Below are 288,358 nucleotides of genomic sequence, written 5' to 3'. Positions count from 1 at the left end.
TACCAGAATAGAAAGAGGAGTGGGAGGCCCAGGTGCACAACTGAGCAAGAGGACAAGTACATTAGAGTGTCTAGTTTGAGAAACAGACACCTCACAAATCCTCAACTGGCAGCTTCATTAAATAGTTCCCGCAAAACATCAGTCTCAACTTCAACAGGGAAGAGGCGACTCCAGAAGCCTGGCCTTCTAGGCAGAGTTTCCATGAAAAAGCCGTATCTCAGACTGGCCAATAAAAAGAAAAGATTAAGATGGGCAAAAGAACACAGACACTGGACAGAGGAAGGTTGGAAAAAAGTGTTTTGGACAGATTAATCTAAATTTGAGGTTGGGATCACAAAGAAGAACATTCGTGAGACGCAGAAAAAAATTGAAAGATGCTGGAGGAGTGGTTCACGCCATATGTCAAGCATGGTAGAGGCAATGTGATGGTCTGGGGGTGCTTTGGTGGTGGTAAAGTGGGAGATTTGTACAGGGTAAAAGGGATCTTGAAGAAGGAAGGCTATCACTCCATTTTGCAATGCCATACCCTGTGGACGTCACATAATTTGAGCCAAGTTCAGGACAATGACCTGAAGCACAGCTCCAAACTATGAAATAACTATTTAGGGAAGAAGCAGTCAGCTGGTATTCTGTCTATAATGGAGTGGCCAGCACAGTCACCGGATCTCAACTCTATTGAGCTGTTGTGGGAGCAGCTTGACTGTATGGTACGTAAGAAGTGCCCATCAAGCCAATCCAACTTGTGGGAGGTGCTTCAGGAAGCATGGGGTGAAATCTCTTCAGATTACCTCACCAAATTGACAACTAGAATGCCAAAGGTCTGCAAGGCTGCAATTGCTGCAAATGGAGAATTCTTTGACGAAAGCTAAGTTTGAAGGACACAATTATTATTTAGATTGAACATCATTATTTATAACCTTGTCAACATCTTGACTATATTTCCTATTCATTTTGCAACTAACTTCATGTATGTTTTCATGGAAAACAAGGACATTTCTAAGCGACCCCAAACATTTGAACGGTGGTCTATCTTTTAAGCTAAGGATCCCATCTCCTGCTTCCAGACAATTCACCACCTACATTACAAGGGTTGGATTTGCACCAAAGAAATGACATGTCAGCACAAGGCATGTACAGAATCTAGTATAATGATTAGCCTCGGATACATTGTCTACTGGTATCTTTTTTTAATTTGAGAACATATAGCTGAACAATATGTAAACAGCATGTGAGTTAAGCTATTATCTGCTTCAGATGCACCATGTCAATGTGTGCACTGCAAATGCCCATAAGGCTAATGCCATCATACTGTAGGTCGGTGGTTCCCAACTCCGGTCCTCGAGTACCCCCAACAGAACAGTTTTATTATAGCTCTGGACAAACACACCTGATTCAAAGGGTCAACTAATCATCAGGCCCTCAATGAGTTGAATCAGGTATGTTTGTCCGGAGCTGCAACAAAAATGTGTGCCGTTGGAAGTACTGATAATGGTGTTGCATGCTGCAAAATGGGTTCACATGGCTGATATCCTGAAAGAATTGTGACAATCAAATAAAACAATATAATTGGAGCGCTTATGACTGAACAAAAAGGTCATGTTCATTTGAAAATACAACACAGAAACACAGACAAATGAGAGACAGACTCCCTTCCCCTCTTTATTGCAGGACTGTAATATGTGATTAATCAACATTAACACTAGTTCATCTTGAATAATAGTTAAGATAACAATTAAAACACGTTTTTTTTAATTACCTAAATGAATCAACACTTTCCTATAATTTCAAAGTGTACAAGTAAGCGAACTCATATGTAAAGGTTAGACATTTTAGTAACAGGAAGGCTATTATTACTAAAACATAATTTCAGGTGAACAAAAAAAGTCAATACCAGTGGCCAACCTCACTCCATTGATCCCTGATCTACTGGGTGAGCAGACTTCTGTTCCAGCCCAGTAATAGCACACTTGATTATTAACTAATTTAGTTTGATACATTGAATCAGGTATGTTAGTACTGGGCTGGAACAGAAGCCTGCACACCCAGCAGGGTTGGCCTGCTCCAGGTGTAATAGTTGTATACATTGTGTGACTTTTAAACTGTATTTTTGTTCACAAAATCTACTAACATAGGTACACATATAATCCATGGTATACAATGATTATTCTCTTGGGACATTCATTGGGACCTCTTCATCTTCAGACAGGTTTTGACACCTCTCTTTATCTGAGGACAGAAAACATCACAAAGAAACAGGCTACATTATACTCAAGTTACAGTAGACAACCCTGAATATTATGTTGCTATATCTCTCTGTCCACAGTTTCTTGCTAGGGACTGGAACTGGAGAATAGTTTCATAATATCCTCCCACAAAGGTACCTGCCATATCTGAGAAGCCTAATCTCCCTTCTCTGACAGCTGAAAGTGCTAGCTAATCCTTTCACAATCTTCCATGGCTGTTAGCTAGCTACCTACCTAGCTAAATCAAATCAAATTGTATTTGTCACATGTGAAATGTTACAGTGAAATGCTTACTTACAAGTCCCCCCCCCCAAAAAAAGGTAAGAGATAAGAATAACAAATAATTAAAGAGCAGCAGTAAATAACAATAGCGGGGTTATATACAGGGGGTACCGGTACAGAGTCAATGTGCGTGGGCACCGGTGTCAAGGTAATTGAGGTAATATGTACATGTCGATAGAGTTATTAATGTGACTATGCATAGATACAGCAGCGTAGAAGTGTGTGGAGTGTGGGGGCAATGCAAATAGTCTGGGTAGCCATTTGATTAGCTGTTCAGGAGTCTTGACTTGGGGATTAAAGCTGTTTAGAAGCCTGTTGGACCTAGACTTGGCGCTCCAGTCCTGTTTTTCGTGAGGTAGCAGAGAGAACAGTCTATGACTGGTGTGGCTGGAGTCGTTGACAATTTTTAGGTCCTTCCTCTGACACCGCCTGGTATAGAGATCCTGGATGGCAGGAAGCTTGGCCCCAGTGATGTACTGGGCCGTACGCAGTACCTTCTGTAGTGCCTTGCAGTTGGAGGCTGAGCAGTTGCCATACCAGGCAGTGATGCAACCAGGATGCTCTCAATGTTGCAGCTGTAAAACCTTTTGAGGATCTGAGGACACATACCAAATCTTTCAGTCTTCTAAGGGGGAATAGGTTTTGTCGTGCCCTCTTCCCGACTGTCTTGGTGTGCTTGGACGTGGACGCCAAGGAACTTGAAGCTCTCAGCCTGCTCCACTACAGCCCCATCGTTGAGAATGGGAGTGTGCTCAGTCCTCCTTTTCCTATAGTCCACAATCATCTCATTTGTCTTGATCTCATTGAGGGAGAGGTTGTTGTCCTTGCACCACACGGTCAGGTCTTTGATCTCCTCCCTGTAGGCTGTCTCATTGTTGTAGTTGCAATGAAAAAATACAACAAGATAGCTTACTAGCTAATATGAAGTTAACAAGATGGTGATATTTAATTCACATAGCTAGCTACAGTATATAAAGATAGCTAACTATCGAACATTACGTACCAGCTCATTTGAGATAGCCTGCACACTAAGCTTCTGTATCAAGCTAGTTAGTTAATTTTCGAACGTTGCAGCTCCGCCAGCTCACAGTAAAAACTTGACCTTTTTCAAACACAATTTTCTTGTTGTCTGCTTGTTTTAGACAATTAAAAACTACATTTAAGAAATGTACAACATTTGTAAAGATGACATTGAAACATTGCCTGCTTCCAATTAGAAACAATTAATATTGTAGGGCGTCCCTCGTGACTCTTTCATGATGATGCTAGCAGCCACTTGAGTGAGTGCTACCTAGCTAATAATCTAGCATAGACCAACAACACAAACTAATGGACTTTACAGCTACAGGCAGTGAGTGGTGTCACAAACGGACTATACTAAACAAGTTTAAATGGCTTACCTGTGATAAAATGTTTTCCACACATGTAGCTACATGTAGCCTACTTGGACACCAGATTGCCACATTTTCCACTCTCCCACACCTAATAGCCTGAAGCCACAAGGCTCTTTTCACAGGCTCTATTTCCCAACCTGGGTCAGGAGGTCAGAATTTATCACCTGGTTACAGGTACATTGAACACCACAGCAGCTTTTCGGCATTTTTTGTTATGTCTGTTTAACTAAAAATCAATCAAACGAAGTGGTCACTTTTTTTTAATGGGGTGCAATGGGAAAGAATGTTTGTTTTCCCAATTCATGGGCGGGGTCGAAGGGAATTCATTCTTATGATGTGAATATCAACTTGGAGTATATCATTTCCACCAGTGGTGTAGTGGAGGGTATACGCAGAAATATGCCGTATACCCACTTTTTTTGGTGGGCATTACGTATACTCACTTCTTAATCCCCACAATGCATATCAAAGTAGTGGTTTGGAGGTGTACACCGCCGTATCAATTAATAAGGCTGATGGGACAGATCCGAATGTTTAGCTTAAAATGTTGACAAACAATTTTTTCACATTTTAAGCGCACCAATGTGCACTCTGTGGTAGGCCTTCCAAAATACAATTTGAAAATACTGTTTTAAAATGTGCACCGCACATGCAAGTAGTTTCATTGACAGAGATGGAAATATCAGTTTGAAATTTAGAAAGAGGGGAGATCTATAGATGCAACAACTATCATGGGTTCCTAATATGACTGGGGTAATGCCTTTGGCTGCTAGACAATTAAAGAAAGTTTTTATAAAATAATTGCCTCCATGTTTCTATGGTGGGATTTTGGCTATTGTCTACTTTGAAGCAAGGTAAGACATGCCTCATAATATGAAGTAAATTGTCCAGGTTTCAAACAATTAAGGAACAGGAAAAATATAGCGATGCTAAGGACAGGCCTAACCGTCTTCTGGTAGATGGAAAAAACCTTTTCAATTAAACTAGATACAAAGTAGCCTATACCTACCTGGCATAATGATATCATGACTATGTGCATCAATTCAGTGGCAATTTGTTTTGCAAACTCCATCTCATGTGCACTACAGAAACATCACTAACCAAACAACAGTGCTTGCTGCCTGCTCAGTTGAATTAAATGTTAACTACACTCAAAAATCACCATTTTGGTCAACGGCCTTTCTTTCAATTATTATAGCAGCTGTGAACAGATTTGTTTTTCTAACAATAATATGTTTCAATATCGCAAAATGAATTTGCTAACAACCTGTTGTCGTATTCGCGTGGCTGTTGTCATCAACCAGAAACAGGGTATGCTGTCTTCTCAAGGTTCTTTTTACTTCATTACTCAAAATGATGACACCAAAGCAGACATGAATTTTCACTGTGAAAGAGGCTTATCTATGTTGGTTGGTGATACGGATTTGGATGCCTACTTGCACTTTGAAAAGCGATGATGTCGAGGTGAGTGAAATAAGTCAACAGCAAATATATGTTTGGTGTTGTCGATGTTTGATGCTGTGAAACCTGAGGAATAGCGCTTGTTAATCTTAACAAGTCATGTCATGATAGCTTGGTTGGTACAGGTGGGTACATCAGCAGTGGAGCTCAAATGATTGACCTCTGTCTTATGGAAATAGTTGCTGTGTTTAGCTGTATATAGTCACCTAACTATATAGTTGGTTGTTTTGTCTTGTTTCTGCTGATGTAATTCATATGGGAACAGCCCATTTGCTTGCTATAGCTAGCTAACTAGTTAGTCTGTCAGGCAAGAAAAGTTGAGTGTAGCGGTAAATTCACTAGCCAGCCATACAGACAACCAGCTAACTAGCAACCGAAATGAAGGCTAGTGTCTTCGTTTTTATCTGTTGGGTTTAGGTTATGGTTTGTAATGTTTGTTAGGTGTAGCTATTCATAGGCTATACATTGCCTCGGTTTTCCTTTTATTTGACAGTTTAGCTGTCGCATTAGGTTAGTAGATGCCCGCGCAGTGGAGCTCATAAGATGAGTTGGATATTTGTTTACATAGCCAACTAACCTGTTGCTTGTTTTTCCGGTTTCCACCGATGCAATTAATTTGGAAACTGTCCCAGCTTTGTAACTAATCAGCTAACATTGGCGAATTCTGTAGTTAGTCTGTCAGACAAGAAAGCAAAAGTTGATGACCGAGAGAGAGAGAGTGACAGTGGAATCGAAGGTGTGTAACTGTATCACACAATTTATTATGGAAACTCCATATTAGGAAGAGTGTGTGTATGGTTGAGAAAAATAAACAGGAAGGAAGAGAGAGACCATGTGAGAGGGAGAGAGAGAGGTTATGTTCCTGACCACTATTGTATCCTATTTGTTGCTCCTCTCCCTCTGTTACTCTGTTCCTCTAGGTCAGTGAAAGCAGAAGGAAGTGATGTGAAGAGTCAGGGCTCAACAGCAGCAGAAGGAAGTGATGTGAAGAGTCAGGGCTCAACAGCAGCAGAAGGAAGTGATGTGAAGAGTCAGGGCTCAACAGCAGCAGAAGGCAGGGAGGAAGGAAGAGGAGTTAGACATGATTAGAGGGATAGAGATGTGTAACAAGGAGGGAGGAGTAGAGCGAGAGGAGAGTGAAGAGGAGGGACAGTAGAGCGAGAGAGGAACATGGAGAGGAGGAAGAAAAGGGAGAGGAGGAGGAGGGAGAAGGATAGGAAAAGAAGGGAGAGGGATGGAAGAGGAGGGATAGGAAGAGGAGGGAGAGGGAGAGGATGAATCAGAGGGAGATGAGGGGGAAGAGGGAGAGCACGCTTGAGTGTGTCTGCCCCAAGTCCTGCCATTCACCCTTGTACCACACAGCCTGTATCACACAGTGGCAGGGGATTTGGAGTTGTTTTTAAACGTGGCAGGAACTTAAATCTGTTCCAGACATTGTAATGGATTATAACAAGAAAATGGGCAGGGTTGAAAATCTTGACCAACTGAGGAGCTATTACAATGTTGGACGCACAGGCAGAAAATGGTGGAAGTATGCGTTTTGAGAGATGCTCAACATTTCCATCATAAATGCGTACATTGTGTGGGGGACCCTGCAAAGGCCTCTTCCCAGAAACCGCAGGTGCTGGTCCCTGAAGGCATTCAAAATGCAGCTTGTGCATTCCCTTTGTGATATGGCAGGAAGTGGGGAGCCAAGAGTATGGAACCAAGGCATGTGGACCGAGTTGTAACTCATTTGGAAGCAGGTGAAGTTTGAAGGGCTCAAGAGAGGGTGTGTGGTGTGCATCTTCTGCAACATTGTTGCAGAAGTAAGAATCATTGTCAATCAAATAGCCTACTTTGTGTGGATTTTGAAATACTTTCTGAATATCGTCCTCTGGTCACATTTTGGATAATTGTATTTATTTATATGTAAATAATATTTGTAAGTATAATATATTATACTTGCTACATTTTAAGTGAGTAATTTTGTCAAATTTACTAGAATTTAAAATCTCTGAAGGTTTTTTTGTTGTGTTGGGTGTTCATGAATGTGGTGTCACATTAAAGAGGTGGTGCTCTTTCAAAGTAAGTTAATTTATAATTGTCATTTGTTATTTATTTATGAGCTATGTCTGTTTGTTTGAAATGTGTGAGAAAATGAGCTTTATCTTGAAAATTCTCAGTAATCTACAGCATCATTCTAGAATTCTATTGGGGTCTAAAGGGTTTAGCATTGTTGTGGACATAGAACATCCAGTTTGTTGTTTTTCTATTAAACAAGTGTGACTTTGAGAGTGAAAACCTGAAAGAAATGGTAAAAATCCATTTGACAGCCTCATTTATCTATTTCAATAGTAGGCCTACTATTAGCCTACTTGCTCAGTACAGCTTGGGTTGACCTGACTGTGAAAGACCAATATGGGATTCATCATTTTTGATCATTCAGAATGTATTTCACTGTTTGTCATATAATTTTTCACACAGGGCACCTTCACTTGCCGGGTCAGCTGTTTGGGAAATGTTTGGCAAAATTAGAGTATACCCAATTTTTGAGATATCATTTGTCGTGGCAATTTCCTGTATTACTAAATGAGGAGAGTTTACAAACCACACACAAGTCAGAGTTATATTTTAAAGTCCATCTTTAATTATATGAGCATCACCATAGCCTTTTGACTCTCAGATCAATTCAGGGTCTATAAATGAATTCTCTGAGAGTGCTTACAAAATAATACTTAGTATCTTTTATAGCCAAGATACAACCTTCTCAACTCACATGACGAACCACAGATCTTAGGAACTTCACAAAGGGCCTTTTACTTGAGAGAGAGGAGTATCCCATAGCCAGATAGCATTGGCTATAAATTATCGTTCAGTTTGGTCTCTTAGATGAGGTTCTATTTCTCGTTCTTGGTACTTAATAGTACCAAAACATTACCTCATCCAATGGCATATATCAATTGTCAATTCTAGATACACCCATCTCAAATACACCCCCTCCTGGACAAGCTCACGGAGGGGAGTGAGCCTCTAGGTCATATACTAGGTCAAGATGCATGCAACATCAGAGGGGTAATACAATGGTTCCAGACACTGCCATACTCCTCCCCCCAATGGGAAAAGGTGGGAGTGACTGGAGTACAGACATGGTGGAGCCCTTCACATGGTTTAGGAATAGTTACAGACACATTCAAATATGAAGACAATGTTCAAACCTGACTTCTCCCTTTCTGATATTCTGCATATTACCAGACATGTAAAAGAGAAGCCTGACCTCTCCACTCTCTGGGCCCCAAGTGACTTTTCCCTAGAGAAGAAAGGAAAATGCAACTGCCAACAGTATAGTCTAAAAGAAGACATTCTAATGACAAGTATAAAGTAAATAAAACATCTGTCTCAGCCTCCAGTATTTATGCTGCAGTAGTTTATGTGTCGGGGGGCTAGGGTCAGTTTGTTATATCTGGAGTACTTCTCCTGTCCTATTCGGTGTCCTGTGTGAATCTAAGTGTGTGTTCTCTAATTCTCTCCTTCTCTCGGAGGAGGACCTGAGCCCTAGGACCATGCCCCAGGATTACCTGACATGATGACTCCTTGCTGTCCCCAGTCCACCTGGCCGTGCTGCTGCTCCAGTTTCAACTGTTCTGCCTTCTTATTATTCGAACATGCTGATCATTTATGAACATTTGAACATCTTGGCCATGTTCTGTTATAATCTCCACCCGGCACAGCCAGAAGAGGACTGGCCACCCCACATATGCTCTCTCTAATTCTCTCTTTTTTTTCTCTCTCTCGGAGGACCTGAGCCCTAGGACCATGCCCCAGGACTACCTGACATGATGACTCCTTGCTGTCCCCAGTCCATCTGACCGTGCTGCTGCTCCAGTTTCAACTGTTCTGCCTTATTATTATACGACCATGCTGGTCATTTATGAACATTTGAACATCTTGGCCATGTTCTGTTATAATCTCCACCCGGCACAGCCAGAAGAGGACTGGCCACCCCACATAGCCTGGTTCCTCTCTAGGTTTCTTCCTAGGTTTTGGCCTTTCTAGGGAGTTTTTCCTAGCCACCGTGCTTCTACACCTGCATTACTTGCTGTTTGGGGTTTTAGGCTGGGTTTCTGTACAGCACTTTGAGATATCAGCTGATGTACGAAGGGCTATATAAATAAATTTGATTTGATTTGATTTGATCTTATTTATCTATGTTACCTAACTAATTCTGATTCAGCTATGACACATTACACCACTGGTTTTCACGGTAACATGTCTTTACATGACGTGATAAAATGTACATGTCGTGATAAAAAATAGTTGCACGCTACTTTCGCAGTAAGGTGTCTCATGAACCACATTCCAGACAAAAGTACTTATTGCTATCTTGGCATAACTGTGATTTGACAGAGAAATATCAGCTAGCTACACTAAGCAAAAATCTAAACGCACATGTAACACATGTAAAGTGTTGGCCCCATGTTTCATGAGCTGAAATAAAAGATCCCAGAAATGTTCCATACTCACAAAAAGCTTATTTCTCTCAAATGTGGTGAATAAATTTGCTTTCATCCCTTTCAGTGAGCATTTCTCCTTTGCCAAGGTAATCCATCCACCTGACAGGTGTGGCATATCAAGAAGCTGATTAAACAGCATGATCATTACACAGGTGCAACTTGTGCTGGGGACAATAAAAGGCCACTAAAATATGCAGTTTTATCACACAACACAATGGCACAGATGTATCAAGTTTTGAGGGAGCGTGCAGTTGGCATGCTGACTGCATGAATGTCCACCAGAGCTGTTGCCAGATAATTGAATGTTAATTTCTCTACCATAAGCCACCTCCAACATCATTTTAGAGATTTTGGCAGTACATCCAACCGGCCTCACAACTGCAGACCATGCATATGGCATTGTGTGGGCGAGCTGTTATCTGATGTCAACGTTTTGAACAGAGTGCCCCATGGTGGCAGTGAGGTTATGGTATGGGCAGGCATTACGGACAATGAACACAATTGAATTCTATCAATGGCAATTTGAATGCACAGAAATACGGTGACCAGTTCCTGATGCCCATTGTCGTGCCATTCATCCACCGTCATCACCTCATAGCCTGCAAACTAACCAGCCATGATACCCATTGAGCATGTTTGTGATTCTCTGGATCGACGTGTACAACAGAATGTTCCAGTTCCTACCAAGAGAAACACACCCCAAAAAAAACACATTAAACCACACACCAAAGTCCACTCTCATTTGGGCTTCAGTAATGGCCGCTGCATTTCTTAATGAGCACCGGAAGAAACACATGCGGAATAGGTGAGTGCAGTTCACATTTAGGAAAGATATTTATGAATGTGTTTAGGCTAAAACTCCCCTTCCCCCAAGACTGGGATATGTCTCACATGGCACCCTATTCCCAACATAACACACTACTTTTGACCAGAGCCCTACGGAACTATATAGGGGATAGGGTGCCATTTGGGATGCAGCCTGAGTAACCACAGTACAGTATCCACTTTGACCATAATGTCCACCTGTGTAGCAATACCTCTGGATAATATTTGTTCAAGCAGCATATCAATTTTCTGCCTAATTCAACATAGAGCTTAATAGCTTATTACTCACTTGCACCATTTCATTTGCTCTTAACCATATCGTTTTGTTTTTACTTGAAACATTCAGAAATTAGTTCAATTTTATATTTTCACAACAATATGAGATTCTATATTTCCAAAATGCTTTTCATAACCTACCAACAAAATAAAATTACAATTTCTAAAAAATACATTACATTTTACTTAGACCATGAAACTACGCCTCAGTTTTCAATGAAAGTGAATGAATGACTACGTTAGTTTCAAACCGCCTCCACTAAATTGACATTTCAGTAAATAGCATTCAACAGTCACTCACTGAGTGACTTCCAATGTTCAATGTGTCAAAAATCTAACAATGTGCCATAAATCTAACATTCTGCTTGACAATGTGTTGCTGCTTACTGCTATGTAAGCACTGATTGGTTTAAACCCCGAACCAGCTACTCTGAAACGCAGAGGAGGAAGAGCGAGAGCTTTTTGAGTATTGTGAATATCAGTTCAATGTCTTGAGTGTGGGTGATGAAGGCTTTCTTCTCCAGGTACAAGCAGCCAATTCTTGGATTATTATCTGGTAAGGGCTTTTCTGGAAGTAATTTACAGCTCCCCAGCCACCCATCAGCAGCGAGCGTGTCCGTGAGTGTGCTTCATGTCTTGTTTAGGAGCAAGTCTCTGTCATCACAACAAGCACCCTCCTCTATCTCCATTCCGGGGCTGCCACTTCTGCACAGCATCACATCAACACAGAGCACTGAGACAACCAAGACCTTCACTGTAAATGAGGAGCAGTGAGAGAATACAAAGAAGCACTAGAACACTGAGATTATATTCCAACACATCTGAGGTCACAGCTAATATCCAACAAAAAAATTATTAAGTATAATGTTGATCTTCTACAGTGTATGAAAATAAATTTGAATTGGAGTTAAATTGTTATTGCAGATTCTACATTTAACTAGTTTGACGATGATCTGCCCTCAATTTGACCTCCATATTCATTTTTTAATATACGTTGTCACAAAATGCATACATAGATGCAATCGTTGGTTACAGAGGAGCCATACACAAGAGCCATATACAAGTCCACGGTTCAAATGGTTATCTATTAACAGGCAGCTCTACCTTGGTGACATTACACACACAAAAATACATAGTTCATTAAAGCTCCTCTAAATCCTTTTCACTCTACAGGGACCATTCAGAGACTATCAGGTCAATACTGCCCTCTACAGACAAAACATAATTTGAATGGCTCTTGATTTGTCAAGCTCCACAGGTAAATAGTCCATGTTCACACCACACAGGGAGTAGAAAAAAAGAAATAGATGACGAAATGCTGTTTAAGCTAAAGCTGCATGTGTTAGTTTATCAGTGAAGCTCAGACATTTTATTGAGAGTGGAAATTAGATGGGCACTTTATCTTTGATAGAGGTCAAGCCTCACAAGGAAAATGGCAGCAGGATAAGATAGGGGGATTAAGACAGTCTTGTAATTATAGACCACAGAAAAATTATGCAAAACATCATCAATCAATGCTTGAGGTCATACTAATACCTGGGCAGAGTGCATGATGGGACATGGCATGGAAATTGGTTCAGTACTTCCAACGGTGGCTATCTCCTCAACCAGGTGCAGTCTTTGGAAACATATTCAAATGGTATGTTTAATTGACTCTCATAGTACACCTGTATTATAATCGTCGGGTCGTTCCATGAAATGAGCGCCTTTTGCATCCATTTGATATATTAAGTAGAAATTGTGCACTAATATAGCATTTTAAAAGCCTGTTATATTAAGTGAAGTGTCCTTTAATATATACCACCTGGAGATTTTTTTTAAAATCAGATTTTTATATGATTAAAGGCTTGCTAAAGTGCTGAAATTCAGCCTTTTGACATGTCTTTGTCACTTCTAGGAGAATTTTAACCCACTTGTTCCCAAAATATTTCAAAATGTCCTAGTTATTTTGTTGCTTTGACAAAGCCATTTCTGAAGACTATTATTTATTTAATGTGATAAGTGATTCATTTACCTATGTCCCTCATTTTAAGGTCAACCCTGTTATGTGAACTGAACTCCCATTTTAATATGTGAAACAATTCTTTTTTTAAATGTTTTCTTTCGAAAGGAACATTGAACATCTAATATTCAAATTAGAGAGTAAAAGGAGAGCTGGTTTTACTCTTCTTTTATTAAACATTTTCTCATGTTTTGTGGTAGAAAACTGAGCTGGTCGAGCATAACACGTCAACCCTGTTACCCATAGATAGACGGGCTAGAAATGTTTTAACAATTTCTTTTTTTTGCGAAGCTTGCATTCAATTGCCACTCCCTGTTGCACACAACACGCTTCCATTCCTCTGTCACAAGGGTTTTAAGATGAAATCATCAACCCTGTTACTTTATTAGGTACTATTTCTTTTTATTTAACCTTTTGAGATGGGAATTATTATTTTATTTTTTATGAAGCTGAATTCTTTAAGAAAGAATGTGAAAATTAGGTGAAATCATTTTTTTTTTTACCAAGTTACACTTCTCAAAAGGCACCGAATTTGTGGAACGACCCTAGTACACTTGTGTATTTCTTCTTCTTCTTCTGTTTTTATAGAAGAGCATAAGAACAATTTGACACAAAATGAGAGGGGGGGGGGCGATTGTGAAGTACAGGCTCAAGGTTATCCCAGGTAAGGTGTGACTAGCTGCTCTAACAGAGCTCTAATACGAGCTGCCAACCTGTTCCGACACTGTGTGCATCCCAAGTGGCACCTTATTCCTGATGTAGTTCACTATAGAGGGAAAAGGATGCCATTTGGGATGCACTCTTTCATATTAATGGCATGAATAGAATTTCAAAACATCCCCAGGACAATAGTCACTGTTTTGATAACTTAAAAAAAAAAAACTTGCAGAAGCATTGTATAAATCTCGATGAATAAAATGACCTGAAATATCACTGTGGATATATCTGAAAAATGTGCAGTTATTAAAAAATAAAATAGAAGTGGAAGCTTAGCAGATTGGATCTATTTGAACTCTGTTATAACTGATGTGTCCTGCGCTTTTATATCTCAGGATGGTGGCGACATCCATCATAACACCACAGAGACAGAATGTGTTGCATATGGCAGTGAGAATATGGGCTGTGTCCCAAATGGCAACCTATTCCCTTTGTAGTGCACTACTTTTGAGCAGAGCCATATAAGCCCTGTTAACAAGTACCGCACTACATAGGGAGTAAGGTGCGATATTGGATGCAGCGTAGTAATAATTCCAGTTAATCACTGTCAGCAGATGCCGGTATTAATAACTATTCACTCATGGTCGCCGGCATACCATGTCATAAATGATTGTGTGTAGAATTTATGAATCTGAGAAACAAATTAAGCTGGAGGAAGGCATGTGCCATTGGTTTGATAGTAGAGGACGAGGGGTGTAGTGTTTAGGATTCTCAACATATCCCTTTCCTGTCCTCTCAACCATGTCATTTCATGCACAGAGAGCAGAGAACCGGGGTGCTAAAAAATGCATTCTATGTATTATTTATGCAACTTTCACAGCAGTGCGAGCTGCAGAGACTGAAAATGCACCTTGTCGGCTTTTGGTCCCCACGTTGAAATCGATGGAAAGCCTTGCTAACCTGCCACCAGCCACATGAGCGATTGAATTCAAATAGACATTGAGGCTTAAAATACTTCTGCAAGGAAACAAACTTTCAATGCACTGTTGCCCCCTTGCAGTTCAGTTCTGCTCCCACCACCAATGAATAGTCATCTGTATTCTCAAACAGCAGGTCTACATATCATTGCAGAGCAGGGCCCCATTTCCATATGTGTCTTGTCCTGGGGATGTTTCACTCAGGCTTCTTCATGTCTGAGCAACCATGCAAGCACTAATTTATTGACATGAAATAACTGTCATTACATCTGATGCACACACACTTTGTTTGATCCACCATGGTCAGAAAGAGAGAGTGCCTGAGTGACACACGCAGTTGCAAGCATCAGTCAGACCACACACCAGCTATAAGGGAGGTGGTGTCTAGCTCACCAATCATTTCACAGAGTGTTTACACTATTAAAGAGTGAGGCCCAAGGTTCCTAAACTCGTTCTCTCAGATCCGGTTTCCCCCCAAGGTATTACAAGAGGAATTTTACCACCTCTTTAAGATCAAAGAGGGGCTCAACATGTAATGACGCAGAGCCCTATGGAATTTGAATTGATACATTTGAATGTTGACAAGATTCATAGGAAAGTAGGAAGTCTTCATCAAAAACTAAATTGGAATAATGTGCAAGAACCAAGGACATGTCGTTCTGATTGTGACTTCAGTACGGTTTATTTTTCTATATATTTTTTATGTATTTCTAATTACCCCTTTGAAAATCCATGCTATTAGGATCCATCCTAGTAATGTAAAAACCACCAGCACACTGGTAATCTTGATGGTTCAAACAATATAATACATCTTATTTCAACATAATGTAAAAGTTAAGTGCTTCTTGGTATAATGCAACCTAAAGTCACACAGAGCATATCTTGGTTGCAAAATGATGGATATTTGTATTTCCCTGAGAGAAATTCTCCTAAGGATGTTCCACCATAAAGTGAAACCTACCATGACCAGACCCTTACTGTTTGAGCCAAGAAAATGTCTCTCCTTCACACTCCCTGCCTGCAGAGCTGTTTAGAACCATATATAAACCAGACTCACAATTCCCCCAGTCTAATAAACAACACTTTTCTCTATTCTTTCAAATGGCATGCAGTGGCAGACTGCTGTATCTAATTTCACATTGCAAATATTAGAGTGAGGATTATACACACTTGGCTATGCCAAAATATGATTCAGTTCACTGTATCAACAACTCCCCACTTGGCCATGCCTTTTCATGCTTTTCTCTAAATGTTGTCACTTCAAGTCAGTAAATTATAATTCCAAATGGTTCCCTAACACTGATGAATCAATAAGCCAACCATTAGAATGATAATTTATTGATTCTAAACGTCAGCTCTCTCAACAGGAAAATGTATTCTAAAAGTAATGTGATGATTTCTGTTCGACATACAGTGGAAGTCGGAAGTTTACATACACTTAGATTGGAGTCATTAAAACTCATTTTTCAACCACTCCACACATTTCCTGTTAACAAACTATAGCTTTGGCAAGTCGGTTAGGACTTTATCTACTTTGTGCATGACTCAAGTAATTTTTCCAACAATTTTTTACAGACAGATTATTTCACTTATAATTCACTGTATCCCAATTCCAGTGGGTCACAAGTTAACATACACTAAGTTGATTGTGCCTTTAAACAGCTTGGGAAATTATGTCATGGCTTTAGCATCTTCTGATAGGCTAATTGACATCATTTGAGTCAATTGGAGGTGTACCTGTGGATGTATTTCAAGGCCTACCTTCAAACTCAGTGAGTCTTTGTTTGACATCATGGAAAAATCAAAAGAAATCAGCCAAGACCTCAGAAAAAATATTGTAGACCTCCACAAGTCTGGTTCATCCTTGGGAGCAATTTCCAAATGACTAAAGGTACCACGTTCATCTGTACAAACAATAGTACGCAAGTGCAAACACCATGGGACCACTCAGCCGTCATACCGTCCAGGAAGGAGACGCGTTCTGTCTCCTAGAGATGAATGTACTTTGGGGCTAAAAGTGCAAATCAATCCCAGAACAACAGCAAAGGACCTTGTGAAGATGCTGAAGGAAACGAGTACAGAAGTATCTATATCCACAGTAAAACGAGACCCCTATCGACATAACCTGAAAAGACGCTCAGCAAGGAAGAAGCCACTGCTCCAAAACCGCCATAAAAAAGCCAGACTATGGTTTTCAACTGCACATGGGGACAAAGATCATACTTTTTGGAGAAATGTCCTCTGGTCTGATGAAACAAAAATACAACTGATTGGCCATCATTATGTTTGGAGGAACAAGGGGGAGGCTTGCAAGCGGAAGAACAACATCGCAACCGTGGCAGCATCATGTTGTGGGGATGCTTTGCTGCGGGAGGGACAGGTGCACTTCACAAAATAGATGGCATCATGAGGTAGGAAAATGATGTGGATATTTTGAAGCAACACCTCAAGACATCAGTCAGGAAGATAAAGCTTGGTCGCAAATGGTTCTTCCAAATGTACAATGACCCCAAGCGTACTTCCAAAGTTGTGGCAACATAGCTTAAGGACAACAAAGTCAAGGTATTGGAGTGGCCATCACAAAGCCCTGACCTCAATCCCATAGAAAATTTGTGGGCAGAACTGAAAAGCGGGTGCGAGCAAGGAGGCCTACAAACCTGACTCAGTTACACCAGCTCTGTCAGGAGGAATGGGACAAAATTCACCCAACTTATTGTAGGAAGCTTGTTGAAGGCTACCCGCAACATTTGACCCAAGTTAAACAATTTAAAGGCAGTGCTATCAAATACTATTTGAGTGAATGTAAACTTCTGACCCACTGGGAATCTGATGAAAGAAATCAAAACTGAAATAAATAATTCTCTCTACTAATTCTCTCTACTATTATTCTAACATTTCACATTCTTAAAATAAAGTGGTGATTCTAAATGACCTAAAACAGGGAATTTTTACTGGGATTAAATGTCAGGAATTGTGAAAAACTGAGTTCAAATTTAATTGGCTAAGGTGTATGTTAACTTCCGACTTCAGCTGTATAAAGTTTAATAAATCGTGTCTCAGCTTATATTTGCATTGTATGACAGGTGTTGGGGAATAATCAGAATTAGTTGGTAACATAGGTAAGATGTTTTATATTCATTATATGTTTGTAAGTTACTTCTCATCAGAATGTTTATTTTTGTATAATACTGTGGCCGGGTTGCAGTCATCTGTTCTCTGTCAGGACTAAGTTACTTGGGCCGCAGAGAGGGGAGAGGTCAAGCGTGTATCTCTTGGCTCCACAATGTCTGTGTGCCAGTCAATGTGTCTCTGTAATCTTGTCAAGGAGGGGGTATTTGATATATGCCTGTTGATAGGTTTTGTTTTATGGTTCTGAGAGCGAGAAAAGAACATAGTTTAGGAGACAAAGCTGAACGATAATTTATGGTCAATGCTGTCTGGCTATGTGTGTCTTTGCTATAAAGGATCTCAGTTGCAATGTGTAAGGACTCTCAGAGAATTCATTTATAGACACTGAATTGATCTGAGAGTCACAGGGTTGTGATGGACCTCATATAATTAAAGATGGACTTTATGATAACTCTGACTTGTGTGTGGTTTGCTCTCATGATTTGGTAAATACAGGAAATTTCCACGACACAGGGCAGAAAACTGGGACCCATTTGAAACTGTCCAAACAGGGTGCTCTGAAGTCTAGTTAGTGATGTGTTCCTGCCTGCCTTTCTGCCTGCCCACCCTCAGTTTATTGTTACAATGCAGTATAGATCCTTGCCTTAAGACCTGCTGGCATTACTCAGATGCCTAACAACACTTGGCACAGGTGACTCAGGCTGTCCTGCTTTATATTCACTCAGTGTGATACCTAAATAGCAGAGCAATCCCATAATGCTTTGCATTTGACAGATTTTTATACATCTAATATAGCCTGTGCACTAAGTGTTATTGCTTGTAATATGGTGTGAAACTGTCTCTGGGTTTTATAGGAACAATAGCTGTAATGATAATTGAGAAACCTTGCACCAGAACAGTGTGATTGGTATATTTGCGCTCCATTGTACTCAGTCCATGGTTGTACGTGAGAACTTATAGGATACCATACAATTGTCAGCTCACTTTCAGTAAAGGAAAGAGAAAATGTCAACTGAGACTTATAGTATAAACATCAACACCTAAAAATGGCAGGGACATACTGTATCCTGGACAAAGATTTTAAAGATGAGAGAAATTGGTATTTTAGACCATCATACCATCTGCATGATATCAATAGACATCTAGGGTATAGTGAATGGAGTGGTTTTATTTCTCACCCTTTCATTTAAAAAAACACGTATTGATGTGCATGTGCCATTATTGTTGCCAACACTCCTCAATCTTCAGAGGAGAGACAGAAAGCAGATATCCTTCTGAGAGTTAAATATTAACGATAGTATCAATAAGGTTTGATAAAGCCAATGGCTAATTGATTTAAACGTCATCTCTCGCACAAGATGCAGAGGTAACTATTTAACTTGGTCAAAAACAAATATTCCCCACAATAAAATATCTATATATACACTGTATGCATTATATTCTACACTCAAAATGTTGGAAAGCATTAAACATTTGAATATATACAAAGCAGGCCATATTTCCTGTATTGATCACCTTACTATTCCAACGTCCTGGGGAATGTTTGCAACCAGTAAAAGAGCCCTTAATGTGTACAAACCAGATTGGATAACTGTACCCAATTATTCCAGCAGCATCCAAGTAAACTGTGCTAGAATTTAAGCAACCCCTAAGCATATTCAGATTTGTTTTTTGAAACAATTACAATTTGAGGTACTCTGTTCTGTTGTTATACTGCTTATAAAAGCTACATAAGCTTGCAATTATAAAATGTCTCTTTCAAGTTACATCATGGTGATTTAGATGCTTCTATTTGTTTCCACTGTATCTAACCATGTCTAAGGCATGCCTAATCAATGATCCAGTCCTACACCACACATCCAACTACCCACTGCTCTGGAAGTCAGTTCTTATTGGTAAATACTGTATGTCCAAAAGCTGAAGAACATACGCACCTCCAGCTACTTTCCGCAGGTGCTGGAGTTGTAGGCAAACTCATGGAAAACAGAAAGGAAAACACTGCTGCTCATGCTCCCAGGTGATATTTATTTACAACGTTTCGAACCCTTAGGTCTTCATCAGGCATCCATATCCCAGGTGGGGGTGGAATGTCCTATATATATATAGGGGCAGTACTCAGTGACAATACTGTATGTCAACATAGAATATTCCATTTGTTTATATTTGTCCACAGAATAGATTAGCGCCCTGGTGCTGTCTAGTTCTTGTGACTGTACCTTAGAGTCCCTAGCATACTGTGACACAAGCTGCTAGAATATTGACAGAAACTGACATCCGCTGACATGACAATCTCTCATTTCATCTTCAAAACATTGTGACGGATGGCAGGAGAGAGAGCACGCTCAATTTGTCTGAAGGAATGGATACTGAAAATGTTAGAGATAAAATTGCTAACTATTGCTGATACTGATCGGTGCTTAGCAAGATAATAAATTACAGGGAGAAAAATATATGCTGCTATATGCATACATTAATTCTAGACTAATTACATCCTAATTAATGTGAATACACAAACTGTCAAAATAAATGTACAATTGGATGTAGCAGAAAATGACACATTGCAATCTTCCTATTTTATTTTTGGTCAGGTGCTTTCCATAACAAATGTCCATTAGGGACAAAGGACGTGCCAGAGAGCTCATTACCCCAGGGCTTGTCTCAGAGATGCCGGTAGAAACCCCCCGACCGCATCAACCTGGATTACACTCTTGAGACTGCTTGTCCTAAGAGATTACAAAATGTTTGGAATTATACAGAGTCTCATTAAATTGAGGACGATGGTAGCTGAGCTGCTGGAATTCATTATAATTATGCCTCAGTCATGGTTATGCAGTGTTACTTTCAACTTGCAAGCTCACACCATTTTGCAGAGGGTAAACATCATTGTCCTCTCTTTGCCCTTTTATGTTTGATGCATAATTGTTCATGGACCACAGGTAATTTGGCACGCCAGTGACAGTGAATAAAATCACAATTCACAGCTTCAACGTTTTGTAAAAATATGCAGCAAGACAATGTGTCTACAGTCAGTAGCCTTGCAATGCTATTCATTTTGCACCAAGTGCCTTCCCTCTGCAATGCACATACATGAAAAGGCATAGTCAGCCCTCACATCTCGATGTGGAACTAGTGTGGGTTGGCTCTGAGGGTTGCATCAGCTCTCTTTCTTTTCACTGCCCTCTCAACACTGACTGTGGAGAGACATGCGAGTCATTCCCCTTTCCTCAGCCATCCTCTTAGCCAAAAACCTACTTAAAAAATAACATCTTTGAACTTCCCTCTATGGTCGCCACGGCATGGGGAAAGCCTCTCTCCACCACTTCCATCTTCACCCCTCAGACGACAGACAAAATGGCATCCAGGACAAGCTGTAGTGTTGGCTGTATTTTGTGCACTAATGAGAACATCTGTGTGGTACTCGCCAGCCTTAGCAACTGTCTCCTAGCAAAGGTGGCATGCGGCTTGGGCAGGCAGCTGTGGTTGTAAAAGTGGCAGTTTACACTGGCACGGAGGTTACATCAGCGTGGCACTAAAATAACTCTGCAGTCAGAAGGGGAATTAATACATTCTCACTGCCATTTTTTTTTTCAATCTCCAGAATTTAACTGGTCTCTGAAGTTCCCTTTCTGTGTAATTTTTTTTGTGTGGAATTTCATCTTGCAGAAAAACAACATTGGAGGTGATTGACCTCACTACTCAGTGAGGTGGTAAAGATGTTGTTAAATGTGATCTGTAGGTTGAATGTTCAATGTATGTGAGGCTTACTATACTAGAGGTTATTGTAGTACACTGGATAAATGTTTTTAACCTTAATTGCCTCATTTAATGTCATGTTGTCTGAGATAAGGTTGTCTGAGGGGAAACATTTTACAAGATCAAATGGAACAATGCTCCCACCTATTGGACATTCCATGTTTTCACAAAGTCTGAGTAACAGATTTGATGCATAATGTATACAGGATTTTATTGTGTGGCATGAGAATTATAAGCAAGAAACATTAATTTGTCAAACCATAACAATTTAATGGTGACAGTGTCTTCTGTCTACATTGTATATATATTATTTCACTTTCAGGACAGTAGTTTGACTAGCAGAGGAGCTGCCCCTGAGAACAACTGCAAGCTAGCAAAAAAGCAGAATTTCAGAAATGGAGCCAACTAGAAAAGTCTTCAACCAAGTGGAAACATCAATATATGAGTAAGTCTCAGCTTCGGGACAACAGTGTAAACTGGGTTTAAGTTGTGGAGACGTGGAAACGACAGTTCCAGCTCCGACACCACAGGCCGACACATAATTTATACTGGTGCGATTAATGGTCATCCACGGCTCGCACAAACCTAAAGTGCCAGCATGTCCAGCGACAATATTCTCCAGGAGAATCAAATAGAAGCGCATCTGACACCCGTTCAGACTGCCCCCAATTCTAATTCACATATATAAGTCACGGTACTTAGTCGTCCCACATCTCCCCAATGTAAACCCACCTTTAATATGAGTCAGAGTCTCAGCTTTAGGACAAAGGTGTAACAGCAATGTATATTTCTCCTGGTTCCCTTCGCCATCTGCTGGCCAGTTGACAGAGATGTGATAGGGTTTCAGCTCATTTTCAGAGACAAAATCTGGGGCATGACTCATCAGGTCATGGCCCCTGAATGATTTGGGGAAGGCAATCACGTCCCTGATGCTGGGTTCCGACTATAATGGACACTAGGCGGTCCAAACCCAGAGAAGAAGTGAACAAGGGATTTTAGTTAGGGGAATGAAATGATGACTCACAAATTATGCATCACACTTGGCTGCAGGAAGACAAAGGGCCTGGTCTACCAAGTCTACTACTTAGCATCTGTAGGACAGATGGTGAAATATCAAAGCATGAGAAACACAGCTGGGTTTGTCAGTTATGATGGTTCTTATGGCTGATTAACCCCATGCAATCCCACCATGAAGGGGAGCCCCAGAGTCCAGTGCCTCTAGCAGGTGAGACAGGAGAGACGGATCGTCCTGGAAGACAGAACAAACCAGTCAGGGCCCGGTTTCCCAAAAACATCTTAAAGGGATACTACTACTGGATACAATTTTTGTCTCTGCATCCAGTATGAATGAAGATAAAGGAAGTTTTGTGAGCCATTGCTAATTAGTCTATGGTATCTACTAGCATGCTTCCAGTTATTGTGCTAACGCTAGTAAGCAATTGCGCTAATGCTAGTGACCAACTTTTTCAGAAAATAAAAGATCAACACCAAACTGATCCTTTGGTCATATGTAAGGCGATCAAAACAAAATGCAGAGGCAATCTACACCGGTCACACCTGCACTTGTAACGCTAGCTTAGTGTGCAACAACTGGTGGTGGTGACTATAACCAGAGATACTGGAATACAATGACTTCTTTGGTATAACTTAGCTAACAATGTTAGATATGTCTATTGCTGGTTATGTAGGTAGCTACAGTTTACAACAACAAACTGTACTGTCGTCACCACCCTGAATCGAATCCAACCTGGAGCTACAGTCAGAAAAGCATAGAATTAGCTTGACTCAAGTTACTACCCTGATGACACAGACGGCTTCATCAACAATGGTTACGTGAAAAGTTGTATTAAAAAAGGCCCCAGTTTGGTAAACTACTAGGTTTATTACACAGCCAAGCAGATACAACTAGTAGAGTCATATTGGTTGTGAAGTGCATTATCAAAAAGCTTTGTTCTTTCTTTATAACAAAATGCTATTTACCATTTGGCTGTCTATTGTATCACCCTGCCACAGGCCCTCCCAGTCAACACCACTTCATAAGATGAGTAAGTACATTGTTTATGAGGATTGCCTGGTCAAAGGTCAAAACAGTTTCGAGTTTTGTCCCAATTTACCTTCATAACCTAGCCTGGTGGAACCAGCCTGATATCTGCGTTTACCATTCCATTTCACATCACATAATGAAATCTGAAGTGAAATAGAAAGGAGAATGTCTCTGTACCATCACTCATTCATATATCCTTATGTACATATTCTTTATCCCCTTACACTGTGTATAAGACAGTAGTTTTGGAATTGTTAGTTAGATTACTTGTTGGTTATTACTGCATTGTCGGAACTAGAAGCACAAGCATTTCGCTACACTCGCATTAACATCTGCTAACCATGTGTATGTGACAAATACAATTTGATTTGATTTGATTTGATTTAGAATGCAGCGATCAGGTGGAACTACTGTAGGTTGGCTCTGAGGGTTGCATCAGCTCTCTTTCTTTTCACTGCCCTCTCAACACTTACTATGAAGAGACAGGCGAGCCATTCCCCTTTCCACAGCCATCCCCTTAGCCAAAAACCCACAAAAAAAGAAAGTCTTTGAACTTCACTCTATAGTTGCCAAGGTATGGGGAAGGTCTCTCTCCACCACTACTATCTTCACCCCTCAGACGACAGACAAAATGGCATCCAGGACAAGCTGTAGTGTTGGCTGTATTTTGTGCACTAATGAGAACATCTGTGTGGTACCCGCCAGCCTTAGCAACTGTCTCCTAGCAAAGGTGGCGGGCGGCTTGGACAGGCTGTTGTTGTAAAAGTGGCAGTCTAAAATAACTCTGCAGTCAGAAGGGGAATAATACATTCTCACTAACAATTTTTTTTTTTTCAAACTCCAGAACTTAACTGGTCTCTGAAGTTCCCTTTCTGTGTAATACTTATTTGTGTGGAATTTAATCTTTTAGAAAAACAACATCGGAAGGTGTAGATCTTGTCAAGATCTGTCAGGTTGGATGGGGGAGCGTCGCTGCCCAGCTATTTTCAGGTCTCTCCAGAGATGTTCAATCAGGTTCAAGTCTGGGCTCTGAATGAGCCACTCAAGGACATTCAGAGACGTGTCCCGAAGCCACTCCTGCGTTGTCTTGGCTGTGTGCTTAGGGTGGTTGTCCTGTTGGAAGGTGAACCTTCGCCCCAGTCTGAGGTCCTTAGCACTCTGGAGCAGGTTTTTATCAAGGATCTTTCTGTACTTTGCTCCGTTCATCTCTCCCTCAATCCTGACTAGTCTTCCTGCAAAACATCCCCACAGCATGATGCTGTCATCACCATGCTTCACCGTTTTCTCCAAACGTGACACTTGGCATTCAGGCCAAAGAGTTCAATCTTGGTTTCACCAGACCAAAGACCGTTTCTCATGGTCTGAGAGTCCTTTAGGTGCCTTTCGGCAAACTTCAAGGAGGCTGTCAAGTGCCTTTTACTGAGGAGTGGCTTCCGTCTGGCCTTTCTCCCATAAAGGCCTGATTGGTGGAGTGCTGCAGAGATGGTTGACCTTTTGGAAGGTTCTCCCATCTTCACAGAGGAACTCTGGAGCTCTGTCAGAGCGACCATCGGGTTCTTGGTTACTTCCCTGACCAAGGCCCGCCTCCCCCTATTGCTCAGTTTGCCCTGGCGGCTAGCTCTAGGAAGAGTCTTGCTGGTTCCAAACTTCTTCCATTTAAGAATGAAGGAGGCCACTGTGTTCTTTGGAACCTTCAATGCTGCATAAATGTTTTTTGTACCCTTCCCCAGATGTGTGCCTTGACACAATCCTGTCTCGAAGCACTATGGACAATTCCTTCGACCTCATGGCTTGATTTTTTTCTGACATGCACTGTCAACTGTGGGACCTTTTATAGACAGGTGTGTGCCTTTACAAATTATGTCCAATCAATTGAATTTACCACAGGTGGACTCCAATCAAGTTGTAAAAACATCTCAAGGATGATCAATGAAAACAGGATGCACCTGAGCTCAATTTCAAGACTCGTATCAAAGGGTCTGAATACTTATGTAAATAAGGCATTTCTGATTTTTCTGAAAAATGTCTATAAACATGTTTTCACTTTGTCATTATGGGGTATTGTGTTTAGATTGATGAGGGGAAAAAATAATTTAATCAATTTTAGAATAAGGCTGTAACGTAACAAAATGTGGAAAAAGTCACTGGGTCTGAATACTTTCCAAATGCATTATGTATGTTTGTTTGTCAGATATCACCTGTCCTAACTGACATTGATAATAGAATAGTGACTATGTTCGTGTTCACAGATTTTTATTTATTTTATTTTACCTTTATTTAACCAGGTAGGCAAGTTGAGAACAAGTTCTCATTTACAATTGCGACCTGGCCAAGATAAAGCAAAGCAGTTCGACAGATACAACGACACAGAGTTACACATGGAGTAAAACAAACATACAGTCAATAATACAGTATAAACAAGTCTATATACAATGTGAGCAAATGAGGTGAGAAGGGAGGTAAAGGCAAAAAAGGCCATGGTGGCAAAGTAAATACAATATAGCAAGTAAAACACTGGAATGGTAGTTTTGCAATGGAAGAATGTGCAAAGTAGAAATAAAAATAATGGGGTGCAAAGGAGCAAAATAAATTAATTAATTAAAATTAAATACAGTTGGGAAAGAGGTAGTTGTTTGGGCTAAATTATAGGTGGGCTATGTACAGGTGCAGTAATCTGTGAGATGCATCTCCACCACTTGGAGACTTGTAAGATGATGTGATGGAGTTCTGACCGACAGACATAATGCTGACGTCTCTGAATGGAGAGAGACCTGACACTCAACACATCCACACAGTGGAAGTGAAGGTGATTACTAATAATACAGTACAGCACAAAATGTCCAGTATTTGCAACAACCTTTTCATTCCTTGTGTCACTGATGAACTCTGCCTCAACTCTGCCTATTTCTTCATATGTAGAAGACTGGAGATACTTTTGCCAGACGCCTGCCTCTGTTGTTTGATGGGGAGAACATAAATGGATTGGTTTTATCTGACCTGTTCAAACTCCAACATAGTACCTGTTTGTGTGTCAAATATTACCTATCCTAACTGCCATTGGTAGTAGAACAGTGACTTTGTGTATGTGTTCACTGAAACGTGTATGGAGTCAGCACATGGAGACTTGCAAGATGATGTGATTAAGTCCAGACTGACAGATGGGCTTGATGTTTCTAAATTGAGAGAGACCTTGAAAGTTAACAAAACACTTAGTTTAGAATATCTACATAAATTCAACAATTGCATTTATCATATTCCTATGTAGGCTACTGAGCTAGTCAAAGCTTATTCTGGCATCTCACCGTATATCTGCCTGTAGTTATTGAACTCAACCTGCAGGAAGTGTGCTTATAAAATGGCACCGGAAGAAATGGCAGCAGTTTAACAACCAATTGTGCTATTATGGACACACACACACGCACACACACACACACACACACACACACAGAGAGCGGGGTGTCTCGTAAGGATCCGCAGAAGGCGAGTGGGAAAGCTGCCGTTACCGTCAATATTACTCGCCAACGTGCAATCATTTGACAATAAATTAGACGAGGTACGATCACAAATATCGTACCAACGGGACATCAAAAACGAATATCTTATATTTCACGGAATCGTGGCTGAATGATGACATGGATATTCAGCTAGCGGGATATACGTTGTACTGGCAAGATAGAACAGCAAGTTGAGGTAAGACGAGGGGGGGCGGTCTGTGCATATTTGTAAACAACAGCTGGTGCACGAAATGTAAGGAAGTCTCTAGATTTTGCTCGTCTGAAGTAGAGCATCTTGTGATAAAATGCAGACCACACTATTTGCCTAGAGAGTTCTCAGCTATACTTTTCGTGGTGGTTTATTTACCACCACAGACGGATGCTGGCACTAAGACCGCGCTCAGTCAGCTGTATAAGGAAATAAGCAAACAGGAAACCGCTCACCCAGAGGCGGCGCTCCTAGTGGCCGGAGATTTTAATGCAGGGAAACTTAAATCAGTTCTACCTCATTTCTATCCACATGTTAAATGTGTAACCAGAGGGAAAAAAATTCTAGATCACCTGTACTCTACCCACAGAGACGCGTACAAAGCTCTCCCTTGCCCTCCATTTGGTAAATCCGACCACAATTATATCCTCCTGATTCCTGCTTACAAGCAAAAATTAAAGCAGGAAGCACCAGTGACTCGGTCTATAAAAAAGGGGTCAGGTGAAGCAGATGCTAAACTACAGGACTGTTTTGCTATCACAGACTGGAACATGCTCCGGGATTCTTCCGATGGCATTGAGGAGTACACCACATCAGTCACTGGCTTTATCAATAAGTACATCGAGGACATCCTCCCCACAATGACTGTATGTACATACCCCAACCAGAAGCCATGGAATACAGGCAACAGTTGCACTGGGCTGAAGGGCAGAGCTGCCACTTTCAAGGCGCGGGACTCTAACCCGGAAGCTTATAAGAAATCCTGCTATGCCCTCCGACGAACTATCAAACAGGCAAAGCGTCAATACCGGGCTAAGATTGAATCGTACTACACTGGCTCTGACGCTCGTCTTATGTGGCAGGGCTTGCTAACTGTTACTGACTACAAAGGGATGCAAAGGGAAGCAAAGGGAAACCCTAGACCCACTCCAATTTGCATACCCCCCAAACAGAACCACAGATGATGCAATCTCTATTGCACTCTACACTGCCCTTTCCCACCTGGACAAAAGGAACACCTACGTGAGAATGCTATCCACTGACTACAGCTCAGCGTTCAACACCATAGTACCCTCAAAGCTCATCACTAAGCTAAGGACCCTGGGACTAAACACCTCCCTCTGCAACTGGATCCTGGACTTCCTGACGGGCCGCCCCAAGGTGGTGAGGGCAGGTAGCAACACATCTGCCACGCTGATCCTCAACACTGGAGCCCCTCAGGGGTGTGTGCTCAGTCCCCTCCTGTACTCCCTGTTCACCCACGATGGCCAGGCACAACTCCAACACCATCATTAAGTTTGCAGATGACACAACAGTGGTAGGCCTGATCACAGCCTATAGGGAGGAGGTCAGAGACCTGGCCGGGTGGTGCCAGAATAACAACCTATCCCTAAATGTAACCAAGACTAAGGAGATGATTGTGGACTACAGGAAAAGGAGGACCGAACATGCCCCCATTCTCATCGACGGGGCTGTAGTGGAGCAGATTGAGAGCTTCAAGTTCCTTGGTGTCCACATCAACAACAAACTAGAATGGTCCAAACACACCAAGACACTCGTGAAGAGGGCACAACAAAGTCTTATTCCCCCTCTGGAAACTAAAAAGATTTGACACGGCTCTTCAGATCCTCAAAAGGTTCTACAGCTGCAACATCGAGAGCATGGTTACATCACTGCATGGTATGGCAATTGCTCGGCCTCCGACCGCAAGGCACTACAGAAGTTAGTGCGAACGGCCCAGTTCATCACTGGGGCTAAGCTGCCTGCCATCCGGGACCTCTACACCAGGTGGTGTCATAGGAAGGCCCTAAAAATTGTCAAAGACCCCAGCCACCCCAGTCATAGACTGTTCTCTCTACTACCACATGGCAAGCTGTACCAGAGTGCCAAGTCTAGGACAAAAAGGCTTCTCAACAGTTTTTACCCCCAAGCCATTAGACTCCTGAACAGGTTATCAAATGGCTACCCAGACTATTTGTATTGTGTGCCCCCCCAACCCCTCTTTAACGCTGCTGCTACTCTCTGTTTATCATATATGCATAGTCAGTTTAACTCTACATTAGTGTACATACTAGTGTACATACAATTGGGCCGACCAACCAGTGCCCCCGCACATTGGCTAACCAGGCTATCTGCATTGTGTCCCGCCACCCACCACCCGCCAACCCCTGTTTTACGCTACTGCTACTCTCTGTTTATCATATATGCATAGTCACTTTAACCATATCTACATGTATATACTACCTCAATCAGACAGACTAACCGGTGCCTGTATATAGCCTCGCTACTGTTACAGCCTCGCTACTGTATATAGCCTCACTACTGTTATTTTTCACTGTTTTTTTTACTGTTATTTTTATTTCTTTACTTACCTATTGTTCACCTAATACCTTTTTTGCACTGTTGGTTAGAGCCTGTAAGTAAGCATTTCACTCTACACCTGTTGTTTCGGCGCATGTGACAAATTAACTTAGATTTGATTTGATTGCTGTGATTGAGGTGGGGGGAAACAGCTGACAGATGGGTGTCTTGGTGGTCGCAAGGACACACCCAAGAAACACCCACATCAAACCACATCCCCAAGCCAACTCATGTTTGGCTTATGTCACCATTTCTTGAGGAGCAAGCCAAAATACGATGCAAAATCAGCAGGTGCAATTCCCCTTTAAAAAGCCAAGCATTACACAATATCTGCTAAATAATTTCAAGCAATGTTGTCCCTGTATGTTTATGTGGTGCTTGTGTTTGTCTACCATTCACTTTGTGTAGCCAGTTAGCAATAATGATAAATGTCTTCTGGGTAGACAGAAAGACTTTTCCAAAAACGTTCTCAAATGAATGTTAATTGCAAAGTACTTTCCTTTCTTGCAAAATGCGCAATGAAAGTGGTATGACACTCAAATCAAAATGTGTTTTTCTTCTCAGCCCACAAAAATGGACTTCTGATGTGATTTAAGCATTGACATGGGCTCAGAACATCCAATGTCATTGTTTCTCTATAAATAATTGTATGTTTGAGAGTGTAAAACCGAGAAAAGGGTGCCTATTTAAAAGCTAGGAAAGAATGAATGAGTAGCTCGTGACAATTTAAAAGTAGCGCTCATACTGGAGAATGTTGGAGACCCCTGTTATAGGGTATGCATTAGAACAAACCCTAAGGTAATATCTCTCTTGGAGCTGATCCATTGTCAGTATTCTAATGTTAAGGTAAGATTTGAATGGAGAAAGCTGATCAGAGAGCTCCTACAGAGGAAGTAACTTAAGGCCAAGACACACCATTACAAAAGTTGGCCATGCGCAGCAGATAACCTTCTGGGTGTTGACGAACGGTGGCGATTCAACATGCAGGTTTCAGGAAATGAACAGAAAATAACACCCGATGTTCTGTTGTCAGAGGCGATAGGGTGGCCACTGTTGCTTTTAACCATTCGTTGGCACAGTCTGTATAGTCCTCAGGTCTGGCTTATTCTTTTCATCACTGGAAGGCTAATGACAGTATAATCTAGCCTATAGCTACAGTAGTGAATACTGTCTTATTACCAGTAATAATAAATATTACCTTCCGAACTTGCAGCAATTTAGGAGATCCGTGCAGCTCAGAAATGTTCAGATAAAGAGGGAGCAACAATGAGCGCTGTGATTACCAATCCTAATCAGTTGTTTATTTTGAGAGGCTATAATTGCAGTACTAATGGTGACTGTGCTTGCATATCATCCTCAGCCTGATAGAAATTACTGTGTTTGGGAAATCAGCATTCTGGTGCTCTTACTTATCCAGTCCAAGTTCATTACCTTGAGGATTGTCTCCAGGACATGCTGCTGCTCTGAGGCCTTGTGAATAAGAATGGATCCTCCCCCGATCTCACACCTGTTCAGGACCAGGTCATAATGCTAGCCACGTACCTGCCATAATGACACACAAGGAAAAGATGAATGATACAGACATACGGTCTCAGTGTAGGCCGTTAAAGGATGCTCTCTGATTTAAAGTTTTTTTATATTGACTTATGGGATACTCTTACAATACAAATGAAATATACTTGGCTATGAATTTTGCTTGAATATATAGTTTGGTTTGCTAAACTTCTTGTTTGGACTACATCTGTTTTGAAAATAGCAGTGACAGCAGTGTTAGACACAGTACACAGTGGGGGTCGTTCTATCTCAAAAAGCACAAGAAAGAGGATTTGGATATGAAGCTCGAAAATGCTAAAATATTTAACATTGACTTGAATTGGATTTGTGCCACAAATGCCAAAAAGTTATAATTTGAAACAGTGGCCAGGTAGACAAAACCAAATTATGGCTTGCTGTCATACCTTGTCCATAAACTGCTTACAGGTTAAGGAAACCAAGATGTAATTTGGGTAACAATTTTTTTTTTTTTTTTTTTGGGGGGGTCTTTAAAAATAAATCACCTGGATCAGCACCACCTAGTTGTGAGATCCTGGAAATATCAGGATGTAGAGGATGTAGGTTGGGACATAAACCTAACAACTTCAATTACTAATTTATTTTAACAGTGTGTGTGTGTGGGGGGGGTCACCAAATTCACTGAGAATACATTACATAGGATGAAGAAACAATACTGCAGCTCCATTATACTTGTTAGACATAGAGAACTGATACTGTATACTCAATGTTAGGGTGGGATTTGCGTGGTGTGTGGCGAGTCCATTGTTGGCTTTTGACAATTTCTCTGGATTCCTTACTGATTGTTAGAAAAAAGTATGGTACAAATTGGATGTTAGGTACTATATTTATTGAATATTATCTGAATCCTATACATTAAAATTGCCAATTTGGATGAAATCAATTAGCTCAGATCAAATGTATATTTCAACAACATAATGTCGCAGGAATGCTAATCTTATCTGTTTTCTAACTACAGAAATTATTTCAGATCCATCTAAGATGGTGGGTGTCATGGCTTGCTGAAATGACATGGAACAACCCTAGCACATTTCAAAGAGTTTTCTATTTGTACAAAACAGCAAGCAAGGGCACAGAAACAAGCTTCATAAGATCAGTCAACACTGTTGAGAGGGTTTCGTCTCTCTATAAATATGTGCCCATGGAGCCACTGTGAGGCTGTGAGTGGAGGAGGTGGGTATCCTCAGGGAGAGGTTCGGTGAAGGGATGGTGGGCTGAATCAAGCTGCTCTGGGTCGTCTTCTTTTGGCAGGAACAGTGGGAAGTCTACCACCCACAGGAAGTGAAACGCTGAGGGGTTTCCAACAGCCATGCCTGAGCCTTCTAGGGGTTCAGCACATTGAAGCCTCAACTTGCCCAACAAAGGGCACTGTAGGAGGAAATAATGGAAATCAGGAGACTCAAAGCTGCAGTCATCGTGAAAAAAATATATATTTATTTTCAGAATGCACTGGTCTTCAACTGCTTGTTCACAAAATAATCTTTGACGCCTGACAATTGACTATTGCGAGGGTGGATTGTTCTCTTCCTTCTATTCTGACATTTGATTGCAATTGCTTCCACATCTTTTAGACAAAAGAACACTATTGATCCACAGCTATTTGAAAGACTGTTTCTTTTTAACAAAACAGCCATCATTTTTGGTGCACCAGGCCCAATTACGTGTCTGAGAAAAGATAAAACAGTAACTCAAACCTTTGAAGTGTGTTGTGAGTATGAATTTTCCTGTGCAGTTCATGTCAGAGCAGCCACTTTGACCACCACATCACTCATTTTGACTAAAAGGGTTATCTTTAATGGGGTGAAGTATGCAGAAGAATAAGTCTATGTCCCAAATTGCACCATGTTCCCTAGCTAGTGCACTACTTTTGACCAGGGCCCTGGTCAAAAGCTAGTGCCATTTGGGATGCAACCAGTGTGACCATATCAGAGTGTAACTCACCACACATTCCTGCATACCAGCAGAGATGAGCAGCAGGTTCCCAGGTCTGGCCTGGGCCATCTGAGGCAGACTTCAATGCACCATCTGCCTTCACCATTCCTAGGAGGAATGGACAAAACACACCACAACCAAAAACACCAGGCTTATTTGATATTCATCTGAAGCAGCTAGCCCCTGGGCATGGCACTGACAGCCTTGAATGCCCAGAAGTCATCAGGTTTTCATATCCCTCTAACCATAAATTGCTAAACCCAATAAATAATTTATATATATGGAGTCACAATTAGCTGTGCATTTACCAATCATCTCACTTCGTTATAAAGAGGGTCCTATAAGATGTACAGGATTGCACCACTCTAGGATTGGTGAGGTATACTCTTGCCTCAGGGCCAAGTATGCAATGTCTTTTGTTCAACATTTTCTTCACAATAATCTTGGTTTATTGATCATATTCCAGATTCATATTTCATGAAGACTGTTTGTTTTCGTTTGCTGAGTGTATTGTAAAAGCAGCAGGGTTTTTTAAAACATGAAACATACCTGGTTGAACTGTGTCCTGGCAGTTTTTTTAGGGGTGCCTGATCCTTGCCCTTCAAATGTTTCTGTTGTGAAATAAAGAATGTTCTAATGCACTGTGTACAAAACATTAAGAACACCTTCCTAATAATGAGTTGCACCCCCCCCCCCACACACACTTTTGCCATCAGAACAGCCTCAGTTCGTTGGGGAATGGACTCTACAAGGTGTTGAAAGCATTCCACAGGGATGCTGGCCCATGTTGACTAATGCTTCCCACAGTTGTGTCAAGTTGCTGGATGTCCTTTGGGTGGTGGACAATTCTTGATACACACAGGAAACAGTTGAGTGTGAAAAACCCAGTAGTGTTGCAGTTCTTGACACAAACCAGTGTGCCTGGCACCTACTACCATACCCCGTTCAAAGGCGCTTAAATCTTGTGTCTTGCCCATTTGCCCTCTGAATGGCACACATACACAATCCATATCTCAATTGTCTCAAGGCTTTAAAATGATTCTTTAAACCTGTCTCCTCCCCTTCATCTACACTAATTTGAAGTGGATTTAACATAGCTTTCACCAGGTCAGTCTATGTCATGGAAAGAGCAGGTGTCCTTAATGTTTTGTACACTCAGTGTAAACCATCATCACAAACTTAGACAATCTTTATTTGACCCACAAATCTTGACAAAAGTAATAGGTTATATGAACCTACTAGAACAGTCTACTAGAATGCCATTTCAAATCCAGCATTTGCAAGAAAAATATAGGTTTTAGTTTCACTGTACTTACTGCTCCATCCGGGACACACATTGCCTGGATACAGCTTCCTGGTTGGTTGAGAGCCTCTTTCAGGAACTCTATTTCTGTGTTGGGAAATGTTTCACTGATGTCCATGAGCTATACAGTGCAGTAGGAAACACACATTTTTTGAATTTCAACTTAAGATACTGAAGCAGGATTTGATATTTTCTTCCTTCTCTATCAGACTGCAGCTTTTAAAAATACCGCCCAACAAAAAAATCATAAAATAATTTTAAAGTATTTTGACCAAACTATGGCGAATCATGTGTCTGGCATGTCCCCTCCATAGTCCTTCATTGCTTCTTCATACATCATGCAGGGTAAGGGTGTGGAAAAATAACCTTTCTCCACAGGCCAGGCATTCTGGACCAAGCCCTCAATCAGCTGTCAGATTCCAGCTTGATCAACATATTACATTTCAATGTCCACCTAGGGAGGATATAATAGCGGAATGAGGGCAGAATTAAACTTGAATTATATGTGTGTATGTTTGTGTAACGGCTCTCGTTTGTAGGAGACCAAGGCGCAGCGTGGTAGGTGTACATCGTATTTTTATTGACGACACCAAACAAAATAAACAAAGACAAAAAACAAAAGCGCACAGTTCTGTCAGGCTCAGATACTAAAGAGAAAACAAGATCCCACAAAACCCAAATGGAAAATGACAACTTATATATGATCCCCAATCAGAGACAACGATAGACAGCTGCCTCTGATTGGGAACCACACTCAGCCAAACACAAAGACATAGAAAACCTAGAATTTCCCACCCGAGTCACACCCTGACCTAACCAAACATGGAGAATAATAAGAATCTCTACGGTCAGGGCGTGACAGTATGTGTTGCCAGCGAAGATCTTTAACAGAGTGGGAGTCAAACTAACCCCATTTAAAACTGTTCGACGCTCATCTGCAAAGATTTTTTTACTGTATCTGCCCTCAGAAGTCGTTAATCAAGTGTCTTTATAGAGCTAATCACTGCATTACCTGGGTGAATTCTGGCTGTCTGTCTGGTTTGGAACCTTCATCTCTATAGCACTGGGCCAGTTGAAAGTACTTGCCAGATAAAACATTTACATCTAATTCGGTTCCAATTCACATGCCAATTTTCATGTTTAAAAAATTGCTCAAAACCTCTGAACTAGGCAGGCACATCAAAAGGCAGGGTTGCACCTGTGCATGGATTTATCTAACTTTTTTCTTATACCTGTGTTCTCTGTTTGTCTGTTGCCAGTTCGTTTTGTTTCATGAAACCTACCAGCGTTTGTCCCCTTGCTCCTGTCTGTTCTTGTTCCTATTTTGTAGTCTTTCCCGGTTTTGATCTTTCTGCCTGCTCTGACCCTGAGCCTGCCTGCCGTTCTATACCTGTTGCACCCTTTCTGGATTACTGACCTATGCCTGCCCTGACCCTGAGACTGCCTGCCATTCTGGACCTGTTGCACCCTTTCTGGATTATTGACCCATGCCTGCCCTGACCCTGAGACTGCCTGCCATTCTGGACCTGTTGCTCCCTTTCTGGATTATTGACCCATGCCTGCCCTGACCCTGAGACTGCCTGCCATTCTGGACCTGTTGCACCCTTTCTGGATTATTGACCCAAGCCTGCCCTGACCCTGAGACTGCCTGCCATTCTGGACCTGTTGCACCCTTTCTGGATTATTGACCCATGCCTGCCCTGACCCTGAGACTGCCTGCCATTCTGGACCTGTTGCACCCTTTCTGGATTACTGACCTATGCCTGCCCTTGACCTGTCGTTTGCCTGCCCCTGTACTGGAAATACACTTTTCTTACTTCGACACTGTCTGCATCGGTGTCTTACCTGAAACCTGATAGATATTGCATCCGAAGGGATTCAGATTTCTTTGAACACAGAGTAAAGCTCATCATTACTGAAATAGTATTGATAACCATATGTGTTTATGTGTCTGATGTTATTATGCATACATAATGTAAGCGTAATCATATAATCTACTCACTTTCACAAAATCTTTGATTTCACAGGGCAGCTTATGGCAGACATTTAGAATCTCCACACTCTCAGCAAGAACCTCAACCTCTCCTGTGGGCTTCTTCTACAATTTACAAAATGATGACACAATCAGAAGGGAGTCATTCACATGAACACTGATGGAGAATATTACTGCCACTTATATTGTCACCACAGTCTCACCTTGTTCTCTTGGCCATCTGGTCAAAGTCTGGCCGTGCCTTTCACCCTGATCACTGATTCTGGAGGTAAGTCACACAAGGCTCTTATCAGATTAATTTTGGCCTAAACCGAGATACAAATACATATCCAATATATAGTCAAGTTAAAATATATTACATTGGAATTTGATTACCAAAAATATAAGACAGTTACAGTAGTCTTTTTGGAATAATTAATGAAATGGTAAAACAGTCTTACCTCGTCTAAAGGGATAAGAATTTGTGCCAAGCCGCTGAAATCTCAGGATAAAAAATACATCCTGTCTGATTGGTGCAAAACAATATGTTAACACGTCAGCACAATGCATTTCTTTCCATTTAAAGGCTACTTTAAATATTCATATAAAACAGTATGTTCGTGCTTAAAAAAGAGTGAAACATGTCAAACCCCAGGTACTGAACCCAGGAGAGACAAAGTTAGTGTTATGCTTGTTCTATATTAAGCATAGACATCATTATTCATTAAGTAGTCCTTCAAACCTGGTCCTGGACACCCACGTGTTTTGTTCCAGCCCTGCAGTAACAAACCTGATTCAGCGTGAGCATTATGAGTAGTTGAACACTTTACATATTAATGCTGGGCTGGGGCAAAACCCTGCACACCTCTGTGGGTGTTCATGACCTGGATTCCAGAACAGCAGTGGTCACCAGCCCCAGTCCTGGAGAACGATGTGTTGTTACATAGTTATTTAGTATGTGAATCAGGTGTCAGTGTTGGACTAAAACAAAGGCCTGCACACAACCTCTGGGTCTCCAAGACCAGAATTGATTACCTGATATTAAGGCAAGTAACATAGCCTAGCTGTTGTGCACATTGAGTGATTGTTGACATTTAGAGAACACTTCAAATGCCTAATTCTGAGTTTGATTAGATGTCATTGCCTTGCAATTGTTGCCCTTTGCCAGTGTTGGAAAAAGTACCCAACTGTCATACTATTAAAGATACTGTAATGGCTGTCGTAGGTGGAAGAAGGTGAGGACCAAGGTGCAGCGTGGTACGTGTTCATACTTTTAATAATGGAACTGAACACTGATTAACAAAACACAAAGAACAACCGAAACAGTTCTGTCTGGTGCAGACACAAAAACAGAACGCAAACACCCACAACCAAAATGGGGAAAACAGGCTACCTAAATATGATTCTCAATCAGAGATGACGAACGACACCTGCCTCTGATTGAGAACCATACTAGGCCAAACACATAGAAATATAACATAGAAAAAAGAACATAGACTACCCACCCCAACACACGCCCCGACCAACCTAACACAAAGATATAAAAAAGGAACTAAGGTCAGAACGTGACAGATAATTTAATAGAAAATGACTCAAGTAAAAGTCACCCAGTAAAATTCTACTTAAGTAAAAGTCTAAAAGTTTTGGTATAAAATATACTTAAGTATCAAAAGTAAAAGTATAAATAATTTCAAATTCCTTATATTAAGCAAATCAGATGGCACCATTTTCTTGTTTTTTTTCATTTACAAAGAGCGACGGGCACACTCCAACACTCAGACATAATTTGCAAACATTACTTAAGTAATACTACTTATATTCACTATGGTGAAGGGCAGTGGTGTAAAGTACTTCAGTAAAAATACTTAAGTAGTAAAAGTACTACTTAAGTCGTTTTTGGGGGTATCTGTACTTTACTATTTATATTTTTGACTATTTTTATTTTTGGCATCCTCTCTGTTCTGCTTTTATTGGCCATTTCAGATACTTACTAGGGATGGGTCATTCGCGAACGAGAGCCTAAGAGCCGGCTCTTGTAGGTGAACATTGGGAGCCGGCTGGCGTATCAGAAGAGCCAAATCTATTTCTAAAAATATTTTGAAAAATTAAGATATCAATAATCAAAAGATTTAAATGAATAGAATTAACTAATTCAAAGAACGAAAAAAATTAATAAAACAATATAGCTTAAATGCTCAAGACAGACACATTCGTTCTGACCGTCTGCTCAGACTAACAGCCTCATCTGTTGTTCCTGTCAATCAGACACGCAGTGTCAACCAATGAACCAAAGATGCGTGAGGGAGGGCAGAGCCAACTCACGCATCATTTGGATGCATTTTAATAATGTAGACAATGTTAGAGCACAGTTTAGAATTCGCCAAAACTAAATCTCATATTAAGCCGGTTCTACGCACAACCTACACCGCCATATGCAAACTCTGCACCCAACTGTGAAGCTAGCTGTAGCAGAGCTTCGAGAAACAAGCGGGCTTGCTAGTGATAGTGGTGGAGCCAGCACCTCCACACGTGGAAATGTATCCACTCAGTCAAGTAGGCCTACTCCGTGACCCACAGCAACGCAGTCTTCCATGGACCAGTTCATGCCTAAATCTGTCTGTAGCAAAACAAGGCCAAATTGATATTGCATTGGCTAAAATGATTGCCACCGATTTCCAGCCATTTTTGATCATGGCGGACAGAGGTTTTAGAAATTATAGCAATAGTCTAAATCCAATGTACACAATTCCAAGCAGGTAAAACCTTTCAAAATCAGTTATCCACAACTGTACGAGAGCACACAGGCTTCAGTGCGGGAAAGAGTCCAAAAAGCTACTGTAGTTTGCCTTACGACTGACTGCTGGACATCAAGGGTAAACACTTCTTACATGTCGGTTACATGCCACTTCATTGAAGATTTTTTGATGTCTAGCTGTCTTCTGTACTGCTTTGAGTTCAGTGACATACACACCTCGGAGAACTTGGCAGAGGAACTGTTGAGAGTGGCCAGAGAATGGCAAGTAGATGGAAAAGTGGTCTGTTGTGTTAGTGACAATGCAGATAACATAACCAAAGCAATGAACATTTTTAAATGGATCCATCATCCATGTCCTACCCACACAATCAACCTGATTGTGTGGGTAAGGAGCACAGTAGGTGCTGAAAAACTCAAGTCTACACAACGCCAGATGGGGATGCAAGATGAAACCTAAACAAGACTGCACTACAAGGGGCATTTCAACATATTATATGTTGAAGCGGTTTCTTGAATCAAAGGTTTCCATCATCTCTACCCTGGCCATTGTCAATGCACTTGTTGATGCTTTGACCCAAGAGGAATGGGAGGTGGTGGAGGAGGTGTGCAAAGTCCTGGAACTCTTTGAGCAGGTCACTGTGGATGTCACTACTTCTGTCGAAGTCTGATCCTCTCCTTGTTCGGGCGGTGTTCGGCGGTCGATGTCACCGGTCTTCTAGCCATCGCCGAGCCATCTTTCATTTTCCATTTGTTTTGTCTTGTTTTCCCACACACCTGGTTTACATTCCCTCATTACTTGTCTTGTATTTAACCATCTGTTCCCCCCATGTCTTTGTGTGAGATTGTTTGTTGTCAGTGCATGTGCACTTCTGACTGGTTTTGCGACGGGTAATTTTACCCGTATTTTGTTGTTCTGGGTACAGCTTGTTTTTGCATTATTCAAGTGCTCCAGTTGTTCGACCAACCGCCTGAGGGTAGAGTGGTGGGTGAATGTCTCTTCCACCTGAGGCAGGGGACGAGGAGCGCGCAGGAGTTCGCGATGGACTTTCGGAACCTGGCCGCCGGCGCGGGATGGAACGACAGGGCCCTGATCGACCACTATTGCTGCAATATGCGCGAGGACATCCGTCGGGAGTTGGCCTGCAGGGACACCACCCTCACCTTCGACCAGCTGGCAGGGCACTCTGGCGTCACCCCAGGTGAGCTGGCACCATTCTCACCCAGAGCCCTCTGTTGCACATTTTTGTATGTCACTTTTCCTGAGTTTTCCCCGCATTCCCAGCATACACGCTCGTCGATTCAGGCGCGGCTGGGAATTTTATAGATAGATCATTCGCCCATAGTTTAGGTATCCCCATTGTTCCAGTGGCTATGCCCTTCCCAGTTCACGCTTTAGACAGTCGACCATTAGGGTCAGGGTTGATTAGGGAGGCTACCGCTCCTCTGGGCATGGTGATGCAAGGAGGTCACAAGGAGAGGGTAGCCTAGTGGTTAGAGCGTTGGACTAGTAACTGAAAGGTTGCAAGTTCTAATCCCCGAGCTGACAAGGTACAAATCTGTCGTTCTGCCCCTGAACAGGCAGTTAACCCACTGTTCCTAGGCTGTCATTGAAAATAAGAATTTGTTCTTAACTGACTTGCCTAGTAAAATAAAGGTAAAATAAAGAGAATCAGTCTCTTCCTCATTGACTCTCCTGCATTTCCCGTGGTGCTAGGCCTACCCTGGTTAGCTCACTGCCTCGCTGCCTTCCTGAAGACAAACAATGTATACGAAATGCTTCAGTCTGGTTTTAGATCCCATCATAGCACTGAGACTGCACTTGTGAAGGTGGTAAATGACCTTTTAATGGCATCAGACTGAGGCTCTGCATCTGTCCTCGTGCTCCTAGACCTTAGTGCTGCTTTTGATACCATCGATCATCACATTCTTTTGGAGAGATTGGAAACCCAAATTGGTCTATACGGACAAGTTCTGGCCTGGTTTAGATCTTATCTGTCGGAAAGATATCAGTTTGTCTCTGTGAATGGTTTGTCCTCTGACAAATCAACTGTAAATTTCGGTGTTCCGTTTTAGGACCACTATTGTTTTCACTATATATTTTACCTCTTGGGGATGTCATTCGAAAACATAATGTTAACTTTCACTGCTATGCGGATGACACACAGCTGTACATTTCAATGAAACATGGCGAAGCCCCAAAATTGCCCTTGCTAGAAACATGTGTTTCAGACATAAGGAAGTGGATGGCTGCAAACGTTCTACTTTTAAGCTCAGACAAAACAGAGATGCTTGTTCTAGGTCCCAAGAAACAAAGACATCTTCTGTTGAATCTGACAATTATTCTTAATGGTTGTACTGTCGTCTCAAATAAAACTGTGAAGGACCTCGGCGTTACTCTGGACCCTGATCTCTCTTTTGAAGAACATATCAAGACCATTTCAAGGACAGCTTTTTTCCATCTACGTAACATTGCAAAAATCAGAAACTTTCTGTCTAAAAATGATGCCGAAAAATTAATCCATGCTTTTGTCACTTCTAGGTTAGACTACTGAAATGCTCTACTTTCCGGCTACCCGGATAAAGCACTAAATAAACTTCAGTTAGTGCTAAATACGGCTGCTAGAATCCTGACTAGAACCAAAAAATGTGATCATATTACTCCAGTGCTAGCCTCCCTACACTGGCTTCCTGTCAAAGCAGGGGCTGATTTCAAGGTTTTACTGCTAACCTACAAAGCATTACATGGGCTTGCTCCTACCTATCTCTCTGATTTGGTCCTGCCGTACATACCTACACGTACGCTATGGTCACAAGACGCAGGCCTCCTAATTGTCCCTAGAATTTCTAAGCAAACAGCTGGAGGCAGGGCTTTCTCCTATAGAGCTCCATTTTTATGGAACGGTCTGCCTACCCATGTCAGAGACGCAAACTCGGTCTCAACCTTTAAGTCTTTACTGAAGACTCATCTCTTCAGTGGGTCATATGATTGAGTGTAGTCTGGCCCAGGAGTGGGAAGGTGAACGGAAAGGCTCTGGAGCAACGAACTGCCCTTGCTGCCTCTGCCTGGCCGGTTCCCCTCTTTCCACTGGGATTCTCTGCCTCTAACCCTATTACAGGGGCTGAGTCACTGGCTTACTGGGGCTCTTCCATACCGTCCCTGGGAGGGGTGCCTCACCTGAGTGGGTTGAGTCACTGATGTGATCTTCCTGTCTGGGTTGGCGCCCCCCCTTTGGGTTGTGCCGTGGCGGAGATCTTTGTGGGCTATACTCGGCCTTGTCTCAGGATGGTAAGTTGGTGGTTGAAGATATCCCTCTAGTGGTGTGGGGGCTGTGCTTAGGCAAAGTGGGTGGGGTTATATCCTTCCTGTTTGGCCCTGCCCGGGGGTGTCCTCGGATGGGGCCACAGTGTCTCCTGACCCCTCCTGTCTCAGCCTCCAGTATTTATGCTGCAGTAGTTTATGTGTCAGGGGGCTAGGGTCAGTTTGTATATCTCCTGTCCTATTCGGTGTCCTGTATGAATTTAAGTGTGCTCTCTCTAATTCTCTCTTTCTCTCTTTCTTTCTCTCTCTCGGAGGACCTGAGCCCTAGGACCATGCCTCAGGACTACCTGACATGATGACTCCTTGCTGTCCCCAGTCCACCTGGCCGTGCTACTGCTCCAGTTTCAACTGTTCTGCCTTATTATTATTGGACCATGCTGGTCATTTATGAACATTTGAACATCTAGGCCATGTTCTGTTATAATCTCCACCTGGCACAGCCAGAAGAGGACTGGCCACCCCACATAGCCTGGTTCCTCTCTAGGTTTCTTCCTAGGTTTTGGCCTTCTAAGGAGTTTTTCCTAGCCACCGTGCTTCTACATTGCTTGCTGTTTGGGGTTTTAGGCTGGGTTTCTGTACAGCACTTTGAGATATCAGCTGATGTACGAAGGGCTATATAAATAAATTTGATTTGATTTAGCTTGTCATCACCCCACTGTTTCATGGCAACGGAGGGCTCTCATGGGGGGTGGTAGCGAGAGTGCTCGGGGAGGCGTTTAGGGGTTTCCATTGGTGCTACTACGGTGGAATGTCCAGACCAGGTCTCCACCATGCACATTCCCCCGGAATATTCCGACTTGGCTCTCGCCTTCTCCAAAATAGGGCGACTCAATTACCACCTCATTGTAGGGGGGATTGTGCGATAAATCTCCTGGTGACGCCACACTTCCCAGGAGTCACGTGTATCCCCTGTCACAGGCGGAGACGGTGGCTATGGAAACATATGTCTCCGAATCCCTGCGTCAGGGGTTTATTTGGTACTCTACTTCACCCGCCTCCTCGAGTTTCTTTTTTGGGAAGAAGAAGGAGGGAGGTCTGCGTCCGTGTATTGACTATCGAGGCCTGAACCAGATCACTGTGAGGTACAGTTACCCGCTACCGGTCATCGCCACAGCGATTGAGTCAATGCACGGGGCGCGCTTCTTCACCAAACTAGATCTCAGGAGCGCTTACAACCTGGTGCGTATCTGGGAGGGAGACAAGTGGAAGACGGCGTTCAGTACTACCTCAGGGCACTATGAGTACGTCGTCATGCCGTACGGGTTGATGAATGCTCCATCAGTCTTCCAAGCCTAGATTTTCAGGGACCTGCACGGGCAGGGTGTGATGGTGTATATTGATGACATTCTGATATACTCCGCTGCACACGCCGAGCATGTGTCCCTGGTGCGCAGGGAGCTTGGTCGACTGTTGGAGCATGACCTGTACGTCAAGGCTGAGAAATGCCTGTTCTCCCAGCAGTCCATCTCCTTCCTAGGGTACCGCATGTCCACCTCAGGGGTGGAGATGGAGAGTGACCGCATTTCAGCTGTGCGTAATTGGCCGACTCCCACCACGGTAAAGGAGGTGCAGCGGTTTCTAGGGTTTGCCAATTACTACCGAAGGTTTATCCGGGGTTTTGGTCAGGTAGCGGCTCCCATTACCTCGGCAGGGTAGTCTAGTGGTTAGAGCGTTGGACAAGTAACCGAAAGGTTGCAAGTTCAAATCCCCGAGCTGACAAGGTACAAATCTGTCGTTCTGCCCCTGAACAGGCAGTTAACCCACTGTTCCTAGGCCGTCATTGAAAATAAGAATTTGTTCTTAACTGACTTGCCTAGTAAAATACATTTTAAAAAACTCACTGCTGAAGGGGGGCCCGGTATGTTTTCAGTGGTCGGCGGAGGCAAACAGTGCTTTTGGTCACCTGAGGGCTCTGTTTACCTCAGCTCCTGTGCTGGCCCATCCGGATCCCTCTTTGGCGTTCATAGTGGAGGTGGACACGTCCGAGGCTGGGATAGGAGCCGTGCTCTCTCAGTGCTCGGGTACGCCACCGAAGCTCCGCCCCTGTGCCTTCTTCTTGAAGAAGCTCAGCCCGGCGGAGCAAAATGATGTGGGGAACGGGGAGCTGTTGGCTGTCGTCAGGGCTTTGAAGGCGTGGAGACATTGGCTTGAGGGGGCTAAACATCCTTTTTTCATCTGGACTGACCACCGCAATCTGGAGGACATCCGGGCAGCGAGGAGACTGAACCCTCGCCAGGCAAGGTGGGCCATGTTTTTCACCTGTTTTGTTTTCACCCTTTCTTACAGACTAGGTTCCCAGAACGTGAAGGCAGACGCACTGTCCCGGCTGTATGACACAGAGGAGCGGCCCATGGATCCCACCCCCATACTCCCGGCCTCCTGCCTGGTGGTACCGGTAGTGTGGGAGCTGGACGCGGACATTGAGCAGGCGTTACATGTAGAGCCCGCTTCCCTCCAGTGTCCCGCTGGGCGTCTGTACGTTCCATCTGTTGTCCGTGACCGGCTGATCTATTGGGCTCACACGTCACCCTCCTCTGGTCATCCAGGCATTGGTCGGACGGTGCCCTGTCTGAGTGGTACTGGTGGCCCACTTTGGCTAAGGACGTAAGGGTTTATGTTTCCTCCTGCTCGGTGTGCGCCCAGTGTAAGGCTCCTAGGCACCTGCCCAGAGGTAAGCTACACCCCTTACTCATTCCAGAACGGCCTTGGTCGCATCTGTCGGTCGATTTTCTTACCAATCTTCCTCCCTCACAGGGTAACACCACAATCCTGGTCGTTGTGGACCATTTTTCCAAGTCTTGTTGTCTCCTCCCTCTGCCCTGTCTCCCTAAGGCCCTACAGACTAGAGAGGCCTTATTTACACACGTCTTCCGGCACTACGGGGTGCCTGAGGATATAGTGTCTGATCGGGGTCCACAGTTCACTTCGAGGGTCTGGAGGGTGTTCATGGAACGTCTGGGGGTCTCGATCAGCCTTACCTCAGGTTTTCACCCCGAGAGTAACGGGCAGGTGGAGAGTTAACCAGGATGTGGGTAGGTTTGAGGTCTTATTGCCAGGACCGGCTGGGGAAGTGGGCAGCGTTCGTGCCCTGGGCAGAGATGGCCCAGAACTCGCTCCGCCACTCATCCACTAACCTCTCCCCTTTCCGTGCATACTGGGGTACCAGCCGGTTCTGCCGCCTTGGCATCAAAGTCAGATCGAGGCTCCTGCAGTGGACGACTGGTTCAGGCGCGCGGAAGAGACATGGGACGCCGCTCATGTTCACCTTCAGCGGGCCGTGCTGTGCCAGAAAGCCAGCGCAGACCGTCACCACAGTGAGGCCCCGGTGTTCGCACCGGGGGACTGGGTCTGGATCTCGACCCGAAACCTGACCCTCCGCCTGCCCTGCCATAAGCTGGGGCCGCGGTTTGTGGGGCAATTTAAAGTCCTGAGGAGACTGAACGAGGTTAGTTACAGGTTACATCATCCCCCCGATTACCGTATTAACCCCTCGTTCCATGTGTCTCTCCTCAGGCCAGTGGTGGCTGGCCCACTCCAGGAGTCTGATGTGCGGGAGGTTCCTCCGCCCCCTCTGGACATCGAGGGGGCCCCGGCGTATTCAGTTCGCTCCATACTGGATTCGAGGCGTCGGGCGAGGGGCCTTCAGTACCTCGTGGAGTGGGAGGGGTACGGTCCGGAGGAGATGCTGGGTTCCGGTGGAGGACGTGTTGCACCCTTCAATGCTGCGGGAGTTCCACCGTCTCTGTCCAGATCGCCCTGTGCCTCGCCCTCCGGGTCGTCCCCGAGGCCGGTGTCGGCGCATGTCAAGGGGGGGTACTGTCATGACTTCCGCCGAAGTCAGTTCCTCTCCTTGTTTGGCGGTCGACGTCACCCGTCTTCTAGCCATCGCCGATCCACCTTTCATTTTCCATTTGTTTTGTCTTGTTTTCCCACACACCTGGTTTACATTCCCTCATTACTTGTCGTGTATTTAACCCTCTGTTCCCCCCATGTCTTTGTGTGAGATTGTTTGTTGTAAGTGCATGTACACTTCTGACTGGTTTTGCGATGGGTTATTTTACCCGTATTTTGTTGTTCTGGGTACAGCTTGTTTTTGCATTATTAAAGTGCTCCAGTTGTTATCCATTTCTGCTCTCCTGCGTCTGACTTCCTGCAGCCAGTTACACACCGCTTACAGTGGAGATCAGTGGAGAGAGGTACAGTAAACAGTTATTACTACATCATTATTTAATCCAGTATAATATATGTATATGAGCAGGAGATTAAATATGTAGTATCAGTAGACAACACATGAACCTGAACCAATACGTTACAGTTCTTTCTTTTCAGCTATGTGACAGCCTCAAAAATGATACTCCCGTGTAAGGGTCTGCAGCGAATCACAGTCAGCCGCCAGAGAGAAGTAAATGTAACCACAGGACATGTGACAGAGTTGATGGACACCCTATGTTCACCAATGGACAGAAAGTTCCACAGAATGGAATATAATCACGTGCTGTCAGAAACCGCTGCACTTGACCCCAGGTTTAAGAAGTTAGCCTTCAGTGATGCCAGAGCGATTGATGACGCTCTTCAAAGAATAACCTCAGCAGCAGGGAGGGACAGCCCCAGCAGTCAGCTGGCTCAGGCGCCAGGGTAACAGGAAGAAGAGGGATCAGATGGAGCAGGAGCACCAGCAGTAGTGCCGCAAACGTCTTCTGTTTGGATGCTGTTTGATGAGAGAGCAACTGGGGATGCAGCACAAAGGAATCCCTCAGCAGATGTCATAATGCAGGTCTGATCCTATTTGGAGGAGCCCCTCCTCCATAGATCTGCAGATCCTCTGAGCTGGTGGGAGAACAAGGCCTCTGTCTACCCATGGCTTACTAAAGTCATGACAGGGAGACTCTGCATAGTGGCCACATCCTTTCCATTTGAGAGGGTCTTCTCGAAAACGAGACAAATAATTATTGAGAGAAGAAACCGCATCAGCACCTCAAGTGAGGCAGCTTGCATTTCTGAAGGCAAATCTCTCATAAAAGAAAAATGTGGTCAGCATTGCTGTGTGCTGCTGGTTATAACATGGCAAAAAAGAAGAGAGAGAAAATAAGGACCAGTTTAATATTTTAAGTGGGATGCTGCAGTTTTGCACAGTTACTTATTTTTCTTTGATATGGTGCAATATTCTATTATTATGTTGTTCAGATTGTATTCGTTTTGAATTGTTACATTTATATGCACTTTGTTTATATACATGAAAACAGTTGTACTTTTAATGCACATGTGTAATAGCATCCTTTTTTTAACATTTATTTCAATTTGTGGGATACTGCAGTTTTGCAAATTGTTATTTATTTTTCTTTGATATGGTGCAATATTCTTATGCTGTTCAGATTGTATTCGTTTTGAATGGTTAGAATTATATGCACTTTGCTTATATATATTAAAAAGTTATACTTTAAATGTTTCACAAAAAAACAATGCATTTTTAAATACATTGTGGTTAAAGGTAGAGTATGATTTCATTTAATAATTTAATTAGAATTATTTTAACACCAATCGTAGTCAAACTATCGCAAACTGTTTAACTTGAAAAAATACATAACATATTTTTTTAAAGAGCCGTATGGGAGCCAAAAGAGCCGTATCTTTTTGGTGAGCTGAGCCGAACGAGCCGGCTCACTGAAAAGAGCCGGAATGCCCATCCATCACTAATACTTACAAGCTAAACTAGAAAAGCTAGCTGTCATCTAAACTTGTAAAGATCTGTCTTGTAAATTGGCCGCTTGTTGTACATGGATGCTAGACAGCTACATAGATAAACATGATTTACTGGCAACCTCGATGTGGAAAATTAAACGTTAGTTGCATCATGTCGATTATTCTCAAAACGGCAGCGTTTTCTAGCTAAAAAGCGCCTCTTCATTCATTGTGGTACCGGTGTACTCTAAATTCCGCCCATGATTCCTCCGTGTTCAGACTGAAAAGACAGCGCCATTGACAAAACTCAATAAATGTTAATGTGCTTGGTTCCGACAGTTACTTTTTAGTGTGTCCATTCTTTGGATTTACAGATCAGTCATTTGTGTAACAGATGGCGAAGGAGAGTGTTCTATTTCTGGCCAAGGTAATCAAACGACGATAAAAATATACTACAATATTTGTTTTCTTTATCCTACAAAATATAATGAGAGCATTTGAAGATTCAGCTGTATGAAAGTATAACTAGATTTTTAGATGTAGATCCATGAATTATTCGGCATAATTGCCGAGTGAACATAAATCTGGAATTCGGCTAAAATGTTGAATGATGCTGTACTTGACTACATTTCCTTATCAAGATTCCAGTTGCATCATGGGAAGGCGCGATGTTCAAATCCACTTCCTGACTTTGCTGGTGTTATATTTTTCAGTAATGGAGGAACGAAACAGGTACAAATATAGTCCACTTTCTTACCTATTATTAATTAATGTCGATAGACAGCTATGTTATCGAGGTTAGCATATAAAAATATTGTTAATTAAGCTGTTGGTCAGCGAGGAAAACGAGATCGTATTAAAACAAAGCTTGCCAGCTAGCGTCAGCAACCCCTTTTGACAGAGAACAAGGCCATGCTCGTTATGCATAGGGACACAAGCCCTGAGATGCCTAATTGCTATTATAAACTGGTTACCAGTGTAATTAGAGCAGTAAAAAAATACATGTTTTGTCATACCCGTGGTATACGGTCTGATAAACCACGGCTGTCAGTCAATCAGCATTCAGGGCTCGAACCACCCTGTTCATAAACGGGCTTAGAAGCTCTTATACGCTCAAATCCAAATGTTATTCGTCACATGCTTCACAAACAACAGGTGTAGAGACTAATGGCGAAATTGAGAAAATAATAGAAATGTGAAACATGTAATAATAACCGTAACAGAGTAATGATAACTTGGCTATATACATTGGGTACCGGGACTGTACTGTACATTGTTTTAACTGTCTTTATCACAGTTGCAGCCGACAGTATTTTTCAGTGACATGTTTTTGGCAACCTTCTATTACACACGGGTGTTCAGAACATGCACATGCTAGATGGCTAATTAACACAGGCGGTAAAATACCATGGAGATATGGCCGTGAGGGAACTGTAACACTATAAAACTATCAATTTAAGTTTTTTTATTTTTTATTATTTATCGCTGATATGAAAGACCATACCGCAAGCGATGCATGTTAATGTTCAGACCTGAGCAATGGGCTCTTAACAAAATTCCCCCATACGGAAGACACCTTTGTCCAATGACTTATGTGTAATTTTAAAGGAACTTAAGTCATGATTAAGAGCTAAGGTTCGTAGTAGATATGTACATATAACTTTACAGATAAAAATGTAGAGATAAACAGTAGCAGCAACGTATGTAATGAGTCGAAGTTAATGCAAAAAAGGTCCATGCACATAGTCCAGGTAGCTATTTGGTAAACTATTTAGCAGTCTTATGGCTTGGGGGTAGAAGCTGTTCAAGGTCCTGTTGATTACAGACTTGATGCATTGGTGCCATGCAGGGTGCGGTTCCAGAAAGAACAGTCTATGATTTGGGTGGCTGGAGTTTTTGACAATTTAAAGTCTTCCTCTTACACCGCCTGGTATAGAGGTCCTGGGTGTCATAGAACTCGGCTCCCGTGATGTATTGGGCCGTACGCACTACACTGTAGTGCCTTGTGGTCAGATGCCAAGCAGTTGCCATACCAAGCGGTGATGCAGCCCATCAAGCCTCAAAGGTGCAGTGTTGAGTAACCGGGTGGTAGCTGGCTAGTGATGGCTATTTAACAGTCTGAACGCCTTGTGATAGAAGCTGTTTTTCAGTCTCTCCGTCCCAGCTTTGATGCACCTGTACTGACCTCGCCTTCTGGATAGTAGCGGGATGAACAGGCTGTGGCTCGGGTGGTTGATGATCTTTTTGGCCTTCCTGTGACATCGGGTGCTGTAGGTGTCTTGGAGGGCAGGCAGTGTGCCCCCGGTGATGCTTTGGGCAGACCGCAACACCCTCTGGAGAGCCCTGCTGTTGCGTGCTGTGCAGTTGCCGTACCAGGAGGTGATACTGCCCGATAAGATTCTCTCAATTGCAGATCTGTAAAAGTTTGTGAGGGACTTAGGGACAAAGCCAAATTTCTTCAGCCTCCTTCATCACACTGTCTTTGTGGTTGGACCATTTCAGATTGTCAGTGATGTGTATAGGGTTGCACAATTTGGGGAATATTCAGAGGTGGAAACTTTCCGTGGGAATTAACGGTAATATTTTGGAATTAATGGATATATATGTAAGTTATAATTAATACTATTTAAATGTGTTTCTTTTTTATATTGGATATATTTATGTGAAGAAAAAGAAACCTTTTACCTTGTCATAAGCAGGCATAATTGCAAATCCTTCCAATAGAAAAAAACAACAATTTAGGTACGAATGTAACTTTAGTTGAGTTGACTATTCACATGGGATGAATTTACTGAAAAACAAAAGGGAATATTGAATGATCCATCGCATCTCCCAAAATACATTTTCAACATACATCTGTAAAATGATAGTCTAGAAACAAAAGCATTGGTTGTCTTCCTGTCAGGCTTCCATGTCTTCTTCCTGGACCCCCTCAATGTCCACCTCATGAACATCAGACTTTGAGGCCTCGTTTTCACTGTCACTTTACAATCTTGTTGAGGATGGCAAGTGGTCAGGCTCAAACAGTCTCAAATTTGCCTGGATGGCCACCAATTTTTCAACCCTTGTATTGGTCAGCCTGTTGCGTGCTTTGGTGTGTGTGTTCCCAAACAAGGACCAGTTGCGCTCTGAGGCGGCTGATGTTGGTGGTATTTGGAGGATGATGGGGGCAACAGGGGAAAGAGCCTCAGATCCACAAAGTCCCTTCCACCATATCTAGTGGAAAGCCCTTGCTTGGAAGTGTACACCAGACTGCCAAGAACCTTGCCCTCATCCAGGCCAAGGTGGTGAGACAAGGTAGTGATGACACCATAAGCCTTGTTGATCTCTGCATCAGACAGGGTGCTCTTGCCAGCATACTTGGGGTCCAACATGTACGCTGCGGCATGTATTGGCTTCAGGCAGAAGTCTTCATTCTTTTTGATGCATTTCAGAACTGCAGTTTCCTCTGCTTGGAGCAACAGTGAAGTGGGCAGGGCAGTACGGATTTCTTATCTTACATCTACAAGCAGAGTCTGAACATCAGACAGGATGGCATTGTCTCCCACAATCCATGCAATGGCTACTGCTATAGGTTTCAGGAGTGTCAGGCTGCTTACCACTCACTCCAAAAATACATCATCCAGGAGGATGCTCTTGATGGGGCTGTTCATATCGGCAGACTGTGATATGGCCTTTTGTTGGAGAGACTCCTTTCCCTCCAGGAGACTGTCAAACATGATGACAACACCACCCCTACGGGTGTTGCTGGGCAGCTTCAATGTGGTGCTCTTATTCTTCTCACTTTGCTTGCCCACAAACATTCGACCACCCATCAGAGATGATTGCAATACAGTTTGCTTTCTCTATGATTTGCTTGACCTTCACTTGAACTCTGTTGAACTCTGCATCCAGCAAATCAGTAGAGGGGTGTGTGCTGGGCAAAGAACATTTCAGAAATCTCTTCCAATACACATTGCATGTGAGCATCAGAGGTAAACCAGTTGCATACACAGCTCGAGGAAGACATTCATCAGCATGTTCCTCCATTGAGCCAAAAAAACTTCTGATTCCAGAAGGACTATGAGCTGTTGCTATCGATAAGGTGTCTGATTCATAATTTTCACCTCAAATGGAAATAGAGGGACTTTTGTCAGAGTTTGCTTGTTGTGAGTGCTGAGGGAACTTTTTGCACTTGGCTCGTGTCACTGGGCAGCTCGTGGCTGGGTTTCTCTTTGTAATCTGTGATAGTTTGCAAACTCTGCCACATCTGACGAGCGTCAAAGCGGTTTAGTAGGATTTGCTCTTAGTCTTGCATTGATGCTTTGCCTTTCTGATGGTTTGTCGGAGGGCTTAACATTTTGTTCTATTTGTTCATCAGCTAACGTCATGCATTTTCTTCCCCCCATTGGAATGGAGGTAACCAGAGGTAACTCATTTGTTTTTTAGGACTACAATCTGGCGAGCTCTAATTTGATCCAATGAATGGTACCATCAAATTAAAATAGTTACAATGTTTTATTTGAAAATGTGAATCTTTTTTTTGGTGGCTTATATATTTTTCATTGACATTTCTAAACTGCCCATGAAGTTATCTCCTCTTAACCTTAACCTCATCGTACAGGTATTGTCAGCACAAATATTTGTATAAAACAACACCTAAGGGTAGAGTAGCCGAGAACATTTGGTTTTAGGGCCTTGAGTTTTTTTTTTAAGTACCTCGCCCGTGTGCCCGCTACATGGGTCCACTTACCCCTACACAGTGGAAACCTCTCCCACTGATATAGTGCCTACATTGGCTCAGCATGGGTCTGTCTAGTACTGTTTTGTACACACTGTGTAGTCACATTCCTCTAGTTTCAGAGAGTACTGATTGTCTCGCACGATGAAGGATGTTGGATTGCACAAGCAATATATAAGATGCCGGCGCTGTGTCTATTTCGGCCAGTTCCGAGATAAAGAAAAACACCTAAACTTCCAATGTAGCAATTGCCTGCTAGCCGAAGACTATAGAGAAGAAGTTGCTACTTTGAGTAAACAAATCAATAATTTGCACCAGCTATTGGAGAAGCCACGTCCTCCTACCTTCTCGTTCTCCACTCCATTGGCAGCAAACAACACCAAGCTGAGGGGGGGTCTCGCCATCAGGCAGACTATCGTCATTAGATTGGCCATTGCAGAAAGGGGATGCTGGTTCTTCTCCAGAGGCTACAGCTAGCGGCTCCTTTGTGGACCAAGCGGTACGGCGTGGGACTCAATGCCAGCGAGGACCTCTATCTCAACCCTCTACAGCGACGGAAGCAATACGTGTTCTCTAGACGTCAAACAGCTTTGCTGCTTTGGATCTTGACTAGAGGTCGACCGATTATGATTTTTCAACGCTGATACCGATTATTGGAGGACCAATAAAGCCGATATCGATTTTTATTATTTGTTTATTTTTAAATTTTTTACATTTATTTGTAATAATGACAATTACAACAATACTGAATGAACACTTAACTTAATATATTACATCAATAAAAATCATTTTAGCCTCAAATAAATAATGAAACATGTTCAATTTGGTTTAAATAATGCAAAAATAAAGTGTTGGAGAAGTAAAAGTGCAATATGTGCCGTGTAAAGCTAACGTTTAAGTTCCTTGCTCAGAACATGAGAACATATGAAAGTTGGCAAAACTTGAGCTGCTGGCAAAACGCACGAATGTGCTGTTTGAATTAATGCTTACGATCCTGCTGCTGCCTACCATCGCTCAGTCAGACTGAAATCATAGACTTAATTATAACATAATAACACACAGGAATACGAGCCTTTGGTCATTAACATGGTCGAATACGGAAACTATCATTTCGAAAACAAAACCTTTATTCTTTCAGTGAAATACGGAACCGTTCGGTATTTATCTAACGGGTGGCATCCCGAAGTCTAAATATTCTTGTTACATTGCACAACCTTCAATGTTATGTCATAATTACGTAAAATTCTGGCAAATTAGTTCGCAATGAGCCAGGCTGCCCAAACTGTTGCATATACCCTGACTCTGCGTGCAATGAACGCAAGAGAAATTACACAGTTTCATCTGGTTAATATTGCCTGCTAACCTGGATTTCTTTTAGCTAAATATGAAGGTTTAAAAATATATACTTCTGTGTATTGATTTTAAGAAAGGCATTGGTGTTTATGTTTAGGTACAGTCGTCCAACGATTGTGCTTTTTTTGCAAATGCGCTTTTGTTATCATTCCCCAGCATTGCATCGATTATATGCAACGCAGGACACGCTAGATAACCTAGTAATATCATCAACCATGTGTAGTTATAACTAGTGATTATGATTGATTGTTTTTTATAAGATAAGTTTAATGCTAGCTAGCAACTTACCTTGGCTTCGACTGCATTCGCGTAACAGGCAGGCTCCTCGTGGAGTGCATTGAGAAGCAGGTGGTTAGAGCGTTGGACTAGTTAACTGCAAGGTTGCAAGATTGAATCCCCTGAGCTGACAAGGTGAAAATCTGTCGTTCTGCCCCTGAACAAGGCAGTTAACCCACCGTTCCTAGGCCGTCATTAAAAATAAGAATGTGTTCTTAACTGACTTGCCTAGTTAAATAAAGTTGTAAAAAAATATGTATATATAAAAAAAAAGAAATCTGTAAAATCGGCGCCCAAAAATACTGATTTCCGATTGTTATGAAAACATGATATCGGCCCAAATTAATCGGCCATTCCGATTAATCGGTCAACCTCTAATCTTGACGTTCCAGCACCTTCAGGTCCGCGGTCGTCTGATCCGGATGATTTTTCTTCTGCCCGCGCTGTGTTTGCGCCTGGAGCTCTAATCCCTGTGATCTGTTGTGGCCGAGTTGGAAAAACCATTAATAAAAATGGAGCTGTACAAAAGGCGTCGGAAGAAAATAATAATGGTAAACCGCTAGCTACCATTTTAATCAGGAGCTCAGTGGTAAAGCAAGTGTTAATCCAAGATACACGCACACTTGGCTTTCCAGGTGCTAACGTCACTGATATAAGGAATTTTACCAGTAGTCAAGAAGCAGATTCCCGACCTGACAACAGTTGTGTTGCACGTTGGGCTAAGGCTAGAGAAACTTATTCTAGCTCTGACTGGCAGACTTTTAGGCAGCTGAGAAGCCTGTGCATCAGACTTGTTTGAATAACAAAATTGGATTACTATGTGACTAGTTTAAATGACTGTTATGGGAATCCAGCCAAATTCTGGAAAGTACTTAAAACATTAAAGAATATGCACTCCACACTCCCAAATCAGATAGGGTTGGATACTGGACTCATTACTGATAAGAATGCCATTGCTAATGCCTTCAACAATCACTTCATTTTAGCAGGCAATCTTTTTGAGAAAATGTCAACCACAAATGAAGGAAGAAAAGATGCATATGAAGGGATTATGCATGAAGTATGCTGATGGTCAGGGTTTCTCACTAAGCATCTTCACAGAGGAGAACGTTATTGATGCCTTGCTAGCCATAGACACTAAGAAAGCAACAGGGACTGACAAACTTGACCCAGGGTTGCTGGCTAGAGCTGCACCACTTATCTCTGGTGCTCTTCCTCATATTTGTATCCTCACGTTAACCCCTGGGGTCATACCTAAGATTGAAAACTGCCTATGTGCTGCCTCTGCACAAAGGTGGGGATACTGGTGACCTTGATAATTATCGACCAATCTCTAAGCTGTCTTGTCTTGTAAACATGTTAGTCATTGGTAAATGTACAGCTGTGCTCTTTCTTGTCTGACAACTGCATACTGAACAAATTTCAGTCTGGTTTTAGACCGGGGCACAGTACTATCACAGCCTCCACACTGGTTGTAAATTATATTGTAAGAGCGTTGGATAAGAAGTTGAACTGTTGCTTTGTTTGTTGATCTGTCGAAGGCGTTCGATACAGTTGATCATTCTCTTCTGCTGAAGAGACTGACCTCATTGAGGTTGGCCTCAGATATATTTGTGGTTTCAGAATGATCTCATTGATAGATCTCAGGCTATTATTGCAGATGGGGTAAAAATCTGATTTTGTCACTGTTCACAAAGGAGTCGCACAAGGTTTGATTTTAGGTCCTTTATTAATCACTATATACATAAATGATATCTGTAACTCAGTGAAAAAATGCAACTTTCATTTCTATGCTGATGACACAGTACTATATGCCACAGCCCATCACTCGCTCAAGCATTTACATTCCTGCAGTTTGACTTTGAATTGCTTCAAGATGCACTTGTAGATCTTAGGCTGGTGCTTAATTCAAGTAAAACTAAGTATATGGTATTTTCACGATCCAAAGGTTTACAATTGGAAAATCTGAACCTTGCTACCCATGATGGCTTTCTTTTGGAACGTGTTCCCACCTGTAAATACCTTGGAATTTGGTTAACGATAATCTCTTTTAAAACTCACACACCCCTCTGTGGGTGACAGAGGGTCTGGTTATCTATTGCCAAGCTGATCTGATCCATTCGGATCCTCATAGAACAGTCATGACATTGTGAACAGGCACAACTCCGATGTTTTTTTTTTTCAAAGTTGCCGGAATATCATGTGTCCTTCTCATCAGTACACTCGTAACAACCTAAGCATTACCAAACTTCTTACAAATAAGCCATACATTTTGTTGACCAAATTCGACACACATTGACTTGCTTGGTGAGTGAAAAAAATGTAAAACGCTACCTGCTGAAGAAGATGGATTTTGGGCCCAGTTATCTATCTCACTTCACCTCTTCCTCTGTGCTGCCCAGCATTTTTATACATGACCCTAAGCATGATGGGACATTCACTGCTTAATTAACTCAGGAACCACACCTGTGGAAGCACCTGCTTTCAAATGCACTTTATCCCTCATTTACTCAAGTGAATCCATTATTTTGGTTATCTGTATGTTATATTCTTACTACAGTGTTTCCCTCCACCTTTGAAAGGGAAATATGTTAGATTTCACTAGAAGTTATATAGTCAGAATAAGAACCAGGTGCCTTTCTTTTCCTTTATCACCTAAAGCAGGGTTTCTCAAACCTGGTCCTGGGGCCCCCCTGGGTGCACTTTTTTTCCCCCCCAAGCACTACACAGCTGATTCAAATAATTAAAGCTTGATGATGAATCTGCTGTGTAGTGCTAGGGCAAAAACCTAAACGTTCACCCAGGGTGGTCCCCAAGACCGTTTTGGAAACCCTGACCAAAACCTAAACAAGTTCATATCAAAACAATGAATGGCATTTACCCATGTAGGCCTAACGATTTCATAAGATGGAGATTTAACTTTGACTTTAACCATTGTTTTTTGTAACTCATATCGAAACGGCAGATCATCTTATTTGTGCCTGTCAACTTACTAAAACCTTTTGGGATGCATTTCGGTACTGGATCACATATAATGGTCTATTCATACCCACCCTAACATTTAATAATATATATTTTTTTATGGAGGACCGGAAAGCCGAATATATGATCATATTTTTTTCCACTGTCCCGTTTGTCTTTTTAGCAGGCCAATCATATGGTAAGCCTATTTTTGTTAGGATCTAGCCCGGTGTTAAGATGGGCCTACTATAGGGAAAAATGGGATTCTCCTTCCTACTCTCCGCTCGTTCATGCTGTAGCTAATTTTACATTCAGCAAGCGTATATCTCTCCTCAAATAGGCTATTAGTAGGCGAAAGAAAATAAGCCGAAATAAGTGTCCAACAAACTTTTTTAGTCTGTCTTTTCATGGGACTCGACCAGATTTAAAAGGAATATTCGTGGCCGCGAAGAGGCCCGATGCGTAATTGCGCAACATAACAATGAAGACAGCAGGCTCGAGATGTAGCCTATAGCCAGTTAAGCATATGCATATTAGAACATCATTCATAAGCTCAATGTTAGGCTTAATACTGCAGTGAGTTTATCCAGTCAATATACACAGCGAAAAAAAAAAAAACGTTTATCAGATAATGAAATCATATATAGGATCTATCTGATGTATGCCTGTGCGCTCCTAAGCTTCACTGAGTGTGCGCCCTAATAGACCCCGGGTACGCAGCAGTTAAATAAGATATCCTCATGGTCTGTTGAGTCTCGGTCTTCGGTGTGTATCTACGTATTCTGTGTTTATTTTGTTTATGCTTCACAATGCTAACCGGAATGTAGGTAGCAGCCATCTGGAAATGAGGTAATCGGCTCCGTCTTCCCTTATAAATTTGTATGCCCAAATATGGTAGTAAATCGCACCAAAGATTTGAAGGCACCAATCAATAGCCAAGATACCCTGCTTTTGCAGATAGGAGTTACTTTCTCATACCAGACTGAATTGTTTTAAAATGTTTTAATTAATAGGGTCCCCAAGGGGACTTTACAATTAAGAGGTTAATTAAACAAGGTAAAGTTATATAAACAATTGTTGAAATTGGTTAAATCCAAATAAATCCTTGAGTTTTATAATAATCTCTGTAATTTGATTCCTAAATAGACCATCCTGTGTTTTTTATTTTATTTAAATATACATTTTCTCGGTCTGTTTATTGAAATAAATGTTTTTTTGAAAATGTTTGTCACAAACTACTACTTTTCATCATTTTTACCTATTCTTATTAACTTTGTATGCATGGTGTAAAATAATACAAGGTTTCACTAACTATCCTAATGTGATAATCTGTTCTTTACAGCACTGAGGAGACCCCATGCAACAATGCCTTGGCACAACGAAGGAGCAAGAGTTACAGGCAATCAATGCGAAGCTGTGTTGAAGCAACTCATCTGGCATACACATCAGGCCTTCTGACAGCTCTAAGAATACCAAGAAGTAGAAAGGCTCCAAAGTCATGTGATATCACAGTAAGTAGCTAAGGCCAATCAATGTGGTTGTATTCACAATTCTTCTCATACATCATTGTTGACGAGTCAACTAATCTGTATGCTTGATTTGTAGCCCTGCTTGACATATTCAAGCAGGGCTTCAAGAAGGGCTACAAAAACATCAGACATCATTTGAGTGTATAATATTTGGATCTATCTGATGTATGTCTCTTTGCTGTCTAGAAACAGGTTGACCCAGACCAAGTAGCACTTCTGGTGAAGAAGGAATGGCAGCTGTCGTATGTCACACCTTTGTACCAGTTCAGACACACTCAGTTGAAATCCTACTCAAAGCAACTATCAGCTTTCATGGTATCAGAGAAGCAACAGGGCCTGGCGATTGAAGTTGGTCAGGAGTTGGGCTTCAAGGTCAATTTTTCTGTGGTCCTTGGGTTGGCAGAGACTGATAAAGATGCTGAGACAGTTTTCATACAGGTAAGGGTTTTTCCTCAAAATGTAGTTTGGAGTTCATACTTTATTCTTCTGTGGAATCCCTTGACTGTGGTGTTTATTTCCATCTGTTCTCATCACAGATTCTCTCCAAACAAGTATTTTCTGCAAAAGATGATGCTCCGAAGGTTGTGTGGAGTGGCTGGCTGACCTGCGTAAACGGTGACTTGGATTATCTCCGATCACTACCCCTGGAATTTGTCAGTTTGCCTTTGTTCTGCACCAGAGGACCAGAATCGCTCACAGTGTTGGTCAAATCCTGGTTTGAAAAGACATTTGACTGTTGCTTTGGCCCTCTTGGTATCAACTCTACCAACCTCCAGTGGCTCGCATCCCTATGGACTGGGTGCCACCCCACCATCAACATCCAGTACCTGAAACTGGTCTGGACTCTCCCAACACTACCCCCTATGGACGTTACGTACACCGTCCACCCACAAGATGCCTGGGAGCTTTGGGACAGCATGCGGCAGGTTGACACGACAGAGGACAGCATCAGCATTGATGAGGTCACCGGGTTCATCAAAGGGCTGCAGTCACACTTCTTCAGGCACTTCAGGATAGACTTGTCTGCTGGATCACTGATGCAGATCTCCACGGCTTTGGGTTCTTCTCACCATAGTGGAAAAATTAAGGTAGATATGCACATATATGGAAAGGCCAACATATCTATATATCTAGTCTAAACACAAGTGACTGGCTATTTGTAACATGTAACTTGCATTTCAAATGGGCTCAGCCACACACTTAAAAAGGTGAACAATTTAATAGTATGTAATTAATACAGTATGTTTAACTTGTGAATGGATTTCCAAATAACCCTTTTGTAGCTGACGTGGTATCCGTTATCTAACTATTCATTTTCCATCACAGATTGCAAGCCCTAATTACATCCCCACCATCCTGCAACTGCTGACAGAATGTGCTCTTCTGAAGATGCCAATCTAAGCAGACTGTCTTTGACATCACAAATCAATGTTTGTTTGTTTGTGTTTTGTAAAATACCTGTATACCCCCAAAATTACTGTCCATATGAAATTAAACCATTTTACTTTTTTTTAAATATTCATGTATTGTATGAAAAGGCAAATGCATACATTTCAAAATAGCTACGCTTTTGCTGATTGTGTACCTTGCCATTGTTCTGTGGTTTCAGTCACTCTGGATATTATTCACTACAAGCGCACTAGTGTAGAAGTAAATGTGTTACAGCTTAAACTTGCAAATGTTGGTTTTGTCGGTTTGGGGTGATAGTTGATTAATCAGGTTTGATACATGGTAAACCGTCAAGTAACTTGGGCAGTTCTGAAGATATCATTGTTATACAGTCCAGATACAGTAAATCTGTAAGAGCCTGGTGATTTCCTAAACGGTAGAGTAGTAACAACCAAAAAGTAAATACATTTCCATTTTCAAAAACAATTGTTTGAGCTTAAAGTTTGAAATAAAGTGTTTTTATTAACAGCATGGGGTATTTTGTCAGTACAGACAATTCCACGTCATCTAATAGCGGAGAAATAAAGCACCCATACATTTGCCCTCAACGGTTCCATACTTTTGTGAAAGGCTGCGTTTACAACGGCAGCCCAATTCTGATATTTTTTTCCAGTTATTGGTATTTTTACCAATCAGAGCTTTTCACAGTTGACTTGATTGGTTAATAGACCAATTTGTGGAAAACAATTGGGCTGCCTGTGTAGGTGCAGCCACTGGTTAGCTCTTAAACATATCTGATGTGATTGGTCAAAAGACCAATTAGTAGAAAAAAAAATCAGAATTGGGCTCTGAACACAGCCAAAGGGATACATTAATTTTCAAAATATTTGGTCAGTCTAATAATTACTTGCATAATCTGACACATTTGGGTGATAACATATCTACAGGGGTTGAGTTTGCATGATTGTAAAATGCATGATTGTATATTTTGCTCAATAGCAGGAACATGAGATTCATCAGGGTTTACATTTTTTTTAAATGTCTAAGCATATTACTGAATGTCCGTTTTCCATGGTCACCAATGAAGGGGTGCATAATACATCAACCAGTTCATTATTCCTTACTGTGTGTTAGATGAACCGCAATGCAACTAATTCCTCAAGAATATTTTTTTATAGATTAAAGTGCAAGACTGTCTCATGTGTCCTATAAGGTAAAAAAAAGTTGCTCCAAAAAATGTATATCCATTGTCAGCCTTAAATGGGCAACAATCTTGTATGAAACAGTTGTAATATTGTGTAAGTGCCACCGTACCAACAATTGACCCCAGTTGTGAACGTAGAACTCCAGGTTATGCTCAGTGTGTCAAACTAATAAAAACCGCAACAACAAAAAATTATCACAGTGCATTTAATTTATAGTTTTAAACAACTGCCTAACAAGTTCATCCACTTTTCACAACGAGGATCAAGGGAAGCAGTGAGACCACATCCTGCACCTTCAGTTCTCTTTGAAGATTCTTCTTCATGCCCCATTTAATATTTCAAAGGAAACTAAACGTTGGTATAGTATAACCGGTAACACAGCAAAAATCTGAACTGTATCTTAAAGTGCGGCTGCAGTATTCATTTCAGTAACCGAAAAAGAGGAAATGAAGGGTTTTCCCCCCATGATGTCAAACAATAGTTCATGTGATTGATCTATTCAGAGTTAGTTCCTCTTGGCCTTGGCCAGTCAAGTCATAATACAGGAAGTACAGAAGCAAGATGAACCGTAGGCTCCAAGATAAGCCTTCCAGACTTGACACAGGAACAGTAAAGCTTTCAGTCAAAAGACATTTCCTTGGCTTGCCAATAACATGGCTGTGTTACAGTTAATATAGACTTCGTTCCTTGCATGATAAACAATGTTTCTTTCGGAGGCACATGCGACGGTGAGGCCTTTGACCTGGAGGTGCTACCATATGTGTGATTCACAGTGAGTCATTTTGATAACACCAACCCCTCCTCCAAGTCGCCTATAGTTCATTCCACCATAGAGCCTGGAGGAAGAGAAGGAAATTAATATCTTCACGTTCAACACAAGCCCTCTAGTGATAATATGTCTCAAGTAACCTGTTGCATGCGGTTACCTACCTCCATGTGTTAGCGTCAGGATCATAGACCTCTATTGTTTTGAGATACGTTGTCCCGTCAAAGCCACCCACAGCCATTAACTGGCCATTTACCACTGCTAGTCCAACCTGCAAGACAAACAATGCTCCAAACATCAACAGGTGTAAAGCAACAGATTTTTTTTCTAGCTAGTTAAACCCAACTTTGACTAAATTACCTGATTTGATTGAAAAGTCCAACACTTTGCCTCTTTATCCTAAAATAAAGCACCCAAACCAAACAGAAATCAATGTGAAAGATCCAGACTGACCCCACTACGTCTTGAAGTCATGGCTACAACAGCTGACCACTGGTTGGTCCTGGGGTTGTAGCGCTCAGCACTGCTCAGCTCGGTGGTGTCGTCCCGGCCTCCTACGGAGTAGATCATGTCCTGGTACACTGCACAGCCCAGGTGTTTTCTCCTGGTGCCCATGGGAGAGACGGTGTGCCAGCGGTTCTCCTGGGGGTTGTACCTTTCTACTGTGGTAAGATTAGAGCAGAGGCAGAGCAGACATGGAGTAAGAAAGGGGGTTAGAGCAGGGTCATATTCATTAGTGTACACTATAAAGCGTAGCAAGTTAACAAATGTTTCTTATTGGACAAGTTCAGATAGGCACCAAATGGATGAAAATGGACTGAAACAGGGAGACTAATGAATACAACCCAGATCTCTAGGGAACTATAGGGACATTATGTGATTCTAGGATCTCTTTTCTTAGGATCTCAAGCTTCTACAGTGGATTATCTGTATAAATAGTGTACACCCTGTTAATGAGGTGCTGACTAATGAAAGATATTGCACTGTTTTCTAAGTGCTTCATCTGTACCTGTATTGAGAGGGGACGTGCCATCTGAACCTCCCACTGCATAGAGGAAGCCCCCCAGTACAGCCACGGCTACACCCAGGCGCCTGGTGCTCATCGAGGCCACGCGCGTCCATTTGTTCTCCTTGGGGTCATATCTGTAACAGATCATGCATAGTCACATTACTCAGTGGAGTCAGCTTTCTGTGATATTTCAGGAGGCATGTTAATGGTTTGTTATAATACTTAGTATTGCAAGATGAATTGTCTTTGCCTCAGCATGATAGAAAACAGTGTGATTTGTAGAAGACAAATACAGCAAATTAAACCGTGAATATGTATTGTAAGTGTGACCTTTCAACAATGTTGAGGCAGGATACTCCATCTTGGCCCCCTACTGCATACAGATACCCTCCCAGGACAGCCACACCCACACTGGTCCTGCATGTGCTTGTGGGAGCTACATCACTACTCCACTGATTTGTCTTGGGGTCATACCTGTAGTGGAGAGTGAGTTCAGTACAGTACACTAAGATAAGGAAGTTCAACAATGGAAGGAAGACCAGCCTTTTGATAAGATCTAGTGTGTGTCCCAATATTCCCTATATAGTGCACTACTTTTTTTTGATTTGATTTGATTTGACTTTGACCAGAGCCCTGTGGAACCTGGTCATATGTAGTGCCATTTGGGACAAGGCCCTATAAATAAACATTAACGAGGTGGTGACTCAGTGGACATCGTTTTCAAAACGGGGAAGGAAACGCCAACCTCTCCACACTGTTGAGATATGAGGACCCGTCATGGCCGCCAACAGCATAGAGAAGATCGTCAAGGACGCTGACACCCACTCCACAGCGCCTCTTACTCATGGAAGCCACCATGCGCCACTCATTGGTCTGTGGGTCGTATCGTTCGACACTGGAGATGGCATCCCCACTGCACCACCCGCCAACTGGGAATATGAAGAAAAAAAAATTAAACTTGGTACAACTTTGTCTCTTCTAACCCTACCCTTTAGAATATTCAATGGCAACATGTTGGGAAAAGTACACGACTGTCATTTTGAAATACCTTTGAAAGCAGAAGTGATCAGACATGGGTACTAAAAGAATGCAGCGAGGTTCAAGAGTTAAGATACTAACCTGCAAACAGCACTTCTCCACACCGGATGGGCTTCCGAGGGCGTGTTCTTGGCCCTTGCATTAGAGGGCGCTCTTGGGGCAAGAGCAGGTAATTCTTTGCCTCATCAACCAGGTCTCTGCACTCCTCATCACTTTTGATGAGAGGGTCTGATCCTACCGTTCCCACCAGGAATTTTGGGCTCAGAAGAGGAAGACGAACATGCTGGAGGACCTATAACCAGAAAACATATCCTAACTCAATGACTTACCAAGTGGAATAAGTTACAGACAAACACTTTTGATTTTAAACAGACTGTCCTTATTTCTTTTGTGAATCAAAACTACAGGTATATATCAAGTTTAATGCAACACCACATACAATTATTTATTTATATAGCAGGTATTATCACCTGCGGCAGCTGTGGCCGGCGCTCCTGAATGCTGTACTTGACCCAGGCCATGACTGCGTTGAAAACCTGCTCCTCACTTCGCACATTCAGTTCATCACTGGAGATTATATCTATCAGCTGGTTGGCTGGAAGCAGCATGAACTCCTCACTCTCCATCACCTGAGGGCAAAGCAAAATGACCTAAGTCACTCATCAGGTGGAACCTGTTCAAAGTCCACAAAACGACAGGGGCTGTGCTCAAAAGAATGATGCATGGTAAGGCAGTCAAGTTAAACCGGCAGCAACATCTAATTCCCAAATTCTGAAAGTTCCGTGGCAGTTATTTCCTGAGGATACAACTAACGTTGGGGTTTAACTTAATGGAAATTCTAAAACTGTATGTAAGAAAACAAAAGACAATGTAGAAAAAGTATTAACTTCATTGCTGGGATTCACATTTAAGGCTATGGGGCAAAAATTACTCAAGGACACCTCTCTCTGGAGTTCACTAACTGGTAACCAGTGTGGATTTTCAAATGACTAGCTAGACCAAGTAACCAAAAAATGTCTCTGATAAGCAGAGAGCTAAGATGAGCAACATCATTTTTTCTAAATGACAAAGAAACACTTCAGAGAGTGAGTGCACAGAGACGCACATGTATGCAAGATAGAGACCTTACCTCTTGAAAGTTGTGCTGTGTAAACTTGTCAGCTATCCGCAGCAGCTCGCGGCAAGAGTGGGTGTCAGCAAAGGCACGGATACCCAGGCAATTTGAGGGGTCCAACTGGCGCTTGAGGAACTCGCAGCAAGCCTCCTGAATCTCGGCCAGCTGTAACAGACAAGCGGCGGGCAGCAATGTCTGCACATTGCCTTCCTCAACGGTAACCTGCGAAGTGTAGGCAAAGTCAATGAGCAGCTCCATGGCCCGCTCATCAATGTCCCGGATCACAACCTCTGTCTGACGGCTCTCGGCCAGCTCGCCTGTGAACATGGCCCTGAAGTAAGGGCTGCAGGCCGAAAGGATCACTCTGTGGGCATAGATCTTTTTGGCGCCGACCACCAACACGACATCACACAGTTCTCTGTGCTTGCGTAGCAGATTGATAACCTCTAATGTCTGGCGAGGGTGCTTGTCAGACACATAGGGCATGCGTGCCGGCTGGGGCACACCCTCTGGGAGCTTGTTGGGATCACCCAGTGTGCAGCGTGCGGTGATGTCCATTCCTGTGTTGTCTGGGCGTGCGCTGGTACCCCTGCAGAACAGACACAAAAGGCCAGACAGAATAGGGATAAACATCCACAATTCACACTAACATTGACTTATCACAAAAAACAGCCACCACAAAAATCCAATCAAAGTTAATAATTGGTAATGTCAACATTGGTATTGGTGGGAGCCAGTGTCAAAGTTGATGTAATAATTCCTTAAGCTAAAAAGACATCAGCTATGTCTGTCTGAACTATGGAAAGTTGAGGTCTAGATGTGAAAGAACCAAGTACCAAAATAGACATCTCCTTTCAACTAGGCTATGACTTACTGGTGGTCTAGGGTGCAATCCAAGGTTTCTTCAGCTAGCAATCCAAGGTCTCTTCAGCTGGCCCTAGTCCTCAAGGTCTCTTCGCTGGCCGTGGCAGAACACTGACATTCCTGTCTTGCAGGAAATCAGTCATACTGCTCGTTCTGTGCGTGGCAGTATTGTCATGCTGGAGGGTCATGTCAGGAAAACCTGCAGGAAGGATACCACATGAGGGAGGAGGATGTCTTCCCTGTAATGCACAGTGTTGAGATTGCCTGCAATGACAACAAGCTCAGTCCGATGATGCTGTGACACACCGCCCCAGACCATGATGAGCCCTCCATCTCCAAATCGATCCCGCTCCAGAGTACAGGCCTCAGCGTAACGCTCATTCCTTCGATGACAAACGCAAATCCGACCATCACCCCTGGTGAGACAAAACTGTGACTTGTCAGTGAAGAGCACTTCTTGCCAGTCATGCCTGGTCCAGTGACGGTGGGTTTGTGTCCATAGGCGACATTGTTACCAGTGATGTCTGGTGAGGAACTGCCTTACAACAGGCCTACAAGCCCTCAGTCTAGCCTCTCAGCCTATTGTGGACAGTCTGAGCACTGATGGAGGGATTGTGCGTTCCTGGCGTAACTCGGGCAGTTGTTGTTGCCATCCTGTACCTGTCCCACAGGTGTGATGTTCGGATGTACCGATCCTGTGCAGGTGTTGTTACACGTGGTCTGCCACTGCGAGGACGATCCGCTGGCCGTCCTGTCTCTCTGTAGCGCTGTCTTAGGCGTCTCACAGTTACGGAAAATGTATTGCCCTGGCCACATCCGCAGTCCTCATGCCTCCTTGCAGCATGCCTAAGGCACGTTCACGCAGATGAGCAGGGACCCTGGGCATCTTTCTTTTAGTGTTTTTCAGAGTCAATAGAAAGGCCTCTTTAGTGTCCTAAGCTTTCATAACTGTGACCTTAATTGCCTACTGACTGTAAGCTGTTAGTGTCTTAACAACCGTTCCACAGGTGTATGTTCATTAATTGTTTGTGGTTCATTGAACAAGCATGGGAAACAGTGTTTAAACCCTTTACAATGAAGATTTGTGAATTTATTTGAATTATCTTTGAAAGACAGGGACCGGAAAAAGGGACGTTTCTTTTTTGCTGAGTTTTGTAGAATCATTCTGAACTCAACACCCCTTAAATTTCGATCATATTACATTACAACACTTTTATACATGTTGATTTGACGATTTCCAACAAATCTAGCCTATATAAAAAATAAACTACTCTCAAATTTCTGTCACTTGCAATGAAGAATGATGAACTAAACAAGGACACAATTGTCATTGGATGTCAAATGACATAATTCTTTCTTTGACAGATCAAATCATTTAAATTTAATTTGTAAAAAATCAAGCCACACAACAAAAAACATCTGGAGCTCATCACATACCTGCGCATTGGCTTTCCATCCATGCACAGAAAACAAATTTTGGTCCCACAACTTTTTGCCAACCTTTGTGAATAGAAAAACAAGGGAAGGATAAGTTACAATTCATTGATAGGGAGGGATGCTAGCCCGCACAAGTCACTACCACTGCAACACACATAAAAATGGCTTGGTTCGGGACTCCTGGCAGATAGACAACCAGCTAGCAGGCTGATACTGTACTACCACTAGTTAATGTTGATGTAGCCAGCAGATTCAACCAGCTTGCTTACAGCTGCACTAGGGTCAGACAGCCTTCATGTTTAGATTAAGATACTGCAGAGCTGTCTCCAGTATTTATGCTGCAATAGTTTGTGTTGGGGGGGCTAGGGTCAGTCTGTTATATCTGGAGTATTTCTCCTGTCTTATCCGGTGTCCTGTGTGAATTTAAGTATGCTCTCTCTATTTCTCTCTTTCGGAAGACCTGAGCCCTAGGACCATGCCTCAGGACTACCTGGCCTGATGACTCCTTGCGTCCACGTGGCCGTGCTGCTGCTCCAGTTTCAACTGTTCTGCCTGCAGCTATGGAACCCTGACCTGTTTACCGGGCGTGCTACCTTGTCCCAGACCTGCTGTTTTCAACTCTCTAGAGACAGCAGGAGTGGTAGAGATACTCTGAATAGCCAACTGACATTTACTCCTGAGGTGCTGACCTGTTGCACCCTCTACAACCACTGTGATTATTATTATTTGACCCTGTTGGTCATCTATGAACATCTTGGCCATGTTCTGTTATAATCTCCACCCGGCACAGCCAGAAGAGGGTTGACCAACCCTCACAGCCTGTTTCCTCTCTAGGTTTCTTCCTAGGTTCTGGCCTTTCAAGGGAGTTTTTCCCAGCCACCGTGCTTCTACACCTGCATTGCTTGCTGGTTGGGGTTTTAGGCTGGGTTTCTGTACAGAACTTTGTGACATCAGCTGATCTAAGAAGGGCTTTATAAATAAATTTGATTGATATAACTCGGAAAACCTACCTCAATTGAGGGATGAGAAATGCATTGTACTCCAAATTGTCAACTGTTACATAGAGAATACTGAACAACTGCAAAAAAACTAGCAGTAGTGCAATCTTCTCGGTGTAACAGTTGGGATAATGGGACAATTCGGAGTACAATGCATTTTTCATCCTTTGATTTACGTTTTCTGAACCATATCTTGCGCTGGCTCTGCTGTGTCTTAATCTACACATGAAGGCTATCCAACCCTAGTGCAGCTGTAGGCAAGCAGGTCAGATCTGCTGGCTACTTTTGATGCAGATGAGATTGAACTCTATCTAGCTAACTAAACAAGCTAGACAAAACCTCAAACTAAGCTAGGAAATGACTGACACTTACTAGCTAGCTAATTCATATATTTATTTAGCAGTCTGCAATCCATTTTAAAGACTAGTAAAAAGATAACATCAGCTATAGAGATAGTGCCTACAAAAATATGCCATTACCAACGCCGCTATGGTTCGTTGGACAAAGCCTGTGGTGAAATGGCGTTTTTGTAGGGTTTTTGGATAAACGCCAAAAACAAGGTCTGTGGTAAATGCAGGTTTAGGAGGATCTTGTACGTTTTGTTCTATGAGATTATCTTCATCAGCTAACGTCACTTTTTAATGAATTCTTAAGCATTTATGTAATAAAAAAAACACATAAAAACACGCTGAAAATAAGGTATATTCTTTCCCCATAGGGATGGCTGAACGAACCAGAGGTAAATAATGTCCGGGTTTTAGGACAACAAACTGTCTAAGTTAAAATCAAAGATTTTTATAACTAAACCAAGAGACCAAAGCTTGTCGTGTCCAATGGGAACAAGCAAGGAGGTAGGCAGAGCCAAGCAAGGTGGTGGGCAGAGCCAAGCAAGGTGGTGGGCAGAGCCAAGCAAAGGGGTGGGCAGTGCAAAACAAGGAGGTGGGCAGAGCCAAGCAAGGAGGTGGGCAGAGCCAAGCAAAGGGGTGGGCAGAGCCAAGCAAAGGGGTGGGCAGAGCCAAGCAAAGGGGTGGGCAGAGCCAAGCAAAGAGATTCAGATTCTAGTTTTGGGAACAAACGGTATTGAGATCAAATGTTTAATTGATGAGACGTCCATCTCATTCTATCTTCTCTCACTGCCATATTTGGCAAAGAGTGGAAACGACAACCAGATGCTTGACATTTAAACATCCAGTGAAATTTCTGTGTCTATATCATAGCGTATTTAATATTTAGCAAGCTAGCTGGCTTGCCAACTTGGAAATATTCTAACGTTAGTTAGCTAGCTAACCACAAATATTTTCGGGAGAGAAATGCTATTGTTACTGGATCAAGAACATAGGTCTAAAACCACTACTTACCTTATACTTACATTCGAACGTCTAGCAAAGTGTCAGATAGCCAATATTTGAAATACTTTGCATGATCACATGCTACGCTTTTAACATTCCATAATATTCCAATCAACAGGAAATGTGCACTGGAGAGCAAGGTCCCCCTCAGAACGATTATAGGCTAGGGTTCCGATGTGCGCACTGCACAATAATGGATACATGTTTGTGGGAATCTTCTTTACCGTAAACGCACTGTTTTAGCATATACACTTTCCACATCATTGAAAATACAAAAAAAAGTTTTTTAGCGATTTATGTTAGCAGGAAATTAGAACAAAAAGTTACCATTGTATCCATGGAAACAATAAATATAATGTATCCATAGACGTCGAAGGAGTACAAAAACATTTGGAAAATGTATATTTCTGGCAATTAAGAGGCACAAGAGGATTTGTTTTGGGAAAAGGATAAGATGGGTAGAAATGCACTTTACACTACATGTACAGTTGAAGTCGGAAGTTTACATACACTTAGGTTGGAGTCATTAAAACTTGTTTTTTAACGACTCCACAAATTTCTTGTTAACAAACTATAGTTTTGGGAAGTCGGTTAGGACATCTACTTTGTGCATGACACAAGTCATCTTTCTTTCATCTACTTTGTGCATGATACAAGTAATTTTTCCAACAATTGTTTACAGACACATTATTTAATTTATAATCCACTGTATAACAATTCCAGTGGGTCAGTCGTTAACATACACTAAATTGACTGCCTTTAAACAGCTTGGAAATTTTCTGAAAATGAGATCATGGCTTTAGAAGCTTCTGAAAGGCTAATTGACATCATTTGAGTCAATTGAAGGTGTACCTGTGGATGTATTTCAAGGCCTACCTTCAAACTCAGTGCCAAACTCAGTGCCTCTTTGCTTGACATCATCGGAAAATCAAAATAAATCAGACAAGACCTCAGAAAAAAGTTGTTGACCTCCACAAGTCTGGTTCATTTATTGGGCTCAATTTCCAGACGCCTGAAGGTACCATGTTCATCTGTATAAACAATAGTACGCAAGTATAAACACCATGAGACCACGAGGCTGTCATATTGCTCAGGAAGGAGACGCAATTGTGTCTCCTGGAGATTAATTTACTTTGGTGCGAAAAGTACAAATAAATCCCAGAACAACAGCAAAGGATCTTGTGAAGATGCTGGAGGAAACAGGTACAAAAGTATCTATATCCACAGTAAAACGAGTCCTATGTCTACATAACCTGAAATGCTACTCAGCAAGGAAAAAGCCAGACTACGGTTTGCAACTGTCCTCTGGTCTGATGAAACAAAAATAGAACTGTTTGGCCATAATGACCATCGCTATGTTTGGAGGAAAAAGGGGGATGCTTGCAAGCCGAAGAACACCATCCCAACCATGAAGCACGGGGGTGGCAGCATCATGTTGTAGGGGTCCTTTGCTGCAGGAGGGACTGATGCACTTCACAAAATGATGGCTACATGAGAAGGAAGAATATGTGTATATATTGAAGATACATCTCAAGACATCAGTCAGGAAGTTAAAGCTTGGTCACAAATGGGTCTTCCAAGTGGACAATGACCCCAAGCATACTTCCAAAGTTGTGGAATCACAAAGCCCTGACCTCAATCCCATAGAAAATTTGTGGGCAGAACTGAAAAAGTGTGTGCGATCAAGGAGGCCTACAAACCTGACTGTTGCACCAGCTCTGTCAGGAGGAATGGGACAAAATTCACACAACTTATTGTGGGAAGCTTGTGGAAGGCTACCCGCAAGGTTTGACTCAAGTTAAACAATTTAAAGGCAATGCTAGCAAATACTAATTGAGTGTATGTAAACTTCTGACCCCCTGGGAATGTGATGAAAGCAATTAAATCTGTTATGTCAATAAGTCATTCTCTCTACTATTATTCTGACGTTTCACATTCTTAAAATAAAGTGGTGATCCTAACTGACCTAAGACAGGGAATTTTTACTAGGATTAAATGTCATGAATTGTGAAAAACTGAGTTTAAACGTATTTGGCTAAGGTGTATGTAAACTTCCGACTTCAACTGTATGCTGGTGTCATGACGTTGGCCTGGGGGTAGGTTTATGACAGTCATAAATACCTCTTTCCCCTTTTTCCTCTCTCTACCCTACTGATGTTACATTTGCAAAACCCTTGGTTAACAGAGATTCTGGGAGCATCAGAAGGTGGGGGAAAATAAACTATATTCTGGTAATCCGACCAATTGAACATATGCGGTGGTACTTATTGAATATGACGTCAGTTCGGTTGTCATCTGAGACATTCTCATCAATGATAAGATGACATAAACTCTATAGTGGAAAATCTACACATCAGAGTTATCGGATTCACATGGAATTGTTGTTCAATTTAAATGTTTGAATATGAAATTATTTGTGATGGGATGAAATGTGATTTTAGCTCCTAAAATGTGAAATTTGGGTTTTCATAAGGTAGGGCTCTGCTCAATCAGTGGCCCACCCCTGTGGAGGGACATGGGCTATAAAACTTTTCAAACACGCCCTCCTCTCCCTTCCTATATAAAGCCTTGACGACAATATAACCTCCTGTTCTGAGGATGTGGGGACGACGGTCCGATGTCAGAATGGTTCAGATAACAACTGCAGAACGAAGCCAACATCAGCGTGAGCTTTGGTTGTGAACGGTATGCACTTTGAACTCTTATTCACTACAGAAGTGATACCTTCTAGCCGTTGAGTTAGCAACAGCCGCTGCAAACGAGGGTTAGGAAGGAACAGACAGAATATCCCGTCTATTACACAACGACGTTACTACAACGTATCCAATTGACAACCAGATACATTCTTCAAAGGACAAAGGACTCGGTTGGACAACACGGCCTTCCATCTACCACCAACCTACCGAAGTGCAACTCAGAGTAAATATTTATTGCATTTTCCTTTTCCATATGGGCGGTAATTTAGAATGCATAAGATACTGTATTTACGATAGCACAGCTTCGCCCTTTGTTCCTCAGTCTTCCCGCTCTTTCACTCAAACCCAGCCCCTTTTCTTTTGTGTAACAAGCTGTCATATCATTTCCCGCCCGCTAGGGACGTTTTCCTTTATGACGTAATTTGTAATCAAGTTATGATTTAATTATGTGTATGTGTAATTCTGTGTGATTAGTTAGGTATTTAGAAAATAAATAATTAAACCCAATTTTGTATTGCTGATTCAACTCGTTAGCCAGGGTTCGTGCAGATAACCAAGAATTTACAACTTTCAGATAAGACTGAATTAAGATGACGATTAATATTGACTGCTATTGATGTAAAATATTACTAGGTCTTTAAGAGTTTATTTGGAAGATAACAGCTCTATAAATGTTATTTCGTGGTGCCCCAACTCTCTAGTTAATTACATTTACATGATTAGCTCAATCAGGTAATATTAATTACGGAGAAATTATTTTATAGAATAGCATGTCATATCACTTAATCCGGCATAGCCAAAGATATGACACTGGGAAGAAGCAGCACTGTGCGGGAGCTTTTTAAATGTATTTTATTGTATTTTATTTTATTTAACCTTTATTTAACTAGGCAAGTCAGTTAAGAACAAATTCTTATTTAAAATGCCGGCCTACCAAAAGGCAAAAGGCCTCCTGCGGGGACGGGGGCTGGGATTTAAAAAAAAATTACAACACAGCATGGTAGCAGTACAAAACATGGTACAAACATTATTGGGCACAGACAACAGCACAAAGGGCAAGAAGGCAGAAACAACAATACATCAAGCAAAGCAGCCACAACTGTCAGTAAGAGTGTCCGTGATTGAGTCTTGGAATGAAGAATGAACTTGTCAAGCATTGAGCTGAAGTTAATAAGTTTAATTACTGCAAGAGGTAGGCTAGGTGTGCCAACCATCACACACATATTAAATAATCATCTAAAATAATACACAATTATATCATGGACAATTTGATTTTAAAACACAGGTTTTTCCCCACTGTATAAAAATCAAATCAAATCTAATTTTATTTGTCACATACACATGGTTAGCAGATGTTAATGCGAGTGTAGCGAAATGCTTGTGCTTCTAGTTCCGACAATGCAGTAATAACCAACAAGTAATCTAACTAACAATTCCAAAACTACTGTCTTATACACAGTGTAAGGGGATAAAGAATATGTACATAAGGATATATGAATGAGTGATGGTACAGAGCAGCATAGGCAAGATACAGTAGATGATATCGAGTACAGTATATACATATGAGATGAGTATGTAAACAAAGTGGCATAGTTAAAGTGGCTAGTGATACATGTATTACATAAGGATGCAGTCGATGATATAGAGTACAGTATATACGTATGCATATGAGATGAATAATGTAGGGTAAGTAACATTATATAAGGTAGCATTGTTTAAAGTGGCGAGTGATATATTTACATCATTTCCCATCAATTCCCATTATTAAAGTGGCTGGAGTTGAGTCAGTGTCATTGTCAGTGTGTTGGCAGCAGCCACTCAATGTTAGTGGTGGCTGTTTAACAGTCTGATGGCCTTGAGATAGAAGCTGTTTTTCAGTCTCTCGGTCCCAGCTTTGATGCACCTGTACTAACCTCGCCTTCTGGATGATAGCGGGGTGAACAGGCAGTGGCTCGGGTGGTTGATGTCCTTGATGATCTTTATGGCCTTCCTGTAACATCGGGTGGTGTAGGTTTCCTGGAGGGCAGGTAGTTTGCCCCCGGTGATGCGTTGTGCAGACCTCACTACCCTCTGGAGAGCCTTACGGTTGAGGGTGGAGCAGTTGCCGTACCAGGCGGTGATACAGCCCGCCAGGATGCTCTCGATTGTGCATCTGTAGAAGTTTGTGAGTGCTTTTGGTGACGAGCCGAATTTCTTAAGCCTCCTGAGGTTGAAGAGGCGCTGCTGCGCCTTCTTCACGATGCTGTCTGTGTGAGTGGACCAATTCAGTTTGTCTGTGATGTGTATGCCGAGGAACTTAAAACTTGCTACCCTCTCCACTACTGTTCCATCGATGTGGATAGGGGGGTGTTCCCTCTGCTGTTTCCTGAAGTCCACAATCATCTCCTTAGTTTTGTTGACGTTGAGTGTGAGGTTATTTTCCTGACACCACACTCCGAGGGCCCTCACCTCCTCCCTGTAGGCAGTTCTGTATTGTGCGGCTCTCTGGGGCCAGCTTGAGACAGTGAAAAATTTGGGGGAACTTTGTGCCGGCCTGCAGGCAAACAACTTCTGCGGGGGGAGGGCCAGGGAAGTTGCCACTCGTTATTACAAAATGTGCAGAATATCTTACCTGGGCAAGTTAGATAGAGTGAAAGTATGAGAATGAGGCACCTGTGTGTGTGTGTGTGTGTGTGTGTGTGTGTGTGTGTGTGTGTGTGTGTGTGTGTGTGAGAGAGAGATATGAGAGAAACGTCCTTTCATAGTATGTGCTGCAAGTAAAAATATAATTATTCACTCACTCCAGAGGCTATGCAGGACTTGAAGTCATATATAACACATGTGAGAGACACCATTGATGACCCAGAGAAGGTTCAAGGAAAACTCAACAAGGAGGATAAGGTAACACAAATACATCAACTCTAAACTACTATACTCCAAGTAGATACGTCTCACTCTTGTTTTGTTTTTTACACCTACTAAAATTAAGTCATTGTTTTCTCGCTTCTTAGAACATATGTACGAACACCTGCTCAGCGAAGTTGGATTGGATCCAGAATACCAAGAACTCATCTATCCAAGACTTAATTGGGCAATGTCTTCAGGACATTATTATACCCATTCTGTCCGAGCTCACGACTCAACGTGAGAAAGACTATTGAGAATGCCAAGGTAACCGGTCTAAATAACTACCGACACGTACAGTTCTGTCTGTACTAGGTCTGAAGTTCAAATGTATGCAGATGATACAGTGATATACAGTGCCTTGCGAAAGTATTCGGCCCCCTTGAACTTTGCGACCTTTTGCCACATTTCAGGCTTCAAACATTAAGATATAAAACTGTATTTTTTTGTGAAGAATCAACAACAACAATCAAGTGGGACACAATCATGAAGTGGAACGACATTTATTGGATATTTCAAACTTTTTTAACAAATCAAAAACTGAAAAATTGGGCATGCAAAATTATTCAGCCCCCTTAAGTTAATACTTTGTAGCGCCACCTTTTGCTGCGATTACAGCTGTAAGTCGCTTGGGGTATGTCTCTATCAGTTTTGCACATCGAGAGACTGAATTTTTTTCCCATTCCTCCTTGCAAAACAGCTCGAGCTCAGTGAGGTTGGATGGAGAGCATTTGTGAACAGCAGTTTTCAGTTCTTTCCACAGATTCTCGATTGGATTCAGGTCTGGACTTTGACTTGGCCATTCTAACACCTGGATATGTTTATTTTTGAACCATTCCATTGTAGATTTTGCTTTATGTTTTGGATCATTGTCTTGTTGGAAGACAAATCTCTGTCCCAGTCTCAGGTCTTTTGCAGACTCCATCAGGTTTTCTTCCAGAATGGTCCTGTATTTGGCTCCATCCATCTTCCCATCAATTTTAACCATCTTCCCTGTCCCTGCTGAAGAAAAGCAGGCCCAAACCATGATGCTGCCACCACCATGTTTGACAGTGGGGATGGTGTAATCAGGGTGATGAGCTGTGTTGCTTTTACACCAAACATAACGTTTTGCATTGTTGCCAAAAAGTTCAATTTTGGTTTCATCTGACCAGAGCACCTTCTTCCACATGTTTGGTGTGTCTCCCAGGTGGCTTGTGGCAAACTTTAAACGACACTTTTTATGGATATCTTTAAGAAATGGCTTTCTTCTTGCCACTCTTCCACAAAGGCCAGATTTGTGCAATATACGACTGATTGTTGACCTATGGACAGAGTCTCCCACCTCAGCTGTAGATCTCTGCAGTTCATCCAGAGTGATCATGGGCGTCTTGGCTGCATCTCTGATCAGTCTTCTCCTTGTATGAGCTGAAATTTTAGAGGGACGGCCAGGTCTTGGTAGATTTGCAGTGGTCTGATACTCCTTCCATTTCAATATTATCGCTTGCACAGTGCTCCTTGGGATGTTTAATGCTTGGGAAATCTTTTTGTATCCAAATCCGGCTTTAAACTTCTTCACAACAGTATCTCGGACCTGCCTGGTGTGTTCCTTGTTCTTCATGATGCTCTCTGCGCTTTTAATGGACCTCTGAGACTATCACAGTGCAGGTGCATTTATACGGAGACTTGATTACACCCAGGTGGATTGTATTTATCATCATTAGTCATTTAGGTCAACATTGGATCATTCAGAGATCCTCACTGAACTTCTGGAGAGAGTTTGCTGCACTGAAAGTAAAGGGGCTGAATAAGTTTGCACGCCCAATTTTTCAGTTTTTGATTTGTTAAAAAAGTTTGAAATATCCACTAAATGTCGTTCCACTTCATGATTGTGTCCCACTTGTTGTTGATTCTTCACAAAAAAATACAGTTTTATATCTTTATGTTTGAAGCCTGAAATGTGTCAAAAGGTCGCAAAGTTGAAGGGGGCCGAATACTTTCGCAAGGCACTGTATGTGCATGCAAAGAGCAAACAACAAGCTGCACAAGAACTCACTACTGTAATGGTCCAGGTTACAAAGTGGCTCAGTGACTCGTGTTTGCATCTCAATGTGAAAAAAACTGTTTGCATGTTCTTCACAAAGAGGGCAACAGATGCTGCTGAGCCAGATGTCTATGTGTCAGGGGAGAAGCTCCAGGTGGTATCTGATTTTAAGTACCTTGGCATCATACTTGATTCCAACCTCTCTTTTAAAAAGCATGTGAAAAAGGTCATTCAAAATACCAAATTCAACCTAGCTAATTTTCGATTTATACGAAATTGTTTGACTACAGATGTAGCAAAACTGTACTTCAAATCTATGATACTGCCCCACTTAACATACTGCTTGACTAGTTGGGTCCAAGCTTGTTGTACAACCTATTCAGTCTGTCTACAAACAGGCTCTCAAAGTGCTTGATAGGAAGCCCAATAGCCATCATCACTGTTACATCCTCAGAAAGCATGAGCTCCTGAGTTGGGAAAATCTTGTGCAATACACCGACGCATTGGATCCTAAATGGCCTGGCTCCCTCTCCACTCAGTATTTTTGTTAAACAGAAAAGATATGGCAGCAGATCCACAAGGTCTGCCATGAGAGGTGACTGTATAGTTCCATTAAGGAAAAACACCTTAAGTAAATCTGCTTTCTCTGTGAGCACTTCCCATGTCTGGAATACACTGCCATCAGACACACATAACTGCACCACATGTCACACTTTCACAAAATGCATGAAGACATGGCTAAAGGTCAATCAGATTTATGAACAAAATCCCTAGCTGTGTATTGCCACTTTCCGTGGTGTCTGTTGTCTGTATCTTGTGAGGTGTGGAAACACTTTGTTGCTTTTATGAATTTTGTCTTGCTGCTTTTTGTTCTATGTTGCAGTCTGTATGCTACGTCTTGCTTGTCCAATGTTGCTCTGTCTGTATGCTATGTCTTGCTTGTCCTACATTGCTCTGTGTGTGCTCACTGCTCAATGATCATCTATATTGTAATTGTTTTTAATAACCTGCCCAGGGACTGCGGTTGAAAGTTAGCCGGCTGGCTAAAACCGGCACTTTTACTGAAACGTTGAATAATGTGCACTGTCCCTGTAAAAATAAAATAAACTCAACCCAACATAGCACTCACATCTGTAGCCATGAAATGCTTTGAAACACTGGTCATGGCTCACATCTACATGATCATCCCAGAAACCCTGGACCCACTCCAATTCACATACCGCCCCAACAAATCCACAGATGAGGCAATCTCTATTGCACTCTTTCACACCTGGACAAAAGGAACACCTATGTGAGAATGCTGTTCATTGACTACAGCTCAGCGTTCAACACCATAGTGCCCTCCAAGCTCATCACTAAGCTAAGGCCCCTCAGGGGTGCGTGCTCAGTCCCCTCCTGTACTCCCTGTTCACCCACGACTGTGTGGCCCCACACGACTCCAACACTATCATTAAGTTTACCGACGACACGACAGTGGTAGGCCTGATCACCGACAATGAAGAGACAGCCTATAGGGAAGAGGTCAGAGACCTCTCTCAACGTGGGCAAGGCAAAGGAGATAATCTTGGACTACATGAAACACAGGGCTGAACCTGCCCTCATTCACATCAATGAAGCTGTAGCGGGTTGAGAGCTTCAATTTCCTCAGTGTCCACATCACTTAGGACCTATTATGGTCCAAACACACCAACACAGTCATGAAGAGGGCACAACTAATGCCTCTTCCCTTCAAGAGGCTGAAAATATGTGTCATGGGGGCTCAGATCCTCAAAAAGTTCTACAGCTGCACCATTGATAGCAACTTGACTGGCTTTATCATTGATTGGTATGGCAACTGCTCTGCATCCGACCACAAGGCACTACAGAGGGTACTGTGTATGGCCCAGTACATCACTGGAGTCGAACTCACACACCTGCATTGACTCCACACACACATAGACACATTTTCACACTCTTTACCTACACTGCTGCTACTCTGTTTATAATATATCCTGATTGCCTAGTCAATTTGAACCCTACCTACATACTCACTATTACCTCAATTACCTCAACTACCTTGTAGCCCTGCACATTGACTCAGTATCAGTACTTCTTGCATAAGCCTCATTATTTTATTGTTACTAGTTCCTTTTTTATTGAGTAAATATTTGCCTTAGTTTTTAACTCTGCATTGTTGGGAATAGGCTCGTAAGTACGCATTTCACGGTGAAGTCTACAACTGTTGTATTCGGCGCATGTGACCAATACAATTTGATTTGATTTGAGTATGATCGTAATTCAAGTCTACCTCTTGTTTCTTTTCTTGCAAAGGTCATTTTACTTTGTCCTTTTATCTACACGAGAAACACTAATTTCACGCCACTACGATACAAGCTACGACTGGAAGTGAATTTTTCGTAGCAGATCAGGAGAGTTTACGCAGCAGGTTAGAAGAATTAACGTAGCAGTTTAGGACAATTACCGTAACAGGTTAGAATAATTAACGTAGCAGGTTAGGACAATTAACGTAGCAGGTTAGGAGAAGGTTAAGGTTCGGAAAAAAGTTAGGAAAAATGTTCTCCTAACCTGCTACGAAAATCATTTCTGGTCGTAGCTGTATTGAAGCGGTGTGAAAAGAGTGTGCCCCTTATCTACACAGCCCATTATGCATAATCACTGACTGAATATCTGTTGCATGAGAGTGATTCATTGCTATTTCTATTTGCAGCTGAAGCCACAGCTAAAGAAAGCAAAAACTGGAGATAGAGAATGTGTCACAATCAAATATGCTCACAAATAGTCCAGAGAAGGTCTAAAACTGTTAAACTGACCAAAGTGGAATTTGTCCATCATTGCATGTACTATCAAAATCTTTTAAATAATAAAACATCAGAACCACCATCGTGTATTATGTGTGCATTGTCTTTGCAAGTTAGCAGATGATGGAAATTAATATGACTGGGTTGATGACTGGATTTAGTGTTTTAAGATTTAATTATCAACAGACTGAGAACTATACTTACCACAGGGTGGAGACATAATACAAAGTTCTATATTATGAGAAGCCTGAGTCTTCATGAGAGAGAAAATCACTTTGTATTTCAAGACATGCTGAAAGGTAGTATTTATGTAATGTACTGACAAATTATAAAACTAGCAATAACATCATTATGAGGTATAGTAGTTTCCCTCACTTGAAGAAAACTTAGCGCATTTTAAATGACAATCAAATAAGTTCATTAGGTATGAATTAAATGTATCAAATAGAAAATGAATGTCTGCCCCAATTTTTTTTATTTTTAAATATTACTTTAAAAATATATTAAATTGCAGTCTACATCAGACATACAGTTGAAGTCGAAAGTTTACATACACTTAGGTTGGAGTCATTAAAACTTGTTTTTCAACGACTCCACACATTTCTTGTTAACAAACTATAGTTTTGGCAAGTGACACAAGTAATTTTTCCAACAATTGTTTACAGACAGATTATTTAACTTATAATTCACTGTATCAAAATTCCAGTTGGTCAGAAGTTTACATACACTAAGTTGATTGTGCCTTGAAACAGCTTGGAAAATTCCAGAAAATGATGTCATGGCTTTAGAAGCTTCTGATAGGCTAATTGACATCATTTGAGTCAATTGGAGGTGTACCTGTGGATGTATTTCAAGGCCTACCTTCAAACTTAGTGCCTCTTTGCTTGACATCATCGGAAAATCTAAATAACTCAGCCAAGACCTCAGAAAAAATTGTTGACCACCACAAGTCTGGTTCATCCTTGGGAGCAATTTCCAAATGCCTGAAGGTACCATGTTCATCTGTATAAACAATAGTACGCAAGTATAAACACCATGGAACCATGTAGCTTTCATACCGCTCAGGAAGGAGACGTGTTCTGTTTCCTAGAGATGAACGTACTTTGGTGCGAAAAGTGTAAATCGATCCCAGAACAACAGCAAAGGGTCGTGAAGATGCTGGAGGAAATGTGGACCACAAAAGTATCTATATCCACAGTAAAATGAGTCCTTTGTCTACATAACCTGAAAGGCTGCTCAGCAAGGAAGAAACCACTACTCCAAAACTGCCATAAAATAGCCAACTGCACATGGGGACAAAGATCATACTTTTTGGAGAAATGTCCTCTGGTCTGATGAAACACAAATAGAACTGTTTGGCCATAATGACCATTGTTATGTTTGGAGGAAAAAGGGCGAGGCTTGCAAGCCGAAGAACATCATCCCAACCGTGAAGCACAGGGGTGGCAGCATCATGTTGCTTTGCTGCGGGAGGGACTGGTACACTTCATAAAATGATGGCATCATGGGGTAGGAAAATTGTGGCTATATTGAAGCAACATCTCAAGACATCAGTCAGGAAGTTAAAGCTTGGTTGCAAATGGGTCTTCCAAATGGACAATGACCCCAAGCATACTTTCAAAGTTGTGGCAAAATGGCTTAAGGACAACAATGTCAAGGTATTGGAGTGGCCATCAAAAAGCCCTGACCTCAATTTGCGAGCAGAACTGAAAAGGCGTGTGTGAGCAAGGAGGCCTACAAACCTAACTCTGTTACACTAGCTGTCAGAAGGAATGGGCCACAATTCACAACTTATTGTGGGAAGCTTGTGGAAGGCTACCTGAAACGTTTGACGCAAGTTAAACAATTTAAAGGCAACGCTACCAAATACTAATTGAGTGTATGTGAACTTCTGACCCACTGGGAATGTGATGAAAGCAATTCAATCTGAAAGTTATTCTGACATTTCACATTCTTAAAATAAAGTGGAGATCCTAACTGACCTAAGACAGGGAATTTTTACTAGGATTAAATGTCAGGAATTGTGAAGAACTGAATTTAAACGTATTTGGCTAAGGTGTATATAAACTTCCGACTTCAACTGTATCTGTGATGTAAATACTATTTCAGCCGGTGCTTAAAATATTTCGAATCATTATAAAATATGTGCATGATACATATAGTAAGTACATCATAGTTGCTTAGGAATTTTTCTTCTAGTTTATGGAATCTGACACAAGGGCACGGCCCCTTTGAACCCATGCGTAAACGATTCTCTCTGGGATCCGCTGCTCTCTCCTGAATCCCTAGAATCTTGCGCTGGCATGTGATAGAAGTGGAACATTGGTTTGGATTTAAATGTGAAAAGGATTTTTGATCCCCTTGGAAGAGTGAAGAGAAACCCAACCTCGTGAGCGCTGCTCGAGTATTCAAGAATGGGCGAATAATTTAGGCCATGGCCGCACAAACTTAATATTTAGTTCCCTACACAATTGCTTGGAACAACAGGGGAGCGTACCAGACGTTCGGGACTTTTTCTGCGCGTGGTCCTGTTGGAGCAGCACTCCACCTCTGTCGCTGCCCAGAGATCAATGTCAACAGCGTAGCTAGCCATAGCTAAAAAACGATTGATTCTAGACTACACAGACAGCTACCCAGCATTTACAATGTTGATTGCTAGACCTCAGCAGTCTGGGAGATAAAAAAAATATATATATGGTAGGGCTTTCGTCTAGCCAGAACGGCTTGTGCCAAACAATGAAATAGCTTGGGCTAGCTAGTAAACGTGAGAGAACTTAGCCGGGTTAAAACTGATTATTTTGTTGTCATAAAGCTAACTTCCCAGCAGGTTATTGCTTCCCTTTGACGATTACGTCGTGGACTTCTCAGTTTTGGACTCTTGTTTCTACCTGTAAGTTGTTGGAAAGGTGATTTCTAGTATGGAGCCCGACTCAGCCATAGGCGACGTGGATTCTCTACATGGGGGGCTGCTTTCCTTGGATCCATTGCTGGACCGAATCCTGGTGGATTCTTTATGCCAGCAACAAGGATGGGTGCGCGTATATGGTGAGATGGACATACATTTTCAAAGATGCTTAGTTAACCAGTGCACTGAGATGAGAGGTGTAATATGCGTTTTGGTTTTGACATCTCAAATCCTATTCCAAAGTTGCCATAACACCAGTGTCGTTGGTTGGAAAAAATGGGACCACTGTAACCAAGTTCTTCTGTCACATAGAAGGGTAACGTTAGGCTACATGGCTTGAGGGAACAAGCCATGTATCCAACCATAGACATCATAGTATTACATAATTGTTTGACCCTATTGCCAACATCACAGTATTTAGAGTGTTTGCCATTGCATTGGTAAATATTTACCATCCAACAGAAGGATATTTAACTAACAACTTTATTTAATATTTGTGTAGGGTGAGTCATGGAGGGATTGAATTGTGTATTTTGGTGACAAGAACACAGATGTCAAGTTCAGAAGACATGAAAGGCACATTTTCAGAATTCCATGTACATCACATGTCAACACAATGAAATATGGCAACAACCAAAGATATATGAAGTTCATATATTTTTCTTGACATGCCTTCAATTCAGATGACATTATTGGGCTGAGGAGTAGATCATTTTCAATATTTGGCATGCTTAGTTCCCAAGCCCTATCATAGGCTACACATAGACCGAAAGAGCTGTTAATTAAAACACCTCCATATTATCAGGGGGCAGTTTATGCTGCTGCCACCAGTAGTAGTGGGGAATTTAGAGGCTCTCACATTATGTATTTACATGAATATGTCAGATCCTGTTGTTGGGTCTGGATGAGGAGCAGTAGGAATAGACGTGATGGATGGGAGTTTTCCTCTGAAAAAATGCAATATGGTTGTGACTTGTGATCATATCTTGTGTGGTCGAGGAAGATTAGTAACTGCTTTCAGCTGTGTGTTCAGTGTTAATTTACTGTCCTCATTAATGTTTTAAGATTGCTAAATGGAAATGCTATTTATAGATGGCTTGGCTTTACAGCAAGAGTTTTATGTAAGAATGCTGGCTACATTTGAACTGATGTGTCTTTGTAGCCTACATCCTGTAGTCATGTTGGCAGGGACTGTTGTCATGGTAGCTCACTTCAATGAATGGAAAGGGATAGCTCAATAATATTGTGCTTAGACAGAACGTCCTTTGCTTTCCACTACTGTTTTTTTCTTATTGTATGTGTTAAGATCGGATTGCATTCTGTTTAAATTTCTCTTGATGTTTGCAACCATTTTTTAATGTTTGAAATTACTCTAACGCCTACATTGGCTTTGCATTTCCTTGGTCATGTTATAAGCTACCTAGAGTAGCTTTGGGTAATTGAACTCTAAGACTGGATTGATTTCTAGCTATTTTTTGATCCTCTCTCAAAGATTATTATTGAACCTTCAGAGGAAGGAGTGATACAATGGAGAACAGAAGCAGAATGATGTTGACAGTGTCTTGTTAATCTGCAATTCTGCTGCCCACTTGCAGAGTAACCGGAAGAGAGCTGTTTTCTTAATAAAAATGGAACATTTTGACCTCCGTATACAGTTGTTTTCTATGGACGAAGTTGTTCTCGAGGGACTCCTGGGAATGTTTTGCCAGGCCTATTTTTGGTTTTATTTGTTAATATCCTGGGAAAGTCACTTGATGTTAAGGGGTCAGTTGACACCATATTTAGTAGGCCATTAATAAATCTTAACTGCTACGTGATGTCTGATTTATGAGGATGATGTCAAATGTGCTGAAATATTGAGAGGGTGTCACTGTTCAGATTTTTGCTTTAGGCTAACATTGTTTTAATTGTTGTGGCTATAAAATTAAAAAAAGTCACTGCTTGTATTTCAAATTGAAAGTGTGAACTGTTGAGTATGTAGGTGAGTTTAAGATTAGTTTGTTTTGCTCTGGAGATCTTTGGTTTTAAAGCAGGCGAGTGACTAGCCTACTGTAGCTGCAGTGAATAGTGTGATTGTACTGTGGCCCATGGACAGCAGCAGCTCTGTTTCTGAGTCCTAGCACACTCAGGATGTTTGCCTCCACTTCCCTCCTCTCCCCTACCTTTTTCAAATGACTTGCCGGAGCTGTGATGTAAGCAGACAGTTCTGTGAATGACCTCAGTGGCCAGGATTCCAGAGCAGCAGGCACCAGTGTTCCAACGTCACTGCGTTCCAATGCTGAAATAACTCAATAAGGATGCCGGGCCAGCTGATCCCAATGTCCATGTTTTTCCAGTAAGCAAAAAACCCTGTCTTCTCTTAGTGTTCTGTCATTAAATTCCAGACATGTAACCAAAGGCCAAAAATGATCTACATTTTTAACTGAAGTTTGTTGCCTACTTTCTGAAGAATAAATACATTCTCAATTACATTGGTTGCCAGTTGAACTGGGAAACTTTTTTGGCTATTCAGCAATTATTTGGTGTTGAATGAGTATCCAGTGTTCAGCCACAGTGGAATGGCAAGGTATGGTAGAACAATTATTCTCCTAGTTTTTGCTTGTTGGCTGAGCTGGCAATTTTAGTTCTATTCAGGCTGAAAGAGTGGTTGCCATGGCTGCTTCTCATATAGTGCTCAGGGTCACCATAGCAGCGGTCTACAATTTCTTCAATTAGGCTAGTAAACACTCAGAACAACAATTGCAATTTCCAGATATGGGAATACATGTTGTTAAAGTAGGCGCAGCCTAGATTTCAGATCCTATGCCTAAGCGTTAGTTTGTGTTACTCAAAAGCAAGACTTGATCCAACTGTCTGTCCCTGAATATCAAACACAGCACCATACAGATTAGGATTATGTCCCATTTAATAAGGATTGTGGTGCCCTGCTTGAATCCTTTGAAAACGTTGACAAAGTGCATTACCCAGAGAAAGGGCATTGTGCATAAGCCTATTAAAATTTGACTGAATAAGGAAGACCGAAGAAAGGGTTTATCAGTGGCCCTCCTCCTCCTATTCAAATCAGTCATGCCTCATTTAAGGAAGTAGGCTTGGTAGTGAATTATTACAATATCATAAGTCTCTAGCTGTAGTTTATGGTTAAACACAGATTTTATAATCCCTGTCCTCTAACAATACAGAATTGTTTTTTTTGTAATCCACCCAAACTCTCGGTTTAGGCAATGGCCTAAATCGAGTCAATGAAATTGAAATCATAAACCAATCCCATTACTGCCATAGTTCGTCCTCAGTAGCCCACATTATCCATAGAGGTGCAATTTGCTTGTATGGCCTGCTGTTTTAGACAGTTTTATATTCCCATTCATAGAAGACCAGTGGTTGACGGCCTCCCTGTGTTTGACTGCAGATAAAGGCAGGTATCTACAAATCCTCCACCCATTCCTTCGACACAAAGACGAATTGGCTGCACGACAACATTCTGGGATTCCAGGCGTTACCTGAAAGCACAGGAAGTCCCCTTCCTGTTTTAGATCCAATTCCAGATCTTTGAAGGACAGCTTGTCGTTTCCAATGGGAACAAATGAGCCATAGTGGGCAGAACAAGTAAGGAGGGGGGGCAGAGCCAAGCACGGGCTTGCGAGATCCTATTGGTGAGTTCTAGCATCATCTGCTTATTTCCGTTAGGGAACGCCTGTGAAGAGCACGTGTGCAGTAACTCAATTTTCCTTTGCACTCCTTCTAAACAATGCCATTTGTTTTTCAAACTTTTGCAAAGGGTAACGTTTACAAACCTTACTCCACTCTGTTTATAACAGATTCTAGTTTTGGGAACAACTGTATTGAGATCAACTGTTTCATCGATGAGAAGATTTGCAGAATGTCGTCCAAAATCCATCTAATTTCATCTTCTCCCTCTGCCCACCAGTGGGCTTCATCTCACTACGATATGTGGATGCAAAACATTTATACATCCAGTGAAATATCTGTCTCATTGTTCTGTCTGTGATAGACAATGTTCCCGCTAATTTCTTTTGGCACTGAGCAAATTTCAGGACTTGTAAATGGAAATTTCAATTCTGTGCCACTTCCAGTATCAATTTGAGCATAATGTAGGAGTGGCCTACCAAGAAAACAAATAGAGAAAATCCAATAACATTTTCACATGAAAATAGGCTATATCATAGAAATGAAAAGCTATGTGGTGTTCAATGCAAGCCTACATTCATCATCATAACTTTTTAGACTATGCAGGGCATGACATTAATTCATGTAACACCATGGGCCAAATAGGTGACTGCAAATTACATTATATTGTTGTATAATGCAAGGAACCACTTTACAAAGTACAAATCATTATTATTACCATACAGAAAACTAGACAATGTAGGCTACCCTCTGACTATTGGCTTTTTTGCATATTTAAGCCTGTTCCAAAATACTACACTGCCCCTTAAACACGCTTTTTACCTAACTCGCTTTTCAAAGATGGCTTAAAATGTGCTAGAGGTTGACCGATTAATTGGAAGGGCCGATTTCAAGTTTTCATAACAATCGGAAATCGGTATTCTTTGGTGCGATTTTTGCCGATTTATTTTTATATTTTTATATATATATATAATTTTTTATACCTTTTTTATTTAACTAGGCAAGTCGGTTAAGAACACATTCTTATTTTCAATGACGGCCTAGGAACGGTGGGTTAACTGCCTCGTTCAGGGGCAGAACAACAGATTTTCACCTAGTCAGCTCGGGGGATCCAATCTTGCAACTTTACAGTTAACTCGTCCAACGCAATAACGACCTGCCTCTCTCTCGTTGCACTCCACAAGGAGACTGCCTGTTACGCGAATGCAGTAAGCCAAGGTAAGTTGCATGCTACCATTAAACTTATCTTATAAAAAACAATCAATCATAATCATTAAACTACATATGGTTGATATTACTAGATATTATCTAGCGTGTCCTGCGTTGCATATAATCTGACTGAGCATACAAGTATCTAAGTATCTGACTGAGCGGTGGTAGGCAGAAGCAGGTGCGTAAACATTCATTCAAACAGCACTTTCGGCGTTTTGCCAGCAGCTCTTCGTTGTGCGTCAAGCATTGCGCTGTTTATGACTTCAAGCCTATCAACGCCCGAGATGAGGCTGGTGTAACTGAAGTGAAATGGCTAGCTAGTTAGCGCGCTCTAATAGCGTTTCAAACGTCACTCGCTCTGAGCCTTCTAGTAGTTGTTCCCCTTGCTCTGCATGGGTAACGCTGCTTCGATGGTGGCTGTTATTGTTGTGTTGCTGTTTCGAGCCCAGGGAGGAGCGAGGAGAGGGACAGAAGCTATACTCTTACACTGGCAATACTAAAGTGCCTATAAGAACATCCAATAGTCAAAGGTTAATGAAATACAAATGGTATAGAGGGAAATAGTCCTATAATTCCTATAATAACTACAACCTAAAACTTCTATAATAACTACAATATATGTACAGTGCATTTGGAAAGTATTCAGACCCCTTGACTTTTTCCAAACATTTCAGCCTTATTCTAACAGGTTTTGTTCTAACAGGTTTGTTTTTTTTGCAAATATAAATGTAAAATAGATACCTCGTTTGCATACGTTTTCAGACCCTTTGCTATGAGACTAAACATTGAGCTCAAGTGCATCCTGTTTACATTGATCATCCTTGAGACGTTTCTACTAACTTGATTGGACATGATTTGGAAAGGCACACACCTGTCTATAAAAGGTCCCACAGTTGACAGTGCATGTCAAAGCAAAAACCAAGCCATGAGGTCGAAGGAATTGTTCGTAGAGCTCTGAGACAGGATTGTGTCGAGGCACAGATCTGGGGAAGGGTACCAAAATATCTCTGCAGCATTGAAGGTCCCCAAGAACACAGTGGCCTCGATCATTATTAAATGAAAGGAGTTTGGAACCACCAAGACTCTTCCTGGAGCTGGCCCCCTGTCCAAACTGAGCCATTCAGGTTCACCTTCCAACAGGACAACGACCCTAAGCACACAACCAATACAATGCAGGAGTGACTTCGGGAAGTCTCTCAATGTCCTTGAGTGGCCCAGCCAGAATCCAGACTTGAACATGATCGAACATCTCTGGAGATATCTGAAAATAGCTGTGCAGCGACGCTCCCCATCCAACCTGACAGAGCTTGAGAGGATCTGCAGAGACGATTCGGAGATCCTCCCTAAATACAGATGTGCCAAGCGTGTAATGTCATACCCAAGAAGACTTGAGGCTGTAATCGCTGCCAAAGGTGTTGTGTGTAGATTGAGGGGGGGGGGAAACAATTTAACAATCACCCATCAATAGAATTGTACTCTGATGCACTCTGGCTCTGCCTAAAACAAATGTAGATTGTTTTTGGTTTGTTGCATTTCTGCGCGGCTGTCCTGGCGGAGGTGTGCGGCCACACACATGCTCAGTTTAGCGGGAACATGAGGCCTAAATGTTTTTTTGCTTAGTTCTGAAATCAAATGAACAAATTGTCTTGTTGTCTAGGGTTTGACTGAGGTGAACATGTCATAAAAGATCCCTCTATGTAAAGCTGCAACATGAGCAGTGTTGAATGAACAGACGCTTTAGTCTTCCAGGATGTGCCTCATCGTACTACTGCACCGAAGATTCAAACCTTTGCCCTGATTTCATCTCACAGCTCCAATGGTGGTTAAGGGATAGGAGAGCGGGAATAGCCTACGTCTAGACCTTTTGCCTTTCATTCAATACAGCCTGTTATTCAAAACAATAAATAAACAGGGACTGAATAAAAAAATGTTCAGACCTCAAAAAGCAGAAGAGGATTTCGACACCCACCATCTCAGATTGTTCTGCAATTGTTTCTGTAGGGCAAAACAGATTATCATTTCCACAACATTATTTTGTTGAAATATAATTTGATCTCTGAGAATTGGCCATTTTCAATTTATAGGATTCAAATCAAATCAAATTGTATTTGTCACATACACATGGTTAGCAGATGTTAATGCGAGTGTAGCGAAATGCTTGTGAATTCTAAATCAGGTGAACAGAAGGATTTGAGTTCCTGTATGTTTCTTTCATCACACCATGTCACGTTAGCCATAAGGCATACGCCCCCGCCCCTCTTCTTACCAGAAAGATGTTTGTTTCTGTCGGCGCGATGCGTGGAGAAACCCGTTGGCTGCACCGCCTCGGATAGCGTCTCTCCAGTGAGCCATGTTTCCGTGAAGCAAAGAACGTTAGTCTCTGATGTCCCTCTGGAATGCTACCCTTGATTCATATAATATTCAATAAATGTAGTACCCAATGTCCGATTTGCACAAAAACCTCTTAAATCATTGTTAATAACGTGAAGAATCCCATAAAGTTATCAAACTCCATCCATGGACCCCCAAACACCACACCACGCCCACCCCAATGGCCAGTACACAGTATCAGTTCTCTGTTTGACAAGTTATATTAAGCTGCGACGTGGAATATTTTCTTTGCAGCTTTTACTATGTTATGTATTCCCGAGGTATTTGTCATTAACGTCGCTTACATTTTCCCTATAAATTAAGTGAAAGTACCAGGTTTTGACCACAAAATGCCGCTGTTCCCTCTACTGCCCTTTTTGTCCATTTTGCTGGTCTCTTGTGTTTATCGAAACTGTCACAACATTTTCTTTGTGACTTTGGGTAGAAAACCAGGAGTTTTTGCTCATGGTGAAAATGCTTTGTGGTCATCCTCACAATTAAATCTGTGTCCAGGAAACTGCCCCTGTGTGTGTTTGGTGAACAAGCAAACTATGAGGTGACATCAGTTCTAAGGGTTTCAGTACTATGGCCTCAGGGTTTTCAATGGTAAAAGTCCCGAAAAACACACTGTACAGTGTTTTGTAATGGTGTTGGTTTTAATGGTGTCAAGCTCATCTAGATGGCTTTACAGCAGACCCTTAGTGTCTCATGAATGACAGACATGGTCTTCAACCATCCTACTACTGAAAGAAGATCGTAGCTAAGCATGCATCTGCATCTTTCTTCTCCACTGCTTTGTCGACGTTTGTTGAAATACAAGACCAGGAACTCCAAAATATTATGACATGATATAGCCTAATCCGCCTGTGAACATTTCCTCTTTGAGTTATTTACACTGACTGTTTCACTCTACACATGAAATTACTGAATGGTTTTTCAATCGCACACCAACACTCAGTGCTCTGCAAAGCGAAGCAGGCTTGCCAAGAGAAAGTGAGGCAGAAATAAATGGCTGTTGAAAATCCTGCTTAATGGTCAGGAGTGCAGGGCAGGGTGGCTATTTTCAGTTTGTTTTGTAGCAGCAGGCATCTTGGCAACTGTGAAGGGCTTAAGGATATTTGGCAGTATTTTAGAGAACCTTCTGATTGTATGGTAGGAGCCTGTTAACTGGGGCCAGGTCATAGGCTGCAGCCCGAGAGGTTTTCTTATTCATATTGGATGGGGACTGTGGGAGTCTGTCTTGTTTTTTCCCAGCTTATTCACACATGACACACCACACAAGGATGTATAGGCCTCTACATGGAGGATTGGATCTGTCATCTTAACGCCCCTATCATGAATGTTCATTTTTGTTTTGTTTTTTTGTACCTTGCCAAGTCACCATGCTATTTGAAATAATATTTTGGCTGAACCTTTCTTTTTCCCTTCCTCCTGCCACTCGTTACAAATTCAGGTTACATTTTATATGATATAGAAGATTTATTGGTAGGCTGCCTAGACTAATAGGCTAGATATGAACCTCGCACTTTGGTTGTGTGTCACTGTGAGGAAAACTCTCTCTTGGAGAGAGGAGACATGGTTTATTGGTCATCTTTAACAAAGGAGAGAAATGCTTCCTGCACTGGAAGATTAATCCTCTCTCTAAACCAGGGCTGTTCAAGGTCGGTCGTGGAGGGCCGTAACACTCCTGGTTTCCATCCTCTCCTTTTAATAAGGGACTAATTCAGACCTGGGACACCAGGTGAGTGCAATTAACTACCAGGTAGAAACAAAAACCAGAAGAAGTGTTTCAGGCCTTCAGAACTGGAATTGAACAGCTCTAAACCACCTCATTTACCAAGGTCAATGCTGCATAAGTGTTGTGCTATCTAGAAACGAGGTAAACGGCTATGCAGCACCATAACAGGTTTGAAATGAAGTGTTGTGTCTACAGAAGAGTGATGGGGAGAAGAGGGAGATTAGGTCTACGTCTATCATTGTATGCCCTCCCTCCCAACCACCCTACAATGGCTCAGCAGAGGGAGATCAGAGGAGGAAATGGAATGTTCCCTGTGTTCTTCTGTCCCACCCCAGCTTGCACCAAAGCAGCCATGCTGTCATTAGGGGGTTGGGATGGGGGGCAGGATTTCCCTGCCCTTCTGAAAATCAAAACAAGAAACTAACCTGTGCTGTTTAAAAAAAAAAAAAAGCACTTGTGTTTCAGTTTTTCTATCATCCTGGTGAGTGGAAGAACACACAGGTTAGGAAACTAGGCTGATTGTGTGTTAAGAGAATGACTTGAGCTAGTTTTGTGTACTGATTGAGTTGCTGTTTTCTCCGATGCCTTTTTCTGTTTTGTAGTCCCTTTGGTGTAGCTAAGCTGTTGAATTCCAGTGATGGGATAATCATTTTATGCAGCTATTTAGCGTTATTATAACAGCATTAAGCCATGTTTCCTCTCATGAAGAGAAATAATTTAACACCTCTTGGCTGGTTGGGGTGTCAAATACCATACCATACCATACCATACTGCGGGTTTTATCAGAGAACCAGCAGTACTCCGGACATCAGAGTAAGATTTGAACACTCCTTTCCTATAGGCCCATAGTGCATTACTTTTGACCATAGCCCTGGGTATAGGGTGCCATTTAAAACACAGACATTAGTATTTTGCAGGGGGATGTTTAATGCTTTGTCACCCTATTACCCCCCCCTCTTCACTCACTATTATTCATGGTCTGATTTATTGCCCTTTTTAATGGCAAGGTGCTATTTTTAGATCGGGCGGTGTTCATGCTCTCATGGGTCCTGGGTACAGTCCTGATTTCCGACAGGGCTGAATAAAGACGTCAATGTGGCCATTGGATAAAGCCATTCCAGCAGCCCAATGTCATTTTTCCTGTGCTCCAGATCGGAGACAGTATTTACCCTTACGTCACAATGGGAGAAGCATCAGCCAGACTCTCAGGGAGATGAGTTATGGGACTGGAATAGTAAGTCAGTCTAACTGTCATCAGGCAACAACTCTTCAATCGAAAAGGTTGTTGTCTCGCAATGCATATTTGGCGGTCTCATTCTCACGCTACGTTGACTAGAACATAAAGCCACTCACATACACACACACACACACAAACAAAACGGACATGCATTGCCAAACAACGCTACTGCCACATTCTGGAGTATTTTAACAAGGCTGAGTGGCTGACGACTTCAAGGTCTTTGCTGTGTGAACACACAAAAGAGATTGACTGCCAACTCTGACACTCTGTTCAGAGGTGGGTGCTAAGTACTGTTGGCAGGCAAATGTTTGACATCCCTACTGGTGTGTCTGAGTTGAAGTCAACACTTTATTGGTTTCTGATGCAGCTGGAATCATTTAGTCACTTGTCCATACAAATATTATATAAAACACCATTATTTACAGTATGTACAACAGCTGGCAGTATATATACCACAATGCAGTTGTGAGCATACTAGGTGTTCTATATTATACTACAACGTCAATCTAACTGAATATGGATGTTGTGTTGGTTGAATGTTCCAGGCAAGTTCCAGAATGTTCTCCAGCTGGTGAACCTCTTCTTGTGTTGGCTAATGGCAGCTGGTTCAGCAGGCTTTGGCAGTGTTGGCAGGGATGTTTGGTTTGGGGGGCTGTGACTCTGGCTCCTTGAAGACAACTGTGTCTGGTTCTTTCTGCACTTCAGCCAGGTGGACTAGCCTTTCAGACACTTTCTTCACCACCCACTGCTTCGACCTCTTGCGGAAGATTTGTTTAATGCAAGTCTCCTGGAAAGACATGAAGACTGACCATGAGGATGTGTAACCATACAATAAACGATGTTCATCTGTAAACAAACAAAAGGGTACAGTAGACTGGTATACGTTTTGTTACTCATTCAATAATGGGGCATTGAGATGGGCCGTTAACGAAGATGTGAAAAGTTTGAGGGGGGCTTGATTTGTCGAACTTCTAGTCGTGTATTGTTGTATATGAGCACCTACAGTTGTACTGGTGCATAGACAAGTACTGCCAACAATAGTGAGTTGTCTAGAAGAGTATACTAACTACCCCTCCCCCATGCTGAAGACCTGACTGCAAGGGTGTGAAAAGTCTTGTGGAAAGTTTAGCACTGGTCTTGTAGATAGTTTAGTGTATTGGGGATTTTGTATTTTTTTCCCCCCATGTCAATAGATCATGCATACTAACCTTCACACATGATACCCACCCCCAAAAGACATGAGTCAGTCACCCACACCATCCTCTCCTTACTAATACCAAATTCTCTCAAATTTAGACTTAATGCTTTGCATGAACAATCAACTAAGCCTCCATAATACAGAGAGAACAACAGTAGAAATCAAAGTTTATTTATCACATGCGCCGAATACAACAGGTGTAGGAGACCTTACAGTATTATGCTTACAAGCCCTAATCAACAGTGCAATTTTTTAAAGAAAAAAATGGATATTAGGTAAACAATAGATAAGTTTAAAAAAAACTGAAAATAACAGTACCGGTACAGAGTCAATGTTCGTTGGGTATCAGTTAGTCGGGCTAACTGAGGTAATATGTAAGGTATAGTTAAAGTGAATATGCATAGATGATAAACAGAGAGTAGTAGCAGCATAAAAGAGAGGTTGGGGTGGTGAGTGGCGGGAAACAATGCAAATAGTCCGGGTAGCCATTTGATCACCTGTTCAGGAGTCTTATGGTTTGGGGGTAAAAGCTGTTGAGAAGCCTTTTGAACCTAGACTTGGCGCTCCGATACCGCTTGCCATGCGGTAGCAGAGAGAACAGTCTATAACTGGGGTGGCTGGAGTCTTTGACCATTTTTAGGGCCATCCTCTGATACCTCTTTAGAGGTCCTGGATGTTAGGCAGCTTAGCCCCAGTGATGTACTGGGCCGTACACACTACTAGGTCTGGGCGATATGGAAAACAAATTATCACGATAGATATATATTTAATTTGATAAATATAATTATCATGATATTAATCAAATAATGTTTAAAAGGTACATATTTCCTTTGTTTCTTATTTATTGTTAGAAGTACAACTCACAAATAACATCAACTTTTTTTTTAAGCTGTAAACCCTTAAGTCATGAGCAAGAAGTTAAAAAAGAATATGGTGCAAGTCAATATGCATTATAACTGTCAGCCTAATGTCACATAGCAGTTTATGTTGGGGTAGTTCTTGTCTGACAAGTTACAAGCAAGAAAGACAAGTCTGTCTACTAGAGGTGGACCGATTAATCGGAATGGCCGATTTAACTAGGGCCGATTTCAAGTTTTCAACAATCGGAAATCGATATTTTTGGACACCGATTTTTGCCGTTTTTTAATTGTATTTGGGAACTGCATTTGGATTGGTAGCCACAAACCACAGTTGGGTCACCTGCTACTGTCTTCCCTTCCACTGGTATACTGTTATGTTAAGTTTTTTTCTTTCTGTCGTCTGGTGGTCAAAGCAAGACTGTAAAAACAGTCTGCACTCACTCACTCACTCACTCACTCACTCACTCACACACACGTATTTGTTTGATTGGGATCAAGTCCGGGCTGTGACTGGGCCACTCAAAAACATTGAGAGACTTGACTCAAAGCCACTCCTGCGTTGTCTTCGCTGTGTGAGTAAGGTCATTGTCCTGTTGGAAGTTGAACCTTAGCCCCTGTCTGAAGTCCTGAGCGCTCTGGAGCAAGTTTTCATCAAGGATCTCTCCGTACTTTCCTCCGCTCATCTTTCCCTCGATCCTGACTTGTCTCCCAGTCTCTGCCGCTGAAAAGCATCCCTACAGCACGATGCTGCCACCACCATGCTTCACCGTAGGGATGGTGCCACACTCCAGACATGACGCTTGGCATTCAGGCCAAAGAGTTCAATCTTGGTTTCATCAGACCAAAGAATATTGTTTCTCATGGTTTGAGAGTGCTTTAGGTGCCTTTTGGCAAACTCCAAGCAGGCTGTCGTGCCTTTTACTGAGGAGTGGCTTCCGTCTTGCCTGATTGGTGGAGTGCTGCAGAGAAGGTTGTCCTTCAGGAAGGTTCTCCCATCTCCCTGACCAAGACACTTCTCCCCCGATTGCTCAGTTTGGCTGGGCGGCCAGCTCCAGGAAGAGTCTTGGTGGTACCAAACTTCTTCCATTTATGAATGATGGAGGCCAGTGTGTTCTTGGGGACCTTCAATGCTGCTTACACCTTTTGGTACCCAGATCTGTGCCTCGACACAGTCCTGTGTCGGAGCTCTACGAACAATTCCTTCAACCTCATGGCTTGTTTTTTGCTCTGACATGCACTGTCAACTGTGGGACCTTTTTATATAGACAGGTGTGTGTGCCTTTCCAGATCATGTCCAATCAATTGAATTTACCACAGGTGGACTGCAATGTTGTTGTAGAAACATCTCAAGGATGATCAATGGAAACAGGATGCACCTGAGCTCAATTTTGAGTCTAATAGCAAAGGATCTGAATACTTATTTAAATATGGTGTTTCTGTTTTCTATTTTTAATACATTTGCTAACATTTCTAAACCTGTTTTCGCTTTGTCTTATGGCATTGTTGTGTGTAGATTGATGAGGAAATACATGTATTTAATCCATTTTAGGATAAGGCTGTAATATAGCAAAATGTAGAAAAAGCGAAGGGGGTCTGAATATTTTTCCGAATGCGTTCTATTAGTGTTTTATTTTTCAGATTTAATATATATATATATATATATATATATTTTTTTTACAAATGTTAGTAATACTGCAAAAAATGGGGCAAAGCAATTCACTTTTTTTCTTTATACAAAGTGTTATGTTTGGGCCAAATCCAACGCAATATATTACTGAGTTCCACTCTCAATATTTCCAAGCATAGTGGTGGCTGCATTATGTTTTTATTTAACCTTTATTTAACTAGGCAAATCAGTCAAGAACAAATTCTTATTTATAGTGATGGCCTACTCCAGCCAAACCCTCCACTAACCCGGGCGACGCTGGGCCAATTGTGCGCCACCCTATGGGACTCCCGATCACGGCCGGTTGTGATACAGCCTGCGATCGAACCAGGGTCTCTAGTGATGCCTCTAGCATTGTGATGCAGTGCCTTAGACTGCTGTGCCACTCAGGAGCCCTATGGGTTAACCTCTCTGCGCACGGAACCCGGTAGCGGGCTGTAATTCGACAACATACGGTGATCGCTACATAAATAGTCATATTAAACATTCATGAAAATACAAGTGTCTCACGTGTCGAAAGCCTAGAATCTTGCTAATCCAACTGCGTTGTCAGATTTAAAAAAGGATTTACTGCGAAAGAATACGATGCGATTATCTGAGGATAGAGCCCCATAAAAAACATCTATTTCAACCAGCGCAGGCGTAACAAAATCACAAACTGCAATAAAATAAATTGTTTACCTTTGACGATTTTCCTCTGTTTGCAATCCCAATGCTCATTGTTACACAATGAATGTTTTTTTGTTTGATAAAATACATTTTTATAGCCTAACACGAAACATTTTGTGAACCGCTTGTGTCGTGAATTCCGTCTCATTCCATTTTCGACGACACATTCGAGGTAAATGCACACACAGAACGTGACTTTTCCAGTCATGTTTGGTTTCATTGCAATCAACTGGTTTGTTTGTAACACAACCAAACCTGAAGGGTCATTTCGCGGGATGTATTGACTGAAAGAAACCGATTTGAAGACGACAAGTAATGACATCATTGTGCTTCAATGATTTGCCCGCTGTTTCGTTGATTGACTGTATTTTAACCCAATGACCACTGATCGTCTTGAAATCTAGCTGGGTAGATAGCCAATGAGTTGAGGTAAACGGCAATATGTAATGTTTATGTGTTGGAAGACCAACCCATGTAGTAAACTCCGGCGTAAAGAGGTTCATTCGCCATTGACGATTCATACCGGAAGGAGCAACGCATGTTGCGCACAGCATTGTTTTGGTAAAGCGCATATTCAGCTGTTTATATATCAATCAGTATGGCGACGAAATCAGGAAAAGCTAAATCTAAGTCTATATCTACAGATGTACACACAATTTTAGAAGAAATTGATCGAGGACGATTCATTTAGCGATTCCCAAATGGAGGAATATTTTTTGTACGGAGAGGACATCGTTTTGGACTGGTAAGTTATTCTCATGCTAATGCCGTTGTTTGAAATTAATAATATAAAATATTATTTGTGAAATGAAATAGCCTATTTGAGGTTGTTGAGGGGAGGCCAGGCCCACAACAATGGCCAAAGTGAAATGGAGACAGTAGATCCAGCTGGTATGTTGTAATATAATAAAAACTGTAGATCTACCTGGTCTGTCATAATATAATAGAGACAGTAGATCTAGCTGAAATGTCATAATATAAATGAGACAGTAAATCTAGCAGGTCTATAATAATATATTCAACCTTATGTTCCCTGTACTCTATATACAGTGGGGCAAAAAAGTATTTAGTCAGCCACCAATTGTGCAAGTTCTCCCACTTAAGATGAGAGGCCTGTAATTTTCATCATAGGTACACTTCAACAATGACAGACAAAATGAGAAAAGAAAATACAGAAAATCACATTGTAGGATTTTTTAAATGAATTTATTTGCAAATTATGGTGGAAAATAAGTATTTGGTCACCTACAAACAAGCAAGATTTCTGGCTCTCACAGACCTGTAACTGCTTTAAGAGGCTCCTCTGTCCTCCACTCGTTACCTGTAATAATGGCACCTGTTTGCACTTGTTATCAGTAAATGATCACAAGAACGGTGAGCAAAAATCCCAGAACTACACGGGGGGACCTAGTGAATGACCTGCAGAGAGCTGGGACCAAAGTAACAAAGCCTACCATCAGCAAGGGCATTGAAGATGAAACGTGGCTGGGTCTTTCAAACACCATGCCCGGGCAACGAAGGAGTGGCTTCGTAAGAAGCATTTCAAGGTCCTGGAGTGGCCTAGCCAGTCTCCAGATCTCAACCCCATAGAACATCTTTGGAGGGAGTTGAAAGTCCGTGTTGCCCAGCAACAGCCCTAAAACATCACTGCTCTAGAGGAGATCTCCATGGAGGAATGGGCCAAAATACCAGCAACAGTGTGTGAGAACCTTGTGAAGACTTACAGAAAACGTTTGACCTCTGTCATTGCCAACAAAGGGTATATAACAAAGTATTGAGATAAACTTTTGTTATTGACCAAATACTTATTTTCCACCATAATTTACAAATAAATTCATAAAAAATCCTACAATGTGATTTTCTGGATTTTTTTTCTCATTTTGTCTGTCATAGTTGAAGTGTACCTATGATGAAAATTACAGGCCTCTCTCATCTTTTTAAGTGGGAGAACTTGCACAATTGGTGGCTGACTAAATACTTTTTTGTCCCACTGTATATCTGTTTATTATACCTGTTGATACAGGGCTCATATGTGAAGCTATTCTAACTGAACATTTTCTTTTAAAGTGACACTGACTCCGAATGGGAGCCCCCAGTGCCAAGGTGTCCATCCCCCACTGAAGCTGGTTCATCCAGCTCCTGCCACAAGTGGTGTTCATCTACCCAAATGTATTTCTGCAGGCATGGATGTGCTATGGCACCTGGCATCAGCAGCATAATATTGTGAAGAGGACTGAGGGTCTTCCAAATATTGAAAGTGTTATTTTGTAAATGTGTATATATTTTTTTTCATGTTTCTTCTCCATTTTGGGGGGGGGGTATTTTGTATATATTTTGTATATAGTTTTTCCATTCAAAATGTATAACTTCACCAATTTGCCCACTTGGGTACATTTGGGCTACTTTTGTGTGGGACACCTGGGTGACTTCATGATAAATGTCATGTAGCACACTCATTTAGGAAGTTATCATTCTGAAACTTTGCACAAGTACTGTTGCCTTCTTGTGATTTTCACTGAAATTGTCCCCATCATCCTATCTGAATGTTTGTTTTATCTTGTTCATTTTAAAGATGAAGATAAAAAAAAACATGTTTTTTTTCATTGTATTATCTAAACCAAATCTATTGTGTTATTCTCCTACATTCAATTCACATTTACACAAACTTCAGAGTGTTTTCTTTCAAATGGTATCAAGAATATGCATATCCTTGGTTCTGTGCCTGAGCTCCAGGCAGTTAGATTTGGGTATGTCTTCAGGCGGAAATTGAAAAAAAAGTAGGGGGTAGCTCTGAGGTTTAAGGACCGGGGAGTTTTTCAGGATAAAAAAGAAACAGAATGGAGCTAAGCACAGGCAAAGTCCTAGAGGAAAACCTGGTTCAGTCTGCTTTCCACCAGGCACTGGGAGATTAATTCACTTTTCAGCAGGACAATAACCCAAAACGTAAGGCCAAATCTACATTAGAGTTGCTTACTGAGAAGACAGTGAATGTTCTGGAGTGGCTGAATTACAGTTGACTTAAATCAGTTTGAAAATCTATGGCAAGACCTGAAAATGGTTGTCTAGCAATGATCCACAACCAATTTGACAGAGCTTGAAGAATAATACAAAATAAATAAACAAATGTAATGTTGCACAGTCCAGGTGTGGAAAGCTCTGAGACTTCCCCACAAAGACTCACTCATAGCTGCTAAGGGTGCTTCTATAAAGTATTATCTCAGGGGTGTGAATACTTATGTAAATGAGATATTTCTGTATTTCATTTTGAATAAATTTGCAGAAATGTCTAAAACATGTTTTAATTTTGTCATTATGGGGTGTTTGTGTGTGTGTGTGTATATATAGATGAGTTAGAAAAAAATATATTTAATCCATTTTAAATTCGGACTGAAACACAACAAAATGTGGATTACTTCAAGAGGTATGAATGTTTCCTCAAGGCACTGTATTTCACAACTGCTGTCAAAAATGAATCAGCTGATGATAAAAAAAAGTCTAATTTCACAGAAAGATGCTTATTATATTGAAAGGCAAACACTGCCATTAATACAAGGAACGAAAAGTGTTTTTTTTTTATGTCACACAATTTTGGACAGCTTAAACGTTATTAGAATGTATTAATGTTACCTAAAAGACCATGATGCCTAAGAGACGGCTCTAGTTTTAGGTCATACTTAATAAAATGTTTAAGGCATACTTGCCCAATAATTTTTATTTTTCTAAGCCTTTTTGTTTATAAATAAAGCCTTTTTGTTTTATAGTGATTGGTTGGTGTTGATGAATGGTGTGAAAACTAGAGAAAATACAATATTTAAAATGAAACTATATTACAGAAACTAGATATAGGCCAATATGTAGTATAGGCTGTTTTTAGCCTTCAGCCTTTATATAACCATATTAATTCATTTATATACAATGTTCTGCCTATATGAACAAATGTATATATGCCTAGGTTACAATATTCTACCCATATGAACACTTATTTTAGGCCATAACTGAACCAGTTTCAGTAGTCGATATACTAAGGAAATATTGTGACACTTGTGACACAGCCATGCTTTTCTTTCTTCTAAAACTAAAGCATCCATATCAAGGTTTTCAATCGTCAGTCTTGCTGTGGTGGGTTTCAAGTTGTGCTCCCTCCATTTCTGTCCCTGATAAGGATGTGCACTCCAATAAGCCCCGATGACAAAGGCAAGGCGGAGTGACTATGGCCTGTAGCTAGCCCCCAGTGGGACTCCTCTCCCATTTCCTCTCTGATCACAGAGGACTGGGGCCCAGCCAGGGCACCACATTTAGCAGGACACATTAATATTTATGACACCATGCCATTCAGTTCGGGGTGGCCGGCAGCCGAGTGAGTGACATACAGTGGGGAGAACAAGTATTTGATACACTGCTGATTTTGCAGGTTTTCCTACTTAAAAAGCATGTAGAGGTCTGTAATTTTTTTAATCATAGGTACACTTCAACTGTGAGAGACGGAATCTAAAACAAAAATCCAGAAAATCACATTGTATGATTTTTAAGTAATTAATTTGCATTTTATTGCATGACATAAGTATTTGATAACCTACCAACCAGTAAGAATTCCGTCTCTCACAGACCTGTTCGTTTTTCTTTAAGAAGCCTTCCTGTTCTCCATTCATTACCTGTATTAACTGCACCTGTTTGAACTCGTTACCTGTATGAAAGACAGCTGTCCTCACACTCAATCAAACAGACTCCAACCTCTCCACAATGGCCAAGACCAGAGAGCTGTGTAAGGACATCAGGGATAAAATTGTAGACCTGCACAAGGCTGGGATGGGCTACAGGACAATAGGCAAGCAGCTTGGTGAGAAGGCAACAACTCTGTTGGAGCAATTATTAAAAAATGGAAGAAGTTCAAGATGACGGTCAATCACCCTCGGTCTGGGGCTCTAAGCAAGATCTCACCTCGTAGGGCATCAATGATCATGAGGAAGGTGAGGGATCAGCCCAGAACTACATGGCAGGACCTGGTCAATGACCTGAAGAGAGCTGGGACCACAGTCTCAAAGAAAACCATTAGTAACACACTACGCCGCCATGGATTAAAATCCTGCAGCGCACGCAAGGTCCCCCTGCCCAAGCCAGCGCATGTCCAGGCCTGTCTGAAGTTTGCCAATGACCATCTGGATGATCCAGAGGAGGAATGGGAGAAGGTCATGTGGTCTGATGAGACAAAAATAGAGCTTTATGGTCTAAACTCCACTTGCCGTGTTTGGAGGAAGAAGAAGGATGAGTACAACCCCAAACACACCTTCCCAACCATGAAGCATGGATGTGGAAACATCATTCTTTGAGGATGCTTTTCTGTAAAGGGGACATGACGACTGCACCGTATTGAGGGGAGGATGGATGGGGCCATGTATCACGAGATCTTGGCCAACAACCTCCTTCCCTCAGTAAGAGCATTGAAGATGGGTCGTGGCTGGGTTTTCCAGCATGACAACGATCTGAAACACACAGCCAGGGCTACTAAGGAGTGGCTCCATATGAAGCATCTCATGGTCCTGGAGTGGCCTAGCCAGTCTCCAGACCTGAACCCAATAGAAAAACTTTGAAGGGAGCGGAAAGTCCGTATTGCCCAAGGACAGCCCCGAAACCTGAAGGATCTGGAGAAGGTCTGTATGGAGGAGTGGGCCAAAATCCCTGCTGCAGTGTGTGCAAACCTGGTCAAGAACTACAGGAAACATATGATCTCTGTAATTGCAAACAAAGGTTTCTGTACCAAATATTAAGTTCTGCTTTTCTGATGTATCAAATACTTATGTCATGCAATAAAATGCAAATTAATTACTTAAAAATCATACAATGTGATTTTCTGGATGTTTTGTTTTAGATTCCGTCTCTCACAGTTGAAGTGTACCTATGATAAAAATTACAGACCTCTACATGCTTTGTAAGTAGGAAAACCTGCCAATTTAGCAGGTTATCAAATACTTGTTGTCCCCACTGTATAAGCCACATGGTCTACGTCATGTGGTAGTTGATGATGGAAAATGCCACAGTGGCTGGGTTGAATGGATGTTATGATTGATATTTGAGGAATGACTCCAATAACCAACATTTTGTGAATGCTAGTAATGGGTATTGAATAGGAAGTATACCCATGAGAACATGTGTAATCAAAACATTTTCCATGTTCAGGACCACTTCACTGTGGAATTGCCAGTGTTGCACTTTTCGCTCTTAACTCGATGAGTGTATGCGCTAAACTACTTCAGCATCCATTGACACACAGTCCCCATCATGGATACTGTTATGTTCCCCGGTGTTAAAGACACCCCCTCCAGTTCCCTGGAGTTAATGGCACTCCCTTGACAATCATAAATGGTTTGAATTACTTACTAATGCTCCCATCTCCTGTTTTAAATTAGGTGTACTTGAAATGTCAAAAGGCATAATGTTTTTTTCTTTTGCTCTCAAGTGTAACGTTGGTTAATTATGCCCTACAACTAAAAACCCCTCTGGAGGTCTTCTTCACACTTACATTTTAAATGTGTGAAGGACTCCAGTGAATGGCAGAGGTCTAATTTAATTTAGCCGACATAATGTGTTTTGTAGCAAATGGATTGCAGCAGTATTGTGGCCTATTTATGCTGTCTAGACTGTTATGCTGACAGTGGAAGTTACACAATGTACATAATGCAATATTTTGTTGGAACATCTGATTGAGAAACATTGCCTAGTCTTCGGGGTGTTTGTGACGTCTATGAAAAATGTATATTCATATCATGGCGCAGTAATGACAACAAACAGTCCTTTCCATCTTTTAACAAGATCTCCAAGACCGATCTCAAAAAAAAATCTTGACTGTTGATACGGAAAACCACAACCTGAGGCCTACAGTATAAAAGCATCTGATTGGAGCGTCTAAGGAAGCTTACGTATACATCTGACACCCCACTTCCTCTCAGGAAGGCTACAGTCAGCCAGTAAGCAAGATACTGAACTCTCAGACCTGAAACGTACTACTCAAATACGGAACATTACCAATACACAAAGAAATGGTCGCTGTAGTCTGTTAAAATATTACAAAGCTGTCAACCAACCATCAGGTTTAGCAGCCATTCGATGGTGACCTTCATCTGAAAGCTTTTAGGTTTACATTCGATTATGAGTCTACCGAGAAAGTTTCCAGAGCACAGCAGACAATCCGGTCCGAAACCACCTCAGTTTGGCATGGAGGGTTCTTACCACTGGCACCATTACAGAACGCGCTGGCTGAAGCAGCACTCCAAGTCCTCTCCTGAGCAGCCACTGAGTGGCTACGAGTGGAGGACCTCTGCCAGGCTGACACCTAAAATACCAAACGTGCCGAGGTTGGACAGTAATGTTCACATCGTAATGGAACCTATCCACTTCAGGGTATTGAGTCTACCTAGGAGGACTACCACCACCACCAGCAGTACCGGACCTGTGGAGCAGCACAGTGGGCAGGGGAGGATGCGGTCTCTGCTCTCCCTGATTCCCTACCAAAGGTCTGTGTCAGAGCCAGGGGCTGGCAGCAGCACAAAGCAGACTGCAGTCAGGAAGGTGCGCTTAGACGAGCAGGAGCAAAATGTCCCCTTTGTCCACGGCCTGTTGTCCTCTGTATCACAGAGGATCAGTAGGATTCTCAGCATCAAGGATGAGCCAGACCCTGAGAACCAAGTGCCTGGTAGGAGAGCTCTCTCTCTACTCTCTCTACTCTCTCACTCAGTCACTCCCTCTCTCAATCTCTCAATTCAATTTAAGGGGCTTTATTGGCATGGGAAACGTGTTAACATTGCCAAAGCAAGTGAGGTAGATAATATACAAAAGTGAAATAAACAATAAAATTACACATACAGACATACATTATGTATATTTACAGTGTTGTAACAATGTACAAATGGTTCAAGTACACAAGAGAAAATAAATGAGCATAAATATGGGTTGTATTTACAATGGTGTTTGTTCTTCACTTGTTGCCCTTTTCTTGTGGCAACAGGTCACAAATCTTGCTGCTGTGATGGCACACTGTGGAATTTCACCCAGTAGATATGGGAGTTTATCAAAATTGGGTTTGTTTTCGAATTCTTCTTGTATCTGTGTAATCTGAGGGAAATATGTGTCTCTAATATGGTCATACATTGGGCAGGTTAGGAAGTGCAGCTTAGTTTCCACCTCATTTTGTGGGCAATGTGCACATAGCCTGTCTTCTTTTGAGAGCCATGTCTGCCTATGGCGGCCTTTCTCAATAGCAAGGCTATGCTCACTGAGTCTGTACATAGTCAAAGCTTTCCTTAAGTTTGGGTCACTCACAGTGGTCAGGTATTCTGCCACTGTGTACTCTCTGTTTAGGGCCAAATAGCATTCTTATTTACTCTGTTTTTTTTTGTTAATTCTTTCCAATGTGTCAAGTAATTATCTTTTTGTTTTCTCATGATTTGCTTGGGTCTAATTGTGCTGCTGCCCTGGGGTTCTGTGGGGTGTGTCTCTCTCTCTCTCTCTGTCCATCCTCTTTAGATTGACATAGGGACAATTATTCTAATAGTGCCCAATTTAGATTTCTGTTGCTATTATTTACTGCAATACAGGTGTGTACATTTTAGTCATTTAGAAGATACCATTAACCAGAGTGACTTACAGTAGTGAGTGCATACATTTGCATACAGCGCCATGCTCTGCCAACTGAGCTACAAGGGACTACTGTGCATTTTCAGATCTTTCCTCTGTGCTGTGGGGAGGAGTCTGCTGCTAATTGATAGTAAGGGATCTGCCTTTGGCCTGCCTTTCCAATAAAGGAGTAGATATTCACAATTTAATTGACTCAAATCCTGTAATGCTCAACCAAAGAGCAGGGTGTATGAACATTTTTTGCTGGAGGTTAATGCTAATTGGATTTTCCAACTAAACTATCACATGACATGTAATACTCTGAGGCTCAAAAAAATAATGACTGCATTTTGTCTTCCTATTCCCGACAACCAACATGAAAAGGAAGACATATCTTGCCTGAAAATTGCTAGATCGTTTCTGATCTGAAGAACCATGGTATTTTATTTCCCATCAGCATATGAGAATTGAGCGGTGCGTGATAGCCCTGTTGATTTGTCATGCTGAAATGAATGGAAACATTCGCGGATATCTTTCACCCCACAGCACATCTGCAGTGTGTATGCTCAGGTCACACATGCATTTAGGCCAACTGTAATTCAAGAGCAGAAATGACAATGCTTATTCAACCGTGGTTTGGCGTTCTTCTATTTCATGTTCCTGAAATTAGTCATAAGGGAACATTGGGGCCAGATTTCCTCAAAAAGAACTGTTGTAGGGTTGGTTAGGACTGATGTGTTACATTGGCTTTTGTAGGGGAAAACACACTTTGGTGATTTAAATTTCACTTCCTTGTGTAAAAAAATGCATTTTACCAAGACAAATGTGGTTATTCATGTTCTGAATCGTTCAGTTGGGTCTTTCTCTAACATGTCATTAACATTGTATCCAAATATTTGGATTTAATAAAGTAATACATCCGATAATAAGCACTGAGCTCTGTTGACATTGGGGTTGCAGGTTTCTCTTTTGAGGATTTTACATTTTGTGGTCGCCGCCGTCTTCAATGTTGTTTCCGCGTGTCGCAAAAGCAAAGTTAGCGTGACACGAGCTGAATTGAAAATAAAAAGCCTGGAATTTCACACAGACGCTTGTTTTTGGAAAAATAAAAGTAAAAAGAATTTCAAATTCATATGTAAAGCACAGAAATATGAAAATACTTTTGAACGGATTATGATGGTGATATAAGGTTTGGACCATTGGTTTTCTTAGAGGATTATCTACACAATGAACATTATTTTACCCATTGGTCTAAAGGTGCGTTTTTGATTGGACACCCTAGCTTTTGTGTAATAAGTCTCACGACACTGTGGTCTACGATGTGTAAATATTCCTACTTTTTCTAAGGGTCTGAAGGTGTAGTCCACTAGGCCCTGTGGACAATTTACGCTGTCACAAAAATGGCTTCCCTGTGTATTTGTAACATGTTTAGTTTATTGAGGAGGGGGGTGAGGATATGTATGGGGTGGGGGAGGGTATTGCCTGAGTGGTAATCATCCTTATTATGCAGCAGTGTTCTCAAACATTTCAACATAAGTGTAAGGAAGCCTCCATGGAGCCCGCTGTACTAGCCTGTAACTGTAGGCTCACTATGACATGAAACCACAATGCTCTCCATTTGATGTTTCACTTCTCCTTGATAGTGTAAGCAACGTGGGCTTCCTCATTGTAGATTCACTGAACCTCCCTCAGGCCTGCCTACATGTCTCACACCAAGCAGTCAGCTGAGGCTTCTCTCATGAAAATGAATTGAAACTAATCCTAATTGGAGGACAATAAAACTGTATGCATCCATGTGCCTGAACTAAAAGTGTTCAGTTAGTCTCATGCCTCCCGCCTGTTCTGTGATAAACCTAAATTAGATTGCCTTGCGCATCTTCCACCCAAAAATATTACATTTCAAAGGTTGGTTGCTCTGTGAGTGCTCACAAAAACAGAGCCTGCTGAATGCGGAGGGGAAACTGCATTACCCCACCTTTCGTATGCAAATGTCCCTCTGCAAATAAATGTACCATGCTATAACAAAAAGAATGTGGCAGCAGCACCTAAGAGCTCATTAACCTTTCAAAGCTCGGGCCAACGTTTGCATCCAGCCCTGGGAAAACTAACCGTAGCTTTGCATTTAATTTGGGGCATCTACCGGAATGAGGCCTGGTAGGGGGGACTTTATGTATTAAAAGAGACATCTGTTGTGATGGACCACTGTCCTGAAAAAGGGAAGAATGTGTGTGTCAGATATGCACAACGTGCTTGATGGTTATGTGAGATAAGCTTGTGTGTCTGTCTGTGCACTTCTTCTCTGAACGATTAACCTATGCTTATCTAATAGGCTATAGGCTTAACGTGATAAGAAATGACATTGGGTGATTCCCTATGGGCCCTGTTCAAAAGTAGTGCTCTATATAGTGAGTAGTGTGCCATTTGGGATGCACACATTATCCCTCACCTTCGACCTCAGAGACTCCACCCCTTCCCATGCTCCAAGCACAGAGGGTTGACCCTTTTGAAACAAGGAAAATAGAAGCCCATGCAAATGTGAGAAACCTCACTAATGGCAGCGTATTTAAATATTTAACAATGTCATTGAGTTCTGGAGTGAGCTCACCACAGGAACAAAGAGCATTTATCCCCATCGTCCTGCACTGAATACAAATGATTTATTGTGACTGTTTTTGGACAGCTAGAAATACTTGTCCCATGAGGTACCTATGGCTATGTAGGTAGGACTAATGTAGATTTTTATATATACATATATATATACACACACACACACACACACACAGTTGAAGTCGGAAGTTTACATACACCTTAGCCAAATACATTTAAACTCAGTTCTTCACAATTACTGACATTTAATCAGAGTAAAAATTCCCTGTCTTAGGTCAGGTAGGATCACCACTTTATTTTAAGAATGTGAAATGTCAGAATAGTAATAGAGTGATTTATTTCAGCTTTTATTTATTTCCTCACATTCTCAGTGGGTCAGACGTTTACATACATTGAATTAGTATTTGGTAGCATTGCCTTTAAATTGTTTAACTTGCGTCAAAGTTTTGGGGTGGCCTTCCACAAGCTTCCCACAATAAATATTGGCCCATTCCTCCTGACAGAGCTGGTGTAACAGAGTCAGGTTTGTAGGCCTCCTTGCTCACACACATGCTTCTTCAGTTCTGCCCACAGATTTTCTATAGGATTGAGGTCAGGGCTTTGTGATGGCCACTCCAATACCTTGACTTTGTTGTCCTCAAGCCATTTTGCCACAACTTTGGAAGCATGCTTGGGGTCAATGTCCATTTGGAAGACCCATTTGCGACCAAGCTTTAACTTCCTGACTGATGTCTTGAGATGTTGCTTCAATATATCCACATAATTTTCCTATCTCATGATGCCATATATTTTGTGAAGTGCACCAGTCCCTCTTGCAGCAAAGCACCCCCACAACATGATGCTGCCACCCCCGTGCTTCACGGTTGTGATGTTGTTCTTCTGCTTGCAAGCCTCCCCCTTTTTCCTCCAAACATAACGTTGGTCATTATGGCCAAACAGTTCTATTTGTGTTTCATCAGACCAGTGGACATTTCTCCAAAAAGTACCATCTTTGTCCCCATGTGCAGTTGTAAACCGTAGTCTGTCTTTTTTGTGGATGTTTTTGGAGCAGTTGCTTCTTACTTGCTGAGCGGCCTTTTAGGTTATGTCGATATGGACTCGTTTTTACTGTGGATACTTTTGTACCATTTCCTCCAGCATCTTCACAAGGTCCTTTGCTGTTGTTCTGGGATTGATTTGCACTTTTTGCACCAAAGTACGTTCATCTCTAGGAGACAGAGCGTCTCCTTCCTGAGCGGTATGGTGGCTGCGGGGTCCCATGGTGTTTATATTTGCATACTATTGTTTGTACAGATGAACATGGTACCTTCAGGCATTTGGAAATTGCTCCCAAGGATGAACCAGACTTGTGGAGGTCAACAATTTATTTTCTGAGGTCTTGTCTGATTTTCTTTTGATTTTCCCATCATGTCAAGCAAAGAGGCACTGAGTTTGAAGGTAGGCCTTGAAATACATCCACAGGTACACCTCCAATTGACTCAAATGATTTAGAAGCCTATCAGAAGCTTCTAAAGCCATGACATAATTTTCTGGAATTTTCCAAGCTGTTTAAAGGCACAATCAACTTAGTGTATGTTAACTACCAACTGGAATTGTGATACAGTGAATTATAAGTGAAATAATCTGTCCGTAAACAATTGTTGGAAAAATTACTTGTGTCATGCACAAAGGAGATGTCCTAACCAACTTGCCAAAACTATAGTTTGTTAACAAGGAATTTGTGGAGTCGTTGAAAAATTAGTTTTAATGGCTCCAACCTAAGTGTGTGTCAAATTCAGACTTCAACTGTATATATCTTTACATTTTATAAACATGTGAACTTTCCAATTCTTCGCGCAGCGGTCTATGGCACTGCATCTCAGTTGAAGAGGTGTCACTACAGTCCTTGGTTCGATTCCAGGCTGTATCACATCCAGCCGCGATTGGGAGTCCCATAGGGCGGCGCACAATTGGCCCAGCGTCTTACGGGTTTAGCCGGGGTAGGCCATCATTGTAAATAAGAATTTGTTCTTAACTGACTTGCCTAATTAAGTAAAGGTTAATTTAAAAAATGAAAATATATCCAGACATGTCTGTGGGCTGAGCTTGTAAAACAATTTCACTCACTCCAGTAGCGCTGTGCATTTAATAGAATGGAATGGGACTTATTTTTAGGACTATTTATGGTCAGATACATTCATTCACATATACATCTATCCTCTGTATTGGCCTCCCGAGTGGCACAGCGGTCTAAGGCACTGCATCTCAGTGCTAGAGGCATCACTTCCGACATCCTGGTTCAAATCCAGGCTGTATCACAACCGGCTGTGATTGGGAGTCCCATAGGCGGTGCACAATTGGCTCAGTGTCGTCCTGGTTTTGCTGGTGTAGGCCGGCATTGTAAATAAGAATTTGTTCTTAACTGACTTGCCTAGTTAAATGAAAAAAACATGTTTTAGATGTGCAATTATCTAAACATGACACTTGTGCAAATTACTCTAAAAAGCACTGGGCTCTAGGTATCATTTTGTGATGATTGTGATGCAGGGGTGAGTTTGTGGCTAGAACTGAGGCCTCAACGCGCAGTCTTGAATCACTTGACTCCTCTAAAAGGAAACTATTTTCATGAAGCTCACCTAGTAATAACCAGGCTGCTGTCTGTTGTAACCTATGCCATAGAGATGAACAATGATTTATCTATATGGCCTGTGCTGCTTTATCATATATTATCTTTGGGGAAAGCAGCAGTATGTAAGGTGCGTCCCAAATGGCACCCTATGACCAGGGCCTATAGGGAATAGAGACGCAACCCTAGTCTGTCTAGTGTCTTCCTACCCCCTTCAGGGAGCAGCTGGTCAGAGAGCGAGAACACCTTACTGTGATTACAGATAGCCCTCTATACTAAGAAAGCATAACAAAAAACCCTGAATCAACCTCCACTCTGTGGTCCCACATGGCTTACAGCTGGAATGCCACACAATTCAATAAAGACAGGGCCACATTCACGAGCCAATCAGTTAATTGCAATAATTTCTTCCTTTTGAGTCAGGCTCCACCTCTATCGCTCCAGCTACCAATTACTGTTGTTAATATGCAATGTTCTTGAATAGCTTGCTTTTGTCTTCTGGGATACAAAGGCCTGCATTTCAGCTATTGTAGTTAAGCCCCTGTAATATAGGGAGAACAATACAGCTATTATGTCCTATTCCCAATTTTGTGGTGAGTTTTTTTTCTTTAGTGACAGACTGCGTGCGTGTAGCTGTGTACAGTAGGTCAGTTTCAGTACCACACCTCTCTCTGTTTGTGTCTGTTTGTATTCTAAACCCTCCTCTCTTTCCTCCCTCTCCCCACCTGTTGGCCAGGTTTTCTGAATAAAGGAGATGTCAGGCCATTGTCATTGGAGGAGCTGCTTTTATTTACTGGTTGCCACAGCGACCTGGCTATTGCTTACACATAGGTATAGGTTGGTCTCTGTCTGTGTAGGGCTTGAGGTTAAGATTGTTGGAGCACACAGAGCATCCTCTATTGCCCTATGTAGTAGAGGCTCTGGGTGTGGACCCACCTGGCAGCAAACACTATGGGAATTAAGTGTGGTGAAATGTATTACGCTTTTACCGGGTTGCAGCCTAAAATGTAGGTTTATGTCCCACGTGATAATTGTGTTATGTTATTCGGCGTGGTGAGTCACCCTTGAGCTAAAGGATGTTGTTTTTTAGATGTCTTTAAACAAGTGGTAAATGCCTCCAAACAGTTTCCCCCCATCAGAAAGAAAACACTGTGTGAGCACTGTGGTAATTTGGCAGGATATTCCCCACCATATTTAAGATTTCCAAACAGCTGCTACTTCCCTGTTTTTAATCACAGCCGTAAGCAAATTCAGTAGGCTTATAGTCTACTTCTGGAGAGGTCAAAACCAAACAACATTTTTTTTTCTCGAGAAACCATGTTCGCCTTTAAGCTTTTTTCCTGGGAAAATAGAAGTGAATTCTCTAGTTTGATCCGCAAAGGAGAAGTTGAAGATCCTATATGCCGACTGCATTACAAATAGGTCTGTGTGTGTGAATGTCTGTGTCTGTGTTAGGGTTTCAGTTAGGAAAATGAGGTGCTGTACATTTGACCAGCCGTTTTTTTTTTCAGAAATTTGGGAAATCTGCCAGACAAATATGCATTGGGTGCGTGACCTGATTAGGGTGTCCACCCACGGTGCTCAGAATGATAGAAATCCCATTTAGGTTATATGGTAATTCATATTAATAGAACTTGCAAGTCAAGGACGCAACGATGTGCGAACGGTTCTTCTTACCGAATTCGGATGTGCAGTTTTACTTTTCCTCAGTCAACAAGACAAGTAACAAACAGTAAAATCACTAGCCTATGCCAATTTACTATCCCCCATAGTAGAAAAGTTGACCTATTCTGTTAGTCAGCTTGTCAATAAGGAAATGGACTCTGGAACAGTTGTGGGAAGATGGATTCCAATTTCATACAACCAGTAGGCCTATGCTACATAAACAACATGTTAAAAAGCAATGAGTCTGATGCAACAGATCAGAACGTTTAGCTTAAAATGTTGATAAACAATTTCTTCACATTATAGTGCAGCAATGCGCACAAAGCAGTAGGCAGTTGTTCCATAATGTAATTAGCAGGAATTTGTTGTCAAAAGGGCACTGCACGTGTGCGCAGTTTCATGTGACAGAGATTTTTTTTTAAATCCATTAGAAATGTTGAGAGAGGAGATCTAATAGGCCACTTTGAAGCAAGGTAAGACATGTCTCATAATATGTATTAAAAGAGTTCACGTTTCAAACAGTGAAATATTTATTTTTCTGAATGCATAGCCTACTGCCTCCAGGTCATTGCAAAGGGTCGTGTGAGGTGAAGCCTGCCTTCCTTTGTTTGAGAAGCTGCTGCAGCTCTCGCGCTGTCTGACAGATTTTCTGCTTAAAGACTCAATCTGTATGCTGTATGCATGTGATTGAATAAGATGCATTACAAATATACTTTGGTCTACACACACGGCAATTTAATTCCACAAAATTATGCAAATGAACCTATATAGAACGATAAGCATGACCAGGCAAATGGATATCCATCAATGAAAATGCTAAAAAGCATTATTTTCCACAATAGTATTTTTTTTCTTCTCCTGGACAATTGGCCGGTGGCAATTAAGTTTTTCGTCTTTTTACATTTTTATAGGCCAAAAGCCAGCTATTACCGGATAACGGAAACCCTGGTCTGTATGGATGTGTGTGTGTTGAGGACGATCTATCCTGTATTGGCAGTGATGAGCAACCAAAGTATGCCCCTGAAACCCCACCCTGGACAGGTGGTAGAACCTCACCCTGGTTCTCAGACATTCCAGACAGTCCTCTGGAGGGTTGGGTTTCTCCCTAGCCATGTGGACTGGGCCTGGTCAGGGCCTGCAGCTGGACATCTCTGCCTGGTTGAGGACTGACCAGAGTATTCATAGATGCCACAAGTGCCAGTTGCCTTAGTTCTAGTCACACATTCTCTCTCTCCCTTGCTGTCCTCTCTTTCTGTCTTTCACACATGTATTGTAGACACACACCCAGTCAGAGGACCTCTGTTTCTCTCACTGTTGCCACTATTTGTGTACTTTGCTTTGACCCCCTCCGGGTCACAAACTGGCAACGTTCTTTAACTTCCAGCTGGCAAGACTTCGCTGCTAATTGTTTTCAGACCCGTATGCCTCACAAACAAGCATATGGCAGTATGGGGGCTCAACTCTAGGACACCCACAGTGACGACCTCATTACTCAATAACCAAAAGCATTACCTCTCTGTGAGCTGGGGAGCTGGTCTGATGATTTGTCTCCATTTCTTTTCTCCTGACGCTCACTTAGGCCAGGCAGCAATCACACACAGACACACAGAGACTTCTCTCTTGTCTAGAGAAGTTGACTCTTTTGCTGCTTGTTGACTGTAACAACAGTGTTCCAGTAGTGTATACACCCTTATGTTATACTAGAGAAATTGTTTCCATAGCTAGGGCTGACAGTGAGGAATTGTGAAGAGCAGAATCAACAACCTCTGCATAATCAACCCAGTTGCTTTGTGAGAAGGTGTTGAAGTTCAGAGTTAGCCATTGTTATGTAAATGCAGGGTGAAAAGTACCAGTGGCCTGGCTTTGGCCCCAAGTGAGAGCAGGTCCACTGGAGCCATGGCCCAAGTGAGACACTGATACCGGCCCGCGTAGATGGATGGAGTCTTTTGGGTAAATCCTGGATGGAAATGTGCCATAAAAGTGGCTCTGATCATTAATGCTTTTCATTGAACTTACTGTAACTATCAAAGTGTCAGTGACAGATAAAGGACCTTAAGCCCTCTGTCGGTCTGTTTCCAGGGGGGGATGTTCAGTGAGGGGGAACGTGTTTCCTGTTCTGTCATTGAATTAACTGCTTTGTTGCACCCACACAACTCAGTACAAGTCCCCATCAGATTTTATAAACCCCCAAATGTGTTTTTTGGGGTCTGATATCCCAGGCACAGATTAGGCCTAGTCCTGGACAAAAGCATGCTGTGGAGATTCTTCATTGAAAGTGCTTTTTAGTCCAGGACTCGGTTTAGGGCCCATCCTGTGTCTGGGAAACCGGCCATTTTGATTTAATTAAAATCCGTCTTTGCTAGCCTACAGTTTTGCTGGTGTTGATCACATTGACATTGCTTATATAATTCATATTTCTTGGATATTCTACCGCTTTATGAGTGCAAATGAAACCAAATCAAATTATGCCTGTTTGAGTCGTCACTGAAGTACTTGCACTGCCTTAGTCCTGAAAATGGGATGGGGACATCAGATAGCATATGGTCTTAAACCAACCAGGCCAACAGGCTTCTGCAGTCGAGCATAGATGCGTTATATAGTGAGATGAATTTGCAACAGCAGTCTTCTGACTAAATGGTCACATCTACCTTAAATATATTTTTTTATGTAACCTTTATTTAACTTGGCAAGTAAGTTAAGAACAAATTCTTATTTACAGTGACGGCCTACACCGACCAAACCCGTACAACGCTGGGCCAATTGTGCACCGCCCTATGGGACACCCTATCACGGCCGGTTATGATACGGTTATGGCTGATGCAGCCTGTCAATAGACTGTTGGTAATTAGGCCTAGTTAGTGACGAGTGTAAGGGTTTCTGTGGATGTGGTAGTTGGATATTCTTACAGGAGAAACGCAGAATACTCCAATTTGTTTTTTACTCCTGCTTAGGTGAGGCTATTTTGTGGAATTTGTGGCCTTCTTGAATTCCCTTGAGAAACGTGGCAATTTCACACAGTAGCCGGCTACATTTGAACAGTAGCAGGTGAGAGAAGATTCTGTTCTCTTGGGTGTTGAGGCAGTGAACCTTTGTGGTACATGATTTAATATACATACAGGAATATCTGGTAACGGGTACACTTCTTCTCTGTATAGACTACCATGGTACAGTACAGTGCTATCATGGGATGGGGAAAACAACGGTGGATGCAGTTTTATTCTTTTCAGTGTTGAAGATTTAATGACACACTGTTCCAGTGATGACACACTCAAGTTTAGTTCATTCTTTTGTCTCAAAATAACTTGAAGTCCCTGTATTTCGGAAATGATGAGTGATAAATTGTACCGCATGTCTGAAAGAAAAAAATATCTCATTCCCTCTCGTCTGTAATCTGTGTATGGGAAAGTTGGCCAGATTCAAAAGGAGCTGTGCTGTTCACTCCTCTCCAGTCAATTAGTCAACTGGCACAGAGTGTCTCATTTGAGCTCTCAGCTCACATACCCATATGTTGAACATAAACAATGAATACATGCAGCCAGCCATCCTATTCAAAGCAGCCTACGCTATCTCTGGATTACGTTCCCCCTTGCCCACGTCTTCTATATTCCGTGTGTGTGTGTGTGTGTGTGTGTGTGTGTGTGTGTGTGTGTGTGTGTGTGTGTGTGTGTGTGTGTGTGTGTGTGTGTGTGTGTGTGTGTGTGTGTGTGTGTGTGTGTGTGTGTGCAGTCTCCAAAACAGTGCTGCGGCCAAAAGACGGCACATTGACCATCTCTAGTCAGACACTATAAAAACATGTCTGTTTACTCTGTCATTACATCCGTGTTTGGTGAGCCGGCGTTGTAAAATTCAGCCCTCGTCATTGCACTCTGTCCTATTGTTCAGCACTCCTTTTTGCTATTGGAGTACATTACAGGGTTGTGGCCAGTTAACATGGAGGGGGAGGGGCAGCATTGGTCTCCCAAATGGTACCCTATTCCCTACATAATGCACTAAACTATATAAGGAATAGGGTGTCATTTGGGACGCTCCCAATGACCGACTTGCGAGGTAGTACATGAACCTCTGGGAATAGGGCCTCCTTTGGACTCAACCTTGTTAGTCAAAGGAGATTGATTACGCCTGAAGGGTCACCTATAGACCTATAGCCCTTCCCACTTATGCTTGGTGACATGGGGGCTGACCTATGCACTCTTATTCCACAACTACCCTGCACCAACCAGACTGCTAGCTTATCATCAGGCAGATGCACCCGGTGGATTGATGAACCTTGAATACAACACTTTAATATTTAATCCCAAAAAAACCCCTTGGCTTGCAATGACCTCATCAACTATAATTGCCTGCCTGCTGTGTCTGCTGCCTCCTAAAACATTTTTGCACCCCAAATACCACCCTATTCCCTATATAGTGCATTATGGACACAGGTCAAAAGTAGTGCACTATATAGGGGACAGTGCGCCATTTGTGACGGAACCATCTCACCAGTAGGGAAAAGGTCATATCCTGCAGAAGACATCCTGTAGGAGCAGTGAGGTAGTTAATGGACACAAGGCAGTGCACCTCATCACATAATGATGGGTTGACCGACAGCTCTGAATGAATGAAGCAATAAGGCCCGAGGAGGTATGGTATATGGCCAATATACCATGTCTAAGGGCCGTTCTTATGCATGACGCAACGCGGATACACCACAAACCCCCGAGGTGCCTTATTGCTATTATAAACTGGTTACCAACGTAATTGGAACAGTAATAATATACCACGGCTTTCAGCCAGTCACCATTCACATACTCTTGCAATAATTCTATTGCTAGGTTAGGTAGGCTATCAAGCTTGGTTTCAGGTATGATGATAACACATTGTTTCTTGAGCAAGGGGATTAAACTCCACACACGGCAATGTTTTTATTGTATGACAAGGTATGGATTCAACGTTTCCAGTTTTTGCATGTCAGTGGATAATGTAGGCTTAGTTGTATTTAATACCCCCCCCCCCATATAATCAATATTAAATTAATCTGTATATGATGTAATTGAAGGCCTGCAGTACCCTGACAGCGTGAAATCCATTCTTTGTTGCAGAGGACAACTCTGCCCTCTACAGACAAGCTGTGATGACTTCACCTTATTTTCTCTGGGCTCAACAGAGTTGGTGCTAATTCAATTTCCTACCTAATGCTGGTTCCTCTCAGTCAGTGGGATCAACAATACAGCTGTGTCTCGTGATGATCTATTTTCTGTTAGGCAGCAGACTTTGATCAGTCAAAGTGAGGCATAGCCCAAAAAGCAGTTCACTTCAGTATGGCATCCTATCATTGCATACAAAAGGTGGTGTATAAAGTAAAGTTGAAAGGGTGAAGAGAAAGTTCCTAAACTTTTTAAAGTTTAGTATCTTCCTGATTTACTGTGAGATCTTCTGTGCTGCTTACTCCCTCCTGAGGTGTCTTTCTTCTCCCCTCTGTGCAGATGTGAAGGGACCACCCACACACCGCTTTTCCTGCGGCCAGTCGCCCTACTCGGAGACCAGTATGTGGGAGAGGAAGTACTGCATCCTGACTGATAGCCAGCTCATCCTGCTCAATAAAGAGGAAGAGGTGAATGAAGTTCCTCCTAATACTACCCCTCTTATACCACCATGCACACACACCATTTCAGAGGAACAAAGCAAGGTGTGGATAGTGAGGGGGCTGAATCTGACATCTTATCTCTAAAAATCTATCCCGTCTTCTGTGTGTGCAGGAAACATTTACATTTAAAGAGAAGACCTTAATATTGTATGTCCCAGGCTGATCATGGTCCTAAGCTACTAGGAAAACTATTACTTATTCAGTATACATACTGTAGAAATAAAAATAATACATTTGCTGATGATGCCCTACTTAAAATGCTTCCGTTTTTTCCCCCGTGTGATTTTTCAGATGCCAGGTGAGGTGGTTGATAGTCCTACAGAGTCGTCAAAGAGCAGGAGCCTGCGTCGGACAGTCAGTGTTCCATCAGAGGGACAGTTCCCAGAGTTCCAGGCAGAGGGCGCCTCCATTCTAGGTAAGACTGCCACAGACTGAAGAGGAGAGGAGGAAGCATATACAGGGCATTTGGAAAATATTCAGACCCCTTCCCCTTTTCCATATTTTGTTAGATTAGAGCCTTATTCTAAAATGGATTGAATAAAAAAAAAATCCTCATCAATCGACACACAATACCCCATAATGAGAAAGTGAAAACAGGTTTTTAGAATGTTTTTCAAATGTATAAAAAATAAATAACAAATACCTTATTTACGTAAGTATACATACCCATTGCTATGAGACTCAAAATTGAGCTCAGGCATCCTGTTTCCATTGATCATCATTGAGATGTTTCTACAACTTGATTGGAGTCGACTTGTGGTAAATTCAATTGATTGGAAATTATTTGGAAAGGCACACACCTGTCTATATAAGGTCCCACAGTTGACAGAGCATGCCAGAACAAAAACCAAGCTATGAGGTCAAAGCAATTGTCCTTAGAGCTCCGAGACAGGATTGTGTCGAGGCACAGATCTGGGGAAGGGTACGAAAAAAATTATGCAGCATTGAATGTCCCCAAAAACACAGCGGCTTCTATCATTCTTAAATGAAATAAGTTTGGAACCACCAAGACTCTTCCTAGAGCTGGCCGCCCAGCCAAACTGAGCAATAGATGGAGAAGGGCCTTGGTCAGGGAGGTGACCAAGACCCTGATGGTCACTCTGACAGAGCTCCAGAGTTCCTCTGTGGAGATGGTAGAACCTTCCAGAAAGACAACCATCTCTGCTGCACTCCACCAACCAAGCCTTTATAGTAGACTGGCCAGACGGAAGCCACTCCTCAGTAAAATGCACGGCAGCGCACTTAGAGTTTGCCAAAAGGCACCTAAAGGACTCTGACCATGAGAAACAAGATTCTCTGGTCTGGTGAAACTAAGATTTGAACTCTTTGGCCTGAATGCCAAGCGTCACGTCTGGAGGAAACCTGGCACCATCCCTCCAGTGAAGCATGGTGTTGGCAGCATCATGCTGTGGGGATGTTTTTACAGGACATCTGCAGGGACTGGGAGACTTGTCAGGATCTAGGGAAAGATGAACGGAGCAAAGTACAAAGAAATCCTAAATGAAAACCTGCTCCAGGATGGTCAGGACCTCAGACTGGGGCGAAGGTTCATCTTCCAACAAGACAACGGCCCTAAGCACACAACCAATACAATGTCCTTGAGTGGCCCAGCCAGAGCCCGGACTTGAACCCGATCGAACATCTCTGGAGAGACCTGAAAATAGCTGTGACCCTCACCATCCAACCTGACAGAGCTTGAGAGGATCTGTATAGTCCCTATGCCTAAGAATACTAAGGTAACCTGCCTAAATGACTACCGACCCGTAGCACTCATGTCTGTAGCCATGAAGTGCTTTGGAAGGCTGGTCATGGCTCACTTCAACACCATCATCCCAGAAACCCTAGAGCCACTCCCAATTTGCATACCCCAACAGATCCACAGATGATGCAATCTTTATTGCACTCCACAGTGCCCTTTCCCACCTGGACAAAAGAAACACCTACGTGAGAATGTTTTTCTGGCTGTGTGGTGCCAGGATAACAATCTCTCCCTCAACGTGATCAAGACAAAGAGATAATTGTGGACTACAGGAAAAGGAAGGACCCAGCACGCCCCCATTCTCATCGACGGGGCTGTAGTGGAGCAGGTTGAGAGCTTCAAGTTCCTTGGTGTCCACATCACCAATAAACTATCATGGTCCAAACACACCAAGACAGTCGTGAAGAGGGCACGACAAAGTCTTATTCAGGAGACTGAAAAGATCTGGCATGGGTCCTCAGTTCCTCAAAGTTCTACAGCTGCACCATTTAGCACACTGGTTGCATCACTGCCTGGTACGGCAACTGCTCGGCCTCTGACCGCAAGGCACTACATAGGGTAGTGCGTACGGCCCAGTACATCACTGGGGCCAAGCTTCCTGCCATCCAGGACCTCTATACCAGGCGGTGTCAGAGGAAGGCCCTAAAAATGGTCAAAGACTCCAGCCACCCTAGTTATAGACTGTTCTCTTTTATACTGCACGGCAAGCGGTACCGGAGCGCCAAGTCTGTGCCCAAAAGGCTTCTTAGCAGCGTCTACGCCCAAGCCATGAGACTCCCGAACAGCTAATCAAATGCCTTCCCAGACTATTTGCATTGTCCTGCCCCTCCCTCATTTACGCTGCTGTTACTCTCTGGTTATTATCTATTCAGATTCACTAACTCTACCTACATGCACATATTACCTCAATTACCTCGACTAACCGGTGCCCCCCGCACATTGACTCTGTACTGGTACCCCGTGTATATAGCCTCGCTATTGTTATTTTACTGCTGCTCTTTAATTATTTTTCATATTTAAAAGGCCACTCTAAATTGTGCAGTTTTGTCATACAACACAATGCCACAGATGTTTTGAGGGAATGTGCAATTCGCATGCTGACTGCAGGAATATCCACCAGCGCTGTCTCCAGAAAATTGATTGTTCATCTCTCTACCAAAAGCCGCCTCCCACTTTGTTTTAGTGATTTTTGCAGTATGTCCAACCGGTTACCTCGTGTAACCACGGCAGCCCAGGACCTCCACATCCAGCTTCTTTGCCTGTGGAATCATCTGAGACCAGCCACCCGGACAGCTGATGAAACTGAGGAGTATTTCTGTCTGAAAAACAAATTCTGATTGGCTGGGACTGACTCCCCAGTGGCTGGGCCTGGCTCCCAAATGGGTGGGCCTATGCCCTCTTAGGCCCACCCATGGCTGCTCCCCTTCCCAATCCTGTGAAATCCATAGATTAGGGCCTAATAAATGTATTTCAATTGACCGATTTCCTTATTTGAACTGTAACTCAATAAAATCATTGTTGCATGTTGCGTTTACATTTTTGTTCAGTATGGTTACAATCTGTTACACCAATGCACTGACTAAAGTGGGAGAGGAAGACTTTGGATGCATCCCACAATTCACCCTATTTAGTGCACTACTTGGACCAGAGCCCATCTTTTGACCAGAGCCCTGGTCGAAGTAGTGTACTAAATAGGGAATAGATTGCCATTTGGGATACAGATCTTCTGTTAGCTTTAATGAGAGGATATGCCGCACACAGTAAATTCATTATAGACAGATGCTTTCCGCCATAGTTGATTATATAAAATAATGAATGAATTAATAAATGTTATGTATGCAGTTCCGTGTGAGGACTTATAGTTTTTAAAATGGGTACAGACACCTCTGAACATTACTAACTGCTGCAACAATAATTAAACTAGTCTGCAATTTTTTATCTTCTCTCCATTGGCTCAGGACCGTAGAGAAACCTTGAAATGATTTATCTGGATGATGGTTGATCACTATCCATGTATCCCTCGTCCGTAATACACCCTGCGACAAAGACGCAGTCTGCAAGTATGAAGAACATCCATCTGTTGAGTGGATAAAAAACTGCCAGCAGTGCCCATTACATAACTACAGCAGAGCATTTTAGAAAATACGACAGAGCTGCAGCAGCGAGATTAGTATCAACTGAAGTAACTTAATTCTCTTATGATGAGTATGTGGACTGCTGCTGACCTCTTCCCTGCCTGGTCAGTGAGAAACAGCTGTAAGCTCCCAAAAGGAACAAAATTACAAGTTGTAATAATAACAAAATGACCGCTATGTTCAGTGTCTTGTGTCTGTTTTCATGAGGGTTTAATTTAATTTATGCCAGTTAGTGTTTGCGTTCTACTACTTTGCGTTCTACTACTCCGTCCATAGGCCGGGAAATGCTCTGTAGAGTCGGTGTCTTTGGGAATGTATCAGGGACAATGTACCCTGTGTCCAGTCTATTGCTCCATCTCACAGGGTCTGAGTAACATGGCTGACCCTGCTGTCTTGATGTGGGCTTTTTCTCAACCAGGGCATTCACTGGGGGAATCTGCGGGGGTGCGGCCGCTGGCTGGAGAGATGCTGGGCTGGGGGTCAGTGGGAACAGGGAAGGGGTCTTTGGGCTGGTTGATTTGTGACTGCAGCTGATGGGTAGAGGAATGAGGATGAGCATGGGCTTACATCCCAAATGGCACACTGTCCCCTATATGGTTGAAAGTTGTTCACTATGTAGGGAATGGGGTGCCGTTTGAGATGCCGCCCCTGTAACTCAGGTAGTCATCCACCCGTGATGACCCTCTTAATGTTTTCTGTCCTGCCCTCAACCAGGGGAGAGGGCCTTATTTATATGTTAATCTATACTCTTGCTTGACAAAGTGTCTGCTATACTGGGTTTTAGGCCAATACTGGGATTCTATGGGCATTCAACTATCATTTTGATTGACAGGTAGAGCAAACAGAAAAAGATGAAACTTTCTGAGATGAATGCAGTCTTCCTCCTTTAATATTGTCTTTTTGTTTTCTAAATATGGTGTTGAGTGATGCACATTTTAATAGAGCTCAGGGGACATAGCCTATTTTGTTTAGATTTATTCTACGAGGGAAATAATAACTTTGCCACCATGTTGTTCTATTCCTCCACCATTGGCATTTTTTAGATGACCAGTTTTTGTGACACTGACTGGCATTTTTTAGAGGGAAGTCAGTGACATTTTTGGTACTTTTTGTCCCCCACACCAAATTATTTACAAGTCATAAATCTCAGTGCATTGGGCGCATTTGTCCCCTCCGAGGTTTGTATACAACAACAGTATTTGAATTCAACTATTTCACTGACTTTCCCTGTACTCCACCTGTAACCTTGTAGTAAGAGGGTTAATACAATACAGGTCGCTTGGTCAGCTGGTACCTGAGGTTGCTGCATCGATGAGATGACTGATATCTGAAGGTTATGATATGCGTGTGAAAGTTAACAGAGGAGGACAGCTTTTCACTCTTGAATGGAGGAATTTTGACTTGACGTTTCTGCAGGGCAACACACGTATTGACATCAATTTGTACAATCAACCGTAAATAAATTGCCTTATCATTTGCTGCACACCCCCTTTTTTAGGGGCAGAGGCTTCGCTCTGACGGGTATGTTCGACGATGCGTCTTGAGTACGCATGTGGAAGGGCTGCTATTGTATTGTTCATTTCAAAAGACTAGAGAAGAGCGAGGGTGTGTGGGTTTGACCGGCAGGCTTTTCTGCATTCCTGCATGTCTTGAAAGGAGTCGAAATAGCAGCCAGGACGAGATAGAAGGCGAGCACCAGGATTTGGTATATTTTCAGCGAAATGTGATTTCTGGATTGTAAACTATGGAATACATTTGGGGTAAGTTCAAGTCATTTTAATTAATATTTTTTACTTGCCAAACAATTCTAGAATACAAAGAGCAATTCTGTGAGAGCTCTTGGGCTGCTACTCAGGAGGACCGTCTGTACTGTAGAGTTTGTACAGAAATAACTTTTCCAAGCGCAACCTGTTACTCTTTGCCACTCGAAACAACACCTATGAATTTGTTTGGGTGTTCCATCAATTTGTCTAGTCTTTGGTCAGAAACATTTAGGCTATGCCTATGTTACATCCTTGTTGTAAGATACAATGTAACATAATTTGGCGATATATAAAAACGCTGTTACTTTTAGCATGTTGACAAGCATGTGACATTGGGGCCACGTAATCGCTCAAATGATTTCTTATCTATTCTCCAATCTATTGTTATCTGCCATCCATAACTTGAACATAATAAACAATGGTTACTGTCATCTAGTCAGGAACATATGTGAATACATTTTTCCGGTGCCTTGCACTTCGCTGCCCTTATCTAACTGACACATTGTGGCAGTTATAGTTAGCCAAAATGTTGAACACTGTCTGGGTTTGACCACAGCTGTCCTTTGGTCGTTGATTTTCCATCGGTATGTCTGGAGAATGGAGATTATCATTGATATTTCTACAGTATTCGGAGGCAATCTCATTACTTCACTTTGTTTGTCAATCAAAAGGTTGTTTATGATCGTTATGAAATATTGCCAAATAGCACTTATTACAGCCTATAGCATCTGTCAACTCTGTCACAACTCTTTTACTTACATTCTCTCCTCGGGGAAGACACTTCTCTGTAATTACATTTCGGTTGATTTCTCCGCTCACAGCCAATGTTTACTGTATTTTGTTGCCAGAGTTGGGCATTTTTAATTTGCACGTTTATGATGACTGCGTGCACATTTTTGTGAAGAAAATGTCATCACAGAGAAGTGTCAGTACCGGCCACAAAGCATTCATGTGAAAATAGAAAATAGGGCATGGAAACGGTTATGTAACAGTGGAAAAAGTCATGAGCATTGCTTTGTTACCTGGACATATAACTGGTTCCATCAGACGATAGGAATTCCTTGTATAGTTGTACAGTTGGACAATGGATACATTGCATTGCGTCATTCAGAACAAGTGGCAGTGTCAATGGTTTCTGATGAGGATGCTTTCATGGCATACATGTTGGGACATGTTTTATGGGTTTTCTATAACTTCCCTTATCTGAATAGATTAATTCTAGATACAGTGCATGATGACACCGGTGATGCTGTGACACAAAGAAGTTGCCAACAGTGGCTCATAACTGTATTTTTCCCCCATGTCTTTACCTTACTTGAGGCATTCAGTGTTTTTGTATAGAGCAGGGGTTTTCAACATTTCCTTGACCAGGAACCCCTTCCCAGGCAAACCAGTGACCCAGGGACCCCCCACCATACACTATACAAAAGTATGTGGACACCCCTTCAAATGAGTGGATTTGTCTATTTCAGCCACACCCATTGCTGACAGGTGTTTAAAACCGAGCACACAGCCATGCAATCTCCATAGACAAACATTGGCAGTAGAATGGCCTTACTGAAGACCTCAGTTACTTTCAATGTGGCACCGTCATAGAATGCCACCTTTCCAACTAGTCAGTTCTTTAAATTTCTGCCCCGCTAGAGCTGCCCCGGTCAACTGTAAGTGCTATTATTGTGAAGTGGAAATGTCTAGGAGCAACAACGGCTCATCTGCGAAGTGGTACGCCCCACAAGCGCATGTGGCGTACCACACGTTTAAAAAAAAATGCAGACCCCTTGCAGTACCCCCAGTTAAATAGACCTGGTATAGAGCCCTTCACACTTTTATTTGTTCGTAGGTTTTGCTTGTCATATGGCAAACATTGTTTTGCCACGTGCTCCTGTGCTGACCTTACAGTGCAGGTGTGTCTGTTCTGGTTCATGATTGGACAGTGAATGGAACAGAGTGTATTTCACATTCCACACATTCTTCACACAGTTGCCGTGTGCATCACGCCTTACCATTGATATGCCTTCACTTCACAAAATATACACTCGTTCCCACACCACCATGTTGCTTGTGTAGCAAGTTTTCTATGCAGCAACTGTGTTTTTCCCCCTTGTTGTGACATCTGTGGACAACCAGCACTGATGTTGCAAGTTTTATGTATTAAGAAATTCATTTCTATGAAGGCTGCCCCTATAATCCTTTCTAAAATAACCCTAAAGCTGCTGTTCTGTAGTAGATCCTCAACTCCACTTGAAATCTCTGTTTTCAATGGATTTTTCATCACCAAAAATCATTCAGATTTTTCTTTCTTTCAGCATCATCCAAACGATATCATGAATGAACATGATACATGCCTATCTATAAATTGTTACAGTGGCATTCTATCAAATTATGTATCAATTCCTTCTTCGCTGACTGGCTGTCAGTGTTTGCCAATCCAGCCTTTATCTAGCACAGTATGTCAAGGTCACCACTCAGGGTTGTATACAGGAGCTAGTGATGAGGCAAGCAGTTGTCAGGCAGTCTGGCGGGGCCCGTCCTGCAGACAACATGGTCCAGTTTCAAATGGCACCCTATTTATTCCCTAAATAGCGCACTACTTTTGACCAGGGCCCATCAAAATTAACGCACTATATAGGGAATATGTTACCATTTGAGACACCTCCTGCTGCATCCGTTCCAGAAAATTCAGTTAAACAATTGATCGGGTGCAGGCCTTCCAGAAATCGATATCATGTTAAAAGATAAGCGCAGGATTAAAACGCATTGCCTGCAACGTGGTGAAATTAGGCCGTCGCTGTAATTAGAAGTGGTGCTTGCTGGGAGATTCCTACCAGAACCCCCTTTATACCAGGTAGCTGCTAGCCTAATCTTCTGGGCCCGTATTCAGAAAGCATCTCAGAGTAGGAGTCCATTCATTAGTCAAGTCCATTCATTAGTCAGGCCCATTCATTAGTCAGGTCCATTCATTAGTCAGGTCCATTCATTAGTCAGGTCCATTCATTAGCCTATAATCTAAAAGGTAAAAGTGAGTTTAGATCCTCCTTGTTAGCATGCACAATAGCTGATATGGTAGGCTATTCGTCTGCTGTTTCTCCAAGGCGCTCCATTATTGCCAAAAAATAAGCGGTTAAGATATCACAATGTAGCATGCATGCTATTGAACATCATATGGTTTCAATAGATCACAATTAATTTGATGCAACTTGATGCAAACATCCTTGTTTGCAGGCTCCATTGGCCACTCACCACTTCATTGTGCTTGCGATATCTAATATGAAGTGTGGATGGTGATCATCAATAATTCATATTTAGAAGTACTTGGGGGTGTTATTTAACTTAGCCCAGCCCTAAGTTCTTGATTAACTCACAACGCTCACACCGTTGGTGCTACTGCATGATAAGGACTATAGAAATCATATTCCCTGAGGATAATTCTGCAGTTTCAGTAACTTTCAGTGTTGTCACATGCTGCACAATGGTCAACAATGTAGCAAAATTATGCAGACGAATATGCACTAAACCTCTGAGGTAGAGGACAAGGCACTGCTGCACTGTTCAAATACTGTTACCGGGGATTGCTGATCCACAAATCTGTATTGTGTTCATTGTTGTTTTACCTAGGTGTCTCTCCCAACCACTGCATATTCTTTCCACTTGAGTTTCTGGACTAATGAGGGATAGTTCAAAGAACAGCTTTTTAGCAAGGGTCTGGAGTTTTATCTGTGTGGATTGCTGCATAGTAACTTTGTAAATGAACACAAACTCAGTCTTTGTCATCTTTTTGTGTATAAGGAGAAATCTGGCTGGATCTTGCAGATATTTCTCTTTTTCTGATTCACTGTATCTTGTCGCAAATCTTCCAATTTTGTAAATTGCCATTTCCGACTGACGATAAGGATTGTCTTGTACAGGGGGTAAAAAAAAAAATGTCCCCCCCTGTCCCTCTCTCCCCCTACCCCAGTCCCTCTCCCCCTACCCCGGTCCCTCTCCCCCCTACCCCTGTCTCTCTCCCCCCTACCCCAGTCCCTCTCTCCCCCTACCCCAGTCCCTCTCTCCCCCTACCCCAGTCCCTCTCCCCCTACCCCCTCTCCCCAGTCCCTCTCTCCCCCTACCCCAGTCCCTCTCTCCCCCTACCCCAGTCCCTCTCTCCCCCTACCCCAGTCCCTCTCTCCCCCTACCCCAGTCCCTCTCCCCCCTACCCCAGTCCCTCTCTCCCCCCTACCCCAATCCCTCACACACAAAGATGAGAAAGCCCCCAGGGTTGTGTCCTACATCAGTCGACTAAGGCAGCAAGTTATTTTGTAATTCGCCTTAAAGCGTGGCTCTAGATTTGTCCTGTATGTCCTGTGGTTCCAGCAGTGAGGCTGCATTTCAGCTGCAGTAGCAGTCCAGCAGATGCTTCAGTACACAGAGAGAGGGGGGGAGGGGGTAGGGAGCACAACTGAAGAGGGAAGTACTTGCAGTCCTGTTCTGTTCTGTTGAGAGGAACGGTGGAGTGCAGTTACAGCGATTGATTGAATAAATGCGGTAAAATCTCTTCCGCTGCTGGCATGCCAAAAAGGAGTCTGATGAAGTGAAGGTTAGAATTGCTGCCAAGAGGAGAGAGTGAGTGTGATAGGGAAAGCAAGAAGAAGAGGGAGGTAGATAGCAGAGGGAGACTCCAAGAGAGAAAGGGAGTGAGAGGGGGACCAGGAGAAGCATGGAGTGGAGTGCTATTTCAGGGAGAAATAGGTGGGATTCCAGACTGCAGGAAAAAAACTAGTTCATTAAGAAAACTGAGATCCTGGGATTGATCTTGAAAGAAATCTGAGATCAATGGGATGGCTTCATAGTACTGTAGAAGATGAACAGTTAAAAGGGAAATGACTTTGCCTCGTTAGCTGATGGTGATGTTCTGTGTTTAGCCAATCGGATGCTGGCTAACCCTGTTCATCTCCTCCTCAGATGATGGGGAACAGCTGTGACCGAGGTACTGACTCACTCTCCCGTCTTTTTTCTATAGACTCTATTGTTTGAAATTAAGTTGATTATTCATGCTTAATTATCATATGCGCAGAGCATCATCGTTAAAAAACTGTTATGTTCAGTTCTGTTTGTCTGTTTATTTTCATTTAGGGTCTGTACTGTATACATGCAATGCTCTATATGATGGGTTTGCTACCATCTTTCACGAACACTGAACTGAAGATGTGCGTAACTTTGATCATCTTTACTTTGTGCTGTTTGTCAATGTCCATAGTTTTATTAAGTAGTAAGGATGTGCATTAAGTTTGATAGGTGTCTCTCTTCCCAAGCCAGAGAGCTCAGTCTCCTCTGAATCAGAGTAAGTGGAGTTGAGCGTCTGAAATCCCGCTCACAGGGCGGTGCGCAAGGCGCTCAATGTCCTTTCCTACCGCAAAAACATGCTCCTTGCTCAAAGGGAAAAATCTCTCCAAATTCCCTCCATTCATCCTTTTGTTTAGAATCACAATTTAAACAACGCCAATCGATTTGAGACTACATGGATCTACCATTTTGATTTGAAGTATTGAAACCAAACCAAATGATTTTGATTCAAATTATTTTAATAAACAACATGAACATGTGACTGTAAGAAGCAGTCATCATTTAAATAGGCTACATATTAATCCGTATGTAAACACTAAATAGGTCAGGAGCCAAAACAGGTAGTCTAAGAAGGAACAAATATTTTATTATTTAGGCTATATCATTAGCCTATTATTTCAATTATTTCAAGGCTATAGCCTACAAATAAATTAATTGTGAAGCATTTGCAAGTGTGAAACAGTAGGCTGGCAGGAACATTAAGCGCTCAACAATTGAAATAACATTTTGTCTTATTCAATCGTTCATTCACTCACTCCTCTAGAATGTAGAGAAAAACAGGGCAATTCAAGAGGGTGCTATGAAATTAATGTCAAATACATGAACTCTAAACGTGCTAAATTTTCAGAGAAAATCTACTTTTTCTTCTAACTTTTTAACCATACAGTGGGGCAAAAAAGTATTTAGTCAGCCACCAATTGTGCAAGTTCTCCCACTTAAAAAGATGAGAGAGGCCTGTAATTTTCATCATAGGTACACTTCAACTATAACAGACAAAATTAGAAAACAAATCCTGAAAAATCACATTGTAGGATTTTTAATGAATTTATTTGCAAATTATGGTGGAAAATAAGTATTTGGTCAATAACAAAAGTTTATCTCAATACTTTGTTATATACCCTTTGTTGGCAATGACAGAGGTCAAACGTCTTCACAAGATTTTCACACACTGTTGCTGGTATTTTGGCCCATTCCTCCATGCAGATCTCCTCTAGAGCAGTGATGTTTTGGGGCTGTTGCTGGGCAACACGGACTTTCAACTCCCTCCAAAGATTTTCTATGGGGTTGAGATCTGGAGACTGGCTAGGCCACTCCAGGACCTTGAAATGCTTCTTACGAAGCCACTCCTTCATTGCCCGGGCGGTGTGTTTGTGATCATTGTCATGCTGAAAGACCCAGCCACGTTTCATCTTCAATGCCCTTCAAGACGGAAGGAGGTTTTCACTCAAAATCTCACAATACATGGCCCCATTCATTCTTTCCTTTACACGGATCAGTCGTCCTGGTCCCTTTGCAGAAAAACAGCCCCAAAGCATGATGTTTCCACCCCCATGCTTCACAGTAGGTATGGTGTTCTTTGGATGCAACTCAGCATTCTTTATCCTCCAAACACTACCATTTATTCTTTACCAAAAAGTTATATTTTGGTTTCATCTGACCATATGACATTCTCCCAATCTTCTTCTGGATCATCCAAATGCTCTCTAGCAAACTTCAGACGGGCCTGGACATGTACTGGTTTAAGCAGGGGGACACGTCTGGCACTGCAGGATTTGAGTCCCTGGCGGCGTAGTGTGTTACTGATGGTAGGCTTTGTTACTTTGGTCCCAGCTCTCTGCAGGTCATTGACTAGGTCCCCCCGTGTGGTTCGGGGTTTTTTGCTCACCGTTCTTGTGATCATTTTGACCCCACGGGGTGAGATCTTGCGTGGAGCCCCAGATCGAGGGAGATTATCAGTGGTCTTGTATGTCTTCCATTTCCTAATAATTGCTCCCACAGTTGATTTCTTCAAACCAAGCTGCTTACCTATTGCCGATTCAGTCTTCCCAGCCTGGTGCAGGTCTACAATTTTGTTTCTGGTGTCCTTTTGACAGCTCTTTGGTCTTGGTCATAGTGGAGTTTGGAGTGTGACTGTTTGAGGTTGTGGACAGGTGTCTTTTATACTGATAACAAGTTCAAACAGGTGCCATTAATACAGGTATCGAGTGGAGGACAGAGGAGCCTCTTAAAGAAGAAGTTACAGGTCTGTGAGAGCCAGAAATCTTGCTTGTTTGTAGGTGACCAAATACTTATTTTCCACCATAATTTTCAAATAAATTCATTAAAAAATCCTGCCATGTGATTTTCTGGATTTCTTTTTCTCATTTTGTCTGTCATAGTTGAAGTGTACCTATGATGAAAATTACAGGCCTCTCTCATCTTTTAAGTGGGAGAACTTGCACAATTGGTGGCTGACTAAATACTTTTTTGCCCCACTGTATACTGTATGGTAGAAACATGGGGTTTAGAATATTGTTTTTTTCTCTATTGAATGGACATATTTGTATAAACCTTGAATTAATTAATCATTTTATGGGTGAACACCCTACTTATTAGGCTCAGTGCCTTTCGAATGAATTATTAGAAGTTTGGCCAGAGTCTCTAGATTCAGGCTCATGCGATGGTGCCTGCAGAGGCCAGCAGTGGAGAATACACTCTGTAGAACCACTGGGGATGCTAAACACCCTTCGGGCCACTCTTGCCAGGTGGGGGAAGGGATACGGAGTTGTCTTTCCAAAAGGTGATAACATCCTCGTCTGCATTGCTTCTCACAGCTGTTAGGTACTCCTCTACCTCTTCTTTCTTGTCTATAGAGGACTGCTGCTGCTGCTGAATGAAGTAGAAGCTGAACATGCAAGGTCTTTTGGGCACTTTGTTTTGCTAAGGGGCAGGGATAGGAACTGCTGGTGCTACTGATATGGCAGATGCACCTGCCAGAGGAGCGTTGATAGCCTCGGTTTCCTTCACAAAGAGGTCTCATCTCTCCAAGAGATTACGCACCAGTTCATCCCTTATCACCCACTAACTTTTAAACCTGGGGTCCAGGACAGCGGCTAGACAAGATGTTTATCATTCTAGTACTGCCTGTACCCAGTGGAAACGTTATCTGATGGTGTTTCTGCAAAAGCAGCAATGTCTATGGACAGACACAGTAGTCAACACTTTATTTATTTCAGACAAGGCAGGGAGATTCATGCCTAGGGTCCCTAACTCTTTTTGAGGTCAGTTAGTGGTGTCAGAACCTCGGCCAGGACCTGTAGGCGACGCACTTCGTTTAAGGTGAGTTTTGCATCATCGAAGGTAGACTTAGTTTTTTTTGGCCACAAGGGGTGTCTTTCGAACATCTTCAACACAGATTCAATCATGCATAATTGGCTCTTCCATCTTGTCATGCAGACTGATGTGGAACGCACTCCCAATCTGTCCCTTTCCTCTGTGTTCAATGTACACTTCCTAATGCTTTTCACAAGTTTCCCCACTTTCTGGATCTGTCCACTCACCCCATCATATATGTTAAAGGAATCCTTCATTGCGAGCTGAAGAATGTGAATTGGGCACTGTAAATGGAGATTTTACTTTGAAGTAGTGGTTTACCATCATGTCCACGTTGTTGGCTATATGGTCAGTTTGGAACTGAGAGCCCAGGTGGCGCGCCCTCCTCTGTGTCGGATGCCTCATTTTCCTCCTGTCCATCATCATTGATCTCCTCAAAACCAGGTAAGTTGAAGGCCTCGACCATGTTGCTTGCGCTGTCAGTCACCACTTGCTGGATGTTCACCTGTCGCTGCACATTCCAGTTCCTCAGGACACTTTCATATTTCTGCTAAATGGCCTTTGATGTGTGGTGTCCTTGAGCTGCGAGCACATACAACAACACCGTGTGGCATTTATATTTTCCTTCAATGAAACTGGCGACAATCCCCAGTAAACTGTCCCCTTCTGCTAATCCAAATGTCCGTTGACACACCGAAACCATCACCAAGTTGAAATAGGTCTCTCAGCTTGGCTTCCATTTCTTTGAGGGCATGAGACATGAGGGTGTCTCAGACCGTACTATTAGCAAGGCAGTGTGTAGCCTGGTTGTGCTGCACTTGAAAAGTACCACATCCCTTCCCGTTCTCCCTTTTTGTTACGAGCTCATAGTCCAAGTGAACAATTTCAAAGAATGCCTCGTCGAATTGCCTCTTTTTCTTAACACTGTTTTGGTTACTACATGATTCCATATGTGTTATTTCATAGTTTTGATGTCTTCACTATTATTCTACAATGTAGAAAATAGTACAAACAAAGAAAAACCCTTGAATGAGTAGGTGTGTCCAAACTTTTGACTAGTACTGTAGCTTACAAATGCATGCTGGGCTCTGAATTATGATGCATGCAATGTTTATAAGACCAATCGGGCTACTGCCAGGGGTGCCAAGAGGACAGTGTCTGAGGAATAACTTGATATAGCACTTTGCAAAGTAGCCTTTTTAATAGCTGACTGCTGTCTCACAACCTGTCTGAAATGCGGGATCGGTCACCGTATGTGGTGTTGCTCTAGCCTAGACGTTCTCAGTTCATTATCTTGTCCGGTAAAACTTGTTTTCTTTACTGATCATTAAATGGTTCTGGCTTCTTCTTTCACAGCACAGGCTGCATTCATGTCGCCCAGGGCTTATCCTCAAGGGGCTAAATTTAGCTTCCAATCAATAGCTCCCTGGATATCGGCCAGCGATCTCAATGTGACGGACAGTTTGGGACTTCTGTATTTGGAAGACGTGGCTTTCTTTGATCTGTGAAGCATTGATAAGGCCGACGGTAGTCTTGTATACAGCTGCAGCAGCAGCAGAACTGTGGAAGTCTAGGAATGTGTTCTAAATGGCCCTGTATTCCCTATATAGTGCACTACTTTTGACCAGGATATTGGTCAAAAGTAGTGCACTATATAAGTTGGGTAGGAAACTACACTTTACAAAAATATAGATTTGGACCTAATGAATTTATTTCAATTGACCGATTTTCCTCATATGAATTGTAACACAGTATTAATCAATGAATTTGTTGCGTTTATATTTTAGTTCAAATATAGATTCAGCTATGGGTCTAATTTTTGCGAAAAGGGTAGGTCGGGGGGCTGGAACATAATTATAATTTGTACACTGCAAATTGACCATAACTAAGCACAAAAATAGATTTGTATTTGAAAATATAAATTTCATACATTGATTACACATACAGTGTCTATATAGAGTCTACACCTCCCTTGAACTGTTACAAAGTGGGATTGAAATAGATTTTATTTGTCATTTTTTTCATTGATCTAGACAAAATACTCCATAATGTCAGTGAAAATAAAACTCTAGAAATGTTTACAAATTTAATAACTAAAATATTTGTTGAATAAGTAGTCACCCCCTTTGTTAGGCAAGCCTAAATTAGTTCTGAAGTAAAATGTGGCTTAACAAATCACTAAACATATTTGGACTAAATAATAGGGGCTGACATGATTTTTGAACGACTATTCCTTCCTTTGTCCCCCATACATACAGTACATCTATAAGGTCCCTCAGTCAAGTATTGAATTCCAAGCACAGATTCAACTACAAAGACCAGGGAGCTTTTCAAAAGTTTATAAAGAAAGGCAGTTGTAGGTAGATGGGTAAGAGTAGCAAATCAGACATTGAATATATCTTTAAGCATGGTCAAGCTAATAATTATGCAGTGGATGATGTATTAAACCACCCAGACACATCAAAGATTCTGAACTGAGCTGCAGGACAGGAAGGAAACTGCTTAGGGATGTGGCTGTGATGGGAGAAAACTGAGTAAGGATCAACAACATTGTAGTGACTCCACAATAATGACCAACATGACAGAGTGAAAAGAATACAAATATACAGAACAAAAATATTCAGAAATATGTATACAACAAGGAACTAAAGTAATACTGCAAAAAGACACTGCAAAGGAATACACTTTTTAGACTAAGTGCAAAGTGTTATGTTTGGGGCACATGCATCACTGAGTAACTGCCTCTTTATTTTCAAGTATGGTGGTGGCTGCATCATGGTATTGGTATGCTTGACATCGGCAAAGACTGGTGTGTTTTTCAGGATAAAAAGAAACAGGATTGAGCTAAGCACAAGCAAAATTCTACAGGAAAACCTGCTTTACACCAGACACTGGGAGAGGAATTCACCTTTCAGAAGGACAATAACCTACAACACCAAGTACAATCTACACTGGAGTTGCTTACCAAGAAGATGGTGATTGTTCCTGAGTGAACAAGTTACAGGTTTGACTTAAATCTGCTTGAAAATCTATGGCAAGACTTGAAAATTGCTGTCTAGCCATGATCCCCAACACCTTGACAGAGCTTTAAGAATTTTGAAAATAATGGGCAAATATTGCACAATACAGGTGTGCAAAGCTCTTAGAGGCTTACCCCAAAAGACAACAGCTGTAATCGCTGCCAAAGGTGTTTCTAACATTTATTGACTCAGAAGGTTGAATACTCATCTAATCAAGGTATATTGTGTAGATCATTGACCAAAAATGACAAGTATACAGTGCATTCGGAAACTATTCAGACCCCTTGACTTTTCCCCAAAAAATGTACTTTACAACCTTATTGGATGAAATAGTTTGGATTACATAGTTTTCCCCCCCTCATCAATCTACACACAATACCCCATAATGGCAAAGCAAAAACAGGTTTTAGAAAATGTTGCCAAAATAATAAATAAAATATTACATACGTTTTCAGACCCTTTACTCAGTACTTTGTTGAAGCACCTTTGGCAGCGATTACAGCCTCGAGTCTTTTTGGGTATGACGTTACAAGCTTGGGACACCTGTATTTAGAGTTTCTCCAATTCTACTCTGCAAATCATCTCAAGCTCTGTCCGGTTGGATTGGGAGCGTTACTGCACAGCTGTTTTCAGGTCTCTCCAGAGATGTTCGATTGGGTTCAAGTTCGGGCTCTGGCTGGGCCACTCAAGGACATTCAGAGACTTGTCCCGAATCCACTCCTGCGTTGTCTTGGCTGTGTGCTTAGAGTCGTTGTCTTGTTGGAAGGTGAACCTTCGCCCCAGTCGGTGGTCCTGAATTCCTGGTGTCTTTTGTATTTTTTGGCCCATGGGCAGCCTGTTTCCGACCCCTGATATAGGTATTAAGGTGTCATTTGGGACATAGCCAGGGACTCAGGGATGAGAAATTGGGGTGTTTTTCAGTTGAGGGCAGCTCTGCTCCAGGAGACTAGGCTGAGCTGACACTCCGGTGCCTAGGCTTACTAGGGCTTAGCAGCTGGCAGCTGGAGTCCCATGATAATGGCCCTGCCCTGCCACTGTAAACTGAGACCACCAGAGGGAAAATTAAATGTGGGTTGAGTCCGTCCTCATCCTTGACACACATAGCCATAACCTTACTGAAAGAGACAGAATAGTTTGTCAGAAAAGACCAAAAATAAAATCTTCTACAGAGAAATAGATTAATATTGTCATGTTTTTATTTTATCATCCAGAATGTTCACAGAGGATTACAGGGAAGCAAATAACACTATGTGACCTTATAGCAGGAACCTCAATGTCAATGAATTACAGACCCCTCTGAATAGCATTCTGAGATTTATTTTACTTGAGTTAGTGCATTAATTCAATGCTATAGCTTGTCTTTTGGGGGACCACAACACAGACTCGTGGCAGCCTGTGGCTTGAGGTAATTGCTTGCTCGATACAGCCCACCTCAGTCTCGTCCTTGGTGATCTAGATATCGTCAACAGCTTGTTCACCCATCACTCTGGCTCCCTCTCCCAAATGTGGCAGAATCTGTGTTCATATAACTCAACCTCCCCCAGTCCAAGGCAGCTAGCTTGATTGATTGAGTAGTATTGAGTTAGTGGAGTAAAGTGCAGACTCACTCCTCTTGTCTGTCCTGTCTAATCTCTCTGTTGCTCTATCTTTCTCTTGCTCGCTCTCGTTCTCTCTCTCTCTTGTCCACAGAAGTGTCTGCTGAGAGGTCCCCCAGGAGGCGGAGTATCACAGGCCTGGGGAATTCAGAGAAGAACATATCCCTGGACGTACCCAACTCATCTCCCTTCAAAGTACCAGTGAGTGCTATTGTTATGATTAGAAAATATGTTTATTGTCCAATGTACACGGATGTCCAACGAAAACTTCTCTTTTGCTTTATAACAAACCCCTCTGAAAAAAACGCACACATTAGACATTTTAAGCCTCTTTGTACAGTTTGACGTACAATAACTTGTGTTGGAAGCCATTAATATTTGTTGCCGTTTTATATTATGTTGCTATTTTATATAAGTTTGATATCCAGAAGTCTTTCTCTTGTTTGAAGCATATGGGCAGACTGCAGATCCAACCCTCTCTGTACTTGATTAGACTTTATTTCAGTTAAAACTCCCCAAAGCCCCATTGATGGCCATGGGCTTTCAGCAGCTCAGTCAGTGTTAAAACTCTCCGCTATAAACACGGTCTTCCTAATCCATCCTAGGACATGGATAATATCAATCTAGTTGTTTTTTCTTTGCACCAGCAGGACAGAACGTCAGAGTCGGGTAAGATCAGGGGGGGTGGTGTATGTCTCTTTTATTAACAACATCTCCGATCTCCAATATTAAGGTTCTGCTATTCTAAGTTAGAGTACCTCATGGTAAGCTGTAGACCATACTATTTACCAAGAGTTTTCACCTGTAATTTAAAATAGCCGTCTATTTACCATCACAATCCGATGTTGACATTAAGACCGCACTCAACGAGTTGTATCAGGCCATAAGCAAACAAGAAAATGCTCATCCAGAGGCGGTGCTCCTAGTGGCCGGTGATTTTAATGCAGGAAAACTGAAATCTGTTTTACTTCATTTCCACCAGCATATGTCACCTGTGCAACTAGAGGGATAACAACTCTAGATCACCTTTACTCCACACACAGAGACATGTACAAAGCTCTCCCCCGCCCTTCATTTGGGAAATTGGACCTTAACTCTATCCTCCTGTTAAAAAGCAAAAACTCAAACAGGAAGTACCAGTGACGCTCTCAATATGGAAGTTGTCCGATGAAGTGGATGCTAAGCTACAGGACTGTTTCACTAGCAGATATTGGAATATGTTCCGGGATTCATCTGATACCATTCAGGAGTTTACCACATCAGTCACCGGCTTCATTAATAAGTACATCGATGATGTCCCCACAGTGACCATACGTACATATCCCAACCAGAAGCCATGGATTACATCTAACATTCACACTGAGCTAAAGGCTAGAGCTGCCACTTTCAAGGAGCAGGACACTAATCCGGATGCTTACAAGTAATCCCGCTACGTCCTGCAACGAACCATCAAATAGGCAAAGTGTCAATGCATTACTAAGATCGAATCCTACTACACCGGTGCTGACGCTTGTTGGATGTGGCAGGGCTTGCAAACTATCCCGGATGACAAAGGGAAACCAAGCAGAGAGCTGTCCAGAGCTAAATGTCTTCTATGCTCGCTTCGAGTCAAGCAACACTGAACCATGCGTTAGAGTACCAGCTGTTCCAAACAACTGTATGATCACGCTCTCCGTAGCTGATGTAAGACCTTTAAACAGGCTAACATTCACAAGGTCGCAGGACCAGACTGATTACCAGGACGCATACTCAGAGCATGCTCTAACTAGCTGGCAAGTGTCTTCACTGAAATGTTCATCCTCTCTCTGACCCAGTCTGTAATACCTACATGTTTAAAGCAAACCACCATAGTCCCTGTGCCAAAGAACGCAAGGTAACCTGTCTAAACGACTACCGCCCGTAGCACTCACATCTGTAGCCATGAAATGCTTTAAAAGGCTGGTCATGGCTCACACCACCATCATCCCAGGAACCGTGGACCTACTTTAATTCACATAGCACCCCAACAGCACTCCACACTGCCCTTTCCCACCTGGATAAAAGGGACACCTATGTGAGAATGCCGTTCATTGACTACAGCTCAGCTCAGAGTCCAACACCATAGTTCTCTCCAAACTCATCACTAAACTCAGGACCCTGGGACTGAACACCTCCCTCTGCAGCTGGATCCTGGTCTTCCTGACGGGCCGTCCACAGGTGGTGAATTTCGAAACCACACATCCGCCACGCTGACCTTCAACACGAGGGGCTCTTCAGGGGTGCGTGCTCAGTCCCCTTCTGTACTCCATGTTCACCCACTACTGCGGCGTGGCCACGCACGACTCCAACACCATCATTAAGTTTGCTCTCCGACGACGAGCACGGCCTATAGGGAAGAGGTCAAAGACCTGGCAGTGTGGTGCCAGGACTAAAACCTATATCTTAACATGGGCAATACAAAGGAGCTTGTTGTGGACTACAGGAAATGTAGGGCTGAACATGTCCCCATTCACATCAACGGGACTGTAGTGGAGCGGGTCGAGAGCTTAAAGTTCCTTGGTGTCCACATCACTAAGGACCTATAATGGTCCAAACACACCAACACAGTCGTGAAGAAGGTACGACAATGCCTCTTGCCCTTCAAAAGGCAGAAAATAATTGGCATGGGTCCTCAGATCCTCAAAAGGTTCTACAGCTGCACTATTGACAGCATCTTCACTGGCTGCATCACGGTTTGGTACGGCAACTGCTCGGCATCTGACTGCAAGGCGCTACAGAGGGTAGTGCGTACGGCCCAGTACATCACTGGGGTCAAACTTCCTGCCATTCAGGACCTCTATACCAGGCAGTGTCAGAGGAAGGCCCTAACAATTGTCAGAGACTCCAGCCAACCAAGTCATAGACTGTTCTCTCTGCTACTGTACAGCAAGCAGTACGGGAGTGCCAAGTCTAACCAAAAGGCACCCGGACAGCTTCTACCCCCAAGCCATAAGACTGCTGAACAGTTAATCAAATGGCTTCCCGGACAATTTACATGGACCCTCTCTATTATTTATTTAATATATTTATCTTAATTGTTTTGCTCTGACTCCCTTGCACTGGCTCTACAGTATGCACACTCACTAGACTCTACCTGTCACATGGAATGACGCTGGAGAGACGAAGCAGGTACGGGAAGTAAAACATTTAATAAATAACGGACATGGAACGAGACAGGAACAGCGTCAGCAAACGAGTAACACAAACAAAAAACAATGCAGAAGCGGGGAACAGAGCTGGGGAACTGACAAATATAGGGGAGGTAATAACAGGTGATGAGTGAGTCCAGGTGCCAACCGAGGCAACGAAACCTCTCGAGCCAGCCAGGGCGTGGATGCCTGACGGGCTGGTTTAGGCACCCCCGGTTCCATCAGCAGCGGAATCCACCCCGACGTCACCAACACAACTAAAAAATACTCCTGGACCGGCTGGGCGAACAAGAACGGACTATCTGGCTGTGGCTCGAAGTGGGATGGGCGCCATCCGGGGCAAGGAAACCTTTCGAACCAGCTAGGGTGTGGAAGCCCGACGAGCTGGCTAGGCAACCCCGGTTCCATCGGTGGCGACCCAGAGCCGATGCCACGATACCAACCGGAACGCCAGTACTCTCCGATGCTTTGTGTGATTGCTTCTGCATTTGGTCACATGGATGGACTCTGAAGAGACGAAGCAGGTACGGGAAGTAAAACATTTAATAAACAACGGACATGGAACGAGACAGGAACGGCGTCAGCAAACGAGTAACACAAACAAAAAACAATTACTGCAGAAGCGGGGAACAGAGCTGGGGAACTGAGAAATATAGCGGAGGTAATAACAGATGATGAGTGAGTCCAATATCACTGATGCGCGTGACGAGGGAAGGCAGGTGTTGCTTAATGGATGATAGGCATGCGTGATGCTGGGCAGCCTGGCGCCCTCAAGCGCCAGTGGGGAGAGCAGGAGCAAAAATGCACTACACACACACTCACACATACTACATACAGTCACACTCTCACACACACACACACACACACACACATGCATATTGACGCCACACTCACACACACTCTTTCACAATTCACATATGCTTCTGCTGCTCCCTTTATTATACTGTATATCCTAGTCACTTTTACCCACATGTTCATGCTGTATTACCGCAATTACCTCATACCCCTTCACATTGACTCAGTACTGGTACTCCTTTTATATAGCCTCGTTCTTTTTTTGTGTTTACTATTTCCTTTTTTATTTAGCAATTATGTATATTTTCCTTACTTTTTAACTCTTCACTGTTGGGAATGGGCTCGTAAGTAAGCATTTCATTGTAAAGTCTACTACACCTGTTGTATTCAGCGCATGTGACCAATAAAATTGGATTTGATTTGAAACCACTCAAGGATTTCTCCATGAGGCCGTGATAGGAGAAATTGAGGATGGATGAACAACATTGTAGTTACTCCACAATACTAACCTAAATGACAGAGTGACGAGAATAAAGGTGGTACAGAATAAAAAATATTTGAGAACATGCATCCTATTTCCAATAAGACACTAAAGTAAAACTGTAAAACATTTGGCAAATTAACTTTATGTCCTGAATACAAAGCGTTATGTTTGGGGCAAATCCAACACAACAAAAATAATGATGTGCAAATATTGTACAATCTAGGTGTGGAAAGCTCGCTGCGAAAGGTGACTCTCTAACATGTATTGACTCAGGGGTTGAATACTTACGTAATCCAGATAAATTGGTGTTTTATTTTTCATATATTTTTTGTAGATCGTTGACAAAAAATGACAATTAAATACATTTTAATCCCACTTTGTAATACAACAATGTGAAAAAAAGTCTAGGAACGCGAATCCTTTCTGAATGCACTGTAATGCAGTAATTTAGACCATGGCCCATAGGGTGCACTATGCAGGGAATATGGTGCTTCAACCTTGTTAGGAAAGGGGGATACTTAGTCAGTTGCACAACTGAATGCATTCAACCGAAATGCGTCTTCCGCATTTAACCCAACCCTTCTGAATCAGAGAGGTGCGAAGGGCTGCCTTAATCGACATCCACGTCATCGGTGCCCAGGGAGCTGTTGTTGTTGTTGCTCAAGGGCAGAACATCCCATTTTTCCACCTTGCCAGATCAGGGATTAGTTTACTGGCCCAATGCTCTTAACCGCTAGACTACCTGCCGCCCTCTCTGTTATACCACCACGTCTCTCATAGAGCTACATTCTGATTCATGTCATTCTGGTCTCCTCCTCAAAGTGAAGCAGTACTTGTCATTATTGTGTTGGCCTAAGGAGGAGGGATTGTCCATAGAATTACACAGAACTCATTTTAATAGGAGCTCTGTGGGTTTATCTAGCTAAATCTTACCTTATTATAGCTTCTCGCATAATGCATCAGCATTTTTCACATTCTCAGACATGGACTTGAAGTCTAGAACCAACTCTGTGCAGGTGTTGTGAAGTAAATATGGAAGTGTGTTATGAGATATATATATATATGAAAACTTTTGCTTGCTAATCAGAGACTATGTGGGAGTGTGCCTCAAAGGACTGTGAAAACTCAGAGACATGCTTTTGGTGATATTTATAGCCAAAAGAATTGGGCCATGCATCACCGTTACTCATATCTCTGGCCTGTTATAGGGCTTCTTGTTACGCATTTAGAAGATTTTGTTAAGGATAGATGAAGAACAACTTCTACATTTGAAGAAATACTTCTACTTTTAAAAAGGTCTCTGATAGCTTACATTTTATTTCTATGTCATGTTTTTTAGATTCACCAAAGGGTCTAGCCTACTTCCACTAGTGGGTAGGTGACTCATGTTTGTCTGCTTAAATGTTTGTCCGTTTCTATAGACAAGCTATTTTACCTGCACAGCAATATGGGAATGTTCCCAGTGGTGTAAAGTAAAAATACTTAAACATATTACTAATGTATTTTTTTAGGTATCTGTACTTAACTATTGACATTTTTGACAAATTGTACTCCACTACATTCATAAAGAAAATATTGTACTTTTTATTCCATACATTTTCCCTGACAACCAAAAGTACTTGTTACATTTTGAATGCTTAGCAGGACAGAAAAATGGTCCAATTCATGCACTTATCATGAGAACACGTGATCATCCCTACTGCCTCTGGCAGACTGACTATACACAAATGCATCTGGCGGGCTGTATCACCGCCTGGTACGGCAACTGCTCCGCCCTCAACCGTAAGGCTCTCCAGAGGGTAGTGAGGTCTGCACAACGCATCACCGGGGGCAAACTACCTGCCCTCCAGGACACCTACACCACCCGATGTTACAGGAAGGCCATAAAGATCATCAAGGACATCAACCACCCGAGCCACTGCCTGTTCACCCCGCTATCATCCAGAAGGCGAGGTCAGTACAGGTGCATCAAAGCTGGGACCGAGAGACTGAAAAACAGCTTCTATCTCAAGGCCATCAGACTGTTAAACAGCCACCACTAACATTGAGTGGCTGCTGCCAACACACTGACACTGACACTGACACTGACTCAACTCCAGCCACTTTAATAATGGGAATTGATGGGAAATGATGTCATCTCATATGTATATACTGTACTCGATACCATCTACTGTATCTTGCCTATGCTGCTCTGTACCATCACTCATTCATATATCCTTATGTACATATTCTTTATCCCCTTACACTGTGTATAAGACAGTAGTTTTGGAATTGTTAGTTAGATTACTTGTTGGTTATTACTGCATTGTCGGAACTAGAAGCACAAGCATTTCGCTACACTCGCATTAACATCTGCTAACCATGTGTATGTGACAAATAAAATTTGATTTGATTTGATCTTATGTAAATAATGTGTTTGAGTGTGCCCCTGGCTGTCCATGAATTTTAAAAACAAGAAAATGGTGCTGTCTGCTTTGCCCCTTTACCCCTACCGACGTGTACATATTACCTCAATTACCTCGACTAACCTGTTCTCCAGCACATTGACTAGGTATCTGTACCCTCTGTATATACTGTAGCCTCGTTATTGTTATTTTGTGATACTTTAGTTTATTTAGTAAATATTTTCTTAACTCTATTTTTCTTAAAACGGCATTGTTGGTTCAGAGTTTGAAAGTAAGCATTTCACAGTAAGGTCTGCACCTGTTTTATTCGGTGCATGTGACAAATACATTTTGATTTGATTAATATAAAGATTTAAAATTATTTTTACATTTGATACTTAAGTATATTTAAAACCAAATATTTTTAGACTTTTGCTGAAGTAGTATTTTACTGGCTGACGTTTACTTGAGTACGTTTCTATTAAGGTATCTATACTTTGACAATTGGGTACTTTTTCCAACACTGAATGTTCTCAATGGTGTAACCTGGCTGTTTCAAGTAAGAGAGATTCAGTGTGTCTCTCAGAGTGGGAGTGCTGATAGGATCAGGTCCGTGTAATCTTATTCATTATGATCTAAAAGGCAACACTGTGTCTAGATCAGCACTTCTAATTAGAGATGTCTAGGTCCCTGGCACTCAAAAAGCTGACAGACTTCCTGTACCTGTGCTCTCTGTGGACGTAAAATGTTTTATTTCTCTCTACCTCTCCTCATTGTGAATCATTTTTACAAAGCATATCAACACCTAATTATAGTGGAGTGCACTTCCTAGTGTTTATTGCAGCTTTGCTAATAAGTAACATGGCTTTCCTGTGCAGACTTAGCAATACTCTCTCACTGTCAGAGGTAACAATATGTACTCTGTGTTGCATTACCATATCCTATGTCAATATACAGGTCAGGGTAAGCATTATACACCACTCCAAGATATACAATATCTGGCTATGAATCATTTCAAAGTTACAAGTTTCTTCTTTCAACCATTCAATTAAGTCATAAAAGAACAACAATTGCATATATATATATAATATACAGTGGGGCAAAAAAGTATGAGAAAAAAGATGAGAGAGGCCTGTAATTTTCATCATAGGGACACTTCAACTATGACAGACAAAATGAGAAAAAAAATCCAGAATATCGCATTGTAGGATTTTTAATGGTAGGTCACTTTGTCTGTCATAGTTGAAGTGTACCTATGATGAAAATTACAGGCCTCTCTCATCTTTTTAAGTGGGAGAACTTGCACAATTGGTGGCTGACTAAATACTTTTTTGCCCCACTGTATATATATATATATATATATATATATATATATATCCAGATCATGTTTTATTTGATATCTCACCCTTCACTGTAAATTAAGCAGAAAAAGCTTAAGGAAGTGATTGGGTGTTAGATGTGAGTAATACTGGGGTAAAAGGTCACTGACGACACCCCTGTCTCAGCTCTGACTCAAGACCCCTATTGGTTTCAATGAGACCTCGTCATAGTATTCAGACTGACTGGGGTTATTTCACAATACACTACCAGACACGCTGTTCAGTTTCCTATGTGTCACCAGAGCATTACAATGGAATTCACTCCCCAACTTGGTCATTGTGGTCAGCTGGTCAGTCACACTAGTTTCTATATCACAAAATGAGCAAACAAAAGTCTAAGACAGTGATAGTGTTGTACAAAACTTCATTCTAGGTCTATGTAGGCTACACATTACACAACATTCGTTAGAAATTCTGAACTGACAGAGTTTATGACCGGTGTGACACATTAGCCATTCATTGGTACAACAGCTCGCCCAATGCAGACAGACTAGTTGCAACAACTGCTGATGCCCACAGTAGAGACAGCCGTACATACTAACAAATGTGCGTCTCTGAGTGTAGCACTTCTCCTGAAGTTCATTTCTTCTGTTGTGTCTTTCAGGGGTTTTTCAGCAAACGACTGAAGGGATCCATAAAGCGGACAAAGAGTCAGACCAAACTGGACCGCAACACCAGCTTCAGGCTGCCCTCCCTGAGACCTTCAGAAAATGACAGGTAGGCTGTTCAATTATCTCCTTCCATATTTTTTTAAGTTTTAATACCGAGGAACTGAATTCACATCTCTTTTCTTAATTCTGCCTCTATATGAGTGGATTTAGGCCTATCTACTGGATCATCATTTGGTTATTCATATTTCACCACCAAAGTATAGCTGATATTGTAGATATTAAAATGTGGAGGGGGGCGGGGGCGGGAGTTGTACAGCCTTTTAAGAAGATAGCCACATCTTACATTATGTTCCCATCAATTATCAGTCCTGAGTGCTATTCTGGGATCTGTCTTTGATTCCAGGATTATAAGCCTGTGAAATAATGGCCTTACTGTAAGCCTGACTGCTTTCTTCCCTCCCTCGCATGCAGTCAATTTAATAGGACAATTAGGCATTGTTGTATCCATGCACGTGAGACCAAGACATTTGTAATCCACAGTGCGCTTCCTCCCTCCATTGGTCTGAACAGGGGGCTATAATGTTGATATATTTGGGGTTCTCAACGCTGCAGTGAGTTTGCTGAATAGTATTGTTCTGAAGAGGGGGGCGGAGGGGCAGCAGACAGTGGGAAATGTTAGTGAGTTGCCTGCCCCCCTCCTCCGCCTGCGGGTCCCTGGCTGGCGGGCTTCCTCTTTGCTCTGAGGGGAGGGGTCTTCCCCATGCTGGGCTCTTTGCTGCCTGCCGAGACTGTGTTGATATGCAGCTCAGTGCGCCAGGCCAAATATGAAGCTTCTACCACTACACAGATACTCACTCACTCACTCTGACTGTTCTGTGCAGATTGTAGCCTACAGAGTTAGTGATGAACAGGCTAGCGGCCATAGACAAGTACTGTATCTATCTATGCTAGTGGCTGAGCGGGTAGCTGGTAGGCTACGTGCATATAGTACTGTCGAGCTTTGCTCAGGCTGACATGACATCTGTCACTGTGTAGGGCTGTACGCCCACGTGGATGGCATCTGCCTGCCCCGTGAGCCAGAGTAGTGAAAGTGGACTTTAGAGGCATTAGAGCCAGCAGGAGTCAGGGATAATGGTCAGTGAGGCGGAGATGCAGCCTCTCTCTGCCATGGTTAACTAATGTGAGTGACTCCCAGTAAGGACCATAGTACAGCATCAGCATTGTCACCATGGGCGCCTGCTCTTCACTCTTAAGGAGGGCCAGAATTCCCACCTGCCCAAATCGCTGCACTTCAGGTATAGAATAGAATGAGAATTAATTCTAGAACTAATTCTAGTTCTGTGGACAGCATGTCTCCTACTTAGAGAATGCTGAGCTGAATGACCAACACATTGTTTGCTACATTTATAATGATCTAATTGGTGGCAATCCTGTCTTTTGTTTATAGATGGGTATTTCCTCTATTTCACCTTTTTTTAACCAGGTAAGCTAGTTGAGAACAAGTTCTCATTTACAATTGCAACCTGGCCAAGATGAAGCAAAGCAGTGCGACACAAACAACAACAGAGTTACACATGGAATAAACACAAACGTACAGTCAATAGCACAATGTGTGTAAATGGTGTGAGGAGGTAGGCAATAAATAGGCCATAGTAGCAAAATAATTACAATTTAGCAGATTAACACTGGAGTGATAAATGAGCAGATGATGATGTGCAAGTAGAGATACTGGTGTGCAACAGAGCAGAAAAGTAAATAAAAACAATATGGGGATGAGGTAGGTAGATTGGGTGGGCTATTTACAGATGGACTATGTACAGCTGCAGCGATCGGTTAGCTGCTCAGGTAGCTGATGTTTAAAATTAACAAGGGAAATATAAGTCTCCAGCTTCTGCAAATTTTGCAATTCGTTACAGTCACTGGCAGCAGAGAACTGGAAGGAAAGACGGCCAAAGGAGGTGTTGGCTTTGGGGATGACCAGTGAGATATATCTGCTGGAGCGCGTGCTATGGGTGGGTGTTGTTATCGTGACCAGTGAGCTGAGATAAGGCGGAGCTTTACCTAGCATAGACTTATAGATGACCTGGAGCCAGTGGGTCTGGCGACGAATATGTAGCGAGGGCCAGCCGACTAGAGCATACAGGTCGCAGTGGTGGGTGGTATAAGGGGCTTTGGTAACAAAACGGATGGCAATGTGATAGACCGCATCCAGTTTGCTGAGTAGAGTATTGGAAGCTGATGATGTTTTGTTGTTTCATACAATACTGCACTGTTTTTGTCCCATCTGAACCAGCTGAATTATAGAAATTAACTGCAGTTACAACATGCAATATCATGCCAGGTTGAATTGTATGTGATTCTGCTTCAAAGTACTATCAGTTCAGAATCATATGGCAGCATTTTGTTAATTCTAGGACCTGGTCACAGCCGAGTAAGTTCCTATCCTTCCTCCCATTAAGCATATCATGTTTCCATCCTAATGCATTGGACATGGTGAGGGCTGGCGTTCAGACAGGCAATCTGATTAGCTTTCAAAAGACTTTGAGGATGGGGGGCAGCAGCAGGTTTTTAAAGAGATCAGACTCCCTCAGAAATGTACTCAAGTGTTAGCTTTTTCACCACAAGTGCTCTGTGATGAATTTCAGTATGTCGGCTAGTTATCCACTTCGGTACTGATATAAACACTGATTGTTCTCAAGATAATGCATATTTCTCATGTTCTCATAAACAGTGTTATGAGACGGCTCAAAGCACAACAAATGACCGTACCGCCCACAATGTGTTTACGACTTTAGCCTAACTGTGACACACAGGTACAGATCTGAATAAATACCCAGGTTGTGAATCACATAAGTAGCATTGTTGTATGTATGCATCTGTGGCATCCATTGCTGTATTGAGGGCAGATCTGTTTCTGCCCAAATCCTTAATCTGGGTTTACATAATTCAGTTGGCTAGGTATGTTAAAATAGCTTATACCAGGAGATTACAGGGGCACATATGCCCGCTGCAGAAGACACAGTCACAATGGATGGATTTGTGCTAGTAATTAGTGAGGCGGCTGCAGACCTGAAAGAAGAAGACAGAGGTGTCTGCTTTCTCTCTCCTCTGTTGCTACTCATATTACTTGTTCCAATGGGTAGGCATCAGCACATCCCACTCCCTTGTGTGGGGGATTTTGTGTGAACAGTCTAAAGACTACCTGGTTGATAACTTTGTTGTGACACTTTATAAGCAAGATAACGTGAAGAAAATGGCTTCCCTTTGTATAATGGGAACTCAAGCAATCATGCTGCAAATCTGAGATGTAGGCTGTGTCCCAAATGGGACCCTATTCTTCCTAGTGGTTAAAGCGTTGGGCCACTAACTGAAAGGTTGCTGGTTCGAATACCTAAGTCGACAAGGTGAGCAAGACACTTAAATCCAAATTTGCTCCTGGGGCACTGTATTAATATGGCTGACCCTGTAAAACACCTATCCAGTGTTTTAAATATTCTAAATAGTCCACTGCTTTTGACCAGAGCCCTATGGAAAAGGGAATAATAGAGGTGCCATTTGGAACACAACCATGGTAGGTATAGGTCATCTTCATGCAAGAGTCACTGTCCTGTAAGGAGATAAGTTGATAAATAATGAAGAATGGTATTGTGACACTTGGTCGAGCTTGGAAGATAAACCGAAAATGATCGACACCGTCCGTACCGATCACTTATCGCGGGCATTTTGCTGATATCGTTCATTACGATAAGTAGCCTATACTAGAGAAATGTCAAGTTTGATGTGAAATAAGTGTGCTAATATGGGTGGTTGTTAATGGCACAATTGATGGCTACAACCGTCAAACTAGTAGAAGTTGTTTAAAGAATAATTTTAAAAAAACTGGTGCATATTGTTGTAAATGTATCGTTATCGCATCAATTCAGGCAATTTATCACGATTTGAATTTTTGTCTATATTGCCTACCTCTAATGCTTGGCCAGTGAGGTATGTAGGTAGAATGTTGTTTTATAGTTGTATGTAGGCCATGACGCTTTAACCCAGACATGTGCCACATAATTAATGAAGACTATTTGCCAGGCCATTGTGGCCTAAAGCAACAGACAGTTTGTTTTCTCAGCATGCTATCAGGATAACGACGCCTCAATTCTCCAAATGCCTCAAAAGACAAACATATTTTATTAAGGCTATGGATTTTCAGAATAATTGTTATGTATTTGTGCCCAATGTTCCCTCCCAAAAAATTGGGCACTGAACAAATTTCAGGTCAGCTGAGCACAAACTTGAACGTTGTGAAAATTCTGTGCAACTTTTGGCACGTGTTTACTGTAAACACTGAGGCTTGTACCGGCTTTAAGTTACAGTTATAACAGTGGCCAAGTAGGCTGCTGTGGCTATTTGATCATAATGTAGGCCTATCAGAGGCCTACCATAAACTGACAAATGCATCCCATAACATTTTAACATGGAAATAGCTGTTCTATCATTCAGCCTACAGTAGCAGCCAATGTGTGGCGTTCAATGTAGGCCTACATTCCATGGGGGAAAAAACATGTCGGGATTGACACTAACCTGTTTATCCACTTGTCCTTCAGACAAGGAGGTGACTGAAAATGCTGATGCATTTTGTAATGTGAAACCACTTTACAAAATAACATTATTATTCCCATACCATTATTACAGAGAATCAGACAAAATTATGCTACCCTCTGCCTATTGATTACTCAGCTTCTTCTCAAAATACAACACTGCCCCTTACCAAAAAAACGCTCTTTATCTGACTTGCTTTTCAAAGATGGCTGGAAATGCACACGTTTTGTTGCTGCTCTTGTAGGATGCAACCACTCCCCCATTGCTGACTAGAACGGATCTATAAATGGGCTAATAACGCTACAACGCTTGCGACCAATGTTCACTCTAATTGTTTGGGGCACTGAGCAAATGTTAGGTCTTGTGAGCGGAAATGTTAACGTTTTGAGAATTTTGTGCGACTTCCGGCTCACGTTTACAGTGAACACTGAGGCTGTACCCTTACGGTTTTAGACAGTAGCCAATAGGCTATTTGAGCATAATGTAGGTCTACCGACAAAAACAATATAGCAAATCCCATAACATTTTCACATGGAAATAGCTTTTCTATGATATAGCCTACAGTAGCCTAAATGTGGTGTTCAATGCAGGCCTACATTGCATGAGACTTAAAAATAAAAATAAAACATTTTTACATTATGAATGATTTTTTTACTTGGTCTGTAACACCATGGGCCAAATAGGTGACAGTTAATTGCATTGTATTACGTTGTATGATGCAAGAAAGAACTTCACAAAATACAATTAATTATTATTACCATACAGAGAATTAGACAATGTAGGCTACCCCTAAGCCTATTGGCTTATTTGCATATTCAAGCCTATCTCAAAATACAACACTGCCCCTTTAAGACATAAGCTTTTTACTGGCTTTTCAAAGACTGCTTGAAATGTAGCCTACACGTTTTGTGCTCTTGTGGGCAGCAGTAACTCCCCATTGCTGACCTATACGTATCTATAACTGGGCTAATAACTCGCTAACTAGCAAAGAATATCAACAAATGTTCACGAGCGCATTCAAGAACCCTCGAGAGCTACCCGCCAATAGAATGCTACTCTGTTGCGCTCTGGCTCTGCCTACAACAAAATCTCAGACTCAATCTTGCAAAGTTAGATTTGTTTTGGTTTGTTGCATTGAAAAGGTGCTGATATAATGTTGATTTGATCACAAACTTTGATCTATATAGTGCAAACTAATGGAGTGAATTCAATGAAGTTCAATCTCTTGCTCCTCTCTGCGCGGCCCGGCATTTCTTCAGCGCGGCAGTCCTGGAGGAGGTGCGGAAGCTGCGCCTGCTTCTGAGCGCAGCTTAGATGGAACATTGCCAATGACCATACTATAATTAGAATAACACACATCATGTTGAAAGGGCCTTGAACGTCTTTTCTTTAAACGGTTAGATTTTTCCAAACCAAGTTTCCCTAAAAAAATGGCTAAGATTTGCCTCTTCTCGGACAGTCTCCCAGACAAGTTACGGTATACAGCTTTATGTTATTACAATAATGCCTCCAGACTACTTTCTCCTAAATTGTCTCACTGTCTTCAATAACTCGTAAACACACCATTGATTGTCTGGAATCTCTTACTTCCCTTCAGACACTGGAGGGTGTCCTGTAATTCAGAATAAACAGCTTTAACTGCTTTCAGTTCATCTTTGTTATTAACCACTGCTACTGCCTACTTATTTGTCTTCTAAAGAATGAATGATTACCAGCAACTGAAAGTGACAACAGATCACAATCTAATTGCAATGACCTGTCCATCACTATCTATCCAAGCAATGTTGCTTGTACATTACCCTTGCAAATGAATACATATGAGATATTTCTTGGTGATGTTTTACTCCCATAGAAAAGGGTCATTTACACTGAACAAAATATAAATGCAATATGCAACAATTTCAAAGATTTGACTGAGTTACAGTTCATATAAGGACATCAGGACACTTGAAATACTTTAGGCCCTAATCTTTGGATTTCACATGACTGGGATTACAGATATTCATCTGTTGGTCACAGATACCTTAAAAAAAAGGTAGGGGCGTAGAACCAGTCCGTTTCTGGTGTGACCACCATTTGCCTCATACAGCGCGACACATCTCCTTCGCATAGAGTTGATCAGGCTGTTGATTGTGGAATGTTGTCCCACTCCTCTTCAATGGCTGTGCGAAGTTACTGGATATTGGAGGGAACTGGAACACGGTATCTCTGTGCATTCAAATTGCCATCAATAAAATGTAATTGTGTTTGTTGTCCATAGCTTATGCCTGCCCATACCATAACCATCATGGGGCACTCTCTTTACAATGTTAACATCAACGAACCGCTCGCCCACATGACGCCATACATGCGTCTACGTGAAGAGCTCACTTCTCCAGCGTGCCAGTGGCCCTCTAAGGTGAGCATTTGCCCACAGAAGTTGGTTTCGGTTACGAAACCAAACTGTAGTCAGGTCAAGATCCTGGTGAGGATAACGAGCATGCAGATCTTCGGTTGTGCAAACCCACAGTTTCATCAGCTGTCCAGTTGGCTGGTATCCGACGATCCTGCAAGTGAAGAAGCAGATGTGGAGGATCTGGAATGGTGTGGTCTGCGCTTGTGAGGCTGGTTGGAAATACTGCCAAATTCTCAAAAATGATGTTGGAGGCGGCTTATGATCGAGGAATGAGCATTCAATTTTCAGGCAGCAGCTCTGATGGACATTCCTGCAATCTGCATGCCAATTGCACACCCCCTCAAAACTTGAGACTTGTGTGGCGTTGTGTGACAAAACTGCACATTTGAGTGGCCTTTTGTTGTCCCCATTACAAGGTACACCTGTGTAATCAGCTTCATGATATGCCACACCTGTCAACTGGATGGATTATCATGGCAAAGTAGAAATACTCACTAACAGGGATGTAAACAAATTTGTGCGTATGGAACATTTCTGTGATCTTTTTTTATCCTCAACATAAAGAGGACAGGATTTTTGAGCATATGTCTTTCCCTTGTGTACGTCACCAAACAAAATGACCCTCGTCACTAAAGTGAGTTAGATTTCTTGATCTGACATGTGGCGATTATGTAAGGCCACTGTTATAATATTATAATGTGGCTATTTTATTATGCATTTTGTGCATTTTCAAAAAGCATGTGTTACTTTGCTACACTTTTGTCAGTGATTTTTATCCTTTGACTAATGTCCCCTCTCCTACCATGTGGCTATTACATAAGGGTATGTTTTTGTGTTATGTATTTTCAATGATCATGTATAAACGCATGAAGCATTTTGATATTGTTGCATTTTGAACATTCAAATGAATGGTTTGCCAGTTGGAACGCATACAGTCCTTTGCTAAACAACACCTTCAGCCAGTGACTTCCAGTCCTCTCCACTACCTGTAGTGTTGTGCTCTGATGGAAAGCCCAGGTTGTTTTGTCCAAGGTGTTTGTGAGCACAGCAGCACATCCTCCCTCTGTCATCCTCTGCTGCTGCTGCTTTAGAGAGTCAAGTCTCCTTGTAGGGGCATCCCTATGGAAACTGGCCCAAGGGGCCAATGGATTGGCCAGCCCAGGTCCCTGTTTACCATCTGTGAATCAAAGGAAATCTGCAGCAAGGAAGAGCGAAGGGCATTGGAGCTGCTGGTCCTTCTTCACGTTTCAGCATTTCATGGGGGTAGAATGAAGAGTTGCGATTGTATGGTAGAGGCAGTAGAACCAAGGACAGCGAACTAGAACCGAGAAGAGAAGAGAACCGTCCCAAAGGGAATGTTTTGAGCAACAGGGAGAGATGCTCTGGGGATATTCCTTCAAGTGCCTGTTTAGATGTTTTTCGTAGGTATTACTGCTTCCTGAAATATCCTAGTGAGTGGTTAGATGCTGGAATAGTACGGAAAAATCTTGAATTCCTTACAGAAAGACAATAGCTGGTTGTGTTGTGTTTTGGGATCACATGTAGGCGACAGCATCGATTCTCTACTGGTGGGTCGGGAGGTTTTGAGTGGTTCGCAGGTGTCCCAAAAAAATCAGAATCTCCAATCTGAACTTGAATGACTTAAATCTGGTAGGAAGTGTGGAGACATTATAATGAACCTACATTTTTTTATAATGATCTCTGAACAACTTTAATCACATTATTTTCAATATACTGCTATTGGCAGTGCTATTTTAGTTGATTTTGTGGTCTCAAACCAGTGAGTTTATTAACATTCTTCATCAAGAATATGGGCAACATTTTATTATTGACAATGAAAGAGGTGGGAATTTTGTTCCCTTGTCATATAATTGTAACCTTATTTACTATCAATTTAGCATTAAAAATAGTTTTCCCGATTGTATTTTGGCGATTATTTTTCATGGTGCAAATATTTGGTCGTGACTGAAACAACCTGGTTCAATTTGGTTACCGAGGCAAAACCAGTTGAGAACCACTGGGCTACAGTATATTACTTTTTCATTATCCTCCAACTTTCTGTGTTGTGTTAGTGGCCATTTCCTTTCTGTGGTATACCTAGTGAATAATACAACTAGTCAGTGGAGGAGCCCACGGTCTTTTGACTCATTTTAGGATTTAGAGCCTTGGAGCAGGTTACTCTGCCATGATTTGAATGCTCTGAATGAAGAAGTTATGTTGTAAACTGTAACCAACTGCCATGATTTTATCTTTCAGATCCCGAGGGCTTCCTAAGTTAAAGGAGTCGTGTTCTCACGAGTCCCTGCTCAGCCCGGGCAGTGCAGTAGAAGCCCTGGATCTGGGAATGGAGGAAGATGTCTATGTCAAACCTCTCCACAGTAGCATATTGGGACAGGAGTTCTGCTTTGAGGTAAGTCTAAACAGTAGTTAGTCCTGTTCGACTGCTTTGAAGATGTACTTTGATAAAACTTTAAGCTTTTAGCAAGTATTTTAGCAAGTAATAGAAGATCACAATCCTGATGATGCATAGTGAAAAGAGCACACTGACAAATTGCAAATGTTTATATTACTTGGATCATTTAGCTTACTGGTTTAACAAGGCGATATTTTTACATTTCGTTACAGAACAATTTTACTGTATGCTCTTTGTCTTTTGATAAAATCACAGGTGATATAATGCATAGAAGACCTTGTTTGTTATGCTCCTCATGCTTCTGTCTTCTCCAGGTGACCTACTCAGGAGGAAGTAAGTGTTTCAGCTGCTCCTCAGCCTCAGAGAGAGACAAATGGATGGAGAACCTGAGGAGGACGGTCCTGCCAAACAAGGTGAGACCAGAGACATAGGTTTGCATCCCAAATCGCACCATATTCCCTTCAAAAGTAGTGCACTATGTAGGAAATAGGGTGCCAATTGGGGCATGGACATATTGATGCCCTTTACATTGTCCTAATGCTAGTTAATGCTACAATGTCCTCCTTAACTTCGCTTCTTGTTCTTTTCAACTTCATCTTCTTAACATTGTCAGTTTAGTGTCACTGTTCCCCCCCATTGGGGCGGCAGGTAGCCTAGTGGTTAGAGTGTTGGACCAAAAAGCGAAAGGTTGCTGGATCGAATCCCTGAGCTGACAAGGTAAAAAATCTGTCATTCTGCACCTGAACAATGCAGTTAACCCACTGCTCCCCGGTAGGCCATCATTGTAAAATAAGAATTTGTTCTTAACTGACTTGCCTAGTTAAATAAAGGTTAAAGAAAAAGACAAATGTTTTGATTCCGTACTCATTTGATGTCTTCCCAGGATAACTGCAGACGAACTGAGAATGTCCTCCGGCTATGGATCATCGAAGCCAAGGACCTGCCTCCCAAGAAGAAGTACTTCTGTGAACTGTGCCTGGATGATATACTATACGCCCGCACCACCAGCAAAACCCGGGCCGACTGCCTGTTCTGGGGGGAACACTTTGAGTTCTACAGCCTGCCTTCTGTCCGTAGCATCACCGTGCACATCTACAAGGACGTGGACAAGAAGAAGAAGAAGGACAAGAACAACTACGTGGGCCTGGTCAACATCCCCATCGGGGGGGTGACAGGGAGGCAGTTTGTGGAGAAGTGGTACCCAGTCAGCACCCCCACCACCAACAAGGGTAAAGGAGGAGGGCCATCGATCCGAATCAAGTCCCGCTTCCAGACCATCTCCATCCTGCCCATGGAGCAGTATAAGGAGTTTGCAGAGTTCATCACTAACAACTACACCATGCTGTGTTCTGTTCTGGAGCCGGTGATCAGTGTGAAGAACAAGGAGGAGATGGCCTGTGCCCTGGTTCACATCCTACAGAGCACCGGACGGGCCAAGGTAATACATACACTTTAGCAACTCCCTCTCTGCTCTGTACGACTACTTCATCTTTTTCATAACATTGTCTGTCACTGTGCCTCCCTCCCTACACTGACCATAACTTCCATCTATTTGCCCACATTAGTACATTAAGTACCGTGCTGCAGTATTTCTCAGTAAATCAAAGTTCCCTCTCCTCCTCCCCAGGACTTCCTGACAGATCTAGTGATGTCTGAGGTGGACCGCTGTGCAGACCACGACGTCTTGATCTTCAGAGAGAACACTCTGGCCACCAAGGCCATAGAGGAGTACCTCAAACTGGTGGGACAGAAGTACCTGCATGATGCACTAGGTGAGAGGGCAGGGTTTATTATAGAAGACATCGGACATGATGATATAAATGTTCTTATGTTCCACTTTAAATTCAGTGGAAGCTCTTGATGTATGGCATTTTATTGATTGCTGAATTGGCAGGTTTTCAAACTATTCCATGGGTTTTTGGCAATGTCGTGTTACTGTTCTTCAACTCAGTCTGTGTTTTCTCCTGGGTACTGTAGGAGAGTTCATCAAAGCGTTGTATGAGTCAGATGAGAACTGTGAGGTGGACCCGGGGAAGTGCTCCAGTAGTGAACTCCCTGAGCACCAGAGCAACCTGAAGATGTGCTGCGAGCTGGCCTTCTGTAAGATCATCAACTCCTACTGGTGAGATCAGCCCCTCAGCACTGTGAAGCCTAAAGCCACATAGCCTGCTTCTTAAGGTCAATGACACTGAGCCACATAGCCAGAGGGCCTTGACTTGCCTCCACTTAAGGCAAGCCCCAGCGCCTTGTAAATGGGTAGCTATGACATTATGTGAATAGAGAAGAATATCTGCAGCACTGCGGAACTTGAAACACAGATTTGGGGTACTTGTTTAGTCTTGTTGTTTTGAAAGAGATAGAGATGGATGGTACAGCATGTCTGGCTTGGCTTCAATTTAGTGATGATGTAAAGTGCATGCCACCTGGTGGTAATATGTGGTGGTGCATGTGCATTTTGTCTGATACACACCACGGTCGTCACACTCGGGAAATCAGCATCTTAACCAAGAGGACATTCCCTCTTAGGCCGAGTGTTACACTAGCAGGCAGGGCTACCGCATGAGCTTATGATTCCAAATAATCTCCACTACTCTGACTCTTCCCTCTGCCTCCCTAGTGTGTTCCCGCGGGAGCTAAAGGAGGTGTTTGCAGCTTGGAAGCAGCAGTGTCTGACCCGAGGGAACCAGGACATTAGCAAGCGTCTCATCAGCGCCTCCTTGTTCCTCCGCTTCCTCTGTCCCGCCATCATGTCCCCCTCGCTCTTCAGCCTCATGCAGGAGTACCCCGACGACCGCACTTCCCGTACCCTCACCCTCATCGCCAAGGTCATTCAGAACCTGGCCAACTTCGCCAAGTAGGTTTCGCCTGTTGCTGGTGGTATGGTAGACCGGCTATGTGTGCAAACGGCACCCTATAGTACATTACTTTTGACCAGGCCCTGGTTCTGTGTAGGGAGTAAGGTAGCATTTTGTTTATAATTTCACCTTTGCAAATTGACAAGACAATCAAAGCATGTCGCCATAAGTAGAAAGTGCATCATATGAACGCTTGTTATTGTCCGTGTCCAAGGTTTGGCAACAAAGAGGAGTACATGGCATTCATGAACGACTTCCTGGAGCACGAATGGGCAGGTATGATGCGTTTCCTCACGGAGATCTCCAACCCAGAGACCATCTCCAACACGCCAGGATTCGAAGGTTACATCGACCTTGGCCGAGAGCTGTCTGTCCTCCACTCGCTCCTGTGGGACGTGGTGTCCCAGTTGGACAAGGTAAGGAAGACCTTGGAGTGGGAAGCAATGATACCTCTCTTAACAGATGTTGTAAAAACATAATTTGCATCCCAAATGGCACCCTGTTCCCTTTATTGTGAACTACTTTTGAGCAGGGCCCATAAGGCATTACATAGGGAATGTAGTGCAATTTGGGATACATACATATCTTTTGTAAGCCCAAAGTTGAAATGGAAAGCATTGTACTTTAATGAGATGCTAAGGCTCCTAATTGTGGCCCTTAGTAGGGTTTTGTTGAGTTAAGAGGCTCTGCTGCAAATGATAACTTGCAGTGTGTAGTGCATTTGCGTCTGCCCAAAATGATTGTGTGTTATCCTGACAAAGATCTTTCTTTCCCTAATCTGTTTGACTACTACGTTTGCAGGCTTGGAGGGGATTTTTTTTACAGCTGCTATGAATCTAAATGCACAAATGTATGATTCTGAATAATGCTGAGTGTAATAATGTTTTTCTGGATGAAATGTGGGTAGATGGGTCTAATACGATCACTGTGACATAATCCTGTGCAATGGTCTAATAATATTAAGTGGCGTTAGGACAAGTCTGTCTAATCAGCTTACACCACATTGACTTACATCTCAAGCCTGCCGTGCCGTAGCTAAAGGGTTAGTTAATGACTTTATGAGAAGAGGGAAACTTAATTATTACTGTCCGGGATGTTTTTACCCCACATTTCTTTCACGAGGATGTTCCTTAGTGTCTGTCGAGTCTAGAAGTCTATGTTAAAGGTTTTGAAGCAGGGTAACATCACCCACTCGTTCACTGTTCCCACCACTCCCCCTAACCTTAATCCCGCAAGGCTCCTGCGCTGTACATCAGTTTATTTTAATGCATGTTTATTCTACTGTGTTTTTTACACCCCTCTGCACAAATGTTCCGTGAACCCTAGTTGTTTTACAACATCCATTTAAATCCTTCCTGCATCTTACCTCACAACCTTATGTATTAGTTTGCCCTTGATGCATGTTTGCTGTGTTTGGAATGTCTGTTATTTAGTGGCATGTGTTTACATTTTTTACCCCAAACTTATTCATTTCCTTATGTTTTTTCCTCTTATGTATCTACTTTCTTTCCTTTTGCCTCTACGCCCACCCCTTCCCTCTCCCCTTTTCCACTCCACCCGACACACACACTTGGTGTCTTCATGGTTACGCTGTCCCGCCAATACCAATGCATTATGGTGCCTCTCATTGCCAACCAACCAACAAATCCAACCCATCAATCCTCCGCCCTCCAAACCTTCTGCCATCCTCATTCCACAATGCTGGGTGACGTGGCCTGGTGCTGCTGCCTCTTGTCTTGGTAACATGCAACCCAGGGTGAAAATTCCTTCCTGCAGGCGACCGTAGCCAAGCTGGGCCCCCTGCCCCGCATCCTGGGGGACATAGCCCGCTCTCTGTCTAGCCCCACACCCATCCAGCAGCAGCTCCGACGCTTCCAGGACTACAGCTCCTCACACAACATCAGCGGCAGCGTCTCCTCAGGCCTGCAGAGGATATTCGAAGACCCGGCCGACAGGTAGTGCTTCAAATTGGTCACAACTGCAGCAATGGTATTGCCAATCACCACCCAGCCATGCATTGTCTAATTCTGTGGTGTAGTTATTTTCAAAGGCTGTTTCATCTGGTGATTTTGTGTCAGTTATCCTGGAGGTTGAAAGCTGTTGGTGTGCTCATGCATTTTATATAGATGGGTTGTTTCATGGTGTATTGACTTGGGAGATGACTCGCTGCTAGGATCTTTCTAAATAAAGCTGCAGCTAGAGACTTCCTATTTTTAGCGGCTGTAGAGGTAATGAGGGAATCCGAGATGGAGGGTTTTCCGGCTTTAAAGTGAATCAGCGTAAACATTGTTGCGAAAGGAACATTTGAGTTAAACTTGAAAAGACGGTAGCTTACATTTCATGTAGTGAGTCCCAAATAGAACCCTATTTCCTAGTAATTTATAGTGCACTAATTTTTACCAGACCCCTATGGGCCCTGTTCAAAAGTAGTGCGCTACATATGGAATAGGATGCCATTTGGGATGTACCCATGTTCTTGGTCTGGTCCTAGCTTTGGTTTCGGGACTCTCTGTTAATGTGTTGTGTGTTTACTGTCCACGTCTTGCAGTGAGGTTGACAGAATCAAGTCCCCAGTCCAAGAGCATGTTACGAACGGCCTTCACCGGGGGAAGCACCCTCTCCTGGGCCAGCAGCCGTCCGGCCATAGCATGAGCTTCTCAGACAAGGAGGAGAGAGAGAACCTCCTGCCCAACGGACGCAGCATCTCCCTGGTGGACCTTCAGGACACTCACATGGTCCAGAGTGGCAAGGGACCCCTCCCCCTCCACGATGCTCCCCCCAAGCTGAGCAGGGTGGGCTCCCAGCTCTCTATCGGACACCCCCACCAGGCTACCACCTCACAGTCACACCAAGCCCTCCACCAGAAGCCCTCATTACAGGACAACCTCCCCCAGAGTGCACCACAGGTGCGTCGGCCCCTGCACCCTTCCCTCAGCCAGCAGAGGAGCCTCCAGCCCCTGTCTTTCCAGAACCCTGTCTATCACCTTAGCAACCAGACACAACAACAACACACAGCAGTACCCTCCACAACACACTCGGTCCACTCCCACTCAGTGCACTCCCTGCAGCCGGACTCCAGCTCTGAGAACCTGAGCACTGATAGCTCCCGCAGCCACAGCAACTCGGAGGTTGAGTTTGGAGGCGGGAGCCAGGGGGGGAAAGGGGGCAGGGTCCCGTCCAATAGCAGTCTGGAGGAGTTCAGCCGGCGGAGCACGCAGAGCGAAGACTGCTCCACGCCGCGCCGCCACAACCTGCCAGACCACCATAGAGGAGCCCACGCTGTAGCAGTGCCCAGGCAAAGCAGCACGGCCCACATCGTGAGGGTGGAGCAGCAGAGCCGCAGTGGGGGGAGTGGTGGGGCCCGGACGCCCCGCTCCCTGCCCCGCTCCCTGCCCCACAGCGCCTCTCTGCGCAGCAGCAGCTCCATCAACACAGAGCCCATGCCTATCCCCATCCAGGCCCAGCCAGGCACAGGAGGCCGCACACACCAACAGTCCACCTGCTCCATGGAGAGCCCTGTGCCCCCCGTCAGGAGCGTTGCCAAGCAGCAGACGCCACCGCAGGTACTGGTCTGGCATACAGAACTACACTTAGATTCACACACATTCCGCTCCGACACCCCTATATAATATCTGTTATTATCAAGAAATAAAGTGTGGCCAAAGGCACTCAGGGTAGATTTGATTGACATACATGTATCTGTGGTGGTGCAGGTGGCGTCGCCGGTAGAGCCAGTCACCATGTCACCGGTAGAGAGGACAGCGGCGTGGGTACTGAATAACGGCCAGTTCGAGGACGAGGCGGCCCCAGCAGATCAGAGCAGGGAGGACAGCAGGCACGCCAAGAAGGTAAAGACATAGCCAGAGTTACAGTCAATGAAGGTTTGATGGCCAAAATATTTCCAAGTTAAATGACTGACTTCTTCCTAATCATCCAAGTTAACACATCAGCCTGCTAAGCCAGTGTAGGCAGACAGAGATAGTCTTAGTCATGACTAACACGATTATCCCCTCCCACTCACTTTCTCACTCTTTCCCTCTCTCCCTTTCCCTCTGTCTGTCTGCCTCGCTTTCTCTTTCCCTCTATCTCTGTTTTTCTCGCCTCTCTCCCGCCAGTATGAACAGGAGATCTCCAAGCTGAAGGAGCGCCTGCGGGTGTCTAGTCGGTGTCTGGAGGAGTACGAGAGACGTCTGCTGGCTCAGGAGCAGCAGATGCAGAAACTGCTGATGGAGTACAAGGCCCGACTGGAGGACAGCGAGGAGAGGCTGCGCAGGCAGCAGGAGGAGAAGGACAACCAGATGAAGAGCATCATCTGCAGGTAGGCATTACTAGGCACCCTCTGGATGATTTTGCTTAAAACAAGCCCATACACCAGTCGGAATTCCTTTGAATTAATGAATGAATGGAAGCAAAATCACAGATTGACTGCTTAATGGCGTGCCTATAGTGTCTTGTATAGTTGCCCCAAATGGCACCATATTCCCTATATACAGTGCATTTGGAAAGTATTCAGACCCCTTGACCTTTTCCACATTTTGTTACAGCCTTATTCTGTAAAATTGATAAAATGATTTTCTTCCTCATCAATCTGCACACAATACCCCATAATGACAAAGCAAAAACAGGTTTTTAGAAATACCTTATTTACATAGATAGGTATTCAGACCCTTTGCTATGAGACTCGAAATTGAGCTCAGGTGCATCCTGTTTCCATTGATCATCCTTGAGATGTTACTACAACTTGATTGGAGTCCACTTGTGGTAAATTCAATTGATTGGACATGATTTGGAAAGGCACACACCTGTCTATATAAGGTCCCACAGTTGACAGTGCATGTCAGAGCAAAAACCAAGCCATGAGGTTGAAGGAATTGTCCGTAGAGCTCCGAGACATGATAGTGTCGAGGCACAGATCTGGGGAAGGGTACCAAAATATCTCTGCAGCATTGAAAGTCCCCAAGAACACAGTGGCCGCCATCATTCTTAAAAGGTTTGGCACCAACAAGACTCTTCCGAGAGCTGGCCACCCGGCCAAACTGCACAATCGGGGGAGAAGGGCCTTGGTTATTGATATATTTGCAAATGTTTCTAAAAATCTGGTTTTGCTCTGCCATTATGGGTTATTGTGTGTAGATTGAGGAGGGGGAAAAACAACCTAATCCATTTTAGAATAAGGCTGTAACGTAACAAAATGTGGAAAAGGGGAAGGGGACTGAATACTTTCCAAATGCACTGTATAGTGCACTACTTTTGATCAGGGTCTACCATTTGAGGTGCAGCCTATGACCTCCCCGTTTGGTTTGTATGCGTCTGAGATGGCAATGCTCTGTCACTCACAGGTTAATTGCTGTAGAGGAGGAGCTGAAGAGAGACCATGCAGAGATGCAGGCTGTCATAGATGCCAAGCAGAAGATCATTGATGCACAGGTATAGTAACAGAAAACGCTACACATATTTTGTCTGTACTCTGTGTAGGGCTTGAATAAATCCAATACTCAAACCATCCCCTTATGAATGAATCTTCTACTCTCCATGGAAACCGATTCATTCAGTCTTACATTTGGGGTTGCTTACCATTGTTTTATATCCTTGACAGCTTTTCAGAGCCATCTGGAAATGCCATAGATAGTCTCAATAGAGGCACATTTTTGGGCTTTTAGCAGGGCCTGTTTATCAGCTCGTTGCCTCTGAACACTCTTTGAGAAGTCATACTTTACGTCAACAGATCTTCAATACCAAGCAGGGAAAGGGGAGAAGAAACTGGGATTAATGTTAACTATTATTGCACCATCAAAATACATATTTTAAATGCTTTGACTTTTTAAAAATGTCTACTTTCTTTACAATGTTATCTTTTGGTCAGGGGAGATATAATTGACACTAAATGTAAAAGTATAGACTTGACATGCAGTTAATTCTCTAATCCCATCCAAACAACACTTTTTAAGCTTTGGAAGGGGATGGAGTTCTTGTACTCTGTATTGGAGCAGAGAACCTGTTGACGTGCTCACTATCACTATGTTCCACTGAATTCCAGGTCAATAAAGCAACAGAGGTAATCCAAGCAGGCAAGTAAACCAGTCAGTCCTCAGGTTTTGGAAAATGCCGGCAAGCCTTGTATGAGCGCAACCCCACTTGACACCCATTCCTACCCTCCCTGACAAAAAAGTCCTTATTTGTGTGCAGACTAGAGGTTGTTTGGCTGTTGTTTGGCATTGCTTTTGGATTTCCCCATCAGTCACATTATAAATATAAAACATAATCTAATACATTTTCATTACTTTTGCAGTTTGAGTACGCCCCTGCTGCTACACTTAATGTTTCTCCAAGTCCGATGTCAATATCATCTCAGACACAAAGTGGCGCTCATAGCTAATAATCAACAATATTATAGTATGGGAATGTCTGTCACGAGATGGCATTAGGTCTGTAAATATTAAGCAGCTACATTGATGTGTTCACCATTTCTGTTTCTCCAGGAATGTGTGTTGTGAGTTGCGCTCTTAGCAGATGATAGCTTTGGCTGCTTTTCACCCTGCCTTCCTAATTGAGCTACTGTCACTCCCAAAAACCCATTTCCCTTCCCCCCCCCCTCTCACTCAGTTCTGCAGGAACAGTGCCATGACCTGGCTAGATGAGGTTGCCCATGGCTGGTGACACAACTTTATTTTGTTGCTGATTTCAAGGAGAGCAAACTGAATCCGTTTTCCTCCATCTAGGATGGCATCACAGTGGTGGTCATTGGGGGGAACAATCGAATACATAGTGTAGAGGATACTTCAGTCCAGGGGTTAGGCATAGAATTGGGATTTCAGTAAAACAATGAAATGATAGTTGAATACAACTAATGTGTTTACACAATATAAATGTACAATTGTTTTCAGTTGAAAGCCATGCCACTGTTGACATGTAGGCTCTGTGAATGGTATACGAATGGATAGATACAGGACTAGTCAAAAGTTTGGACACCTACTCATTCAAGGATTTTATTTATTTTTACTATTTTCTACATTGTAGAATAATAGTGAAGACATGAAAACTATGAAATAACACACATGGAATCATGAAGTAACCATAAAATTGTTACACAAATCGAAATATATTTTAGGTTGTTCAAAGTAGCCACCCTTTGCATTGATGACAGTTTTGCACACTGTTAGCATTCTCTCAACCAGATTCATGAGGAATGCTTTTCCAACAGTCTTGAAGGAGTTCCCACATACAGTGGCAAGAAAAAGTAAAGGATTTCTGCATAAATTGGTCATCAAATTTGATCTGATCTTCATCTAAGTCACAACAATAGACAAACATAGTGTGCTTAACCTAATAACACAAATTATTGTATTTTTCTTGTCTATATTGAATACATCATTTAAACATTCACAGTGTAGGTTGGAAAATATGTGAACCCCTAGGCTAATGACTTCTCCAAAAGATAATTGGAGTCAGGAGTCAGCTAACCAGGAGTACAATCATTGAGACGAGATTGGAGATGTTGGTTAGAGCTGCCCTGCCCTATAAAAAACACTCACAAAATTTGTGTTTGCTATTCACAAGAAGCATTGCCTAATCCCATGCCTCGAACAAAATAGATCTCAGAAGATCCAAGATAAAGAATTGTTGACTTGCATAAAGCTGGAAAGGGTTACAAAAGTATCTCTAAAAGCCTTGATGTTCATCAGTCCACAGTAAGACAAATTGTCTATGAATGGAGAAAGTTCAGCACTGTTGCTACTCTCCCTAGGAGTGGCCGTTCTGCAAAGATGACTGCAAGAGCACAGCGCAGAATGTTCAATGAGGTTAAGACAAATCCTAGAGTGTCAGCTAAAGACTTACAGAAATCTCTGGAACATGCTAACATCTCTGTTGACGAGTCTACGATACGTAAAACACTAAACAAGAATGGTGTTCATGGGAGGACACCACGGAAGAAACCACTGCTGTCCAAAAAAAACATTACTGCACGTCTGAAGTTTGCAAAAGTGCACCTGGATGTTCCACAGCGCTACTGGCAAAATATTCTGTGGACCGATGAAACTACAGTTGAGTTGTTTGGAAGGAACACACAATATGTGTGGAGAAAAAAAGGCACAGCACACCAACATCTAAACCTCATCCCAAATGTAAAGTATGGTGGAAGGAGCATCATGGTTTGGGGCTGCTTTGCTGCCTCAGGGTCTGGACAGCTTGCCATCATCAACGGAAAAATGCCTTCTGGAGTGGCCCAATCAGAGTCCTGACTTCAACCCGATTGAGATGCTGTGGCATGACCTCGAGCAGTTTACACCAGACATACCATAATATTGCTAAACTGAAACAGTTGTGTAAAGAGGAATAGTCCAAAATTCCTCCTGACCGTTGTTCAGGTCTGATCTGCAACTACAGAAAACATTTGGTTGAGGTTATTGCTGCCAAAGGAGGGTCAACCAGTTTTTAAATCCAAGGGTTTACATACTTTTTCCACCCTGCACTGAAAATGTTTATACAGTGTGTTCAATAAAGACATGAAACTGTTTTGTGTGTTATTAGTTTAGGCAGACTGTGTTTGTCTACTGTTGGACCTAGATGAAGATCAGATCAAATTTTATTACCAATTTATGCAGAAGTCCAGCTATTTCCAAAGGGTTCACATACTTTGTTGTGAACCCGCTGTATGCTGAGCACTGGTTGGCTGCTTTTCCTTCACTCTGCAGTCCAACTCATTCCAATATATCTCAATTGGGTTGAGGTCGAGTGATTGTGGAGGCCAGGTCATCTGATGCAGCACTCCATCACTCTCGTTCTTGGTAAAGTAGCCCTTACACAGCCTGGAGGCGTGTTGGATCATTGTCCTGTTGAAAAACAAATGATAATCCCACTAAGTGCAAACCAGATGGGATGGCATATAGCTGCAGAATGCTGTGGTAGCCATGCTGGTTAAGTGTGCCTTGAATTCTAAGTAAATCACTGACAGTGTCACCAGAAAAGCAGCACCCCCCACACCATCACACCTCCTCCTCCATGCTTCACGGTGGGAACCACACATGCAGAGTAGAGGTCGACCGATTCTGATTTTTCATTGCCGATACCGATTATGGGAGGGCCAAAAAAGATACCGATTAATCGGCCAATTTTGTTTATTTGTAATAGTGACAATTACAACAATACTGAATGAACACTTATTTTAACTTAATATAATACATCAATAAAATCAATTTAGCCTCAAATAAATAAGTTCCTTGCTCAGAACATGAGAACATATGAAAGCTGGTGGTTCCTTTTAACATGAGTCTTCAATATTCCCAGGTAAGAAGTTTTAGGTTGTAGTTATTATAGGGTTTATAGGACTATTTCCCTCTATACCATTTGTATTTCATTAACCTTTGACTATTGGATGGTCTTATAGGCACTTTAGTATTGCCAGTGTAACAGTATAGCTTCCGTCTCTCTCCTCGCTCCTCCCTGGGCTCGAACCAGGAACACAACGACAACAGCCACCATCGAAGCAGCATTACCCATGCAGAGCAAGGGGAACAACTACTAGAAAGCTCAGAGCGAGTGACGTTTGAAACGCTATTAGCGCCCGCTAACTAGCTAGCCATTTCACTTCGGTTACACCAGCCTCATCTTGGGAGTTGATAGGCTTGAAGTCATAAACAGCGCAATGCTTGATGCACAACGAAGAGCTGCTGGCAAAACGACCGAACGTGCTGTTTGAATGAATGTTTACGCGCCTGCTTCTGCCTACCACCACTCAGTCAGATACTTGTATGCTCAGTCAGATTATATGCAACGCAGGTCACGCTAGATAATATCTAGTAATATCATCAACCATGTGTAGCTAACTAGTGATTATGATTGATTGATTGTTTTTTATAAGATAAGTTTAACTAGCTAGCAACTTACCTTGGCTTACTGCATTCGCTTAACAGGCTCCTTGTGGAGTGCAACGAGAGAGAGGGAGGTCCTTATTGCGTTGGACTAGTTAACTGTAAGGTTGCAAGATTGAATCCCCCGAGCTGACAAGGTGAAAATCTGTCATTCTGCCCCTGAACACGGCAGTTACCCCACCGTTCCTAGGCCGTCATTGAAAATAAGAATGTGTTCTTAACTGACTTGCCTAGTTAAATAAAGGTGTAAAAAAAATGGCAAAATCGGTGTCCAAAAATATCATTCCGATCAATCTGTCGACCTCTAATGCAGAGATCCTCCGTTCACCCACTCTGCATCTCACAAAGACACGGCGGTTGGAACCAAAAATGTCTGATTTGGACTCATCAGACCAAAGGACAGATTTCCACCGGTCTAATGTCCATTGCTCGTGTTTCTTGACCCAAGCAAGTCTCTTCTTCTTATTGGTGTCTTTTCAGCTATTTGACCATTAAGGCCTGATTCACGCATTCTCCTCTGAACAGTTGATGTTGAGATGCCTGTTACTTGAACTCTGTAGCATTTATTTGGGTTGCAATTTCTGAGGCTGACAACTAATGCTCTGCAGCAGAGGTAACTCTGGGTATTCCTTTCCTGTGGCGGTCCTCATGAGAGCCAGTTTCATCATAACACTTGATGGTTTTTGTGACTGCACTTGAAGAAGCTTTCAAAGTTCTTGAAATTTTCCGGATTGACATGAGTAATGATGGACTGTCATTTCTCTTTGCTTATTTGAGCTGTTCTTGCCATTATATGGACTTGGTCTTGTACCATATAGGGCTATCTTCTGTATACCAACCCTACCCTGTCACAACACAAATGATTGTTAGGGAAAGAAATTCCATAAATACATTTTTAACAAGGCACACCTGTTAATTGAAACGCATTCCAGGTGACTACCTCAAATCAAATGTTATTAGTCACAAGCGCCAAATACAACAACCTTACAGTGAAATACGAGCCCCTAACCAACAGTGCAGTTTCAAAACAATATGGATAAGAATAAGAGAGAAAAGTACAAGTAATTAAAGAGCAGCAGTAAAAAAATAACAATATATACATGGGGCTGCTGGTACAGAGTCAATGTGCAGGGGCACCGGTTAGTTGAGGTAGTATGTACATGTAGGTAGCGTTATTAAAGTGACTATGCATAGCTGACAAAAAGTCTGGATATCCATTTGACTAGAGGTTCAGGAGTCTTATGGCTCGGGGTAGAAGCTGTTATTAAGAAGCCTCTTGGACCTAGACTTGGCGCGCCGGTACCACTTGCCGTGCGGAAGCCGAGAGAACAGGCAATGACTAGGGTGGCTGGAGTCTTTGGCAATTTTTAGGGCCTTCCTCTGACATCGCCTGGTATAGAGGTCATGGATGGCAGGAAGCTTGGTCCCAAGCTGATGTGATGTACTGGGCCGTACGCACTACCCTCTGCAGTGCCTTTCGGTCGGAGGCCGAGCAGTTGCCATACCAGGCAGTGATGCAACCAGTCAGGATGCTCTCGATGGTGCAGCAATAGAACCTTTTGAGGATTTGAGGACCCATGCCAAATCTTTGTTTCCTGAGGGGGGAATAGGTTTTGTTGTGCCCACTTCAATACTGTATTGTGTGCTTGGACGATGTTAGCTTGTTGGTGATGTGGACACCAAGGAACTTGAAGCTCTCAACCTGCTCCACTGTAGCCACGTCGATGAGAATGGGGGCGTGCTCGGTCCTCTTTTTCCTGTAGTCCACAATCATTTCCTTTGTCTTGCTCACGTTGAGGGAGAGGTTGTTGTCCTGTCACCACACTGCCAGGTCTCTGACCTCCTCCCTATAGGCTGTCTCATTGTTGTCGGTGATCAGGCCTACCACTGTTGTGTCATCGGCAAATTGAATGATGGTGTTGGAGTCGTGCCTGGCCGTGCAGTCATGAGTGAACAGGGAGTACAGGAGAGGGCTGGCACGCACATAGGTGTTCCTTTTGTCCAGGTGGGAAAGGGCAGTGTGGAGTGCAATAGAGATTGCATCATCTGTGGATCTGTTTGGGTGGTATGCAAATTGGAGTGGGTCTAGGGTTTCTAGGATGATGGTGTTGATGTGAGCCATGACCTTTCAAAGCACTGGCTACAGACATGAGTGCTACGTCTCGGTAGTCATTTAGGCAGGTTACCTTAGTGTTCTTGGGCACAGTCACTGTGGTGCTGCTTAAAACATGTTGGTATTACAGACTCGGACAAGAAGAGGTTGAAAATGTCAGTGAAGACACTTGCCAGTTGATCAGAGCATGCTCACAGTACACGTCCTGGTGACCTGTCTAAAGGTCTTACTCACATTGGCTGCGGAGAGCGTGATCACACAATCTTCCTGTACATCTGGTGCTTTCATGCATGTTTCAGTGTTATTTGCCTCGAAACGAGCATAGAAGTAGTTCAGCTCGTCTGGCAGGCTCGTGTCACTGGGCAGCTCTCGGCTGTGCTTTCCTTTGTAGTCTGTAATGGTTTGCAAGCCCTGCCATATCCGACGGGCGTCGGAGCCGGTGTTGTACGACTCTATCTTAGTCCTGTATTGATGCTTTGCCTGTTTGATGGTTCGTCGGAGGGCATAGCGGGATTTCTTATAAGCTTCCGGGTTAGAGTCCCACTCCTTGAAAGCAGCAGCTCCAGCCTTTAGCTCAGTGCCGATGCTGCCTGCAATCCATGGCTTCTGGTTGGGGTATGTACGTATGGTCACTGTGGAGACGACATCATCGATGTACTTATTGATGAAGCCAATGACAGATGTGGTGTACTCCTCAATGCCATTGGAGGAATCCCGGAACATATTCAAGTCTGTGCAAGCAAAACAGTCCTGTAACTTAGCATCTGCTTCATCTGACCACATTTTTAGTGATCTACTCACTGGTGCTTCCTCCTTTAATGTTTGCTTGTAAGCAGGAATCAGAAGGATGGAATTATGGTCAGATTTGCCAAATGGAGGGGAGGGAGAGCTTTGTATGCGTCTCTGTGTGTGGAGTAAAGGTGGTCCAGAGTTCTTTTCCCTCTGGTTGCACATTTAACATAATGATAGAAAGCTGGTTGAGAGAATGTCAAGAGTGTGCAAAGCTGTCATCAAGGCCAAAAGTGGCTACTTTTAAGAATCTCATAAAATATTTGTATTTGTTTAACCCTACACTTTTTTGATTACTATTTGATTCCATATGTGTTCATAGTTTGTTTTCACTATTATTCTACAATGTAGGAAATAGTTTTAAAAAATAATGAAAAACCCTGGAATGAGTAGGTGTGTCCAATCTTTTGAATGGTACTGTTTATAAAAAAAAATATGTTTTCGTTTTAAAAACAAACATGATGCAATGCTTGGATATGAGTTTGTTTTATCTATAATTTTGGCTGATAAACAAAAACTATTTCAGTGAGGTATATTTCAGACTTTGCTTGTGATATTTGAATTTCACCATCTACATAGTAGTAATCATCCTTTAGCTTATCCTGCTAATTCATTCTCCAATGTAAAATGAATGTTTTCCTCTCATTCTCACTCCCTCCCTCTTTCCCTTCTCTCTTCAGGAGAAGAGGATAAGCTCCCTGGATGCAGCCAACTCTCGGCTGATGAGTGCCCTGACGCAGGTGAAGGAGCGCTATAGCATGCAGAACCTGCGCAACGGCCTCTCGCCAACCAACCCCACAAAACTGTCGATCACTGAGAACGGAGAGTTCAAAAACAGCAGCTGCTGATTTAGTCAGATAATGTGAGATGGTGTTATGGTCACACTCTCTCCATGCACACAGACCAATTACCTGTGGCTCTACAAGGAATGTCTAGATATGAATGTAAATAGCTTGTATCTTGCATTGGTTGTGTACAGCGATGATACTGAAAGACGTGTCTTTTGAAGACGTGAACAGGGGGATCAACTGTTGTCATGAAATAGCGAATTGTTGTTTTATAAATGACATTCCCATATGCAGACAAATGCAGTTTTAAATAGATTTGAAGTATTCTCTAATTAAGAGATGATATATTGAGTAGATGTACATATCAAAGGGGTTTGTTGAAATAAATAAGCACATAGTGAGCAGTTATAGCTCTAAAAACATAGTCATGATAGGAATGGAAGGGCAAAATAAACCAAAAAAACGTTTTATGCACTGTTTTTCTAACCCTACTTTTTAAAAATCTTTTTAACTTCTGTTTTTGTCGTCTTAAACTAGGGGTTGCATTGGTTTTGATTGTCTGATTTAGAGTATATTGGGACTGCTGCTTGCCCATCGTTAGCTGAAACCATAGGCCTTTGAGTTCAGGTTCTTACGGCCTACTGGATCTTCAAAACAAAGTGTCTGCTCACTCCCACCTTGCCACAGAATAGCAAATGTTATTTATTTCTGTACCTTCTACTGGCACGCCTTTAAGATCCCATGAGAAGATGTTCAACATGACAGCCCTCCTGACTTTGTACAATTTTCTATTTCATGTCAATAACTACTGTTTAAGAGTCTGTTTTCTGTTCTCACCCATCCAACCTTCCCCTAGGCACACACTTTTTTGTTGCACAAAAATCTATGAACTGGTGAATGTCAATGATAGCTTATCTGTCAGTTGTTGAACGTTGTTGAGAATAAAAACTGCCTGTAAACATTGTGGATGTTTTGCATTCGTGACTTTAATATGGTTTGTAATTCAACTACTGCTGAAGCACATGCATATTTGCAGTGCTCGACTTGGGCAGTGCTTGTGCTACTGCACCTAAAATATTCCTTGCACCCAAAATGATTACCAGCACCTATTTCAGTCCAAGTCAAACACTGCATATTTGTGGAGTCATTACATAAATCCACTTAATAAATATTTTGTTATTGTTACTTTGTAAAATGTGACTTGATTTAGTGAACTACAGTTAGTAGAACAGAGTATAAACACAAATACTTGTCAGCTTGATTGGAAGGCCTCAATGACCGATCAAATGTGGTAGATTTAAATTTAGACAGACTGGTTGCCACAGCATTGGTTGTTACCCACATCGCTCTAGGTCTGGGATTTTGAGTCCGGCAACTAGTCATCGTTCTGCCCATAGAGATCCTAATGACTAATTATGTGGTCCTACTGCCAGGGGGCTCTCTGGCTGGGAGTCCTAGCCACGTATGCGCCCCAGACAACGATTCTCCTCTTCCTCTCTGGCCCCAGTTCGTGCTCATAACATGTCTGCCGGCTGAATGGTTTGTTTTTGCTAGCCGGCTCGTTTGAAGAAAGTATCTGGTGGAGCTTGACTGGGTAAGATGAGCAACGTACAAATACAAGTCGTACTAATTGTGTCATGCATTTAGCTAGCTGGTCATATCCATAATTCCCATGCAACATCAGTTAACGTTAGTACAGAAGCGTAATCTTCTAAACGAGCTAACATTTGTATATCTTTTTTTACATTTTTTTGTGTATCTTTCAGCTGACGTTAGCCTAGCTGGCTAGCTAGGTTACGTATACCGTTTTTTTGTCTGACCTAACTACCTATACATGCATTTTGATGTAGCCTGCGTCGAATAAATGAATATACGTTAACGGAGTCCTCACATCGGTGATATTGTTAGTCAAATAGCTAGCTAAAATAGCATGGATTTGGATGGGATTTTCTGGTGCTTTCATCAATGTGCCCATTCACACGTTTACCTGCACTCTCACTGGCTAGAATGGTCCCACCTGATCTCGCTTCCCCTCGTCTGCCTTCCATATTTGAGAACACATATTTCCATTGTTAGAGCTGTCATAAGACTATCTTGTCAATATATTATTATTTGTAGGTCAGTCACGGCCAATTAACCCTGCTCCAACAGATATCCACAAATCCGCCATGGCAGACATCAAGAACTTCCTGTATGCTTGGTGTGGGAAGAAGAAACTTAGCTATGACATTCGAGCAGCTGGAAACAAAAACCGGCAGAAGTTTCTGTGTGAGGTCAGTTGTATTCTTTAAAATGTGTCTGCATCAGCAATGATCTGGTAAATAACATTCATATTTTGACCTCTTCCAAGGTTCGTATTGAGGGATTCAACTACACTGGAATGGGAAACTCCACCAATAAGAAGGATTCCCAGGCAAATGCTGCCAGAGACTTAGTCAATTATCTTGTCGGAGCTGGAGAAATGAATGCAGCTGAAGTCCAAGCCCTTGGGGTCAGCTATTAACATATTACACCTAATGCTTTTTTATCATTCAAGATAAAACATTTTGTCATGCACATGTGATGATAACGTATTAAAAATACTTTTCATATTTATAGGTAAGTGTACCTGACTTCAGTGAGCCTAGCTGTGGGGGAGCAGGGGGTGATAAAGGCAACATCGGCTTTGGAAGTCTTCCTCCAAGTGCACCTCACCTGGTTGTGAAAGCTGAACAAGGTATTGTTTTATTTTTTATTTAACTAGGCAAGTCAGTTAAAGAACAAATTCTTATTTACAATGACGGCCTAGGAACAGTGGGTTAACCGCCTTGTTCAGGGGCAGAACAACAGATTTTTACCTTGTCAGCTCTGGGATTCGATTACTGGCCCAACGCTTTAACCACTAGGCTACTTGCTGCCCCACTAGACTGACTTCACCAAGTCCTGTATAGTCTGTTTTGTGAACTCTCTTTATGTGGTGTCATAACTCATGTTGATGTTTAACTGTTGCTTCAGCGAATGAACCTTCTGGACCATTCCCAGGTGTCACTGGTTTGGGATATTCGGGAGGTGATAGTGGAGGCAATTATTCTGGAGGTGCTGGAAACAGCAATGCTCCATGGGATCGTGGGGCCAAACTTAAGGACTACTACTCAAAGAGAGATGAGCAAGAGGCACAGGCAGTAGGACCTGTCAATTCACAATATTTATAAAGTGTTGTGGTTTCATGTCTATCATTAGCTATGTTTATGCTGAATTACATTTAATAGGCAATGCATTTGTAGTAATTCATGGTCTTCACACATGTTGTATTTTAAACTTTGACATGTTTATTTTCCCCTTCAAGACTGGAGTCTGAGGAGGTAGATCTGAATGCAGGACTCCATGGCAACTGGACTTTAGAGAATGCCAAAGCCCGTCTGAACCAGTTTTTCCAGAAGGAGAAGAATCAAACCGATTACAAATACAGCCAAGTTGGGCCTGACCACAACAGGTCAGGTGGATATTTCAGCCTGGAAGTTGATCAGCTAGCCTGGTGGAACCAGCCTGAACTATGGTGTACCAGGCTGGTTCCAATTAGCTAGTGATCAAATTGTATTTGTCACATGGCCGAATACAACAGGTGTTGCCCTTACAGTGCAATGCTTACTTACAAGCCCTTAACCAACAATGTAGTTTAAAGAAAATACCTAAAAAAGTAAGAGATAAGAATAACAAGTAATTAAAGAGCAGCAGTAAATAACAATAGTGGGGCTATATAATAGCAGGTACCAGTACAATGTGCGGGGGCACAGGTGTCAAGGTAATTGAGGTAATATGTATTTGTAGGTAAAGTTATCAAAGTGACTATGCATCTATAGTAACAGAGAGTAGTAGTAGCAGCGCGTGGGGGGGCTTCCTCTGACACCGCCCGGCACAGAGGTCCTGGATGGCAGGAAGCCCGGCCCTCTGTAGTGCCTTGTGGTCTGAGGCCGAGCAGCCGCCACACCAGACAGCGATGCAACCCATCGGGATGCCTAGTTATTGAGATTTTCTATAGATTCATTTGTAACCTAGTTTATCAGGAATATTGCTCCAACGCATTCATGACAAACCAAAGAGCTGAGCCTTAGACATACATTAGTTATGTGGACTGTATGTTTTTCTGCTGGACTGCTATGGAGACAGATCCCTCATGGGTGTGCGGTTAACACCTGAGAGATCTCGGTGAAGTCATTTTGGAACTATTCATACTTCAACCATAGAGATTCTATAATCCAATAATTAGTTATTGGATATCTATGACCTCAACCAATACCTTGTACAAATATTGATCCTATTTGAATTTACCTGGACTAAGTCATTCTTAATATAAAAAGATGTGGACATGTGGTGCCAGAATTCACAACCTTACTTGTCAAGACATATGGTATCCTTTAGGCTGCACTAAAGTTGTCACATGGTTGCATCCACAATGGGGTATGGAATGGGCAGAATATTGTGTGGTTTTGATTTCTGGTGTTACTTGCTCCACTAGGGGTGGAACAGTCTGGCTGTGGTGATCAGGTTGATTGTTGATTGAAGTCTGGCAGAAAAACATACTGGCTCCCTCAAGTTCTCATCAGAGTGGACAATGGACTTGTCAAGCTCCGAGGTCAGTTGGTCCAATGTTTAATACATGTTTTATCAACTGTAAAAGCATGACAGTTACACATCATTCTGAATTCAGATACATTAGGCTTAGTAACATTATGGATGATGGGATTTTTTCACTTCTACTTTAGGAGCTGTATTGCTGAGATGCAGTTGTTTGTTAGACAGCTTGGTAGAAGGAAGTACCGACTTTTTCAGTCAACTCAAACTGAATTGTCTATCGGACGTAAACTGCTTTGTTTAAATGTTTGTAGATGAGTCTCAGAAATATTCGATATTACCAAGTTCTGGAGAAAAATGTAAGCGTTGACAAAATTGTTTAGTGCCTCTCTGGAGATGACAAGTATGACTTCACATGCCGAGTAAGAAATACATTTGAATTTGTTTTGTAGAGATAATTGCCCGCGAGCATGGCTCTAACAAGAAGCTGGCAGCCCAGTCCTCTGCGCTGTCTATCGTCCGTCAACTTTACCATCTGGGTGTCATTGAGCCTTATACTGGCATGACTAAGAAGAAAGAGGGGGAAATTGTAAGTAACGTGTTTTACTGCTGGGGGAAAAAAATGTTTCACTTTTTGGAGTACATTTGTTTAATAATACGACGTCTTCATGTTGTATGCTTTGTGTTTGTTCACCTTATTTCAACATCTGTCTCAAGGTTACAACAAAGTATGCAGCAAGTCTTTTTTAACCCTAGCGTTGAACCTTGGTGTCTTCACAGTTGGAAGATTTTGAGGTGAATGTGGTAGATGATCTGCAACATCAGCTAAAGAGTATTGCCCAAGAACTGGGTGTTGTAATTCCACCTCCAGTAAGTCTAATTTATATGATTACATTTATTAACCTTTATACAGTTTCAATTAGTATCTGACCTGTGGCACAGAAAAGCAAGGTACTGTATGTGATTGATTTGAGTATGACTTTGAATATGAGGATTGAGTTAAACATTTTGCCTGTCCCCCGCCACCTGATCCAAGTACCATAGTGTCCCTAGTCCAAGGGAAGATGGCTGTGTTTGAGCCCTCCCAGAGACAAACCTTGGCCGGGGTGGTGCCCTGGTCCCCCTCCGCAAGTTAACTGGAACCCCTGGACCAGCAGCAATATCGACGAGGCCCCACTAGCATTTGTGAGACAGACTTGTTTCTAGCTGTACATTTACTAAAAGAAATGCAACAATATATCTGTATTTTCTGTGGTTATTCTCTTCATAATGTGTCCTTACTTTCTCTAAAGTAAAGCAGTCTATTTTGTCATGGTAGACCTGCCATCCCATCTAAAAGTATCATTCCCATTTCCCCCTAGTGCACCCCAGAGCAAATCAGCACTGACCTCCAACATGAGCTGACCTGTCAATTGGAACAAGATCAAAGCCTACAGAAGGTGTTGTTGCCTTGACTTACTAGCTATTATCTTGATTTAGTGTTAAATTATGGTCTGTTATGTCTGACTGACATGCAAAAACGTGTCTCCTAGGTCATTGGGGAGTGAGATGGGCTTCCAGTGAAGAATTATGAGAGGGAGAACATCTCTGCTGTTCAGGGTAACTCAGTGGTGATCATTCGAGGGGCGACTGGCTGTGGCAAAACCACCCAGGTTCCCCAGTACATCCTGGATCAGTTCATCAAGAGTGGGAGGGCGTCCGACTGTAACATTATTGTAACCCAGGTAAGACTCAAAATGAAATATGCATGGACTTCCATGTTTGTGATAAGATAATGACTTTGTCTCCTTGGGACATTTTGGCAGTGTGTAAACGTTAAAAGATATTACAAACAGAAACACAGGTCCAGGACATGTTCTGTGACATGAATGTATATAGAATGTAAAAGTGCAGATGGCTTAATGACTGACTGCTTTATCACAGTGTCCTCCTTCCCTTCTTTCTCAGCCCTGGCGTATCAGTGCAGTGTCTGTGGCAGAGCGTGTTTCCTATGAGAGAGGAGAGGATGTCGGTAAGAGCTGTGGGTACAGTGTCCGCTTTGAATCCATCCTCCCATGGCCCCATGCCAGCATCATGTTCTGCACTGTTGGTAAGTGTCTCTCATATCCTCATTTTTCATTCATACATTAGGTGTTTTTGTGTAGCTAATACAGCCTGGATGTAAGCATTGCAGAAGTAGGGCTGTCCCAGACAAAATAAAATCTTGGTCGACCAAGAGTGAAACATTTCTTGTGAAATGTTTAAACGTGTATTTTTCCATATACAGACACATCCTATGTGTTTTACTCAAATCAACTGTATGCACTGTTTGTCTGATGCTTTAAGCAAATTGTTTGATGAAATAATTAAAAAACACAAATGACTAGAGGGAGTCTGACCGCAATTGATTTGATTGTGCCGGGCCTGGCTCAGACAGCGAGTGACTGGGTGACTAGCACCTGTTTTTTTTCTCTCTATTCCCTGCTGCAGCGACCACCACGGTACACAAACCGTTTGTGTTGCTGAAGCTGCAACATAATTACAGCCATTTCTGACTGAAAAGTACTGTTACCGAAATCCCTCATTTGTTGTTTTGGAATAACATTCCCTATTCCCTCAAGCCTTGCTCTCTTTACATGACACATGTACGCATCTCATGCACGTGACCAATAGGGCCTGACCTTTTAGCCTTTCATAATTACATCAATAAATAGGTTATAACAAACTCTGAACACTGTAATACATGTGGCAGAAAAATTGGAATCAGAGGACGTGACAAATAAACTCAAAACGGGAGAACGTTTACTGGTTGCTCAGGGGGTAAAGGGAAGTCAGATGTGTGGCATAAATTTGACTAGTTGTGGAAAGTAGATCAAGAAAGGTAAGGAGCAAACGCTTCGTGCATATTGTATGTGCCAAACTGGTGCTGTTAGATTACAATATAATTTTCATGACCGTTTCGAACAATGTAAACAACACCAAATAAATTCTATGCATAACAGAGAGTCTGATGTAAAACCTTTTATTACAGCAAAGATCAAAAACAGTTGCATTCATTTGTGAATGCAATATCTGAAATGGAGCACTTTTGCCCTCTTTATTGTGTATACTAATTATTCAATGGTCACTTTATTTTACTTTAAAACTAAAATTCTTGATTGCATTTCAAATCATGATTGACTCGTATGCTGTGTGATGACATGAATGAATAAAAGATTGATTGATACAGTAGCCTATATAATTGAAATATAGGCCTAAGTAAGTTACGGTATTAAGACTAAACTGGACGTGCTCTGAGGCCTACAGCTCGATGGTTATACAAGGCTGCTATACTAAGCTTACTAATGATAATAACATTACTTATTATTATAATGATGATAATAATAGCAATATTAACAAGAAGTAGATCAAGGAAATACTAGGGTTATTATTTTATATATATATATATATATATTTTGGAAAGGTGTAAACAACACTAAATCAATTAAAAATAATACCAGAGAATTAAGTTGGGGTTTCCTCTCTCCTCACTTTTCTTACATAATATAACCATATACAATTTCGGTAGCACATGTCTTAGACTGATGGACTGTACCATACCCATGGTTACACAATGGATCAGTCCACTCAGATGGGCACGAATCAGACAGGTGTCTTGAACACCATGATCTTTTTTTTTCTTTTCTTTTCATTTATTTTCTTTTTTTTGCTACTACTCGACTAAAGAAATCTAAGAAACAGCCTATCCACCAAACAATCGATCAATCGACTAAATGGGGTCGGCCCTAAGCAGAAGACACATTGAATTGTTTTGATATTGTCATGTTAATATACAGTGCCTTCGGAAAGTATTCAAACCCTTGACTTTTTCCACATTTTGTTACGTTACAACCTTATTCTAAAAGGGATTAAATCGTTTTTCCCCATCAATCTATGCACAATACCCCATAATGACAAAGCAAAAAAGGGTTTTTAGAAAAAAAACAAAAAATGGAAATATACATTTACATAAGTATTCAGACCCTTTACTCAGTATGCTGTTGATACACCTTCGTCAGCGATTACAGCCTCGAGTCTTCTTGCATATGACGCTACAAGCTTGGCACACCTGTATTTGGTGATTTTTCTCACATTTTTCTCTGCAGATCCTCTTAAGCTCTGTCAGGTGGATGGGGAGCATCGCTGCTCTGGCTAGGCAACTCAAGGACATTCTGAGACTTGTCCCGAAGCCACTCCGGCGTTGTCTTGGCTGTGTGCTTAGGGTCATTGTCCTGTTGGAAGGTGAACCTTCGCCCCAATCTGAGGTCCTGAGCGCTCTGGAGGAGGTTTTCATCAAGGATCTTTCTGTACTTTGCGCCATTCATCTTTGCCTCGATCCTGACTAGTCTCCCAGTCCCTGCCGCTGAAAAACATCCCCACAGCATGATGCTGCCACCACCGTGCTTCACCGTAGGTATGGCGCCAGGTTTCCTCCAGACGTGACGCTTGGCGTTCAGGCCAAAGAGTTCAATCTTGGTTTCATCAGACCAGATAATCTTGTTTCTCATGTTCATTAAAAAATTAAAAAATGTTATTTTCTGGATTTTTTTTCTTCTAATTTTGTCTGTCATAGTTGAAGTGTACCTATGATGAAAATTACAGGCCTCTCTCATATTTTTAAGTAGAAGAACTTGCACAATTGGTGGCTGACTAAATACTTTTTTGCCCCACTGTATGTACATGCATGCATACATACATACATACATACATACATACACACATACATTTTGGACACACCTTCTCATCCAAGGGTTTTCTTTATCTCTACTATTTTAAACATTGTAGAATAATAGTGAAGATATCAAAACTATGAAAAAACACATATGGAATCATGTAACAAAAAGGTGTTAAACAAATCTAAATATATTTTAGATTCTTCAAAGTAGCCACCCTTTGCCTTGATGACAGCTTTGCACACTCTTGGCATTCTCTCAACCAGCTTCATGAGGAATGCTTTTCCAACAGTCTCGAAGGAGTTCCCACATATGCTGAGCACTTGTTTGCTGCTTTTCCTTCACGCTGCAGTCCAACTCATCCCAAACCATCTCAATCGGGTTGAGGTCAGGTGAGGTCATCTGGTCATCTGATGCAGCACTCCATCACTCTCCTTGGTCAAATAGCGCTTACACATCCTGGAGGTGTGCTGGGTCATTGTCCTGTTGAAAAACAAATGATAGTCCCACTAAGTGCAAACGAAATGGGATGGTGTATAGCTGCAGAATGCTGTGGTAGCCATGCTGGTTAAGTGTGCCTTGAATTCTAAATAAACCACAGGCAGTGTCACCAGCAAAGCACCGTCACACCTCCTCCATGCATTACGGCGGGAACCACATATTCGAAGATCATCCATTCACCTACTCTGAGTCTCACAATGACACAGCGGTTAGAACCAAAAATCTCAAATTTGGACTCATCAGACCAAAGAACAGATTTCCACCGGTCTAATGGCCAATGCTCATGTTTCTTGGCCCAAGCAAGTCTTTCCTCTTATTGGTGTCCTTTAGTAGTGGTTTCTTTGCAGCAATTCGACCATGAAGGCCTGATTCACGCAGTCTCCTCTGAACAGTTGATGTTTAGATGTGTCTGTTACTTGAGCTCTGTGACGCATTTATTTGGGATGCAATTTCTGAGGCTGGTAACTAATGAACTTATCCTCTGCAGCAAGGTAACTTTGTATCTTCCTTTCCTGTGGCCGTCCTCATGAGAGCCAGTTTCATCAGCGCTTGATGGTTTTTGCGACTACACTTGAAGAGACTTTCAAAGTTCTTGACATTTTCAGGATTGACTGACCTTCACGTCTTAAAGTAATGATGGACTGTCGTTTCTCTTTGCTTAGTTGAACTATTCTTGCCATAATATAGACTTGGTCTTTCACCAAACAGGGCTATCTTCTGTATACCACCCCAACACAACTGATTAGCTCAAACACATTAAGAAGGAAAGAAACTCCACAAATTAACTTTGAACAAAGCACACCTGTTAAGCTGGTTGAGAGAATCCCAAGAGTGTGCAAAACTGTCATCAAGGCAAAGGGTGGCTACTTTGAATAATGTCAAATATATTTTGATTTGTTTAACAATGTTTTGGTTACTACACTATTCCATATGTGTTAGTTCATGGTTTTGATGTCTTCACTATTATTATACAATGTAAACATTTTAGAAAAACCCTGGAATGAGTAGGTATGTATAAACTTTTGACTGGTACTGTATTTCAAAATGAAAATCAAATTTACTAGCCTAACTTTGTAGGCCGCATGTGCTGCACCAGAATCACATGTTCTCTCCCTCCTTTGTCAAGGTTTGAACGGTGTGCATATTCCAGTCCATATAATACATTACAGTAATCCAGTTCCCACTCAAAAGGATTAGCCTACTGGAGCTAGTTTCAGTTATTTACCCAAGACAGCATATACAGTGCCTTTGGAAAGTATTCAGACCCATTTACTTTTTCCACGTTTTGTTACGTTACAGACTTACTCTAAAATTGGTTAAATAAATGTTTTCCCTCCATCTACACACAATACTCCATAATGACAGAGCGAAAAATTGCACACAAAAAACGAACTCTTATTTACGTAAGTATTCAGACCCTTTACTATGAAACTTGCAATGGAGTTCAGGTACATCCTGTTTCCATTGATCATCTATGAGATGTTTCTACAACTTGATTGGAGTCCACCTGTGGTAAATTCAATTGATTGGACATACACCTGTCTATATAAGGACCCACAGTTGACAGTGCATGTCAGAGCAAAAACCAAGCCAGGAGGTTGACGGAATTGTCCGTGGAGCTCCGAGACAGGATTGTGACGAGGCATAGATCTGGGGAAGAGTACCCAAAAACTTCTGCAGTATTGAAGGTCCCCAAGAACACAGTGGCCTCCATCATTCTTAAATGGAAGAAGTTTGGAACCACCAAGACTTCCTAGAGCTAGCCAAACTGAGCAATCGGGTGAGAAGAGCCTTGGTCAGGGAGGTGGCCAAGTACCCGAGTGAGTATCCTTGCAAGTATCCTTGCAAAGCTTCCAATCGAGCCACGGCTGGGAAAGATGATGATTATGGGCTGCATATTCAAGTGAGTGAGTGCTGCATCAGAAGTCGTGCATGAATTGAGTAAAAATCCTTCCCTAAGATACTATTCAATATTGACAAATCGCTATACACATGCACTGTTTTGATTCCAATGAGAAATGGTTTCAGTAGTAGGTGCTTTCTCTGCTCTGCTTTCTAGTGTTGGAGATGCAGTGTGCACCATCTCTGCAGCGTCATGCTTCCCAGGGCCCTTCATCAACGATGGCAAGCGCTTGCGCTACGTGCACCATAACTTTGCTGGCACCCGCTTCTCAGACCACGTGGTACTGCTGTTAGTCTTCTAGGCTTGGGACGAGGTGAGTCCCGGCTTAATAGAAACATGCAACATGTACATCTAGAAAACAACCAATCCGCTCTTATGGATTAGAATGAAACGCTCCTATTCTCTCTCACTACCTGGAAAATGAAGATCAGAAAGGCTTGTTAAATTCATTGTAGAATTTGGAGGTGAGGATGAGGAGTGCAGATTCTGTGAACACAAGAGGCTCAACATATCCACAATGAGGATGACCTGGGAGGCCAAAGTGCAGCCGAAGGAGATCCTCATCAACTCTGGCTTCGCTGAGGGTAAATTGTCTGTCTCAAATGCCCTATGGATCCTGGGCAAAAGTAGTGCACTTTATTGGGAATAGGGTGCAATGTGAACAACACAATTTGTGTAGCTGTATTGGCATCATTTACAATCACATCTGAAATAGTTTACTGTTTTTTTGTCTTTTTCTAAGAGTGTTTGATGACACAGATGTTCAACAACGTTGGACCTGACCTCAACCTTGACGTGGTCATCTCTCTCCTGACATACGGCTCCTATCCCAACGTGTGCTACCACAAGGAGAAGAGGAAGATTCTCACCACTGAGGGGCGCAATGCCCTCATCCATAAATGCTCTGTCAACTGCCCCTTCAGCAGCCAGGACATTACCTACCCATCACCGTTCTTTGTCTTTAGTGAAAAGGTAGGATCTCAAATTAGAAGTTGTCAATGTCTACATAATATGAATATACTGGTGTGTCATAGGTTTACTATGCTATAGGTTGTGTACCGGTTATTTAGGCGCTTAAATGTGAGCTAATGGGGTCACTCTGTCAGTGTTCGATGACAAGTTATGATTGTAAATTGGTGTACAATTCAGTCTGACTGCACCAACCAGTTAACACTACTACTACAGTTCATGACCACTCGTCTTTTGTTTTCCACCAGATCCGGACTCGAGCCATCTCCGCCAAAGGAATGACACCAGTCAGCCCACTCCAGCTGATCTTATTTGCCGCCAAGAAATTCACATCAAACGGGGAAATCATTGAGCTGGATGATTGGTGAGTGTAGCTACCATCTTTTAAAGTGGTGCAATAGTGGAAACATGTTTTTTCCTGCATATCTACTTAGAATACTAAAAAGGGTTTTAGATTAAGCATAAATTGTGGGGTCAAGCAAATAAAACCACCATCGGTATTTACAGGATCAAACTGAAGATACCTCATGACGTGGCTGGTTGCATAGCTGCATTGAGGGCTGGAATGGAGGCCCTTGTTGTGGAAGTCATCAAAGACCCTGAGTACATCAGACAGCTGGACCCCACAAACGAGCGCATGCTCAACATCATCCTCCAAATCACCAAGCCCTCCGCATCCGGGCTTAACCTCATGGTCAACAATCTACGGTAAGATCAACACGACTGACTTCTCAGCTCAGGGTAGTAGGAAAATATCGAGATTATGTCCCAAATAGCACCCTTTTCACAACATAGTCCACTACTTTTGACCAAAGCTCTAGCAGCCATAGTCTGATAAACATGACATACCATACATACTTGTAGTGGCATTATTGGATTAGTTTATTCTGTGTAGGTTATCAACATTTGTATACAGTATGATCTACTCCACTCAGTGAGTAGTAGCACAGCATATTACTTTTTTCAGTAGTGAGATACAGTGGGGCAAAAAAGTATTTAGTCAGCCACCAATTGTGCAAGTTCTCCCACTTAAAAAGATGAGAGAGGCCTGTAATTTTCATCATAGGTACACTTCAACTATGACAGACAAAATGAGGAAATAAATCCAGAGAATCACATTGTAGGATTTTTAATGAATTTATTTGCAAATTATGGTGGAAAATAAGTATTTGGTCACCTACAAACAAGCAAGATTTCTGGCTCTCACAGACCTGTAACTTCTTCTTTAAGAGGCTCCTCTGTCCTCCACTCGTTACCTGTATTAATGGCACCTGTTTGAACTTGTTATCAGTATAAAAGACACCTGTCCACAACCTCAAACAGTCACACTCCAAACTCCACTATGACCAAGACCAAAGAGCTGTCAAAAGGACACCAGAAACAAAATTGTAGACCTGCACCAGGCTGGGAAGACTGAATCTGCAATAGGTAAGCAGCTTGGTTTGAAGAAATCAACTGTCGGAGCAATTATTAGGAAATGGAAGACATACAAGACCACTGATAATCTCCCTCGATCTGGGGCTCCACGCAAGATCTCACCCCGTGGGGTCAAAATGATCACAAGAACGGTGAGCAAAAATCCCAGAACCACACGGGGGGACCTAGTGAATGACCTGTAGAGAGCTGGAACCAAAGTAACAAAGCCTACCATCAGTAACACACTACGCCGCCAGGGACTCAAATCCTGCAGTGCCAGACGTGTCCCCCTGCTTAAACCAGTACATGTCCAGGCCCGTCTGAAGTTTGCTAGAGAGCTTTTGGATGATCCAGAAGAAGATTGTGAGAATGTCATATGGTCAGATGAAACCAAAATATAACTTTTTGGTAAAAACTCAACTCGTCGTATTTGGAGGACAAAATGCTGAGTTGCATCCAAAGAACACCATACCTACTGTGAAGCATGGGGGTGGAAACATCATGCTTTGGGGCTGTTTCTCTGCAAAGGGACCAGGACGACTGATCCGTGTAAAGGAAAGAATGAATGGGGCCATGTATCGTGAGATTTTGAGTGAAAACCTCCTTCCATCAACAAGGGCTTTAAAGATGAAACGTGGCTGGGTCTTTCAGCATGACAATAATCCCAAACACACCGCCCGGGCAATGAAGGAGTGGCTTCGTAAGAAGCATTTCAAGGTCCTGGAGTGGCCTAGCCAGTCTCCAGATCTCAACCCCATAGAAAATCTTTGGAGGGAGTTGAAATCCGTGTTACCCAGCAACAGCCCCAAAACATCACTGCTCTAGAGGAGATCTGCATGGAGGAATGGGCCAAAATACCAGCGACAGTGTGTGAAAACCTTGTGAAGACTTACAGAAAACATTTGACCCTTGTCATTGACAACAAAGGGTATATAACAAAGTATTGAGAAACTTTTGTTATTGACCAAATACTTATTTTCCACCATAATTTGATATCAATTCATTGAAAATCCTACAATGTGATTTTCTGGAGGGAAAAAAATCGTAAAATCATAGGTACACATAGTTGAAGTGTACCTATGATGAAAATTACAGGCCTCTCTCATCTTTTTAAGTGGGAGAACATGCACAATTGGTGGCTAACTAAATATTTTTTGCCCCACTGTATGTCTGTTTTGAAAACCAAATACAGCTGGTTTACATACACTGCTCAAAAAAATAAAGGGAACACTAAAATAACACATCCTAGATCTGAATGAATGAAATATTCTTATTAAATACTTTTTTCTTTACATAGTTGAATGTGCTGACAAATCAAATTTATCAAGCCATGGAGGTCTGGATTTGGAGTCACACTCAAAATTAAAGTGGAAAACCACACTACAGGCTGATCCAACTTTAATATAATGTCCTTAAAACAAGTCAAAATGAGGCTCAGTAGTGTGTGTGGCCTCCACGTGCCTGTATGACCTCCCTACAACGCCTGGGCATGCTCCTGATGAGGTGGCGGATGGTCTCCTGAGGGATCTCCTCCCAGACCTGGACTAAAGCATCCGCCAAACAGTCTGTGGTGCAATGTGGCGTTGGTAGATGGAGCGAGACATGATGTCCCAGATGTGCTCAATTGGATTCAGGTCTGGGGAACGGACAGGCCAGTCCATAGCATCAATGCCTTCCTCTTGCAGGAACTGCTGACACACTCCAGCCACATGAGGTCTAGCATTGTCTTGCATTAGGAGGAACCGAGGGCCAACCGCACCAGAATATGGTCTCACAAGGGGTCTGAGGATCTCATCTCGGTACCTAATGGCAGTCAGGCTACCTCTGGCGAGCACATTGAGGGCTGTGCGCCCCCCCCAAAGAAATGCCACCTCACACCATGACTGACCCACCGCCAAACCGGTCATGCTGGAGGATGTTGCAGGCAGCAGAACGTTCTCCACGGCGTCTCCAGACTCTGTCACGTGCTCAGTGTGAACCTGCTTTCATCTGTGAAGAGCACAGGGCGCCAGTGGCGAATTTGCCAATCTTGGTGTTCTCTGGCAAATGCCAAACGTCCTGCACGGTGTTGGGCTGTAAGCACAACCCCCACCTGTGGACGTTGGGCCCTCATGGAGACTGTTTCTGACCGTTTGAGCAGACACATGCACATTTGTGGCCTGCTGGAGGTCATTTTGCAGGGCTCTGGCAGTGCTCCTCCTTGCACAAAGGCGGAGGTAGCGGTTCTGCTGCTGGGTTGTTGCCCTCCTACGGCCTCCTCCACGTCTCCTGATGTACTGGCCTGTCTCCTGGTAGCGCCTCCATGCTCTGGACACTACGCTGACAGACACAGCAAACCTTCTTGCCACAGCTCGCATTGATGTGCCATCCTGGATGAGCTGCACTACCTGAGCCACTTGTGTGGGTTGTAGACTCCATCTCATGCTACCACTAGAGTGAAAGCACCGCCAGCATTCAAAATTGACCAAAACATCAGCCAGGAAGCATAGGAACTGAGAAGTGGTCTGTGGTCCCCACCTGCAGAACTACTCCTTTATTGGTGGTGTCTTGCTAATTGCCTATAATTTCCACCTGTTGTCTATTCCATTTGCACAACAGCATGTGAAATTTATTGTCAATCAGTGTTGCTTCCTAAGTGGACAGTTTGATTTCACAGAAGTGTGATTGACTTGGAGTTACATTGTGTTGTTTAAGTGTTCCCTTTATTTTTTTGAGCAGTGTATTTTTCTGTCTTTATCAGTTTTGCCGTTGGTCCACGTCCTCCTAAAATGGGCAGGTTTGATGGAAGTGGAGGAGGGTACAGAGGAGGAGGAAGTAACAGAGGAAGCCGTGGCGGAGTGTAGGTGGTGGATACAGGGGGTGTCAGGGATATTAGAGCATGTACATTTTTGGATGTTGTATATAAAAATGCATAATATGATGTTTGTTTATTTGACTGTAATATTAGAAAAATGTCTACGGATGTTTTTGTTTTAGTTGTGCATTGTGTGACACCCCACCACCACCACTTTGAAGTCAAGGTTATTGGCCCACATATAATAATTTAACAATTTTAAGTCTTTGTTATATAGATCATCCATTCTCTGTATTATCTCTTAGACTGACTCATTGGATTAGTTAGTGTTAAATATTTCATTTCATGAGCTTCATTTTGTCAGTGATTTATAACTTAAAGATGATCATTAAAGAAATCAATTCAATAAAATACTTTTCTCCAACACCGCCAGATTTCCTTTGCATTTCCTCTGAAGGCACAAAAAGAAGCACCATTTTGAAAAAAACATTTAATTCATTGTTCATATAAAGTGCACGTTTATGGGGCCAGTGCATAAAGAAAGCTTTTAACTTTACATTGAAATGGACATGAACACAAGAAAAATAATCGACTTAAGTAGTAACAGCTGTTGCATGGCAAGATACTGAGCAAACAGCTACATTCAATAGTGAATTGTCTGTCAAAGGTCTGGTTTCTTCAACTTGTTTTAACCATTGTGTACAACACATTTATGCTGCAATCCTAGACTCAGGAATCCTACATCGCCCTTTGTGTTGTACTCCAGTTTGTTGGTGGTGATCTCCATGCTGAGTTTCTGCAGGGCCTTGGAAAGATGATCTGTCTTGTTCATGTCCCCACTGGCTGTCTGCTCCAGGTCCTCACTCACTTTGTACAGATTGTCAGGAACAAGAATGGTCACGCCATACCCGTGGTTATCATGAATGTGGTTGTTGGTGAGCTTCAGTTGGGGCTGAGGGAGAAGCTGAATAGAAAGAACATTTCATGTTACTGATCAATCCTTGGTTTTCTACTTGAGTCGGCATGAGTGAGGTTGTACACTATTTTCACTGAGGTGAAGCTTACAGCGTACACCTATTTAAATTAGGTCTGCTTTACTATGCCACATTTATTACACTTACTACAACACTATCACAGATTATCATGCTGCTGACAATCTAGGGTTCCTCCTAGCTTTAGTTGATTCATTTCCCCAGAATCACCACTTTCCCAAGAGAGTAAGCGGCGAAGGGAGAGGTTTTACTACACCCAAAATCTGTCCACAAAAACAGACCCACGAAGTGAGGATTTTTTTGTATGGAGGTCAATGAGTGTTAAACTGTAATTGCCTATTTGCTAAGTAAGGCTTACTTGATCCATAATGGTTAGGTTGTTACGAATGCACTGATAAAAGTGGACGCACATGGCATTTTGACAACTTTGAAAAAGAACAACTATAGGCGTTGTGCATGTTGTCATAGCGACATCATGTATATAACCCGTTTTAGCATGGACATTGTCAGCGAGGACTTCCATAATTTAAAAGTAGTAAACTGAGTCGGGATTCCTATGAGTTGGGAGCAATCAGCCAATGAAGAAAATTGACAGCTTCAAAATGGAGATAGCATGGGCAGCGCCATTGAGGCTATCAACGATTGCTATAATGGCAAAGATACAAAGATGAGACAAAGATGAGTCCTCTATCCATCTCTATGGCTTGTTGTTCATATGGATATCTGCCCTCTCATTGACTAGAAGAGTCTCACCTGAGGACATATTTCAATTGTTAGAGTGGCACTTGACTTTCTGGTCAATATAATAGACAATCTTTGCTTCCCCTTAAAGCTGCAATATGTAAACTTTTTGGGCGACTTGACCAAATTCTCATAGAATTGTGAGTTATAGATCCGACACTTATTGAAAGCATGTCTAAGAAGCTGAAGAGCTGTTCTGTGTGCGCTATTTAAGTGTTTTCTGTTCTTAAGTTTTGTTTTTGCGTCTTTTACTTTCGGTTTTTGTACACCAGCTTCAAACAGCTGGAAATACAATATTTTGGTTACTGGAAGGATATTTCACAGCAGTTTAGATGGTACAATGATTCTCTACACCATACATTGCTTGTTTTGTCACAAACTGAAATTAGGTAAACTATTTGAATTTTAGCAACCCGGAAATGGCAGATTGATTTCTGCATATTGCACCTTTAATGTTCCATACTACGAAACCTTTTCTTGCCCAGGGACCCCCATCATATGTTAGCAAAAGGGGGGCGGTTAAGGCCAGAGTTAAGTATGTTTAAATGGAATGTACAGTGCGTTCGGAAAGTATTCAGACCTTGACTTTTTCCACATTTTGTTACATTACAGCCTTATTCTAAAATTGATTAAATAAAACAATTCTCATCACTATACACACACAATACCCCATAATGACAAAGCGATAACAGGTTTTTATAAATGTTACTTATTTAGATAAGTATTCAGACCCTTTGCTATGAGACTCAAAATTGAGCTCAGGTGCATCCTGTTTCCATTGATCATCCTTGATGTTTCCACAACTTGATTGGAGTCCACCTATGGTAAATTCAATTGATTGGACATGATTTGGAAAGGCACACACCTGTCTATATAAGGTCCCACAGTTGACAGTGCATGTCAGAGCAAAAACCAGGCCATGAGGTAAAAGAAATCGTCCGTAGAGCTCGAGACAGGATTGGGTCGAGGCACTGAAGGTCCCCAAAAACGCAGTGGCCTCCATTGTTAAATGGAAGGAGTTTGGAACCACCAAGACTTTTCTTAGAGCTGGCCACCCAGCCAAACTGAGCAATCAGGGGAGAAGGGCCTTGTTAAAGGAGGTGACCAAGAACCCTATGATAACTGACAGAACTCCAGAGTTCCTCTGTGGGGATGGTTGTCCTTCTGGAAGGTTCTCCCATCTCTGCAGCACTCCACCAATCAGGCCTTTATGGTAGAGTGGCCAGACAGAAGCCACTCTTCAGTAAAAGGCACATGACAGCCCTCTTGGAGTTTGCCAAAAGGCACCTAAAGGACTCTCAGACCATGAGAAACAACAATATCTGGTCTGATGGAACCAAGATTGAACTCTTTTTGGCCTGAATGCCAAGCGTCATGTCTGGAGGAAAGCTGGCACCACCCCTACGGTGAAGCATGGTGGTGGCAGCAGCATCATGCTGGGGGTATGTTTTTCAAGCAGCAGGGACTGGGAGACTAGCCAGGATTGAGAGAATGATGAACGGTGCAAGGTACAGAGAGATCCTTGATGAAAATCTCCTCCAGAGCGCTCAGGATCTCAGATGGGGGCGAAGGTTCACCTTCCAACAGGACAACAACCCTAAGCACACAGCCAAGACAACGCAGGAGAGGCTTTGGGACAAGTCTCAGAATGTCCTTGAGTGACTCAGCCAGAGCACGGATATGAAACCGATCAAACATCTCTGGAGAGACCTGAAAATGGTTATGCAGCAATGCTGCTTGAGAGGATCTTTAGAGAAGAATGGGAGAAACTCCCAAATACAGGTGGCTAAGCTTGTAGTGTCATAACCAAGAAAGCTTGAGGCTGTAATCACTGCCAAAAAGTGCTTCAACAAAGTGCTGAGTAAAGGGTCTGAATACTTATGTAAATGTGATAGTTCATTTTATTTCCTTTGTCATTATGTGGTATTGTGTGTAGATTGACGAGGGAAAAATACAAATGATTCAATTTTAGAATAAGGCTGTAACGTAAGAAAATGTGGAAAAAGTCAAGGGGTCTGACTAATTTCGAAATACACTGTATATAATACTGTCCGCGTTCTTGAATTTGTTCTGGATTTGGGGACTGTGAAAAGACCCCTGGTGGCATGTCTGGTGGGGTAAGTGACTATGCAAAGAATTTGGGATTTTCAACGCGTTCATATGCAGTCAGTCTCTCTGCAACTCTTAGCCAGAGAGACTGGCATGCATAGTATTTATATTAGCCCACTGATTACAATTGAAGAGCAAGACGTGCCACTCTATTCTGGGACAGTTGCAGCTTAACTAGGTCATTCCTTGCAGCACTCGACCACACAACTGGACAATAATCAAAATAAGAAAACTAGAGCTTGCAGGACTTTTTGGAGTGTGGTGTCAAAAAAGCAGAGACCTCTCCCCATCTTTACAACCAATGAATCTACATGTTTTGACCATGACAGTTTACAGACTAAGGTAACACCAAGTAATTTAGTCTCCTCAACTTGTTCAACAGCCACACCATTCATTACCTGATTCAGATGGGGGTCTAGAACTTAGGGAATGATTTGTACCAAATACAATGCTCCTAGTTTTAGAAATGTTCAGGATGAGTTTATTACTGGCCACCCCTTCCAAAATAGACTGCAACTCTTTGTTAATGGTTTCAGTGACTTCATTTGTTGTGGTTTCTGATGTGTATATGGTTGAATCAGCAGCATACATGGACACACATGCATTGTTTAATGCCAGTGGCAGGTCATTGATAAAAATAGAAAAGAGTAGAGGGCCTAGATAGCTGCCCTGTGGTACACCGCACTTTACATGTTTGACATTAGAGAAGCTTCCACTAAAGAAAACCATCTGAGTTCTAATAGATTTGAATCCACAATATGGCAGAGGTTGAAAAGCCATAACACATAACTTATGGTCAATAATATTAACGGCTGCACTGAAATCTAACAGTACAGCTCCCGCAATCTTCTTATTATCAATTTCTTTCAACCAATCAGTCATTTGTGTCAGTAAAGTACGTTTGGAGAGCGCTTCTCTATAAGCATGCTCAAAGTTGTTCATTTGCTTACAGAATTGCTTTGGCTTCCCTCCAGGCCTGAGGACAAAGAGTTATCTCAAGGCTCAGATTAAAGATATGAATGGCTATAGAGTCAGCTACCATCAGTAGCTTTCCATCTAAGTTGTCAATGCCAGGAGGTTTGTCATTATTGATCGATAACAATTTTCCCACACTAACTTGACAAAATTCAATATGTTCAATGCTTTTCTTTATGCATGAGTACGATGGCTTACTGTTCGTTGTTGGCATTTCCTGCCTAAGTGTGCCCGCTTTCCCAATTAAGTCATCATTAAAACAATTGGCAACATCAAATGGTTGTGATGAAAATGCCATCTGATTCAATGAAATATGAAGTTGAATGTCTTTCTGCCCATAATTTAATTTAAAGTACTGCAAAGTTTTTTTTCCCATCATTCATCTTGGCTTCATAATGCATTCTCTTATTTTTGTTGAGTTTAGTCACAAAATATACAGTGGCAAGAAAAAGTATGTGAACCCTTTGGAATTATCTGGATTTATGCATAAATTGGTCATCAAATTTGATCTGATCTTCATCTAAATCACAACAACAGACAAACACAGTCTGCTAAAACTAATAACACACAAATTATTGTATTTTTCTTGTCTATATTGAATACATCATTTAAACATTCCCAGTGTAGGTTGGAAAATATATGTGAACCCCTAGTCTAATGACTTCTCCAAAAGCTAATTGGAGTCAGGACTCAGCTAACCTGGAGTCCAATCAATGAGACGAGATTGGAGATGTTGGTTAGAGCTGCCCTGCCCAATAAAAAACACTCACAAAATGTGTGTTTGCTATTCACAAGAAGCATTGCCTAATGTGAACCATGCCTCGAACAAAAGAGATCTCAGAAGACCCAAGATAAAGAATTGTTGACTTGCATAAAGCTGGAAAAGGTTACAAAAGTATCTCTAAAAGCCTTGATGTTCATCAGTCCACAGTAAGACAAATTGTCTATAAATGGAGAAAGTTCAGCACTGTTGCTACTCTCCCTAGGAGTGGCCGTCCTGCAAAGATGACTGTAAGATCACAGTGAAGAATGCTTAATGAGGTTAAGACGAATCTTAGTGTCAGCTAAAGACAAAGAAATCTCTGGAACATGCTAACATCTCTGTTGACGAGTCTATGATACATAAAACATTAAACAAGAATGGTGTTCATGGGAAGACACCACGGAAGAAGCCACTGCTGTCCAAGAAAACCATTGTTGCATGTCTGAAGTTTGCAAAAGAGCTTCTGGATGTTACACAGTAAAGTTGAGTTGTTTGGAAGGAATACACAACAATATTTGTGGAGAAAAAAAATGGCACAGCACACCAACATTAAAAACCTCATCCCAAATGTAAAGTAAAGGGAGCATCATGGTTTGAGCTGCTTTGCTGCCTCAGGGCCTGGACAGCTTGCTATCATTGACAAAAAAAATGAATTCTTAAGTTTATCAAGACATTTTGCAGGAGAATGTAAAGCTATCTGTCTGCCAATTGAAGCTCAACAGAAGTTGGGTGATGCAACAGGACAACGACCCAAAACACAGAAGTAAATCAACCACAGAATGGCTTCAACAGAAGAAAATATGCCTTCTGGAGTAGCCCAGTCCTGACCTCAACCCGATTTGAGATGCTGTGGCATGACCTCGAGAGCGGTTCACACCAGACATCCCAAGAATATTGCTCAACTGAAACAGTTTTGTCACATCCAAAATTCCTCCTGACCATTACGCAGGTCTGATCCACAACTTCAGAAAACGTTTCATTGAGGTTATTGCTGCCAAAGGGTCAACCAGTTTTTAAAACCAAGGGTTCACATACTTTTTCCACTCTGTCCTGTGAATGTTTACACAGTGTGTTCAATAAAGACGTGAAAACATATAATTGTTGGTGTGTTATTAGTTTAAGCAGACTGTGTTTGTCTATTGTTGTGACTTAGATGAAGATCAGATAAAAATGTACGACCAATTTATGCAGATGTCCCGGTAATTCCAAAGGGTTCACATAATTCTTCTTGCCACTATCAATTTGCAGTAAGTCAGCCAGTCAGATGTGCAGCCATACGTATTAGCCACTCCTTCTGCCTGATCTCTTTCAACCAATTTGTCATCAATCCATGGAGTTCTAACAGTCAGTTTCTTAACAGGTACACGTTAATAATCGAAAGAAGCAATTTAATAAATGAATCAAGTGCAGCGTCTACATGCTCGTTATTAATCACATTAGACCAACAAATATTTTTTAGAATCATCCACAGCTAAATCTTTTGTAAGATGTCAAATACTATTTTAAGCCCAGCTTTTGGAACTGGCTTTCCTGGATATAGCCACTATATTGTGTTCACTGCATCCAATGTGTACAGATACAGCTTTAGAACAAAGTTCTACATTAGTAAAAATGTGATAGATACACGTGGATGATCTTGTTCCTGTAGTGTTTGTAAGGGTTGGAGAAATAATAAAGGAAAACATACATACGGAAAGTATTCAGACCCCTTGACTTTTTCCACATTGTTACATCCTTATTCTGAAATGGATTAAATGGTATTCATTCCTCATCAATCTACACACAAGACCCCATAATGACAAAGCAAAAACAGGTTTGGAATTTTTTGCAAATGTATTAAAAAAAACAAAAATAACTGAAAGATATGTATATACACATGCACAAATATATATGGGGGATTGGAAATGACGCAGACAATTACATTGATGGAAGCCATGACTTTCTGCAATATTAAAGCTGATCTACCCCCTAAATGTATTTATTTAAAAACCCTGTTGAATGAAAACTCCACAAGAAATTATTTTGGGAAAGGGTGATACCTAGTGATACCTGAATGCATTTAACCGAAATGTGTCTTCCGCATTTAACCCAACCCTTCTGAATCAGAGAGGTGCGGGGGGAGTAGTTATTCTGGGGCTCCCAAATGGCACAGCGGTCTAAGGCTAATACCAAATACGGACAACTGCGCAGGAAGGGCCTACATTCCTAAGTCTGAATTGGCCCAAAGTTGAATGGTAAGGAGAAGAAAAATGAATATATTTGGTAGATAGTTTATTATTCTGACCTCCCCACAATATAATTAGAAGAGGAAGTATAATAGCAGCTGGTTAAACAAAGATTATAAAAAATGTATTAACTCAAGAAAGCGGTGCTTTTTCAAAGCCTATGGCCACGTTCCTCTGCCCAGATGTTGCTGATGCTTGGCAGATCATACAATGGGTATTTGTATAGATATTTTACGTATTAGCTAACCACATTTGTTGTAGTAATCTGGTGCCTGTGGGACAGTCGATGACGTGGCAGTCAACCATTGGTTGATGCATGCAACATCTGAGCAGGGGAACACGACCATTGTCAGATACTCCCGTGTCACAGTCCTTCCAGATGTTCTCTGTCCTTTTCTGCATTTGTAGATCCTCAGATAGAAGGATCCATGTCTCCTAAAGACATTTAAAGCAATATCTTGGTATTAAATCAACACTATGGCTCATTGTTAGAACTGTTGACAAAAAAAGATAAATTGAGCAGTAACACTATTTATTTATTTTTTTACACTATATCAGCATTAGTAGTTGGATGTTGAGAAATGCTAGGAGCAAAGACCATATTTTACCTGAGTTGCAGGTCTTCCCAGAACTTCAGATGCTCACACAGCATTAACATTTCGTAGTACTTTTTCCAGCATTCCACAGCCTCCCCAGGTAAGGCCTCCCCACGGATGTTGGTCTGGAACTTTGTCAAATTCAGTCCTTTGCTTCAGTACTCGCTCAGTGATCGGACCAGGAATGGTTCCATCCGGAATGTCATAATAACTGCAAACAAATACACAGCATAGTCGAGGTGAAAGTCCTTCATTCTCTACACAACAGTAACATCATAACTAATCTTTGTGGCTTGTTTTTGGTTGGCTCTGCTGGAATGCGGAGGGTATGCTTACAGCTCTACGCGTTTCTCAATGAACCCTGCATACTCATCACATTCCTCCTCTTCATCCCAGTCTCCAGAGAAAATCTGGAATAAATTGGGTTTATCAGATTTGATTTACACTGATTTGGAGGGATTCCCTTATTTTATTCCCCTTGCATGTTCTAGATACTCTGCAATGTTGTCTATATCAGCTCCCAGCTCTTGTATGGGGTAGACATCTAAGATTGGCACAGAGTATTTCTGTTCCTTCAACACATCTTCAACCAACCCTCTTGGTAGGTTGGCAATGTTTGATGAATTATGGTTCTGCCACAGAAACGGTCACTCGAAGAGGGAGGGTTTTTACTTCGCATGGTGTACAGTTGACCTAGACAGGCGAAATTAAGGTTTAGGTAAAGGGTCCGATACTTTTCCAACTCCCTAAGGTACTGAGATCATACACCTGTGTGCTTAGGGCATGTTCGTGGTATTCCAGACAGATTGGGCTACTTTGAAAACGATGTCGTTGTTGCAGGTTATTGGGCTATTTCTAAGCAGTGTGTGTGTTGAGAGAGAACAGCACGCGCCCACGCTGTGACAACTTTTTACCAGTTGTAAGTAGGCTATTTAGATTATGGAGACACCTATTTCCAAACCATTTTCCATAAAACAGTAATACGCCAGAACTGATGCACATCAATAAATAATGGAGACAAAGCACTGGAAAATGTCTTTGTTGCGCACCAGAGCGCATTACATAAATTCACTGTGAGGTGGTTTAAAAGTATTCTAATTTTGTTTAACTGTTTAAAGAAAACTTCATCAAGCGATTTATGCATGCCCAGTTCTTGGGTCTCGGGGGCTGCCGAGTGGAAATTTGAAATGAAGTTATGGAACTCCATCATGTTGTTCTTTTTATGAGGGGAAAAGTCCTCAATGAAACTAACATTAGGCTAAATGTGAAGAATGATACATTTGCCTCTGTTGGCCATCAAGTAGCCTATTAATGTATATGCCATTGTAGGTTACCATTTGATACAATACATATGTTGAAATGAGGATATCACTGGAGTCATTGTAAATGAATCTGTGCCATTTGTGTAGCCTACCTGGAGCTGGCAAACCGATTTAATACATAGCCTATAACTTAATTTTATAGTTGTTGTAGCTTTGTGTTATTATGCAATTATTAATGGACATGTTTAATTAATTAAATTGGAAATTATCAAAGCTCTATTGCAATTTCCGATCAGTTGTTAGAATGCGTTAGATTGAGGGTAACAGTAGTCAGATGAGGCTACCGGTAAGACAAATTCTAAAAAAATAAACACTGGCTGTTGTTGACAAGCATATTCAGTTCATATTCAGTGATTGAAATTATGACACCATCCTCAGTAGCCTCTTCCAGCTTCCTATTGGGAAACACAAGCACTTCTTACCGCTCAATCACTTCGCTATTCATGTTGAATAAATTAGTCTCTTGTCTAGGCCACTATAGACTATCTGAAATTATAGGTAGGCCTATCAGGGGCTATATCCTACTTGCCTTTATCTAAGCAAACCATGGAAAAATTGAATTACAATCATGAACCCAGATTTTAGTTCGTAACCTATGCCTATTGAAATGATAAATCAATCTCGCAAATTTGTAGTCTTAACATTTTGCACATAACAGCACAATTTCCAGAAATCGTTTTTTTTCTGTTCATCCAAGTTTTTCTTGATCGAGATTTCGAGATACTCTGTCCAACTTTCATCAGTCAAATCAAATCAAATTTTATTGGTCACATACACATGGTTAGCAGATGTTAATGCGAGTGTAGCAAAATGCTTGTGCTTCTAGTTCCGACCATGCAGTTATATATAACAAGTAATCTAACAATTTCACAACAACTACCTTGTACACACAAGTGTGAAGGAATGAATAAGAATAAGTATAGAGTACAGTATATACATATGAGATGAGTCATGTAGGGTATGGAAACATTATATAAAGTGGCATTGTTTTTATTTATTTATTTATTTTACCTTTATTTAACCAGGTAGGCAAGTTGAGAACAAGTTCTCATTTACAATTGCGACCTGGCCAAGATAAAGCAAAGCAGTTCGACAGATACAACGACACAGAGTTACACATGGAGTAAAACAAACATACAGTCAATAATACAGTATAAACAAGTCTATATACAATGTGAGCAAATGAGGTGAGAATGGAGGTAAAGGCAAAAAAGGCCATGGTGGCAAAGTAAATACAATATAGCAAGTAAAACACTGGAATGGTAGTTTTGCAATGGAAGAATGTGCAAAGTAGAAATAAAAATAATGGGGTGCAAAGGAGCAAAATAAATAAATAAATAAAAATTAAATACAGTTGGGAAAGAGGTAGTTGTTTGGGCTAAATTATAGGTGGGCTATGTACAGGTGCAGTAATCTGTGAGCTGCTCTGACAGTTGGTGCTTAAAGCTAGTGAGGGAGATAAGTGTTTCCAGTTTCAGAGATTTTTGTAGTTCGTTCCAGTCATTGGCAGCAGAGAACTGGAAGGAGAGGCGGCCAAAGAAAGAATTGGTTTTGGGGGTGACTAGAGAGATATACCTGCTGGAGCGTGTGCTACAGGTGGGAGATGCTATGGTGACCAGCGAGCTGAGATAAGGGGGACTTTACCTAGCAGGGTCTTGTAGATGACATGGAGCCAGTGGGTTTGGCGAGTATGAAGCGAGGGCCAGCCAACGAGAGCGTACAGGTCGCAATGGTGGGTAGTATATGGGGCTTTGGTGACAAAACGGATTGCACTGTGATAGACTGCATCCAATTTGTTGAGTAGGGTATTGGAGGCTATTTTGTAAATGACATCGCCAAAGTCGAGGATTGGTAGGATGGTCAGTTTTACAAGGGTATGTTTGGCAGCATGAGTGAAGGATGCTTTGTTGCGAAATAGGAAGCCAATTCTAGATTTAACTTTGGATTGGAGATGTTTGATATGGGTCTGGAAGGAGAGTTTACAGTCTAACCAGACACCTAAGTATTTGTAGTTGTCCACGTATTCTAAGTCAGAGCCGTCCAGAGTAGTGATGTTGGACAGGCGGTTAGGTGCAGGTAGCGATCGGTTGAAGAGCATGCATTTAGTTTTACTTGTATTTAAGAGCAATTGGAGGCCACGGAAGGAGAGTTGTATGGCATTGAAGCTTGCCTGGAGGGTTGTTAACACAGTGTCCAAAGAAGGGCCGGAAGTATACAGAATGGTGTCGTCTGCGTAGAGGTGGATCAGAGACTCACCAGCAGCAAGAGCGACCTCATTGATGTATACAGAGAAGAGAGTCGGTCCAAGAATTGAACCCTGTGGCACCCCCATAGAGACTGCCAGAGGTCCGGACAGCAGACCCTCCGATTTGACACACTGAACTCTATCAGAGAAGTAGTTGGTGAACCAGGCGAGGCAATCATTTGAGAAACCAAGGCTGTCGAGTCTGCCGATGAGGATGTGGTGATTGACAGAGTCGAAAGCCTTGGCCAGATCAATGAATACGGCTGCACAGTAATGTTTCTTAGCGATGGCGGTTAAGATATCGTTTAGGACCTTGAGCGTGGCTGAGGTGCACCCATGACCAGCTCTGAAACCAGATTGCATAGCAGAGAAGGTATGGTGAGATTCGAAATGGTCGGTAATCTGTTTGTTGACTTGGCTTTCGAAGACCTTAGAAAGGCACGGTAGGATAGATATAGGTCTGTAGCAGTTTGGGTCAAGAGTGTCCCCCTTTGAAGAGGGGGATGACCGCAGCTGCTTTCCAATCTTTGGGAATCTCAGACGACACGAAAGAGAGGTTGAACAGGCTAGTAATAGGAGTGGCAACAATTTCGGCAGATAATTTTAGAAAGAAAGGGTCTAGATTATCTAGCCCGGCTGATTTGTAGGGGTCCAGATTTTGCAGCTCTTTCAGAACATCAGCTGAATGGATTTGGGAGAAGGAGAAATGGGGAAGGCTTGGGCGAGTTGCTGTTGGGGGTGCAGTGCTGTTGACCGGGGTAGGAGTAGCCAGGTGGAAAGCATGGCCAGCCGTAGAAAAATGCTTATTGAAATTCTCAATTATGGTGGATTTATCAGTGGTGACAGTGTTTCCTATCTTCAGTGCAGTGGGCAGCTGGGAGGAGGTGTTCTTATTCTCCATGGACTTTACAGTGTCCCAGAACTTTTTTGAGTTAGTGTTGCAGGAAGCAAATTTCTGCTTGAAAAAGCTAGCCTTGGCTTTTCTAACTGCCTGTGTATAATGGTTTCTAGCTTCCCTGAACAGCTGCATATCACATGTCACATGCATATCACACATATCATATGTTTAAAGTGACTAGTGATACATTTATTACATACATTTTTTAATCATTAAAGTGGCTAGAGATTTGAGTCAGTATGGTGGCAGCAGCCACTCAATGTTAGTGATGGCTGTTTAACAGTCTGAAGGCCTTGATATAGAAGCTGTTTTTCAGTCTCTAGGTCCCAGCTTTGATGGACCTGTACTGACCTCGCCTTCTGGATGATAGCGGGGTGAACAGGCAGTGGCTCGGGTGGTTGTTGTCCTTGATGATCTTATTGGCCTTCCTGTGACATCGGGTGGTGTAGGTGTCCTGGAGGGCAGGTAGTTTGCCCCCAGTGATGCGTTGTGCAGAACTCACTACCCTCTGGAGGGCCTTACGGTTATGGGCGAAGCAGTTGCCGTACCAGGCGGTGATACAGCCCAACAAGATGCTCTCGATTGTGCATCTGTAAAAGTTTGTGAGTGTTTTTGGTGACAAGCCAAATTTCCTCCCCCTAGTGGTGAAGGTAGGAAACAACACCTCCACTTCGCTGATCCTCAACTCTGTGGCCCCACAAGGATGTGTGCTCAGCCCCCTCCTGTACTCCCTGTTCACCCATGACTGCCAGGCCACGCACGCCTCCAACTCAATCATCAAGTTTGCAGACGACACAACAGCAGTAGGCCTGATTACCAACAATGACGAGACAGCCTACAGGGAGGAGGTGAGGGCCCTGGGAGTGTGGTTCCAGGAAAATAACCTCTCCCTTAACATCAACAAAATGAAGGAGCTGATCATGGACTTCAGGAAATGAAACAGCAGAGGGTGCACCCCCCTATCCACATCGACGGCAACGCAGTAGAGAAGGTGGAAAGCTTCAAGTTCCTTGGCGTATACATCAACACACAAACTGAAATGGTCCACTCACACAGACAGCACCTCTTCAACCTCAGGAGTCTGCAAAAATTTGGCTTGGCACCTAAAACCCTCACAAACTTTTAAAGATGCACAATTGAGAGCATCATTTCAGGCTGTATCACCGCCTGGTATGGCAACTGCACCACCTGCAACTGCAGGGCTCTCCAGAGGATGGTGCGGTCTACCATACACATCACCATTGGAAAACTACCTGCCCTCCAGGACACCTACAGCACCCAATGTCACACTTTAATAATGTTTACATATTTTGCATTACTCATCTCATATGTATATTGTAACGAGTGCGCTGAGTGTATGGAAGCAAGTTCAGGGAGTAAGTGTTTTAATAAAATAAACAGAACATAATACAAAACAAGAAACACTAACAGCACACAGACATGAAAGAGAAACAATGACGCCTGGGGAAGGAACCAAAGGGAGTGACATACAGTATATAGGGAAGATAATCAGGGAAGTGATGGAATCCAGGTGAGTCTGATGACACGCAGGTGCGCGTAACGATGGTGACAGGTGTGCGCCATAACGAGCAGCCTTGTGACCTAGAGGCCAGAGAGGGGGCACACGTGACATATATACTGTATTCTATCTTATTCTACTGTATCTTACTCAATGCCGCTCTGACACTGCTCGCCCAAATATTGATATATTCTTAATTCTATTCCTTTAACTTTAGATTTGTGTGTATTGTTGTGAAACTGATATTACTTGTTAGATATTACTGCACTGTTGGAGCTAGAAACACAAGCATTTCGCTACACCTGCAATGACCTTGAGCCTTCTTGGATAGGAACTTCTAATGTAACTCTATGGCAGCACCCGAGGGGCCATCATTTTCGAGGTCCACCTTTAGACTTGGTGGTGATGTAGTGTCCACATGAGTGACAGAGCACTGAGCCAATCACGGCGCAACGCTCCATATTTTCTGCTGACTTGCCCCACCACCACAGAAAGCACTGAGCTAGGCTGAAACACCTGCATTTTGGAGCTGCCTTACTCAAGAAAACAAAAAAAGAGACCATGTTTGGATGCAGCTTAATTAACTCAATTAACTTGTATTCACTTTTTTTACATTGTTTACAAACTGATATGTGACACGTATTAACGGCAAAATAAAATGTGTATTTTTTGCAAAACAATTGTGGCTCTGCCCCACCTGCCCTGAATGATGGGTCGCAACTGCATACACCTGGAACATTATCTGAATGTATCCAAAATGTATCATAATGTAACAACAAAATTATTACAGTTTCAGCAATTAAATTGCTAACTTATGTCAACAAGCACACCCACGAATGGCAGGTCCCCAATATCGCAGTTTACCGAGAGGAGTTCTGGGGTAGTTTTCCACACTACAGTCCAAGAGCGTTTGCTGGCAAGTTTTTCTTTTATGTAGAAGCTTCATCTGCGCCTTGTGCCCGTTAAACATGCAAATAAAATGTGTGTTACTTGACTGTGACGCTCGTTGGGTTCTTCGATGAGGCTTAACTGCAAGTTGCATCCAATAAATGTTGCATTACTGCCACCTACTAGACTGGAGTACAACTCCCTTATACTTTGCTTGAAGAAATAAACAAATACCCTACCATCTAACACTACAATCACAAAAAAATAAAAATAAAATAACACCACCCTACTCCACTATTTAAATCTATTTAATCCTACCTCAGGCCAACAACCTGAAAGAATACAACACCACCACTTAACACACCCTGTAACTCTTCTGATGTCAAGTCTCGCACACACAAATACCTCTCTGCTGCTGCCACCCCAACCATTTTTCTGTGATTTACGTTCCATCCCAACAGTACTGTTGGTAACCATTGCTATAAATGCTAAAAATCCAATCTTATTGAAACATATATCACTTGTTGGCCTATCTCTCTGAACTGGTACATATCTACTACTCACACCACTCCTCTCAGGATCCTTCCCCTTTGACCCATGTTCCTCTACTTTCTTCACTGGCTCAGCATATGACAACTTCTGCTCTACTCTAACCCTGTAACCCTCAAACTTCCAACAATTAACACAAACCATTACTTTCCCCAATGCTACACATTCCTTTGTCTCATGCCCTTCTGCCCACTTTTCAGACCTAGGAACCTCCCTCCACACTGCTGCCACATGCCCATGAGATTGACAACTGTAACAACGCAATGTATTTGGAACAACAGCTCGTACAGGATAACTTATATATCCTAATGTTACTTTGTCGGGCAAAGGCTCAACATCACAACTCAAAAGAACAGACAATGACTCTTCTGTTTCACCACTCACGCCACCCTGTCTACATCGCACCAAACAAGGAGCATCACAAACATGGGGAATCTTCCCCTTAAGTAGGATAACTTTTATATTTACTGCTACCCCAGTAATCACTCCTTTCAATGGTGCCCTTTTCTTGAGAGCAAAAAAATTCACATTTCTTGCTTCCATTTGTTTAATGCCTTCTCCCTCTGACCAGCAGAAATCCCTCACCGATTCCACAGCATCCAACTCTGTTTTCACCCACCCTGAAACCACAAATGGATCAGCCAAAAGGCAAGGGTCCACTTTTTCCAAAAACTTCACTCCTATTGTCACAGACTCATCTTTATCCTGACCCTCGGTGCAAGCCTCGGGCTCCCAGAACTTCACCACACCTACCCCCCTCGGGATCGAGGAGAAGGGTCTGGGGCACAAGTTGCTATTAGATTTGCTAATTACAGCAACTGGCTATCAATGTCTTCTGTTCAAAAAGGACTTTTGCTTAAAAAACTACGCTTGGCCCGGCCCCACAAGCCTGGGTTGGTTGAGGTTTTGAAAATATTAGCTCCAAACGGTTCACAGGCTAGTAGCAGAAAGTAGCATGCACCATTACAAAATACTCAAAGAACAGAATAAGTTGATAAAGCCAGCCAACCAGCCAGGAGGTATCACGGTAAGTCAATAGCAATTTTCCCTCTAGAGTCTAGTTTGTTTTCACCTTTGAGAGAGATTGTATATCTGATCTTCAATGGTTTGCTAAATATATTTAGCTAGCTAACTCGCCATCTTGCTAGATTGTGATGGCAAGGTCATCCAACCAAGATCACAGGCTTCTGACACAGATGAATTGTAAGTATCTTTCCATCTGCAAGCCCCATTGGTCTGCACGTGGAAATACTGTAAGTGCAGCTAGATAGTAACAATGTTCTTCATTGCTGGGGACCCACTGGATGTGCAAGTTTAAGTTCCAACCAGTACTAACATATGATATTCTATTGAACCAGGTTTGTTTACTGGGCTGGGGCTCCCGAGTGGCGCAGCGTTCTAAGGCACTGCATCTCAGTGCTAGATGCATCACTACAGACCCTGGTTTGATTCCAGGATGTATCACAACCGCACCTAATTGGGAATCCCATAGGTGACGCACAATTGGCCCAGTGTCGTCCAGGTTAGGGTTTGGCCGGGGTAGGCCATCATTGTAAATAAGAATTTGTTCTTAACTGACTTGCCTAGTTAAATAAAGGTTCAAATAAATAAAATAAAAAGAACAAAAGCCTGTGCACCCTTTAACACTGCTGTCTATTTTCACCTTGAAAAACAGGGTATATTTAAGCAATAAGGCCTGAGGAGGTGTGGTATCTTTTATACCATGGCAGTAATTTAACACATTTTGCCACTAGAAATGTGTTCATTTGCTGGTAGAAATGTGTTCAACATCCACTAAAGTGACTAGCTGACAAGTTTACTAGCTAGATAGCTACAGTAGTTGCGGTGGTAAACAAACAAACATACTTGCTAGTTTAGCTAACCAAACCATTAGAACTAGCTGTTTTCAATTAGACTTTTGCTTTCAAAAGCAGCTCAAACAAAACATGTAAAAATTAACTACAGCCATTGAATAATACCGTGGAAATATACTGTGCATTATAGGGGAATAATGCACGCTCTAGAATGCCCATCAAGTCAATCAGAAAGGAGTATCAATCAGCATCTAGGACTCAAACTCCGTGGCTTATAATAAATTGTAGACCAGGCACAAATTATTTTTGCTAGTAGCCGTAATACACAGTGAGTGAACCTCTCCAACAACAGATTTTAAATGACTCACACTCTTCTTTTATATTTATATTGACATCATGATAGCCTAGTTTGCAATCAGTGCTGGAGCATAAATAAATGGCACTCTCAATAGCTAATGTAACACTTTCCAGGCTACTTTGTTTCATTGGCTGATCATGCATTATAGGCTACTTTTAGAAGTTATATAATTAGTCAGCATTTAATGAAAGAATAGTAGAGGACCATGCAACAGTGAAAAAAAGGGAACTCTCAGTACCCCAAACTACTTGAGTTCCAAACTAAACCCAACACTTACTCAACTACAGTGAACCGTTTGATTGATTTAATGTGTTCATATTGCTGTGTTATTGACTGTAAATGTAGCTTGGGAGGTCTTTTGATTACCCAGAGCAATAAGAGCATCAATTATAACTTTTGGCGTTGACTAAAGTTGTGATTATGTAAATTGACTATCATTGTGTTGTGTTGTGCAGTGCTTAATGTATGTGACAGAAATTGCAACTTTAATTCATATTTCAGTGTATCTTATTTTCATAAAATATCAGGAACAACGCCAATATCATTTGACATAATAGATTTTCACATTGCTGTATTCTGAGTTAGCCAGGGGTCACAGGGTGTTGAAATATAGCATACGCATACCCCCTTAAATTTCTAGTCTCCATCTGATAGCCATAGTGAAATTGTACACTGTGGTGGTACAACTACCTACTAAGTACTGGTGACTACATCCAAACTTCTATTCTTGGTATGTCATACCAGACTCTTGCCAAGCAGAGTATATTTAACCTTGCTCCCTGACCCTACAGCACAGCAAAATTACTTTTGGTTCAGTTTTCCCCTTCCATTACTTATGCAGGACAACAACCCTACTGTTTAGCTCGAGCTTATGGGATTTCTTTACTAGACTTCGATTGGTTTCAATCACAAATGTAGGTTTTAATGTGCAGCTCTGGATTTTGTTTTTTCCTCTGCTTCACACTGACAAAGATGTTTTCACATACAGTCCAATCTCAGTTTGAGAGAATGCCAAGAGTGTGTAAATCTGTCAAGGCAAAGGGTGGCTACTTTGAAGAATCTGAAGAGCACTTTTTGGGTTACTAAATGATTCCATATGTGTTATTTCATAGTTTTGATGTCTTCACTATTATTCTACAATGTAGAAAATAGTAAAAATAAAGAAAAACCCTGGAATGACTGGTACTGTACCTACTTACATTTTAGAAGCTAATAGATTGCATTTAGTTAAAACTCCCTAGAGTCGATTGAAGCACCGATGCGTCAATCTACAGTTGAAGTCAGAGGTTTACATACACCTTAGCCAACTACATTAGAACTCAGTTTTTCACAATTCCTGACATTTAATCCAAGTAAAAATTCCCTGTTTTAGGTCAGTTAGGATCACCACTTTATTTTAAGAATGTGAAATGTTAGAATAATAGTAGAGAGAATTATACATTTCAGCTTTTATTTCTTTCATCACATTCCCAGTGGGTCAGAAGTTTACATTCACTCAATTAGTATTTGGTAGCATTGCCTTTAAATGGTTTATCTTGGGTCAAACGTTGCAGGTATCCTTCCACAATTTTCCCACAATAGGTTGGGTGAATTTTGGCCCATTCCTCCTGACAGAGCTGGTGTAACTGAGTCAGGTTTGTAGGCCTCCTTGCTCGCACACGCTTTTTCAGTTCTGCCCACAATTTTCTATGGGATTGAGGTCAGGGTTTGTGATGACCACTCCAATACCTTGACTTTGTTGTCCTTAAGCCATTTTTCCACGACTTTGGAAGTATGCTTGGGGTCATTGTCCATTTGGAAGACCCATTTACGACCAAGCTTTAACCCACTGGACTTGTGATACAGTGAGTTATAAGTGAAATAATCTGTCTGTAAACAATTGTTGGAAAAATTACTTGTGTCATGCACAAAGTAGATAACCTAACCGACTTGCCAAAACTATAGTTTGTTAACAAGAAATTTGTGGAGTGGTTGAAAATGAGTTTTAATGACTCCAACCTAAGTGTATGTAAACTTCTGACTTCAACTGTAACTAACATGATAACAAATCCCTTAAAAATCTGTCTGTTTTAGCTAGAAATATCCAGTTTCAATCCACCACATCTGCCTATGTTGCAGTTTGCTGTATTTCCTCATCTGCGGTGAAAAGTGTAATGGGGCGTTTGTCAGACCATGGGACATCCCAAAAATGTTTTCATGAAAACGTCTGCAGCGTCCAAAAGGTTTGACCGACATCTATTATGACCACTCTATGGAAAGGGGAGACTCTCACGAACACGATGGTCATCTCCCACAAGTGTCAGGGGACTCGTCAGAGGTCGGTACTGTTGATTTGCCAACTTCTGTTTGTAGCGTCCGAACCGTTTGGGCTACAAGCTAATGTGACCCCACTGTGGAAAGGGGAGATTCTGACAAACATAATGTTGTTCTCTGTTTTGCTCAAGACCCCCACACGTGTCATGGGACTCATCTGAAGGTAACCAGTACCGGTTTTCAAAAAATGTATAGAAGTATGGTTGTGTTGTGCCTACCCAAAATAGGGGTTAAATATGTTTAAAAATAAACATTTCCTGCGCATTCTTTTATCCTAGATATAGGACAGACACTTCAAAACTTTGTTTCTTATCATTCATTTTTTGACTGTCTATTTTGCCATTTATGAACATGTTATTCAAGGCCAAATTCAATATTTTATCAAATGATTTTGTTCTTTTTTTGTACCTAAAATTCGAAATCAAATAGCTAAATCCCCCTCACCATGGCTTAGACTTTTAAGAATTCAAAGTTGAGGCATAATAATTACAATTTTAATAATTATAATTTACCAGGTTCTGTAAAGCAATTGTAATGACAGTCCACCACAACATACCCAACAGTTTCCTGATTAGCAAAGGGTCGTCTGTGTTTAATTTAATTTTGTATTATTAACACAGTTTGAGATCATTGTTAGGGGATTTCGCCACTGGTTGACATTTTAGTCGCAACAAAGAAATACTCTTACCCACTTCAAGGCATTGAAAAACGTTTCGTTTGTCTATTGTGTTCTATTGACATGTTTACTCTTCCTGTTCGGCTTTGCGTTTCTGGCAGACTATTACCACAGTCAAGGGTGCAAAACTAAAATAGAGGGGTGTCTATATTAATTGTATGGTGTTACGCCCACTTCTGTCCATCCTCTGGGCCGGATCCATTCGTACCTCATCAAAGCATCCTCCATACGGAAGTCAATGTAAGTTTTTTTTCGTGACTTGCGCAGTAGCTGCTAGGGTGTAGTCGGATATAGTTTTTTTTCCTTCTGAAGTTTCTCTATGGCGGTGGACACAAAGCACTGAAACCGTGGGAGTCTGGGAAACAGAAAGAAGGGTGCACGAGTGCAAGGAGGAGAATTCGAAAAAAAAACTCATTTGTAAAAGACAAGATATTGAAAGAGTTTAACGCATGGTTTTACTTGTTTTATAAATATAAAAGTTCGAAGGTGTAGAGGGATTCGTGTAGCTGTAGCTAAAGTTTTGAACTTTTGCTTTACACGGGCTGAGAATGCGTTGGTTTATTCAAGTTGTGTTTTCATTGACCTGTTTGGCTATATGTAGCCACAGTGCTATGGATGAATGCACTGATGATTCGAGTCGGCCTCAGCGATGCATGCCAGAGTTTGTCAACGCTGCTTTCAATGTCACTGTGGTAGCTACCAATACTTGTGGCTCTCCCCCAGAAGAATACTGTGTACAAACCGGCGTTACGGGGGTCACCAAGTCGTGCCACATCTGCGATGCCAGGGATCGGAGACAACATCACAGTGCTGTGTACCTCACCGATTACAACAATCAACAGGACACCACCTGGTGGCAAAGTCAGACTATGTTAGCGGGCATCCAGTATCCAAACTCAATCAATCTAACTCTTCATCTTGGTAAGTGTTGTTTGATTAAGTTTAAAACACATGAAAAAATGCATCATGTTTTTTAGCTACCATAACAGCACAATTCACCATCTCATCTGCATACCTATTAGGTGGTGGGGATTTAAGTCTGAGAAGAGATTGATTTCGAAACAAGTCACTGTCAATCATAAACCACGAACATAGAGTTTATGTTACGAAGTTGCAATTTGAAAACAAATCCTAGCTGACGAGCTGAGATTTGTAACAATGTTTCAAATAACGCCTGGCAATCACTCTGACTGCTTAGTTTTGTTTTTGTGGTAGGCATGAGACAGTTATGAAAGTTACTCATTTATTCATAAAATAGATATTTGCCTGTCCTTTTGTACGTTCAGAATTTAAAAAAAATAGTGATCATGCTCTCGGTGCCTTACATTTCGACAGAGGAATATATTTCTGATAATTAGTTCTGCTTTTGTACAACGTGATTTACTCAAACTGCCGCGCCAAAAGTTAGTTTCACAGCTAAAAGTTCTAGCCTTAGAAGATGAGGTGTTTCTCTAGCTCTATATGTGTATAATGAGTATTGTAGGGATTTTGTAATGCATACCAGGTGAATGCACGATGAAGCCAGACATAAGTTTATTGAGTGGGGGTGACATAATGTTGTGGAGAAGACTCATTTATCGTTTCAAGCCAATGTACTGAGAGAGAAAAAAAAAATGATTCGGGTTTATGATTGGAAAGGGAATATTTCGAAGGCTTTTCCAGAGATTTTTTTCAGAAGATAAACTTTACATAAGATATTTATGAGTAATGTCTGTAAACCCAACACTACTGTTTTTAAATAGTTAGACATTCCTGAGCGGTTTAGTCATAGGTCTCGTTGTAGCGTCTTTGTAACCGAAGGTAGCAAACTTTGATCAGCTGGTGGAGGCTGTAGTCGCCTATTCTATAAGTGGACACAAAGTTGGTGTAAACTGCACTTTGTCTAGTTAATTATAATTATTCTTAACTTTAAAAAAAAAAAAAAAAAAAGAGTTTTGAAACAACGTATTGTTTTGTCGGACGACACGTTCCACAGTCCAAGCACAATACACTTCAGTATAAATACACCACAAGGCCAGAGATTAACAACTAGATTCAGCCGCAATTTTTTTTGTGGATGGTCAATTACAAATCATTTTTAGAGTGAAAACTGTCCACATGAATCCTAAACGGATATAATATTAAACTAAAACATCATTTCAAACATTGCTTCTGTTTGTATACAATCACACATCTCTCTTATGTGTGGGGATACTTTGAAACAGATTTTCAAAATTCTAATCCCTTGGAGTTGATTTGCTGGTGTTTTTAAACTTTTATGTCCAACAATTAAATGTAGTATTTGAATTTGTTTTAAACACATTTTTTTTGCTCTGTTCTGTGTGATAGTAGTATCTATTTGATGCACAAAGAGGGAGATTAGATTAAGCTCTGTAAAATGTCACTGTTCCCTTTGTGAAGAAGCACTCAAGATTACAATTCCTATTGACTATTGGTATTACCTAAACTCCTGGTTCAATGAGCCCTAACATTTAGGATTGTTGATACTGTCTTACTGATATATTATTAGTATGCTTGCTAGAAATGGCAAGGACACTACTGTTAGATAACATGCCTTTCAAGCGTATTAAGTTGTTGATATTAATAAACGTGAAGCAGTATGTGGGAGGAAAAAGTGAAACATTTCTGTACAATCATATTCTCTCAACATATTTCCTGCATTGATTTGTTGGCAACATTGAGCTTTTAATATAATTTTATTTTTGACTTCATCCTATTAATACATTACCTCACAAGAGCCCTCAAGGCTGGCACTCTTGGCATGAAGTGACCTCTGCTTGTTTCCCATTATCACTCTATAGTCATGAGTTCACTGATTAGATTGTTCACATTACGCAAATCACTGAATTTCTGCCAACCAAGCAAAATCATATTGTGGAGGAGGTGATTCTGAGGGAATGGGAAAGAATGCTCTTGCATCTATTCTGCTTGTCAGCCACTCAAAGCCACAATGGCAGAGGTGGCTGGCCTTGTCTTCCTCTTTTTAAGTTAGGCAGCCCTCTGTTTACATTTTTTTTGCCAACCTTTGTTTGAAGGAAACATTGACTTCACTCCAAGTTTGGTTGTAGCTAGTTGACTTGAAGTAAAAAAAATAATTTAATTCACAATTATGCTTGTGTAGGCATGCGTTTGATCTTATTCTCCAGAGAATAATTGGTCCAGGTGGCTCAATTGGTTCAGCCACAATACCAGCAACTTCAAGCAGTTTGTGGTTTAATTTGCAAATAAATTCATTAAAAATCCTGCAATGTGATTTTTCTGGATTTTTTTTCTCTCATTTTGTCTGTCATAGTTGAAGTGTACCTATGATGAAAATTACAGGCCTCTCTCTCATCTTTTTAAGTGGGAGAACTTGCACAATTGGTGGCTGACTAAATACTTTTTTGCCCCACTGTATGTGTGTTAATGGTAAGTCACTTAAGATAAAAGCACAGGACCAGATTTGTCTTAAGATTTAAGCTTTTGTTTTTATCTATTCAAGGCTTTGATGACTTGCATGTCTATATGCCTTTGAAGGGCTAGTTTGGGCAGGAAGAAGGCATGTCCCGACTTGATAACACACCAGACATTTAACTAGAGGTTGAAGATGTGGGGCTGGTAGCAGGTAGAATTAGGAAAAAAGTAAGAGAGCAGAAGGTATACTGAACAAAAATATAAGCACAACATGTAAAGTTTTGCTCCCATGTTTCATGAGCTAAAATAAAAGATCACTGAAATTTTCCATATGAACAAAAAGCTTATTTCTCTAAAATATTGTGAACTAATTTGTTTACATCCCTGTTAATAAGCTTTTCTCCTTTGCCAAGATAATCCATCCACCTGACAGGTGTGGCATATCAAGAAACTGATTAAAAAAGCATGATCGTGACCCAGGTGCACTTTGTGCTGGGGTCAGTATATGGCCACTCTAAAATGTGCAGTTTGTCACACAGCACAAGGCTACACAAAACAATGCTACAGATGTATCAGGTTTTGAGGCAGCGTGCAATTAGCATGCTGACTGAATGTCCACAAGAGCTGTTGCCAGATAATTGAATGTTAATTTCTCTACCATAGGCCGCTGTTGTTTCAAAGAATTTGGCAGTATGTCCAACCGGCCTCACAACCGCGGGCCACGTGTATGGCGTGTGGGTGAGCCTTTTGCTGATGTTAAAGTTATGAACAGAATGCCCCATGGGATTATAGTATGGGCCGACATAAATTACAGACAACGAATACAATTGCATTTTATCAATTGCAATATGAATGCACAGATATAACATGATGAGATCCTGAGGCCCATTGTTATGTCAGTCATCTGCTGCCGTCACCTCATGTTTCAGCATGATAATGCAAGGATCAGTACGCAATTTCTGGAAGCTGAATGTCCCAGTTCTTCCATAACCTGCATACTCACCAGACATGTCACCCATTGAGCATGTTTGTGATGCTCTGGATCGACGTGTATGACAGCGTGTTTCAGTTCCCGCCAATATCCAGCACAGCCATTAAAGAGGAGTGGGACCACATTCCACAGGCCACAATCGACAGCCTGTGAAGGAGCTGTGTCACACTGCATGAGGCAAGTGATGGTCACACCAGACAATGACTGGTTTTCTGATCCGCGCCCCTACCCTTTTTAAGGTATCTGTGACCAACTGATGCATAAATGTACTCCCAGTCATGTGAAATCCATAGATTATGGACTAATGAAACTTATTTCAATTGACTGATTTCCTTGTATGAACTGTAACTCAGTAAAATCTTATATTGTTGAATTTATATTTTTGTTCAGTATAAAAAGGAGAAAAGATGTTGCGATCTGTTATGTAGCAAATAGGCAGATGTTCAAATTGAACTCGACAGGCTTTCTAGTAGTGTCCTCCACTCTTGAATGCCTAGCCCTCAAATACATGATGATGACGCCATAGAAATAAGGAGGCTGGTCTCACATTTCTGATTTGCAAGTTCAGGAGTGTTCATATTAACAAATTCTGTTCCCCAGTTTACCCTAAATGTTAAAGAGATTAATATTTATGATGTGCCAATTTGAGTGGAATTTTCTTCATCTATTCCCTGAAATGTCAGTGTCTATAAAGAATGAACAATGAGGGAGACGTCCCCTTGAGGTTGTTGTTTCAAATTTACTTTTTTAAAAGGCATTTCTTAAGGTCCTTAAATGGGAAGCATTTTCCTAAATAGCATTTACTCGCCCTGCTTAGGCTATTAACAGTGCACACATGGTTGCCAAGGTTGGTTACAACTATTATTCCAAGAGGCAACACCATAGTGTAGTAAAGTGAAACAAACAAAGCTAACTGAACAATCTTTTAACAATGCTGTACTCTTATGGATGTGTAGTGAACACCTGCAGGATATGAATAGTTCTGCCTATTGTCCACATAACAATCATAAAGTACCTTATTGACCCAAGATAGTGACTTTGGTTTGATTGTGGCACGTTTAAAAAAAGGCCTACATTCTTGTGTTCTTCATAGGTTAATGCTGTACCGTTACAAGATTGCTTTCAATGTACGGGTACTGACCAAATCTTTTGCTACTGAAGTTGTGCTTCAACTCTTTGTATGTTCTGTCCTGCGTAGGCCTACATCCATCTGAAAGCATTCAGTATCAGGATATGAAAAACTCTCCACCATAACTTATCACATTAACAAAACAAAGGGGTATATATATATTCAAATGTAATGTATGTCTTTCTCACTATGTGAATCCTGTTCTTGGATTCTCCTGTGATCTGGGAGGGGGTTAATGGCTATAGCTTTGGTCACTAGCACACAGGAAGCGGTTTGTCTGTCCCAGAGATGAGATGGTGCACAGCAGTGTGGGAAAGCCAGGAGGAGTATTTCTCTGGCCCCTGTGGACTCTAGTCATGTTCTTTTATAGGCTTTCCCAAACGCTATGAAAGACAGTCAAGATAGGCCAGCTGTTGCAAATTATACCAATCTGAAAGTGCAGTGGGGACAAGACGTCATCCTGGTTAGAACCTATTGTTTTGCCGGTGAAGGAATGATCTCAGCGTGGGAACCTTGTATTTCTAACGCCCTAGGTCAGGGTTCCTCAATTGGCATCCCACGGGTGATTTTCAATTTTTTATTTTATTTATTTGACCCCCCCCCCACATGTTTTCTGACCCAAAAAAAACAATAACAAAAAGAAACTTTAAAAACACCAGCAAATCAGCTCCAAATGATTTTATTTTTGGAAATATGTTCCAAAGTATTCCCACGCATAATAGAGATATGTGATTGTATACAAATGTAAGCAAGGTTTGAAATTATTATTTTAGTGAAATATTATATGTTCTTCATGCAGTGTAGTTGATGATCTCTGCTCTAGGTTTTTCTGATTATCACAAACGTGTGTGTCTGAATAACATTTAGGATTAGAAAAGGCGTAGATACATTTAACAACTGATGCAAATGATTAAGTAGCAAAGAGCCAATAAGCTCCGAAACCCAATCTACTGTACATATCCCAGTAATGAAGCTCTGTGGGTGTATGTGCACAGGTTTGTTTTAATCAGTTGAATGTTGTTTTGCAATAAGATGGACCATGAGGTGAATTTGAAGAGTTGAAAGGATTGTTATCCTTTTCCCCTCTGTACACAGTTTTCAGTAGGCCTATATTGTATTGTGACTTATAAAACAAGGCAACAGTAAACAGTTTGTCCACTACGAATGATGCAGGGTCCCCCCCTTGGGCCAATTGAGATCACGTCTGACCAACATATTTCAGTTAATTACTACAGCTCCTGCTTTGGGACAATCTGTTATTTTGTAAATGCAGGATCTCTCTGGCAAGACTCATCATTCACCCAAGTTTCGTCAAAATAAGCCCAGAACTGTCTGAGATCACATTTGACGACCGAACAGAAACAAATCCACAGTCCCTTTCCCGATTTTATCGTGGGGGAGAATGTTTTGAAATGTGAAGAAACATGTCCTATTGGACTTTAGGGACTCACCCAGCCATTTTTTTTCAGCCACAGGACACATGTTTATAGAGAGGATGTTGAATACACCCGTAAAATGTATTTTTTTACATTTTAAAAAAAATTTTTTTTTTTTTTTTTTTTTACACATCTAACATCGGAAATTAGTGTCTTATTTTCCACAAATGGTTCAGAGACTTCGAAGAACTGCATGGAGGTATTATAGTGAGTAACTGATCCTGCTGCTATTACCCATTAAATTACCAGTCTAAGTAAAGCTGTTTTCACATGCAAGTGGAGGATTCATGTGACAGTCAGGTTCATATGGTATTTCACCACTTTTTTTCTTCAAATACAGCAGAGGCAAAAAAAATGCAATAGAATGTAAATGGCTGGTAATTAACATGGGGAATACAGTGCCTTTGGAAAGTATTCCAGACCCCTTGACTTTTTCCACATTTCATTATGTTACAGGCTTATTCTAAAGTGTATTAAAACCCCCCCCCCCCACCAATCTACACACTACCCAATAATGACAAAGCAAAAACAGGTTTTTAGAAATGTTTGCAAATGTATAAAAAACTGGAATATCACATTTCTATAAGTATTGACACTTTATTCAGTACTTTGTTGAAGCACCTTTGGCAGTGATTACAGCATCAATTCTTCTTGGGTATGACACTACAAGTTGTCACACCTATATTTGGGGAGTTTATCCCATTCTTCTCTGTAGATCCTCTCAAGCTCTGTCAGGTTGGATGGGGAGCTATGCTGCAAAGCTATTTTCAGGTCTCTCCAAAGATGTTCAAGTCTGGGCTCTGGCTGGGCCACTCAAGGACATTCAGAGACTTGTCCCGAAGCCACTCCTGCTTTGTCTTGGCTCTGTGTTTAGGGTCGTTGTCCTGTTAGACTGGGGCGAAGGTTCACCTTCCGAGGTCCTGAGCGCTCTGGAGCAAGTTTTCATCAACAATCTCTCTGTACTTTGCTCCGTTCATAATTTCCTCCATCCTGACTAGTCTCCCAGTTACTACCTCTGAAAAACATCCTCACAGCATGATGCTGCCACCACCATGCTTCACCGTAGGGATGGTGCTAGGTTTCCTCCAGATGTGACGCTTAGCGTTCAGGCCAAAGAATCTCGTTTCTCATGGTTTGAGAGTCTTTAGGTGCCATTTGGCAAACTCCAAGCGGGCTGTCATGTCTTTTACTGAGGTGTGGCTTCTGTCTGTCCACTCAACTTTAAATCGGTCGACCTCTAGTATTCATAACAATCAATAATCTGCATTTTTGGACGCCGATTACATTGCACTCCATGAGGAGACTCTGCGGCAGGCTGACCACCCGTTTAGCGAGTGCAGCAAGGAGCCAAGGTAAGCTGCTAGCTAGCATTTAAACTTATCTTGTAATAAAAAAACAATCAATCTTAACATAATCGCTAGTTAACTACACATGGTTGATGATATTACTAGTTTGATCAGCTTGTCCTGCGTTGCAAATAATCAATGCGCTCGCTGCCAGTTAATTTATCATCGAATCACAGCCTACTTCGCCGGGTGATGATTTTAAGAAGCACATTCACAAATAAAACATTGTCATTGCACCCATGTACTTAACCATAAACATCAATGCCTTTCAATACACAAGTATATATTTTTAAACCTGCATATTTAGTTCAAATAAATTAATGTTAGCAGGCATTATTAATGAGGGAAATTGTGTCACTTCTCTTGCGAACTGTGTGCAGACCGTTTCTTACTAACAAAGACCGTAATTAATTTGCCAGAATTTTACGTAATTATGACATTGAAGGTTGTGCAATGTATTTTAGACTTATGGATGCCACCTGTTAGATAAAATACAGAACGGTTCGGTATTTCACTGAAAGAATAAACGCTTCGTTTTCAAAATGATAGTTTCCGGATTGGACCATATTAATGACCCAAGGCACGTATTTCTGTGTGTTGTTATTATAGTATAATTAAGTCTATGATTTGATAGAGCAGTCTGAGAGGTGGTAGGCAGCAGCCGGCTCGTAAGCATTCATTCAAACAGCACTTTCCTGCGTTTTGCCAGCAGCTCTTCGCAATGCTTGAAGCACAGCGCTATCAACTCCCGAGATTAGGCTGGCAATACTATAGTGCCTATAAGAACATCCAATAGTCAAAGGTATATAAAATACAAATGCTATAGAGAGAAATAGTCGAATAATTCCCATAATAACTACAACCTAAAACTTCTAAACTGGGAATATTGACGACTCATGTTAAAAGGAACCACCAGCTTTCATATGTTCTTAGCAAGGAACTTAAGCGGTAGCTTTTTTTTACATGGAACTTATTGCACTTTTACTTTCTTCTCCAACATTATTTAAACCAAATTGAACATGCTTCATTATTTTTGAGGCTATAAATAGATTTTTATTTAAGTTAAAATAAGTGTTCTTTGTTAATTCAGTATTGTTGTAATTATTATTATTTCAAATGTCTGTATGTGTGTGTATTTTTATTGATTTATTTCACCTTTATTTAACCAGGTAGGCAAGTTGAGAACAAGTTCTCATTTACAATTGCGACCTGGCCAAGATAAAGCAAAGCAGTTCGACACATACAACAACACAGAGTTACACATGGAGTAAAACAAACATACAGTCAATAATACAGTAGAAAAATAAGTCTATATACAATGTGAGCAAGTGAGGTGAGATAAGGGAGGTTAAAGGCAAAAAAAGGCCATGGTGGCGAAGTAAATACAATATAGCAAGTAAAACACTGGAATGGTTGATTTGCAGTGGAAGAATGTGCAAAGTAGAAATAAAAATAATGAGGTGCAAAGGAGCAAAATAAATAAATACAGTTGGGAAAGAAGTAGTTGTTTGGGCTAAATTGTAGAGGTGCAGTAATCTGTGAGCTGCTCTGACAGCTGGTGCTTAAAGTTAGTGAGGGAGATAAGTGTTTCCAGTTTCAGAGATTTTTGTAGTTCGTTCCAGTCATTGGCAGCAGAGAACTGGAAGGAGAGGCGGCCAAATGAAGAATTGGTTTTGGGGGTGACCAGAGAGGTGTGTGTGTGTATATATATTTATTTATACATATATAAAAATCGTCTGATTAATCGGTTTCGGCTTTCTTTTGGTCCTCCAATAATCAGTATTGGCGTTGAAAAATCATAATCGGTCGACCTCTACACTCTACCATAAAGGGCTGATTGGTGGAGTGCTGCAGAGATGGTTGTCCTTCTGGAAGGTTCTCCCATCTCCACAGAGGAACTCTGAAGCTCTGTCAAAATGACTACCGGGTTCTTGGTCACCTGCCTGACCAAGGCCCTTCTCCCCCGATTGCTCAGTTTGGCCAGACGGACAGCTCTAGGAAAAGTCTCGGCGGTACCAAACTTCTTCCATTCAAGAATAATGGAGCCACTATGTTCTTGGGGACCTCCAATGCTGCAGACATTTTTTGTTACCCTTCCCCAGATCTGTGCTTTCGACATAATCCTGACTCGGAGCTCTACGGACAATTCCTTCGACCTCATGGCTTTGTTTTAGCTTTGACATGCACTGTCAACCGTGGGACCTTATATAGGCAGATATGTGCCTTTTCAAATCATGTCCAATCAATTGAATTTACCACAGGTGGACTACGATCAAGTTGTAGAAACATCTCAAGGATGATCACTGGAAAACGGATGCACCTGAGCTCAATTTTGATACTCATAGCAAAGGGTCTGAAAATCTGTGTAAATAAGCTATTTCTGTTTTTTAACAGAAATGTGCAAATTTGCTAAAATTGCTACAAATGTGTTTGCTTTGTCGTTATGGTGTATTGTGTGTAGATGGCTGCAAAAAAATATATTTAATCAATTTTAGTTTAAGGCTGTAGGGTAACAAAGTGGAAAAAGTCTACGGGTCTGAATAGTAAGGCACTGTATCTGGGGAATATTTTCTTGCAAGCATGATAGTTGCTTTTACTGTAACTGTTGTTCTTTAAGTAACAGTGAATAGGCACTTTTAGTGATGTATGTAATGTTACTATTTTTTGGTTTGTTTTTAATCATAGATGTTAGGTATTTACAACAGGTGTCGAGTTGATATTTTGTGTATCAAATCAAAGTTTATTTGTCACGTGCGCCGAATACAGTGAAATGCTTACTTACAGGCCCTAACCAACAGTGACATTTTAAAGTAAAAAATAGGTATTAGGTAAACAATTGATAAGTAAAATGACAGTGGAAAATAACAGTAGCGAGGCTATATACAGGTGGTACCGGTACAGAATCAATGTTCGTTGGGCACCGGTTAGTTGGGCTATTTGAGATAATATGTAAATGTAGGTATAGTTAAAGTGACTATGCATAGATGATAAACAAAGTGTATCAGCAGCATAAGAGGGTTGGCGTGGGGAGTGGCGGGACACAATGCAAATAGTCCGGGTAGCCATTTGATCACCTGTTCAGGAGTCTTATGGTTTGGGGGTAAAAGCTGTTGAGAAGCCTTTTGAACCTAGACTTGGCGCTCCGATACCGCTTGCCATGCGGTAGCAGAGAGAACAGTCTATGACTGGGGTGGCCTTCCTCTAACACCACCTGGTATAGAGGTCCTGGATGGCAGGCAGCTTAGCCCCAGTGATGTACTGGGCCATAAGCACTACCATCTGTAGTGTCTTGCGGTTGGAGGCCGAGCAGTTGCCGTGCCAGGCAGTGATGCTCTCGATGTTGCAGCGGTAGAACCTATTTTGGATCTGAGAACCCATGCCAAATCTTTTTAGTGTCCTGAGGGGGACTAGGCTTTGTCGTGCCATCTTCACGACTGTCTTGGTGTGTTTGGACCATGATAGTTGGTTGGAGATGTGGACACCAAGGAACTTGAAGCTCTCAACCTGCTGCACGACAGCCCCGCCGATGAGAATGGGGGCATGCTCGGTCCTCCTTTTCCTGTAGTTCACAATCATCTCATTTGTCTTGATTATGTTGAGGGATAGGTTGTTATTCTGGCACCACACGGCCAGGTCTCTGACCTCCTCCCTATAGGCTGTCTTGTCGTTGTTGTTGTTCAGGCCTACCACTGTTGTCATCTGCAAACTTAATGATGGTGTTGGAGTCGTGCCTGGCCATGCTGTTGTGGGTGAACATGGAGTATAGGAGGGGACTTCGCACGCACCCCTCAGGGGCTCCAGTGTTGAGGATCAGCGTGGCAGATTTGTTGCTACCTACCCTCACCAATTGGGGGCGGCCGGTCAGGAAGTTGCAGAGGGAGGTGTTTAGTCCCAGGATCCTTAGCTTGGTGATGAGCTTTGAGGGCACTATGGTGTTGAACGCTGAGCTGTAATCAATGAATAGCATTTTCACGTAGGTGTTCCTTTTGTCAAGGTCGGAAAGGGCAGTGTGGTGGTCTGCTTGAAACATGTTGGTATTACAGACTCAGTAAGGGACATGTTAAAAATGTCAGTGAAGATCCCTGCCTGTTGGTCAGCACATGCCCGGAACTCATGTCCTGGTAATCCATCTGGCCCTGTGGCCTTGTGAATGTTTACCTGTTTAAAGGTCTTACTCACGTTGGCTACAGAGAGCGTGATCACACAGTCGTCTGGAACAGCTGATGCTCTCATGCATACTTCAGTGTTGCTTGCCTCGAAGTGAGCATAGAAGTGGTTTAGCTCGTCTGTTTGGCTTGTGTCACTGGGCAGCTCGCGTCTGTGCTTCCTTTTGTAGTTTGTAATACTTTGCAGGCCCTGCCACATCTGACAAGCGTCAGAGCCGATGTAGTACAATTTAATCTTAGTCCTGTATTGGTGCTTTGCCTCTTTGATGGTTCGTTGGAGGGCATAGCGGGATTTTTTATAAGCTTCCGAGTCCCGCACCTTGAAAGCAGCAGCTCTACGCTTTAGCTCAGTGCGAATGTTGCCTGTAGTCCATGGCTTCTGGTTGGGGAATGTATGTACAGTCACTGTGGGGACGACGTCCTCGATGCACTTATTGATGAAGCCGGAGACTGATGTGGTGTACTCCTCAATGCCATCGGAAGAATCCCGGAACATATTCCATTCTGTGCTAGCGAAACGGTCCTGTAGTTTAGCATCTGCTTCATCTGACCATTTTTTTTATAGACTGAGCCACTGGTGCTAACTGCTTTAATTTGAGCTTGTAATCAGGAATAAGGAGGATAGAATTATGGTCAGATTTGCCAAATGGAGGGGAGAGAGAGCTTTGTACGTGTCTCTGTGTGTGGAGTGAAGGTGATCTAGATTTTTTTCCCCTCTGGTTGCGCATATAACATGCTGATAGAATTTCTGTAAAACTGATTTAAATTTCCCTGCATTAAAGTCGCCGGCCACTAGGAGCGCCACCTCTGGGTGAGTGGTTTCCTGTTTGCTTATTTCCTTATACAGCTGACTCAGTGCAGTCTTAGTGCCAGCATCTGTCTGTGGTGGTAAATAAACAGCCACGAAAAAGATAGATGAACACACTATTTGCCAAGAGAGTTGTCTACAGCTTATCATGAGAGACTCTACTTCAGGCGAGCAAAATCTAGAGACTTCCTTAGATTTCGTGCACCAGCTGTTTACAAATATACAGACTGCCCCCCTCATCTTAACCGGAGTGTGCTCTTCTATCTAGCCGGTGCAGCGTATATCCCACCAGCTGAATGTTATCCATGACGTCATTCAACCACGATTCGGTGAAACATAAGATATTACAGTTTTTGATGTCCCGTTGGTAGTATTTTCTTGATCGTACCTCATCTAATTTATTGTCCAATGATTGTACGTTGGCAAGTAATACTGATAGTGAGGGCAGATTTCCCACTCGCCATTGGCGTATCCTTACAAGGCACCCCGCCCTGTGTCCTCTATACCTGCGTCTCTTTCTCTTGCCAATGTCTGGGATTTTGGCCTTGTCGGGTGTCTGAAGTATATCCTGTGCGTCCTGCTTGTTCAAGAAAAAATCTTTGTCCAGAAGCTCATTTTTTTGTGCCGTAAGATACAGGGGTAGAAACATTATTTACAAAGTAAGTAACAAATAACATGAGAAAAAAACACTAGCACAATTGTTTAGGCGCCCGTAAAATGGCGGCCATTTCTTCCGGCGCCATCTTGTGACTATATTAGACAGGAAAAGGCTTTGTGTGTGCCGCTTACCAAGCTGCCTAGATTTATCCCATAGAAGAGTAGTGTATTTGAACGATAATAACACATTTATTTAGACTCTTTTATTATGATTTGGTTATACTGTATTCGAGTCCAGTTCACCAAAGGTCACTTGAATTTCCGGCGTACAAAAGTCTGATTCCCTGCTGCAACTTCCTTTGCCTGCCTGCCTGGCCAAACATGAGCTCTTCCTGTGGAACAACAAGGCCATTTCTTCACGTTGTTGTGACATTCCCGCCTTTGTACAGCGGACCACCTGACTTCAGTGGCTGAGAACTTACATTTAGCCACACTCCGGTCTCAGTTCCTAGTTCATTTCACATGAATTAGACAGTCTTCAAAAATTCAAGTGTAGGCTTTTCAAGTTTTGTCTTGTACACTGAAATGCCTTTTTTGCCAGCTCCAAACCCAACAATACAGTTATCGATATGAATGTAGCACAAAAAAATAACATACGGTAGAACAAAAACACATAAGAAATAAGAAGAATTCGGGAAAGTAAGAAGCTATATACAGGGTCAGTTCCAATCCATGGGTGACCGCTCCCCACCTTCCCCTCCTAAAGTCCTACAACCTCACAAAAATATTTTTTTTACAAGGGGGAGGGGTTTTTCATTTGCTGGATTAGCCTTCTTGTTTGGTCATTCCTACCCGTCTGACCATATCGTCCCCTCTATCCTCCAATCCTTCTCCCTTTCTCTCCTGGATCTCTTTGTTACTTTAATTTACCTGCCTGTCGTTCCATCTTATAGGAAAAGTCTCATGCACACCCCTGAAGACAAAACCTTTTCTTTTTGGAGACCTTACATTCTCAAGATTCATCCTGTGATGGGGATCCCTAAAAAGCTTAACTACAGCCTATGTTTGCTGTCCATTCATCAGTGTTTACTTTGAAGTTGAAACTTAACATTCTTGCTGCTCTGAGCTAATTAAAAAGCCAGTGGTAGGTTTAGAGGCAGTCCTTAGCACTGCCAAATCAAAGCACCACCTCTTGCTGCACTGTCACATGCTGCCCCCCGCCCCCCCTCCAAGGTTAGGCAACGTAGACATCGGGATAGGAGATAACCCCTCTTCTCAAAATATTTTTATTCTGTTGTAATGCAGAGGGCTGAGTTTCCGCTGAAACAGCCAAATGCTTTGGTTTGAGTTCCCTCTGCACACTGTGCTTCAGGAAGGGCTGGATGTTCCACTCCTTATGAGAGATAAGGACGCTGTCCTGCTGGCCCATGATATTTAATTTCCCCACTACCCCAACAAGAACTTGTACTTGGGTCATTCCATGTCATTCCATGTCATTTCCACCCCACCATCTGATTGCGCTGAAGTTGTTTTCTGTAGTTAGAAACATTCCGGAAACATTATTTTGTTGCAATATAATACATCTCTGAGATATTAGGCTAATTGATTACACCCAAATTGGGCATTTTAATTTATTGGATGAATTTAATATCCAATAATTATAGTACCTAACATCTGATTTGGACCAAACTTTTTTCAGACAATGTGTAAGACATGAGGGATTGAAAGAAGTGGTTAAAAGCCATCCACTTTCACCCCACGCCAGTCCCTCCACAACAACAAGTGTTGTCTGTTTGATAAGAAGTATGGAGCTGTGGCTAGGAGTGTTTCTTCATCTTATGTAATGTATTCTCAGTGAATTTGGTGCTGTTTTTTTTCTTCTGCTCCCCTGTTCAGATAAATTAGTCATTGAAGTTATGAACAATGTATGAAAACTTTTACTGATAGCAGGAATAACACCATCTAGTGGTCAGAACCTATTAATATCAGGAGGGTGAAAATCAGATTGTATTTCAACAAAATAGTGTTGCAGGAATGCTAGTCTTACGTTTCCAACAACAAACGATTTCAGAACAATCTGAAATGGTCGGTGTCAATCCTCTTTCTTGTGCTTTTCGAGGTGGAACGACTCGCTTGTGACATTGCTAACTAAAAAGCCAAAGTGATACTAATTAGTACCCTCGGTAACACAACAAATAAGCTCATTATCTTGTGCTCTCTCATTGTTCTAAACCCTACAGCAGGGATTATTAAGAGCTCTGTTTACATTCTTATCTAATAGCGTTAGGTGTAAGGACAAAATACTTATACAATGTTAGACATGAGGCAGAACATGTCGTGTGTCTGCGTTGACACATTTTGTGTCTCTGAAAGTTATGATTAACCAACTTTTGTACATGTTCTAAAAACTTCAAAACATTTTTTTTTTGTTTCTAATCATGAGGCATAACAGCAAAGTCTGAAACTCCCAGTACATGGCGCCAGTTTATTATACCTTAGAGGTTAAACGTCTGGATTAAGCCTAATACCCTTGCATGCAGCTGCCGGCAACACAGGAACTACCTGGAGCAAGTAATTGAACCAATTTATACAATTGCATTGCAAAGTTGTAACTGATTTTTGCTCACCAATTGTTTTGTGTACTATTTTTCATATTTTTTTTTACATAGACAATAGACAACTTAACATTTCACAGACATGGATCCACTAAACTAGACAGGCCTGACGTGGCTGGGACTTAATGAAGATGAAGGCAAACACCAACTCGTACAGTTCCCTCAAAGTATTCACATCCCTTTACTTTTCAAACTTTGTTGTTACAGCCTGAATTTAAAATGTATTCAATTTATTTTCACACAATACCACATAAATGTCAAAGTGGATTTCTTTGTTGTATTTCTTGAAAAAAATAAGTTATCATTAATGAAATGTCTTGAGTCATGAAGTATTCAACCCCTTTGTTATAGAAAGCCTAAAATAAGTTCAGGAGTAAACATTTGTTTATTAAATCACATAATAAGTTGCATGGACTCATTCTGTGTTCAATAAGTGGTTAACATAGTTTTTAATGACTAAGCCATCTCTACCGTTCTCTCTCTCACACACACAATTATCTGTAAGGTCCTTAAATCAAGTAGGGAATTTCAAGTACATATTCAATAACAAAGACCAAGGTGGTTTTTCAGTATCTCACAAAGAATTAGTAGATGTGAAGAAAAAAAAACTGATGCTGAATATCCCCTTTGCGCATGCTGAATTTATAAAATATTCCAAAACATGCATCGTGTTTGCAACAAGGCAGTTAACGTAATACTGCAAAAAATGTGGCAAAGAAATACATTTTTTGTCTTAAATGCAAAGTGTTATGTTTGGTGCAAATCCAACACAACATCACTGAGAACCACTCTTCATATATTAAAGTATGGTGGTGGCTGCTTCATGTTATCGGTATGCTTGTCTTTGGCAGAGACTAGGGAGTTTTTTTAGGAGGAAAACCTGGTTGTCTGCTTTCTACCAGACACTGGGAGGTGACGGTCACCTAAAACACAAGGCTAAATATGCAATGGAGTTGCTAACAAAGACAACATTGAATGTTCCAAATGATTGACGAGGATGGAATGGTCCAACACATTTGGTATTCCACCGCACCCTTAAATGTCATGTCTTGAAATATGCTGATAGATGGATTAAAGTGAATTTACATCGCAAAACTTCTGATATTAAGTTAGCTAACTCCGCCATAACATTTGGCTTTGTAGCACTCCCAGAATGCATTAATTATTATGTTATTTTTTGATTTACACTCAAGACATGACTCTGTCTGCTGAGCTGTAGAATTTGATAATTTTGTCTCTTGTGTAATATATTTTGTACATTAGGTTATACTGGATTAAGTGTGTGTTTTTGTTAGTTATGTACCAACACTCCCTCCATCTTGTGTCAATATCAGTTATTTTTAGGTCTTGGTTCCAATGTTGTCAGTTGGATAGGTTTTCTGCAAGGTTTTGTATATCTCATCATATATCGTATGAGTATCCTTTTCTGGCTCAAGTAGGTTTGCTTTGATGTCCAAAGGATTTCAGATCTAAATTTTGTGATATAAAAAGTTTACATTGGTCAGTCCAAAATTGCTTTTTAATTATCTTTTTTATTGCCTTTTACCAAGTCATTTGCCTGTTACATGCCAAGGTATTTTGACTCTGGAGCCTTAAATCTTAATGGTGTACTTAGTACTGGCACCATCTCCTGAGAAATCTATGAGAATGGCACCCCAAGAATGATAGGATTTGGAAGATCTACGCCCTCAAGCCTGACATTGTTTGGCAAACAACTGAATACCTAATGCGGGAGCTTTTCTCTGACCTCTGTTTTAGCCTCTCCCAACCAATTATCATGGATTGATTGATTGTCAACTGTATTAGTCCCAATAACATTTTTTACATGTGGAATAGCAAAAAACTTCAGTTATCTAAATATATTTTTGGGGCATCTTCTGATTAGTATTAGATGACCAAATGCTTATTTGTAAAATGTGATTGGTTGTGATGCACTGTTATCTGGTTAGCCTTGTTTTATTCTCAGAAGCTGTCCACTTATTTGTTCACAGCAGGGTTTCCGTTAGTCGGTAATTGAATGATTAAAATCAAATGCTGATAAATAAAATATTTGCCAGCCAAATTGAACAGGAGACAAAAAACAATCCCATTGGGGAAAAGTTTTTTATTCACTGATGAAAATATCAGTCGATGGAAATATATTTGACCATCATGCTTATCGGTCTATAGGTTAATTTGCTAAAATTTGTGGAATTAAATTGCCGCATGTGTATTTTGTTTAGTCTTCATGTAATTGTATTTATCACACACGCACAGCCTACAGAGCCTATTTTGAGTGGAATATAATTTGTTCAACAGCGCTGCTACTGCAGCTCTTCCACCCTTGCTGCTGGAATGAATTGTGCTTTTATAAGCCCAGTCATTGCGCAACAATTCTAAATGCAATCACGTGTTAAACTATTTTGATGGCCACAATAAAGAATAAACAAGCCTCTTTTTTTATCAACTGGTAATTGAAGTGAATCTCTCGTCTGCCATTCAAGTGCATAGCCTGCCTACCGTTGACTATCAGCACACCACCCCCCACTTTGCAATGTGAGCTGAAGGCCGTATGCAATATACTGAAGGCCAAACATATACTGAATTGTTTTAAAACCTGAACATTTTTACTTCAAAGTAGTCTAGGAAAAATCCGACCTTAGAAACGTGGAGACAATTATTTTATATAGACTACCTCATTTGCCATTTCTCATGTTTTTAGGTTTTCTATATCAACCTTCTTTGTCCTGAAGCCAAAGGCACAAACCTAGTAATATTAGCAACCCACCCATCTTTAGATTCCCCCTCCTTTCTAAGTTTCTAACTGAAAATGTCATCTCTGTCACATATGGAACCTATCACATCAGGTGTGCTGTTTAGAATGGTGTTTTCCCACAAATTGTGTTTTGGCAGATGTTTGAAAACAATGTTTTATTGGGTGCTTCATTACATGAGTTGCATATTCTGTTAAGATTAATTACCATAATCCAAATGTGATTGTTGTCATTCTGAGCACTGTGGGTGGACTCCCTAATGAGTTACGCACCCAATGCAAATGGGTCCGGTAAATCTCTCAAATGGCCGGTAAATTTAATATCTTCCTGGTCACGTTGTCATGCGCCACGTTTTCCCGAACAGAAACTCTGGTTCATAGACCATATTTAGCATGGGAAAGGCCACTGCAATTAACTGTCAATCTTTTTTTATCCCGTGAGTGCATGAGAAGGCCCACTCAGTTGAGTACAATCCTTTTATTCACTTTGTGCTATTGCAGCCATTTAAATCTAATAGCTAGAGTTCATACCTTCACGAATTCAAACTAGCTCAGACAGATCTAACTCAGAGAGGCCTAGCTCATGAGCTCCATCAGCAGCAGATTTGTATTTAGAATGGGAAATGAATGTGTTTATTCAACAGATGTTAGTGCATCGAATCGTTTTGCACCAAATCGCACAATTTATTTCTCAGGAAAAACAGTATTGATATAACATGCACAGGCTTGCTGTTAAGTCATTAGCTTTGAAAGTTCTAAAAGCTTCTATAAACAATATTTTATGACCAGTTAACTATCATATACTTGATAACGTGTAGAAAAGTATGCAGGTCTACTGGTTTAACGCAATATTTTTTCGTGTTTTCTTCTTGTGACCTCTGACTGACAAAGAGTTTGGGAAACCTTGTATCAGGGAGATGATGCCTTTGAACAGTACTTTTGTCTTGTATCTGAAATTAAGTTGTTTCTCTTTTAGTCTTTATAATTTGAATCACATCTTGTTCTGTTCTCTTTATAATTTCTGTTTAGTGGCTGGATATAAACTTTTTGTATATTGCAGGGTTTTTAAACAAGCATACCCGTACCTCTTTCTTGGTGGAGGTCTGTTGAAAAGAACCTGGGATGGGATGCCTTACTGGATGAAATTGCCATCTTTGCGCCAACATTAATATTTATTTTAAACCTTTGCTTGGCTACTATCCCTAAGGTGTGTTATCTCCAGGGGTGGGCCTTCAGATTTTTGGCAACGGGCGTTGAAGCTGGTAGATCGCAATTTCTATCAGCAAGGGTGAAATCTTTACCCCGGGATCCAAAACATGTCCTGTGGCTTAAATAAATGTTTGAGAGAACATCAATATTGATGTATATATCCTAGACCAGTGGTCACTCACCAACCCTAGTCCTAGAGACAGCAACTGGGTGTGCCAGTGTTTCCAGGCATTGACATAAAACCTAATCTTTTGTGTAATCAGATCAGCAGTTGTCAATATGATTTACCATATGTTGGCGGCCTGGCTAAGTGACGGTGCTCTTGTCGCCTTTTCTAAAGACAGCCATGTCAGTTCACATTTGATCTACTTCCGCCCTGCCATAACCTAAGGCTGTGGTAAATAAACTTGACAAACTTGGTTTAGAGCTTATTCTCACTACAAGAGCTTGCCTAGAGATGTAGATAAAATACTCTCGGCTAGACCTTATACTGTAATATAAACTTACAAACTTTCATGTAGCACACAACACTCTCCCATCAGTTGCCCCCCTCCAAGCAGGGCAGTGTACTTTTGAATTGTGTGGTTGAGCCCGATGCTCCTACAGTAAAAATAGTTTATAGCATAGCAATGTTTTTGTAACAGCTGACTTTTTGAATAGACATTTTCCTGTAATGTAGCCGGAAGAGCCATCTACCTATGGTTCAGCTAACGTTAGCTAATGCCAGCATTCAGCAAACTATTATGATGTAGCTAAGGAGAATGCAGAAATCATTTTGTTTAACAAGCTCTGTACTATATACTATGAATGACACTATGATAACTTTACTGTACTTTTATATTCATGTGAGTGGGATAAACGTTCATGTTTCATAATGTTACTAGCTAGCAGTAGCCAGCTGTGTTATTGTCTTGCAAACTAAATTGAATGGGTGTAGCTATGAACGAGAAAATAAACCCTTGAATTGTCTGCTTGTGAATCGTTGCATTATTCAAAAGTGTAATATGGTTTGGTTTAGAGGTCGACCGATTATGATTTTTCAACGCCAATACCGATTTATTGGAGGACCAAAAAAAGTCGATGCCGATTTTGTTATATATATATATATATACTTGTAATAATGACAATTACAACAATACTGAATGAACAATGAACACTTAAAAAAAAAACTTTAACTTAATATAATACATCAATAAAATCAATTTAGTCTCAAAAAATGAAACCTGTTCAATTTGGTTTAAATAATGCAAAAACAAAGTGTTGGAGAAGAAAGTAAAAGTGGAATATGTGCCATGTAAAAAAGCTCATGTTTAAGTTACTTGCTCCTTTTAATGGGTCTTCAATATTCCCAGGTAAGAAGTATTATGTTGTAGTTATTATAGAACTATTTCTCTTTATATAATTTGTATTTCACATACCTTTTGACTATTGGATGTTCTAATAGGTGCTTTAGTATTGCCAGCCTAATCTCGGGAGTTGATAGGCTAGAAGTCATAAAAGAGCTGCTGGCAAACGCAGTAAAGTGCTGTTTGAATGAATTGTCATGAGCCTGCTGATGCCTACCACCGCTCAGACCGCTCTATCAAATCATAGACTTAATTATAATATAATAACACACAGAAATACGAGCCTTGGGTCATTAATATGGTCAAGTCTGGAAACTATCATTTTGAAAACAAAATGTTTATTCTTTCAGTGAAATACGGAACCGTTCTGTGTTTTATCTAACGGTTGGCATTCATAAGTCTAAATATTGCTGTTATATTGCACAACATTCAATGTTATGTCATAATTACATATTTCTGGCAAAATAGTTCGCATCGAGCCAGGCGGCCCAAACTGTTGCATATACCCTGATGCATATACCCCGTGCAATGAACGCAAGAGAAGTGACAGAATTTCCCTAGTTTAATATTGCCTGCTAACATTTATTTTAACTAAATATACAGGTTTAAAAAATATATACTTCTGTGTATTGATTTGAAGAAAGGCATTGATGTTTATGGTTAGGTACATTCGTGCAACGATTGTGTTTTTTATCGCAAATGCGTTTTTGTTAAATCATCCCCCGTTTGGCGAAGTTGGCTGTCTTTGTTAGGATGAAATAGTCTTCACACAGTTCGCAACGAGCCAGGCGGCCCAAACGGCTGCATATACCCTGACTCTGTTGCACAGAACGCAAGAGAAGTGCCAATTAATCGGTCAACCTCTAGTTTGGTTGCCTTATTGTCCCCCATGATGAAATCTGGGAGGGGACTGTGGATCTGTCTCCATCCATTCGTTCGTACACTAACGTTCAAAAGTATGGGGTCACTTAGAAATGTCCTTTTTTTTGTCAATTTTTTTTTTAAATACATCAAATTGATCAGAAATACAGTGTAGACATTTTTTATGTGGTAAATGACTATTGTAGCTGGAAACGGCTTATTTTTAATGGAATATCTACATAGGCGTACAGAGGCCCATTATCAGCAACCATCACTCCTGTGTTCCAATTGCACGTTGTGTTAGCTAATCCAAGTTTATAATTTTAAAAGGCTAATTTATCATTTAAAACTGTTAGCACATCTGAAAACTGTTCTTCTGATTAAAGAAGCAATAAAACTGGCATTATTTAGACTAGTTGAGTATATGGAGCATCAACATTTGTGGGTTCGATTACAGGCTCAAAATAGCCAGAAACTAATAAATTTCTTAAACTCGTCAGTCTATTCTTGTTCTGAGAAATGAAGGCTATTCCGTGCGAGAAATTGGCAAGAAACTGAAGATCTTGTGCAACGCTGTGTACTACTCCCTTCACAGAACAGCGCAAACTGGCTCTAACCAGAATAGAAAGAGGCGTGGGAGGCCCCGCTGCACAACTGAGCAAGAGGACAAGTACATTAGAGTGTCTAGTTTGAGAAACAGACACCTCACAAGTCCTCAACTGGCAGCGTCATTAAATAGTACCCGCAAAACACCAGTCTCAACGTCAACAGTGAGGAGGCGACTCCGGGATGCTGGCCTTCTCGGTAGAGTTGCAAAGAAAAGGCCATATCCCAGACTGGCCAATAAAACTAAAAGATTAAGACGGGAAAAATAATACAGACACTGGATATAGGAACTCTGCCTAGAAGGCCAGAATTCCGGAGTCACCTCTTCGCTGTTGACGTTGAGACTGGTGTTTTGCGGGTACTATTTAATGAAGCTGCCAGTTGAGGACTTGTGAGGCGTCTGTTTCTGGCCATTTTGAGCCTGTAATCGAACCCACAAAAGCTCATGCTCCATGTACTCAACTAGTCTAGAAGGCCAGTTTTATTGCTTCTTTAATCAGAACAACAGTTTTCAGCTGTGCTAACATAATTGCAAAAGGGTTTTCTAATGATCAATTAGCCTTGTAAAATGTTAAACTTGGATTAGCTAACACAACGTGTAATTGGAACACAGGAGTGATGGTCGCTGATATTGGGCCTCTGTACGCCTATGTAGATATTCCATTAAAAAATCATCAGTTTCCAGCAACAATAGTCATTTACAACATTAACATTGTATTTCTGATCAATTTGATGTTATTTTAATGGGCAAAAAATGTGCTTTTCTTTCAAAAACAAAGACATTTCTAAGTAACCCAACACTGAACGGTAGTGTGTGTTAGTCACAAACGGCACTGGCCGATTTTGACGAAACTTGGGTGAATGATGCGTCTTGCCATAGAGATCCAGTAATTACAAAATTCCACCTATTGACCCAAGGCTGGAGCTATAGGAATTAACTGAAATTTGTTAGTTAAGTTTTTTTGTTAATATATAGATATATAATTGGCATTGCTTACTGGCTTTGTGGCTGTTTTTTGTAGCTGTTTTTTTTACAGTAAGTTAGGAGCTGAAGAGTAAATGTCACGTTGCCAGCCACAACGAAAGGTAAGGTAAGGATGTCATGTAAACATTGAAATCTAAATCTATTCGCAATTCCATTCCTAAGACTCTCTTCCAACCCACTGACCTCCGAAAAATCAAATAGGAAGTGCACTCGAACTGCATGGGGGGGCCAGGTCGTTTGAGAAATTTTGATTTTGTCTGTGCCCAGGAAATGATTAAATGCCTAAGGGAGAGGATTTTCTATTATTATAGACAGTGTGCGTCTGTGAAAGAGATGCATTACACAGGCATGCAGACTCTTGCAGGGTAATTTTAGCCTGTTCTGAGTGATGATCCCCTTGTGGTTGGGGGAAAAGCAAGGTAAACGTGAATTCTTCTTTCAAGGCATTCGGCAAAGGGGAGAAAACGGATAATTATGGGTCAGGTGTCAGATGTGAAATGATTTATACATAGCTAGTCCAGGTAGAAACGTAATACTTGTACCCTTTTGTAGTTCCTTTGCTTAAGACATCTTTTCAAGCTGTATGTGATAATTGTATAGTTGATGGAGATGGGAGATGATACAGAAGACCTCCAACCTTTGTTATTCATTTTGGAGAAACCCTAAGTTACTCATGCCCATCCCTGGTTTCATAATATCTTTAAAAAGAGAGAACATTTCCCCCCCCCCCAAAAAAATACAAAAACATCAGTTTGATAAAGACAGCATATTTTCATCAGAATCATTAAGAATAAGGGACAAGTACATTAGTGTCTAGTTTAAGAAGCAGACGCCTCAAGTCCTCAAGGTCTCAACTTCAACAGTGAAGAGGCGACTCCGGAATTCTGGCCTTCTAGGCAGAGTTCCTATTTCCAGTGTCTGTGTGCTTTTGCTCGTCTTAATCTTTTAGTTTTATTGGCCAGTCTGAGATATGGCTTTTTCTTTGCAACTCTGCCTAGAATATGCCAAAATCCCAAACTGGTCCACGCATAAATACTGGTGTGTGTGTGTGTGTGTGTATAGTCAAATATGGTATACCGTCCAGCCCTAAAATGACATTGCCTCCACAATCACCTGACCTCAACCCAATTGAGATGGTTTGGGATGAGTTGGACCGCAGAGTGAAGGAAAAGCAGCCAACAATTGCTCAGCATATGTTGTAACTCCTTCAAGTCTTTTGGAAAAGCATTCCTTATGAAGCTGGTTGAGAGAATGCCAAGACTGTGTATACCATCATCAAGGCAAAGGGTGGCTACTTTGAAGAATCTAAAATATATTTTGATTTGTTTAACACTTTTTGTGACATGATTCCATGTGTTATTTCATAGTTTTGATGTCTTCACTATTATTCTACAATGTAGAAAATAGTACAAATTAAAATAATAATGAGTAGGGGTGTCCAAACTTTTGACTGGTACTGTAATTACGTTTTCTCTGACTCAGTACATTTATTAGCTAGGTCGCAATTAGCATTAGCAGCTAACATTAGCATTAGCAGCTAACATTAGCATTAGCAGCCAACTTGCTAAGAAGAGACAAACTAGCTGTTTGCAGATGGAAGAAACACAAACTAATTGTGTAATTTTAAAACGCTAGTGGATTTATATTAAGAAGCAAAATGAAAACAGCATTTTTGTCAAATGTTGTTGCGTGTTCAGCATTGACCATGCAGACGGAACGCAAGTGTCTAGTGGTCAAGGAACAACAAAACTCGCTTCTTGAGTGACAGGGGGCGGGGCTAGGTCTATGTTAAGAGGCATGGAGAGGGACCTATAGAGATGACTCAAGTAGTGTAGGAAACTATAAAAATGGACGTTATTCACGGCGTATCACATTTAACAAAACATTCAAATACCGTTATAAAAGGTAAGGTAAAAACCCAAACCGGTCCATGCATCAATATTGGTATATTGTTAAATACAGTATACCGCCCAGCCCTGTGTGACAGTTTTTCTATCTGAGAACAAGCCATTCCAACAAAGGACATTCATTCCATGACTCCCTTTTCAAATATATATATTCTTCCCTTTTGAGTAATTTAGGCCTACAAAACCCATGCAGCCCCATACAGTTAATGATTGAATCTGTGTTTTTGTACGGTTAATATTAGGGCCATGTGGTTGTAGTTTGACACCTTTATCGGTGTAAATGTTTTATTGATAACAGCAGGCCTGGAACGACAGGCCTGGATAAAGCAGAGAGGATTTCCTGCTACAACTCCCACCCAGAGGCAGTGCGTAGTATGCTATTTGCGGAGGAGGGCCGGACATGAGGCTTGGCCTGACTTCAGTAACTGTATATGCAGCTGTTACATGTCTGACATGCATGTTAAAGCATGCGTCTGGGAAAACTGTTTTAAATAGTGTAAAACTGTTATCTTTTGACTGACTTCGACATATGAGTTTAATAGAGAAAGTTTTTGAGAGCCTTTCCATCTACCAGAAGACTACTGTTAGACCTATCATTAGAATCACTATATTTTTCCTGTTCTTTAATTGTTTGAACCCTGGATGTTTTACTTCATATTATGAGGCATGTCTTATCTTGCTTCAAAGTAGCCTATAGCCAAAATCCCACCACAGAAACGTAGAGGCAATTATTTTGTTGACTTCTTCATTGTGCGCTCTCCTATTCTATTGGTTTTCTTTCAACATTCTTTAATTGTCTAGCAGTCAAAGGCATTATCCTAATCAGATTAGCAGCCCATGATAGTTGTATCTTTCAATCCCCCTTTTCATAACAGATATTTTAAATCTGTAAAACCACTCGCATGTGCTGTGCACATTTTAGAATGGTGTTTTCCGGCAAATTGCATTTTGGAACATTCATGGCCTACTGCCATGTGTACATTGCTGCGCCTAAAATGTGAAGAAATAGTTTATCAACATTTTCAAGCTAAATATTCCGATCTGTTCCATCAACCCTATTAATTGATATGGCGTGTACCTCCACTACACTATGACACGTATCAGTTGGGATTAAGAAGTGAGTATAACATTGTCCACTGAAAAATAAGTGGGTACACCTGTATATACTCTCCACTACACCACTGACTGGCACACTTTTGGAATACATTTTTGTTTTTGAAGTGATTTTTCAAGTTGATCTTTAACTATGAGGCTCGCTATACAAGTGAAGACATGCCGTTGAGGAGTGAGGCAGAACCCCTTACCACTGCTGTCTTCCTCTAGATCAGATCCTCCACAATTTATTTTAATATTTTATGAGCCTAATTCTCTACACTACTACACTGCTGTAAATTCTCTGCTTGTAGAGTAGAAGCGGAAATCAATATCACAAACTTATCACTTGCCCCCAGTCTGCCCTTACGTGAGCAACTTAAAGAAAACTGCAGAGGTATGCAACTTTGCTGCCAGATGTGCCTTATCAGTTGGTTTGTTTAAAACAAGTATTGAATGTTTTTCCATTTACGCTTTGGCATACTTCTTAATGATTTAACATTCATTATGCTCAGCTTCACATGTCGCCTACCCAGTTTAAAGATAAAATCTTATCAATTGTGATTTTAATTTGAACAAGGAAACAAAGCACTAGCATAACCTTTCCCACTTGCATAGTACAAGCAGGTTTTTTTTTTTTAAAGCTTTGACAATCCAAATGTTTCAAGAGGGCCAAAATGAACCACATAGTAACTTACAAATCCTCGTGCAGTCTCACTGCATACCACCAACATGTGTGTTGTTATATGGTGCAGAAAAGCCCAATGTTATTACTTGTTTGGCTTTCTTTTTTAGAAATGGATGTCTTTCAAATGTCTGTGTCATCTGGTTTTTTAAGGTCCAATGCAGCCGTTGTAATCTCAGTAGCAAATGTCATTTCTGGGTAACAATTAAGTACCTTACGGTGATTGTTTTCAATTAAAATGATCAAAAGCCTCTTAGCAAAGGGCAATTTCTCAAGCAAGAATTTTGCTAGGAGTGGTCTGGGTGGGGAGGGGGAAACCGAAAATAAGCTGTTATTGGCAGAGAGGTTTGGAACTTTGTTATTGGGCTATTGACTAATTTACTGAATGATGATGTCACCATGGAAGACCAAATCTCCATCCAAAACAGGCTGAAATTTCAGGTGGACTTTTCAAGTAGTTCCTACACTAAAAGAGCATTTATCATTTTCACAGTATTATTACAACTAGGGTTGGGCAGTATCCAGATACCTTCATACTATTCCTGTACCATACAGGGGTATACGGTATTATCGGCAGTGCACAAAAGGGGCGCTATGACTTTATGCTAACAAATGCCAACAAAGTACTAGCGAATTCCCATATCGGATGCTAGCTAAATGCTAACAAGCGAACATAAACTAAATGCAAAGACAGACAACCCAGCTCATAAAGTTACACAACTATCTCAAAAGGCTGCTCACACTTGATCCAGGAGGGTATTGATGGTCTCTGCTGTAACCAGGAGGCTTGATCTTGCAAGATAGTCACCTATAGCTAGCAAGTTAGCAAACCAAAGAGATTTCGAGACGGTGAGTGAGTATTCATCAGACCCCTGTAGGTGGCCAATTCAATGCGGTGCTATAAAATTAGATACATTACTCATACTCAATCAGTCATTTTTGTGTTAACCTTTGTTTTCCCTCAGGCATTAGTTAGGCCTACCCATGTAATACATGTGTTGTTCTGAGTCTAGATACATTTGTTGTTCTGTAAATTGCCTATTCCATGGTAGTTTTTCATAAAGCCACAGAAATTGTTTGAGGACTTGTCCCCAACTACAGTATTCAGAGAAAAGCCTGGGAGGGCAGTGAAGCAACACTGTGAGCAAATTGTCCCTGCTGTGTCCTTTTTGAGATCTTTTGTCTCGATTTAATTTAGGCATGGTGGGCAAAGGGGGACACTTTTGTTTGTTCCTGTCATCCATGTGTTGTAACACCTATTGGCTGGGTGGCTTCATCTTAGGTGGCCTGAGCAATTAAAGCTTAACCAAAGAGTCTCTGTTTTGTGACCCCCATGGATCTAGGCCTACATCGAGGACAAAATAAAACTTGTGAATAATTTTTTATTGTAACTGTTTTTTTCTGTAATACGTAACAGAAATGCCTACAGCACTTTGTTTCTGGTTTTAATCTAGTTTGATCAAGGCAGATGGACATATTTTATGTTAAACACGAGTCTGCTTGTTCCCCCCATGTATTACCAAAACTTGAGGATTACCTCAATCTTCCCATGATGTAACCAACCCCACATTATTCCTTAGTCAAGGGACAGTCGCTAGTGGGACAATCACAGCCTTGCCAACACCACTAGTCGTTTTCTTTTCACACTGGTGACTAAGGAGATGAGACCCCCCCCAAAAGTCCTGAATGAATGATGGGGCAGTGTCTTTATCCATTTAAAGCAATCATTACCTCCCACTCTCCCTTGGTCACTTCCTGCTTGTCCTCCTCTGCCCTCCTTAATTGGAGACCCCATGGTGTCCCAAATAGCACCCTATTCCTGATATAGTGCATTACTTCTGACCAGGGCCATAGGGACTATATAAGGAATAGGGTGCACTATTTAGGGAATAGGGTGCCATTTGGGACGCTACCTCAGAGAACCTCCCATCAGCCCACCCCCCGGGATACTACACTGATGTTCAGTATTCTCAACAATGGTCCACCACGATTAGACTACCTCCGTCGTGTGAGGATGTGCTTCGATGTTAATCTCCTCACCACCAATCTGTGCCTGCAGGCTGCTGTGTTTACTGCTAAAGCAGGGGAGGAGATTGAATTGATAGGAACAGCATTCCACTATCATGTGAAGAATTGCTTATAAGTAGAAATAGGCTTAGATTTGTCCTTAAAGATTGCTACTTAATTGATTTAGGCTAGAACTAGGCTATATTGTTTTTCATTGAGCTGTTTTTTGTTTTGTTTAACAAGTAGGCTTATCAAATGTAACTAGAAATGCAAACATGTAGCCCAAGTCATGTGAGTATGGAACACATTGAAACGTGCTTATATATTTACAAGAATATGAATGTCTGTCAACAGTATTACAGGTTTTATTGTAATACATGTTCCTAATACTAGCCAAGGCTCCGTCCCAATACTGGCCATTGTCCCTCCCCCTCGTTTTCAAGTGTCCCTGGTGGGGGAGTGGAACTTAAATGGAGCAACTAGTGGTAAGGGGAGCTATATAACCCTACGGAATGGACATCACTACATCACTCACTTACATTTGCTTCCTTCCTAGTATTTTTTTGAGCAACTTCCCAGTCATGGGTCACAGAGCTTTATTGGAATGTTGGGTACCACTTGCCAGCAAGTCAGCAACTTGATTCACTTTGTTTGGAGGGCCAATTAATGTTCTGAAAAGGCACTACACTTCACTCAAAGTTGAATCGGGACACCACTCCCACTCAAGGGGGCAGGGTTCCGGTCTAGAAGCAGTTTTGACTGCTCCTACAGCCTTGCTTGGGTACTGCAGTTTAACTGACGCCAATTCCAAATCAAATTTTATTGGTCACATACACATATTTAGCAGATGTTATTGCGGTAGTAGTGTCTAACAATTCACAACAATACAGACATCTAAAAGTAAAATATAGAAAAATTAGGACGATCAATGTCGGCGTGGCATTGACTAAACTACAGTAGAATAGAATACAGTATAAAAACAGTATACATCCCTGCCAGCCAAACCCTCCCCTAACCCGGATGATGCAGGGCCAATTGTGCTCCACCCCATGGGTTTCCCGGTCGCGGCTGGCTGCGACAGAGCCTGGACTCGAATTTGAAAATTCATAATTAGACACTTTAGTCTTCACCTGCGTGCACAAAACATCCATTTAATTATTTAAGTAATTGTCGCTGAGGCTGATTTTTATTTTAAAACTCACAGCTGAAGATCTTAAAATGTTCTGTTCATCCAATATCTGCCATGTTTTTGGATGATGTGATGAAGTAGTCGCTGTTCCCTGTGTGCGCTGAGTGCTAGTGTCCATGTGAAGTTGGGCCGTGTAAACCAGATGCAACCCGGATATAGACGGTCCATGAATCGACGTATGCCAATCTGAGTAGATTATGTAAAAAATAACGGTCGGCCATCTTGGATGCAGTCTCCAGTTTTTTTATTTTTATACCTCAGTGCCCCCACGCCATGCAGCTCACGGGATGGCGTAAAACAGCCCTGGCTTACTTTAGGCCAACCTGGTTTCTTCTGCATCAGACCGTGTTTGAAAGATGTGAGCATGGCAACCTTTTCATGTTTGTCAGTCATTTTCAAAATGGTTAAGCCTGTTGTCCCTTGGATTCCAACTGTCAAGAATATTTGAATTGAGGTACAAGGTACAACAGTTGTATCACCAGTGGCAATGATTCCACTGTTTGGTGGAAATAAAGAGCTGTCAGCCTACTGGCATCATTGTGATGTTTCTTAAAATGTTGGGAAAGCACCTCTTTCTGACAGGGAGGGGGCTCCCAGTGAATCACTGGACCTGCCGGAAACAGTTTATTTTAGCGATCAGCCGGGTGAGGGGGGGGTCTTTTCACCCTTCTGACAGTTTTCATTGAGGCAGTTCGTAACGTGTTATCTGCTCTTCAAAATGATGAACTTGGGCACATTCCTCAGATTCCTCAATTGTAATGTTTCCCTCCCCCACCCTTTCCAAATAAAAAGCTCAATTTGTTCCGCGTTTTATCCTGGTAGGTTTTACTTGTCAGACTCTGACCCAACATGGCACCTGTTAGAGAAAAGGAAAATGTCCCTAATGCTGTTTGGCCTTTTCTTTTCTGCTGTGGAATTCAGAAGCACACCGTTATCTCTCATGCAGCTCATGCTTACATTGACAGGGGGGGTTGGGTATACACTTGACAGTGAGGCGTAGGCTACTTGTTGTGTCAGCACACAAGCAAGGGATATTTGATATTAATGAATTAGCCCTATAGGTTACAATTAGCCCTACAATTAGCCCTATGATCCTGTGATCATATTAGCGAGGTCTATTGGATTAAGCCCTGAAGTGAATTGATCGCAGTGAGTTTATGGTCATTGCTGTATCCTATCCCAAAGTCTGTTCGTGAATTGGTTCAGCCCGTGGGAGTGTTGCGTTAAACAGATGTTCTACATATCTCCTGAGCAGATGGAAAAAATTGTGTGGGGGGGGTGGTGAAGTGGACATGCCCACATGTTGAAAGTCAGTGGTCATTGTTCATCTCCTATGTAAAGAATGCGATGAGGTCATGGGAGGAAATTTAATTGGACCATGCTGTGGCTCGAGGCCTTCCCCTGGAATTAACCCACACCCCACAACAACCTGTAATCCCCCACCACCTAGATATTTCCTGCTGCTCTCCCCCGGGCTGTGCTCTACTGGGTGTAAGGGGATGGAAGGAATGCAAGCAAGAGGCAAAACATCCCAGCAAATCCTCTAAAAGGTGCAAATAAGAGCACACCTTAAAATTAGCATGTAGAGGGAAAAGTTTCTATGTGACACCTCGAGAGGATATCAACCCAGAGATCACTTGAAAATGTATGTCTTTTAAATGTCTTATTTTGCTGTTTTCCCCTCAACAATGTACATGGAGCGAATCCTATCGACAAGATTTTATGCCTCAGCTATTTCTACTAATTTGGCTGAACTAATGGGGGGGTTTTCTAATGATTTTATGGAATAATTAGGCCTTTCATAATATGAGGGCTTGAATAATCAGAGTTATCAGCCAGACAAAAGGGTGAAAACCACCAACCCCATATTTGCTCCCCGGGAGGAGTTGGAGAGTTAACGACGTATGCAGAGATTGATTAAGAGATTTGGTGGGACTGAGCCTTTTCTCCCAGGAAGACACCGACTTTAGGTACCATTTTCTCGTACAGCCTCGCTCTGGTTGCTAAAACACTCAGCCTGAAGCCATCAGCTTTGTTTGTTGATGCCCTTTGTGGGATATCAGTTAAACCTTATCCCAAACCCAATCACTAATAATCAGTTTCACCACCTTTCCTCTGAGACAACAGAGGTTTTTTGAAAGACCCCATCAAATAGCCAACAGCAAAACATACCACCTTTTATTTAACCCAAGGATGTCTGCAATACATTCAAAGGAATTTGACGTCAAAATAACGTGCCTCGTCTCAAGGGGTGGGAAGCCACCATATCATGGCTACTTTTTAAATGACTAGCCTTTAACCGCATACTTTATATTATGAATTCTGTGTAATAAATTGCCAAGGACAAAAAGTTCTGTCTGTTGGCTGATTGGGCACTCACGTAGGCTAGATTCTGAATTAATGGCGTGGGAGTCTTCCTCCCTTGACTGTAATGTTCTCAAGGAAGGATCTCTACTGTGCTAAAATATATTTATGAGACTCTTCTGTGCTAAAATAGATTTATGAGATTGTCTTTAGGAAAAGCAATATTTTCTTCTTCGACCGTTCACTGCTTTTGAGCATAGAAATTGCCTATGTGATTAACTGGCCATGAGCTCGGCAAAGATATTTGAACGTTTTGACAGCGACTTCATGCTATGATATGAATTTACTACCTTTTCAAAGACCCCCTGCTCACCCCCTGGAATATCCCCCTTGGTAGTTATCTACATAAATGTCCTGAATCTGTTGTTCGAAGAACGTTGGTCTTTTCATTGGGTTCTTGTTTTGTGTTCAACGGGTAGGCCTATCAAATTTAACTAGAAATGCATGTCCAAGCTTGCTGTGGTGACACACATCGTGTTCTAATGACATGTTAGAGACCCTAGGAAACCACAGTGTGGCTTGTCAGAATGTTTGGGAATGTAAATGTGGATTTCACGCTTACTCCTAAAACAGCCGAATGCATCTTTGATCGTCGGAATAGATGTTATGTAAGCTGCATTTGTATGAGCGGAATTTACTTGTAAATGCACGAGTCGCTGAATATTACATTTAATCTTCAAAGTATGTTTTAAAAAGTCCTTGTTCAGTTCTTGCCATTAAACAATTGTAAGCCACTAAAGACAGGTAGGAATTCTCAGATTCAATCAATGCCTCATTTGTTGTTCTTCTGCAGAACTTTTGAAGATAATTGCTGATCATACGATCCACTTTTTGGAACAGTCACAAGCTTTCTCTCACATTTCAACAATAAATATTTGCCTCCCAACACAGACCATTTCCCCAAACTGTGTTCTCCCTCAAGTCTTTCTCTGGTTCTCGTCAGCCCTCCACTTCACTGGCGTCACTCTGCCGAGCGGAAGCACATTCCAGCCAGTTCCCTCTCAACCTCCCCTCCCCCAATCACCACCACCATGTCACAGCCTCACTCAACTAGAACATGTTTGAGGAGTGGACAGGTGCACACATGGCTGAAGTCCCCTCCTTTAGTTCTCTGCTGTAACTCACAAGAGTGGCTTATAATGTAAAGCCTTACTAAGGTTGGTGTCCTGAAAAGTGTTTCATGGGGTTAGTGTCTAACAATGGTAGGGTTTAAGCCCGGGTTAACCAATACCAGTTAATTGAGTATTAGGCTTCAGCATCAGAGTTCTGGAGATTTCTTTCAGGCTAATTCTTGTGTACAGTACAGCTCTTCCGAAGCGCATCATGTGTCATGGTGGCTGATGTGGAAGGAGTTTTGTAGATTGTAAATCTGACAACTCCCCACCCTAGCCGACCCCCACTGTTGCTGATGTGGAAAAACGACCCCACAGTTAACCGACTTGTACCTTCGTCTTTATCTCGCGTCTTTTTAAGCCTTTTCTTTAATACTTTCTTGTGGAGGAACACAAGGGGTCCCCACAGCCTGCCCTTTGTTTGCGCTCTCCGACTGTACTATTATTTTGCTTCTCAATACACCGATTGTTCTGTAAGGAAGACGGAATTCCTCTTGGTTTTATGCAAGACAGCTCTGGGCCAGAAAACATGGTAAATCCATGGAACACTGCCATTCATGAATTTCAAATAAAGCTACTCTCCTGTCTAAGTCTCCTTCGGATTAGTTGAGACATAAATGGGATTCTAACAACTGAAAAAGGTGTTTAGTCAACTTTTACATTGAGTATTATTGGCCATTTTAAGTGCATCAGCTCTATCATAACTGTAATTGCATTAAAGACGTGCAATATTTAACTACAATTAGACAAAACAAATTGTAAAGACTGAATTGTCAGCTATTCCTGCTCAGTATTGATGGTTATTACATTACTGAAATGACAGATTCAAAGGGCGCTCATTATCTTCAGGACGAGCCTTGCCTTTCCTTGCCTGTGAACTAGACTACTAATCTCTAGTGACTGCCTGACCACCTGTATTCAGTGTTGAGGCTTCCTTTGTCTCCACTGAGTGGGCTCCTCTATGTTGGGTTGACGAGGGGCCCTTTGTTGTTTGCCCCTATGCGTGCCACTTCATTGCTGCTCCAACAGATGCTGTTTGTCTTGTTTGTGAGGATGTGGGGTGGTTTTAGAAATTAGATGTCAATGATAGTCTGTTCCCAGTATGATTTCCCTGCTGCTCCAACCCTCTTAAGATGTGCTTGTTCACAGAATTTCACATTCAGTTATTTTGGTGTCATGCCTGTGCATTGTAATGGAAGTGACTAGTGGAAAAAGTAGGCAAATTAGTTGTAAATGGTCAGAATTGGTTGAGCTTGAAGTTATTTATGCCTGTTGCACTTTGATTTTAGATTTTTTTCCCCCATGTTTTTTCCCCCATTTGCATCTTTCTCAGGGTAAAGCTGAACTTCTTTCTACTTGGATAGATTTATAAGGAGAAATTGAACATGAGCTAATGGATCTAAATGCAAATAATCTACATAACTGTATTACGGTTTTTATTTCATTCGAAAAGATTTCTCTGTGTGTTGAAGCAGACCTATTGAAATCCACACCTAGTTTAGTGACTCACGGCCCAGTTGAGGTCAAATTTGTACCAGTCATGTTTGAGTAGGAGACTCACACAGGGCCAAAGCAGGCACTCCAGAACATAGCATTTTTGACAGTTCACTTTAATTGCAATGTAACGTATTGCGTTCACGACAACCAGCTCACACCCTGCAGTAAAATACATATTGCTTTCAGATAAACCTTGAACCACAAAGCCTGTTGGGTTAAGAGGTCCCTCAAGTAAGGAAGTTCATTGTGACTGCAACATCATGCATAAACACTTACTCGGAAGGAAATTAACAGATTGAGAAATCTATATTATCTGTGAGCTACATGTCTTCACCTATATTTGTGCCACAATGGTTCCTGTATATATGTTTGTTTTTGCAGCTCTGTTTAGAGAGCAATTTCTTTGCTAAAGCAAACTGTACCCCCTGTAGCCATATTGAAAGATTGCCATTTCTTTAAACAAATGTCTCCTAATAACATTTCTCCAAGCTCTTAGCGGATATATTTTGGTGTTCATCCCCCGACAACTCCTAGCCTGCTCAGACATGCCAAATAGGTTTTGAGAAGGCCCTCTAGTATTACTGGAAGACACTGGAGACCACTCCTTTGTCTTGCCTTAAACCAACAATGCATCTGGAAAAGACTTGTTGTAAACTGTGACTTTTAGTGACTGATTTAGCTTTTGGTATCAATTATCTCATGTTTCTTTTTGGTTCTTCAGGCAAGGCTTTTGACATCACTTACGTGCGACTCAAGTTCCACACCAGCCGCCCAGAGAGCTTCGCCATCTACAAGCGGACAAGTGAGGATGGACCATGGACGCCCTACCAGTACTACAGTGGCTCCTGTGAGAAGACCTACCAGAAGTTCAACAGAGGCTTCATCCGCACCGGAGAGGACGAACAGCAGGCCCTCTGCACAGACGAGTTCAGTGACATCTCCCCCTTGACCGGAGGAAACGTGGCCTTCTCCACCCTCGAGGGCCGACCCAGTGCTTACAACTTTGACAACAGCCCAGTTCTTCAGGTAAAGAAAAAAACTCAGCTGTTTTATAGCATTTGAGAAACCTTGATAAAATAACTTTGTTTGATCGTCTCTAATACTGTATGTTCAAGCTCAGTTCTACAGGTAAAAAAATGGCTGTTTTTATAGTGTTCGAGAGACCTTGATATAGGAACTTCGTGATGCTTCTTGTTCCAGCTCCAGATGTGTGATATCCCATACTTGTGTGTCCCTGGGTGGCTGTTAATATTTTGTTTTATTTTTCCAGGGCTGTCTGAGGCACAGAGTTAGTAGTACATCTTATATCAGTAGCGTTGAAGAAATCAATGATGTGGAAGAGCAGGTGGACATAGTAACGTAAAGTTGGCCCGTAGACTTGAGATATTTTGGCATGGACATATGTGCTGTTGGCAGGCATGCCCAGTGGAAGGGAGTAGCACACTAGTTCAGGTGGGAAAGTGTGAGAGCCTGACCAGTGCCAAGTGTTGCAACAGGTTGCTAGGTGACGCCTCCAGATTTCCCACTACAGTACTGATTGAATTTGGCTCTGAAGAGGCACAGCTGGAAATGTTAGTTGCGCATTGCTTTCAGCAAGTGAGAATTTGTGTGTTTCCAGATTAAGCCCAGGGAGTCTTCTAGCCTACATCAGACTTTAAACCCAAATGACTCCAGTAAGATTTTATAGCCTAACCATTAGGTTATAAACTACTTTATTTGTTGCATGCACCGTGCCGAATACAACAGTTTTACAACAGACGTTTACCATGAAATGCTTACTTACGAGCCCTTTCCCAACAATGCGGAATTAAATAGTAACAACATTGATAGTAATAATGTGGCTATATACAAGGAGTACCAGTACTTAGTCAATGTGCAGGGGTACGAGGTAGTTGAGGAAACATGTAGGTAGGGGTAAAGTGACTAGGCAATCAGGATAGATAATAAACAGAGTAGCAGCGGCGTGTATGTGTTGGATTGTCAGTGTAAGGATGTGTGAGTGTGTGGGTAGAGTCCAGTGAGTGTGCAAAACAGGGTCAATGCAAATAGTCCGGGTAGCCATTTGTTTAACCGTTCAGCAGTCTCATGGCTAAGGGGTAGAAACTGTTCAGGAACCTTTTGGTCCCAGACTTTGTGCTCTGGTACCGCTTTCTGTGCGGTAGCAGAGTGAACAGTCTATGGCTTGGGTGGCTGGGGTCATTGATCTTGCTATTTTTCACCTGTGTGGAATACCCTAACTTTTCATACGTAATACTCTACCTCGAACAAATTCATACATTTAGCTCTGGCACTATACACTTCCATATTTTACTTTCTCGTGTGGCATATTTATACCAAAGCCCAGGACTCTTTGGAAGGGATACCTTTCTCAGGCGTCACAGGGCTATGTTGCATGGAGAGTTTATTTGTTAAGTAGAGTCTCTAGGTAATATTTGAATAACTGTTAAAGATTCTTTAATATGGGATAGCGAACATTTTCGTACAACAATATCAACCAAAACATTTTCACACAGACTCACTCTGTATATAGAAAATATAGCCCACAGGTGTCTCAAGTAGAGGTTGACCGAATAATCGAAATGGCCGTATTTTTTTTAATTTTTTTTTAACGCTTTTATTTAACTAGGCAAGTCAGTTAAGAACACATTCTTATTTTCAATGACAGCCTAGGAACAGTGGGTTAACTGCCTGTTCAGTGGCAGAACGACAGATTTTTACCTTGTCAGCTCCGGGATTCAATCTTGCAACCTTACAGTTAACTAGTCCAACGCTCTAACCACCTGCATCTCATTGCACTCCACGAGGAGCCTGCCTGTTACGCGAATGCAGTAAGAAGCCAAGGTAAGTTGCTAGCTAGCATTAAACTTATCTTATAAAAACAATCAATCATAATCACTAGTTAACTACACATGGTTGTTGATATTACTCGTTTATCTAGCGTGACCTGTGTTGCATATAATCGATGCAACGCAGGGGGATGATTTAACAAAATCGCATTTGCGAAAAAAGCACAATCGTTGCACGACTGGACCTAACCATAAACTCCAATGGTTAGATTTTCTTAAAATCAATACACAGAAGTAGATTTTTAAACCTGCATATTTAGCTAAAATAAATCTAAGTTAACAGGCAATATTAACCAGGTGAAATTGTGTCATTTCTCTTGCGTTCATTGCACGCAGAGTCAGGGTATATGAAACAGTTTGGGCTGCCTGGTTCATTGCAAACTAATTTGCCAGAATTTTACGTAATTATGACGTACATTGCACAACCTTCAATGTTAACAGCGATATTTAGACTTAGGGATGCCACCCGTTAAATAAAATACCGAACAGTTCCGTATTTCACTGAAAGAATAAACGTTTTGTTTTTGAAATGATAGTTTCCGGATTCTACCATATTAATGACCAAAGGCTCGTATTTCTATGTGTTGTTATGATATAATTAAGTCTAAGTTTATAGAGCAGTCTGACTGAGCGATGGTAGGCAGCAGCAGGCTCGTAAGCATTCGTTCACACAGCACTTTTGTGCGTTCTGCCAGCAGCTCTTCTCTGTGCTTCAAGCATTGCACTGTTTATGACTTCTAGCCTCCCAAGATTAGGCTGGTGTAACCGATGTGAAATGGCTAGCTAGTTAGCGTGGTGCGCGCTAATAGCGTTTCAAACGTCACTCGCTCTGAGACTTGGAGTGGTTCTTCCCCTTGCTCTGCATGGGTAACGCTGCTTCGAGGGTGGCTGTTGTCGATGTGTTCCTGGTTCGAACCCAGGTAGGGGCGAGGAGATGGACGGAAGCTATACCGTTACACTGGCAATACTGAAGTGCCTATAAGAACATCCAATTGTCAAAGGTTTATGAAATACAAATGGTATAGAGAGAAATAGTCCTATAAATACTATAACTACAACCTAAAACCTCTTACCTTGGAATATTGAAGTCTCATGTTAAAAGGAACCACCAGCTTTCATATGTTCTGAGCAAGGAACTTAAACGTTAGCTTTTTTACATGGCACATATTGCACTTTTACTTTCTTCTCCAACACTTTGTTTTTGCATTATTTAAACCAAATTGAACATGCTTCATTATTTGTTTGAGGCTAAATGGATTTTTATTGATGTATTATATTAAGTTAAAATAAGTGTTCATTCAGTAATGTTGTAATTTTCGTTATTACAAATAAATAAAACAAATTCGCCGGTTAATCGGTATCTGCTTTTTTTGGTCCTCCATTAATCGGTATCGCTATCGGCGTTGAAAAATCATAATCGGTCGACCTCTAGTCTCAAGATAATTAACGGGGGGGAAAAATGATATTTTCATCCAGCATTAAATATCTGCCTGGATACATTTGTAAATGTATATGAGAGTGCCAGTGAAGTCAATAAAATAGTTGACCAGGAGAGCCATTGGCCCCGTGCCTGAGGCAGACAGAACCTGCTTTAACTCATGGCTGCCCTATGGATGTGTCTTCTAGTAGAGTTAAGCTATAAGTGGCAAAACATTGGAGCTGTTATCAGCAAAAACTCTATCCTGAAATATGTTTTAAATTAGTCTGCTGGTAGTAGTTAGACTCCCAATAATTCTGCAGAATGTTTGTTGGCAAATAATTTTGCACGTGCAAGCGAGATGATACACACTTGACTTGGCTGCGTTTACAACTCCTCTTCAGAAATATTCAGAACATTGTGTTACAATGTTAAATGTAAAACAGACTATTTATTATAAACCTCCATTTGTGGAACAGGATAGACATTTTTTTTTTTTTTTTTACAGATGTTATGGTTTCCAACTTTCTTAGTAATACTCCTTGTGTGATCTTCCAGTGCTCACTCCAGATATGTCCTCTGCTGCTGTAATTCTAAGCAAGCAAACAAAAGGCTTTCAATATGTTGTTCTAATTCTGGGACCAGTCTGATTCCATGAGAATTTCTGAGGTTTAGATTAGTTTTGCTGTATTTATTTTCCTCTTCTAAACAGCTGCACTAGTACCAGGGATTGGGTTTTGTCTCCCATTTGGAATAGAAACTTTCAACAGGATAAGAATTAGTTTCAAGTCAAACACACCTATCGTCCAAATCACTTTGGAATCTTCAACCCTCTCTCCCTTTTCTCGTCCGTCAAAGCAAAGTTGTAAATTAATAACTCTCCAAACATATTTAGCAGGCAAGGCCTGGCACACGTATTTGTGGAGTCTGACCTGGCTGTGTTTTAACACTGTCCATTTGTCTTTTTTCTTTTCAGGAATGGGTGACAGCCACAGATATCAAAGTGACCCTGAACAGGCTCAACACATTTGGAGATGAAGTTTTCAATGATCCCAAGGTCCTAAAGTCCTATTACTACGCTGTCTCAGACTTTGCAGTGGGAGGAAGGTGAGAGCCGTTCCCTCAGCTTTATGCTATCTTCCAACAACTGTTGTCAGCATCCACTGCCTGGCTTTTCCCTTCACATTTTTTTATTTGACCAATGCCATTGTTTTTGTCTCTTCTAGAAATTGTAACACAAATGTAAAAATAGCAACAAATCATATTATATTCCTTTAAAGGAGGAGGCCAAATCAAATGTATTTATATAGCCCATTGTACATCAGCGGATATCTCAAAGTGCTGTACAGAAACCCAGCCTAAAACCCCAAACAGCAAGCAATGCAGGTGTAGAAGCACGGTGGCTAGGAAAAACTCCCTAGAAAGGCCAAAACCTAGGAAGAAACCTAGAGAGGAACCAGGCTATGAGGGGTGGCCAGTCCTCTTCTGTCTGGGCCGGGTGGAGATTATAACAGAATATGGCCAAGATGTTCAAATGTTCATAAATGACCAGCATGGTCAAATAATAATCACAGTAGTTGTCGAGGGTGCAGCAAGTCAGCACCGCAGGAGTAAATGTCAGTTGGCTTTTCATAGCCGATCATTAAGAGTATCTCTACCGCTCCTGCTGTCTCTAGAGAGTTGAAAACAGCAGGTCTGGGACAAGGTAGCACCTCCGGTGAACAGGTCAGGATTCCATAGCTGCAGGCAGAACAGTTAAAACTGGAACAGCAGCACAGCCAGGTGGACTGGGGACAGCAAGGAGTCATCATGCCAGGTAGTCCTGAGGCATGGTCCTAGGGCTCAGGTCCTCCGAGAGAAAGAGAGAATTAGAGAGAGCATACTTAAATTCACACCGGATAAGACAGGAGAAGTACTCCAGATATAACAAACTGACCCTAGCCCCCTGACACACTAAATACTGGAGGCTGAGACAGGAGGGGTCAGGAAACACTGTGGCCCCATCCGATGATACTCCCAGACAGGGCCAAACAGGAAGGATATAACCCCACCCACTTTGCCAAAGCACAGCTCCCACACCACTAGAGGGATATCTTCAACCACCAACTTACCATCCTGAGACAAGGCCGAGTATAGCCCACAAAGATCTCCGCCACGGCACAACCCAAGGGGGGCGCCAACCCAGACAGGAAGATCACATCAGTGACTCAACCCACTCAAGTGACGCATCCCTCCTAGGGACGGCATGAAAGAGCACCAGTAAGCCAGTGACTCAGCCCCCGTAATAGGGTTAGAGGCAGAGAATCCCAGTGGAAAGAGGGGAACCGGCCAGGCAGAGACAGCAAGGGCGGTTCGTTGCACCAGAGCCTTTCTGTTCACCTTCACACTCCTGGGCCAGACTACACTCAATCATATGGCCCACTGAAGAGATGAGTCTTCAATAAAGACTTAAAGGTTGAGACCGAGTCTGCGTCTCTCACATGGGTAGGCAGACCATTCCATAAAAATTGAGCTCTATAGGAGAAAGTCCTGCCTCCAGCTGTTTGCTTAAAAATTCTAGGGACAATTGGGAGGCCTGCATCTTGTGAACGTAGCGTACACATAGGTATGTACAGCAGGACCAAATCAGAAAGATAGGTAGGAGCAAGCCCATGTAATGCTTTGTAGGTTAGCAGTAAAACCTTAATCAGCCCTTGCTGATTAGTTTATTTAGTGCTTTATCCGGGTAGCCGGAAAGTAGAGCATTGCTGTAGTCTAACCTAGAAGTAACAAAAGCATGGATTATTTTTTTCTGCATCATTTTTGGACAGAAAGTTTCTGATTTTTGCAATGTTACGTAGATGGAAAAAAGCTGTCCTTGAAATGGTCTTGATATGTTCTTCAAAAGATCAGGGTCCAGAGTAACGCCGAGGTCCTTCACAGTTTTATTTTAGACGACTGTGCAACCATCAAGATTAATTGTCAGATTCAACGGAAGATCTCTTTGTTTCTTGGGACCTAGAACAAGCATCTCTGTTTTGTCCGAGTTTAAAAGTAGAAAGTTTGCAGCCATCCACTTCCTTATGTCTGAAACACAGGTTTCTGGCGAGGGCCATTTTGGGGCTTCACCATGTTTCATTGAAATGTACAGCTGTGTGTCATCCGCATAGCAGTAAAAGTTAACATTATGTTTTCGAATGACATCGCCAAGAGGTAAAATGTATAGTGGAAACAATAGTGGACAGGCCCTGTCTAACCACACACACAGTTTTCTCTAGTGCGTATTCACTCTATACCTTTTTGGTATGAAGACCTGGAATAACTGCAAGAATAGGAATCGCTCTGTTGGATTGAAGAAAAAAACATTCATTATCAAACCTCAGGTGCTGACAACAAAGATGTTTTTGCTTGGGTGTTGAATGAATCATTCATCTAAAGTAGTGTAATCTGTTGACTTCAGATCAACTTCACATCACAAATGTGGCCAGCCACATTTTACATTGTGTGGGTTCATTCTCAGTGGCTCAACAGAGAATCCAAAAAAACAATCCCTCCCAAATTCAGAACTGAAAAGCCAGAAGAGAATAGGGGATCAGACATGTATTAAACAAGTGTTAAACTGCCCCCTTGCAGGTGTCTTTTCACCTCAATCTGTTTGAAATATGGAGCAGATTTCCATTACTCAGCCGCATTCTTTGCATTCCTGCCTGCGAGTGCTGGATTACAGTGCACGGAGACTGGAATGGGGCAGGCCCCAATATGACGGCAGAGATGAGTCCAAGGACCATGCCGGGCCAAGCTTGGGTGTAGTAGGTCTACTCTCTACCTGTCAGGGCACCAAGTTCACTGTCCACCAGTCAGCGACGTCATCACATCCACCAGCTATATATTATGAGTAAGAAATGGATTTGACTGATATTACACGTACTACAAAATGGAAAAGAGCGTGAGGGAGGTTAGCTTTGTTTTTCTAGATGTACAAACTGCCTATTAGTCTCAATAGGCCCCTAGTGCTATAGTGTCTTCCTTCCTGTTGTCACTTTTTCCACACTTCGCTGCCAAGTAACACCTGAAACAATACCCAAAGGTGGCTGCCATGCAATTCTTCTCTTGTTCGGAGGGGGTCTGTTGAAGTGTCTCGGGTGGAGTGGAGCAGGTGGAGCCTTTCTGAATTGGGTAAACGCCATGAAGTTATCATGGCAAATAAAACTCTCCCTGTGCCAACATTGATTTGACTAATGATGTATTTGAGGATGGATCAAGGATGGATCGAATGACATGTATTCGTGATTCCCAACAACACACACTTAAAGTAATGAGACTCAAACATAATGTAAGCTACAAATAGTGTTTTTTTTTTGATAAATCAAATCAAACGTTTATTGGTCGCGTGCATATGGCACAGTGAAATGCTTTCTTGCTAACTCCTCAATGATGCAGTACAATAACTTTGCCAATTAAATGCCGAATACAAGTCCAAAAATAAAAAGTAATGAACAAAAGTAATAACTATTATGAGAAGCATGCACAGCTCAGCGTTCAACACCATAGTCCCCTCCAAGCTCATCACCTAGCTAGGGACCCTGGAACTGAACCCCTCCCTCTGCAACTGGATCCTGGACTTCCTGAATGGTCGGCCCCAGGTGGTGAGGGTAGGCAACAACATCTTCGCCACGCTGACCGTCAACACGGGGGCCTCTCAGGGGTGTGCGCTTAGTCCCCTCCTGTACTCCTTGTTCACCCACGACTGCGTGCACCACTCAAACACCAAGTTTGCCGACGACATGATGGTGGTAGTCCTGATCACCAATGGCAATGTGTCAGCCTCAGGGAGGAGGTCAGATACATAGCCAGGACAATAACCTCTCCCTCAATGTCAGTAAGACCAAGGAGCTGATTGTGTACTATAGAAGAAAGGGAGGAGAGCACTCCTTCATCCACATCGACAGGGTGGTGTAGAGCGGATCGAGAGCTTGAAGTTCCTTGGCGTCCATATCACTAAGGACTTAACATGGTCCAGAATGGCCAAAAAAATTGCCAAACACTCCAGCCACCCAAGCCATGACTGTTCACTCTGCTACCGTCCGGCAAACGGTACCAGAACATTGGCTCTTGGACCAACAGGCTCTAAGACAGCTTCTACCTCCAAGCCATAAGATCACTAATAACCAGACTGCTAAATAGTCAATTAATGGTACCTGAACTATCTGCACTGACGCTATCTAGCTCTGACCCTACGAACACTCACTACACTTTATATACACACCATGTACACACTCACACACTACACTGTCACTCCCTCACACATTCAAACATTACATATGTGCGCACACACATACTGACACAAACACACACACTTTTGTACTCGTCATTTGCTGCTGCTACGCAGTTCTGTATTTTACGGTTGTTGTTATCGATCGGCATGCCTAGTCACTTTATTCTGCCGTCATTTACATATCTACCCCAAGTACCTCGTATCCCTGCACATTGATCTGGTACTCCCTGTATGTAGCTCCACATTGATCTGGTACTCCCTGTATGTAGCTCCACATTGATCTGGTACTCACTGTATGTAGCTACACATTGATCTGGTACTGGTACTCCCTGTATGTAGCTCCACATTGATCTGGTACTGGTACTCCCTGTATGTAGTTCCACATGAATCTGGTACTGGTTCTCCCTGTATATAGCTCCACATTGATCTGCTACTGGTACTCCCTGTATGTGGCTCCACAATGATCTGGTACTCCCTGTATGTGGCTCCACATTGATATGGTACTGGTACTCCCTGCATGTAGCTCCACATTGATCTGGTACTCCCTGTATGTAGCTCCACATTGATATGGTACTGGTACTCCCTGTATGTAGCTCCACATTGATCTGGTACTGGTACTCCCTGTATGTAGCTCCACATTGATATCTGGTACTGGTACTCCCTGTATGTAGCTCCACATTGATCTGGTACTGGTACTCCCTGTATGTAGCTCCATTCTTGTGTATTTTATTTATTGTTGTTCGTAAGCAAGCATTTCACTGTAAAGTCTACCTACACATGTTGTATTCAGGGCATGTGATAGATAACATTTGATTTTGTAGAATATTTACAGTATGATTGATTTATCAAAATGAAGCCTGTTCTATACCAGTAGTAAAGTGACTTGTTATAGCAAGTTGGAGTCAACGTTTGCTGCTATCTGTCATGCTAATATGGATGGATGAACACCTATTTGTAGATTACTGTAAATATAATCCAGTGTTTCCCCTATAGGGAGACGATGAGGAGCAAGCAGTGACTGTGCTCTCATTCGTGCCACTGCTCACTCAGATTGCTAGCAATATAAGTTTTAACTTGGCACTCTGATCTTAAAGGGATAGTGCGAGATTTTGGCAATTTAGCCAAACTGGTGTGGCGCCGCTGCTGAATGAATATAGGGGAAACACTGTAATCATGCTACTATCCTGTGCTGACAGGTCATCGACTCATATGATTACACTGAAAATAAGTGCCATTGATATACCGTATGGTTGGACTATTAGACTGCTTAACCAAGTAATCACGTCCATTTAAAATCAATAACTGAGTTCCATTTAATGCTTATGGTCAGGTCCTCTTAAGACCAGTGCAAAGGACCATATTCATAAAGGTCTCTGAGTAGGAGTGCTGATCTAGGATCAGTTTTTGCCTTTTACATCATAATGAATAAGATGACATAGACAGCGGGGACTTGATCCTCTTACTCTGAGACACAGATGTTTGAGTTGTGCATTATAACTCTCACGGTGACTAACAGACTGTTCTCCGCTGTTCCAGGTGCAAGTGCAACGGCCATGCGAGTGAGTGTGTGAAAAACAACGGCTTCGACAAGCCGGTTTGCAACTGCAAGCACAACACAGAGGGTGATGACTGCAATGTGTGCATGCCGTTCTACAACGACCGTCCCTGGAGGCGAGCTACAGCCAATAACCCTAACGAGTGTCTGAGTAAGTGCTGTCCCAAATGGCACCCTATTCCCTATGTAGTGCGCTACTTTTGACCAGAGTCCTATGGGCCCTGGTCAAAAGTAGTGCACTACATAGAGAATAGGATGTATTTTGGGACACAGGCCAAGAGATGAGTGTCTGCATAAGTCCCATAGCAAGAGATCCTTCCTGTTTCTGTGCAGGCCAGGCCGGGCAGACATTCATATCATACCCCAAATGTGTGACTAATCCTGTTCAGAACAGTCCACACCACACTTCTCACGCCCACACTGCCTCAATCTGCTCCAGGCCACATAATCTGTCTCCTAAAACCAAACTTTGCCAGCAGACCACTTAGGGAAAAGTATGCCTGATATGGAAAATGTGCCAAATGAAATTACCTACCCTTAACTGCAGGGAAGGTTCAGTATAAAATTCGCTTTCAATCAGATTACTATGTAGCTCTACCACCTCCTTCCCCATATACAGTAAGCACCTCTACATTGAACCCATCCATGCATTGTCCTTAAAATTGTATGGGATAAACTAATGGCTAGTTTACCAATGCCTGGTATGGAAAATGTGCTTTTATCTTTCCCACTCTTAAATCCAGCGGTTTAAAATCACATTAGTCTGTAGTTGTACTGCTCCCTCCCCGTATACACATACATTGATCCCACCCACACATTGTCCTATACATTTGTATGGGATAAGCTAATATCTACTTTTTCTGGTGGTCCCAGAGTGCAACTGTAATGGCAAGAGTGCAGAGTGCTACTTCGACCCTGAGCTGTACCGTGCCACCGGCCACGGAGGACACTGTCGCAACTGTGCCGACAACACTGACGGGCCTAAATGTGAGCGCTGCCTGGACAATCACTACAGAGACCGATCTGGCAACCGCTGCCTGCCCTGCAGCTGCAACTCAGTGGGTGAGTGTCTGGACCATACCATTGCGTATTTACTGTTTCTATTGGGGTAAAAAGAGGGCAGCTTCCCAATTGGTACCCTATTCCCTATATAGTGCACTACTTTTGACGAGTCGTACAGTTCACTATTTGGGACATAGAGTGCCATTTGGGTCGCAGACTTACTGTTTCTATTGGGGTAAGAAGATACTACTACTTCCGGCGCCGACAGAGATGGCCGCCTCGCTTCGCATTCCTAGGAAACTATGCAGTTTTTTGTTTTTTTACGTGTTATTTCTTACACTAGTACCCCAGGTCATCTTAGGTTTCATTACATACAGCCGAGAAGAACTACTGAATATAAGATCAGCGTCAACTCACCATCAGTACGACCAAGAGTATGTTTTTCGCGACGCGGATCTTGTGTTCTGCCTTACAACCAGGACAACGGAGTGGATTACATGCAGCGACCCAAAAAAACGACTCAGAAAAAGAGGGAAACGAAGCGGTCTTCTGGTCAGACTCCGGAGACGGGCACACCGTGCACCACTCCCTAGCATTCTTCTTGACAACAAGGTTGATGAAATCCGAGCAAGGGTAGCATTCCAGAGGGACATCAGAGACTGTAACGTTCTCTGCTTCACGGAAACATGGCTAACTGGAGAGACTCTGTCCGAAGCGGTGCAGCCAGCGGGTTTCTCCACGCATCGCGCCGACAGAAACAAACATCTTTCTGGTAAGAAGAGGGGCGGGGGCGTATGCCTCATGGCCAACGTGACATGGTGTGATGAAAGAAACATACAGGAACTCAAATCCTTCTGTTCACCTGATTTAGAATTCCTCATAATCAAATGTAGACCGCATTATCTACCAAGAGAATTCTCTTCGATTATAATCACAGCCGTATATATCCCCCCAAGCAGACACATCGATGGCTCTGAACGAACTTTATTTAACTCTCTGCAAACTGGAAACGATTTATCCGGAGGCTGCATTCATTGTAGCTGGGGATTTTAACAAGGCTAATCTGAAAACAAGACTCCCTAAATTTTATCAGCATATCGATTGTGCAACCAGGGGTGGAAAGACCCTGGATCATTGTTACTCTAACTTCCGCGACGCATATAAGGCCCTGCCCCGCCCCCTTTCGGAAAAGCTGACCACAACTCCATTTTGTTGATCCCTGCCTACAGACAGAAACTAAAACAAGAAGCTCCCGCGCTGAGGTCTGTCCAACGCTGGTCCGACCAAGCTGATTCCACACTCCAAGACTGCTTCCATCACGTGGACTGGGAGATGTTTCGTATTGCGTCAGACAACAACATTGACGAATACGCTGATTCGGTGTGCGAGTTCATTAGAACGTGCGTTGAAGATGTCGTTCCCATAGCAACGATTAAAACATTCCCTAACCAGAAACCGTGGATTGATGGCAGCATTCGCGTGAAACTGAAAGCGCGAACCACTGCTTTTAATCAGGGCAAGGTGTCTGGTAACATTCAACGGCTCAGACACAAGAGGCATGTGGCAGGGTCTACAGTCAATCACGGACTACAGGAAGAAACCCAGCCCAGTCACGGACCAGGATGTCTTGCTTCCAGGCAGACTAAATAACTTTTTTGCCCGCTTTGAGGACAATACAGTGCCACTGACACGGCCTGCAACGATAACATGCGGTCTCTCCTTCACTGCAGCCGAAGTGAGTAAGACATTTAAACGTGTTAACCCTCGCAAGGCTGCAGGCCCAGACGGCATCCCCAGCCGCGCCCTCAGAGCATGCGCAGACCAGCTGGCCGGTGTGTTTACGGACATATTCAATCAATCCCTATACCAGTCTGCTGTTCCCACATGCTTCAAGAGGGCCACAATTGTTCCTGTTCCCAAGAAAGCTAAGGTAACTGAGCTAAACGACTACCGCCCCGTAGCACTCACATCCGTCATCATGAAGTGCTTTGAGAGACTAGTCAAGGACCATATCACCTCCACCCTAGACCCACTCCAATTTGCTTACCGCCCAAATAGGTCCACAGACGACGCAATCTCAACCACACTGCACACTGCCCTAACCCATCTGGACAAGAGGAATACCTATGTGAGAATGCTGTTCATCGACTACAGCTCGGCATTCAACACCATAGTACCCTCCAAGCTCGTCATCAAGCTCGAGACCCTGGGTCTCGACCCCGCCCTGTGCAACTGGGTACTGGACTTCCTGACGGGCCGCCCCCAGGTGGTGAGGGTAGGCAACAACATCTCCTCCCCGCTGATCCTCAACACTGGGGCCCCAAAAGGGTGCGTTCTGAGCCCTCTCCTGTACTCCCTGTTCACCCACGACTGCGTGGCCACGCACGCCTCCAACTCAATCATCAAGTTTGCGGACGACACAACAGTGGTAGGCTTGATTACCAACAACGACGAGACGGCCTACAGGGAGGAGGTGAGGGCCCTCGGAGTGTGGTGTCAGGAAAATAACCTCACACTCAACGTCAACAAAACTAAGGAGATGATTGTGGACTTCAGGAAACAGCAGAGGGAACACCCCCCCCCCATCCACATCGATGGAACCGTAGTGGAGAGGGTAGCAAGTTTTAAGTTCCTCGGCATACACATCACAGACAAACTGAATTGGTCCACTCACACAGACAGCATCGTGAAGAAGGCGCAGCAGCGCCTCTTCAACCTCAGGAGGCTGAAGAAATTCGGCTTGTCACCAAAAGCACTCACAAACTTCTACAGATGCACAATCGAGAGCATCCTGGCGGGCTGTATCACCGCCTGGTATGGCAACTGCACCGCCCTCAACCGTAAGGCTCTCCAGAGGGTAGTGAGGTCTGCACAACGCATCACCGGGGGCAAACTACCTGCCCTCCAGGACACCTACACCACCCGATGCTACAGGAAGGCCATAAAGATCATCAAGGACATCAACCACCCGAGCCACTGCCTGTTCACCCCGCTGTCATCCAGAAGGCGAGGTCAGTACAGGTGCATCAAAGCTGGGACCGAGAGACTGAAAAACAGCTTCTATCTCAAGGCCATCAGACTGTTAAACAGCCACCACTAACATTGAGTGGCTACTGCCAACACACTGTCAATGACACTGACTCTACTCCAGCCACTTTAATAATGGGAATTGATGGGAAATGATGTAAATATATCACTAGCCACTTTAAACAATGCTACCTTATATAATGTTACTTACCCTACATTATTCATCTCATATGCATACGTAGATACTGTACTCTATATCATCGACTGCATCCTTATGTAATACATGTATCACTAGCCACTTTAACTATGCCACTTGGTTTACATACTCATCTCATATGTATATACTGTACTCGATATCATCTACTGTATCTTGCCTATGCTGCTCTGTACCATCACTCATTCATATATGCTTATGTATATATTCTTTATCCCCTTACACTGTGTATAAGACAGTAGTTTTCTGGAATTGTTAGTTAGATTACTTGTTCATTATTACTGCATTGTCGGAACTAGAAGCACAAGCATTTCGCTACACTCGCATTAACATCTGCTAACCATGTGTATGTGACAAATAAAATTTGATTTGATTTAAGTACAGCATGAAGCCAGGCTTTGTTGTGAAGTGACTGCCCTTGTCGTTATATTGGATTGAGCAATGAACCACAAGTTTTAATGTATCATTAAATACTTACAGTTTATATTGGCTGTATTGCATTAATTGAAACCAGACTGTTCCCAGGGCAAGTCTGTTAACATTTTATTGGATTGAGAGACAAAACGCAAGTCTTAATAGGTTAAAGCTGTTGTCACCAGTATGTTAAGTTTCATAATTCCTCTATAACCACATATGCTACCCTTGAAAACCCCCGCCAAACAATTGCGACATGGACACCACCAGATCCCATTACAGGCTATTCGGACAAGATTGTCCACATGTTGTGTGAATTGTCTGGGCTGTTTAACAATGATCGTTCACATGTGTGTTGAAATGATGAACTGATGTTGATCTGTGCTTCTTTCTCTCTACTGCCAGGCTCTCTGGCCACTCAGTGTGACAACACAGGGCGCTGCAGCTGTAAACCAGGTGTGATGGGGGACAAGTGTGACCGCTGCCAACCTGGCTTCCACACCTTGACCGAAGCAGGCTGCAGGTATAAAACACCAAGCTAATAACTCTTGTTATTTGTGATATTTATATATGCATTGCTCCAAATCAAACAATCTTAATGTTTTATGATGGTTTGTTCTTATTTATGTATTGTTCGCTCTTCACGTGTTTATTAGGGAGTGAGATGGAGGCGGTCAATCTTAGGGTGTATCCCGAATGGCATCCTCCTCCCTATATAGTGCACTATATAGGGAATAGGATGCCATTTGGGATGTAGTTGTGTGCCAGGCCAGCAATGGTCCTTTTAGAATAACAGGCTCGCAGCAGGCTTGCTTTAGAATAGATAGTGGTTATCAGACCCATGCTGTTTATGTGAATGGCTGTTCTTCTCCCTTCGCCCCCCCCACCCCTCTTCTCTCCAGACCCTGCTCCTGTAACCCTTCTGGAAGCACACAGGAGTGTGATGTCCAGACAGGCCGTTGCCAGTGCAAGGACAACGTGGAGGGCTTCAACTGTGACAGGTCAGTGTCAGACCCACTCGCTCTCTCCGCCACAGGGATTAGTTACACACACACACACACACACAGAGGCACAGTACACACATAAACATGATTTCCTTATACCGAAAATACACTCTAACACGGTGGCTTTTCAGTTAAGTTTGTCTTTGTCTGGGAATTGTTGAATGTTGATGGGTTTAGAATGAAACAGGGTTACGAAAGACTGTCACTTTGGCAGTGAAATATGAGGTGGCTCCATTCAGCTAGTGCAACACAGTTTACGGTATTGTTCATTGGGAAGGGAAACTGTTAAAGATTCATGGCAGCATTTCAGCTCATCTTCTGTTATGACATATTGAGGTTAAACCACAGAGGTTTAAAAGCAGCCCCTGACACACAGAAACACAGATACACACAGGAGAGTACCTCTCTCTCAATGAAAGAATGCTCTGTGTGTGTGTAAAATGGAATTAGACAGGCAGTATGACTCCCTTCGCAGCGAAGGAGACAAAATAACCCATAGATAGCTCACTCCTCCCCACTGAGACCGGCTGGCAGCCAGGCCTTCTATGGCTTCTCCCAAGTCCGGCCACCCAGCCAGTCACCACTACCTTGTCTGCTGCCTGCCTGAGACACTCTTCTCTCTGCCTTTGTGCAATGGCCACCACCTAACCCCGGCTCCACAACCCCCGGCTCCACAGACACTGGTGGGTGTAACATTCCTCCCAGCCTCCCAGCTGGGCCACAGATGGTATGAATAATCCCCCCACTATGGATTTGTCCCAAATGGCATTACTTAAATGGGGCCTGGACAAAAGTAGTGCACTATATAGGGAATAGGGTGCCATTTCGGATGCATTCAGTTTGTCAGATGCTGCATGGTCACTCACAACAAGTGCCTGAAATTACAGACTGTTTGCCTGTCTGCCTTTTTGAAGACAGCAGTTTCACAGTCTACTAAATTGCTGTTCTCCCAAAGGCTGTCATTTGCTTAAGGTGTCAGCGCATTTTACTTGAAAGGCAATATGGGACTCATTATAGAATATAGCCTACGCCTCAAACTGTATGTCAATACTTTCACATTTCCAAGCCTAAAGCCATATTTTAACTCAGTTTCATACAGTTAACTTTGTTTTCATATAATGAAATGAATTATTACAGTATATGGGACGGCAGGTAGCCTAGTGATTAGAGCGTTGGGCCAGTAACGGAAAGGATGCTAGATCGAATCCTAGAGCTGACAAGGTAAAAATCTGTCGTTCTGCCCCTGAACAAGACAGTTAACCCACTGTTCCCCGGTAGGCCGTCATTGTAATAAGAATTTGTTCTCAACTGACTTGCCTAGTTAAATAAAAAAAATATGAAAAATATATATGTTGACTTTATCTCATATTTGCAGATAGACTTACCCATGCTCATATAATTTTTTTATGTAAGTTGATGTTAAAAGGCTAATGTGGTTTATTTCAGGTGTAAGCTGGGCTACTTCAACCTGGACCCCCAGAACCCGCAAGGTTGCACTCTGTGCTTCTGCTTCCAACACTCCTCTGTGTGTGACAGCGCTGAAGGTTACAGCATCGACACTGTTTCCTCCACCTTCGACAAAGGTGAGCCCATACACACCTTTTCACCTTTTCATTATGGGCTCAGACCAGGCTTATTTACTAATAAAAAAGAAGCGGAAGTAAGTTTATATAAATATTCAGGAAGTATGCAAATATCACTGTTTAGATTAGGATCATTCAGAGGGAGTTGTGATGTAAAGATATGCCTTGATAGAATGAAATGTAACATACATGAAACCTGTTCCTAGATGATGAGCAGTGGACAGCCCAGCAGCGTGACGGCTCCAGTGTTTCAGTCCAGTGGTCTGCTGGTGGAGAGGAGATTTCCCTCATCTCTGAGGACTACTTCCCCATGTACTTTGTGGCTCCAGGTACTGTGTGACTGACACTAACTCAAAGACTTTTCTTGAGAAAGAGGGACTTTTATTTTTAAACTATTGGGGTGAAGAAGACTTCATTGGAGTGAGCCTAACAAGTATTTTCTGATCTCGTTACTGTAGAGAGGTTCCTGGGCAATCAGCTGCTGAGCTACGGCCAGAACCTCACCCTGAACTTCCGGGTGGACAGGAGAGACACACGCCTTTCAGCTGAAGATGTGGTTCTGGAGGGGGCTGGCCTCAGAGTGGCTGTGCCTCTCATTGCTCAGGGAAATGCCTATCCTGGGGAGAACATGCAGACATTTGTGTTCAGGTTGGTGGAAATCATGCAGCCATAACCTACAGATGTGTATACTGTAGAATACCAGCACAACAAAAGTAAATCATTTGTAAAATGAAAGTTGACTTTTTACCGTCTAATCTGTGGTAATAACATAATTTTGAAATTGTCACATAGAAAGCAAATGCATAAATTTGTCTTATCTGATGTTGTGAATGCCCCTCTTTTTTCTGTTAGGCTCCACGACAGCACAGACTACCCCTGGAGGCCCACCCTCCCTCAGTCTGAGTTCCAGAAGCTCCTGCACAATCTGACATCCATCAAGATCCGTGGCACCTACAGCGAGAGAAGTATGCATCCACTCATCCGCCCCGCCTCACCTCATTTCACAATGTAAACCATACATCCTGGTTCAGGGCCTGTATTCATAAAGGATCTCAGAGTAGGAGTACTGATCTATGATCATGTTTCCCCTGTACATAACGGGCAGAAAACTGATCCTAGATCAGCACTCCTACTTAGACGCTTCATGAATATGGGCCCAAGCCTACAGTAGTATCTGTAGGATTGGACCATGACAAGCTTGGGAGTTAGTTAGATCAAGCGAACTGATACGCTTGGATTTCATATGCTTTTAACCGTTCTGAGGACATCTCTCAGCTAATCACAGAGAGGATGTTGAAACTCCAACATAGTCATAATATTAGTGCTCAGGTTAAGGCTGAATCTTTCTCATTTCCCCTTTCTCATTTCCCCTAAAGACACTACATGGTGATGATTTCCCCTGTTATTGAGGTCATCAGATCCTCTCCGAACAAATATCAAGATAACTCTAAGGGCAAAAACATAGTAATAGTCACTTAGCTCAATACTTTAGACATTACCAATTGAGCCTAATCAATGCAATGAAAATAGAAAGCTGGGAGACAAGAATGTTGGTGGTCTGTGTCTTTGATTCCATGTCAACATTTCGGCCTAGTGGCCTTTCTCAAGACATGATGCAGACATCTAATCAATGCTCATCGTTCCCCAGGTGCTGGCTACCTTGACGATGTAATGCTGATCACGGCGAAGAGAGGTCCCGGGATCCCGGCCCGCTGGGTAGAGAAGTGTACCTGCCCTCAGGGCTACATGGGACAGCATTGTGAGAACTGCACCCTGGGATACAGGAGGAACAGACCAGACCTGGGGGCCTTCAGTTCCTGTGACGCCTGCAACTGTAACGGACACAGTGACACGTGCAACCCCGACACAGGTCAGGGAGATGACAATGAGTGGCTGACACCCTAATGGCGCCCAATTCCCTATATAGTGCACTACTGTAGAGCAGGGCCCTTAGGGAAACAACAAGGAGTACAGACTGGAGACGAGTCTTCAATCATCACATGACTGGTTGGGTATATGTCTCAGCCAGGGGCCACGCAGTACACCTGGGGTTCTATCTGCTATGTCTAAATGTGTCTGTGTTTGGAACAGTGGATGGTTCAACATTTAAAAGTCCTTGTTATCTTAGAGTGGAACAGAACATGGAGTAACAGATCACACCAACATCAGCCAGTAATAACACTCTGCTATAAAGAGATTTGTGGTTGGTTTAAAAACATGACTGATAGGATGTCATTGTAAATAAGAATTTATCTTAACTGACTTGCCTAGTTAAATAAAGCTTAAATAAAATAGGCAGCCTACTCTCTCATCTACTATAAAAAGGTGTCTGGATATAAAATAGTGGGCCCTTTAAACGCTCATCGGTCTTAGACTCCCCCCTGGTGGTGGCTAGTGGAAGGGAAGGGAAAGGGGATAGCTAGTCAGTTGCGTAACGGAATGCATTCACCCGAAGTGTGTCTTCCGCGCTTAACCCAACCCCTTTTAATCAGAGACATGACGTGTGTGTTTGATGTCTGTTTGAAGGGATGTGTGACTGCCAACACAACACAGCTGGTCTCAGTTGTGAGAGGTGTGAAGACGGTTCCTATGGAGACTCCACTGTGGGGAGTTCCAGCGACTGCAAGCCCTGCCCCTGCCCCGGAGGATCCACTTGTGCTGTCGTTCCCAAGACCAAGGAGGTTGTCTGCACCAACTGTCCCACAGGAACCACAGGTAATATTTAAAGAGATTGTGATTAAAAAACAAAAAACGCATGTAAATAATCTGTGGTGGAGACTTTGCAGATTTATAGATTAGAACCAAATCAACTGTTAGGCATAGTCTGTGGGTAGTTTTGAAAGTGTCAAACACTGGTTGAATTATTTACTATTTATCACAATTCAAGACTGTTTATAAAAATAAAATGAAAACATATTTATACTGAGGATCAACTGAGACCAAAGTCTCATTTGCAGTAGAGCCTGTTTTTTAATACAAACATACAACATATGCATAAATACACAGGCACAAGACATACTCATTAAGAAAAAAAAATCACAATTAACATTTAAAAGATCAGAAAGAGATTTTTTTAATTGTGTAAGAGGCACGAGAACATCCATTCTAATAGTTTTGTGTAAATTGTTTCACATGTAGGGTGCAGCATAACTGTAGGTGCATTTTCCAATCTGTGTAGAAACTGGGGGGGATCTGAAGTGTAATTCATCAACCTAGTTTTAGAATGAGTCATTCGATAAGAGTTTAGAGATGTCAAATACATTGGATGTTTTTGCATTAACGCTTTATAGATAAATAACATAAAATTCTGTTCTCTTCTGGTGGGTGGCTAAAGAGGCCCAAAACTATTTCTAGATATAAGGAATAGTGGTAAGTTTTGAAACCAGAGCCAGTAATGAACCTTGGGGCACAACAATATACAGCAACCAAGGGTTTAAAGTGTGGATGCTGCAACATACATGTAAATAACATTCCCATACAGACATAAAGGTGGCCTGAAACATTTCCTTTCTATTAACAGACTTTGATTCCGTAAAAGATACCAAACTTCAACTTTGTAAATGGATAAAACTTCATGATGAATGTTCCAAATTGTGTTTATTGTATGTACCTATTTCTCAATTCAGGAGTTGTATGTATGGCAGCTTTTATTAGATATTCAAATATATTCATTATCACGTAATCCAAACTATGAATTGCATCTTTCCCCAGGCAAGCGCTGTGAGCTGTGTGACGACGGTTTCTTCGGAGACCCCCTGGGTGAGAACGGGTCGGTGAGGGTGTGTCAGGCCTGTAAGTGTAGCGACAACATCGACCCCAACGCTGTGGGCAACTGTGACCGAGAGACCGGGGCGTGCCTCAAGTGTATCTACAACACAGACGGCTTATTCTGCGACCACTGCAAAGAGGGCTTCTATGGAAGCCCTCTGGCCACCAACCCCAACGACAAGTGCAAGCGTAAGATGAGAAAATGACCTGTGTGTGTGTGTGTGTGTGTGTGTGTGTGTGTGTGTGTGTGTGTACAGTTGAGTTCCACATACTGACTGATGTGTTCATCAGTGATAATGGGTCTCTCTCTATTCCATTCTATCCTGTGTACTGTTGAGTTCCACATATTATACAGAGATGACTGATGCTTGCAGTGGTAGTCATGGGTTTCTCTTCTCTCCTGTCCCCAGCCTGCTCCTGTTCTCCGTACGGCACAGTGGACAGACAAACCAGCTGTCTACAGGTCACAGGCCAGTGCCCGTGTCTCGCCCACGTCACCAACAGGGACTGCAGCGTCTGTGAGCCTGGCTTCTTCAACCTGCAGAGCGGAACAGGTTGCGTACGGTCAGTACCCACTCTGTAGACCTTCACTTTTTACACCTTAATATCCAGCTTTTAGTGGAAGCATTTCTGAGTAATTAATAAGGTACTCCTTGTAGAAAATCCAAAGAAATGTATCATCTTTTTTTGGTTTGTAATTTGTCACATTCAATACAAAAATAAAGACTAATAAACATTAATAATTATTAAAATTAATAATTATCTTACTAGAAATTGTGGTCTGTTATATGAAGCTTTAGCTGTTTGATTGTGTTCATGGCTATGTTTCAATAGCTAAGTTGTAGTACGCCTTGATTTTATTTTGTTGTCGTGACAGATGCACCTGCGATCCTATTGGGTCCACCAATGGTCAGTGTGACATCAGTTCCGGTCAGTGTGAATGCCAGCCCGGCGTCACCGGTCTGCGCTGTGAACGCTGCGAGGTCAACTTCTTTGGATTCGGATTGTCTGGCTGCAAACGTATGGCTACCATACTTTTCCTCCTTTCTCTATCCTCGACCATTGTGATTAAACTCTTGCAACATTTCATATTATGGCGTGCAGATGTGCATTACTATATCACGTTTGGAGTTTGTGTCTGATGGCAAGAGAACATCATTCTAACTTGAAGATTCCCCTCTGTATTTGTCATTGTAGCTTTTCAAACCTCCACTCTGGAATCACACATGTTTTACGAGCCTTTTTAATTGATCTGTTTCTCTTCTTCCTCTACTTCAGCGTGTGACTGCGACCCAGAGGGCTCCTCCACGACCCAGTGTAAGGACGATGGCCGCTGCGAGTGCAGCCCAGGCTTTGTAGGAGCCAGGTGTGACATGTGTGAGGAGAACTACTTCTACAACCGCTCTACTCTTGGCTGCCAGCAGTGTCCAGCTTGTTACTCTCTCATCAGAGACAAGGTACAGACTCTTGGTGTTGTTTTCGTCAGTTAATTATTTTTGTTAATAAAGTTGAGTTCTAGCACACTCTCTCCTCTTTCCTTTCCTGTCTCTCTTCACTGTCTTTGTCCAAATATTTTAAAAATATATTTAATTAAGTTGTGTGCTTGACATGTCTGTATAGCTGCATAGGCAACCACACTAACCCTTATGGTTTTACACTTACATAGGTGAACCAGCAGAGACAGAAGCTGCATGACCTGCAGAATTTGATTGACAACCTGGGCTCTACGTCAGAGGCTGTCAGTGACAAGGCTTTTGAGGACCGTCTGAAGCAGGCAGAGAAAGCCATCATGGATCTGCTGGAGGAGGCTCAGACCAGCAAAAGTGCAGGACTCTAAATATGTCAATTTAAAAAAATATATGTATATATTTTAAAGTAGGTCTCGCTTGAAACAACTAGAATTAGACAAGAAAGGACCTCATGTCAATTTTTAAAGAACTATTCGGCATAATTAACTTGAAAGAATGCTGTTCTATCCCAGTAGAGTTAAATCAAATGATTCAGGAATGTTAGTTGTGAATGCTGTTTTCAGTTATGTAGTGGGGTGGTATGCACACATCCATTAAACCTTGTCCCAGGTGCTGGATCAGAGAGGACTATGTGAAATGTACTTTTATTTACTTCTTAATCTATATTTTCAGATGTAGACAAAGGCCTGCTGGAGCGCCTGGGAAACCTGAACAACACGCTGACCACTCAGTGGAACCGTCTGCAGAACATCAGGAACGGTGTGGACGACACGGGAACCCAGACCGACAAGGCCCGCAACCGGGTCCGAGACGCTGAGAACCTGGTCGACCGTGCCCGCGAGGAACTGGATAAGGCCAAGGACGCCATCAGCAAACTGGTCGGTCATCCCCTAATGATAATTTTGAGAAATGTATTTGTCTTATACAATATTCATCCAATGTTCTACCATGTATGATCAGTTTCTATAATGAAAGTTATCTTTTTTGTGTCATGTTGCTAGGATAATAATGTCCATTCTAGGGATTCTATATGTAATTATATTGCTCCAGGTGTTCAGTAAGATACTTGGAGCTGTATAATTACATATAGAATCCATAGAATGGACATTAGCATCCAACAGCAACATGACAAAAAAATGAACGCTTTCATTCTAAAAACGGATCATATTTGGTCAAATATTGTATATAACAAATAATGATATTATGAAGGGTAGGATCTCGATGCTTTGAGCACCATGTTATTTGTCTATTTTTGTTGTACAGACCCCCGGTTCATATTTGGTCCCGTAGCACAATGAGCAAGTCCTCCTGCATGAAAAATAAATAATGGGGGTTCATTGATTTCGTACTTTATTTTTTTTCTCGCCCAGGACATCAAAACTCCCTCAAACACTGCAGATCCTAACAACATGACGCTTCTGGCAGAGGAGGCTCGCAATCTGGCCGACAAGTAAGAACTGCTACAATGATGAAACAATTGTTGTTCTCTGAAATGTATTGCCTGGGATGTCTGGGATGTGCTATTCTTGGCTGAAAAATGGGGAACACGCAAAAAAATGAAATATGAATTGCTTTAATTAAATCAATATAATTGGTAGGCCAGAACTAAAATGTATATTTTTGGGTGCGTGAACCCAATCACCACTTTCTATTTTATTTTTCTTGAGCTGTAAGAAGCCCCGTCACGTAGTCGATGAAATAATAAGCCTCATCCTGTTACATCTGTAGACATAAAATGGATGCGGATCAAATCGAGAAGATCGCCAAGGATGCCAACGACACATCCACCAAGGCTCTCAACCTGCTGATGAAGACTCTAGATGGCGAGGGAAAGACCAACAAAGACATTGACGAGCTCAACAGGAAGTATGTCACTGTCAGCAACAGCACTTTTCTGTGATGATTCCTCCTTTATTTTCTCAATTGAAATAAATCCCATTTCAGGAACATTTATTCTGTCCAGAACATGTCAATAATTGAAACTGTCCTGTTCACCCTCTTAGGTACAATGAAGCAAAGGACCTGGCTAATAACCTGGAGAAACAGGCCAACAAAGTGCATGCTGAGGCAGAGGAGGCAGGCGACAAAGCCCTGAAGATCTACGCTAACCTGACCAGCCTGCCACCCTTCAACACCAAATCACTGGAGGTCAGTTGCATGAAGTGACTACTCCTCTTTTAGGGGGAGACAGTTTCTGCATCCCGAATGGCACCCTATTCCCTTAATAGTGCACTACTGGTCAAAATTGGCGCACTAGAAAGGGAATAGGATGTCAATTGGGAGGTAGGCGGCATCATCAGGCGTCTCTTCATTGATGAAACAACCCTTTGGAATATGTTCCCTGTCTCGAATGATTGACAGGATACTCTTCAGATTCATTGAAAGGGTTTGTGTATCACAAGACATAAATGTAAATGGCCATCAGGACATTACTGAAGTCATTTCCAAGTCTTGAAAGATAACTTACCATGACTTCTGATTACAGGGTGAAGCGAGCAAGATCAAGAAGGAGGCGTCAGACCTGGACAAGCTGATTGACAGGACAGAGAAGGAGTACAACGACCTGAGGGACGACCTGAGAGGGAAGGAGACTGAGGTCCGCAAGCTGCTGGAGAAGGGAAAGACTGAGCAGCAGGTAGGACAGGAGACCATTACTTAGGGTTACAAAATGTTGATAACTTTCCCAAATTCTCAGGCTACCAGAAACCCAGTTGGAGGATTCCCTGATTTCCTGCTTTTTCCAGCCAGATTCCAGGAATCTTCCAACGAGGATATCTGCAAAATCAGGGGCCTCATAACAATTGTGTAAATTTCACACTAAATATCTGCATGTGCCATTAATGAAAGGAATATGTCCGTAAAAAAACATTGATTTATAAACTTGCCGCACACCGTGCATGTTTATAAATCCAACCCATCCTAAAACTGTGAACGTGCGTTAGAAATCTGAAAAACACCCTCCATTCACTAAGGCTGGGAATTGCCAGGGACCTTGCGATACAATATTATCCCGATACCTAGGTGCCGATACGATGTGTCTTGCAATTCTCACGGTTCTATATTTATTGCCGATTTGGTACTGTGATTTTATTGTGATTCGATGTTCCAAACGGGTTCCTCACCATATGTCTGCTGCAGAGGGACAAGAGAGAGACATGAGAAAATCAGTTTTGATCAGTAATGGAAATAAAAAGTGCTAAAAACAAATTGGCTCCATATTTAAGAAGAAGAAGATGGTGCAGCCAACTAACGCAAAAATAATATTGCGATATTGTCAAGACGATACGGTATATTGTAAAAAATGATATCCCGAAATGTAACTGTATAGGCTTTTTGCTCCCCCATCAGTACCATTCAGCATTTATTGTGACAATAACGCCCCTTTTATTTGCGGTTGAATTTTGAACTATTGAAATGGGCTATGGCTGTTTCTAAAAGAAAGAGCAATGGCTAATTAGATCACATTTCTGTAGAGCTGTGGGCAGAATGTTTTTGATATTTTTCAGGGACTTTTTCCAACTAAACATCAAATAAAATAACATTTTATTGGTCACAATCACATATTTAGCAGATGTTATTGTGGGTGTAGCGAAATGCTGATGTTCCTAGCTCAAACAGTGAAGTAGAATCTAACAATTCACAACAATACAACACAATACAAATCTAAAAACTAAAAGAATGGAATTAAGAAATATTTAAATATTAGGACGAGTAATGTCGGAGTTGCATTGACTAAAATACAGTAGAATAGAATACAATATATTCATAAGAGATGCGTAAAGCAGAATGTAAACATTATTCAAATGACTAGTGTTCCGTTATTATTGTGACCAGTGATTCTATGTACAGTTGAAATCAGAAGTTTACATACACTTAGTTTGGAGTCATTAAAACTCGTTTTTCAACCACTCCACAAATTTCTTGTTAACAAACTATAGTTTTGGCAAGTCGGTTAGGACATCTACTTAGTGCATGACACAAGTAATTTTTACATCAATTGTTTACAGACAGTGAATTATAAGTGAAATAATCTATCACAATTTCAGTGGGTCAGAAGTTTACATGCACTAAGATGACTGTGCCTTTAAACAGCTTGGAAAATTCAAGAAAAGTACGTCATGGTTTTAGAAGCTTCTGATAGGCTAATTGACATAATTTGAGTCAATAGGAAGTGTACCTGTGGATGTATTTCAAGGCCTACCTTCAAACTCAGTGCCTCTTTGCTTGACATCATGGGAAAATCAAAAGAAATCAGCCAAGACCTCCACAAGTCTGGTTCATCCTTGGGAGCAATTTCCAAACACCTGAAGGTACCACGTTCATCTGTACAAACAATAGTACGCAAGTATAAACACCATGTGACCATGCAGCCGTCATACCGCTCAGGAAGGAGACGCGTTCTGTCTCCTAGAGATGAATGTACTTTGGTGCAAAAGGTGCAAATCAATCACAGAACAGCAGCTAAGGACCTTGTGAAGATGCTGGAGGAAACATGTACAAAAATATCTACATCCACAGTAAAACGAGTCCTATATCGATATAACATGAAAGGCCGCTCAGCAAGAAAGAAGGCACTGCTCCAAAACTGCCATAAAAAAGCCAGACTACGGTTTGCAACTGCACATGATGACAAAGATCATACTTTTTGGAGAAATGTCCTCTGGTCTGATGAAACACAAATAGAACTGTTTGGCCATAATGACCATTGTTATGTTTGGAGGAAAAAGGGGGAGGCTTGCAAGCCGAAGAACACCATCCCAACCGTGAAGCACGGGGGTGGCAGCATCACGTTGTGGGGGTGATTTCCTGCAGGAGGGACTGGTGCACTTCACAAAATAGATGGCAGCATGAGGAAGGAAAATAATGTGGATATATTGAAGCAACATCTCAAGACATCAGTCAGGAAGTTGAAGCTTGGTCGAAAATTGGTCTTCCAAATGGACAATGACCCCAAGCATACTTCCAAAGTTATGGCTTAAGGACAACAAAGTCAAGGTATTGGAGTGGCCATCACAAGCCCTGACCTCAATCCTATAGAAAATGTGTGGGCAGAACTGAAAAGGCGTGTGCGAGAAAAGAGGCCTACAAATCTGATTCAGTTACGCCAGCTCTGTCAGGAGGAGTGGGCCAGAATTCACCTAAGTTATTGTGGGAAGCTTCTGGAAGGCTACCCGCAATGTTTGACCCAAGTTAAACAATTTAAAGTCAATGCTACCAAATACTAATTAAGTGTATGTAAACTTCTGACAAACTTGGAATGTGATGAAAGAAATACAATCTGAAATAAATCATTCTCCTTTTATTATTTTGACATTTCACATTCTTAAAATTAAGTGGTGATCCTAACTGACCTAAGGCAGGGAATTTTTACTAGGATTAAATGTCAGGAATTGTGAAAAATTGAGTTAAAATGTATTTGGCTAAGGTGTATGTAAACTTCCGACTTAAAATGTAAAAAAGCAGCAGCCTCTAAGGTGCAGGGACGAGTAACCGGATGGTAGCCGGCTAGTTGATGGCTGTTTATCAGTCTCTCGGTCCCAGCTTTGATGCACCTGTACTGACCTTGCCTTTTGGATGATAGCGGGGTGAACAGGCTGTGGCTCGCGTGGTTAATGTCTTTGATGATCGTTTCGGCCTTCCTGTGACATTTGGTGCTTTAGGTGTCCTGGATGGCAGACAGTGTGCCCCCGGTGATGCGTTGACCATTCCACACCACCCTCTGGAGAGCCCTGCGGTTGCGGGTGGTGTTATTGCCGTACCAGGCAGTGATACAGACCGACAGCATGCTTTCAAATGTGCATCTGTAAAGGTTTGATTGTCTTATGGGTCAAGACAATTTTTTTCAGACTCCTTCACGAAGCTGTCTGTGTGGATGGACCATTTCAGATTGTCAGTGGTGTGTACGCCGAGGAACTTGAAGTTATCCACCTTCTCCACTGCGTTCATGTCGATGTGGATAGGGGTGTGCTCACTCTGCTGTTTCCTGAAGTCCACAATCAGCTCCTTTGTTTTGTTGAGGGAGAGGTTATTTTCCTGGTAACACTCTGCCAGGGCCCTCACCTCCTTCCTGTAGGCTGTCTCGTCTTTGTTGGTAATCAGGCCTACTACTGTTGTCTTCTGCCAACTTGATGATTGAGTTGGAGGCATGCATGCCACACAGTCATGGGTTAACAAGGAAGTACCGGAGGGGGCTGAGTACACACCCTTGTGGAGGCCCTGTGTTGAGGATCAGCGAAGTGGAGGTGTTGTTTCCTACCTTCACCACCTGGGGGTGGCCCGTCAGGAAGTTCAGGACCCAGTTGCACAGGGCGGAGTTCTGACCCAGGGTCCCAAGTTTAATGATGAGCTTGGAGGGCTGAGCTATAGTCTGAGCTATAGTCAATGAACAACATTCTTACATAGGTATTCCTCTTGTCCAGATGGGATAGGGCAGTGTGCAGTGCATTGGCGATTTCATCGTCTGTGGATCTATTGGGGCGGTAAACAAATTGATGTGGGTCTATGGTGTCAGGTAAGGTAGAGTCGATATGATCCTTAACTAGCCTCTCAAAGTACTTCATGATGACAGAAGTGAGTGCTACAGGGTGATAGTCATTTAGTTCAGATACCTTTGCTTTCTTGGGTACAGGAACAATGGTAGACATCTTGAAGAAAGTGGGAACAGCGGACTGGGATAGGGATAGATTGAATATGTCCGTAGACACTCCAGCCAGCTGGTCTGCACATGCTCTGAGGACACGGCTAGGGATGCCGTCTGGGCCGGGAGCTTTGCGAGGGTTAACACGCTTAAATGTCTTGTTCTCTGTGGCCGACGTGAGGGAGAGCCCACAGTCCTTGGGAGCGGGCCGTGTCAGCGGCGCTGTGTTATCCTCAAAGCGGGCAAAGGCTGTTTAGTTTGTTCAGGAGCACGACATCGGTGTCTGCAACATGGCTGGTTCCCCCTGCATGCCGTACATTGTCTGCGCGTTCTGCAAGATTGATTGTATATTCAAAACAATTTAAAAGTAAATGCTACTGCCCACACTTCTATGCAAAAGACTAATAGATATTTTGTTTAGTAGGACCCCAATTAGTCGACCCTTCGTTTGTTTGATCGTTAGGCTGTAGGTCACCGAGATTGTTTTATTCGAGCAGTAACAACTAGATACAGTGCATTCGGAAAGTTTTCAGACCCCTTGACTTTTTCCACATTTTGTTAGGTTGCAGCCTTATTTTAATATATTAAATTGTTTAGGTTTTTTCTCATCAATTTCCACACAATACCCCGTAATGACAAAGCAAAAAAATTTAAATATCACATTTACAAAAGTATTCAGAACTTCTTGGGTATGAGGCTACAAGCTTTGCACATGTGCATTTGGGGAGTTTCTTCCATTTTTATTTGCAGATCCTCTCAAGCTCTGTGAGGTTGGATGGGGAGCGTCGCTGCACAGCAATTTTCAGGTCTCTCCAGAGATGTTCGATCGGTTTCAAGTCCGGGCTCTGGCTGGGCCACTCAAGAACATTCAGAGACTTGTCCCGAAGCCCTCCTGCGTTGGCTTGGCTGTGTGCTTAAGGTAATTGTCCTGTTGGAAGGTGACCCCACACCCCTGTCTGAGGTCCTGAGCGCTCTGGAGCAAGTTTTCATCAAGATCTCTGAACTTTGTGCTGTTCATCTATGCCTTGATCCTGACTAGTCTCCCAGTCCCTGCCACTGAAAAACATGCCCCACAGCATGATGCTACCGCCACCATGCTTCACCGTAGGGATGGTGCCAGGTTTCCTCCAGACATGAAGCTTGGCATTCAGGCCAAATAGTTCAATCTTGGTTTCATCAGACCAGAGAATCTTGTTTCTCATGGTCCTGAGAGTCTTTAGGTGGCCTTTAGCAAACTCCAGGCGGGATGTCATGTGCCTTTTACTGAGGAGTGGCTTTTGCCTGGCCATTGCCATAAAGGCCTGATTGATGGAGTGCTGCAGAGATGGTTGTCCTTCTGGAAGGTTCTCCCATCTCCACAGAGGAACTCTGGAGCTCTGTCAGTGACCATCGGGTTCTTGGTCACCTCCCTGACCAAGACCCATTGCTCAGTTTGGCTGGCCGACCAACTCTAGGAAGAGTCTTGGTGGTTCCAAACTTCTTCCATTTAAGAATGATGGAGGCCACTGGGTTCCTGGGGACCTTCAATGCGGCAGAAATGTTTTGGTACCCTTCCCCAGATCTGTGCCTCGACGTAATGCTGTCTTTGCCCTCATGGTTTGTTTTTTGCTCTGACATGCACTGTCAACTGTGGAGCCTTATGTAGACAGCTGTGCCTTTTTCAAATCATGTCCAATCAATTGAATTTACCACAGGTGGACTCTAATCAAGTGATAGGAACATCTCAAGGAGCATTAATGGAAACAGAGTGCCCCTGAGCTCAATTTCGAGTCTCATAGCAAAGGTTCTGAATACTTATGTAAATAAGGTATTTCTGTTTTGGTTTTTTAAAATAAATTTGCACATCTAAATCTCTTTGTCATTATGGGGTATTGTGTGTAGATTGCTGAGGATTTGTTTCTTTAATCCATTTTAGAATAGGGCTGTAACGTAACAATGTGGAAAAAGTCAAGGCGTCTGAATACCTTCTGAGGGCACTATTTTCATATATATAATATATATTAACGTTCAAAAGCTTGGGGTCACTTATAAATGTTCTTGTTTTCCATGAAAACCTACATGAAATGAGTTGCAAAATTAGTAGGAAATATAGTCGAGACGTTGACAAGGTTATAATTTATGAGTTTTAATTGAAATAATTGTGTCCAAACTTTGATTTTGTCAAAGAATCCTCAATTTGCAGCAATTACAGCCCTGCAGACCTTTGGCATTCTAGTTGTCAATTTGTTGAGGTAATCTGAAGAGATTTCACCCCATGCTTCCTGAAGCACCTCCCACAAGTTGGATGGGCACTTCTGACGTACCATACTGTCAAGCTGCTCCCACAACAGCTCAATAGGGTTGAGATCCGGTGACTGTGCTGGCCACTCCATTATAGACAGAATACCAGCTGACTGCTTCTTCCCTAAATAGTTATTGCATAGTTTGGAGCTGTGCTTTGGCTCATTGTCCTGTTGTAGGAGGAAATTGGCTCCAATTAAGCGCCGTCCACAGGGTATGGCATGGCGTTGCAAAATGGAGTGATAGCCTTCTTTTTCAAGATCCCTTTTACCCTGTACAAATCTCCCACTTTACCACCACCAAAGCACCCCCAGTCCATCACATTGCCTCCACCATGCTTGACAGATGGCGTCAAGCACTCCCCCAGCATCGTTTAATTTTTTCCTGCATCTCATGAATGTTCTTCTTTGTGATCTGTACACCTCAAACTTAAATTTGTCTGTCAAGTGTCAGGTAAAAGATCGATCTTAATCTTTTTTTTATTGGCCAGCCTGAAATATGACTCTTTCTTTACAACTTTGCCTAGAAGGCCCGCATCCCATAGTCGCCTCTTCACTGTTGACGTTGAGACGGGTGTTTTGCGGGTACTTTTTAATGACGCTGCTAGTAGGACATGTGAGGAGTCTGTCTGTCAAACTAGGCACTCTAATGTACTTGTCTTCTTGCACAGTTGTGCACCGGGGCCTCCCACTCCCCTTTCTATTCTGGTTAGAGCTAGTTTGCACTGTTCTGTGAAGGAAGTAGTACACAGCGTTGTAATTCAGTTTCTCGCATGGAATAGATTTCATTTCTCAGAACAAGAATAGACTGATGAGTTTCAGAAGAAAGTTCCTTGTTTCAGGCCGTTTTGAGACTAATCTCTGTGTGTGTGTGTGTGTGCATCCATCTCCATCCATTGCGGAGGCTTAGAATAAAATGTATGCTTGATCCGAAAATGTGGTTGGAGGCTCCATACGGACGGTGTGATGGAATTGCGAAGCATGCAGAGGCCAAATCAAGCTCTGTACTGCATCACCATGCGCCTCTGACATTTTATTTATTTATTTTACAATGTGCAGGGCTCTGTGTAGCACTTCTCTCCAGAATGTGCTCCGTCCTGCCTGTTTGTGAATATTCAGAACTTCTTTGTGTGAATTGTTTGTGTATGTCAATATCCATTTACATTATATCACCAGTAGTACATTTACTGTTAATTTCTATCAAATCTACAATGTTTGTTACTTTGGTGATGGTCATTTTTGTTATGGCATTCAATATTCTTATTCCTGTCTTTCCATTGTCATTGTCGGAGTGGACACATTGTCTCCACACACCTGTGGAGCTTCTCATGTTAATGTTTTCTTCACATCAAACAAGTCTGTTTTTCCATCCATTGAGAATACAATAGTTCTTCAATATATATAAAAAAATTAAAAATCCAGCTCTCTCCCTTTCAATAATCACTCTGATCCAGTGAAAACGTCATGAAATAGGCCAACCTGGTTACTTCTTATCAGTGCTTGCGTTGGACTGAAATAGGTTCTGGTACTCGTTTTGGGTGCTGGTACTGTTTTATATTTAGGTGCACGAGCTCCACAATACCTTTGAGATAATATTCTATAAGAGGAACAGGAGCTCAAGCAGTATAAAATTTGACGTGCCGGTACTCCGCTCCGGTGATCTCCTGCCAAAGTCAAGCACTGCTTCTTAACCCTTGCACAAATAGCCTACAGCTGTGTCTGTCTCGAGCTCACTGGCAACTCTGAGGGACCAGAATATTTTATACAATGTTGCATGTTCACTAGCTTCAGGCAGACCCAAGTTAATAGTTGATACAATGTTTCAAATAAAAAAATTGGTGAGGACTACGAGCACGAAGATAAGCTTATCGGAAACGCTTTCTAATAGTTTGTGTAGAAATGCTCACGATCAGGGATGTCAACAAATTTGTGCACAACATTTGAAATAAGCTTTTTGTGTGTGTGGACCATTTCTGCCATCTTTCTTTTGATTCAGCTCATGAAACATGGGACCAACACTTTACATGTTGTGTTTATATTTTCAGTGTAATTACAGTATTCTACTTACAGTAGTAGCATACATTTTTCAATGTAAAAGGTCAACTGTCTGTTCAACTGTTAAATTCGACCGTGTAGCCTATTATAAACCACACTGTCTATTGGATCACATACAGCAAAACGTGAAATACGTATAGCCTATCTATTTACTAGGCTCAAATTAAATGAGAGTTTCATATGGTCATTTGTTATAGGCCGGGAATACGAACCCATCACAACCAGAAAAGGTGAGGAATTTCTTCTGCAAATTGTTTTGAAAATTAAATAAATAGGAAATGGACTCCTATGTCTAATTATTCTAGATTCCAAAAATAAAACAAACAGCGGCAAATGGCTCCTGTTTTTTATTTTATTTTCAATAGCGTGTCATCACATCCCCCATTTGCACAAAATATGCCTATTTACAAGCCTACTTACTTGCCTCCAATGCAATACTTCAACCACTAGATATTGTATGTAAAGTTTAAGGTTTGTGAGGAGTTAACATTCTCATGTGAAGTTCAGGTTTTTATAAATGTCAACTTTTGCGTGAAAACTGGCGATTGCATGTTTTGTACGTAAGCAACGTTTATAAATGAGGCCCCTGGAAAGTTTGGGAACATTACCAGATTTTTGCGACACTACCTTTTTTTACTTTCTCTTTCTTGTCTATAAACTTTGCTCTAAATAGACAAACATCAACATGTGATCTATGCCTCGTATGTAAACCTCGTACGGTGGTGGTTTCCTACATGAAAAAACTGGAGTGTGTCTCCATCTAAGATTAGCTTTAGCGTGCCTCATTAAAGGACGCATGAAATTGAAAATGACCATGTTGCATAAGTGACGAATTACCACAGTATTTATGGGCCTCCTCACTCGTTCAGCAACTAAGTATAGTGAAAATCAGCAGGCCATGATGCCAGAATTATTCAAATTAATTGAGTAGTATGCATGGCTCTAAATGAACATGTTTCATTGGTAGCACTGATGCTTCTAGCTAAGAAAAGTTAGGAGCACCCAGAAAAATGTTTAAATTCACTGATGACTGATTCCCCCATCTGTCTCTGTCTGTCTGTCTGTGTCTGTTTTTTCTCTGTCTCGCTCTCTGTCTCTATCTGTCTGTCTGTGTCTGTCTCTGTCTGTCTGTGTCTCTGTCTGTGTCTGTCTCTGTCTGTCTGTCTCTGTCTCTGTTTTTTCTGTCATCTGTCTGTCTGTGTCTGTCTGTCTCTGTCTGTGTCTGTCTCTGTCTGTCTGTGTCTCTGTCTGTGTCTGTCTCTGTCTGTCTGTCTCTGTCTGTCTGTCATCTGTCTGTCTGTGTCTGTCTGTCTCTGTCTGTGTCTCTGTCTTTTGTCTGTCTCTGTCTGTCTCTGTCTCTTTTTTCTGTCTCGTCTGTCTGTGTCTGTCTGTCTGTGTCTCTGTCTGTCTGTGTCTGTCTGTGTCTCTCTCTGTCTGTCTCTGTCTTTTTCTGTCTGTGTCTGTGTCTCTGTCTGTGTCTCTGTCTGTGTCTCTGTCTGTGTCTGTGTCTCTGTCTGTGTCTCTGTCTGTGTCTCTGTCTGTTTCTCTGTCTGTGTCTCTGTCTGTGTCTCTGTGTCTCTGTCTGTGTCTCTCTCTGTGTCTCTGTCTGTGTCTCTGTCTGTGTCTCTGTCTGTGTCTCTGTCTGTGTCTCTGTCTGTGACTCTGTCTGTCTGTGTCTGTTTTTTCTCTGTCTGTCTCTCTGTCTGTCTCTGTCTGTCCAGACTGCAGATCAGTTGCTGGCTCGTGCTGATGCTGCCAAGGCACTGGCTGAGGAGGCCGCCAACAAGGGGAGGTCCACCTACCAGGAGGCCCAAGACATTCTGGGAAATCTGAGAGGTACGTAGGAACAGGACTGGTAGGGAGGCCAGAGAAGGGTCCCTCTCTACCCCATACTAACCTTAGATCAGGGGCTTATTTGATTCTGAATGGTAACAGTGAAAAGCGTATCCAGACTAGTACGTAGGATCTCAGATGGATGTTAAAGGGATTGCTATAATAATAGTATAATGCAAAGTAGTGAGTCACCAGTATTTTTGTCACATATTAGATACGTAATCAATCTGTCTTCTCATTTTCCTTCTCCATTGTCAACACAGACTTTGACAAGAGGGTGAACGACAACAAGACAGCAGCTGAGAACGCCATGAAGAGAATCCCAGAGATCAACGCCACCATCGCTGCAGCCAATGAGAAGACCAAGCAGGCTGAGGGGGCGCTAGGCAACGCAGGCGCAGACGCAAAGGAGGCCAAGAGCAAGGCGGAGGAGGCTGAGAAGATAGCCAGCCTTGCGCAGAAGGTACATTATATTTGTGTTATATTATAACTAGATACATTATGACCATTGTATATGCTACAGTCCTGAAATGACAGGGCCAAAATCAATGGTGGCCTCTTGATATAAAGTGTATATATAAATGGTGTCTCAGTAGATTAAATGTTTTGTTGATTTGTTTTTATGGTAATTTAATGTGATGTTTCACATAAAATAATAAACCCTCTCTGTCCCCCTTTCATCTGATGTTTCACATACTGTAATAAACCATTAAACCTATAATTAATGTAATACCTACTTTCAAGTTGTCAACATCACTAATCCCTCTCTGTCCCCCTCTGCCTGTGGACCCCACAGGGTTCTGCTAAGACCAAGGTGGATGCAGAGAAGGCCTTTGAGGACACCAAGAAGCTGGATGGAGAGGTCAATAACATGATGGACCAGCTAAGTGCAGCAGAGGCAGAGCTGGCCAAGAAGAAGGCTGAGGCCGACCAGGACATGATGATGGCTAGCATGGTGCGTGTCTGTCTGTGTGCGTCCCAAATTGCACCCTGTGTTGTGCACTACTTTTGACCAGGGCCCATAGGGCTCTCGTCAAAAGAAGTGTACTATATAGGGGAATATGGTGTAATTTGGGACTCATGCTCTGTATCTGGGGCTCTGTTGTTTCAATCCACTGATATCATTAAATTCTCAGAATCTTAGGAACCCAATACTTAGGAATTCCTAGAAGATCTCTTTGGGTTGGAAATCAGCCCCATGTGCTCTGCGTGTTTGTGTACACAGAGCTGGAGTTGCAAAATGTTTATAGTCCTTGTTAAAGTTGTTTAGAGAGACTAATGACTACAATGAGACTAAACAATATGCAATAGGAAGTGGAAGTGGATGAGCAAGCTACTGAAGGTTAAAGGACCTCACAAGTGTTTACTGAGTTACAGCTATCTTCGTTGTGGTCTGGAATCCTGACCCTGACATGTCAACTATGTTGTTTTGGTATTTCAGGCATCAGACAATGCGAAGGAAGCTGAGGACAACGCTCGGAAAGCCAAGAGTGCAGTCAGGACCGTTCTCAACACCATCAACGACCTGCTTAAGTCACTGGGTGAGTGGTATTTGATTTAGCAAACTGTTTTTTTTCTGAGAGGGCTATAATTGTCTTGTGATTCTGTTCTGTTATTGTTTCTGGCTTGTGCATCGTGTGTAACCAAACAATATTCCATCATTCAGGGTTTTACTTGCACAAGTGAAAATGACTGTACTTAAATCATTGAGCTAAAGCTTACACCTCTTTTTCCGGTTCAGGCAACATTGACAAGGTGGACCTGAGCAAGCTGGGCTTGATTGAGGGGTCGCTGAAGCAGGCCAAAGACAAGATGGCGAACAGCGACCTGGACCGCAAGCTGTCGGAGCTGAACGACGTGGCCAAGAGCCAGGAGGAGATGATCACCGACTACGATAGGCAGATCAAGGAGATCCAGTCTGACATCGCCAACCTCAACGACATCAAGAACACGTTACCCAACGGCTGCTTCAACACCCCATCCATAGAGCGACCTTAACCCCCTCTATCTCCACCCCCGACTTATATCCCGACCCCTGTACCCTTCCTCATATCCCGTCTGTACCACTCCTTCCCACATCTAACACTCGGGCAGAATGCCACCGTTTTACCAAAACAGTTTGTCTTTTTTTTGGTCTTTTGTTTGTCTTTTTTTTAAGCAAGAAGCCAATTTAAGCCAAGTTTCATGTTTTTAAAGAAAGGAAGAGCATAAGCGGCAGAACCTGAAATGAACTAAGGGCGGTCGTTAAAAACCGCGTATCCATTCTCCTTAGGTGCAGCAGGTTAGAGGTGTGGCTTACCTCACTCCAGAAAACCCACATGACTGCACCACCTCCAGACTGTTCCTACGCTACGACGTGGAGGAATCACAACCGAAACCACATCAACAGAGAAAACAAGGAAAAATGTCCTCAGCCTTTTCAGATGCGTCTGTGTCATATTATATATAACTTTTTTAAATCTGATATGGTGTCAAACAAGTTATCCTTACCCATCATTTTAGACCCAAGGGCATGTTGGGAATGGTTTGTCTGTGAAATGTATATTTTTTTTGCTTGAAGGAATTGAGAAACTTTCAATGCATATGTACCATCCTCTGTGTTATCAACCATTTATTTTTTTTAAACAAACCGTGAAGGAATCCTTAAGTTTCTGTTTGATTTGCCTCCATTCGCTCCCAAAGCTACATGTCTTACATGGAGAAAGTATTCCTGTTACTATTATACATTTTTACAGTATTCAACACAACTATTCTGTTCCACATGCACAACTGAAAAGCTGTCGAATGAAACCAGCTTGTGGGTCTTTTACAATGTCTCTGATAAGTTTGCCAGTTGAGACAGGCCTCTACTGCCCAGTGAAACATCATGGTTAAATATCCTTTGAATCATTTCTTTTAACACTACAAATCATGATTTTAGTTTGTTTTTTTTTCTCCCGAAGCTGCTGCTTAATACAGGTTTGCTGCAAATCACACATTAACATTCTACACTACAAGGCAACATTCTACACTATGCAACTTTGTACATTTGCGTAGCAAGACTTTATCTGATACACTGGTGCTAATAATGATTTCAAATGTTATATTTTTGTGTGAATGTTTTTTTATTCTGATGAAGAGTGAGGAACTGTTATTTGTGTAAATATATGCCTAAATGATTCAGGGCTGGCTGATTGTTGAACCCAAGACCCAACAGCCACCTCATATAGGTTCTATCACAAAAACAATCAACTGAAACCTCCACATAATATATAAATATATATGATAAGTTCTGTGGTATAATATGCTTGCTTGTATACATGGCTCAGTGTTGTTGCCTCATAGCGCTGCCATTATTCATTTGTTTACTTCTCAGTGGGTGGTCACAAGTTAATTGATGAATGCCTTTATAACAAGAACCTTTGACTGACAAGATCAGGACACGTGTGTGTGTGTGTGTGTGTGTGTGTGTGTGTGTGTGTGTGTGTGTGTGTGTGTGTGTGTGTGTGTGTGTGTGTGTGTGTGTGTGTGTGTGTGTGTGTGTGTGTGTGTGTGTGTGTGTGTGTGTGTGAGGGATGGTCCTAAAGAAGCCATTTGTCTACATTAAGCCTAACGTTTCATTTGACTGAATTTATACGCTTGTCTCCAAGAAAATAAGGTTGGTCACAAGTTGCTAGTTAACCAATTTTTTTTTTGTTAGTGTTTTGTGCCTTACTATGTGATTGTCATTTTCACATCACTTAGTCCCTAACGAGGGCATCACGTGTATTGCACACGTTGCATTACATTTCAGACATACACTTGTCTCCTCGCATGTTCACTACATGGTGTCCTTGCATTTCAGGAGAACAGCAGGGATTTTGTCGACGGGTCCAGAACATCAGTCAGCCAGCCTCCATACAGTAAATGAATAGGTTAGAACCTGGAAACTACTCGTCTTTCCCAGTTCCCATTCAACATCGCTCATATCCTCAATACACCAATACTCACTCCTTTCCTTAGCCTTCTATCATGTTATCTGTTTGATAGTTTTGTTTAGCTAACTTTTTACCTAATTTTATAGATGGTGTGGTGGGGACTAAAACGATCTCCTCTGCAGTGAACCATCTTTTACCCTCTATTACTCCTCCAGGTAACCACGCTGCTGTGGACGGATGTGCAGCACATACTGTTTGATTTATAAAACAGTATTTCTAATTTATAATGTCTCAAGTATTTGTATTATTTTGTTCCCGTAGATGATGTTATGTATGTGTTGCACAATCCGTTTGTGGTCTTTTGGCTATGGAGTGCATCTTCTGTTCTGTCGTACAGTACAATACAATACAAGGCACCTAGTCACTGAAACATTTCATTTGTAAGGACCCGAGAGAACCCAGCTTGTTACCCAAGTGCCTGTAAATTCAATCGTAACATTGAAGTAATAAAGAATAATTACGGGAACTCTTCAGTTGATTGTATTGAATGTCATACTGACTCATTTCCGCAAATGCAATGTACAGAACACTATGACAGTGTTTCTCATGAATCTACTCCAGTCTACTCCGCCATGTAGTTTTATCTTGAGTTTATTTAGTATTTAGGGACATTTAGGACAGTTTTATTAGTTGGGTCGTCACATGAAATGAGTGCTTTAAAAATACATATGTCAATGTGCACAAATATTGCATTTTAAAAGCCTGTTATATTAAATAAACTCTGCTTTACTATAGTCTACATGGAGAATTGTATACATCATAATTTTTTTATACGAATGAAGACTTGTTGAAATGCCGTAGTTCAGCGTTTTGACCTGTCCCGCTGTGCACCCTCTGTGACTTCTAGGCAGATTTTAACCCAAACACTTCTCCAAGTTTTCACCATCCTTGTAAAGCACTAGTTATTGTTTTGCTTTAACGAAGTAATTTATAAAGATTATTTAATGCGATAAGTGATTTTCATTTTAAGGTTTTAAAAAAAAAAAAACTTATGTGAAATTGAACTCTTGATTTAATATAGTGTAACTATTCCTTTTGAAATTATATATATAAAACATTGAATGTCAAAGCAGGTGAGCAGGTTCGACTCATCTGGACAGTTTTTATGTTTTGTTGTGAAAAACTGAGTGGGTCGAGCATATCACATTAACCCTGTTACCCATAGATAGACACTCTAGAAATGGTTAAACAATGTATTTTTGGTGAATTTTGCATTCAATTGCATCTCCTTGTTGCACACAAGCTTAAAATGAATGGCTGATTTAAGATCGTTGTCAGCCCTGTTACTTTATTTTGAACTTAATGGGCATTATGGTCATTTTTTATTTAACCTCTTTAGATGGGAAAACTTGTTTTTTACTAAGTTGATCATGTGCTCTTTATGACAATGTTCAAATTATGTGAACTCAAGTTTGTTTTCACTAAGTTACACTGAAAAGACACTTAATTGGCAGAACAACCCAGTTATGTTATGGTTGGATTTTCTGCCTTGTCAATTGATTGTGAAACACTGTTTTATAAAGCAAGATTAAATGATAATCTTGAAAGTACATTAAAAGAAATGAAATATGCATCTCAGCAACTGTTATGCACAAAACTATGAACTTTGAAAGAATTCCTATAGATGCCACAATGTTTCTTAACTGTGCAGTGAAACATGCCAGTGTATTCTCAAAATG

At 42.1% G+C, this 288,358-nt stretch overlaps 4 protein-coding genes and 1 pseudogene across 18 annotated transcripts; 4 read left to right on the top strand and 1 right to left on the bottom strand.

Annotated features, from left to right (window-relative positions):
* The first annotated feature begins 48,756 nt into the window (after window positions 1-48,756).
* On the top strand, window positions 48,757-60,887 carry LOC112260454 (centromere protein L). 4 transcript variants are annotated; one of them, XM_024435577.1, is made up of 5 exons: window positions 48,757-48,863; window positions 58,784-58,952; window positions 59,157-59,408; window positions 59,507-60,058; window positions 60,297-60,887. In XM_024435577.1, the coding sequence occupies exons 1-5, from the start codon at window positions 48,787-48,789 to the stop codon at window positions 60,369-60,371; spliced, it is 1,125 nt and encodes a 374-aa protein (XP_024291345.1). In that variant the 5' UTR covers window positions 48,757-48,786; the 3' UTR covers window positions 60,372-60,887. The 4 variants fall into 4 exon arrangements, with proteins under 4 accessions (XP_024291345.1, XP_024291349.1, XP_042184705.1 ...); XM_024435581.2 differs by lacking the exon at window positions 48,757-48,863 and adding an exon at window positions 57,319-57,640; XM_042328771.1 differs by lacking the exon at window positions 48,757-48,863 and adding an exon at window positions 58,043-58,290.
* LOC112260452 (kelch-like protein 20) lies at window positions 60,856-70,295 on the bottom strand. Of its 5 annotated transcripts, none has more exons than XM_024435575.2 (12): window positions 70,160-70,287; window positions 67,793-67,855; window positions 66,366-66,554; window positions 65,507-66,080; window positions 64,848-65,006; window positions 64,459-64,669; window positions 64,085-64,268; window positions 63,670-63,813; window positions 63,340-63,473; window positions 62,784-62,992; window positions 62,495-62,601; window positions 60,856-62,400 (listed from the first exon to the last, which is right to left on the bottom strand). In XM_024435575.2, the coding sequence occupies exons 4-12, from the start codon at window positions 66,047-66,049 to the stop codon at window positions 62,316-62,318; spliced, it is 1,776 nt and encodes a 591-aa protein (XP_024291343.1). In that variant the 5' UTR covers window positions 66,050-66,080; window positions 66,366-66,554; window positions 67,793-67,855; window positions 70,160-70,287; the 3' UTR covers window positions 60,856-62,315. The 5 variants fall into 5 exon arrangements, with proteins under 5 accessions (XP_024291343.1, XP_024291344.1, XP_024291342.1 ...); XM_024435576.2 differs by having other exon boundaries at window positions 70,149-70,267; XM_024435574.2 differs by lacking the exon at window positions 66,366-66,554 and having other exon boundaries at window positions 70,149-70,295.
* A 12,525-nt stretch (window positions 70,296-82,820) lies between these two features.
* Window positions 82,821-173,431, top strand: LOC112260451 (ras GTPase-activating protein nGAP). 8 transcript variants are annotated; one of them, XM_024435568.2, is made up of 19 exons: window positions 105,008-105,729; window positions 118,992-119,119; window positions 119,444-119,567; window positions 137,931-138,037; window positions 146,650-146,762; window positions 155,895-156,048; window positions 156,366-156,464; window positions 156,935-157,489; window positions 157,679-157,823; window positions 158,029-158,173; window positions 158,669-158,905; window positions 159,121-159,322; window positions 160,662-160,861; window positions 161,455-162,469; window positions 162,620-162,754; window positions 163,022-163,224; window positions 164,246-164,333; window positions 164,944-164,974; window positions 172,358-173,431. In XM_024435568.2, the coding sequence occupies exons 1-19, from the start codon at window positions 105,186-105,188 to the stop codon at window positions 172,432-172,434; spliced, it is 4,302 nt and encodes a 1,433-aa protein (XP_024291336.1). In that variant the 5' UTR covers window positions 105,008-105,185; the 3' UTR covers window positions 172,435-173,431. The 8 variants fall into 8 exon arrangements, with proteins under 8 accessions (XP_024291337.1, XP_024291336.1, XP_024291334.1 ...); XM_024435569.2 differs by lacking the exons at window positions 105,008-105,729; window positions 164,944-164,974 and adding an exon at window positions 82,821-83,584; XM_024435566.2 differs by lacking the exon at window positions 164,944-164,974 and having other exon boundaries at window positions 105,009-105,729; window positions 137,934-138,037.
* Window positions 173,432-173,789: 358 nt separating this feature from the next.
* On the top strand, window positions 173,790-189,371 carry LOC112259606 (annotated as a pseudogene).
* Window positions 189,372-210,575: 21,204 nt separating this feature from the next.
* Window positions 210,576-287,152, top strand: LOC112260448 (laminin subunit gamma-1). Its single transcript, XM_024435562.2, has 28 exons — window positions 210,576-211,194; window positions 247,088-247,392; window positions 251,606-251,736; window positions 257,420-257,589; window positions 258,312-258,500; window positions 262,501-262,618; window positions 262,998-263,096; window positions 264,546-264,682; window positions 264,889-265,011; window positions 265,141-265,330; window positions 265,535-265,647; window positions 266,331-266,552; window positions 267,209-267,397; window positions 268,394-268,639; window positions 268,861-269,014; window positions 269,328-269,470; window positions 269,729-269,907; window positions 270,117-270,273; window positions 270,592-270,797; window positions 271,290-271,369; window positions 271,648-271,785; window positions 271,923-272,067; window positions 272,405-272,554; window positions 282,612-282,726; window positions 282,987-283,186; window positions 283,520-283,678; window positions 284,165-284,264; window positions 284,465-287,152. Exons 1-28 carry the CDS (start codon window positions 210,822-210,824, stop codon window positions 284,719-284,721), a joined length of 4,788 nt encoding a protein of 1,595 aa, XP_024291330.1. The 5' UTR covers window positions 210,576-210,821; the 3' UTR covers window positions 284,722-287,152.
* The last annotated feature ends 1,206 nt before the right edge of the window (window positions 287,153-288,358 follow it).

The sequence above is a fragment of the Oncorhynchus tshawytscha genome, linkage group LG10 (genome assembly GCF_018296145.1).
Source record: "Oncorhynchus tshawytscha isolate Ot180627B linkage group LG10, Otsh_v2.0, whole genome shotgun sequence".
Lineage (NCBI taxonomy): Eukaryota > Metazoa > Chordata > Actinopteri > Salmoniformes > Salmonidae > Oncorhynchus > Oncorhynchus tshawytscha.
The sequence above is the reverse complement of the archived record's forward strand: the minus strand, read 5'-3'. Positions and strand labels throughout refer to the sequence as shown.

Bases quoted from the DNA above. Each gene is read 5' to 3' on its own strand.
- LOC112260448 (XM_024435562.2), top strand. From the start codon at position 210,822: ATGCGTTGGTTTATTCAAGTTGTGTTTTCATTGACCTGTTTGGCTATA. The intron at 263,097-264,545 runs GTCAGTGTCAGA...GGTTTATTTCAG, and splicing joins GAGGGCTTCAACTGTGACAG to GTGTAAGCTGGGCTACTTCA. The intron at 272,068-272,404 runs GTCAGTTGCATG...TTCTGATTACAG, and splicing joins TCAACACCAAATCACTGGAG to GGTGAAGCGAGCAAGATCAA.
- LOC112260452 (XM_024435572.2), bottom strand. The intron at 63,474-63,669 runs GTCACACTTACA...GATCTGTTACAG, and splicing joins TGCCTCAACATTGTTGAAAG to ATATGACCCCAAGGAGAACA. The intron at 62,602-62,783 runs GTCAGTCTGGAT...TTTGTCTTGCAG, and splicing joins TGACTTCAAGACGTAGTGGG to GTTGGACTAGCAGTGGTAAA.
- LOC112260451 (XM_024435565.2), top strand. From the start codon at position 105,186: ATGAGTCTACCGAGAAAGTTTCCAGAGCACAGCAGACAATCCGGTCCG. The intron at 158,174-158,668 runs GTGAGATCAGCC...CTGCCTCCCTAG, and splicing joins AAGATCATCAACTCCTACTG to TGTGTTCCCGCGGGAGCTAA. The intron at 164,334-172,357 runs GTATAGTAACAG...TTCTCTCTTCAG, and splicing joins AGAAGATCATTGATGCACAG to GAGAAGAGGATAAGCTCCCT.
- LOC112260454 (XM_024435577.1), top strand. From the start codon at position 48,787: ATGGGAAGGCGCGATGTTCAAATCCACTTCCTGACTTTGCTGGTGTTA. The intron at 58,953-59,156 runs GTAAGTAGCTAA...TTTGCTGTCTAG, and splicing joins CAAAGTCATGTGATATCACA to AAACAGGTTGACCCAGACCA. The intron at 60,059-60,296 runs GTAGATATGCAC...TTTCCATCACAG, and splicing joins ACCATAGTGGAAAAATTAAG to ATTGCAAGCCCTAATTACAT.